This window comes from Erpetoichthys calabaricus, chromosome 2 (assembly GCF_900747795.2).
Source record: "Erpetoichthys calabaricus chromosome 2, fErpCal1.3, whole genome shotgun sequence".
Taxonomy (NCBI): Eukaryota; Metazoa; Chordata; class Cladistia; order Polypteriformes; family Polypteridae; genus Erpetoichthys; species Erpetoichthys calabaricus.
Genome location: NC_041395.2, coordinates 293895844 through 294184201, shown reverse-complemented (window position 1 = coordinate 294184201; position 288358 = coordinate 293895844). Strand labels below are relative to the sequence as shown.

The 288358-nt window shown below is 38.3% G+C and overlaps 2 protein-coding genes across 2 annotated transcripts in view; one reads left to right on the top strand and one right to left on the bottom strand.

The window, feature by feature from the left end:
* The window catches only part of ccdc186 (coiled-coil domain-containing protein 186), a 96266-nt gene extending 14296 nt beyond the window's left edge, over window positions 1-81970 (bottom strand). The window contains exons 1-11 of the mRNA XM_051922449.1: window positions 81770-81970; window positions 52739-53417; window positions 47192-47318; window positions 39723-39851; window positions 36210-36422; window positions 29053-29172; window positions 28094-28198; window positions 12324-12422; window positions 11882-11968; window positions 6969-7111; window positions 4933-5188 (exon numbers count right to left, since the gene is read on the bottom strand). Of these exons, the coding sequence (XP_051778409.1) occupies window positions 4933-5188; window positions 6969-7111; window positions 11882-11968; window positions 12324-12422; window positions 28094-28198; window positions 29053-29172; window positions 36210-36422; window positions 39723-39851; window positions 47192-47318; window positions 52739-53397 (1938 nt within the window). The 5' untranslated portion in view covers window positions 53398-53417; window positions 81770-81970. The remainder of the gene's footprint in view (window positions 1-4932; window positions 5189-6968; window positions 7112-11881; window positions 11969-12323; window positions 12423-28093; window positions 28199-29052; window positions 29173-36209; window positions 36423-39722; window positions 39852-47191; window positions 47319-52738; window positions 53418-81769) is intronic.
* Window positions 81971-104413: 22443 nt separating this feature from the next.
* Window positions 104414-285978, top strand: tdrd1 (tudor domain containing 1). The gene is made up of 25 exons (XM_028795782.2): window positions 104414-104485; window positions 135826-136128; window positions 174293-174348; window positions 179629-179764; window positions 186984-187101; window positions 203538-203598; window positions 214272-214346; window positions 214427-214609; window positions 214904-215047; window positions 221635-221803; window positions 234769-234852; window positions 234955-235125; window positions 244519-244626; window positions 247508-247678; window positions 252259-252507; window positions 256171-256299; window positions 258764-258871; window positions 262618-262788; window positions 262926-263144; window positions 264035-264154; window positions 274992-275108; window positions 278243-278410; window positions 282924-283169; window positions 283841-283893; window positions 285653-285978. Exons 2-25 carry the CDS (start codon window positions 135843-135845, stop codon window positions 285713-285715), a joined length of 3405 nt encoding a protein of 1134 aa, XP_028651615.2. The 5' UTR covers window positions 104414-104485; window positions 135826-135842; the 3' UTR covers window positions 285716-285978.
* The last annotated feature ends 2380 nt before the right edge of the window (window positions 285979-288358 follow it).

The window sequence follows — 288358 nt, the reverse complement described above, 5'->3', positions numbered from 1 at the left end:
GCAAATGATCCAAAGGCATATCCTTAGCGTGTATTCAGATGCGCGCCCCCCCCCCATGTAACCATGCACATGGCCAAAAATAAAGGACAAGTATTGTTTTTACAAAAGTTTTTAACGTAAAAGTGAAAATAATGCATATGTAACAATTCCCAAGAAAATAATCTCTTTAAATTGTAGATTGCCTACCTAAGGTAAAGTCATCCCTGATGACTGGGGACATAGAATGGCAAAATGGGGGAGGCAGCTTGATGAATAAGGTCTCCAGGACTTAAAACAAATCCAAATCATATTATGTGATATCATCTAATGTGAAATTCTACTCCGTACTTCTAATACTGGGGGGCTGTCAAGAGGCAGGGCCTGTTAAAGCCCATTGCGGCACTTCTTGTGTGATTTTAAACTATACAAAAATAAATTGTATTGTATTGTATATCCGGTAAACCGAACACGGGGGTGGGCGAGCGAAGCCCCTTAGTATTTTAAAAAATAACCATTAATTTTGTTCATTCACAACAATTTCTCTGAAGGCATATTTTACTATTTTTTTTGCTTCATTGCCTAAAAGCTAGATTCTTTGCTATACTGACTGCAATTTTCTTATTAACTGATTAAAGGCAATATAGGAAAACATTTTATTGGTAGTTTGCAATGGTGCAGCCTGCAGCAACAAAACTATTAGATAAACAGTCATGGTTTAAATCTAAGAATTCATAAATAATGTCCTATTAGACATTCTAATGGATTTCAAGTCGAATATCAAACAGATTCTAACAGCAAGTCAAGGTTTATAAATCTGAAGAGCCTACAGTAGGCAAGAAAGAATAGGAGTGAAACAAATACTAATTTTAATTTCACCTTGGGAATGACCTACAATTCAGATTTGTCACATTCTTGTTATAGTTTTCAACTTCCAGAAAATACAATTGCTTTCAAACAATACTGACATAAGCAGGCTTCAGAATGTTATGTTAATACAATTCATGACCACAGTGACTCCATACCTATTGTTGGGAAACACAACTACCAATGGTCCACTGGTGAAAGCTCAGTCTAAAAAACATATAAGGCCAGATATGGACTGGAGATATTCAGATACTAAATTAAAGAAATTGGCTTGTAAAAATGTGATTGACACTTTAGAGTAATTTCAGATTGCATAAAGGACTGAACACAAATATGATAGTGGCACAATTCTGGTCTCTTTGTGCACGGTAATCTCAATTTTTGAACCTTGGGGGTTTCTGAAGTTGTCTATTAAGACCTGACCTGAGCAATCATGTAACATTTTGTGTTAAAGAGCTTGAAAAACATGAAGTAAGCAGTTTTTCAATTTATTGTGTTTGATTGGGGAAAAACTTTTATTCCTCAGATATTATGCTTTGAAAGCTTGGCAGATTGAGAATCTTGGTACGATTGTTTAAATAAAAAACTAAGTGTAAAGCTTGAGATTCATATACATCAAAAGTAACTGCATACTAAACAAGGCAAAGACATGAATATTTGATAACTCTAAAAAATAAATTGTTTATGTTATATCATCTGGAAGGGTGGAACAAAAGTGAAGAAACAAAAACGAGAATCCAAACAATTTTGTGCATTTTGTCTTATAAAAAACTGAATCAAATTTGTGTTAAAAAACAAAAAAAAAAAAAAAACACTTTTTACTAAATAACCAAATGCTTTTTAAAATTAGTTTGGTGTAAATTCTTATACCTTTCTGGTCTCATAGTTCAGGTTTAGGGGGTGTTAATGAGGGGATAAGCAGGGTTAAGGATGTCAAATGTAGGTCTGTGAGACAATGGCCTGCAACAGGTAACCAAACTTTTTGAAGTCTCAACACCAGGAGCTAGGACTAGAGATATGTAACTGCAGGGTGACCCTTAAAGAACCTGGAAAACGCTATGAGACACTATGACAGCTTAGACTGATTCAGTGATGTAATAGCACCCTTTCACACCCACATATTTACAGAGACCCAATTTAGATTCACCATCCATCCATCCATCCATCCATTGTCCAACCCGCTGAATCCGAACACAGGGTCACGGGGGTCTGCTGGAGCCATTCCCAGCCAACACAGGGCACAAGGCAGGAACCAATCCTGGGCAGGGTGCCAACCCACTGCAGGACACACACAAACACACCAAGCGCACACTAGGGCCAATTTAGAATCGGCAATCCACCTAACCTGCATGTCTTTGGACTGTGGGAGGAAACCGGAGCGCCCGGAGGAAACCCACGCAGACACGGGGAGAACATGCAAACTCCACGCAGGGAGGATCCGGGAAGCGGGAAGCGCTACCCACTGCGCCACCGTGCCGCCTTAGATTCACCAATAAACCTAAAATGCACATCTTTGTGGAAAGGAAAACTGGAGTACCTAGTGAGTTACAGTTGAAGTGAGATATTTACATACACTTAGGGCGAATTCCTTAAAACTCACTTGAAAAATCCTTTTACTGATTTTTGGCATATTAAGACATTTGCTTTATGCAGGGCAAAAGCATTTTTCCCCAACAATATTTACAGACATATTATTTAACTTTTTATTGACTATATCATAGTTCCAATGGGCCAAAAATTTAGCCTAATTGGAGTCAACATGTAGATGTATGTTTGCTAGATATAATGGGAAAAATCAAAACAAATTAGCCAAAACCTAAGAAAAAAAAATTGTGGACCTCCACAATTCTGGTTCATCCTCAGGAACAATTTCAAAACACCTGAAGGTTCCATGTTCATCTGTATGAACACCATAGGACCAATACAGCTGTCACATAGCTCAGGAAAGAGATTCTGTCTCTTATAGAAGAACATACTTTGGCATGAAAAGTGCAAATTAATCCCAGAACAGCAGCAAAAGACCTTGTGATGATGCTGAAGTATTTATATCCACAGTAAAATGAGTCCTACATATATCAACATAACCTGAAAGGATGCTCAGCAAGGAGGGAACCACTGTTCCAAATTCATCATAAAAAAGCCAGACTGCACTTTGCAGTGGCACATGGGTACTAAGATCTTACCTTCTGGACAAATGTCCTGTGATCTGATAAATCCAAGATTGAACTGTTTGTCCATAATGACCAAATGAAAATTTGTGTGCAGAACTGAAAAAGCGAGTGCGAGCAAGAAGGCCTACAAACCTATCGCAGTTACACCAGTTTTGCCTGGAGGAATGGGCCTTTATTCCAGCAAAGTATTGTAAGAAACTTGTGGAAGTCTACCAAAAATATCTGGCCCAAGTTAAACAATTTAAAGGCAACACTACTAAATATTAACAAAGTGTGTGCAAACTTGTGACCCACTAGAATTGTGATATAGTCACTAAAAAGTGAAATAATCTGTGAACATTGTTAGAAAAAGTTACTTTTGCCCTGCATAAAGTATGTCTTAAACAATATGCTAAAAATGTATAGTTTGTTTAAAATCTGTGGAGAGGTTATGAAGAGAGTTCTAAAGAATTCACAGTAAATGCACATAAACTTCTGACTTCAACTCTAGGAAGAACATACAAACTCCCAGAAAACCACTGTGTCATCCCTCCGACAAATTTTTTTTTTTTTTCACTGAAATAATTCTTTTATGACTGTAACTCAGAAAAAGTTAGGACAGTATGGAAAATAAAAAATAAATCTGCGATTTTAAAATTCACTTTGATGTAATCCATCACTAACAGCATAAAGAGAAGATATTTAACTCTTAATCTGGCCATCCTCATTTTTTGTAAATATACATCCATCTTTGTCATTGAGGGCCTGCAACACATTCCAAAAAAGTTGGGATGGCGTAATTAAGGGCCAATAATGAATCAAAAAAAAAAGAAAATAATGATGTGAGTAGAAACTGATGATGTTCAACATACAACTATACAGTAAACATGTTTTTTTTTTTTTTTTTTTTTTAAATAAAAGATGCATCCAGTCTTTTAAGACCAAAGATGGGCTGAGGATTGCCAATTTTCCAACAAATATGTGAAACAATCATTAAAAAATTTAAAACCGTGTTTTTCAAAGACAGATCAGAAGGTATTTGGGTATTTCACCCCCAAGAGTATATAGTATACAGTAATTAAAAGATTCAAAAGAATCAGAAGAGGTTTCAGTGCATAAAAGGCACGGGCAATGGCATAAACTGAGCGCCTGTAATCTCCACTCCCTCCGATGGCACTGCATCATGAACTATTATTCATCAATAAGTGATATAACCACATGGAGTCAGGAGCACTTTGGCAAACCTTTATCAAGTAACACAATGTGTAGTTACATCAACTACAGAAGGTAAAACAATGCAAAAAAACCAACCACCAACTGCCCAGCCTACAGTACTGACCTGTCCCTGTCTGAGAATGTGTGGCACTTTTGAAATGTAAAATGCAACATCAAAGACCCCACATAGTTGCATACCTTAAGATTTGTTTGCTAGGAGAAAAAGACAAAATTTACTCCTGAAGCTCTCAATAAAGTCGTGTCTTCACTACCTATACACTACCTACCTATAGGTGGCGTAGTGGTAGTGCTGCTGCTTTGCAGTAAAGAGACTGTGGAAGATTGTGGGTTCGCTTCCCGGTTCCTCCCTGTGTGGATAGCGTTTTGAGTACTGAGAAAAGAGCTATATAAATGTAATGAATTATTATTATTATTACATTAATTATGTGTTGTGAGAAGGAAAAGCAACATTACAAAGTGGTTAATTCTTTACTGTCCAAACCTTTTTTGGAATATGTTGAAAGTATCAAAATAAGAGTTTACTTTTGACAAAACAAAGTTAATTAATTGAAAGATCAAATAATGGAGTTTATATTGTTTTCAGGCCACAGATCCTTTAATAATCCCAGCTTTGTTTTTACTTTTATTTTCCATATTGTGCCAACATATACCAAAAGCTACCTTTTTAATTTGACATGAAGCACTTTTACAACTTTGAACTTACTAATTCAGCATTTGTATGACCCATTTGTTCCAAATTATCTTCTAGATCTTTCACTCTGAAGGTTACTTTATCAAGCTGAACCTGTAGGGTGTTGCTTTCTGATTGCAGCTGAGCATTTTTGCTGGTCAGTTTCTCTGTAAAGCTCAGTAGTTCTGATTCTCTCTTTCGACTGCCATCAATATCCTTTTGAAAGTCAGCAACTAGGGCATTAAGATTATTTATCTCCTCTTTCAATAATTCAATTTCCTGTTTGTCCCTATAAAACAAATGCAAAGATTATACATTATATATAATAAAAATTCTAAATAAAACACATTTATACATAAATACAAGCATCTATTTCACAGTATACATATACTGTACATATATTATACATATGTGTATATACATACAATATATGTAAAAATATGCAAATATAAATGTACAGAAAAAGAGGTAAAAAAACATTAATTCCACTAATTATTTAAAAGCAATCAGCAGCGAAAACATATCACCAGATTGCCACCAAAGTCCCAAGTGGTACTGCAAATATTGTTAAAGGGTTAAGTATTTCCAGTAAAGGGTGCTTTTAGAGCCAGTAGACCACATCAGCCATAAATAAAAAAGGGTTAGAAATGGGACAATCACACCTTGTTTGGAGGCCTGGGCCAATGTACAGAACAAAATTTGTGAGTTAGAAAAAAAATGTTCACAATAAAAGGAACGTAATCCTTCTTGAGAACTTGAAATAAAACACAAAGACTTTTGATATATTACAGCAAGTTTTACCAAGCCCTCTATCAACCTTAAGTTCTGGCTGTCAATCTACAGTTCAGTAGTTTTACTTCAAAACGTTTACCTGCTAGCATTTTACACTTAGCAATCACTTTATATAAAACAATATATATGGTGCTGCATGTCACTGCTCCAGGTTTGAAGTAAGAACTCCACTTGCTCCACTCTGTCTTTGCCACATTGTCCTTTGGTGTGGTTTGGTCTCCCACAGCCTGTGGTTAAGTTCTTTGCTATATCCTCCACAAGACTCTTTCTGTTACAAGAGTTTAGGCGTTGACGTTCTGTTATTGTAGTAATGATGCATTATTAGACTAGGGTCAGTCACTGGTACAGAGCCTGGCATGGAAGAGGGGATCGTAGATGAAGCACAGTGGGCTTCTAGCTCTAAATGTCAAAGGTGAGTAGTTTCCAGGTTCAAAGAAAGGTCGTAAGCTTCTTGCTCCCTAGGGAATAGTGGCTTCCTGCTCAAAAGAAGTGTTGGCCAGTTTTCTGTTCCAAACAGAAACGGATGACTGCATCTAGTTTTACAAGAAATAGTCATCTCTTGGATCAAAGTTCCATCCAGTTCATGAGATTTTCATGAGATTTAGCCAGAGTTAAGCTCATGTTTACAGGAGTCTGCAGACATGTCAGCTTTTACACCTTTGCTATCACATAGAAGTACAGAGGTGACCAAGCGTTAGTAGAGAGCTGCAGTTTAGCAGTTAATTTTAGCATTCATACAGGTATGCAACCAAAGTGTCATGTGCCAGAGCAAAGATAAACAGGGCAATGCTACTTCATGTGTCATGTTTTTTTATTTTTTTTGCACAGTACATATTTACTCCACTTCGCATTTGCTTTCTGGATTAAACTGTGAACAGGATTCATTTTTGGATTTGACTAAAAGTAGCGTTAAAATATAAATGGGAAAACTTGGTTTGGTCAGTTCATATTTTCACATGTTTGGCTACAATGAAAACTTACAGTATTTTTAAAGCAAGACTAAAAGAGCATGCAAACTGATCAGTTTAAATCTACAAGTTTGCTACTATGGAGAGCTAACAGTCTTAAGGAAATCTGCATGTGTACACAACAAACTCCTAAAATGACCAACAACAAATCAGGCATATTTATGACCTACAGTTAGTTTAAGTATAAATGTAATTTATGTAAAATACTTGATTAATTACAAGTGAATTTGCTCAAATGTATAAATTCAGAAGAATGAAACAATGCATAAATATATAAATAAAAACCTTGAAAAATATTCACAGAATTACCTGTGTTGCTGGTCTTCTAATTTTTGGACATCTTTTACTCGATCCAACAGATTCTGAATTTCACTTTTTTGTCTATTAATAATCTCTCTGTACTTATTCAGTTCATCTTCTGTTCTTAACCTTTCCTCTTCAAGGCATTTTACCTACATGGAAAACACAATGGCCTTGAAAACAGTAACTGAAAAGACAAAGTAAAGGTGATCAGCACTACAGTGCTGTGAAGCACATTATATAAAAAGCTTCCATTTAACCCTGGACAATATGGCAATGCTATCATTGAAATATTTCTAGCCTTGACCCAGAATATTAATTTGCTTTGAGAAGATGATAGGCTATGCTTACTTGCACACGCTTGAGAAAAAAAAAATCCAGATCAAGGAAATGATTAATGAAGAAGTGCCAAGCTGGTGCATTGTTCAGTTTTGGTGGTCTGTCCTTGACAAGCTTGTGTTAGGATAGAAAGTTAAGATGCTAGGGAACAGACCAGCCATCAGGTGTGTTATAGCTGATGACAGACAGGAACTTGCTCTCACATGGTCGGGTATTAGCATTTGAGTCTGTGAATGGTGCGTTGAAGCCTGTTGAGATGCTGAGAAATGTTTCATCAGAAGAAGACCAACAGTTTCTTTGTTAGTACCTAGTAAACTTGTACTAATAGGCGATGCCAATGGCAATCAATCAATTATTGATTACTGACATCATAGATGGAGTTTCTTTTCCTGAGGATTTGAACCCATTGATTAAGCACATTGTAAATACACCATACACTTATATTCCGATTGCACATGGATAGGCTGTATGCACACTGCATTTATTTACACTAGGAAGTTTAAATGCTTTTTTAGCAGAAATTTACAAATCAGAATATAGTTTCACTCACAAAAAGCAAATTAGTGGTAGACACCCCATTTTGACAGCCTGTGGAAAAAGCCATTTGCAACATACTATTAAGAAGAGACAAGAGAGGCAGAGGATGTTGCAATTGTGACAGCTCTAGCCAAAGCTGCAACTTTGTCACCAGTCTGCATTCATTTCATTCATTCGGACTGACTGTAGCAAACTCTTGCTTGGATCATTCGATGATTGCTGTTGCTACTCCGCAAGCATCTTTTCACATTTTTCAGTATTTGCAAAAGAACATAGCCTATCAGGATGCTGATAAGACATGAAATTTCGAAAATGTATACTCGTAAAAAAGCATGTTGCTCCAGCATCGAGGTACATCACAATAACCACTAGTATTAGGTGTAACACCTTATCCAGTCTTTTGTAACAAGCAAATCATCAGCAACCCAGTCCATTTGGAAAGAGTGTTGTGCCCTCTGATCAGCAATGCAAAGGGTTTCTGACCACAAGGGAAGCAACTCTGGGCATCAGTGGCATCGACTGATCCCAGAGTATGACAACCAAAAGGGATGACGCTGCTTAATTTAACTCCAGGCTAATGTTCTATACAGTTCTGACATTTTGACTATTTAACTTGCCAAGAAAAATACATTTTGTGCAAAGAAAACAATTTATTTACATACAGTAAATAATCTGAAACAGCTATGGTACCACTGTGTTCATTTTACACTGCCCTGCTTGTATTTTGTGCTTTTTATAACTTCAGAATCACTGATAAATAATGGCTGGCAAGATGTGCTACATGCTGTACACACAATTTATGATTTGAGTTTGTCGTGAATCTTTAGCAATAAAAACCTTCCTGCTTACTCAACAAATAACTTAATTTGTTTGACTCACCATGCAGTTTTGCTTTGAGGGCAAAGTGTTGCTAGTTAGGTAAGGCTAATTTCCTCTTAGTCAACTATTTGGTTAGCTGTATTTTTCTATATTAAATAAGGATATTATTGCAAATTGTCATAATGAATGGAAATTAGCAATGCGGGCGCTCAGTGACCAAATTGAAAACTACAGGAACTGCTTTTCCTGTTGAAATGGCAATTCAGTCTCGAACCCCACCTGATAATATTGACTATTGATGATGTTTAAGGGGACGATGATTGACCCAAGAGATTTAAATATTACCCAACCCTACTTCCAGTATAATCTTTTTAATAGATTTAGACAAGTTGAGATGTCCTTATCTGCAGTGGGTCGGCACCCTGCCTGGGATTGGTTCCTGCCTTGTGCCCTGTGTTGGCTGGGATTGGCTCCAGCAGACCCCCATGACCCTGTGTTCGGATTCAGCGGGTTGGAAAATGGATGGATGGATGGAGATGTCCTTATTGTTAGTGTTAAACACATAACAAGAAACCAAAAATATATATATTCTCATACATATAGCTGCATATGAAATAAACATCTAAACCATGATTAACTAAAATGTGCTTGATATGTAGTTATATATTTAAGATAATGTATTTTATATTATGGAAATAAAGTGAATTACAGTGACCCAATACAGTAATCCCTCGCTATATCGCGCTTCGCCTTTCGCGGCTTCACTCCATCGCGGATTTTATGTGTAAGCATATTTAAATATATATCGCGGATTTTTCGCTGCTTCGCGGGTTTCTGCGGACAATGGGTCTTTTAATTTCTGGTACATGCTTCCTCAGTTGGTTTGCCCAGTTGATTTCATACAAGGGACGCTATTGGCAGATGGCTGAGAAGCTACCCAGCTTACTTTTCTCTCTCTCTTGCGCTGAGTTTCTCAGATCCTGACGTAGGGGGATTGAGCAGGGGGGCTGTTCGCACACCTAGACGATACGGACGCTCGTCTAAAAATGCTGAAAGATTATCTTCAGTTGCTATCTTTTGTGCAGCTGCTTCCTGAAACGACATGCTGCACGGTGCTTCGCATACTTAAAAGCTCGAAGGGCACGTATTGATTTTTGACTGAAAAACAAACTCGGTCTCTCTCTCTCTCTCTCTCTCTGTGTGCTCCTGACGGAGGGGGTGTGAGCTGCCGCCTTCAACAGCTTTGTGCCGCGGTGCTTCGCATACTTAAAAGCAGCCCTATTGATTTGTTTGTTTTTCTGTCTCTCTCTCTGACAGCCTGTGCTCCTGACACTCACTCTTTTGAAGAGGAAGATATGTTTGCATTCTTTTAATTGTGAGACTGAACTGTCATCTCTGTCTTGTCATGGAGCAGAGTTTAAACTTTTGAAAAAGAGACAAATGTTTGTTTGCAGTGTTTGAATAACGTTCCTGTCTCTCTACAACCTCCTGTGTTTCTGCGCAAATCTGTGACCCAAGCATGACAATATAAAAATAACCATATAAACATATGGTTTCTACTTCGCGGATTTTCTTATTTCGCGGGTGGCTCTGGAACGCAACCCCCGCGATGGAGGAGGGATTACTGTACATCACAACCTTTTTTCTTACTAAAATTCAATTTTTTGGCAGGTGCACCGGTAGTGCAATTTCAAACAGCAGTGCTACAGGAGTGATCCACCTTGGATATTCTCAACTCTACTATGGTCATACAATTTTTAAGCAATATTGGTTGTTTTAAAATCACCAAAAGACAACTGATTAAGGAGGGGATTTAAATAACAATTACAGACTATCTTTAAAGTAAATCTCTCCAAGTACTCTCTGTGGAAACACTACTGATTTCTCATATTTTTAAAGATTCTTCTGCATACATTTCTTTGTTCCTTATTTATTAGGAGTTGTTCAGTTATTATTTGGAAGGTGCCCTTATCTAATGTGACTTGAAGAAATCCAAAAACAATTTTTGCATTTTTTTGTTTAATTGGAACACAGGGTGATTACATCAATACCTATGATTAATCATTCAGTCAGGGATGAGGAGGAAACCAGCAACCATGTGATTTGAAGACTACCTCCCTTACTTACCTCTCCGACTCCCCCAAGCAAACACAAACAGACCTTTTTGTTTCATTTTTATCCAGAGGAAATCATGAAAAAGAGATATCAACAATAAATCCTTTACATAAAAATGCAGCCCCATTTCCATTTCACTTCTAAAAGCACAGCACTACAGTACATTAATTTAGTGTCCATACCAGGGCAAAACAGAAAATAAGTTATACACAGACTACTTGTTGCCCCATATGACATGCTTCATCATGACACTTAAAGCACACAAACCTCCACTGTTACCCAGCAACATATCCATGGGGAGTGCTATCAAAGTGAATCCTTCCAGGGCATCTGCCTCACTATTTGCTATTTCAGTATCCTTCTAAATGGGCATTAAGCACTGTACCTCAAACAGTATGATATAGTTTATGCATGTTTATGTTTGTGATTTGGTTTTGTGCAGGAAAAGGGGATTTTTTCAAAATATCTTAAGGGAGCAACTTAAAAAGCATATATAACATCTACTATTTATTCTTTCTTTACAAACAACCTAACTAAATATATCCTGCTTGATATTCTAAATTACAGGGCATTTGCCTAACATTCTACAGTTTCCAATAAATTTTGCCATCAAGGACCATTACTTTGGGTAGCAGGGGCAATCCTACAGATTTGCTTGCCTTTCTCATAAGCAGCACTGAATAAGCACGTTCAACAAATTAAAAACTGGATATCCTGCTGCTTTGCAATAAAAATCTTGTGGAATATAAATGTTATCTTAAACCACATCTAACATTGCATATTACAATTACTAAGTAAGTGTGGATATGTGGGATAATAAAAAAAAAACACTTCAGAAACAAAAATAAACTAGCTACACAATAGGAGTGGATCAATACAAATGGAGAAAAAAAACTAAATACACATAACACACCTTTCACATTTATTACTTGAGGCATTTGTCATATCAAACATGAGCATGTTTAATTTGTTTAGTTCAATCATTCAGAAACATGTGTACAGTACATCTAAAGTGTTACTACCACACAGGCCCAGAGTAAGAAGAGAATGCACTGAGACAATTACACACACAATCCTACATTAATACTACTTGTTTATTTTAAAATAGATACCTTTGTACGCAAAGTATGGAGTTCATCCATTCCTTCTTTAAAGGTTCTCTTCAAATCATCAAGCTCCTTGATTTTTGCTTGATGAAGCTGTTGATAAGAAATAGTATTTGTAACTTTTTATTTTACAAAACTACTACTGATCCTGCTTACACTTTTAAACTAACTGATGAAAATAGTCTCCTCTAAAAGAAATAGTACGTTGCTACACTAAACTTTTAATAATTTTGAAAAGTTACAATAAAGGTATTCATCTTTCCATTAATTATTAACATTAGAAAAAGAAATTTATATTCTTGAGTATAATTTAAAAACCACAGTAAACAGCACAAATAGAGGTAAATGTAATATTTTATAACATTGGCAAACTATATTAAAAGCTTATGTTTGTAATAAAAAAAAATTAAAAAACTAGGAAACAGATTAGTGTTTACTTTGCCATTACCTCTAACTGATCTGTCTTTTCTTGTTTTTGTTTTTCTAGTTCTCCTTTCGTCTGTTTAAGCTTTGCATCTAATTCATTAGATTTAATTTCTTCAGATTCCTAAAACACAGAAAAAATGTAATCACTAAAAATAATATAAACTGCTTGTTCAAAAGGACAACTTTTAAATCAACAAAGGGACCATTCACGTACTTTTTCACAAAACACTTGAGCATCTTCTGCATTGTGGACTGTTTACATTTCTTTCATTAAAAACATTTTCATAAAGGAGAAGTGTTGCTTTGTTAATGCTTACTTAGCAGAAATAGAAGTAACAAGTGGTGAGAGCATCTTTTGAAGACTTGATTAAGTAATCCATGAATCAGCAGGCATGTATTTCATTTACAACTCTACTTAAAACACGAGAACATACCAAGGCACTATTAATTAAGTAAAAGTGTCACCTGCCAATGGAATGTTCCTATGCAAAATATGGCTGACCTGGGACCACCTTGCATATATATTTAGATTAATATTTTTGAACATATTATAGGAGATTTCTCTTTGTGTTTCAAAAATATACTTTTTTATTTTCATTTCTTTTTTAATGCAATATTTGAAACTCTAATATAGATTGTTGGGTTCGTAAGTGGCAGTTTGCTTGATAGATAGAACTTCATTTGTCTGCAAGGGGAAATTTGTTGTACAGCATTATTCATAATGGCACTCAGTTTTGTTTTAATCCCCTCCTTTACACAACCTTTGGGGGGGAGGGGGGGGGTCCAGAGTGTGTCCCCTAACTGAGCCTACCCTTTTAAATTAGCTGGGTAATATGATGAGCCAAGCTGAATTGCTTTATTTGTGATTATAGTGTTTCAGACAGCCATCCATACAAGATGCATGAAACCAACTGCTTAAACACATGCAAACATTCATCCACACTCACATTGGGCAAATTTTCAGTGACCAGTTAACATAATATGCACATTTACTAGACTAAGCCACATCAAAGTAACAATATAAAGAGATTAAGGGCTTCATTAATAAAAATTTATATAGAATGGTAACCTAGAATTATTTCAAGTTCCTACCATACAAACTAATTATTAAAGAAATACAGTGCATCCAGAAAGTATTCACAGCGCATCACTTTTTCCACATTTTGTTATGTTACAGCCTTATTCCAAAATGGATTAAATTCATTTTTTATCTCAGAATTCTATACACAACACCCCATAATGACAACGTGAAAAAAGATTACTTGAGATTTTTGCAAATTTATTAAAAATAAAAAAATTGAGAAAGCACATGTACATAAGTATTCACAGTCTTTGCCATGAAGCTCAAAATTGAGCTCAGGTGCATCCTGTTTCCCCTGATCATCCTTGAGATGTTTCTGCAGCTTAATTGGAGTCCACCTGTGGTAAATTCAGTTGACTGGACAGGATTTGGAAAGGCACACACCTGTCTATATAAGGTCCCACAGTTGACAGTTCATGTCAGAGCACAAACCAAGCATGAATTCAAAGGAATTGTCTGTAGACCTCCAAGACAGGATTGTCTCGAGGCACAAATCTGGGGAAGGTTACAGAAAAATTTCTGCTGCTTTAAAAGGTCCCAATGAGCACAGTGGCCTCCATCATCCGTAAGTGGAAGAAGTTCGAAACCACCAGGACTCTTCCTAAAGCTGGCCGGCCATCTAAACTGAGCAATCGGGGGAGAAGGGCCTTAGTCAGGGAGGTGACCAAGAACCCGATGGTCACTCTGTCAGAGCTCCAGAGGTCCTCTGTGGAGAGAGGAGAACCTTCCAGAAGGACAACCATTTCTGCAGCAATCCACCAATCAGGCCTGTATGGTAGAGTGGCCAGACGGAAGCCACTCCTTAGTAAAAGGCACATGGCAGCCCGCCTGGAGTTTGCCAAAAGGCACCTGAAGGACTCTCAGACCATGAGAAAGAAAATTCTCTGGTCTGATGAGACAAAGATTGAACTCTTTGATGTAAATGCCAGGCGTCATGTTTGGAGGAAACCAGGCACCACTCATCACCAGGCCAATACCATCCCTACAGTGAAGCATGGTGGTGGCAGCATCATGCTGTGGGGATGTTTTTCAGCGGCAGGGACTGGAAGACTAGTCAGGATAAAGGATAAGATGACTGCAGCAATGTTCAGAGACATCCTGGATGAAAACCTGCTCCAGAGCGCTCTTGACCTCAGACTGGGGCGACAGTTCATCTTTCGGCAGGACAACAACCCTAAGCACACAGCCAAGATATCAAAGGAGTGGCTTCAGGACAACTCTGTGAATGTCCTTGAGTGGCCCAGCCACAGCCCAGACTTGAATCCGATTGAACATCTCTAGAGAGATCTTAAAATGGCTGTGCACCGACGCTTCCCATCCAACCTGATGGAGCCTGAGAGGTGCTGCAAAGAGGAATGGGCGAAACTGGCCAAGGATAGGTGTGCCAAGCTTGTGGCATTACAGCAATCCCTCCTCCATCGCGGGGGTTGCGTTCCAGAGCCACCCGCGAAATAAGAAAATCCGCAAAGTAGAAACCATATGTTTATATGGTTATTTTTATATTGTCATGCTTGGGTCACAGATTTGCGCAGAAACACAGGAGGTTGTAGAGAGACAGGAACCTTATTCAAACACTGCATACAAACATTTGTCTCTTTTTCAAAAGTTTAAACTGTGCTCCATGACAAGACAGAGATGACAGTTCCGTCTCACAATTAAAATAATGCAAACATATCTTCCTCTTCAAAGGAGTGAAGCAAACAAATCAATAGGGCTGTTTAGCTTGTAAGTATGCGAAGCACCGTGGCACAAAGCTGTTGAAGGCGGCAGCTCACACCCCCTCCGTCAGGAGCAGGGAGAGAGAGAGAGAGAGAGAGACAGAGAAAAATCAATACGTACCCTTTGAGCTTTTAAGTATGCGAAGCACCTTGCAGCATGTCGCTTTATGAAGCAGCTGCACACAGAAGGTAGCAACGTGAAGATAATCTTTCAGCATTTTTAGACGAGCGTCCGTATAGTCTAGGTGTAAGAACAGCCCCCCAGCTCACACCCACTACGTCAGGATCACAGAGAGTCAGCACAAGAGAGAGAGAGAAAGTAAGTTGGGTAGCTTCTCAGCCATCCACCAATAGCGTCCCTTGTATGAAATCAACTGGGCAAACCAACTGAGGAAGCATGTACCAGAAATTAAAAGACCCATTGTCCGCAGAAATCCGTGAACCAGCAAAAAATCCGCGATATATATTTAAATATGCTTACATATAAAATCCGCGATGGAGTGAAGCCGCGAAAGGCGAAGCGCGATATAGCGAGGGATTACTGTATATTCAAAAAGACTTGAGGCTGTAATTGCTGCCAAAGGTGCATCGACAAAGTATTGAGCAAAGGCTGTGAATACTTATATACATGTGATTTCTCAGTTTTTTTTATTTTTAATAAATTTGCAAAAACCTCAAGTAACTTTTTTTCACGTTGCCATTATGGGGTGATGTGTGTAGAATTCTGAGGAAAAAAATGAATTTAATCCATTTTGGAATAAGTCTGTAACATAACAAAATGTGGAAAAAGTGATGCGCTGTGAATACTTTCCGGATGCACTGTATCATCTCTGAAAATGCACTCTATACATATTGCACCATATACTATAGCTATGGTTCCTTACTTTTCAAAAAATTTTGTATTTATGTCATGCATGGGTGTTACCTGCTGATTTTTGTGGTACCACCCCTGGGAAAGAGGGAGCGTTGTTGTTAATTATATCATCTCTTTGCCCTTCCACACCACTGAGCCTCACCCACAACTCTCCAGTATACATACTGTGTGTTTATTATTATTATATATTAATTACTCTCTTTCTCCAATTAGTAATTAATGATGTAAAAAAATGAGACTAACACGAAGTATTTCATTTTAGTCCACAGCAAAATAAACATAACACATTTTAGTATTATGTATGTTTTTTAATGGAATTAAAGTTCTCCTATTGTTCACACTCAATAGTGTTTTTGAACCGCCTTTCCACTTCCTACATGTAAATATGTTAATATCATTCTCAATTAGAATGTTTCCACTTCCTACATGTAAATATGTTAATATCATTCTCAATTAGAATGTTTATTTTTTCTTACGTTTTATGTTCTTAGCTGTTGTTAGCTACTTTGTTTTTTATTGCTTTAGTAACAATATTTTTCAATTAGTTATTTGTATCCTTTAATCTTCCTGCATACTCCATCTTTCTGTTCCAAAATCAGTGTTGGTGTTTGTAATCAAATCTCTCTCTCTCATTTCAATCTGGATTTTTGTCCCATCTTAATGACAGTAAATGGGACAACAATTCAGAATATGCGTGTCAACCAAAATACATTCACAAACTTAATCTCATTTATTGGAAATTCCATAAAATGGACATTGTTCCTGAACCAACCACCCTGGTCTATTCACCAAGTAATTTTGAAATTTTCTTCCCTACAGTTTTGGATCACTTTAATGTCTGGATTCTTGTCTGTAGTCTCTCATTTGATTTTAATTGTGTGCAATACTTTATCCCTAATGTATTTTTTCTTACTGACTTAACTCTCTTTTGCTGTTGCTCTCACTTATTAAAAAGCAGTATTTGATCCAATGATTATTTGAGCTGTAAGACAGAAATTCCATCAAGTAGTAACCAGTTCATCATCAGTGCCCGTCACTCTGTCATGCAATTCATTTTAAATGATCCAGTAGTCTTTGTAACTAACAATACCACTAAAAGTGAGGCTTTACCACCATCTGGTGGTTATTTTTAATATACTGTTTTTCATTTTTAAAATATTAACCTTTGCTACTTCCGCAATTAAAAAGAAAAAAAAAAAAAACAATGAGTATATTGGTATATTTATCTTATCATAGCATGCTAATCTCATCCCCAGAGATGGGTAGTAACAGGTTATATTTACTCCAAAACTAGCTTAAATACATTTGTGGAAAAATTGAACAAAAAGTTATTATCTGTATACTGTACATTTAATTATGATTAGTTAATTTAGTACAGATGTTTAAAATGTAGGCATGCCAGTCAAGCAGAGCTAGTAGCTGGTATTTCTGCCTCATAATTCTTCAGATTTGATTTCTAGCCTGGTCAGAGTCTACATGGAGTTGGGAAGTTTTCTCCATGTGCACATGGACTGTGTTGTGGTTACAAGGAGCAACCCTGGTGGTTGGTGTGCCAGTGCTTTACAGGGCACTTCCACACATACATACCCAAATGCAAGAGACTAAGAAAGAGTGCTCCAGAAAATCCAACGACAAACCTATAAAAGCATCAGTTTAGTTTTAATCCAGTTACTTATTATAGGCTAAATTCTAAAACAGGGTGACCTGGTGACACGGTAGTTAATGTTCATATTCCAATGCTTCAAGGGCTAATTTTAATTACTAGGACTAGGTGTAATTCTTAGCCTAGTAACAGTGAGCATAGGTTTGTTTAGGATGACCGCTACATGTGAATTTGTGCAGTGAAATACAGGGAATCCTTCCAGGTCACATTTCTGCCCTGGGTTACATAATGGGCACATCTCCCAAAGATTTGTGTGGAGACCAGGTTTCATGTTTGCATCCAGTGGCATAACACACACATGAACTTCTGCCCGATGGGAAAACATACAATTTACCACACATGCAGTGGTAAATTATAGGTAATAAAGGGACAGAATGCCATTAAAGTCAATCACATGATAAAGGACACAAATAGGCTTGGGCAGCATGGCAGTGCAGTGGTAGCACTGGTGCCTTGCAGTAAGGAGACCAGGGTTTGCCTCATGGGTCCTTCCTGCATGGAGTTTGCATGTTCTGCCAGCATCTGTGTGGGTTTTCTAAGGGTGTCCCAGTTTCCTCCCACATTCCAAAGACATTCAGGTTAGTTAAATATTTTTTTTTTATTTATTAACATAGTTCAAGTAGTGACTTAAAAAGTATGTGAAAGAAATAAACCAAAATTTAAATTTCTGGGTTGTAGAAAGAAAAATGTCAAGGTTTAAAAATGGGCAAGTAACATTGTCTGTATTAGCATGTAACAAGAATAAATGTAACATACAAGTATACATGGTACAAATGCAATGTATATACATTTAACTATATCATCAGTGTTCAAGTTCAAATTTAATTATCACGTATGAAAACACAGCTACAAGAATAAAAATTACACTAACCAACTGATGATTACAATGTGAGTGGTGGTTGCTGCCTCTCTATTCCAGAATCATGGGTCAGCAAGGACAGAGACAAAATCTTACCTTTAAAAACATTCATAAGCAAACGTATGTCAAATATGCACCTAATATATGGGTTTAAGAGTCCCGAATGGAAAAGTTTAAAAATATTCTTATAAAACACTATGTAGATAGGAAAACACGGAAATGAGTAATGAGAAGCTGAGAAACCAACCACAGAAGCATCACCTAGTTTTTAAGTGCACTGGTAATATATATCTACATGAAAACTGAAAGTCTTCATGACAAAAGATCATCTCACACTTTTACAAAAACAGGAACTGGACAAAGACTGAATATCATTACTGACTTGAACTTATGCATTTCTCAGGCTTATGCCACATTGAATCTAAATGAACAGGCTAAAAATCTATAACATTATGTTATCTGGTTATTGTGTTAGTGCAAAAGAAGGCAGTAATGTATGTACAGTATGTTGGTAAAATCTTTAATGCTAATAATAAGTCTATCATTTCCCATATTATATTTATAAAACACTAGCTAAGAAGACTGGGATTTCTTCATCTCATGTCACAGCATGAATTGCACAGACTACTCATAATGTTGCAAATAGACTGTGGCTGCTAAACAGAGATCAAAAGTGGATGTTACCTGCAGTAGTGTTAAGTACTGAGTAGTTTACTAATCAAAGTTAAATATGAGGCTGTCTTGCCTGCTAACTGATCAAAAATGTTTTAACAGCATTTAATAGTCAGATCGTAAGCAAGATTTCCAAAAGCTTTAATTCTTTGTGTAAGATTTAAAGTAAAACATAACTCAAAACAGTGCTGTCTTAACCAGATAAAGAAAGATATGACTAATCACTCCCTCTCATGGCCCTCTCACAAAAAGCAGATGTTTGTTTCTGCAGACAAGAGTTGAATAATTGTCTCATGTGGAGAGGTTAAAGTACGGCAGAGCTGTGTTCTCAAGTAAAGCTACAGCTGATCAGGATGACTGACCAACAAGTCAACACAATGGAAGCAGTTTTACAGACATCACACCAAACCCACTATGGTTAAGCAAGAGCTAAGTCCTCAGAGAAAGCTTTCAATTTACCAGTCACAAGCTCTGGATCATGACCAAAAAGAATAAAACTACAAGTAAAAGTAATGGAAATAAGGATCCTCTACAAGATTACTGGGGTCAGTCTCTGTGATCAAGTGACAAGAACAGAAATAAACAGACTTCAGAGCAGAAATTCTGTTTCAATTGGCATCTAACGCCGATGAAAAAGCCACAGCTGCGAACTCGGAATGCAAAAAACTTGGAGACAGACTTGCAGCCCTGGAGGATGGGTGCAGAAGAAATAATATAAGAATTGAGGGTATACCTGAGAAACGAGAAGGCTCAAGCCCAGTGAAATTTGCAGTAGAATTACTGTCTAAAATAATTGGAGATGACTTTAAACTCGACATTGAGATAGCCACGGCTTATCACACAAAGATACCAAGCACCTTTAAACCTAGGTCTTTTATTGTCCGCTTCGAGCGACTACGATGTAAGCTTGATGTGATGGCACATCTCAGACGCAAGCAAGAGATTATATTCGAAAATAATCTTATTCGTATTTTTCCCGACTTCTCACCATCAACAGCTGCAAACGCAGATCCTACATCGACATTAAAAAGTTGCTATGGAAAGCCAATATCAAATACAGCCTCTTGTATCCCGCCAAACTTAAAGTGGAAGTTCAAGATCAACATTATATTTTCTTAAGCAAAGAAGAAGCTGAAAAAGAACTAAAGAAGCTGTTTCCGACACTTTTTTTGAAAGTTAATAAGGAGCCGTATTCTATCAAGGCACGGGAAGGACCTATGATCTGCTCTCTGGATCCATGTTTAAAGAGACTGGTATTATAATTATACGTCCCTTTTTTTTTTTTTTTTTTTCTTTCTCTTTCTTTCTTTCTTTCTTTATCTGGACTTTATATGTTTATGTTTTAATCAGAGTTATAGAGTTATAGACGTGAGTGTGAAAATGTGGAAGTAATTAAAGTAGGATTCGTTTTTAGACTGTTTAACTTCATACCCTTGGTTTATTGCTTTTTCTACTATCTATACTATTACCATTATACTATTACAGTAGGAATTACCAGGTTTATCCTAGACTAGTTTTTAAAATCATTCCCAGGGTTGTTTTTTTTTTTTTTTTTTTTAATCTTAATATCTTAACTTAAAAGTGCTGAAGATTATTTCAAGCTTAAATATTGTTAATGAGAACATCTTCGGCAGATAGTATTAAGAATTTAACTGCAAAAGATATCTCTGTTTTAATTCTGTAACGCCGCTGCAGGGTGGGGTTTGTTTTGTTTTGGACGTGCTCTGTCTCTTCGTATGTCAGAGGACTGGAACATCGCGAAGTGGGATCTAGCCTCATGTGGGGAGGCAAAATGGGGGGTGGGGGGATAAAGGGGGGAGAGAAGGAGAGCAGGTTATATCTAATCTATTCTTGTAATTCTTATAATTATAAATATCAATGCAACAATAGGCTAAAATGCAATAACTCATGGGGAATCTTGAAACTAAGATTAAAACTGCCATATTACCAATTAAAACTATAAATGACATTAGAAATTCTGTTTCTACCGAGGGAGATATATGAGCAGGGTTTAGAGTATGAAGTAAGCAAAAGCACTTTTCATGGCACCGCTCACAGGGAGATGGCAGAGGTTGCACACTGAAAACATACTGGAGAATTATAGGTTTAGACTGGCCAGGAAGTGTGTGAGAATTCAACAGGAAAAGAGGGGTTAGGTTACTAGGGATAGTGTGGCTAGGTAAGTTCAATTTAGCATGTTACCACGGAGACCCTCACCAGAAAAAGCAGAACGATGATGATCTTGCTGATGTTCTCAGTACTGTGCAAAAACTGTTTAACACTTGAGGAAATTGTTGTAATGAAGGAATACTTTCAAAAATAATGCCATAATTTGTGTTAATAATCCTACTAGAAAGTGCAGTAAACAGAATAAAACATCAATGAAATTAATGCAAAGGGTGGTCACACCTTGTTTTAACATAGGTTCACTTATAGGCAATTTCTAAAGGACATGAGTAAATTGTTTTATGCCTCTTGAAGAATTTGCCACAGTCCCACTGCAGACTTTGGCCATCTTACTTGCTTCTGGCTCTGCAATTGCATAGTTGCTCAATGATGTTGAGATTATAGTTCTGTGGGGGGCCATACCATTGGTTGCAGGATTCCCTGTTCTTTTCACTGCAGATTTTTTTTTTTTTTTTTTTTAAAGATTTTGGCCATGCATTCGGGGTCACATCATACTGCATAATTAAGCTAGGAGCAATAGGATGCCTCCTGCTGGTATTGCATGGTGGACAAGAATCTGCCTGTACTTCTCAGCAGTGAAGAGGCCATCAATTTTGATCATCACCAACTCAGTTTGTGTAAATTTAGACTCAAACCTGCAGAGAACTACCACTGCACTTCACTGTTGCTGGCAGACATTCATTTATGTACTGTTCAAATTTTGACCCATCGGTTGAGAGTAATTGCTGCCATTTTTTTGCATCTTAGTCTTTGTGCTTTTCTGCTTAGGTGATGTATTTGGCTTTAAATTCCACCTTGGAGGAATAGCTTTTTCTTTACAACTTTTTCATGAAGATCACTTTTGATAAATGCTTTTCTAGCCTGTAGATGGGTATACCAGGGCCCCAGTGGCTTCTGACAGTTCTGCACCAATAACACTGCCAGACATTCTATACTTTCAAAGGGGAGCAAGGTTAACATATTTCTTGTTTGCTGCACTCAGTTTCTGTGGCAGACCTTTGCATTTCAGGTCCTTAAACATTCTGGTTTGTTTACATTTCTTCAGGAATATCTTGGAAAGCATATCTGGAAACACCTGTCTGACACAATATTTCTGCTTGGGAGCGACCTTGATGATGCAGGATGACCACCTTGTATCTTGTTGTTAAGTTCACTTTTGCTATGAAGTTAAACCACCAGATTTACCGCAATATATGAGTAAGGTTGTCCCTTGCCCACTTATTCCTTCTGCACGGATGTTTCTGTTTCATTTAATCACTTTGTCTCAGCCAAGACATGATGTCATTGATCATTGCCACCTGTTTGTTATATACATTTGCTTAATCAAGCACTGGGCTATATGCCCACAAAAAATATAATATTTTTGAACCGGAAAGTGATCCGTTACTGTGTTAGTTTATTTCTTAAGGATGTTTAAGTATCTTATTGCAATGCATTTTACAAAAAGAAATGTTTAGAACTCTAAAATACCCACTTCTATTGACATACTAATCAAGAAGACATTAAATAAGTGAGAACTATCTAACGTGTTTAAGACTTTTGCACAATACAATATATAAGTAAAACTCTAATTATAAATCACATTTATTTTTTTTACCTAAAAACACACACACACACACACACACACACACACACACACGGTGGGGGACTTTGATGTGAAAGACAGGCTCCAGATTTAGCAGCATAATTTAATAAGGATACCAAGCCGTTACAAAGCTGGAATGTTTTAAATAAATAATTATTTCACTACTCATTTCGTCATAACTGTCCATTGATTTTGCAGATCTCGATGCATGCTCAATAATCCAGGTAAGGAAATTCTAGAAAGTTGATTCAGTTCATCTGGACATAGTTATTTTCCAGGGAGATACATTACATCACTCATCCAAGTGACTTGCTCAGTCTCAGTTGACTGCAGTTTCTCCAACCTTATAAACAGTACCTTTGCATAATGACCGAAACTAGCACCCATTGACTAACAATGGGCTGTGTGATCAATGATATACAAATTGTCCATTGATCAATGGCCATGAGTACCATTCACAGTGAGTTGGGGAATGGTTGCAATCAAAGCATTGTAAAATGGTGAAAGATGTACCCTTAGGCCCCCTCCTCAGTTCAGAGATGGTCATTCCTTTTTCACGTAAATGGCATCCTTGACTCCTCGCTCAAATCAGCGTTCCTCCCTGTCCAGGATGTGCACATCTTCATCACTGAAAGAGTGACCACTGTCCTGTAGGTGTAAATAGACTGCGGAGTCCTGGCCTGACGAGGTAGCTCTTCTGTGTTGTGCCATCCACTTCACCAGTGGTTATTTGGTTTCCCCGATGCACAATTCACGGCAATCCTCTTAGCTAAACTATATTGAGCAAACTATATTACTCTGACTGTGTCGGGGCACCCAGTCCTTGGGGTGGACCAATTTTTTTGCTGTAGCATGTTTTGGGGTTTGAAAGCAACCGAGACCTAGGGCCTCATGTATAACGCCGTGCGTAGAACTCACACTATAACATGGCGTAAGCACAAAAGCGTGAATGTGCGTACGCACAGAAAAATCCAGATGCAGGAATCTGTACGTACGCAAACTTTCACGTTCTTCCGCTACATAAATCCCGATCAGCGTGAAAAGTAACGCACGTGCACGCGCCTTCTGTCCCGCCCCAACTCCTCCCAGAATTACGCCTCTTTGAATATGCAAATCAATATATATAGCCCTTAAGCTCAGCCTTCTGTGAAAAGACAATGGGAAAAGAACGGGGGAAAATATAAGAACTTCAGCGAATGCCAAGTGGAGGCAAAGGAAAAACGTACTATTTGTTGGTTTAAACAGTGATATAAACAACAAAAGGAAGTTGATCAAGTGACAGAGTGTCGGAGAAACTCGAAAGCTCAAGTTCACAAAGTCGCACAGTGCCCGAAGTAAAAAAAGAAGTCACATATCAAAGTCGCCGTGAAAAGGCGAGTCGTAGCCCACCGTCCGAGTGTCATATGAAAGTTTATTAGGGTACAGACAAAAAAAAATAGGCACACAGTGGGGAAAAAAGCACGAAATGTCAACTTTAATCTCGAAATTTCCACTTTAATCATGTGGTTTATTTTGCCATTAAAGTAGAACATCGTAAATTTCATCTTAAAATCATTTAATTTACTAGTTTCTCAAGTCGCATCGTAACTAAAGTAGCACGTTAAATGCTTTGTTCTGTATTTGATCTTCTTTGTGCTCTGTGTGTGAATCACTATCTGCTTCTTAAACGGGCTTTCTCTTTCTCCGACAGGACACATAATCCATTGCATTCGTGATATTACAGCTCTCTGAATAATTAAAATACTGAGATGTATACGTGATATCTTTTTCATGATGATAGGAATGAAAGCATGTTATTAAACATGGGAACACGGTGATGCAGTGCTTGTTCATGTCTCACGCAAGAGGCTTGCTGCACAATGCGCGACCTTTGATGAAGTAATTTATTACAGAAGTACTGTCTCTTTCAAACGTAATAACCTCCAATTCCTGTCCTTACTTTTCTTTCTCCAAATACCCAATCGCCACACAATCAGCTCTGTAATAGACGTGAAGCCATCTGTAAGCTTAGAACACCGATTCTTCAAAACTTTTAAAGAACATTGAAATATCTTCGTAGTACTTGTTTAATTATTCTATCCATCTATCCTTCCAGTGTCGCGTCAGCAGCAGCAAGAATACAACGCAATGCGGGAACAATCCATGAACTAGCTAGCGCTGCGGCACCTTGTCCTCACATATTTAATTATTAACAATACAGATTATTTAAATGAAGTTAAAGTTTTATCTGTATAATATATTCAACATATTTTGCAGCATTTCATCTTAAAAATGATATCGTCATCATATGTAAATACATGCTTTATAAAGTGGCTCAGGTTGTGCAATATTATAACTGTAGTGCAAGTTTACAGTGGGGTAATTGTACTTATAAGTACAATTACCCCACTGTAAACTTGCACTACAGTTATAATATTGCACAAACTGCTTTATAAAGTGCGTATTTACATATGATGACCAATATCATTTTTAAGATGAAATGCAGCAAAATAGGTTGATTATATTATACAGATAAAATGTTACGTCATTTAAATAATCTGTATTGTTAATAATTAAACATGTGAGGACACGGTGCCGCAGCGCTAGCTAGTTCACGGATTGTTCCTATCTCATGCTGTATTCTTGCTGGGCTGGCACGACACTGGAAAGATAGATCGACAGAATAATTAAACAAGTACTACGAAGATATTTCAATGTTCCTTAAACGTTTTGAAGAATCGTCATTCTTAGCTTACAGATGGCTTAACGTCTATTACAGAGCTGATTGTGTGGTGATTGGGTATTTGGGGAAATAAAAGTAAGGACAGGAATTGGAGGTTAGTACATTTGAAAGAGACCGTACTGCTGCAATAAATTATTTCATCGAAGGTCGCGCATGGCGCAGCAAGCATCTTGTGTGAGACATGAACAATCACTGCGCCACCGTGTTCCCATGTTTAATAATATGCTTTCATTCCTTTCATCATGAAAAGGATATCACTTATACATCTCAGTATTTTAATTATTCAGAGAGCTGTAATATTACGAATGTAATGGATTCTGTGTCCTGTCGGAGGAAGAGAAAGCCTGGAAGCATGTAGTGATTCACACACATAGGGCACATAGAAGATCAAATACAAAACAAAGCATTTAACGTGCTACTTTAGTTACGATGGGATTTGAGAAACTACTAAATTAAAATGATTTTAAGATGCAGTTTATGATGTTCTACTTTAAATGACAAAATAAACTACATGATTAAAGTGAAAATTCTGATCTTTTTTCCCCCACTGTGTGCCTATTTTTTTTTCTCTGTACCCTAATAAGCTTTCATATGACACTCACCTGCGGTGGGTTGGCACCCTGCCCGGGATTGGTTCCTGCCTTGTGCCCTGTGTTGGCTGGGATTGGCTCCAACAGATTCCCGTGACCCTGTGTTCGGATTCAGCAGGTTGGAAAATGGATGGATGGATGACACTCACGGCGATTTTGATATGTGACAACTTCTTTTTTATTGCGGGCACTGTGCGACTTTGTGAACTTGAGCTTTCGAGTTTCTCCGACACTATATGTTACTCGATCAACTTCCTTTTGTTGTTTATATCACTGTTTAAAACACCAACGAATAGTAAGTTTTTTCCTTGCCTCCACTTGGTATTAACTGAAATTCTTCTATTTTCCCCCGTGCTTTTCCCTTTGTCTTTTCACAGAACGCTGAGCTTAAGGGCTATTTATATTGATTTGCATATTCAAAGAGGCATAATTCTTGGAGGAGTTGGGGTGGGGCAGCAGGCGCGTGCATGTGCATTACTTTTCACGCTGATCGGGATTTATGTAGCGGAAGAACGTGGAAGTTGGCGAGCGCACAGATTTATGCATCTGGATTTTTCTGTGCATACGCACATTCCCCTTTTGTACTTACGCCATGTTATAGTGCGAGTTCTACACACGGCGTTATACATGAGGCCCCAGGTCTCTGTGGCTTTCAAACGCCAAAACACACTATGGCAAAAATTTGTCCACCCCAAGGACCGGGTGCCCCAGCACAGAAAGAGTAATATAGTTTACACAGTTAAGTGCCAAGAAGATTGCCATTAATTAAACATTGGGGGAACCAAACAACCACTGGTGAAGCGGATGGCACAACACAGAAGAGCTACCTCGTCAGGCCAGGACACAGCAGTCTATTTACACCTACAGGACAGTGGTCACTCTTTCAGTGATGAAGATGTGCACATCCTGGACAGGGAGGAACACTGGTTTGAGCGAGGAGTCAAGGAGGCCATTTACTGTACGTGAAAAAGGAACAACCATCTCTGAACCGAGGAGGGGGCCTAAGGGTACATCTTTCACCATTTTACAATGCTGTGATTGCAGCCATTCCCCAAATCTCTGTGAATGGTACTCATGGCCATTGATCAATGGGCAAATTGCATATCATTGATCATACAGCCCATTGTTAGTCAATGGTGCTAGTTTCGGTCATTATGCAAAAGGTATTGTTTATAAGGTTGGAGAAACCTGCAGTCAACGGAGACTGAAGAAGTCACTTGGATGAGTGATGTAATGTATCTCCCTGGAAAATACTGTAACTATCAACTTTCTAGGATTTTGCAGTAGCTTTTGTCACCAGTGTCTGGCTTCAACAGTAGTATTACAAAAAATAAATTATATTGTATTGTATTACATCATTTAATAAAAAAATAAAAATAATAAAAAAAACAACAACCTGAACTTAGGAAAAAAACCCAACCTATTCTTTAAAAGGAGAAAACTTTTTTTTGTAAGTGAGGTTGTTGCAATTAAAGGATGTGCAAGATACATGAAATACTTTTACCAAGTTGCTATACACCTCAAAGGTTGATAACCATAGACTGCAAGGCTTATAATGAGTGCATCAATGTGGTAAAAGGGCACGTAAGCACTGACATATGAATAAAGCATGTCTGAAGTAGGTTGACTTTATGGTGGGCTTATGTGTCAATAAAAACAATATTTTTCATGCTTAAATATCTAATGTATGAAATTACATTTTCTATACATTCTTTTTAAACAAAAGATCTAAAAAAGGTATCAAAACTCTAAATTTGCATTAGTAACACTCTCACAAACATCTGGAAAACAATTTCTGTAATAAAAACAGGAAACTAAAATTACTACTAAAATGAGCTTGCCTGGTAAGTTTTAATCATTTCTTGGCAATTTCTCCTAATCTGTTCAGCTTCTTCCTTAGCTTGGGTAAGCTTGACGGTGATATCTCTTAACCTCTCTTTTGTTTCCTTGGAAAATAAAATACATTATTAATCATGCTGTATATTCATCATTATACAAAATGAACATCACACAAAAGGTATTTGTTAAAATAAGTAACTGCTTAGATTAAATTTAATGTAGCTTTAACATAGATAATGGAACATTCAGTTCAACTCCCTATAAGCTAAGACGTAATAGAGCGTTCTAATGTTTAACTTTGTGTGACAGTAGAATAGCCCTTAGATTGAAGTTAGACTGCTAGAAAGAAACATGAACTGTTAATCAGGTTGACATTAAGAGCAGACAGACATTAAGGGCATTTAGTTTTCTGATCGTTATGTATGTTCTGTACAGTATGGGCTTTGAATGAGATACAAAGAAACCTAAGGAAATGTAACCAAGACACATAAGTCTTAAATGAAACAGCACAGACAAGAAGATTTTCTTTGCATGTATTATAAACTTTTCCCCTAATTTTGTATGAACCATTTACTTTAAATTTCTCTAATATCTTTTAAAAGAAGACACATGGACTGTGGAGTTTTTTTGTACGAGTTGTACTACTATTGGAATGCATTTCTGGTAGCTGCATTTGACCTATTTTAAACTATTTAAAAGCCCTTGACAAATGAAGCTACAGCAACAGTAACAGTATCTGGATAATCTGAAATAAGTACCAAACTGGTGCAGTAGTGTTCCTTGTAATTCATGTTTCTTGTACAAAGACGCCATTAAGAAATCTTCTTTGGGATATCCATAACAGAATAAGGGCAACTGTTATTAGCATTTATACAATAGACAAATGGCAGCTTGTTGTTACAGTGGTGTATGATCACAAAAACTTACCACATAAAGAAGCATATAATATGTAAACACAAACCTTGTGCGCATCTGTTTCAGTTTTCAGTTTGTTTTGAGCCCATTTTACTTTGATGATATGAGAGTTAATTTCTTCTTTAAGCTTTTCAGTCTCTCTAGTTAATCGCACTGCTTCTCCTTCCTTAAAAAAAAAAAAAAGGAAAAAAATTCTTCAAATTGTTTTAAATTTTTGCTTTTTAATTAAAAAAAAAAATTAAATTAGTGCAACTAATAACACTGTCCAAATTCAACAAGAAACTTCAACTGAAAGTCAAATTCAGCTGCAAAGAAAGACAATTATAAGACGCCATCATTCACATTGACTGGAAACTATGAAAGGCAAGATGAGATGGTCATGAAACAGCCTGTTTGCTTGTACATGGGAAATTAGTTTGACTCATATTACTTTACTCTAAGTCTTTAAAATTGCCATGTCTTTAATATATGCAGGAAATCAAATGATTTTATCAATATATTGTCACGGTGAGGGTTTGTGTGATTAAGAATGGAGTAATGTGTCCTGAAAAATGTACCACACAAATTTCCCAGGCCGAAACATAGCTGTAAAACTAACAGGTAAAGTGCCTAAAATGCACACAGAGACAAGACTAAAATCTGCAAAGGGACAATGCCTATGTAACATCTGGGAGGACAAGCTATTATTCTCAGACCACAAAAATTATTAACACATTACTATTAAATAATTCACCACAAGGATAAAGCTAAATGTGTGTTTGTGTGAGTGTATTCTGAATTTTTATAGGGGAACACCATAGGCTTTGTTTCAGTCCAAACTTCAGATGGCAATTTTGGATAATCCTGCTAGTAACTTATAATGGAAACAAGCAATAAGCATTTATAATAGGTTTATAAAACCTAAGGAAAAAAGGAAACTGTATCCAAAATGGTTATCTTTAAATATTTTTATTATATAGTCTTCATGTAGCAAAATCAACAGCAGCAGATGAGCATATTCTGTAGGTCAAATTTACAGAAGTCATTTCCTGACAGATTTGGAAACAGACCAAAGCAAGTTACAGAATGCAAGGGTCATAGCATATAAACCATAAATCAACCCAAACAGCTCAAAATAAATACATATTTTTGTATAATGGACACTGTAATAGGTATATTATGCAGGGCCAGATTAACCCAATCGTGTGCTCTTGAAATATGACATCTCTGTGCTCCCAAACCATGTTCTGAAAAGTGGGGAAAAGTAGTGAGAAATAACATAATGGGATCAAAATAAAAAAATCAAGTGATTAACAATGATCTCACAAACAAAACTGAAATATAGAAACTGCTAAGCCAGCTTCATAGCAAGCTTCATAGTGCCACATTTTTCAGACACTCAAAAGGAGGAAGAACATGACATCTTTCCCCAGAAGACAAAAAATAAATACTATACGACTAATTTTAGGAACTAGTCTAAAATTGGCTAGTTAGACCAGCCAGTCTCAAACTATATGAGTTGATTCATCTAATTGAAGCGCAAAAGGTTTCACTCTGTAAGCCTTGTTCAATCAACTGACCTTTAATGTCTTGTGACAGCACAAAGCTCAGTAAACAGCTTTCACCTTCTGTAAGCAAGAAAATTTACACTGCAGAAAATCAACTTAACATTTGCACTTTTCTTTCTTAAAACTAGGGGGCTCTGGCCCCTGCTCGCTTCGCTCGCCAACCCCTGGTGTTGGGAAATTACAAAGAGCGTGATGTATGAATGAGATATAGCATAGTGTGAAGGTGTAGATGACGCAGATAGGAAGCAAACAATAAAGTGTTTGGCACAGTGTAAAGGTTTATTGGAAAATTTCTTTGTAAACAACATTAGTAGTAAAGATGGTGTCTTGTCCTTGAATGAGTTTTCCTTGGCATGGAGCATTTATGACCTTAACTTTAACGTCAGATGAACGTCGAAGTTGTGAGAAGGCCACATAAAGTTGTCCATGTACAAAAACGGGCTCAGATAGGTAGATGCCAACCTTGTGCATGGTTTGTCCTTGTGATTTGTTGATGGTCATGGCAAAGGCAGGTTTAATCGGGAATTGTTTCCGTTTAAGTGTAAAAGGTAATTCCAGGTCAGAACTTGTAAGGTCAATTCTACGAATTAGAACAGTATTGTTAGCATGTGATCCTGTAAGAACTGTTGCTTGAATAACATTGTGTGTTATGGTGTAGACGACTAAACGTGCACCATTGCATAAACCCTGTTTAGTGTTAAGGTTTCTTAATAACATGAGTATTGTTCCGTTTTTAAGGCTAAGACTATGTTGTGGTAATCCGGCTGGGTTAATAGTGTTCAAATATGCTAAGGGGAAATTAAGATGGTCATTGTCGTCATCAGAGTCAACTTTGTCAGAGTTTAGAAAGAGGTGTGACTCTCCAGGAAGTAATGAAATGACTTGGTTATTAATGTGATCAACAGTAATATTTTTTGGACATAATATACTTTGTTGTGTTAAAAGGGGCATTTGGTCTAATGAGACCGCTGTTCCAAATATCTCCGTAAGAAAGTCGTCGCAGATAAAGGGTTGAGGAATTGTAATAATATCTGGGTGAAGTCCATCTGTATTGGTGAGTGTACAATGTTCTAGTTGTAATAACCAATTGTTATATTCGGGATCTGGAAATCGCATGTTTTGTACCAAGTGTATCTTTAGAAAGCAATGCCAATTGTTCGCGTAACATTTTTTGTTCCGCGGTTTTAGAAGCGCGCCGAGGTGAATTTTTTTTTTGATGCGGGTTCGTGTTTGTGGTCCCGTTACTCGAGCCGTCTAGTTTTGTATCCGTGATCGTGAATTGATGAGTTGTTTGATCTTTATCGTTAGGAATATGGATAAGTAATAAGTAGGATCGAACTCACTGTTAATATGCGGACTGTTCGTTTCTTCGTATTATCACCAATCAGGTCTCGCGCCTGTATATGTATTGTAGTTCGGTCTCGTGTTGTTTATACGACGTCGTCGCGTATTTTAAGGTGGACTGAATAATAGCTGAGCGCATGGCATGTGGAGCAATAGGTAAGCACTGTCTAAAATGTACTCCTAATAAAAGTACCTTTCCTCCAAAGGGAATATTATTATTCATCAACGCAATGCCAATTGTCCACGTATTTTAAGGTGGACTGAACAATAGCTGAGCGCATTGTAAGTGGAGTAATAGTTAAGCACTGTCTAAAATCTCCTCCTAATAAAAGTACCTTTCCCGCAAAGGGAATATTATTATTCATCAACGTTTGTAGAAGTTTATCAATGGTGTTGAGTAAGTGACTGGATGCCATTGTACATTCACCTATAATTAATAGTGTGGCAAGACGGATGTCACGTGCATTGTTACTGTGCATTGTCATAGTGGATACTGATGTTTCTGTGATTGGGACCGGTATTTGGAATAAGGAGTGACATGTGTTTTTGGAGCCGAGACATTTTTTCTTCCGCGGTTTCAGAAGCGCTTTGTAGGTGCCGACGTGATTTGTGCATATTTGCGTTCTTGATTTGTTTCAGGGTGCACTGTTCCAATGCGATGTAATATTTGTCCATATACGCGAAAGCAGTATGGGTCATTGCCTTTTGGTGACCTGATATTTACTCCGTTGATGCAAAATCAAATGAACTATTGTAGGATGTAATGCAGTTCATAAAGTTTTTACTTTCAGGTACTTCGTTAGTTAGAAGCTTCTGTAGATATGCAGGATATGAATGTAAAGGAGGCAGTGTAATTTGACTTTTTTGACAACAACGTGTAAATTCCTTACTTGTATTGCCATTTGTTTCTTCAGGGAAGTTAAGTGAATGACAATGATTGCAAATGACATTCATTAATCCCAATGAATTTTCATGAAAAGTGGACTTATTATTGAATGCGCTGTCAGCTAACTGGCGCGATCGTTAGTGTGGTCGTGGGGCTGAATCGTCCTTTTTGTGTACGTTTCGCGTGCTATGTCCGTAGTCTGTCCCGTTTCGTGTCCAATGGGCTTTGTGTGGCGCTCGCGGCTTGTTTTTTTTTTGTGTGCTGGGGCTTGTTGCCTGAGTTTTTATTTCTGTTAGTGGAGGGGGTGTTTGTGTGTCGTGGGGCTGAATCGTCCTTTTTGTGTGCAAACCGTTTCGTGTGCTATGTATGCCTGCGAGTGACTCCTTTGTTTTTGGTGTCCTAGGGGCGCGTGGCCTCATTTCTCATTTCAGTTACTGGAGGGGGGCTTTGGGTGTCGTGGGTCTCAATCCTCTTCTTTGTGTGTGCCCCGTTTCGTGTGCAATGGCTTCGTGCGTTTACGTTGCATTGCATCCGGCCGGTTTCCGTTGCTTGGGGGGGGGGGGGGGGTTTGTGGGGGCCCTGCGCAGTACGTCTTTTGTGGCCACGGCCCATGGCCGGATGTCCCTGCATCCATCCGGTTTAGCATTCTCAGTTAGTAATATGGATCCTTGCCATTTGCCTTAAGTTATCATCTTCTTGAGCACACAATTCCAATTGATCTGTTACACTGTCACTTAAAGAATACATGTAAACTTTCTATTGATTTGTTTCTTCGTTTGCTTAACATAAATCATTTTTCCATCTTGATTATCAAGTATATATAGAAGGATTGTTGCAAGGATGAGCAAGGGTGCAAATTTGAAGAAACAAATACAGTATGTCTGTGTTAAAAATGTTAAAGCAACAAGGTGCTGCTAAAGCAATGCAAGCTATTACATCCCAGTACTAAATCTGCTTTTACAAGGGGTCAACCTTTTTTATGCACCACCCAATAGAATTTTCCTTGCCCCGTTTTAGAACCACCAAGTTAGACTATGATGTCCAGAAGTTTTTATTGGTTCTTTTAAATTATAGCGCGGTGATTTTTTTTTTTTTTAAATCATGATCGAGTGTTTCCATGTCATAGCTATGTGCCGCCTCCCCACCACTCTGGAATGTGAAATGTAAATGACCAAGCCACAGACAAAATGTCTGTAGCCTATTATAACTGGAATAACAGTACTGCTTGCTCGGCACCTCCACCTCCACCCTATTCTTAATTCACATTACTTTCCATATATAGTACAAAACCCCGGGTCCATATCCTCCTTCTCTCACATCTTTATGCCATTAAATTTCCTGCTAACTGTGATGAGTTCTTTTTCTTCCTTTGGGTGAAGTTTAGTTAATAATAAATTGACATTTCCACCCAAAACAGAAGGAGAATGGCCTTTTAATATTTGAACTTCTACCTTCTGAAAAGATCTCCAGCAAATGATTATGTCCATAAACCTGAGCGTGCATATCCACTAAATATTAGAATGACTAAACCAGTGATTCTTTCCACTGAGTCACATTCTGAGTATATGCCTAATGTTTTACAGGGTTGAGCAACATTGACCTTAGTGCATCTTTTCAATGTGACACGGGAATCTGCACAACCCTGTTACATATAATATCCAGCAATGGAGTTACAGATCAAGCAGCAATAGCTTGGTCAGGATTATTTGCAGAATTCCACTAAAAAAGTGGACAAATAGGAGACTGTATTCAGGCCTATAAGCACTTAACTTAAAGAAAACAATTTTAAAATATATGTATATAGAATCCTCAAATTAAACAGTGGTAGAAATGTTACCCTACTTAAATGTTTATGACACTGCTAATGCTAAGAATAAAGTGATTTCTATGGATTTCATACACTATCACATTTTTTTTTTAATTTCCCTTTGCTTTACATTAGATAAAAAAATCATACTGACAGGTCTAGGCTTGTACCAGACAACACATTATCAGTCAAAATAGATAAAACCATCATCAATGATTATTTTTTACCAACCAACGTTTATGCTCTGTGCAATGGCATCTTGCACATAGCTGCAAATATGGGCATTTGCAATTGTAACTGAGAAACTAGAGTGAGTATATACAGTATATGCAGACAAAAAAGCTTGTTTAGAAAAATATAAAAGTTGTTTATCATATGTATACTAAATCACAGGCCAATCAATAAATTATTAATAAAATCAGTCCCTGTGTGACACAATCCAAAAAACTAAAGTCCAATTATGAACGAATAAAAAGAAGAAAAAAAAAGTCAGATTTTTGCTCCCCTTACCCTCCCCAGAATGGCTCAGAGCAAAAAAACTTTACTGAGCTTTTCAACAGGTTAAAACTAGCTAAAGCCACCAGTTTTCAGACATTGCTTCTATTCTCAGGACATTCGAGGACTTCAATTAGCAGGCACTATCATACCTGTCTGAAGAATATTTAGCAAATCCAATCGATTCTTAATAGCACCTGCAGCATCTGTCCTTCCCTGGTTCTTGCCTCCTCCTCACTACTCAATCACAGGGCTTAACCCCAGAACATTGTGAAGCTTGCAGAAGGCTACTACGCTTCACAGACAAACAACACTACCAGAAGCTGATCCCTTCACTAGCCCACGTATCAATTTAAACATCCTCACGGGATATATGCAGCCAATCCTGCTTAAACAAGTCTCCATTCCCACTCAAAGGTTTGCACATCATCAAGCTTATACCGCTACATTCAACAGAATCAGAAATACCAGGTCCTAATTACAGCTTCTACTTCAAGGGGTATCAAACCTTCCTATGCACAAATGCACTTGCACTGATTAGATCCCTGGTTCAGTCTCCATTTCCCAATGGTGAAAGAGCACAGCCAAGGTTTTGGCACCACCCACAAACACATTTGTAGCTTAACAGGCCTCTCACACTCACACACTGTAGTCCATCCAGTCCTCCCACTGAGCACTCCCATGCAGCTGTACAGCCTTTCATCCTGGCACCTTGCTCTGCACCCAATTGCTATCAAGCAACTTTCACGGACATCCTGTGCTGCACCATACCTATTCCTTTTATTAGGCAAGTACAAAACGTTTTTTTCTGTTTGTCAAAGAAAGGTATGCTTATCAACAATGTTTTACACAAACCCAGGCTCTCAACTAGGCCCATGACTCATCCTTGCCACATAACACAACAATGCAACCAAAATAGTTTTTCAGTTTATATATATATATATTAAAATGTTTTTAGTCAAGTGCATTAATCTTGGCATATATGTAAACTTTAATTCTACAGATGGACTTTTTCTGTTACAGTAAAAATGTACTGTAATATAAAGATAAACATGTGCACTGTGTGGCATGTTAACTTCTGACTTATTTTGTTCTTTTTAGTTTTTTAGAGGAAAAATTGTTACCTTTGTATCATGAAGATGTTGCAAACGGCCCTTCTCTTGAAGCAGCTGTTTTACTTTGTTTAAATGCTTGTCTATTTCTTTATTTGCTTCTCGTAGCTTCCTCTCTAAAACCTCCTTCTCTTTGCGTAGGTCCAGTGCTTCCTTCTCTCCTCGCACATACTTCATCACCATTGCTTCTTTTTCTTGCCGAGCTTCTTCACATCTTTTGTTGGCCTTGATGGAAACACATTAGACCTGGGATAGTTAATTAAATGTATTTAAACTCATTGACACATTTCATTTGATTATTTGGACCCTCACATTCATCCCAATTATATTCATTATGTATCCAACCAAACAAAACAATCTAAGCTATTTATCTATTGTCATATCTTGTAATAATCAAGTACTCCATCTCTTCATCATCACTCCATCTCTTGATCTTATTCCAAGATGGGAGGCCTTGAATGCTAGGAAGACACTAATTATTTATTATTCCTTAGGTCATACTCCTGACAAGGCAACAACAGGCTCCAGGGACATCAGGAAAACCGAGTAGTCACTGTATCATGAACATAACATAGTGTTCAAATCACCAAAAGAATTGCATGTGGCCATAATGCTTTTTGAACGAAAAGTAGATGACTGCCAACCAGTTAAGCATGTATGCATATGCTTGAGTGCGTATGCAATTCAGATGAAGAATGGAGAAGAGTAAAGATTTAAATGTCTTTGAGCCAAGTGGGTCAATGGTAGCCGGACACAATAGCATTAATGCATGAGAAACAGTGACTCTGCCACAGTTTTCATGCATGATGTGTCCACACAGGTATGAATCATGGGCCAACACATATTCAGCAACCCAACAGCAGTATTGTTCTTTGAAACAGAGTGACAAATCTGGCCAATGGAGACTTATGTGACTTCTACAGAGTAACTGAATGTTTAAGTCACTCAGCTAGTTAACTTAATATAGCAACTTATATAGCAGTGTCAATAAAAGGGGATATCATAATGTACAATTGGAGGACTGAGAAAAATACATTTCCTTACTGAAATACAGGTTCTGACCCTTTACTTTAATGGTAGGACTGTGAAATGGTAAAATCCTTCTAAATCTGACATAACAAATGGTATAATTGTGCTGGCGGTTTGTCAATGGTACATATTGAGTTCCTTGAGTGTAACAGGATAGCAGAATAGGTGCATACCTTATTGGCAATAGTATAAGCTATAAATAGGCTTGTTCAACAAGATAAAGACACCTACTTCAGATTAATTCAATACTTTTACAACTCACAGACATAAACCCAGTGAACAATTTCTGTGATGACTAAATATAGTATCTGAAGTAGATATCGACCATCAGCTGATGTGATACAGCGGCACTGATAAAGGCCCAAGATCACTATACTGCCCTTTGGACACTTTGCTGAATCAATGTCTTCATATAATTTAGGCTGTTCTGGAGGAACTTTTCTCCATTAAAAAACATACACCTAACGAAGTTAGCACTCCTTAAAATTATAATCATGACGTTTAACATTTATTTCTAGGAAGAAATTGTGCTATCAAAGCAAATGGGGAAAGGAGAAAACATGTCAACAATGCACAGCGTTGTATTACAATTTTTGAACAATTTAACATGCAGATGAGATGCATAGAATTTAAATTTGTAGTTTGACAACCTAAAAAAAAAACATGACAACAACAATAAAATAGATTCTTCCATTTCTTTTGTTGAAACTGTCTGGAAACCCCATCCTTGGGACGGGTTGGGTATGAGTCAGGCACCCCTAACCCCCGTTAAACACTGCCCATGGCTACTTATGTTTTCCAGTGATCAAAGTGCCACTTTGACATAATACTGTATACAGACAAAGACAACTGTAAAAAAATGTGTTAATTAAAATATCCAAAATGGAAAAAAAAAAATGAATGTGCTTTTTATAATTGCTGTCTTCAGCACCTATATGCCAAGCACCCTTCGCACCTACCTTATTTCAAGCAAATCCAGCAAAGGTCAGAAGGCATGGAAAGTTCTTTGTAATGTTCTTAAAGTAATGCAGGCAAGTACTATGTTACGTTACTTTAAAAAGAGTAAATCGGCCTACATGACGTACAGTACATTACTTTTGACAAGTTAGCCCGAACATTGTTTGTGATTCATTATGAGAGGTCTACGGCTGAATATACTTCCCAGCTCAGGTATGCAAATTCAAGTAATTTTTGAAGATACTGGAAAACTAGAATATCTTTAATATGACCCGCGCTACCCGAAACCAAGGCCAACGACAACCGAGGCCATATACTGTACTAATTAAACATGAGGCAATACACTAAATCCAAATACAGTAAAGTCCTCCAGACATTGGACAATAAATAAATACTGTAATAGAATCAATGACAAAACTATGCAGGTGAGGTCAGTGAAGCAGCTGAGTCAGCAGCGAAGCCACAATGGATGAGTTACATAGAAAGGAACCAGGGCAGAAGCCTAGCAGATTCTCCCCACCACCCTGAAGAGCAGCTACAACAATCATGGAAGACACTGCGCGACTAGAAACTGAAATGCTAGACAGCATGCATCTCCAATGCTCATATAATGGAAGATTCGAGATGGCAAATTATCATCCACATCATATCACAGCAGGGCATACGATAAAACAATTGTTAACAATTTCTGGTGTCACTGTAGCATTCCCTCCTACCATTGGGATGGAGGGATGGATGGATGGATGGATGGATACTTTATTAATCCCAAGGGAAAATTCACAAGAGTCTCAGCGTGTAAAAATCCACACCCACGTTGTAAAAGTAAGTGTGTCCAGGGAACGAATCCACATTAAATAAAATGATAGGAGTGATCAATAAATAGAAATAAAAGTAGAAAAGTACACATACACTATTAACTGGCACCTTTTAGATTCCACAAATTAAATTTTATAAAGTGACATAAGCAGTAAATACAATACCATATTAAAAAAAAAAACAGGTAAATGAATGCCAATGGCAAGTACTGACATATAACTTTGAAATGCAGTTGCACATTTTGATTCTTGGACGCTTGCAATGAGGTGAGGTATTCCAAATTGAATTATGCTAAATTGGAATCTTTTAAAATCCAAATGTTTGTCACGTTTTTTTAAAGATAGTATATAAACAAGGAATTGGATGTGTATGTAATCACTAATGTTTGCATTAGTTTGTGCCGGCCCTGCATCCACCTTTATGTCCAAGTAGAATATAAGATACTAGAGATTGAAATGAAAATGCATTTAACTTTGTCCAACATTATAAATAAAAGGAATGGTATTAATTCAACTCATGATGTAGTTTTGTGCTTTAAAAGACCATCAGAAAAAAAAAAAAAAATCACGTTTTTAAAACAAAAAAGTGACAGTGGCAGAATATAGAATTTGTTAGGATACCCACGATCTACAAAAAAAGTCCAGTTTCCAGAATTAAAATTACATTTACATTTTTCAGTCTTTCCTCAAGACTCTTAAACTGTCTTACCAAACTTGCACTTACTTGGTCAAGTCTAAAGGCCATTTCTCTTTGTAATTGCTGAATTGCATTCTTGGCAGCAGCATCTTGAGAGATCATTTTGTCTTTTGAGGACGCAAGATCTTTTGAAAGTTCTTCTATTCTTTCTTCAAGCTGCAGATGAAAATACACATGTAACAAACCAAACAAGTAGCACATGAGTAAAAACAATAAATATATACAGTAAATCTCAATATTTCTGCCGTGGTAACTAAAGCAACTTTCTAAATGTTAACCTGAGGCACAATTAAATTGCTACCTCCAAATGGCCTAACTTTAAATAAAGGTAGTAACTTATTTTTGAAACCTAAAGCATTAATCCTGAAGTAGGAATTAGATTTATATAAACAGTACAGGAATATAAAACTATACAACTTGTTTTGCTTTACTAATAATTAGTATTCAGTAAATAATCTATATGTTTGCATGTGAATGGATTTTCACTTTTAATTTCATTAAAAAAACAATCACATATGCAATGTTATGAGAACAGGTATGACTTGAATAAGCAGTAATTTTAATGAAAACTAGTGTCACTACAACGTTCATTGTAACTGCGGTTTTCATGAGAAATATTAACATGATTTTATGGGTGCATATTTATATGTGCAAATAAAGAGCAGTTTGCATGCCTATTCAAAAAGCAGATACATGGCAAGATACTTTATTATACATTCATTCTCAAACTAAAATAGCAAGACTTTGCAGAATAGAAGTCTGTTTTTCCTTTATAAAAAACAAGTTTTAGGAACTATAATTTTTTTAAATTAATGCACCTCTACAGTTACACAAATTGTCTGAATTTGTCACACTGAGGCCTCTAGTATAATCAGCTATACCTATCAATAGAAGTTTCTTTTATAACAAAAATTATTTTATTAAGGTTTAAATTCAAGAAAGGGCTGATATACAGTACATATTTTTCGTCATAATTTTATTCAGTGTTCACAGGAAAATACAAAGGAAAAAGTTTCTACAAATCACTATTTTGCATTTGAAAAGTCATGCCGTGGATACACCACCTTTTTTGATATGCTTCTAAATATAGAGATTTGTATAAAGACCACTTTCAATGTTGGCTTTGTGGCAAGTTCACCAATTTTTTTTTTAGTTTATGGTGGTTATTAGGACTGGACTGTGTCAAAGTTGTTGGACTAATGGCCTTCCACTAATTATTCATAGACAGTGTCAGGTGGGGATGAACAATTCGTTGAACATCACTTATCACAAAAATCTAATTTAGAAAAGCAAATTGTATTCTTACTAGGTGCAGAGTCTTCTAAATGAGACCCCGATCATTTAAAATCTACAGTCCTGTAAACTGAAGTACAGTAATCCCTTGCTATATCGCGCTTCGCCTTTCGCGGCTTCACTCCATCGTGGATTTTATATGTAAGCATATTTAAATATATATCGCGGATTTTTTGCTGGTTCGCGTTTTTCTGCGGACAATGGGTCTTTTAATTTCTGGTACATGCTTCCTCAGTTGGTTTGCCCAGTTGATTTCATACAAGGGACGCTATTGGCAGATGGCTGAGAAGCTACCCAGCTTACTTTTCTCTCTCTCTCTCTTGCGCGGACTTTCTCTGATCCTGATCTAGGGGGATTGAGCAGGGGGGCTATTCGCACACCTAGACGATACGGACGCTCGTCTAAAAATGCTGAAAGATTATCTTCACTTTGCTACCTTCTGTGCAGCTGCTTCCTGAAGCGACATGCTGCACGGTGCTTCGCATACTTAAAAGCTCGAAGGGCACGTATTGATTTTTGCTTGTTTGTTTTTCTCTGTCTCTCTCTATATCTCTCTCTCTCTCTCTCTCTCTGCTCCTGGACGGAGGGGGTGTGAGCTGCCGCCTTCAACAGCTTTGTGTCGCGGTGCTTCGCATACTTAAAAGCCAAACAGCCCTATTGATTTGTTTGCTTTTCTCTATCTCTCTGACATGATCTGCTCCTGATGCGCACTCCTTTGAAGAGGAAGATATAGTTTGCATTAATTGTGAGACGGAACTGTCATCTCTGTCTTGTCATGGAACACAGTTTAAACTTTTGAAAAAGAGACAAATGTTTGTTTGCAGTGTTTGAATAACGTTCCTGTCTCTCTACAACCTCCTGTGTTTCTGCGCAAATCAGTGACCCAAGCATGACAATATAAAAATAACCATATAAACATATGGTTTCTACTTCGCGGATTTTCTTATTTCGCGGGTGGCTCTGGAACGCAACCCCCGCGATGGAGGAGGGATTACTGTACATAACTCCCAAGTATTGAAATAAAGTATATTTGCAGTTGTTTTTAAGAAGTTATGTACAAAGTACCAATCTTTTTCTTTGTTATGTTTATGGTTTACGTTTCTGTTTAACATATAATTCCTGACTACATTTTATTCAAGTTATGTGCAACATGTAGCCAAAAAAAAAAAATCCTTATTAGGTTCTTAGCAATAATCAAACATTTCATCTTTATTCCTGCTGCAGGCTTCATGTTACTTTACCTTAGGGTGTGTGTATGGTATCTCCCTTTGTAGGTAGATGCCTCACATATAGATACCTATAATTGATAGTTCATGAAAGGAGCAAAGAGGATCATAAAGACAGAAACAGGATGTATGAAGTTCATGGAAAAGTTCAGTTATAAAAAAGTGGGGAGGTTCAGTTTCATATTATGCACTTGCAGCTCCACCATTCACACTTCTGCTAGCTTATTTTCTAACGAAAGGGGCTGTTCTATATTTTGACTGTAAAACAATACACACAACAGCTAACTGGCTGAAAATCTGTAAGGCATTAAGCACACTGCAATATATGAATAAGATAATGTTAAAGTATATAAACTCTCTTATAGGGAAGAAATACTGTTTACTGCCAAAAGCATTCCATATTTTTTACTTTGATTGGCTCCATATGAAAATAAGGTATATAAATTTTTTTTGGTATTTAGTCATCATATTTATCAAATAAGACCTGATTACTGTCTCTCTATATATAAAAGGAAATCCTGGAATGGAAAGCAAATGCAAGGCTACGATACGTGATAATCTCAAAAGACATTTAAAAGACCCGCGAGACCAAGGAGACTTGCCACGGTGTGTCTCGCAGGGGCCATAAACATGAGACTTGGTGTCAAGAGATTGCCCCAGGGCCATAGCAAAAAGGACAGCGGCTGTACAGGCTTTAAAAAGATCGAAGGGTAGCGCGATGGCAGCTACCCCAAATGAACGCGAGCAGCGTTATACATTCTGCAAGAAAGAATTCAAACACGCCCGGGGCCAGAAATAAAAGACAGGTATTGCTTTTACAAAGTCACGTGAGACCAGGCAGTGAGCCATCATTTAAAACAAGTCAACAGACCTCTAATCTAGCAGTTGTTGGATTGCTTTTGGCAGGCAAGCATCATGTGCTCGGAGCTCTTAAAACAATGACATGTGACAGGCAGAAGAGGCAGCTAACAAGCAGCAAAAAGACAGCAAATGATCCAAAGGCATATCCTTAGCGTACGTTCAGCTGCAACACCCTTCACAACACGAGCAGTATTATACGTCTGGGAAGAAAGATGTAAACACGCGTGGGGCAGGAAATAAAGAAACAAGTATTGTTTTTACAAAAGGTTTTAAAGTAAAAGTGAAAATAATGCATATGTAACAATTCACAAGAAAATAACAATCTCTTTAAATTGTAGATTGTCTGCCTAAGGTAAAGTCATCCCTGATGAATGGGGACGTGGGAATGAGGGGTTCTTTCATCGGATTAGCGCTATTTCAGATGTTGAATGGCAAAATGGGGGAGGCAGCTTGATGAATGAGGTCTCCAGGACTTAAAAAAAAAATCCAAATCATATTATGTGATATCATCTAATGTGAAATTGTACTCCGTACTTCTAGAATTTGTATTTTTATATTGTATTGAGGATTTATTCTGTTCTATGTATTGTATTGTACGGCTCAGAATTAAAAGACAATGAGTAAAATGACAAACTAGAACTTCATAAAGACGTTTACAAACGTTGACGCTAAACACATGCAGAGCAGGTTAGAGACTATGAAACCAGTGAAATTAGAAAGGCTCAAAAAAAACAAAAAAAAAAAAACGGCGCTATACACATGTGGAGAAAGTTAAAGGATATGAAAGTAGGAAAATTAGAAAATATAAAAAAAGAAAGTAAAGATCGCAGTAGCGCAAACAAACAAACTGCCTCATTTAACTATGCACCAGTCTAACTTCGGTTTTGCACAATAATTACTACACTATTGCACCTTAACACTTACTGTAATTCTACGTTATTCACATAATTTTACTTATTTATTATGTTCTACTATACTGTTATCTTTCAATCTATGACTTTTTGTTAATTTAACTGATATTCTTCTAACTTTGCACAGTTTTTGATAAGCAGATCAGGATGCATTTCACTGCGTGTTGTCCTGTATAACTATGCATGTGACAAATAAAGAATCTTGAGAATTTCAAAAACGGAGTTTACCGCACATGCATTTATTGGTTACTTTGTTAGTGTATATATATTTATCTGTCTGCTTATTTAAAAAGCTACATTTACCCCAGGAGTCAAAAACGTTCTGTCTAGCCCTTGTACAAAAACCTACACAAAAGCTGGGGTATCACCTTGGTAACCCCATGTACCTTTGGAACTGTGAGAGGAAAATAGCACGACTTTACAGACAGGAGTCCAATGCAGAACTCTACTTACTTTTTTACTTCGTAAAAAAAATTATTAACTGCTGATGATGTAGATCGTTTTGTCTGTGCTGAAATTCCAAACAGAGAAACCTGTCCTGACCTCATTAAAAAGATTCAGCATATTGGGACTCGCAAGATTACAAATATTGTTTTTACAGAAGTTCTGAAATAAAAGTGAAACTAATGAAATAGCAACAATTCAAAGAAAAAAAAAATCTTAAAAGTGTGTATCCGGAAAACCAAACATGGGGGTTGGCGGGCGAAGTGAGCAGGGGGCGAAGCCCCCTAGTATAACAAATATTTATAATGGTAATGGTTTCCCAACATGCTGATAAAACATTAGTCTGTTCGGTTCATTACAAATAAGAGAGAGTGCTCAAATCAATTGGACTCCTGCTTTGTTAATAAATTGTACACGAGCAAAGCATTTCACCCACCACGTGGCAGCATTGCAGGTGGGCCATGGCCGAGCCCAGATGAAAACCGATCTAATAATATAAACAATGAACAAATATGATGCTTCTTTTCAATGAATACATCCACAATTCAACTATGACAGTGGAATATTTAACTAGTGCAACAGCTGAAATGAATTAAAACTCCAACACATTCTTGTTAACTAAATTTGTAAACAAACAATGAACTTTGATACAAAGATAAAGAATGAGAGTGGAACAAAAAAATGAAGGAAAGAACTGCAACACAGACTGCTGATAACATTATTTTTTCAGTAAATTTCTTTAGTTGATTAAAAACAAAGTCACATTTATGTCAGAGGAGGTGGATTTTCACCAGTGTAACAGGCGGTGGCGGGGGTTTGTACTGTGGGGGGGATTCCTGCATTGAAGACCTTTTATGGCTTACAATTGTGTGGGTATAACCAAAATTTATTTACTGACATTTTCTATTCAGTAAATGAAAAAATAAAAACTTAAAAATCAATAGTAAAAAATTGTACAAAACTGTTTAAAACTGGTTTTGTAACAACACCCTTTTGATCTTAGTTTATCATGACATTTGCTACTTAAAGCTTTCTTTTGACATCAATACATGGAGGAAACATTAGCTGGATAATAACACTGAAGAGTAATATTTAATAGACAAAATGTCACAAACTCTTTACCAAAGCTTGAAATTACTAAATCACTCCTACCTTCTTTAGGACTACCTTTTGTTGCAGACAGCCAGGATTCTTACCCGGCTGGGTTGCCTCCATAACAGAAGGACCAGGAGGAGCTTGCACGGGGAAATACCTCCCCCAGGATGACAGAGGGCAGCCCCCCTGGTGTGCAAAAGTGCCACCACCAGGGAATGCATGGAGAACAGTGGAGTCCTCCTCTGCAGAGCTACCGCCACACTCGGAAGTGCAGCCGGAAGGAGATCATGGAACACCTGGAGCACTTCTGGGTGCTCTATAAAAGGGCCCAGGTGCCACAACTCGAGGAGCCAGAGTCAGAAAGAGGTGGACAAATCCTCCTGGAGGAGGAGTGGAGGCAAAGAGTAAGAAGAAAGGGATAGTATATTGGTACTATTTGGTGCTTGTACTGTGTGTGGAGCAAAAGAAAAGCGTTTCCCACAGCTAAAGAAAGAAAGATAGACAGATAGATAGATAGACAGATAGACAGATACTTTATTAATCCCAAGGGGAAATTCACATACTCCAGCAGCACCTTACTGATACAAAAAAACAATATAAAATTAAAGATTGATAATAATGCAGGTAAAAACAAACAATAACTTTATATAATGTTAACGTTTACCCCCCCGGGTGGAATTGAAGAATTGCATAGTTTGGGGGAGGTACGATTTCCTCAGTCTGTCAGTGGAGCAGGACAGTAACAGCAGTCTGTTATGTTATGTCTGTTAAGGCGTGTTATGTGTAACACTTGGCCTCTGCGTCTGTTGTGTCCGAGGTTTGGGGAGCTATATGCCCCCCTAGTGGTTCACACTTTGTAAAATCAAGGGTATCAATTGAGAATTAATCCAATATTTCAGAATTCCTATAAAAACAGCCTTTGTTTCTCTTGTTTTCATGGCGCTTCACAGAAACAACAACAAAGTCTGGTCATTTATGACCATGACACTGAATTAGGCATTGAATTGGACAGACCGTAACAGTACTTGCAGCTGAAGAATGCATCTTATTCACTGCCATACCATTCAAACGTGTGTATATGTGTCATCACTAAATGTGTGATTTGTACATTAAGTGACAAAATTCGGAAGATTCTTCTATCAAAATCTGTTAGCCATATAAGAAAAAAAATAACTTTTTGAATATGTTCTCAAGTTTTACATGTTACTGTTTTATTTAGGCTTTACATAATATAGACAAATACAAACATTTTTAATTCCTTGGAGATTTATAAAAAAAATAAAAATAAAAACTATGGCACCCCATACCCATTTCCAGAATTAAAGACCAGGAAGTGGGTGGATGACTGGAAGTTTAAATTAAGATTTTAATTTCATTTTAAATGTATCACAAGCATTTTAAGGTACAAATTGTAGTACAGTAAAAGTGTGCACTACCAGGAGTTTCTGGAACTATTAGAAATTGTAAAGTAATAATTAACAATAAGTAAACAATATATATTAGCCAAATAAAATATATTGTGTTAACCAAATAAAGTGTACGTTACAGAAGCTTTTACTTCTAAGCAAACAAATTCCAACACTGCGAAAATATGTACTGTATAACGTATAAAAATCTTGAATTTGGCCAATTGCATTTTTACATAGTTTAAGTAAAAATAAATCACCTTTTTAATGGAAACAATATACTGTTTTTCTGTCTCGGTGTAGCTTTTCAATTTTTCTTTCATGGTGTCCTTCTCAGAACAGATTGCCAAAATAAGCTCTTGATGTTTCTTGTTTTCTTCTATTAACCTGTACCCACATTAGGGGAAAAAGAAAAACATTAAGCTCTAATCATGCGAGTACTGAGTAACAACTTCTTGTGCAAAAAAAAGTAACATGGTCTAATAAAGAGTCTGATTAAAAACAAAAACAAATAGGAGACTAAATGAGGGAGGAAAAGGGCCATTACAAGGCCAACTATTATTTTCAAGTTTAGAAGTAAACAAAGCTGTCCTCAAACTTGCAATCAATGCAGGAAAAAGAAACATTCTGCTACACGTTTGGTAGAACACTTGACATTTATGGAAACATTAAGGTAAATTTAATTATTCTCAGATCACCAATGCTCAACTGTAAAATTTAAGTCAAATGTTACATGTAGTAAAAGTGGATAAACACATAGTGCTAGATGCAAAAAAGCATGCACAGCAGGGTCATATATTATATATTATATATTATATATATATATATATATATATATATTATATATTATATATTATATATATATATATATATATAAATATAAATATCTTTTTTTTTAGCATAATTTCTAAAGTCTTACAATATACAGGGCAGTGGAGTTTGTACCCAAAACCTTTGACACCAACTCTGAATCCTCAATTTATGGTACCACCAACTCCAGATGTGACTCTGACTTCATAAGTTGACTAACTAATCTATTGATTATGTTGATTGAAAGCATACAACATACAAAATAACAAGGTATTTCATCACTGCCAGGAGGAATCATCAGGCTACTTTTTAACTCCCTAACCTGTTAAAGTTTGGGTTTAAATTAAAGGCTGTAGCAATGCAACTGTGGCTTACAAAAACTAAGTAGCATTAAACATAACACTAATGTACAAAATTAAAAAAGAAGGTATATGTTTATCAAACGTCTGTAAGAAAAAAAAAGTTTAATTAAATCAGCAATTCTGAAATTTTAAATTTTAACACATCTTATTACAATTTATATTTAGTCAGAGTTGAAGTCAGCACATTTTTACTGACACTGACTCCAACTCCAACTCCAGTAACCCAATAATGGCTTCAGACCGACTCCACAGCCCTGACAACATACAGTATGGCCAAAACATTCTCCATACTACACACTCTAAGAACAAATACATTAAGAAGTTAATCCATATACAGAATCATTTAAACAGTTAGCTTTTTTCCATGTCCAAATGAACAACAGTTTATGCTGAACAAAATACAAGATAATCTTTTAAACATCTGTTTGAAATAATTCTGTAACTAGAAATGAAACCAGTTTTTAAAAAGCTGTGACAAAATAAGGAACATTAAAAAGCAGATCGATCAACACCATTCAAATACAGTTTGAGGCATTTACTGTGTAAGAGGTTACATACTCAATGTAAAAAGCATGTTAAAGTTAAGGCAAGCGGACACCATGTAACGGTTCAACAACACAGGAATAACCACATTAAATTACCTTCATCTGTTCATTTCATGGCATACATATCCCTATTTGAAATTATTAAAAGAGCAGTTCCCCTCAAATTCAAAAGTTCACAATTATTTTGTAATTCTATAAAACAAATTTTCATTTGACCTATGTTTATTTTTATAGGCCCAATTAATGGCCCATGAACTTCATATTCTCAGAGAACACAGGAGAACTTTTCACAAAACATTTTCAAAGCAATGTGTTTACAGCAGCATGAAGCAATGTAGTTAATTTCTCCATTTCATCACAGACTTTACTAAATCCCCCCACCCCCCCCCCCCCCCCCCCCCCAAAAATATGTTTTCTGGTAACAGTACTTAAACAGTTCTAGAACAACATCTCCAACATGTCAGTATTCATCACTGTGAACATTATCAAAACAAACCATAAAAATAACAACATACGAGTTCTTCATCTAGCTTATATGTGCAACATCACGTTAATGTCTTGCAGATTAGAGCCCAACCTTGTAAGGGGAAAAAACAAGGTTTTTTTGAGTAGGTGCCTCTAACTGCCTCCTTCATGCTATTGTATTCTTGTAAGTTTTTGATGCTGCTATAAGTTAGTCTCAATACATACACTACAGGTCAAAGTTTTAGAATATGTCAGTTTTTCTAGTTTTTCTTCAAATTTAATCAGCTGAAGTGCAGCAAATGAACTAAAATGGTGCAAAGGTAAGCAGTAGACTTTGTCCAGTCTGCAGTAATTCATAGCCAGTATTTCAAGGCCCTATTTTGTCCTTCAAGGAATGGCTTTTTTACTGCCACTCTCCCTGTCAAACCTGTAGCACAAAGTCTCCTCTTCACAGTAGAAACTGAGATGTGCATTTTTCAATCACTGTTAAGCTGTGCTTGAAGCTGTTGTGCTGTGTAGCGCCTATCACGTGAGCTGTGGCACTCAGAAACTTGTCTTCTGATTGGTTTGTGACTTTGGGTCTGCCGGATCTCTTTGTGTCAGAGTCTCTTCCAGTTTCCAATTGCCTTTTGGTTGTGTAGGGCACCATATTCACTGACACTTTAGACTTTTTTTGGCAATTCCTCCAAATGAAAGGCCTACACTTCTAAAGATAATAATGTTCTGTCTCATTTCATTTGTCAATTGCCGTTTTCTTGCCATTATTACTGGAATATTGTCCAAGTAGTACTTCATAAGATGTAGTAACAGTCTACTCCAACTCTGCTTTAAGACAGATGGTTTTTAAGTAATCCACCGATGTTGGGACACCTGTGCAAACGGATTGCTTCACCTTGCAAGCCTTAATTTATTTTAATTGCTGCAGAATATCTGCAGGTTGTAACCTATTAGTTGTTCCTTGAAGAAGGTCCATTTGTAATATTCTGGTATTTCCATTTTTACTCCCCCCACAGTTTTTGCTAACCTAAACTTTACATTTAAACCTCTGGCAGTTTACTGCTTACCTTTTCACCAGTTAGGTCATTCACTGTATTTCAACTAATATATATGAAGAAAAACTGGAAAAACCAAGATGTTCTAAAACTTCTGACCGGCAGTACAAACTAACTCATACTGAGTTATCTAGACCTACCTTAATGTAATTACATACGTGATGTTCAAATATCAATGTAACAATTCAAGTAGACCATTCAGAAAATTCTACTGTAAATCTCTAGTTTGTATACTCGGAGATCCCTATTGTTAGGATTAAAAGTTATTTTTTCACAATCATAGTATATGTTCAGTCGCCATATGAAACCGCATTTTAAAGTAAATTTTTTATCAATTTAAAAAAAAAAAACAAAAAAAAAAAAAAACCCCTTAACTAGCCTGTTCTTGTGTTTCATAATGGAGGTGGGTGGAGAAGGGAGGTGGGGGGGTTACAACTTAATACTTATCAAATAAACCCACTTTGAAAAAGCAAAGGTTTCAGTTTGAGAAAATGTGCCTTCTGCATCTGACATATGCAAAAGTAAATTGGAAAGAAGATATTTTTAATTACAACTCTTTATAGTCCTATGGTCCAGTTTTGTGTTTTTAAATTCATTAATGACTCACAAGCAGGTATGGCAAACCGCCCCATTTTTGAAACAAATGCAACTGATGGAGTGGTCCATTGGTGACACGAGTGCAATTGGGGGGGTGGGGGTTTGGTTGTCCACCTTCATGAAACAAGCTCACTTAAAAACCAGTTAACATATTGCACATGACTGTTGATCGCTTTTGTGGACCACACAAAAACCAATGACAGAAAAACGAGACCAACCCAGTGCTTAATAAACACTCAACTAATGTGACCTGATCAGTACTCTCCAATCTGCAATATTTTCCTTTGGGGGGTACAATAGGCCTGTATGAAAGTTCTGTGCATTGCTGCTACAGCTCTATAATGTCAAGCAGGCCTCGCAAAGCATCTTGGAGCTTAGGGGGAAAAGTTCACCTAAGCCAAGTACAAGGCGAGTTGCCAGGAAAATACTCAGCAAACAATCACCAGCAATGCATTGACAAATTTTGCTGTTCAACACTAGTCACAATGTCAATAATGGTGCTTGGTGAGGACTTTTTGAGATGAACCCTGGCCCAGAAGGGTGCCACTGAGGAAGATGATCTAAGGAAGACAAGTGGCAAAGTGAAGCAAACAGATGGGCTCGTTTTAAAATGGTTGAATCTCACAACATTTTGGTTTTTAGCCTTTCTTAAAACAGCATGAATACACTGTTTTGCAATATGTGCGTAATCTTCATACACGGATCAATACTCAATAACATCTTTGACATTAATAGAAGACAGAGGTCATAGTACTGCCTAAAATTACAAAGACATTCCCGGTTTCCCATTGGTGAGGTTTTGTATGCCCAAAAAAACTTAAATATTATACAGCTTCCACATAAGCATCTCATTAAAAGTATAAAATACTTGCTATCCAAGATTAAGCATCAGGTTAAGTCATAAATATAAAATGAGCTTTTGACATGTGACTGTTATAGGAACATGTAAAATAAAGACTATGCTGGTTTGAGTCCATAAAGGGAGAAGTCATTCAAGTCTTACAAATAAGTTAAAGAGAGTACATCCCTGGCATGAAGACAAATCTGACCCTCATTCTTTAAGAATGCTCCAATTCATACTGCGGATAACTACATCACTATAATTGGTGGGTCTCAATTCCATCTTTGTTTCTTCTTAAGTATTTTACTTTCATGAAGCAGAAAGTCATAATGATTCTTAAGTAGAAATATATGACTACAGAAGTGGCCACTTGACACAATTTAAATGGGAAACCTTGGCAGTGACAGAACATGTATTGGTTTCCTAAAACTGTATATTCATTAGAAAGAAAAACAGAGCTGGAGCCTACCACAGCAATCCTGGCAAAAAACACAAATAAGTTCGGTAGAGAAAACAAGTCCATTATAGAACATGCTTGCACACATCAGTATTTACTAACACGAAACCAGTTTAGGTTGGCCAAATAACTAGACGTATAACTTTGAAACACAAAAAGAAAGAAGAATACCCAGAAACCAACTGGATCAACATACAGTACAAATGAAATAAGAGAATTGGGTAGTAGAAATTGCACCCTTTGACCTCGGAGGTTACAGTACCAATTAGTGTCAAGGAATTCTGACACATACAACTTTACAGAGGAAAGAAAAACAGCCTTTTCCAGAAAATGTGGACTGGCATTTAGGGCGCACATTTCTGCTTGCCATACCTTTAGACAAGGGAACATTGTGCTTACCATGGACAGTAACATGATACATCAACAAATTAACAAATGCAAAAAGAATTCAGCAGATTGTAGCCACAATGGAATTTAAAACATACAAAAAAAGGGCTGAAAAAGAGAGAGACATCTATTCTAATAATAACCTTACCATGTATTCTTTTTCACTATAATAAGATTTGATTCAAACTGTAAATATAAACACTGTGTATATCAAACTATGAAATATTTCCTTGCAGACACTATAATAAAATAAAAAAAAATTCTGCAAAATGGAAATATGGACCAACTTACTTTGCAATTGCTTTTTCTTGCTGCAAACATTTTCTTTGTACACAGTGGTCAAAGATAACTTCACTTTTAATCCCATTTGGAAAACTTCCTTTTGTGATAAAATCACATGAAAGTAATTCAGACTCTATTTCATTCAGCAGTTTCTCTTGCGATAATGTTTGCTGAATATCAGAAATCATAATCTGGGTACTATCAGTGTTATGTAAAATTAAAGGACTCAGTTCATGGCAAGTCTGTGAATCAGAATTTTTGTCTTCTAAAGGTCCTGTTCCCTGTGGGTTCTCACCACTAGATAAAGAAGATCCAGAAGGTGCCTCCTCAAAAGTAATGGGGTCCGCAACCAATGAACTGTTCTCTATTAAAGACACTCCTTTTTCCTTAGTACTTCCAGCATTTTCAAGGGGAATTGTAATGTCCTTTTTCACAACATCCACATTTGAAACAACATAGCACTCGTTTCCAAGAATGTCAGAATCATCTACCAAAAGGTTTTTGGGAGAATCAGAATCTGCATTTTCTGGTTTTGAAGATTCAGTTATATTGTCAACAGAGCTTTCATCAAGAGGTAGATCACTGGCAATTGTGAGCATGTTTTTATTTTGCAATTCTGGCAACTCATCTGTGGTAAGTATTTCTGTAACAGGTGCATCTGGCTCCATTCTGTCACTTTGTCTAGGGCCTGAAGGAGGGAAAAAAAAATCTGTCAATAACTGAAACATTATAAAAACATAACCAAAAACTAGCATACACAAGCAAAATTAAAGACATGCATAAAAACTTCAAGTGTAAAATCTTAATTGAGTCCATCACATCGAAGAATACACAAACACAGCATTAAATCCCTGTTATTCTCTAGGTCTGATTACATCTCATAAAAATGGAGTTTCAAAAGAGTAACTAAGCTCCAGTAGTGCAGCAGGAAGAACACACCTCACATTAGATTCTATTAAACATAGAATGATTTTCATGTTCATTGTGCCAGACTACGGTTTCATTTTTCTCCATTTTATATGCCGATTCTAAGAATCCCTAACAAAATGACCTTGACAGCAGGTCTAGTGCATGAGGACATTCTGAAAGGAAGCACCAAAAGCCCAGACACATTAATACTCCCATTACCACACATACACTTTCACGCATTCCTCATATCAGCGGGTAGAACTCACAAAATAAACTATACATAAAGGCCAGGTACAGTAAGAGTTTCCATTTACTCCGTACTACAGTATTATAATAAAGCATTGCTTATGTATTCTTTGTGCTATTTAAGCTGTGAACTGAGCTATTTTTAGTCACTTCATAGTAACTGTATGTTATGCCAAGTCCTGTAAAATTTCTTCTGTGTGACCTTGGACTCCAGTACTCATTTTGTAATGGGTTAAAAAAAATAATAATAATAATAAAAAACTGGGGCAGTATTAGGCAGATAACAAGTAACAAAGAGTAATATCAGTGCATCCCTCGCTTTTATGCTCCAATATTAGAAGCAACAGAATTATGCCACCACCACGCTTTTTCATTACAAGCAAAAATGCTGAAAGAAACACCAGTAAAACATAGGCAATAGATACTCATATAAATTATTCATATTTTAAGTAACACATTAGCTTACAAGCCATCATACGTATATAAAGTCTATTTCCATCATTATGTCTATATACTTAATACTTGGAGAACAGCATTATACAACACTATCATTAGTACAAACTTTAGGCCACTCTCCTCCTATTTTAAGCCTCAATTCCACCATCCCCACCCATATCTATTTGTAATTTTTTTTTGACAAAAAATGTTTTGCATGTATCCACTGATGTTACTTAAAGAATTAAATAAATTCTTGCATTTGTTTGAGGTGCAGCTAGGAACATGTCTTTATAATAATGCAACAACAATGATTTAAGTTCTTGACATCAACCTAAAAACTGGGAATATAGTCCTAGCCACCATGCACTCTTGGACAATGTTAAAAAAAAAAAAAACTAGCTTTTACAAATCTGGAGGGGGTGGGGGGAGGGCAGATGGAACACTGTTAGCTAAACATATGTAGCAATAGTAAAACACAGGCAAAATATTCCATCTGCTATATACAACACTGATGTACTGTACTGCACTACACTTGAGGAGAAGGCAGGCATCAAAACCTATTCACAATTTAACAGACCATTTACCCCTAGAGAGGGCTTAGACAAAACCCACTTAACGAAAGCGGTGTATGGTTTATACTTGAGCACGTAAATTATGTAAATCTGGAAGATACCTCCAGATGGCAGAGCGAGATATCATCACAGTGAGAAAACAACATCCGGCTTTGCTGTGTTGTGAATTGCCTGAAACATCAAGTAAATTTCAGAGACACCTTGCCACAATATCCATTCCAGTTAGCCTCAGGTGTGAGGCAGAAACAATCCCTGGATGGGATATCAGCTCATCGAAAGGTGAATAAAAGCACACAAATACACTAGCGTCATTTTAGCATCAACAGATCCCCAAACCTGCATGTCCTTGGAAGAAAACTGGAGCACAATGTGGAAACCCACCAGGAAAACATGCAAACTCCAGGCAGGGAACACCAGGAACGTGACTCCCCATTGTAAGGCAGCATTGCTGCCACTCCGCAACCGTGCCTTCCCCACATGTGTAATTATTAACAGTATTAATTATTTAAATGAAGTTAACAATTTATCTGTAAAATTTAACATACATGGTTTAACACATATCATGAAAGTGATATCAAGTATGAATCAAAAGTCTAAATGTGCAGAGAGCTGTAATATCGTAAATTTAATGTGTTCAGCAGCGGCACTCAGTGATTGCTACACAGAAAGAGCGGGAGGAAGCCCCAGAAGCACATAGCAATTAACAACTGGGTCAGTTTTAAGATGACATATACGATGTTCTACTTTAATGACAAAATAAATTATGACATTAAAGTTGAAATTTCCACTTTAATCATGAAACAGACCTTTATTTTTTCTCCACTGTGGCTCAGCATTCTGATGCGGTTGCAAACGTGCAAAAAACACGTGAGACCTTTAAAATGTATTGCATCATTACGATGGGGAATATGCGATGCTTGTATTGACTATGTGAGAAACGGATGAAGAAAAGCACCATGAATACATTTGTATGTCAGTATTTAAGCTGATGATTTGCTTCACTGCCTCTAACCATTAATCAAACATCGAAACATGCACACTGATCCTGTAGGATGTGAAAAGCGGCTTGCTGTCACATGTTGATAGTAAACGAAGACTCTGACATCACATTACAACTTGAATACACTGCCGCCCCCACCCCCCCAATTTTTTGCTGGTAATGCAACTTGCACAAGCATCGTTTTAATTTCTGAGGATGTGTTCAAAGGACATGTCAAATGATGCTTGCACATACAATTTCTGAGAGTGCGAAGAATAAACCAGCCGTTACATTCACTCCAGTATACCTATAAGTAAAAAAGAAAAGGCAGTTTGTCCACAGTATAGACATACACATGTCAAACATATAAAAATATTTACATCTATATAAAATGCAATAGATAAACAATATATCTGCAATCTCAAGGCATGGGTGAATCAACAAGAATATATTCCTCCTCAAAGTGGTCCCAATTAGAAAGTTTAAAGTTTTTTTTGTTTTTTTTAAAATACTTCTTCCTTAAAGTGAATTCATACATTAACAATGACAGAACAAATACAGACATAACTACTTGCGGTCCTAAAAATTTAGATAAAATCTCAGGATGAACTCTTCATTGTATTCAAACTAGGAACATTGGAAATCGGATTCCAAATCTCTTATAAAGCATTTGCACAAAGCCTGTATATCTTATGTTTTGCATGACCCATACAGATGAAAACAAAAACAATTTAAGATAAAAAAAAATAAAAGTTGCTTCATTCTGGTTATGTAATTATTTATTAGAATGAACTTTAATTCAAAAAATAATGTTCCTTTCATGCACATGGAGGGATAAAAGTATGTTTTGTAGATATTAAGTCTGTCTTGGTAGCGCAGTGACGCATCATTTATTCATTTACTTTTTGGAAACAGCAAAATTTTGAACAATAAATCTGAGCACCATTCACTGCAAAAATGAAATCACATAGTAATAGATAAAATGTTAATTTCAGTATAAAGAATAAAAGCACACTTTCACTAAACAACCAACAGGTATCACTGATGCTATAGTATCTGATTGGACTGAAGTTCAGAAAATTTATTCTACTGCATAATGTTCTTCCAAAGGAGTGACTGGACTATGTATGAATAATAAAATGGAGTGACAGTACAGATGAATGTCACTTCAAAGCCAGATGTAACCTCTGCTGTTTGGACTCATTTCGGTATCAAACAATAAATAAAGGAGAGACTGAAAACTTAACTGATGATTTTTGCTGGCAATGTTTCAAAAAGGCAGTTGTTAAATTCTCAGATACAAGCAATTTGTGGACATGAAACACAATCAAGCCAAAGCTTTTTCTCAGATGATGCCCTCCACATGCCTGTTTCCACTGGATTGTTTGATTAAATAGACTAAATAGATTTATTAAAGTCTGCAAATGAATGGATTTAAAAATAGAATTCCTGAAGCCTACAAAAAAAAAAAAAATACATCGATCAGCACAAGCAGCCTACTGTCCTATCCCCCGCCTTAACTGAGCTCAGCTCAGGCAAAAAGCTCCCCCAGTTCAAGGCTCCTTAGCTGTATGTGAGGTGCCTGTGGTTGTATAGAGTAAATAATACAGTATATCGTTATTTGGAATACATGCAATTCATGTGTGTTCCGAGTCTACAAAGATCAGGGTAAGTGTAGGATGAAAGGAAATGCAAGAAATGCTGAACACGTACCTAAAGCAGAAATTTTTTCCATGTATTATTCCATGTATTCCTACATCGATGGATTAAAGACCAGAAGTCCACGTGACCGTCGTCATCAAGTCCTTCCATGAGAACCCTGAATACAATGAGGACTGATTGAGGTCATTTATGTTAGGCAGAATGCCTAGAGGGGGCTGGGCGGTCTCATGGCATGGAACCCCTGCAGATTTTATTTTTTCTCCAGCCGTCATGAGTTTTTTTGTTTTTTTTCTGTCCTCCCTGGCCATCGGACCTTACTTTTATTCTATGTTAACTAGTGTTCTCTTATTTTAATTCTTATTTTTGTCTTTTTTTCCTCTTCACCATGTAAAAAACTGAGCTACATTATTTGTATGAAAATGTGCTAAATAAATAAATGTTGTTATTATTAATAATGACATGAAATGTATCATTAATCCAAATATCAAATAAACACGTGAACAAAGGCAGCATCGTAATAACAGACAGCTTCTTCACAGCACTTTCGCTGGCTAATAGACTGCTGCACCGTGACACAACTCTGCTTGATACCGTAAGTAAAATGGGACATCCACCTGCACTTCAGTACGCGAGCAATTCGCCAATCTAATAGCGGTCACGGGACATCGTATCTTTGATTGCCGGCACAAGAAATAGTTCTGAGCAGGCATCAGCCACATCACTGCTCTTGTGAAAAGAAGGCAGATTAATGCCATCATCTCAGAGAAAGAAAGGCAAGGTCGTTGTACCACGTGAATGTCAGAGAGAGAATAGAGCTTGAAAAAAAACAACAAAAAAAAAAAAAAAACACAGGCACTAACTTTAACTAGTAGCTAAAATTTACACCTGGGGCCTCATGTATAACACCGTGCGTAGAACTCACACTATAACATGGCGTAAGCACAAAAGCGGGAATGTGCGTACGCACAGAAAAATCCAGATGCAGGAATCTGTACATACGCAAACTTTCACGTTCTTCCACTACATAAATCCCGATCAGCGTGAAAAGTAACGTACGTGCACGCGCCTTCTGTCCCACCCCAACTCCTCCCAGAATTACGCCTCTTTGAATATGCAAATCAATATAAATAGCCTTCTGTGAAAAGACAATGGGAAAAGCACGGGGGGAAATATACGAATATCCGAGTGGTGCAGTGAGAGTAATATGTAAAAAGATGATCTGCTGTGGCAACCCTTAACGGGAGCAGCTGAAAGAAGAAGATGCAGTGAGAGTTACAACGCTAAAGCAGTTATGGTATTTGGAATACAGTACTATGGCTATTCCCTGGACCATTATATTGCTGCAGGTTAATTACAATCAGATGCATTACACTAATAAACAATATGGAGTTAGTTTCAGTGTATTTATAAAGCCGCGTCAGGAATGTGGAGCTAAGAAAGAAAGGGTGACTACACAGGAACAGTAGCACTGCTTTGACACTGGGTGCCACCAGTCTGCAAAACCGAGCGGAGAAATTGCGTACACCAAGGTATGAGTTACCGTGGAAATGTGCGTGGCTTTACGCCAAGTTTAGGTTTTATACATCGCGATTTGAGCGTGGAAACGTTCGTACGCAACATTTCTGTGCGTACGCACCGTTTATACATGAGGCCCCTGGTGTTACAGACTCAAATCAAATGTATGTTTCTATTATATTGTAGAAACAATGCTAATAATAATAGCAGCTCACTACTCAGAGCTACGCAGAGTGCCCGGTCTTGAACCAGGGACCTCCGGGTTATAAGGCAGCAGTTCTTTCCTCTTCACCATTCAAGAATACGTGTAAACTCCCTGTCAATTGACATCTGAGTTTTTAACTCATTGGCAGCCACATGTAAATCTAATGCTTTTTTTCCTTTGGTTATATTCTTGAATAAAAGTGCACATGTATATTTGATATTTGGACTAAAGTCTTCACACATTATACACTTCACGTCATTAGTTTAACATGGGAAAAGTTTCTGTTTTAGGTTTGTGTTCAGCAATTCTTGCATTTCCTTTCATCCTACATGTACCCAGATCTTTGTAGACTCGGAACACACATGAAATGCATGTAATCCAAATAATGATATACTACATTATTTACCCTATACAACCCCAGGCACCTCACATGCAGCCAAGGAGCCTTGAGCTGGGGGAGCTTTTCAATTGAGCTGAGCTCCATCAAGGCGGGGGATGGGACAGTAGGCTGCTTGTGGTGATTTGCGCATTTATGATACAAAAGACGCTGATGGAGAGGTGTGAAGGGATTTAGGGTGGGCCGGGATTACGAGTTTTTTTCCATAGGCTTCAGGAATTCTAGTGTTAATCTGCTTGTTGTCAAGAGAAATCAACAAAACTACCACCAACCATTAAGATTTTGTTTGGTTAGTGATTCAAAAAAGGAAAAACAGCCTACCAGCGGACTTCTATTACTATACTAGCTGATTACCCAGTGGCTTCGCTCACTGAGTGCAAGGGAAATAAATAAAATGTAGTCTATAAGTTATTAAACAGTAACACATTAACATTTTAAGAAGTAAAGATACATTGAGCACTATTGGAGTGGTTTTGGGAAAACTACATTTTAAAGGCAGTATAACACAACAAGTAAGTAGTACTAACAGCAGCTAAAATGCATTTGGATCATCTCTCGGTAGTAGATCCCTTTTGAAAGGCGCTACACCACGGCTGTGGTATAGAAATTACATTTTCTATGTGAACGTCCAAATTTCTGCCTGTGGTAATGTGCCTTACTGGCATTACCAGCAATTAAAGAAAATTAGTTTTGTGTCCTCTGCAGTGTTAAGAGAGAAAGGCTTTGGTTTGGGATAAAAGGAAAAAAGGTATAAAGAAAGGAAATTTGCCTTTTTCTTTTATATAGTGTAGAGAGACGTTTTCGCTGACGATATGAGCGCCTTTTGGGGAGCGTTGCGGCGGGTCTCGTGTAGACTGAAGAGACGGCCCTGCCGTAAACCGGCCGGGATGGCACTGTCGGTCCTGTGCGTGCCTCCCGCAACCTCATAACCCTATACGTGCAAAAGAAAGTGCGAAGCGCCTTAATATTAGTTTGCCGTGGTCAAAAAAGGGATCCCGTGTTTGCAGTTGTCTGGGCTGTAGCTCAGGGGAAGGAGGAAAAAAATTAAAAGTGCTTACTTTCACTTAAGGCAGAAGCGCAGTCACCGTCTCAAAGGCCAGCACAGCTACAAGCGAGTGCCGGCTGATTGACTTTTATAGTATTTTTGCAGGGCAGGAGATGCCACTTTTTGCAGACACGTTCACGTCATCGCGTGCCTACGGAGGGATGACGTGGAACAGGTTAATTGTCGGCGTGAGGGTGCCGAATACAAAAATGAATTACAGCGCCTAACAACCTTGCACTATGTGAAGTGATTCAAGAGAAAAATAATTCTGATAAATGTGGACGCTGCACTTCCATGCTTAATGGGCAGAAGGTCCAAACAATTCCCAAGTCCAACACTTTACATGAAGAAGTCTGTACATCTTCTTAGATGTAAACTCTCCATCTTCTTAAAATAATTGATTACAAAAGCAGCCTTGAATGTTGCGGGGTTTTAGTGACCCGAACTCACCTTAAGGGACAGTAAGTAGTCGTGCAGGGCAATTTACAAACAGAGTCCTGCTTCGATGGCGGCGATTACACTCATTTGCAAAGATTTCCACTCTCCCAGGAGCCGACGGGCACTTGAAGTGTCACAAACAGTGCGAGAAGACAGGACGCTGCCCGAAACTGTGAAGCTCTAGACCCGTCAGAGCAGCCCGACATTCCGTGCCTCCCAGCGTCCACTTTGTTCTCAACGTAATTTCCATATCGCGTGGTCATACGTAATTTCCGTTTCATACGCAATTTCCATATCGCGTGGTCATACATCATTTCCGTTTCAAACACAAAAAGAATTTTATATATACAGATTAAAGTTTATTTACTGTATTGACCCCAACCCATTTTTGTAAAAATACCAAAAAAAAAGTTTACACTACTACGCCTTCATTTTCCACTATGTTATAAACATATTATGCTTTTAAAGCATATTTTCATAGATATCTGCCATTTTGGGCAGCACTGTGGAGTTGGCATGTTCTCCCAGTGTGTGCATGAATTTTTTTCTACACTTACTCCTATTACATCACTAAATCTTGAATGTTCTGTTAATTAGAAATTCTAAATTGACAAAGTTACCATGAGCATATGCCGCAGTGGTCACTGAGATGGACAGACACCTCATTAGGGTTGGAAATAATGTTTGAAAATGAATGACTGAATGAAGAAATGGTTATATGTTTCTACAGATATTTTAACTTTTGTAGTTGTAGTACAGTAACCTTTACATCTACACTTTCACTGTATAGTTGTACTGTATAATAAATTTTAAAACGCTATTACATCAATCTGAAATATGATAAAATATTGTTTTTATTTGCATGGAAATACATCAATAGCTATAATTACATCACTGCCTTTAAGTTTTCATATTTATAAAACGGTTATTTTTATAATCCTATATTACAGAATACAACATTCTTAAACTTTCATAACTAAATTTACTTTTCACAGAAGGGTCAGCTTATCCCAGCAGCAATTATTAAATGTCTGCACAAATTTATCATTTTTCCAAGAATTTTTTATTTTTCTTTTAAATTAGGCACAGTTATACAATGATTTTAGTAATTGTGGTACTTAAAAAGGATCAGAGGGTGACGTCAACCTTTACAAAAAATGTTGCCTTTTCAGAGTCCTTAATCATGGAACTACCTTTAAAATCAGAACAATGTAAACAGATATGAATATGAACAAATTCACTTGAGAAGGATACCTTTAACTTACTATGGAAAAAAAAAAGTTTTCTTACATTTTCTGCATGCCCTGGAATAACCCTCACAGAGCACGAAGTGGACTCGCTGAACATAATGAAACTGTCAGCAACCAGCTGATAAGCTGCATTTCTTTTTTAAAACTAAGAGGCTAAAAAAATGAAAACAGCATAAATTGGATAAAATATTTTGACTTGTTTTTCTTCTGCACAAATAAACGTACTCTTTATCTTCATCGCCTTCAAGTTTCATTAGCAGAAGTTGAACATTTATTAAGTGGACTTGCCAAAACATGTTAGGAACATGCATAGTAAATATTTCCCAAAAATGATACAGTTCCTAGATCAGAAGACTTTCCTTGAGCATCACAACTTAGCAACTTTTCATTCACATCATTAAATATACAGTATCGACCCAAATTTAACGTGGCTCCCAATTTTTTCATGAAGATTTTAGAAAAAAAAAATCCGAATTTAACGCAATCCATTCATTTTTCATAAAAGAAAATAAAATTCAATCAGATAATCATTTATTTAATAGGTAATATGACAAGTTACATTCATGTCAATAAAATTAAGTAGTAATGTAGAACAAAATTAATAGTATTACGGTAGGTAAGTTACAAGATACCTACCTTAAGTGAAAGAACAATGAAAAAGGAAATATTTATTCAGAATCAGAACTGTTTTCAGAATCAGAACTCTTTGTTGTCGCATCATTATCGTCAGTATGCTCGTTCACGCTTTCAGTCTCCAACAAAATGTCATCTTCAGTCCCATTTAAATTATTGGAAATGCAGCATTTCTTGAAACCTTTAACTATCGATTCAGGTTCGATCTTCTGCCAGACGGTCGCAACCCATTTTCCTAAAAGTGAGACTGAGGGTTTTTTATTTTTTCTGTAGGTGTTAATGGGTGATTGCCTGCTAATAACCAATTGTTGTATTCTTTTCTTAAGTTATCTTTAAACAGTTTATTAACCACCACATCCAAGACTTGCAGCTGGGATGTCATACCACACGATATTATTACAAGATCGGAATTCAATGTTTCAATGTTTTCCTTAACACCTGACGTGAGGTGGCCTCGAAATGCATCAAGGACTAGCATGGAGCGAGTGTTTCTCAGAGAACCTGGCCGTTTTCCCCATATCACATTCAACCAGTCTAATACCAATTCCTCTGTCATCCAACCTTTATCTTGGACCCGAAAAATGATTCCTGGATGCAGCTTTTCTTTGGGCATTGTTTTACGTTTCAATATAACGTAAGGTCGAAGTTTTTGTCCATCAGCAGTAACAGCAAGCATAACAGTAATTCTGGACTTTTTGTAACCAGTTGACTTCAATAAGACCGATTTTTCACCTTTCTTATTTACCGTAATGATGGAAGGCATGTCAAAATAGACAGGTGTTTGGTCTGCATTTCCGATATTTCCAAGATTGTAGTTGTGCTTTTTGCGTAATGTTATAATATGCCGCTGAAAATTCAACAATTTTTCACTAAAGTCACCAGGAAGTTTTTGCGTGAGAGTTGTCCGCCGTCGTAGTGATAAACTGTTCCGTTTCATCATTCTTTTACACCAACCCATACTTGCTTTAAAGTCCGTTTTAGGGATGTTTTAATTAGCAGCCTCTTCTAACGCTTTAAATTTTATAGCTTCACAGGATATTGGGAATCCTTCATTTCACTTTTCTATTACGAATTTTACCATTCGCTGCTCAACTTCTTTAAACCTTCCTAGTTTGGGTCCACTAAAAGATTTTCTTGAGGAATTTGCATTCATATATTTCGTTAAATCTTTTCTCTGACTCGTTTGCAACCATAATCTTAAAATTCATATCATTGGTTCTCCTGGTACCTTTATTTATTTGTCTCTTTGATGAGCCTTTTTTCTCAACACTATTATTATAACTCGCGCTCATTTTTTATGGGCAGTAAAGAACCCGCCGCTAGAGCAAACATGTAAATTACTACTATAACAGTTGCGAGAGACGTGGACTACACTTACCTGTGAATCATAGACACAATAGCCACTTGCTGGCGTACGCTGGACGCACGCCAGAATCGAAATGCTCGAAACCAGCGATTCCACCAGAGCTAGAAACTCTTGTGCAGTCTCGTGTACTCAAACCGATCCGAACTATACCGAACGTGACTCGTGCGACCAACACGCAGGTCGGTCGGAGGCATAGGCGTACTAATAAGAAGAGTTGTTACATTGAATTGCCTAGTCCTCGAATTTAACGCGAGTCCACTTTTGAACGTGAAATATTTAGTCAAAAAAGGTTGCGTTTGTATTCGGGCAAATACGGTACTTAAAATGTCACTTCAAAAATCCTGCAAAGACAGCAGTTTTTAAACTTTTTTTTTTTCTTTCACATGTGCCAAAGGCTTTCATTACACAATGTCAATTTTTAATTTCTATTTTTTCAAACTGCATCTTCAGCAGGTCACTACATTTCTGACAAGATTTAACATTTTTTTATTCTCAGGATCCACCAATGATAATAATAAATTCCAGCAGCTCACTGAACTAGTAAAGAAACATGCATAAATAAACATGCCTCTTGATTGTTCACTTTTGAATATGCAGCATATAATAAACTTTCATATTTTTTCTTTGATACAGTACTTTTGTCACATGTACAGAGTACACATATTATTGTAAATTATATATTTCCTTCCCTTTCTTTTCTTTTGTATTCCCCCCCAAAAAAAGTTGCCACCTTCAAAGTAGTGCCCCAGGCATGTTCATAATTTGAGATCTGCCATTAAGTAGGACAACAATCTTAAATCATACAAGCAAGTGTACAAGAGAAAGGTTAAAGAAATTCAGTGTCCAAGGGACTGAGGTTTGAGATGAATTGGCACCCTGTATCTAGTTGGTTTCTGCCTTAGTTCAAAAAATAGAAGTTGGTGGTCTCGTCCATTTATAGGAGATGGACGTCTGAAGCAGAGCTCCACTAGCAGCGGCTTTATTTTCCCACATATTTCATATTATTTAGAGGTATCCTGTATTTAACCCGACCAAAGAACTTCCACTACAATATACAAGCACGAGTAACAAGAAGAAAAGTCAGAAAGAACCAGAAAAGAAACTTAAAGCCGCTTCAAAGTCTGGACAGACATCCGGCCCAAGTGCAAGGTATGGCCTCTCGGAGACTGACCTGGAACAGGCAGACGAATGCGCAGATCTCCTGGGACCCCACTCCATTGTATCGTCTCCAGCCGAGAGTGAAAATGGGAGCGAAGGTGCTAGTGATATAGGTCACGCTGGATTGCCGATTTCTGAGGAATATTCGAGACTAGAAAAATGCCCTGCAGGATGTGCTCTCATCTACTCATCGCGAGCCTGCAGCACCTGCTGTAACAGGAGCTGTATTTCCACTCGCGGAGCACGAAATCCGAAGCGAACTGTCTGAACTGAAAGAGATGATTGCTATACTGGCTGCCGCCATGGCTACGGCCATAAATGAGCTTAAGAATCTATTTAAACGTTTTGACGTGAACTTTAAAGGCATGTTGGAGAAATTAGAGGAACACATCGAAGAAAATAGATCCAAACTGAAAACGCTTACCGACCAGATTAATGACGTTTCAGATCAGCTGGATGACGTTAAGCAGGCATTCACGGCTCGAGTTAAAACAGCGGAACAATTGGCGTCTAACGCCAATGAAAAAGCCACAGCTGCGAATTCCGAATGCAAAAAACTTGGAGACAGACTTGCAGCCCTGAAAGATGGGTACAGAAGAAATAATATAAGAATTGAGGGTATACCTGAGAAACGAGAAAGCTCAAGCCCAGTGAAATTTGCAGTAGAATTACTGTCTAAAATAATTGGAGATGATTTTAAACTCGACATTGAGATAGCAGCTGCTTATCACACATTCAGGCCAAGTACCTTTAAACCTAGGTCTTTTATTGTCCGCTTCGAGCGACTACAATGTAAGCTTGATGTGATGGCACTTCTCAGACACAAGCAAGACATTATATTTGAAAATAATGTTATTCGTATTTTCCCCGACTTCTCACCATTAATAGCTGTAAAACGTGCAGCCTACTTTGACATTAAAAAGTTGCTACGGAAAGCCAATATCAAATACAGCCTCTTGTATCCCGCCAAACTGAAAGTGGAAGTTCATGATCAATATTATATTTTTTCAAGCAAGGAAGAAGCCAAAAAGGAATTAAAGAAGCTGTTTCCGACACTCTTTTGAAAGTTAATAAGGAGCCGAATTCTATCAAGGTATGGGAAGGACCTATCATCTGCTCTCGGATCCACTCTTAAAGAGACTGGTATTATAATTATACATCCTTTTCTTTATCTGGACATTATATGTTTATGTCTTAATTAGAGTTATAGACGTGAGTGTGGATGTGTGGAAGTAATTAAAGTAGGATTTTTTTTTTTTTTTTTTTTTTTTTTTTTAACATCATACTCTGGGTTTATTGCTTTTTCTAGTATTACATTACTATTACTTTGTAATGTTACTTTGAACTGCCTTTCCAAAGGTTTCTTCCATTTTTCCCTACTAGGTTTTTTTGGGAGTTTTTCCTTGTCTTCTTAGAGAGTCAAGGCTGGGGGGCTGTCAAGAGGCAGGGCTTGTTAAAGCCCATTGCGGCACTTCCTGTGTGATTTTGGGCTATACAAAAATAAACTGTATTGTATTGTTTTGTATTACATTTGTACTATTACATTATGCTATTACACTAGGAATTACCATGTCTATCCTAGACTACTTTTTAAAATGATTCACAGGGTTCATTCTTTTTTTTATCTTAATATCTTAAAATTGCTGAAGATTATTTTAAGCTTAAAGACTGTTAATGATTATATTTTCGGCAGATAGTATTTAGAATTCAGCTGCAATAGATATCTCTTTGCTTTAATTCTCTAACGCCGCTGCGGGGTGGGGTTTGTTTTGAACGTGCTCTGTCTATGTCAGAGGACCAGGACATCATGAAGTGGGATCAAGCCTCATGTGGAGAGGCAAAATGGGGGGTGAGGGGACAAAGGGGGGAGAGAAGGAGAGCAGGCTATATCTAATCTATTCTTCTAATCCCTATAACTATAAGTATCAATGCAATAATAGGCTAAAATGCAATAACTCATGGGGAATCTTGAAACTAAGATTAAAACTGCCTCATTACCAGTTAAGACTATAAAATGACATTAAAAACTCAGAATCAAGGTCTCCATGATGGGACAGTTAACTTTGTGAGCTGGAATGTTAAAGGCCTGAATCACGAATTAAAGAGAAAGAAAGTATGCTCTCACCTAACAGGCTTAAACGCTAAAATAGTATTTTTACAGGAGACCCACTTACTAAGCAAGGATCAGTTCAGACTACATTGGCCAAATGTTCCATTCTAGCTTTATAAAGAAAACTAGAGGGGTGGGAATTCTCATACACAGAACAGTTCCATTTGTAGCATCATATGTAGTATTGGACCTTGAAGGGAGATATGTGATGGTCATGGGCAACTTATATAACAGTAAAATGATTTTGATAAATGTTTATGCACCCAATGTCGATGATAAGGAATTCATGCAAAATCTATTTGCATCCATTCCCAATGTGAACGCTCATAAAATTATAATGGCTGGGGACTTTAATTGTGTTTTAAATCCAATTTTAGATAGGACTCCTGTGACAGGGGGGATGACATCTAATACTGCAAAGACAATTGCACAGTTTTTAACTGATCACAACTTATCAGACCCCTGGAGGTTTCTTAACCCAAACTCAAGAACATATTCGTTCTACTCACCAGTGCATTATAGCTACTCTAGAATTGATTTTTTTATAGATAATTTCCTGCCTACAATTAAATCATGCAAATACAACAATTGTTATCTCCGGCCATGCCCCTCTAGTCTTGGAGCTAAAATCATTAAGCCCCTCACACTCACCTCGCAGATGGTGCCTTAACCCTTTTCTATTGGCAGACGAGAACTGCACAGAATTTATATCCAAACAAATCAGCTTCATCCTAGAGACAAACACGCCCACAGAGGTTTCTGCAGGAACACTCTGGGAAACTCTAAAGGCCTTCTTAAGGGGACAGATTATTTCATTTCTTTCCCACAGAAACAAATTAGAAACCAAGAAAGTGTCAGAGCTAAGAAGCGAAATTACTAGAATAGATGAAGAACAAGCCAAGCGTCCAAGTGAAGCTCTCCACAGGTAAAGGCAGGCCCTGCATACTGAACTTAACATCTTAACAACTAAAGAAACTGAACAACTTATTTATAAGTCTAGACATCATTACTATGAACACGGAGAAAAAGCTAATAAGCTTTTAGCTCAACAAATTCACAAACAAGAAGTTCGCAATGCAATACCAGTAAATCACCAACACGAATGGAGAAGAAATTATTGACCATAAAAATATAATGCACATATTTAGAGATTATTATAAATCCTTATATTCTACTGAGCTCAAAGAAGACAACACACAATCTAATGCATTTCTGGATATATTACAGACACCACAAATAGATGCTTTAAGTGCTGAGGAACTGGATAAACCTCTAACACTAACAGAATTACTAGATGCTATAAAGTCACTTCAAAGCGGGAAATCAGCAGGCCCTGATGGTTACCCCATAGAATTTTATAAGAAATTCTCGACTCAGCTAGCTCCCCTCTTATTGGCAACATTTACAGAAGCTAGAGACAACCAAATACTACCTCAAACATTTCGTCAAGCATTAATCACCGTCTTTCCTTAACAAAATAAGGACTTGTTACAATGTGCATCATACAGACCAATTTCACTCCTGAATAATGATGTTAAGATACTCTCAAAAATTCTAGCTAGAAGGATGGAGAAAGTGCTGCCCTCTGTAATATCACAGGATCAAACTGGATTTATTAAAGGCCGACATTCAACTTCCAATTTCCGACGCTTGTTTAATGTTATATATTCACCAGCAAAATCAAACACCCCAGAAATATTACTATCATTAGACGCAGAAAAAGCATTTGATATGATTGAATGGAACTACCTTTTCACTGTATTGGAGAAATTTGGGTTTGGCCCGAATATTTGTGCATGGCTCAAACTACTGTATACCAATCCAGAAGCCTCAGTTTGTATTAATAACATTTGCTCAGACTACGGTGTTCTTCCAGACGGACTTGAAGTGGAGAAGGACAAGCAAACGGTGATTGCATTCACTACATTTTTGGTACGCAGACTTATTCTGTTAAATTGGAAGAATCCTAACTCTCCTCTGATAAGTCAGTGGGAAACCGATGTTTTATATTATTTGAAATTGGAAAAAATCAAAAATTCTCAGTTAGAGGATCTGTACAAAATTTTTTCAAAACCTGGCAGGATCTAATCAATATTATTTTAGAATAAGAGAAATAACTATTACCGCATTTAATTCCCTTCTCCATCTCTTATTTACATATATATTTATTTCTCCCTCTCTTTTATTTATTGTTGCCTTATTAAAAAGCCCTAAGCAATTCTCCTTTGGCTTAGCTCTCCTTCTCAGGGGTGGGGTTTGATTTGTCTTCAATTTTGTTTGGTTATAAATTGATCTATTTGTATGGAATGATTACAATAAAAATTTTAAAAAAATAGTTTTTTTTTTAATATATATATATATATATATATATATATATATATATATATATATATATATATATAAAGATGACTAGTACTACTTCAAATTAGTATAAACAAACTTTTCTAGCATATGCTTTAATGATTTGCAGGAAAAAAAACACAAATTATTTGCCTTCTTTGATCAAATGTTGAAAACAAAAGATATCAAATTATACCATGTCAAGGAAAACTTAACCCGTTTCTAAATGACTCACAAAGTACATATATATTTTACTTATACATTATTTATCACAGTGATGATTATGAAGAAAAAAAAAAGATTATAAAGAAAAAAAGAGGAAGGAAGGTGGTATCACAAGAACTCTAACTTTCAGGTAGCTGATTTCCTAAAATGGAATAATGATGTGTCTTGATGTGGAATAATGATGTGTCTTGTTTTTAAAGTACTATCAAAAAGTATACAGCTGAAATAGATAGATAGATACTTTATTAATCCCAATTAATTTATTCACAATTTCAAAATAAAAATTTCAAAAAAATTCTTCAAAATAGATGAAGACAGTAGTAGCAATTGAGTACACAAGTTACAAAGATTACCTACTGTGTACAGGTGTATATAAAACACTTTTAAAAAATGTACTAAGGTTCATTTGTATACATTATGACTGAATGCTTGCAATAACAAACAGGTGATTTGTCTAACATGCAAATAAAATTCCACCCTTCATTTGCAAACCTGATTATCCAGTTATAACTGAAGGAAAAAATAAACATTACTTCAATTTAAGCATTTAATAAGAGACTTAAAATAATTTCAAAGGAATAATTAATAATTAGAGTATTACTTTAGAACAATTATGACATGAATAACCCATTCATCCCAACAAGCTTGCCAATCCTATTCACCTAATAATCTTATGAATTCACTTCTTGAAATCCACCACAGCTACAAGAGCCACTACTAACAATGACTCATCTTCTGTGTTTACACAAGCTGGCCAGTTGTCCCGCATATGCCCTAGCAACCACTTCCATGGACATTAATTGCATTGCTTGCACAACAATTCTTTCATCTCTACTACAGTCTTTAATTGCCATAGTGCATCTTCTGATATATATCTGATTATGTTTCGCCTAAGACAGCATTCTATTTCAACCCAATACATGCTATAGCAGTGGTACTCAACAGGCAGACTACACTGTAGATCTACAGCTAAACACAACTCAATCCAGGCTGATTAGGAGCAGACGCTGAGAGTGCATTGCCACACCCGTCATATGATGAACCTCCTCAGGATCCAAATTAGGACCCGAGCTCAGCAGTGCAATGGGAGACACCTCAGCACCTCACTAGTTTAAATGGAATGGAAAAGTGTGTGCCAATCTTGCTATCAACCCCCAAATTTTCCCTGCATGTTGGAGGACCTGCTTCCAGACAGGGAACAAAACAAAAATTTAGTTAAATCAGTGGATAGAGAAAAATTCTACTTGTACGTAAGCTAGCTAGCAATGAGAATACTCATTACTGGGTGGTTTTGTATCTAGTGCATTCACAGAATCTGCAATATTCAAACAATAAACTCAATCACTGCTGCTTGGGTCCTCAATCTGCCACTTTAGACACAGTCAAGGAACTAATCAGCAGCTCCCTAAATATCCAGTTCTGCTCTGTTCTACAGGCTGCAGAAAGGAAAATATCAGGGAATTAGCAATTGCTAAACCTCACAGAAAAAGTATGCTCAAAAATGGTCAGTACGAAGAAATAGTACAAATCATGCATTTAAGTTTTATTTTACTGAAATTATGTCTTTCTTCTTCCAGAGAGGAAAAAAAGAGTAAAATCAATGTGCCTAATTTGTCATGAAACAGTTGCTACTATGACACCAAACAAACAAATTTTGAGAACTGTCTCAAGGACACTGCGATAACAGCCACAAAATTAAACTAGATGCAGGCACCATATCAAGCTTCAAGCAGGATAACAATGCTGCAACAAGGGCATCATTTGAAGGCCTCACTAAGACTACCCTTAGTGATGAAATCTTTGAAACACCTTGGAGCCTGGATTTTAAGTTAGCTTAGCTTAATTAAATTTTGCATGTATAATAAAGATCACGTAATGCACAGTTTTGGGGTCACCTTCCACTACAATCCCACTCTCCTCAATGAAACTTTAAAAATATCATTCGGCCTATATTTTATGTTGGATTAGCAAAAAAGTCTATATGCAAAATTTGTTGAAAATTGGTTTAACCACTTTTGCATGATTAGCCAACAAACAGGCAAGATGCGATCCAAGGGTTGAAATGAGATCTTTAGTGTGTAAAACAGGTAAATAACATCAAATTAAGGCAAAAAAATTAAAGACTGACAAAGGGTATTTTGATTGTATTTGTACAGATAAGGCTGATGCAAAGCGAGAGACCTGAAACATATGGTGTCCACCGCTAGAGACGGAGCATCACCCATTACAAGTAAACCTAAGGGACTGGTGAAATGTTAAAGATCTTTCAAACAAGACAAGATGACATATTACTCTTACTCCACCAGACAGTTTTGTGTGAAAGTCTAGATGAAACGTACTCATAATTCATGGCAAGAATGACAATTGTTAATTACTTAAAAGCATCTCCAACACTACAGCATCATTTGATGTGAACAATACTGACATAGGATAGTGCAAAATTGATAATTTATTCCTCCATAATAATGTTTGGTGGCTCAGCAGATGCAGCATACTGAAATGTTGATGGTGCATTAGTTCCGGCGCCGCCGAGAGTGGCAGCCTTTTCAGCAGCTCCGTGTATGACTGTATGTGTATGTGTATTTTTCTAATTTTATTTTTCTCTTTTTTATTGATCACTCCTATCACTTTATTTTATGTGGATTCGTTCCCTGGACACACTTACTTTTACAACGTGGGCATGGATTTTTACACGCAGAGACTCGTCTATTCAAGTTCTCAACTTCGAGCGCTGAGAACAAATGCCAGTGCCGGTGTGGTTTCCTATTTACTTGACGAGGTAAGAAGGCAGTATCGTGGCAGCAGAGCTGGCACTAAGCTAAAAATGAAGCGGCTTGCAAGAAAGTGGCGTTTAAGCCTTCGGTGCCTTCTGTGATTCTGGGGAATGTGAACTCAATCTCAAATAAGATCGACGAACTGGCTGCGCTGGTGAAAAATGTCAGAACCTACAGAGAATGCAGTTTGTTGTGCTTTTGCGAAACGTGGCTAAATAACACCATCCCAGATGCTAACGTGGAGCTACCCGGGTTTAGCACAGTTAGAGCGGACAGAGATGCAAGTACCTGCGGGAAGCACAAAGGAGGAGGACTCACTCTCTATGTTAATGCACGGTGGTGTAACTCTGGACATGTTAACGTCAAAATCTCCACTTGCTGCAGGGACATCGAACTGTTGGCCGTAAGTTTGCGTCCCTATTACTTGCCCAGGGAGTTTGGACACGTCATTGTTGTCATCGTGTACATCCCTCCTCGGGCGGACGTGGAGACAGTGAGTGACATCATCCATTCTGCTGTTGCTAAGTTACAAACGCAGCACCCTGAGGCGCTTGTGCTAATCGCTGGAGACTTTAACCATGTGACGCTGGACAAAACATTACCTGCCTTCTCCCAGTATGTGGACTGTAACACCCGGGGAAATAAGACTATTGATTTACTGTATGCAAACGTTAAAGACGCATACAGCGCCACCCCGCTGCCTGTGCTTGGGAAAGCAGATCATAACCTGGTTCTACTTCAGCCTCACTACAAACCAAAAGTGAGGGTCCTACCTGCAACCACACAATCATTCAGGAAGTGGACCCCGGAGGCTGAGAATTCTCCGAGAGAATGTTTTGGAACTACAGACTGGGATATCCTGCAGGGATCACATAGTGAGAACATTGAGGAAGTTGTTGACTGAACTACTGACTACATCAACTTCTGTATGGACATTGTAGTTCCAGTAAGAACTGTATGCCGCTATGCTAACAACAAGCCATGGATTACAAGTGACATAAAGGGCCTTTTGAACCAGAAGAAAAGGGCTTTTAAAGGCGGTGATCAGCATGAGCTCAAGCGCGTGCAGAAGGAACTCCGAGTCCAGCTCAGGGAGGCGAAGGAGCAGTACAGGAGAAAGCTGGAGCAGAAGTTGCAGAATAACAGCATGAAGGAAGTGTGGGATGGGATGAAGATCATCACTGGCTGCAGCTCGAAGCGGGGTACCACCATCGAGAGAGACATGAAGAGAGCAAACCAAATGAACAACTTCTTTAATAGGTTTAACCACCCTAACCCACTCTCACTCTCACCTCGGAGTACTGCACCCTACACACATCCTTCTGCTGATACCAGCATAGGAGAGACATCCCCACCTATAATTACAACAGCGCAAGTGAGCAGAGAGCTGAGGAGACTTCGTGCCAGCAAAGCAGCGGGTCCAGATGGAGTATCACCACGACTGCTGAAGGTCTGTGCATCGGAGCTGGGGGGTCCTCTACAGCGCATCTTCAACCTGAGCCTGGAATAGGGGAGAGTCCCGAGGCTTTGGAAAACATCTTGCATCACCCCAGTGCCAAAGGTATCACATCCTAGTGAGCTGAATGACTTCCAGCCTGTTGCTCTGACATCACATGTGATGAAGACCATGGAGAGGCTGCTGCTTCACCACCTGAGGCCACAGGTTCAACACGCCCTCGACCCTCTGCAGTTTGCATATCAGGAGAAGGTGGGAGCAGAGGATGCCATCATCTATATGCTACATCGATCCCTCTCTCACTTGGACAGAGACAGTGGTGCTGTAAGAATTATGTTTCTAGACTTCTCTAGCGCCTTCAACACAATCCAACCTCTGCTCCTTAGGGACAAGCTGACAGAGATGGGAGTAGATTCATACCTGGTGGCATGGATCGTGGACTATCTTAAAGACAGACCTCAGTATGTGTGTCTTGGGAACTGCACGACTGACATTGTGGTCAGCAACACAGGAGCGCCACAAGGGACTGTACTTTCTCCGATCCTCTTCAGCCTATATACATCGGACTTCCAACACAACTCGGAGTCGTGCCACATGCAAAAGTTCGCTGATGACACTGCTATCGTGGGCTGCATCAGGAGTGGGCAGGAAAAGGAGTATAGGGACATAATCAATGACTTTGTTAAATGGTGTGACTCAAACCACCTACACCTGAACACCAGCAAAACCAAGGAGCTGGTGGTGGATTTTAGGAGGCCCAGACCCCTCATGGAACCCGTGATCATCAAAGGTGACTGCGTGCAGATGGTGCAGACCTATAAATACCTGGGAGTGCAGCTAGATGATAAATTAGACTGGACTGCCAATACTGATGCTCTGTGTAAGAAAGGACAGAGCCGGTTATACTTCCTTAGAAGGCTGGCGTCCTTCAACATCTGCAATACGATGCTGCAGATGTTCTGTCAGACGGTTGTGGCGAGTGCCCTCTTCTACGCGGTGGTGTGCTGGTGAGGCATCATTAAGAAGAAAGACGCCTCATGCCTGGACAAACTGGTGAGGAAGGCAGGCTCTATTGTTGGCATGCAGCTAGACAGTTTGACATCTGTGGCAGAGCGACGGGCGCTCAGCAGGCTCCTATCAATTATGGAAAATCCACTGCATCCACTAAACAGTGTCATCTCCAGACAGAAGAGCAGCTTCAGCGACAGACTGCTGTCACTGTCCTGCTCCACTGACAGACTGAGGAGATCGTTCCTCCCCCAAACTATGTGACTCTTCAATTCCACCCGGGGGGGGGGGTAAACGTTAACATTATATAAAGTTATTGTCTGTTTTTACCTGCATTATTATCAATTTTTAATTTAATATTTTTTTTGTATCAGTAAGGTGCTGCTGGAGTATGTGAATTTCCCCTTGGGATTAATAAAGTATCTGTCTATCTATCTTATTCAGAAAGAACAGCTTTTTTTCTGTTTAAACGAGTGCAAAAGCTAAAACATTGGTAGGGTTCATGCAAAAATAAAAGAAAAATTGGAGGTTGTTTTTTTGTCTGATAGAACATCCCACCTCAGTGATTAAAAAGTCTAGATCCAGGGCAGAAACAATGCAAATTGTGACATCATGTCAGCTGTATTTTCTTTCCAGAGAAAACTAGAGGCATTTCATTGTGACATAAAGGAGGCCCTGCTTGACTTCCCAAAATGTTTTGCACAAACAAAAAGAAAATATCACAATCCGAATTAGGTTGAGTTTCTGGAGAAATTAACTGAAAAATCCATCTGCAGTTAAAAAAATGTTGCCAAAGTAATTTATTTCAAATAAAGTCCAGAGTTCAATTCAAAGTGCAGTCTTAAAAAAAAAAATCAAAAATCCATAATAAAGACCAGGTGTTCTTCAGAAAAGAAGAAAACAGCAATAATTTTTAAAAAATCCAGGCACTGAGTTCTTATCTGCTCTGCCCAGCACACTTTTCTCTCCCAGTCTCCCCAGCTCACCCAATGAGAGATAGATATTTATTAATCCCCAAGGGGAAATTCACATACTCCAGCAGCAGCATACTGATAAAAACAACATTAAAGAGTGATAAAAACACAGTGCAAATTAAAAAGTGCAAGGTGGAGAGTGCAAGGCAGGTATAACAGTTAATAACATTGTATAATGTTACCGTTTACCCCCCCTTGAAGAGTCGCATAGTGTGGGGGAGGAACGATCTCCTCAGTCTGTCAGTGGAGCAGGACAGTGACAGCAGTCTGTCGCTGAAGCTGCTCTTCTGTCTGGAGATGATACTGTTCAGTGGATGCAGTGGATTCTCCATGATTGACAGGAGCCTGCTCAGCGCCCGTCGCTCTGCCATGGATGTCAAACTGTCCAGCTCCATGCCTACAATAGAGCCTGCCTTCCTCACCAGTTTGTGCAGGCGAGAGGTGCCCATATTCTTTATGCTGCCTCCCCAGCACACCACCGCGTAGAAGAGGGCGCTCGCTGCAACCGTTTGATAGAACACCTGCAGCATCTTATTGCAGATGTTGAAAGACACCAGCCTTCTAAGGAAGTATAGTCTACTCTGTCCTCTCTTGTACAAGGCATTAGTATTGGCAATCCAGTCCAGTTTATCATCTAGCTGCACTCCCAGGTATTTATAGGTCTGTACCCTCTGCACATTGTCACCTAAAATCCTAAAATCCACCACCAGCTCTTTGGTTTTGCTTGTGATCAGTTGTAGGTGGTTTGAGTCGCACCATTTAACAAAGTCCTTTACTAGGTTCCTATACTCCTCCTCCTGCCCACTCTTGATGTAGCCCACGATAGCAGTGTCGTCAGCGAACTTTTGCACGTGGAAGGACTCCGAGTTGTATTGGAAGTCCGATGTATATAGGCTGAACAGGACCGGAGAAAGTACAGTCCCCTGCGGCGCTCCTGTGCTGCTGACCACAATGTCAGACCTGCAGTTCCCGAGACGCACATACTGAGGTCTGTCTGTAAGATAGTTCACGATCCATGCCACCAGGTATGAATCTACTCTCATCTCTGTCAGCTTGTCCCTAAGAAGCAGAGGTTGGATGGTGTTGAAGGTGCTAGAGAAGTCCAGAAACATAATTCTTACTGCACCACTGCCTCTGTCCAAGTGGGAGAGGGATTGGTGTAGCATATAGATGATGGCATCCTCCGTTCCCACCTTCTCCTGGTATGTGAACTGCAGAGGATCGAGGGCGTGGTGGACCTGTGGCCTCAGGTGGTGAAGCAGCAGCCGCTCCATGGTCTTCATCACATATGACGTCAGGGCGACAGGCCTGAAGTCATTCAGCTCACTAGGATGTGGTACCTTTGGGACTGGGGTAATGCAAGAGGTTTTCAAAAGCCTCAGGACTCTCCCCTGTTCAAGGCTCAGGTTGATGATGCCCTGTAGAGGACTACCCAGCTCTAATGCACAGGCCTTCAACAGTCGTGGCGATACTCCATCTGGACCCACTGCTTTGCTGGCACGAAGTCTCCTCAGCTCTCTGCTTACCTGGGCTGCTGTAATTGTAGTTGGTGGGAAAACTCTCTCCTATGCTGGTATCAGCAGAAGGATGGGTGGAGGATGCAATACTCTGAGGTGAGAGTGAGAGTGGGTTAGGGAGGTCAAACCTGCTAAAAAAAGTTGTTCATCAGGTTTGCTTTCTCTCCATCTCTCTCGATGGAGACACCCCACTTCGAGCTACAGCCAGTGATGATCTTCATCCCATCTCACACTTCCTTCATGCTGTTATTCTGCAACTTTTGCTCCAGTTTTCTCCTGTACTGCTCCTTCGCTGCCCTGAGCTGGACTCGGAGTTCCATCTGCACGCGCTTGAGCTCATGCCGATCACCACCTTTAAAAGCCCTTTTCTTCTGGTTCAAAAGGCCATTGATGTCACTTGTAATCCATGGCTTGTTGTTAGCATAGCAGCGTACTGTTCTTACTGGAACTACAATGTCCATACAGAAGTTGATGTAGTCAGTAGTGCAGTCAACAACCTCCTCAGTGTTCTCACTATGTGACCCCTGCAGGATATCCCAGTCCGTAGTTCCAAAGCAGTCTCTCAGAGCCTTCTCTGCCTCCGGGGACCACTTCCTGGTTTGTAGTGAGGCTGAAGTAGAACCAGGTTATGATCTGCTTTCCCAAGCACAGGCAGTAGGGTGGGGCTGCATGTATCCTTAACGTTTGTATACAGTAGGTCAATAATCCTATCGTTTGTATACAGTAGGTCAATAATCCTATTTCCCCGGGTGTTACAATCCACATATTGGGAGAAGGCAGATAATGTTTTGTCCAGCGTCACATGGTTAAAATCTCCAGAGATTAGCACAAGCGCCTCAGGGTCCTGTGTTTGTAGTTTAGCAACAGCAGAGTGGATGATGTCACCCACTATCTCCACGTCCGCGCAAGGAGGGATGTAAATAATAACAATAATGACGTGCCCAAACTCTCTGGGCAAGTAATAGGGACGCAGACTTTCGGCCAACAGTTCGATGTCCCTGCAGCAAGTGGAGATTTTGACGTTTACATGTCCAGGGTTGCACCACCTTGTGTTCACATAGAGAGCGAGTCCTCCTCCTTTCTGCTTCCCGCAGGTATTTGCATCTTTGTCTGCTCTAACTGTGCTAAACCCGGGTAGCTCCATGTTAGCATCTGGGATGCTAGTTGTTAGCCATGTTTCACAAAAACACAACAAACTGCATTCTCTGTAGTTCCTGACATTTTTCACCAGCACAGCCAGTTCATCAATCTTATTTGGTAGTGAGTTCACATTTCCCAGGATTACAGAAGACACCGAAGGCTTGTATCCCCACTTCCTCGCTAGCCGCCTAGCCTTTAGCTTAGCGCAGGCTCTGCTGCCACGATACGGCCTTCTTACCTCATCAGGTAAACAGGGAACCACAATGGCACGGGCCTTTGTTCTCAGCGCTAAAAGTTGACTACCTGAATAGACGAGTCTCGGTGTATAAAAATCCATGTCCAAGTAGTAAAAAGTGTCCAGGAAACGGGTTCACATAGCAGGAAGTGGTAGGAGTGATCAGAGAGATAGAGAAAAAGGTAGAAAGGTAAAGTCCTACATGGAGCTGCTGGAAAGGCTGCCACTCACGGCGGCGCCTAACTGATCAATTGGCCCTGGAGCTGGACTAGACACCAGCAGTTACAGTCCCTCTCCCCAGTTTTCATAATGACTGCTTCCATCTGGGTCTGCAATGATGCTTGGAGGGAGACCTCTGTCTTCCTCTAAGCAGCCTTGGCATCTAACAGATCTCCATCAACCCAGATCCGTCACTCTTTGCTCTCTTACAGGACTTTTCTCCACTGTGCTGGATCTCATTTCCAATTCTGCAGTTCCTTTGCTTTCATTTTCAATCTGCTCTCTTCTTGTTTTTTCGTCTCTCAGGTTCAGGCTCTCCTTTATACCTCCACTGAGGTGATGTGCTAAAGGAAAGTGGACACAACTATGCTCGCATATGTAAGTGCGAACAGCCCCAAATTCCTCACTAAACATCCCAGGGTCGCGCAAACACACACATGGACTCTGAGCCATACCACTTTTATTATATTTATTAAAAAAAAAAAAAAAAAACACACACAACAACAACAACGCATCACAACAGACCTTAATGTGCATCACCACAATGGATCAGTACTGCAACCCTATTACTTTCTGGACAAAGATGGTTACTGCAGCAAATGTTCCACTCCTGAAAAAGCTGGCCCTTCTAATTCTCACCTTTTTGCCTCAACATACTGCTATGAAACACATGTCTAATGGCAAAATACAACACATCACAGCATTCCACAACTTTTAATAAAATAAAGAAGTAAAGGTAATCATTTTGCTCACTTCCCCTAGGAATCATTCTATACACACTGTACTCTTCTTTTCATCCACTACACAAAAATCTTTTTAAGATAGCTAGATCATTATGCTACAGCTCACTGGCTATAATCACCATATCCTAATCCACAAGTGATACCATGACTGCCTGTTTTCTGAAAGAATGGCCTCCCGTGTACCAGGCCATAGCTCTCTCTTCACTGTGCAAGTTCCTCTGCCTATTGCCCTTCCAAGGCAACTGACACATACAATGAGCTCCTGATAGTGTACATCCTTCAACAATGGCTGGACAATGAGCATCATCACCATCAACACCTGCTTTCTTTGCCTTTGTATGATTTTCTGGACCCTCTAACTTTAAAATGTAATGCATTTTAAAAGGTTATTTCCATTGGTTATGCAACACACAATTATTTCATAGTCAGAGGGGGCCAGCCTGGCAGGCTTAGGTGCAAGGTCAGAACATTTGATAGAATGCCAGTCCAATACATGGAACATTCACTTATTAACAGAGTCACATAAACCTTTATGATCTATAAGAAAAAATGAAGTACCTGTAGAAAAACACAGATAGGCACTGATAACACGTGCAAACTTCATTAAGTTTATATGCAGGATTTGTCCCAAGGGCTCTGGATCTGTGAGGAGGCAGAGCTCTGTTCCTGGACCACAGAAAAACAATCCAATTCTTCTGACATAATACAGTATCTTATCATAAAAACCAAGGATTAAAATGTAAAGTGGCCATCATCATTTCAAAAGCTGCGGCATTTCGGACGTTCAACAGGGAGTTCAGCATAACCGTACCATTACAGAATTTTGTACTCCCATGTATCACATAAAACAGGTGTTCTCATTGCCAGATACCGGCTGCCCAAAAAGGTACCTCTCTAAATGTAAAGCGTGGATTGCATTTCGGTTTTATTTTTAATTCCATTACGTATAAATGATATTCCTTTTTTTTTATATTTAACCAGGCAACCACTACCAAGCACAGAGTTCACCGTGTCTTTGACATTTCAAATTTCAAATAATGCAAAAAAAAAAAAAACACACACACGTACATCCAGCTGTATAACTATTAAAAGCATACCGATTAAAAAAAACAAAATTGATAATTACATAATACATACACAATCGCAAGTGAAACAAAAGGCACCTGAGCTTGCTACAGGAAGCTGAAATCTTGACAACAAAGGTCACCCAATTCCTTTAGTGATACGCAGGACAGTACAATATAAAAATGAAAACTGCCCTTTTGCGAAAGAGAAAAAATATCACCAGCGCACATTACAAAGCAGAAACAAATTGAACTGGCTTCAAATTCATCTCGCACTACATTCCAGCATTACCAAAGCGCAACTCCCACTTTCTGTCAGATTAGTACCCAGATGTACCAGCCGCGAACTACTCCACGATTTACTTAGGAGCCCTGCTTTCAAAAGCACTTGCGTCACCGCAACCTCATTCGATGTCACCTACCTTATTTATGGAAATGTCACCTTCATTCTGCTAATAAGTATAATCAGCAGTCCTGAGTAAAACCTAACACTGCATAAATGAAGGACCGATTTGTTTCGTCACCAAGGCTTTCCGAGGTGACACATCAACAAAGATGGCTACGGCAGCACAAGAAAATGCTGCCATTCAGGCCTATAAGATCGCTGGCCGCGAGAGCGCATGCGTTCAGGAAGACGGTTTCACGTTTAAAGGGCGCTCCTGCCCAAGGGGCGGGGTCCCTCCGTTTCATTCTTGACAATTGATTATCATTTCACCAGGATAAGCCGCTTCGCTTAGGTGTGTACTACAACATTCTGTGCAGGGAATGAATGACCTTTTTAAGAATGTATGATATTATATTACGAAATATGGGTGGATGCAAACGTTTTCAAAAATTCCACACAGTTTGCAAATTACAAAGAGCACCAGTCAGAAAAAAGCAAGTCGTTCCACTTAACCAGGAACAGTATGGTGCCATTTTTTTAATAAAAAGCTTACAGACCAATATAGAGAATAATTTAAACTAAAACTTTTTTATAAACATAAATCTTACTTGTATGCATCTTACATTAAAAAAAACTTGCTGTTGCCACCAATGTTGCTTTTGTTTACTTACTCCAAAACATATGAAGCAATAGGAATACTAATTGGAGCTTTCAGAACAATTCACATATGTTAAACGATAATGCGGACAAACATAGTGGTGCAATCATTGTGTGTGTGTGTGTGTGTGTGTGTGTGTGTGAGAGAGAGAGAGAGAGAGAGAGAGAGAGAGAGAGAGAGAGAGAGAGAGAGAGAGGAACTTTGTCCGAGGCTGGTTCCTGAGATAAATAAGTGCTGGAGGCCATGAGCATTGGGCGTTTAAATTTTGAGAATAGGTTTGAAAATATTATATTAAGTTAGGACAGTTGTGAAATACACAAATTACTAAGCAATAGATAAAATGGTCATTCAAAGACATGCATATTACTTAAAAGTAGCACAATAGAACAGTGAAGAGGAAGCTGATGTCTTCACAGAACTTGATCTGAGCTTGGACACAGAGCTTGCCCTCTGTATGGAGTAGGCATGTTCTAATGGAAGTTTTCCTCCAGGGAAGCAAACGTCCTCCTATGGTAAAAGACATGCATTTAAATTGATTGTTCGCACTGAACACTGTCCACTGGCAGATGACCAAAAATTTCACTTATAAACTATTAAAAATGCAGTTTAATTTCAGGCTTTGACATGGAAGTGAAAACACAATTCAATATGTGAATGTGAAGGATAGACAATTAAGATCTTTAGAATTTATAAATTCATAAACTGATAGACATGATGATAGATTATTTTTCAACAAACAACCCAAACACGCTTGCTACAATAAACCAAATAATACAATTTATTCATAATATAAGGGTAATAAAAGATGCCAGAAGGAGTTGCATTGTGTCTTTTTGGACCTGGAGAAAGCATATGACAGGGTGCCTCGAGAGTAGCTGTGTTATTGTATGAGGAAGTCAGGAGTGGCAGAGAAGTATGTAAGAGTTGTACAGGATATGTACGAGGGAAGTGTGACAGTGATGAGGTCTGCGGTAGGAGAGACGGATGCATTCAAGTCAAAGGTGGGATTACATCAGGGATCGGCTCTGAGCCCTTTCCTATTTGCAATGGTGATGGACAGGTTGACAGACGAGATTAGACAGGAGTCCCCGTGGACTATGATGTTTGCTGATGACATTGTGATCTGTAGCGATAGTAGGGAGCAGGTTGAGGAGACCCTGGAGAGATGGAGATATGCTCTAGAGAGGAGAGGAATGAAGGTCAATAGGAACAAGACAGAATACGTGTGTAAATGAGAGGGAGGTCAGTGGAATGGTGAGGATGCAGGGAGTTGGCGAAGGTGGATGAGTTTAAATACTTGGGATCAACAGTACAGAGTAATGGGGATTGTGGAAGAGAGGTGAAAAAGACAGTGCAGGCAGGGTGGAATGGGTGGAGAACAGTGTCAGGAGTAATTTGTGACAGACGGGTATCAGCAAGAGTGAAAGGGAAGGTCTACAGGATGGTAGTGAGACCAGCTATGTTATATGGGTTGGAGACGATGGCACTGACCAGAAAGCAGGAGACAGAGCTGGAAGTGGCAGAGTTAAAGATGATAAGATTTGCATTGGGCGTGACGAGGATGGACAGGATTAGAAATGAGGACATTAGAGGACGTCAAGTTGGATGGTTGGGAGACAAAGCCAGAGAGGCGAGATTATGTTGGTCTGGACATGTGTAGAGAGATGCTGGGTATATTGGGAGAAGGATGCTAAGGAAGATGCTGCCAGGGAAGAGGAAAAGAGGAAGGCCTAAGCAAAGGTTTATTGATGTGGTGAGAGAGGACATGCAGGTGATGGGTGTAACAGAAAAAGATGCAGAGGACAAAAACATATGGAAGAAGGTGATCCGCTGTGGCAACCCCTAACGGGAGCAGCCGAAAGAAGAAGAAGAAGAAGAAGATACAGGCAGAGGACAATAACAACACAAAACATAAAGCTGCCCTAGGTTAGTTTGATCCTTTTTCTCTCCAATAGAAAAAGGCACATAACTTATTAATTCTATTTTTTTATTTTTATATAAAGAATTATTCAGCAAACATTGTTTGTTCCAGATCAGCTTTAATATGCTCTCTAGGAATGCTGATCTTTCAATTGGATTTGCTCACAGCTAGTGTACACTAGTTTACCACCAATAGGGTTACCAGACATCTAGCAAAATTTTCAGCATTGTGTTCTCCATCTGACAGGCATTGCCTAAAAAGGTGAAAATGTCCGACTTTCATCAATCACTGACTTGACCGTGTTATTGGCTAGAATCGCACGCTATCATCTCTATGTTATACATAAATCATCTATGTTTTATCGAAAACAAAACACGGCTACACACCTATGCCCACTTTGCCATTATGTGTTGTCTGTACTTATTATACAAATATGCAGTAGTCTTTTATCTAAAAATGTCATCCAGCAGTAACACTAAAAAGAGGTCCTCACACTGTTACGAATGTAGTAATATCATTAAATGGCATTAACTGCTTTGGAATTGCAACTGATGCCAGTAACCATATTGTAGAGAAATGAGTCCCAATAATCTTTTCAGTATTTTAATTGGAAAACTGGTGGAACTCAGACTAGATTACTTGCACTGGACAGAATGCTAAATGAAATGTCTGAAACGGTATCTAATTATCTGCTGGAAACCCTTGAGAAATACAGTCTGTCGTCAAAATGCATTGCATTTGCAGGAGACAATGCAAACATGAATTTTGGGGGCATCAACAGGAAAGAAAGCAATAATGTTTTTTTACAGCTGAAAATGAGCCTGATGAAGCCATTGGTGGGCCTTGGTGGTCCAGCCCATGTTCTTCATAACTATATTAGACACGGTGCAGATTTAATGGCAGTTGATTTTGAAACAATTGTGCTGAAGTTGTTCAACTATTTTTCTTTGTATACTATTCACATGGAGGCTCTAAAAAATTTCTGTGAATTTGTTGATGTTAACTATCAGCAGTTGCTGTACCACATCATAACTAGATGACTCAGCCTATTTCCAGTAATTGAGAGGCTATTTTGCAGTTATTCCCTGCACTGAAAGCATACTTTCAGAGCATAAATCAGCCACTGGTGCTAATAAAGAATTTTTTCGAGAACAGTTTTTCAGGTGTATATTTGTGGTTTTTGCATTCTCTGTATTTCAGATGAAAATTGCAACTACTGAAAGGGAAGAAACTTCGGCATTGAAGGTTTGTAGCATCCTACAGTTGACAAAGCAAGCTCTGCTTAGCAGACAGAGCGAAACTTTCATTTCCCTGAAAGTGAGAGAACTTCTGAAAAAACTGTGTGAAGACAGCCGAGATGAGGAATGCAAGACATCCATGACAGAGATTCAGTCTTTGTACAAAGGGTGCATTGATTATTTGGAAAAGTGGATGACACCCTTTGATGAATTTCCGTGCTTTCGTTGGATGTTTTTAAATCATTCGCAAGACAGAAAGATGACAAGTTTTTTGACCATCTCCTTCATGAACAGTGGTGTTCATATGTTCTTTTGTATTCCTGTGCACAATGGCAATGTTGAAAGAGCATCTTCCTTAATCAACGCACAGTGGACAAAAGAAAGAAATAGACTATGTTGCCAGGAATGATGAACTACTGCGAAAAGTCGCCTTGTATGAAAAATATGAAACTGCTAATTATAACTTTTAATTTTGATGACTCATTTTGTGACCTGTCAAATTGGTTGTTTATAAAGTTTTCATTGTAACACACAGTTCAAACAGTGTTTCATGAATAGAACAGGACACTTTCTCATTTGTTCTCCTTTATCATGGCTTTGTCCTCCTTTATGACCTTCGGTATCTGTTAACCCCACCTTCCCTCCACCCACAGCTACTCTGGGTGCATGTGTGCGAGATGCTGCTCTGAGCTTTCCTACTGAATTTAAGAAAAGAAACTTATAACAGCTAAAAAAAAACTTATCTTTCACAATGCTTACTCCTGCTCTGTCAATAATCAAGATACATTAGCTGGCTTTATCCTAACTACAAGTTACAAGTAATAGTTCTTAGAATCAATGCAGGTGTATTTGTGATTTAATGTAGGTGTATTTATGATTCCTGTTAACTCTGGGTGTAGGCGATGCTTTGTCCAAATCCTTCTGGGTCAGCTTTCTTCAGCACACACAGAAGGATGTTCAGTGCATTTTTTCTGTCTTTGTTCAGGAGCTCTCATTCTTCATGTTGGTTGTGCCTTTTGGTTGTGGGCAGTACTGCAGTTTTCACCAAGGTTTCATACTCAGTGGTCCTCCTCTCTTTAGCAAAAATAAAGTCTGGCTGTATGTAGGTCTTTCTTGGTCATGTACCTTGCTTTACTTTAGCAAGGTTTGGACTCATGGCATTCTTGTTCTTGCAATGGCACACATTTAAGATCAGACTGAGAGCATGGAGATCATAAAGAGAGCACACAACTAGTGTTTCAATGGTTTATAAAGCAAGAAGTAAACTTTTGCCATTACTTTCTTGCTTGCACCTAAGCACAATCTTTTGGTTTATACAAAGTTTTGTCCTTCAAGGTGACCAATCATTGAGTAATGGTTCTTTTCATCACTAACCAAGTGTTTAAATGGTACATTATGCAGATGTCTTTGGATGTAATTTTGCCTGTTATTGATTAGTGTTATCAGATGAGACGCGGAAACTGCACTGCAAAGAGGCTCTGAGGGTGGAGAACTGACACTTGAGCTGAAGTTAAATGTCAATGAAAAAGGTTATGGCAGCTGCTTCTTAAGCAAAGGAATTGAGTGACAAAGCAAAGCAAAGCAAAATGGATGATACCATTCTGTCATACAGTGGGATACTTTTGTAATTTGATCCCAAATCAGAGCCTGGTAAGTAGAGAAGCAAATATATTGTTTAGTGTAATGAGCAATGAAAAGTGGAATTGAAAATGTAAGCACAAAGTTCAAAAGCAAAAAAATATTAAAGAACATAAAAACATACAGTGCATCCGGAAAGTATTGACAGCGCATCACTTTTTCCACATTTTGTTATGTTACAGCCTTATTCCAAAATGGATTAAATTCATTTTTTTCCTCAGAATTCTACACACAACACCCCATAATGACAACGTGAAAAAAGTTTGAGGTTTTTGCAAATTTATTAAAAATAAAAAAACTGAGAAAGCACATGTACATAAGTATTCACAGCCTTTGCCATGAAACTCAAAATTGAGCTCAGGTGCATCCTGTTTCCCCTGATCATCCTTGAGATGTTTCTGCAGCTTCATTGGAGTCCACCTGTGGTAAATTCAGTTGATTGGACATGATTTGGAAAGGCACACACCTGACTATAGAAGGTCCCACAGTTGACAGTTCATGTCAGAGCACAAACCAAGCATGAAGTCAAAGGAATTGTCTGTAGACCTCTGAGACAGGATTGTCTCGAGGCACAAATCTGGGGAAGGTTACAGAAAAATTTCTGCTGCTTTAAAAGGTCCCAATGAGCACAGTGGCCTCCATCATCCGTAAGTGGAAGAAGTTCGAAACCACCAGGACTCTTCCTAAAGCTGGCCGGCCATCTAAACTGAGCAATCGGGGGAGAAGGGCCTTAGTCAGGGAGGTGACCAAGAACCCGATGGTCACTCTGTCAGAGCTCCAGAGGTCCTCTGTGGAGAGAGGAGAACCTTCCAGAAGGACAACCATTTCTGCAGCAATCCACCAATCAGGCCTGTATGGTAGAGTGGCCAGACGGAAGTCACTCCTTAGTAAAAGGCACATGGCAGCCCGCCTGGAGTTTGCCAAAAGGCACCTGAAGGACTCTCAGACCATGAGAAAGAAATTCTCTGGTCTGATGAGACAAAGATTGAACTCTTTGGTGTGAATGCCAGGCGTCACGTTTGGAGGAAACCAGGCACTGCTCATCACCAGGCCAATACCATCCCTACAGTGAAGCATGGTGGTGGCAGCATCATGCTGTGGGGATGTTTTTCAACGGCAGGGACTGGGAGACTATTCAGGATAAAGGGAAAGATGACTGCAGCAAAGTACAGAGACATCCTGGATGAAAACCTGCTCCAGAGCGCTCTTGACCTCAGACTGAGGCGACGGTTCATTTTTCAGCAGGACAACGACCCTAAGCACACAGCCAAGATATCAAAGGAGTGGCTTCAGGACAACTCTGTGAATGTCCTTGAGTGGCCCAGCCAGAGCCCAGACTTGAATCCGATTGAACATCTCTGGAGAGATCTTAAAATGGCTGTGTACCGACGCTTCCCATCCAACCTGATGGAGCTTGAGAGGTGCTGCAAAGAGGAATGGGCGAAACTGGCCAAGGATAGGTGTGCCAAGTTTGTGGCATCATATTCAAAAAGACTTGAGGCTGTAATTGCTGCCAAAGGTGCATCGACAAAGTATTGAGTAAAGGCTGTGAATACTTATGTACATGGGATTTCTCAGTTTTTTTATTTTTAATAAATCTGCAAAAACCTCAAGTAAACATTTTTCACATTGTCATTATGGGGTGTTGTGTGTAGAATTCTGAGGGAAAAAATGAATTTAATCCATTTTGGAATAAGGCTGTAACATAACAAAATGTGGAAAAAGTGATGCGCTGTGAATACTTTCTGAATGCACTGTAAGTAATGTTAAAGTGAAACAGGGCATTCAATCTAGTGTTGAGGTAATGAAATCATCGTCAGTTTAACAAAGCACATTCACATATTTCTCAAATTTCATGTAGAAAACTCTTAACATCAAGGTGTTAAATTCACACATTTCACTTTCAATCACAGTAAGGATCACATATCAAATTACTGAACAAATCTGTTAGCTCAGTATGTTACATACAATGGCTTAAAGAATAAACCTGAGTTACTTTCAGAGAGGGCTTATTGTTGGAACAAAGACTGACAAACCCTAGAATGATGGATACAGCAATATTGCCATGAAAGTTAGAAGAAAACAATTATCGTCTAGAGTCTTTAACAACATAATACTACAGTAAGAGCCAAGGAGGATGGGCTAGCTTCCTGACTGGAATGGATGGCAATATCATCCGGCTGGGATGTTATAATGGAAGGATGGCAACAGTGAAGACACAACTCAGCTGAGCAATCTTAGTTCTGGTTGGAAACAAAGAATATTGGAAAGACTTGGGGAAGGTAGCTGTCAGGAACAGTTCATTCCCCCACATAGCAGGTGGCAGTGTTCCTCTGGGCTGAAGCCAGTCTGGCACACCATAGGGTGGCATGGGAAGCAGTCCTGGTGTTGGTTTAAACGAAGCCCGCAGCCTCAGCTCAGAGAGTCAAAGTCAAGAGGCAGTGGGCAGCACTCACTAGGAGGGCGGAAGGAGTAGAAGAGCTCTGTGATTTTGTATTTAATGGCCTTGTTTACTTGGGGATGTTGGTGACATATAAAAATCCTTTATTTGAACCAGGAACTGTGCTAGATGACATTGTGTCTGTGGCTTGGGGCTTAGTTGTGCTGCCTTGTGGTTAAAGTACACATTCAGGATTTTGGCTGCTTACTGAAACAGTAAAAACAACAATATTCCTTTAGCTGTGGTTGCAAGGGATATTTTTTAATGTCTTTCATAAACCAAAAAATATTGGTTGAGAATGTGGCCTTAAATATTATTGTATGTGATATAAACTGCATATTGCTTAGAAATTTAGATAATATCACTTCATCTGAGGTGCTCAATTAGATACTACAACAGAGTCCGATACAATTTATTATCAATTTAAAGACCTGTCATATTCAATATTCATTCATTCAATGACTTGACGTCACTAAAAATTCTGATCCTGTAGTGTTTATATTTTATTTTTTTAAGAACAGATTGAGAGAGGAGTTTTTAACCAGATTGTTTAATGCAATCTTGGAAAGTGAGAGGCCTGCGGTGGGTTGGCACTCTGCCCGGGATTGGTTCCTGCCTTGTGCCCTGTGTTGGCTGGGATTGGCTCCAGCAGACCCCCGTGACCCTGTGTTCGGATTCAGCGGGTTGGAAAATGGATGGATGGATGGAAAGTGAGAGGATGCCTGAGGTGTGGATAAGAAGTGCATTGGTACCGATTTTTAAGAATAAGGGGGATGTGCAGAACTGTAGTAACTACAGGGAGATAAAATAAAAAAGAGTAGTGAAAGCTAGGATAAGAAGGTAGGTGATGATCAGTGAGCAGCAGTATGGTTTCACACCAGGAAAGAGCACCACACCTGCGATGTTTACTCTGAAGATGTTGATGGAGAAGTATAGAGAACACCAGAAGGAATTGCATTTTGTCTTTGTGGGCCTGGAGAAAGCATATGACAGAGTGCTTGAAGAAAAAAATGAGTTGAAATCAAAAGAATGACCATTTAGCATTGATTAATTCTGTTTTTCCTTTGTATTCAGTTTCTAATCTTAATTTTACCCAGAATAAACTTAATCTCTTCATTAACTGTTTTTTTAAACGTGACATAGAAATTTCATATTTCATTAGAAATATTTTTCCTTCACTGCCTTTCTTAATTACTGTACAATATACCAAGTTACCATTGAACCATCTTGAAGAAAAACAGTGCAGCCTGATACCAATCCAACATCTAACTGTATAGTCTTACATGACACTAGAGGAGCTATGCTTAGAACAGTTCAAACACGAACCCAACCTTCATTAGAAAGTAACTTCCTTTAAAATAACCAATATTTGTTTAAATTAAATAGTGTGAATTAGAGAGTACATTCTTCAATCATTTCATCCATCCATCCATTATCCAACCCGCTATAAAATAACTACAGGGTCACGGGGGTCTGCTGCAGCCAATCCCAGGGCACAAGGCAGGAAACAAACCCTGGGCAGGGCGCCAGCCCACCACAGGACACACACACACACACCAAGCACACACTAGGGACAATTTAGGATCGCCAGTCCACCTAACCTGCATGTCTTTGGACTGTGGGAGGAAACTGGAGTACCCGGAGGAAACCCACACAGACACGGAGAGAACATGCAAACTCCACGCAGGGAGAACCCGGGAAGCGAACCCAGGTCACCTTACTGCGAGGCAGCAGCGCTACCACTGTGCCACCATGCCGCCCCTCTTCAATCATTTCTCAACACAGATATAAGCATGCCCAATTTGCTTAATTCATCAGTGTTTGAGTACATTAAAAAATTGTCTTAAATAGATTTTATATTAGTAATTAACAATGAGGATGATGTTATATTCTAGTCAAGGCTTTGCCTTTGTTTAAGTACTATTACATTTTTCATTTATTTTGTTAATGACCACTAATTTTAGATATGAGGAAGCCAGTGAATCCAGTTTGGCTTATCTTATTTAAAACCTGTAAGGATTAGGGCCTTTTATGGTGGAGGTCCCTACTCTTGATCTACCTACATTTACTTGGTCCAGGTCAAATGTGGGTATGTTTAGCAAAACTAATTTTTAAATTAGTGTTTATGGCTATAGCTTTAGTTTTATTTTGTATTCCCTTATTGGTTTAAACCAGGGGTTCCCAAACTTTTGGACGTCAAGTACCACCTGAGGTTAAGTGAGTTGCGTTGCATACCACCCGAATTTTTAGCAAAAAAATTAAAAAGCAAGTACTGCAATGAATGATTAATTCTTAATTAGGTAATATACAGCAAATTCACGACACTGACTACAACCGCCCCGAAATCTGAATAAAAGTTAAAGAATTGGAAGAAATGATGCATAAAATTAATGAACAAATTTGTGCGTGTACATAAATTGATAAATTCCGCCCCGAAACTAAATCCTGCCTTCGGCCGGTATGTGACGCAGTTACCGAAGATGAAATGGTATCGGCTTTGTGCTTAGATCTAGTGACTACGATGCGATACAGCGGCAGTGCACGTATAACAACAAACGCGAGCGGTTTCTGTGAGGCAGTTACCGAAGACTAAATAGTGTCGGCATTGTGCTTTCATCTAGTGACCAAAAGCTTAAAAGAGTGAAGAAGTAGAAGTTGACTTCCGCGAAACGGAATTATGGTAGCGTTAAATGAATCAAATACTGATTCAAATAATAGGTTTTATTTATTTAGATGACGATATTTCACACCACACTAAATTTGGGAATCCATGTATTATTGTATTTAAACAGTTTCATTGGTTTTTGCTCACAACAGGCTTGTCATAAAGGGTTTTGCACAGATAAATTAAATTTCAGGGACCGCGATGCATACCACCTGAAAAGGCTCCGCGTACCACCAGTGGTACGCGTACCACAGTTTGGGAACCGCTGGAACAATTGCATTTAGTTATTTGTTCTCTTTAGGGGTTTCTTAATTTTAAATTTAGGGTATGATACCTGTAGTACTAGGGTGTTGTGCCGTGTTAGCCATTATGAATGTAGAGAAAAGCCAAGCAAAATGACACCTTTTATTGGCTAACTAAAAAGATTACAATATGCAAGCTTTTGAGGCAACTCAGGCCCCTTCTTCAGGCAAGATGTAATGCCAAATTTTTTGTTTTGTTTTCATACATATACATTGTGATCACAAGGTGGCCCTACAGTTTAAGGGATAAATAAAAGTTTTTTTATTACCTGAGACACAGCTTTCTTTAACAGTCCAACACAGTATTTGTCATTAATAAAGCACCCTTATCCTCAAAATAGAAATGTCCATTCTTCATAGCATAAACCTGCGGTGCCCAAGGACCCCAACAGGATCACCAATCTGGACTAAAATATCTAGACAACACTGCTGGTGTCTATACTGTGTTTCGGCCAGGGGAGCACTGCCACCTTTCAAGCTGGGAGACAAAAGGTCCACTTATCCCTCATCCATCCATTATGTAATCAACCTGATAGGGACCAATTGAGAAATTGAGGACCATCCTGGCCAGGTTGTTCATCCAATCGAGTACTTACAATGCATATATTGTTTATAATTTATTTCAGCTTTCTTTTTGAAATACTATTTTGATTTAGTTTATGGAGTTTCTTTTCTAATCAGATTTGTTAATCGGCAATTACTATCCATGTGCCTTCAGGACAATCAGTTCCTTTGTTGTTTTTTTGTCTCTTTGGGAGACTGATAATAACAGATACATGAACCTCACATTTCTTCAACTTAGCATGAAGAATATTTGCTCACTGAGTAAGTTATTAGGAACACTTGTACACCTTCTGTACTTAACAATGCAGTTATCTAATCAGCCAATCGTGTGGCAGTAGACCAATGCATAAAATTACACAGATACAGGCCAGGAGCTTCAGATAATATTCATATTAAACACCAGAAAGGAGAAATAATGTTGTGCAGTGATTTCAACCAAGGCATGACTCTTGGTGCCAGCCAGGCTGGTTTCAGTATAATTGTAACTGGTAATCTTCTGGAATTTTCTACTACAAAATCTCTAGAGTTAACTCAAAATGTTGTGAGAAACAAAAAACATCCAAGGGGTGGCAGTTATGTGAACAGAAGCACCTTGTTGCACCTAGGGTCAAGTGACAATAATAGAATAAACTCTCAGTGTTTTGGAAGAGCAAGGATGCAGAAACCAAAATTGTTAAGTCAAACCTTGGTAGAGCAGATGCGGCAAAGTATAAGGTAAATGGGCTGGCATAAGCCATTGCAGTAAGTGTGCAGACAGTCGAGAAGCAGTTAATCAGGTTTAAAACACTTTACATATTATGCAGGACATGTATATACCAAAAATTGGAATTAGTAAGAAAATAAAAAAAACTGCAGTGGGTTATTAATGATGCTCAGTTCTCACTACAAAAGATGTGTGTGTGTGTGTGTGTGTGTGTGTGTGTGCGTGTGTGTGTGTGTGTGTGTGTGCGCGTGTGTGTGTGTGCGTGTACTGAGCAATCCACTCTGCTCACGGTCAGCTACAGCAATGGGAGTTACTGTGAATTATACAGGACATGTAGAAGCCTATACAAGTGTGACTTGCACTTGCTGAGATGGCGCATGCATACACTTTTAAATTTATTTGCCGTTTGCATGCACCTCACTTCTCATTCAACCCAAGATGATAAACTCAGCTTTGTTGTACATACACATTGTATGTTCACACAATGAGCTACCATACGTTTACCTGAGAGAGGTTCCAGCCTGTCCCACTCAATTTGTGCTACAGCTGCACTGGACCACACGTCTGTCTCAGACAAGATACGACCTGACCCAGCTCACTTAGCTTAATTTAATGAAAAACTGATAGGGAGTCTTCAGGTTGTTTTTTGTTCTGAACACCACATGCAGCTAGTATATTATAAACAGCTAGTAGCAGAGACTAGGAAAATTGTTAAATTAGCAAAAAAAAAATATTGGAGGAAGTACTGTTCATCACTAAATAAAAGCATTCCAATTAAAGAAGAATGGGACAAAATTAAAAAATGAATGGTACATTACTGGAACATGACATAAAGAAGGCTTTAAATAATAAGATGATAGTTGTTGCAGTTGTTTTAGTATTTTTAGATTTAAAAAAGACATATTACATGTTATGGAAGCATGGATTATTAATTAAAATATACAAATTATGGTTTGGTGAAAAGTTTGGAAATTTTGGTGGATTTATTTCTCGCAACCATATAACAAAACAGGTAGCACCAAGATTCTAAAGACTTGAAACTCTGGCTTTTTGCAAAGATATCGGGAGCGCCACACAACCCTTTCCAGTGACCTTATGAACCCCCCCCAGTGCTCTCCCAATCCATCTAACTTAATGGGAAGATCCATCAAAGACATGAATGTCGCTGTCAAGGTAAGTATACTTCTCGATATGGCGACTTTTTCTCCGTAGACAGACACACTGCCGATGGATGTGCCTATGAGGTCATTAAAGGCCTATATCTTGGTTTTTATCCAGGACACTTGCAATCCCATACACTCAGCCTCCTCACTCAGTCACTTGAGAGCCCCGATTAGAGCCTCCATTGACTCCGCAAAAATCACAGCATTGTTGGCAAAGACATGATCAGTGAATCTTTCATCACCCGTGAATGCCCTACAGCTGCTTGACCAGCACCCAATCTATGAAAGCAAGGTAGGAGGAAGAACACACCCCTGACAAACCCCAGAATCAACTGGGAAAAACACAGAGGTTGTACCTTCTATCTGCACACCACTCACAGTACAGTACCAGTGTACAGGCCAGCAATGACATGCAGCTACTTTGGGGGCATCCCTTGAAGTTTCAGGATATCTCACATGGCAGTTCAATCAACTGCATCAAACGCTTTATGAAAATCAACAAAGGCTGCAAAGAAACTTTGCTGATATTCACATTTACGCTTAAAAAGAACACTCAGTGCCAGGATGCGGTCGATGGTAGACTTCGAAGGTGTAAAACCAGACTGCTCCAGTTGCTGGTAGGTGAGCAAGTGATCACGGATCCTATTGAAAATGATCCTAGCAAGGACCTTTCCCAGCACCGAGAGCAGCATTATCTCCCTGTAGTTGCCGCAATCCAGGTGATCACCCTTCCCTTTCCATACAGAGACAATAAGTCTTGTTTTCCAGTCAGTTGGGATTACACCCTTTTCCCAAATGGAAGAAAAGATTGCTTGCAATTCCAGGTGGACAGCCTTACCACCAGCCTGGAGAGGTTCACTCTGGATACCACAAATCCCTGCAACAATCCCTGCCCTCAGCTAGGTCATCACCTGTGCAATCTTAGTGAGACTGCATGGTTCAAGAACCATGTACCCAGAGATGTCCAATGTCCTAGCCAGAGGATCAGCCTCTGGGCTGCTCAAAGTACCCAGCCCAGTGGGTCACAACTGCAGCATCATCCATAAGAACTGTTCCATCACCCGTCCTGACTGTGACTCTCTGCAGAACAGATTTGGATGTGCATAATGCTTCAATTCCTCTGTAAGCAGGATGTGGGTTGCTTGACCATAGATGGTGTGTCACTTGCTTGCAGATTCCTGTAACAGGTGTCTGGTCACACTTACAGGTAATCTAACTTAGACACCATTAAAATATCCGACTACGCCACCCAGTTTTATTAAGAGACTGGGAACCAGCCAAAGTGACTCCTTTGCAATACGGCAAATACCTACATCCCCATTAGTAGCTAATGGGACTTGGTCACCATATAATCCATCTAGAAAAAGAAAAATCTTTGTAACCCTATCTCTTTCTTCCACACTCAACACACTGACTTCCCGTTTGGCATCCCCAGTCAATGCTCCCATCACAATACTGACTTTTTGAGATTCCCCATATTCAGCTGCTTCTAATAACCCCTGCATCTGTTCTTTACACTCAGCATATTTCAAATCACCTTTTTCCCCACTAAACTTGGCAATCCAAGGTGCACCGGCAAAAATAGGCATCATCATGATGATAATAAAAACACAGTAAAACTACCTCACAAAATCAATAACTAAATAAAAATGATTTAAAAAAAATGCCTAGTACTTCCAAGTGTGTTACTCACATGCCCAATCCTGCCGACTACGCCAAAATTATGTAACAGGTGTCTGGTCACACTTATAGGTAATCTAACTTAGACACCATTAAAATATCTGAATATGCCACCCAGTTTTATTAAGAGACTGGGAACTCTTGAAATTTACTGATAATAGCACACAGGTTTCTTTAAACTGGGTGATGAGTAAACACACAATGAAAGACACAACAGTAATTTCAGAAAAAAGCAACAGTAAGTTCTATTACACAAGACAATATAAAGTACATTAAAAAGATAAACGAACATAACAAAATCTAAACATATCAGGAACGAATTTCCTTTTTTTAAAAGGAAAACACACAGTCCACACTCTAAAAGTCCATTAAAAACAAGAATCGGAGGATACAACCTTAAGTGGTGCAGAGTCCAGTTGCGCACTGTGTTACACCAACACTTAATTGTTCAACTGTCCACGGATGCACTGTGTTCACCGGACACTCGTTTCCCAAAAGAAATTGTGTCAAATTATTGAATCCCTGTCAGCATCTCTTCGTCATTCCTTTTTTTTCCACTCTGGGCTCCTTGTGTTGCTGTGATCTAGGCACGCTTCATTTCTCGTCTGCCAGCTTTGCTTGGTCCTTTCATGCGGCTTCCCTCTCTCGCTGGACCCACAACTGGTGACTCCTTGTGGAGCTGTCTCTTCCTCCCTGGAAGTAAGTGTTGCCGTCCTTGTGCCTCACGTCGTGCCAGCCAGGTACCCTCGTCTGTCTACGAGCCCCTGTGCTCTGTCAGAGTGTCTTGGCAGCGTTCTCAGTGGACCGTCCCTTCTGCCTTCTCCTGCCCAGGAGTTTAAATCTCCTTTAGTCCCTGCCATTGTCAGTCCTGGACAATCAGTTTAATCAATGGCACATTTAAATTTCCTGGGTTTAACAATTAATGAAAACACAAGTTAACAAAATGTATTGTTACCAACCATTAATGAGTACAGATCTGCTGATTAGAAACCAATATTGTCAAACATGTTAATTTCAGGTAAATACAGACATCCTCCAAGGAAGGAGCAGTTCTGTTATCACAACTTGGTATTGTTTGTAATCTCAACCAGCCAAAGTGACTCCTTTGCAATACGGCAAATACCTACATCCTGCAGACAGCCTTTTAACTTCTCACCCCCCAGTCCCAACAATGGGTGCCTAATGGAACCACCCAGTGCACAAAAAAAATGCCCCCCTCTGACATTCCTCTAATAAACCTATCTGCCCTCAGAGCCCTAGCAACTGTCCTTCTCAGTTCCTGGTACAACCAGAGTTCTCACACAAACTGCATGCAAACTCACTAGAAAAAGCCTGATCTTGGAGTCTGGATAAGTCCAGCCTCATTTTCCTAGTAGGTGGTAACCTACTGGGCCTCAGCCGGATCTTCAGAGTAGCAGCAACAAGTTTGTGGTCAGAATTCACAAACTGGGCACTTTTGTAGACCCTGCAGTTGTGTAGGAGCCTCCAGAGTCTGCTGCCAGTATTTATATTGGTATTTATATTATAGTATTTATAATACCAGAGTTTATAATGTGTTTTTAAAACATTTGAGTAAAAAGTCTTTAGAAGTTTTACCTTATTTATTTAATAAAGTATGGGGATTTGGTAAATTATGAAAATTAATGGAAACATGCAATCATAATTCCACTGAAAAGCCTGGGAGGGATTTATATAAATGTGTTTCCTTCAAGTCAATTACTCTAACATCAAATATATGTAAGTCAAAGGAAAGAATGGTTGTGTACAGATTACAATATTTAGCAGAAAATAATTAGTTGGCATATACACTTCACTGTGAAGGTCCACATTAGATCATATTCTTAAATTAGGGGATGCTGTAAGAAAAGTTTTTTACAATAAGGAAGTATTGATTGCAGTGTTTATGGATATAGACAAGCCATATGATATGGTATGGAAAGAAGATTTGTTAATCAAGCTTAGGAAACTGCATAAATGGATAGCAGATTTTTTACTTGACTAAATGATTGAAGTAAAGGTCAGAGGAGGCAATGGCACTCCACAAGAAAATTTGACAAGCCCAATCTTATTTAATATAATGATAACTTATATATTTCAAGCAGTTCCAGATAATATAGGGAAGTCATTATATGCAGATGATGTGTTAATAAAATGACCTTGCGATATGTATTAATAATATCACTACAGAAAGAGTTTAGAACGATTAAATTTTAGTTGTATGGTCTGATAATTATTATGAAATGCTGACATAACTAGGTTATTAATAAAAGTAAAAAGATTTCATATTAATGAGAGGAATATCTAGTCAAGACTGGGGGCAAATGAAGAAATTTTTTACAGATATATACAGTAGATACATGATAAAATCATTTATAGATTAAGGTTGTCAAGCATTTGGATCAGCATCTTAAGTGGCTAAAGAAGTTAGAGGTGATACAATCATCAGGCTTGAGAAAATGCCTAGAAGCTTTTACTACATCACCTATTTCAGCACTGCAGATGGAAACTGAAGAAATTCCATTAGACTTAAGATGACTCTCTCTGGATATTTCATACTGGGTAAGGTTGGCAGGATGTACATAAGAGCACTTGACAAAAAAGTATAGGAAGAAGGATGGGAGAATCAATATATTACTAAATTTGTAGGGTTTGGAGGTAGTCTTGGAAAAGTTGTTGGAAAATTAAAGATAAGATGGGAAGTATGGAGTAGAATTTATTGGTCCAAAGTTACACCCTGTTTTTTTTCTAATCCTATAGTTGATCTCTCCATAGAAGGAATAAGGGAGCTGGATAATAAGGGTAAATGTTGAAGAATAAATTTTGAAAAACAAAGTGGTAATCTGTTCAGATTCAATGGCTGCTTTATTATCAATCCAAAATAAGGAAAGTAATTCAAGACCTGATATGAATATGGAAATCCTGCATATGTTATGGGTTCTATACAACCAGAGTATTAAAGTAGGGCTTTTTGTGGGTTCTAGCACATGTAGGTATATTGGGAAATAAAGTGGTTGATAGACTGTCTAGGAAAGCTTCAAGTACAACAGATATAAATATCACTGTGTCACTAAGTGTAGCTGAAATTAAAAGAATCTGTAAAAAGGAAATTATGAAACTATATCAAGAAAAGTGGAAATTGGGAAATATAGCGAGGGATCTATTACAGATTCAGAATTCAGTTTATGGGAAGACTCCCTAGGAAAGCTTCAAGTACAACAGATACAAATATCACTGTGTCACTAAGTGTAGCTGAAATGAAAAGAATCTGTAAAAAGGAAATTATGAAACTATATCAAGAAAGGTGGAAATTGGGAAATATAGCAAGGGATCTATTCCAGATTCAGAATTCAGTTTATAGGAATACCTTTACAAAGAAGTGCAGAAGGAATTATATTACTATAAAAAGACAACAAATAGGTCACTGTAAGTTAAATGGCAATCTAAAATTAATTGGGAATATATCCAGATGGGAGCTGTAAGGAACGTTTAACAACAGAATCTGTCACATGTTTTATTATAGTGGAAAAATATGAACTAGAGAGAGCCTGGCTGAAAAGGCAGTTGATGTATTTAGGTGTCCAAGACCTAAGTTTAAAAATTAAATTAGAAAGGTCTAATAAAAGAGGAGAGATATAAAATAGTATTAATTTCTTTTAAACAGTCAGGATTATATAAACATAAATAAGGAATATTAACTCTGCCAGTACAGAAGATAGCAGTAATGCACCACAGAGTGTAAGGAAGAAGGAGAAAAAGAGATTGTGAGAAGAAAAGAAGATAACAGATATAGAAAGAAATCTAGGAAAAGAATAACATCATTTGTTCAGCAGATGGCAGCAACACATCAAAGGAAATGAATTTCAACCTACCATAAAACTGGAAAAACAAAAAGAGCTCAAACATGGCATGTTGAAGTCTTCTGGAGTTATAGTGAGTACTGTACTGTATTTCTTTTTTTGAATTTCTGTTTTTTTTTCCTTTTTGTTTAGTTTTCTCTGTTTATTCAATCATATCACCGGATTTGCTATTGGGACTTGTTTGTCTTTCAAGTGTCTCTTGGCAACTCCTGTGTGCCTCTTTTCTGCTCTTGTGAGTTTTTATTTGTTTTTGTTTTTTTAATTTTTTTTAAAATAAGCCCTTTCATTTCTAAAGATAATGCTTTGTTCTGCACAGCTTGATAGAACCGTAAGTCTGTTCAAGAAAGACAAATAGGAAGCAGAATTAGAAATGTTAGCAAACATAACAATTTTTATTTTCCTAGAATAGATACTTTTACATTTGGATGGATGGATAGGTGGGTGGATGGGTGGATAAAATATAAAATAATTTTATATTTTTTGGAAATAAAACAGAGCTTAGTCTAATTCTCACTGAAAACTACAATACAATACACTTAATAAAGAATATTTTAAGGCATAGTAGTATAGTAGTATATTAGTGTTCTAATATTAGTGATCAAATTTAAATGAATAATTTATATATATTGAAATCTTGCTGTTAAGATCCACAGCCTTGAATTTGAAGATTTTTACGTCTTGATAGATTTTCTTTGGATAGTCCAGCAGACTGCTACTTTGAAATTCATGCATATTAGGTTAATTAATCTCTTCATATTGACCCGGTGTGAATGAGTGTGCTCCATAAAGGACTGACTTGCTATTTAGGGTTCATCCCTGCCTTGCATTTGATTCCTGAATAGATTTCACTGTAACAAAACAATGATTTTTGAAAAATCAATATATGATATTATTCTTTTTGGTTTTACTACAATATTTTAAGGGGAAATGAAGTGGTAAGCACAATTGTCTTAAAGGATATGCAGTATTTTATATTTTTCAAATAGAAGTTATTTTTGATATACATGGTATATATGCATTTGTCATGCAAAATTGTATTCTAAAGTTAAGAGTTTTCTGTAAAATTAAAACTTACATAGCATGTCCTGTTACTGTTTAATGGGAAAGCTTATAGTTGTCATTTTCAAACAAAAAAAAACACAAATGCAGTATTATGAGACTCGGCCATTTAAAAAAACTGGCTATGTGCTCTACCTCAGTGCTTGTCTTCCTCCACAAGAACTTTCCATACTCTCTTGTTGTCATAAACATGACTAAGAAGTACAGAAAACATGTTGTCTTATATAAAAAGTTTTGCCACAAAGTGGACATATTCCGTAAGTTTTTGGGCTTTTATGCCCCATGACTTTATGAAACACCAGGATAGGCTATGTATTTTTTAAAATTTATAGAAAACTTTAGAATACAGTTTCTCCTGGGAAATGCATATATACCATGTTTGTGAAAAAAACACCAAATTTATTCTTTAAGGAGAATGGTTGTTATTTCTGAGCTGTTTACTGTCTTCACACTTTCCCCCTGCATCTGCATGACAATTTATTACCAGTCTGTTTTTATTTAGATAAATCAAATACATTGCATATTAAGATGTTTAACAGAGCATAACATTTCAAACCTCCTTAATTCAATACAGGGTTGCAGGAACTGGTGTTTGTTATGGCAGCACCATGTGGAAGGCGGAAAACTGTCTGGTTACATGACCTGGAAATACTGTAACATAGACAGCTCTATATATAAAAGACTTGAAATACATAACAATAACAATATTCAGTCAATAAATGGCATACTTTTTATGCTGATTTCAACTATTTAAAGAGATTGATATTTCCTTACAACATTTGATTGGCACCTTAAAATTGACCCTTTAGGTGTGTGAGTTTGGCCAATAAATGTGGTCCTTATTCTCATTAAAAACATCAGTTGTGTCTTTTTAAATTAATTTACATGTACTTCTTTTTAAATATTTAGGAGCACCCTCTTCTGAACCCTTCTTTCTGTGATAAAAATTGAGGCCTAATCTTTGGCAGAGCAGGCAGTATCATACAGCTTTTCGATTTGCACAGTGGTATGGTATGATATCCTGAACCACATCCTACAAGTCACCAAGGTCATTCAGTCTCTAGCAATGCAGGTGGATGTTGCAGTCAGTCTACACAGAAGGGATGAAATAGGTCTGAGCAAGTACAGTACATCAGGCTTCAGACCTGCCCAAACCTCTGCAAAGGACATGTTTGAAGATGTGAATGTGGAGACAGTACTGAAGAAAAAAAAGCTGAGGTCCACAAAGCAGCGTTTCTCATGACTTTTATCATTTACAGACTAGTCTTTTCTCATATGTATGATGGCTTTAAAAAGTTGGAGGTAACTTTTTCAGTGTAGTTGTGGATGTTGCGGTCTCTGCACTAAAGGAAAGATTCCTGACCTTATTAAATTTGAGAGAAACGTTTGGACTTTCAAAATCAGTCGGCTGAGGAACTGACGAAACAATCAGAAGCCCTTGGGAACACATTAAGCCAAGAAGCAGACTCTGACTTAGATGGAAGACAACTTGCACAGGAATTGAAGAAACTGCCTGACTTGCCATCAAAGAACATGGCACTCCTTGAGCTGCTCATATTCATTCATGAAAAGCAGCTCACAAAGATCTATCCAAATCTATGGAACACTCTCAGGATTTCAGCCAATCTTCTGGTGACAGTAGCTGGTGCAAAGAGGATCTTTTCTAAACTTTAGCTCATTAAGACTTACCTGAGGTCCACCATGACACTGGATTGCCTTAGTGGTCTTGCAGTCACTAGCTTCAACCATGAGGTTGCTGGACAGATCTCATAAATGACATTATTGATGACTTTGCAACATCCATCCATCCATCCATTTTCCAACCCGCTGAATCCGAACACAGGGTCACGGGGGTCTGCTGGAGCCAATCCCAGCCAACACAGGGCAGGGAACAATCCTGGGCAGGGTGCCAACCCACCGCAGGACACACACAAACACACCCACACACCAAGCACACACTTGCAACAAAGACGACTAAGTTGCAGACTTGATGTGTTGTGCAATAACATATTTAATTTTGGATTTAAATGGTGAAAGTCCAGTGTGTATAATATAAACTTTAACTTACCTTTTTAAATATTTGTGTACAATGTAAAAACTGGTAAAATATGTTTTACTTTAATATCACTTTACATTATTTATTATAATTACAATTGTAGAATCATTTATTATTATAATTGATATATATAAGCCATTAAGTTTTTGTTTCCACTTTTATTAATTTGAGTTGTGTATTTTTTGAAGTATTTTAATAAATGTGTTGCATATCTTGCTTAGTGCACCAAATATGCCACATGGGCACTGCTTGTGATGAAAAGCATTATTACTGATTATGTTTTTGTTCTGTTTTCTTTGTTGCTATCTGATGTTTAATGTTTGACATTAAGTTGTAGCCAGTGTTATTTCTGTTGTACCTTTTTGAATATTTGAAAATTTGTGAAGATGCTTTGAACATGGTTAAGGTGCTATATAAATAAAGGTATTATAATAATAATTAACAAATGCCAAATTATAAATGAATTGTAAACAGTAAACAAAATAATCATAACAGTAATACTTAAAAAGAATATTATTAATAATTATTACAATCTATAATATTATTATAAAATATGATTATAACCTATAATATTATTTTAAAATATATTAGCATATATTATTATAATCTATAATACAGTATAATTCTAAAATATACATTAGTGGGTCTTAAATTTGTGTGCATATTTATTAGTTTTTTGCAATAGACATAGGCTAACAATCTACTTTAAGGTCATCGTCATAGTAATTTCACTAATTTGTGCGCATGCGCGACACGAAGAGGGCGCCACTCAGGAAGACTGCAAGACACTAAGAAGTTGAGAAGGCCGGGTACGCTTGTATTACTTGTTTATTATTTTAAAGAAAGCTTAAAAATTAATACATCCGTTATAACTTGTGACAGAATATTTAATCATAGTGCTTTCCCTGATTAAATTCTTACTGTACATTAGTATATTTCTAGGTGGTAGTACCCTTCTTTTCTAAAATACGTATTTTTTTTAGGCGTGACAAGTGTAGAAAAGTACAGAATTTTTTATTCGTGAAAGATGCTTTTTCGTGAGTGTCCTAATATTTCGAAATAAAAGTTTAATACGATTGATGGTGGCAACGCCCATGGCAGCATTACGCTCCTCGTCGGAAAACACGTGCACGTGGAATAGTTGCAGCTGATCGTGGACAAATGTAATCGTTCAGTTAGACTTACCAGTACATAGTTACATTTTTAAAAATGCAACGTAAGTTTCGACCATCGGATTATTTTTTTCCTCGACCACTGTTAAAGAGCAGTTAAGCAAATACACGAGTGTGCTATGCGGCGTCCACTTCATTCAGCGATATTCGTCATGCACGGCCATTTTTCTTAGACAACATTCCAAGAATGAATATTGTCCTTGTTGATTTAGATGAATGGTAACTTCCACAGACTTAACACTGATTCTTTATTTCAGAGGGTGTAATGTTCAGCAATTCAATACCTTCCTTAATGTATTTTGCTTCTCCGTGATTCTTGAAAATAAAGTGTTTAAAACAACGGATTGAGAGAAAGCACCGCACGCAACAGGGAAGGGGGGTGTAGTGTTTTTTCTGGCTCTAGTAATTTGCCAAACATTTTCAGTCCACCCATCTCCTAATATGCTGATCCAGGGCATGGTCGCGGCAAGGTGCAAGGCAGGAACAGTGCTTGGACAAGGGCCCCTGCTAGTGCATGGCTTTATTAAGCTCATGTCTTGGGGGCCGGAGCCTAACCCGACTGTTGCGATCTGTAGGGCCATTTGCACAGTAACCACCCACGCGTACTTGTCGTGTGTAACAACCCATACAAATGGGAAGAAAGCACAAATCGTTTGAGGCCGCAAGATTGGATCCTTGAGTCAGTAGAGCAAACTATTGTGAAGCCTCCGTTAATATTTACAGTATAATGCCTTTCACTTTGTGATTGAAGAAGGGGAAGTGATTAATACAGAAGCCATTTCAGTTATCTCTTTTCAACATGACTTAATATTTTTCCAACCATTGGATGAAGAACACATAGAGAGGCAAATAACAAAGAATGTGCATGTCTTTTGAAGAACCTTTTCAGAGTAGAAGTTTTAATGAGGAACTCGAAGTAACAACCAAGAAGCTAGTCTTTTCAAAATTAATAAAATGTAAAAGAATTAATGGCAATAGAATTTTTTATTAGCAAAGGAATTTGTTCAAGTACGTATTTATAAATTGACAGCATAAACTTAGAAAAAGTTTAAAGATTTTTTTTTATTGAAAACAAGAAGTAACACCTCTCCTTGGAAAGTATTGGGATTCAAAATAAGAAGCTAAAATTTCCAAAGGATTTGTAAAACTTAATTTGTGATTGTGTTGTGTCAGGAAATCATGCTTATTATTTTTTTTCCTGAAGGGCAACCCACTCCAGTTTTAACAAGAATAGATACAAATGTTTGCTCATCACCCTGGCACCATTGTTATGCTTTAATTTATGTTTGGTTGTCAGAAGCCATAGACAACTAGTTACTCCTTCATGAAATAACAAATACATTCTTTGTTTTCTCATACATGGCATGGCTTTACTTAAAATTGAATTTTGATTTCCATGCAAGTGAATTCTTTAGTTTTGTTTAGTTCTTTTTCGTGTAACTTTTTAATTTCTTTAGTATCATGTGCAGATTGAAAAAAATATTTGTGTAATTCTCAAACCTTCTTAATTCAATTTAGTAACATACAAAATAGAATAAATATCTGGAAGTTTTAAATTGCACTAAACATTCAGTTTACATAGTTTATTATGAATAGTAACATTTCTGAAAATGTTTTCTGTTCAGTTTATTTTTGTAGAGCATGTCAGTGAATGCACACTGTAACAAATTCACAGGACAAAATACAATTGCACACTTTCTCAAAAAATAATTAAATTATGCACACACATTGCAGATCATTTAAAACACACACTGAAACAAAAAGTTTTCAAATTGAGTAATGTGAGAGGATTCTTGAAATACATGTCCTTTTAATATGATCCTTGTGGATAGTTGAGAGGAGAACAAAAGCTCCAGTTGGCAGCATTCCTGGAGAAAATAAACACCTGTTTGAGGGGCTGCCCATGGTTTATTATCACTCCTAGTTTAAAGACAGAGTCAGTCACAATTCTAGAGACCTAGGCTCAGACCTTCCTGGGCATTTAGTAGTACTAGGGGGCTCTGCCCCCTGCTCGCTTTGCTCACCAACCCCTGGGCAGGTGCTACGCGCTAGCCACTTTGCGGCTCTGCCGCTCTCATATGGGGATGCAGATGTACAATTTAAACCGATTATTTTCATGGGAATTGTTACATATGCATAATAGACCTAACTATTTTACATTACAGCAAGTATTTAACCATAGTAAAAAAAAAAAAAAAAAATACTAAAATGTAATAAATTGAAAGAAATTGTTTCATGTTGCGTTAGGGGTATTCGTTGTGTTATACGTTTTCATTCTGTTTGGCTTTGAAATTAACATGCAAATACTTTTTAAACTTACACTTTTACTGTAAAACGTCAGTAAAAATATTTGGAATTCACTTTTCATCAATATCGCATTGAATTTTGATTCCGTGTTTTGGAGTTACATTGTGACAACGAAATATATAACTGCCCTTGAGTGAATATCATTTCTTTCTCTCTAATAAATTGATTGATTTTTTAGAGATCTAATTGATTGATTTTTTCGAATCTTTGTCCCTGTGATTTGTTAATTGTCATATCAAAAGCTATTCTAACGGGAAACTATAAAAGTTTTAATACGAATGGCATATCAAGATCTCCTTTGATGTCTAATGTTATCCGTGGAAGATTTACTACATTACCTTTCTTGTCATCTGTTAAAATTTTACATGTCAGAATTGTTCCTTGTTATCTATCTGTTCGACCAATTTTGAATACATCTAATCTTGTCCAATTGCATAACCCATCACTCCTACCTAAATTACGCAATAGCATTACGGTACATCCTTCTTTCAACAGTAATTTGGCTGGTGGAAGACTGGATGGTGTTAACGTTTATAGATATTCTGCGGGATATTTTAAGTTAATATTTTCATCTTTCGCACCATCACCACCAACTGTTTCAGCATAGTCTTGATACGCATTTAACCAATTTGCGGTGTAACTGATCGACAATTTTCGTGTTAATTCGTTTGACTTCATTTCTCGGTACTAGGATTGCCCATGTACTCATTTCTATAACCCTTCAGGATGAAAGTCTTCAATAAGATTTGAACATAATAAGTCTTCTTTTATTGGGAAGTTAAAGTGAGGAAAACGTAAAAATTCGTTAAGAGCTGAGTGTGCAGGAACTATGTCTGCGTTCACATGACTGAGAAGTGAGAGGACCATGGGTGTGGGCCGTTAACCTGAAATGGTTGAGAGGAGGGCGGGACTTGAAAAAATCACTTGGCAATAGTCTCGTCTCGCAGGGCTTGAAAAAATCTCTTTGCAATAGTCTCGTCTTGTCTCAAGATTTTCTTCTATAATAGAGGGATATGTCCATGTTGGACAGTATATTAAGACAACAGAATACTTTCATCCTTGGATTCCAAGGCTCCCAGTATGGCCTGCGTCTTTCTCATGGGCAGGAAAACCTCTCAAAGGTAGAGCACTGGCACAATAGTAGGATGCAGAGAAGAGATATAGAATAGAGGTGGGTCAGTAATAGTTTAATTATTGTAATACTCATATTATTTTTGTAAACATGGCTAACAAAAAGAAAAGCAATATGGAAAACTAATCTCTCGGCTCTAATCAGGGTATGCTAAAGTAAAATATTGGTTACCTGTACCTAAAAACTGAACCTCATACTTCTGTGTTGTTAATTCTTTTATTTTTCTAGTAGACCGGGATTTTAATTTGCTAGTAGGTTGTACAGTAATCCCTCGCTACTTCGCGGTTCACTTTTCGCGGATTCACGACTTTGCGGATTTTATATGTAAGCATATCTAAATATATAACACGGATTTTTCGCTGCTTCGCGGGTTTCTGCGGACAATGGGTCTTTTTACTTCTGGTACTTGCTTCCTCAGTTGGTTTGCCCAATTGATTTCATACAAGAGATGCTATTGGCGGATAGCTGAGAAGCTACCCAATCAGAGCACGCAGTTAAGTTCCTGTGTGCTGCTGATTGGCTCAGCGACGGAGTGTTGCATTAACCAGGAAGTCTCATCTCACTCATTCATTATTAACATGCTGCTGCTTCAGGGGCACTGCAGCAGAAGATGCAAATGATTGCAGAAAAGGTAAAAGTTTTGGATATGTTGAAGGAAAGGAACAGCTACACCGCTGCAGACACCATTACAGCATCAATGAGTCCATGATTCTTTTTATTTAAAAAGGAGGAAAAGCATATAAGATCTACGGCCGCAGTGTCCTTTAACCAGGGCGCAAAACGAGTTGCAAGTGGACGTGATAAGGCAGTAGTCTGGATGGAATCTGCTTTAGGAATCTTTGCAACAAGTTTGATGATGTCATGACCACCTACAAGCTGCTACGTGTACTTCGCTATACAGTAAGTGTAAACTTATCTACCGATTTCATATTGCTTAGCAGTTGTCCCTGTTATTAACTCTTTTAGGGCTAATTTTTTTTTTGTTTCTTTTCTCCCAGGGCTGAATATTTTTCCAAAAACTAACATTTTTTAAAAAGAACACAAAGCAATTGTTTAACATATCAAATCAACAAAAAATATTTACTTTTGACAAATGTTACTGTCTTGCATGTTGTATGAGCCTGAATTCTCTGTGATTTCACATACATATCACATACATTTTACACAGCAAAGTCTGATCTCGCTCAAGCAGCCAATTTCAGTCATTGCCACATTGCACTCCTTACAATATGTGTTGTTTTGATGCCTATTTTTTCAATTGTCTGTTGCTGCATTTTCTAACATATATTGTTAGTATGTACTGTAGAGAGACAAGTCACCCATTTGCCATCGTGCCATGCCACTGCCACCAAGTTTTCTGCCTGCATGAAAACCGTATTGTCACCTCTTTTCATCTTCTGAAACTTTATGAACTTTATGTATGGCATTATAGCCTGGCTCACCCCATGGGATTTGCTTCTATTTATTACAGAAGTGAATAAAACTTTGCAGCAGCACGTACCTAAGCCACCAGGGGACAAAACACGTTTGGACCAATGCTCCCTGAAGTTATATCACCAGTTCTGTCCCATCTCTATTTGTAATGCCACAGCGCGCTTCATCTCGTCTTTCGTTGTGGGTTTCCACTTTGAAAAACGAGAATGCGATGCAAACACAGCCCGCGTTCAAAAAAAAATCTCTGCCTACCTGTTTGTCTCGTCTGACAGTAGCTGAAAAGCAGCATCAGGAGAGAGCAGCCTGAAGTACAGCAGCTGGTGATCTGTCATGTCCAAAAGCAAGCCATGCCGTCTTGTAAACTCCGGTAGCCAGATCGGCTGTCAACGGATAAATGTATGTGTATTTATCCCATGCGAACCTTGCCGTAGATGCATCGGCTGCGCGAAGGCACTCAACTGGCAGCAGATCCGCTCGCGCGGCATCGGCTGGTGTCTGATCAGCTGATGCCTGCTTCTAACTCTCTTGCTCGATCTCCTGATCACTGCCAATAAGTCCGATTCTGAAAAATCAAGAGTCCGACTCCGCGGTAATGCGCAAAACAACGTCTGCCAAGTGTTTTCTTTTCTGCACTTGCTTCGCTGCCTTTTCACATGTCGGTGCATCTTGCCTTTGTTTACATTTCGCAACTCACGCACACGCAATGTTTATTTGCCGAGTCAACGAGTCTAGCATTCCTCCAAGCACAGAGGGAATGCCTGTGACGTGACAGTGAGATTTGTCGCCATTAACAGCTGATTGTCGCCCTTTATCCCTGGATGTCGACTTTGTCGACATTCGCCTTCAACCCCTCCTGTCGACAAAAGTCGACATCCACCCTAAAAGAGTTAATAGAGTAAAGGGTGGGTTGTAAACAATACAGGGAGGGTTTAAAAACGTCCAAATACACGTTAAATAATTAAATAAATATGGTGTCCCTACTTCGCGGAAATTCAGTTATCGCGGTCGGCCTTGGAACCTATCTCCCGCGATAAGTGAGGGATTACTGTGTAAACAAAGTTCTGTTAGGTAAGTAAGGCCTAGGCTGTTAAAAGTTTAGTACATAAGAAGGAAGAATTCAAAAATCAGCCTTAAGTTTAATTGGACGCAAATGTAAAGGCTTATGAACTTAAGTTATAATGTCTTTTTTTTAGTTATAGGTAATGATTCTTTCAGTAGCGTTTTGGATTAACAGAAATCTCCACAAAGTATGGTTTAAAGAGCCTGTCTTTTTCAGTAGTCAGTTTATCTTGAAATACAGTAAATTAAAATGAATTTTTTGATATCCTTAATTAGAAACTGTCTTAAAGAATACATTGGTATTTTTCCAGTCAAATCTAAGTACTATGGTGTTGTACCGTGTTAGCCATTATGAATGTAGAGAAAAGCCAAGCAAAATGACACCTTTTATTGGCTAACTAAAAAGATTACAACATCTTGCCTGAAGAAGGGGGCCTGAGTTGCCTCGAAAGCTTGCATATTGTAATCTTTTTAGTTAGCCAATAAAAGGTGTCATTTTGCTTGGCTTTTCTCTACAGTCAAATCTAATGAATTCTTTACAATCAGGGTATTTATTACCCCATGAAATTGCATTTTAAAGAAGTAAAGCATATTTTATAAATTTAAAAAAATAACTGGCCCTCTTCTTGCATTTTATAGTGGAGCTTACGGGTACCGGAGTCCCACTGCAAGGGAATAAAAGAACTGACTTTAGATTTTTCCAACCATTAGATGAAGAACACATAGAGAGGCAAATAACAAAGAATGTGCATGTCTTTTGAAGAACTGATTATGAACTTTACACTTTTCAGAGTAGAAATTTTAGTTTGGAACTAGAAGCAACAACCCATAATCTAGTCTTTTAAGAATTAATAAAATGTAAAAGCATTAATAACAATAGAAAATAATATATTTTTTTGTGGTGAGAGTGAATATTGAGCATGTGTATAGCTTGCAATTACGTGACAAGAACTGAACAGATGTTATGAAGATGGTTGCCTATAACCTGCTTATCCGGGGCAGGGTTGTGGAGCAGCAGGACACTGCCCCAGCAAGCATTGCTCACAAGACAGGATCAAGCCCTGGCCATGGTGGCGATTTATCACAGGGAAAACCCAACAGACACACAATAGGAACAATTTAGCCTTGCTAGTTCAATTACCTTTTATCAGTTTGAGGTTTAATAACTTTATTGCATATGTATGGTAGGGCTGCAACGATTAGTTGATGTAATTGACGACGTCGACTACAAAAAATCGTTGATGCATCATAAACAAAACCTTCAATGGAGGCTCCAGTCACAAAGAACCACATTGGTTTTTGTAACTGCAATGGACTACATGAACATCTGGGGGCAATATCGTTTGTTATTGTTTGTGAAGACTGCACACAGTCCTACCAACGAAGAAGAATGTAGAGGAAAATAAACGTGGTTGCAATGGCGAGACGCATAGAGGAGGGGGAAGGAGATGGAAAAAAATTGAGATGAACTTTCTAAAGTGTGGGAGAACTTCACTGAAAAAGAAAAAAAAAGTTGAATGCAGATTATGCAAAGCAGAGCTTTCTTTTCACGGCAGCACCACCGCGATGCATGAGCATCTGAAACGCAAGCATCCTGGAGCTGTCTCTTGAGAGGTAAGTTTTAGCGAGTTGATGTTTGTACTATAATGTGCATATCAAGGTTTCGACAATGATAGTTAACCCTTAAACTGACACATACTTGGGCGTTAATGCACCCCTGGACGCCAAATATGTCTTAGCTGCACTTTTTAAGTAAATGTCACAATTCACAAAGAAAATGTGAAATTTTAATGGAACGCATATTTTTTTCATTCAAAGAGCATCACAATGAGTGCAACATTGATCATTTTACACACTGCAAATGAACTGTAAACACTATAAAAAAAAAAAAACTACTGCAACAATCTATTATTATATGTTCAAGGTGCAACTGAAGTCATTGATGAAATTCAGTAAATCACCGAGCCAGCTGTGCTTGAACTGGCTGTACGCAAACACACAGAGTTAAACGCTGATGATTGCAGGCTTGTCTAGTTAAGCGGCTGACCGTGGTGCTGCAGTTCTGCTGGGGCCGGCAGTGGTTGTGAGCTGGCTGCTCAACGAATATACGGCTTGGACTGATCAGCTCTGGGGTGCTGGCAAATTGGTCTGTGAAGCAAATATAGCCCCTTCCGGCGGTGTAAGGGTTAAGTGAATATAATTTCAGTTATGTTTGCTAACATGTTTGGAGCTATAGTAAACAAGTGAATAGGAGTAGCTGAGCCGTCCTATGTTTTTTTTCCTTCTTTTTTCATATATTTGAGTTCATATGAATAGTAAACCATCTCTAACTAATGTTGGGTAACTTATGTTTTGGTGTATATCAGTAATTAACTTGTTACATATTTTAGTCAGTTATTTTTTTTATTTTGGCATAATAAATACATGATGTGATAAACTACAACACTTTTCCTTCAGAGTGTGATGATTAAAACATCTTTCTCTGTCTGCAAAATCATTCTTGTGTATCCCTGCTACCTCTACTCCCTCTGAGCATCTCTTCTCAGCAGCTGGGAACATTGTCTCAAAGAAGAGAGCCAGCCTCAGACCAGAGCATGTCGAAATGCTCACGTTCCTGCACTGCAACCAGGAATATATGAACTGAATCTTTTATAAACTGTACATTATTGTTTTATTTTATGTGAATTGAAGCTTTATTTAAACTTTTGGACTTTTAAGACACACCAGTGGCCATTTGTGGTTAAGTTAAATGGACTTTTTTTGTTTAAAGAGTGCACTTTTGTTTGTATTGTTTAATGTATTTCTTTTTTTATTGTGATGGTCACACTTATATTAAACATCTGATTATTTTCAAATTCATATGTTTCTCTGGTTATTTTAATTTGATTATTAACTTTAATTGTGTTAATGCAGACACATCAGGGTGACATTCACAGGTGGACAGATGTGAGCAGATGAGGTAAGACATGCACTGGAGCCCAGAACAGGATGTGCAACCACAGGCCGCAGACATCAAAATAGTCAGGCATGAAATAATCGTGACTAATTGAAAAAAAAATTGGAACGATTAGTCGACTACCAAGATAATCATTAGTTGCAGCCCAAATGTATGGATGTATAGGCAGAATGGTAGTGCAGAGCTGTCATTCCTGCTTTACAGCACTAGTATCTGCATGTAATTTGCTTGTTCTCACCTTGCATTTATGGTTTGATTGGCATCAATGAGTTTATTCACTCAAAGTTATCCTCAGTTCTTTTATTGTCATATATTCTGCAAGAGCGACCATGAATTAAAAAAATTTGATAATGGTTTGTGGTGCTTCAGTCTGCTGTATTGTACACTCTGCCTTTTCATTTTTATGAGTATTTGTTATTTATTTACTTTTATCTTTTTTTTATCTACTATTGACACTCTGTCTTGGAAATAGAGACATGCAGGTGGCTTCCTGGCTCTTTCAATAATGTAAAGCTTTTACCAAAAATGCAATGGAATATAATAAGTTCAGTTCAGAAGTAATGTTATTTATATAAAGTACAGTGAAAATACGTATGCTGTTCTCACTACACAGCCAGTTGGTGTGAATCTCACTCTGTAGGCTATTTAAAATAACATATGGATTACGTGAAAAAAAGTAGGTGCGGTTTGGGAAGAAATAATCATATGATTTTAGTGCACATCTGTCTGTTATTGAAGTCATGGCAGAATATTACCATGAGGAAACAGAATTGCAGAAAATAAAGTAGGATAATAAGAAGAATATAGCTTGGTAAAGGGAAAAATAAGAAAATATTTCTAATAATATGTGATTAACAAAAATAAACTCAATTTATTACATGAATGTCTCAACAAGGTTAAATTTTTTTTTTTTTTTTTTTTTGCTACTTCAAAGTGGATGTCTTTGGTATGTTTTACAGCTCCTCCCAAGAAAGTGTGCGACCCCCGTACCTATTCGCTCCATTGCAAAATATAAGGGCAGGCTAGTTATTTTTTTAAAGTTTATTATGCGCTTCAGTTTAGAATGCAATTTCATGTAGCAAATCAATATACCGTGATTGTGAAGAAGTAACTTTGAATTAAAATAACTTTAATTTTCCGATGTTTATAAAGTGAAAGAATGGGTTTAGATATTGTTATAGTGTGTGTGTAAGAGCCATTTTCCTAGTTATATAACATTAATAAATATCTTACTAGATGACAATGCATAAACTATGGGAGGTTCCTATGGCCCCCCCATGGGTACAATTGTATTGGTATATTCTTGCCATTTCTAACAGCTTTAAGTAAACATTATTCTTCAGTTAGTTAGTGACAGCCTTGCCATGTGTAAGGTGTAGAGGAATACGTTTTTTAACTGTGATCGTGCACGTGACCATGCTTGATGGCCTACGGGCTCTTTGTATGTGTGAAATAACACGTAAAGAAAACTTGTTTGTTTAAGTGATGTACCGTACGCTTAAGGTGCATAGAAGAAGAAATTAAGAACTTTTAAGTATAGAAATAGCTAAAGTAAAATAGCTAAAGTTTCTCAAGAAAAGCTAAGTTTATAGAAGATATATTTTTCCTTTTTTTTTGCCTTTTATTCTACATGTGTAACTATTTTTTCTTTATTCTTGTGTGGATTATTTGCTTTTTAACTTTCACTAAATATTTTAAAACAAACTTTTGGACTGTGAGATTTCTTTCGACACACATTTTACCCGTGCTTGACAACGCCTTACGCCTCGGAGGCTACAGTGTGTTTTAAAATACTGGAGTCAAAGATAATTTATTAATTATAACACGTCATTAAATAGAACATGTCATTGTTGTTATTGTTTACATCCCTCCACGTGCGGACGTGGAGATAGCGGGTGACATCATCCATTCCGCTGTTGCTAAACTGCAAACACAGCACCCTGAGGTGCTTGTGCTAATCGCTGGAGAGATGCTAGACAAAACATTGCCTGCCTTCTCCCAGTATGTTGATTGTAACGCCCAGGGAAATAGGACTATTGACCTACTGTATGCAAAAGTTAAAGACGCATACTGCACCACCCCACTGCCTGTCTTGGGAAAGCAGATCATAACCTGATTCTGCTTAAGCCTCACTACAAACAAGAATGAGTGAGCTACCTACAACCACACGCTCATTCAGGAAGTGGTCCCCTGAGGCAGAGCAGGCTCTGAGAGACTGCTTTGGAACTACGGACTGGGATAGCCTGAAGGGGTCACATAGTGAGAACATTGAGGAGGTTGTTGACTGCACTACTGACTACATCAACTTCTGTATGGACATTGTAGTTCAAGTAAGAACAGTGCAGTGCTATGCTAACAACAAGCCATGGATTACAAATGACATCAAGGGCCTTTTGAACCCGAAGAAAAGAGCTTTAAAGGCGGTGATCAGCATAAGTTCAAGCGCGTGCAGATGAAACTCCGAGTCCAGCTCAGGGCAGCGAAAGAGCAGTACAGGAGAAAGCTGTAGCAGAAGTTACAGAATAACCGCGTGAAGGAAGTGTGGGATGGGATGAAGATCATCACTGGCTGCAGCTCGAAGCAGGGTGCCACCATTGAAAGAGACGTGGAGAGAGCAAACCTGATGAACAACTTCTTTAACAGATTTGACCACCCTAACCCACTCTCACCTCGGAGTACTGCACCCTCCACCCATCCTTCTGCTGATACCAGCATAGGAGAGAATTTCCCCCCCACCCACAGTTACAGCAGCCCAGGTAAGCAGAGAGCTGAGGAGACTTTGTGCCAGCAAAGCAGTGGGTCCAGATGGAGTATCGCCACGACTGGTGAAGGCCTGCGTGTTGGAGCTGGGGAGTCCTCTACAGCGCATCTTCAACCTGAGCCTGGAACAGGGGAGAGTCCTGAGGCTTTGGAAAACATCTTGCATCACCCCAGTCCCAAAGGTATCACGTCCTAGTGAGCTGAATGACTTCCGACCTTTCGCTCTGATGTCACATGTGATGAAGACCATGGAGTGGCTGCTGCTTCACCACCTGAGGCCACAGGTCCACCACGCCCTCGACCCTCTGCAGTTCGCATACCAGGAGAAGGTGGGAGTGGAGGATGCCATCATGTATATGCTACACCGATCCCTCTCCCACTTGGACAGAGGCGCAGTGGTGCTGTAAGAATTATGTTTCTGGACTTCTCTAGCACCTTCAACACCATCCAACCTCTGCTCCTTAGGGACAAGCCGACAGAGCTGGGAGTCCTGCCATGTGCAAAAGTTTGCTGACGACACTGCTATCGTGGGCTGCATCAGGAGTGGGCAGGAGGAGGAGTATAGGAACCTAATCAAGGACTTTGTTAAATGGTGCGACTCAAACCACCTAGAACTGAACACCAGCAAAACCAAGGAGCTGGTGGTGGATTTTAGGAGGACCAGGCCCCTCATGGACCCCGTGATCATCAGAGGTGACTGTGTGCAGAGGGTACAGACCTATAAATACCTGGGAGTGCATTTGGATGATAAATTGGACTGAACTGCCAATACTGATGCTCTGTGCAAGAGAGGACAGAGCCAACTATACTTCCTTAGAAGACTGGCATCCTTCAACATCTGCAATAAGATGCTGCAGATGTTATATCAAACGGTTGTGGCAAGCGCCCTCTTCTACGCGGTGGTGTGCTGGGGAGGCAGCATAAAGAAGAGGGCTGCCTCACGCCTGGACAAACTGGTGAGGAAGGCAGGCTCTATTGTAGGCACGGAGCTGGACAGTTTGACATCTGTGGCGGAGCGACTGGCGCTGAGCAGGCTCTTGTCAATCATGGAGAATCCACTGCATCCATTGAACAGTGTCATCTCCAGACAGTGGAGCAGCTTCATCGACAGACTGCTGTCACCTGCTCCACTGACAGACTGAGGAGATCGTTCCCCCAGGGTGGAATTGAAGAGTCACATAGTGTGGGGGAGGAAGTTGGGGCTGGGTAAACGTTAACATTATACAAAGTTACTGTCCATTATACCTGCATTTTTATCACTCTTTAATATTGTTTTTTTATCAGTATGCTGCTGCTGGAGTATGTGAAATTTGCGTGCTGAATCCGGATTCATTAAAACTTAACTCTTAGATCTAAACCTTATGTTCTACAGCATATTAAAGTGTTATCTTTGGTATTTTTATAATTAAACTGTAGACCACAGGTGTTAAATGTTTATTTTTTTAACTAATTGAAACTCTGTAGTCTTATTGTTCAGTGACAATTAAATGCTAAAATAAATAAAATTCATTTTAAAAAATACCTTTTTAACTGATAAAAATATGTAGAGAATGATTTTCCATAATACAAATGGCATTAAAAAATAAAATGCTTATCATAATTACAGGCTGTGATATTGTTTGATTTCTTCTGTAATGTAATTAAGTGAACCAAAGCTGAATTTAAAAAAAGTAATTTTCACTATTTGTGTAACAAAAATCTGTATATATTCTCAAACATTAAATCAATTAATTGACATTAACAATTAAATGCTACTTAAGTGTAAATATGCATGCACTTAGAGGTTTTAATAATTTTTAGTCATTAGATGTACTGCAGCTATATTGCTGCTAAAATATACATTTCCTATATTTATACATTTTTTCCTCCCAGAGTACCAGCTACATATTGCTAATTTTTGAGGTGTGCAGTACTTGTTTCTTACCAAAGTTTATACAGTACGTACGTTTATATAAAAAAAAAAAAAAAAAAAACCCTCCAAACATGAGGTGTTTATCAAGATGATAAAAAAGGCTAACGTGCTGTCCCTCCCTTTCAAAGATCCAAGAGTACAGTGGGAAAAGGATCTCTCATTCAACATCTCAGAAAAGGAGTGGAAAGTAGCAATGCACAGAATTCACTCGAGCTCCATCTGCGCAAAGCATAGAATTATTCAACTCAAATTTATATATTGAGCCCATCTCCCTCGTTTAAAATTGTCCAAAATGTTTCCAGGGCAAGATCCAACCTGCAAACGCTGCAATCAAGTTCCGGCCTCACTGCGCCACATGTTTTGGGCCTGCACCAAATTAACAGCATTTTGCACCAAAATCTTTAAATGCATTTCAGACAGCCTTGGTGTCACAATCCCTCCTAATCCACTAACTATTCTAAGTCAATGGGTGACTGACGTTGTATACTATCTGAAACTGGAAAAAATCTAATTCACTCTTAGAGGATCAGTACAAAACTTTTTCAAAACCTGGCCGGATCTAATCAATAATATTTTAGAATGAGCATTTAAATTGAGAAAGCAGGTTCTTTGCCCTCTTTTACTCCATTTATCTATTTACTTATTTTTACTAGCTTAAAGTTTTACTCTGCTGGCCTAGCTCTCTTTTTTAGAGGTGGGGGTTGATTTGTTTCAAACCTTTTTTTTTTTTTTTTTTTTGGAAAACTTAATATATCTGTATGGAATGTTATTTGGATCGAATGGGGGACTCTTGATTATAAGTCAGCAATTTTTACCACTGCACCATAGAAGCTGTTGCATCATCCTTGAACCTTCTGTGAAAGTGTTTATTTGATCTTTGCACTTCAGACTTTACACATTATGTCAATGTCAATTTATTTATATAGCACATTTAAAACAACATAGAAATGCTGTGGCCAAAGTGCTTTACAATAAAAGAAGAAAAAAAACATAGAAATAAAGTAAGTTAACATAAATAAATAATAAAAAGAAGTAAGATTACATAATCACAATAAAGAAATCATCAGTATTACTGAAGGTCACGGAAAGCAAGTGAATAGAAAATGAGTCTTTCATCTTGTTTTGAACAGTTCAATTGTAGACTACTCCTTTATGTAAAGAGGTAAAGAGTTCTACAGGCGAGGAGTAGCAGCTGCAAAAGCCCTGTCCCCCTTAGTTTTACACTTGGTACAAGGGACAACAAGAGACAACTGACCAGAAGATCTAAGCACTCTAGATGGCTGGTGTAAAGCACACAATTCAGATAAATAGGCAGGAGCAAGCCCGTGTAAAGATTTAAAAACTAGCAACAAGATTTTAAAATCAATTCGAAAACTGACAGGCAGCCAGTGTAAAGAAACTAATATTGGAGAATATTAGGGTTATATTGCCTTAACTAAACATTATATAGTTTTTTCTACAATTTGTCATTTATTATTAAAATATGAAAATCGTTTCTGTTTTAACAATGTGTTTACACAGATTATTGTAGAAAAGGAACACACATGAAATGCAAGTGTTCTAAATAACGATCTATTATTTCCACTCAAACTCCAGCACTTCACTCCCCGATAATGAAGGCATGAGCTGGGAGAACTTTGTTGCCGTTCTACGGTGGTGGGGGGATGGAATAGTAGGTTGCTTGTCTTGATTGACACATTTACAAGACAAAAGACACTTACTGAGAAGTGCGAAAGGATTTAAGGCGAGCCGGATTTACGAGTTTTTTCGTAGGCTTTGGTGATTCTAGGCCAGGTTTATGCTTCACGCGACGCATGCTCCAGCTATACAAGCATTTTACTATGTATACTTGCACGCGTACTTTACGAAAATCTGGTAGAATCCACCAGGTGGCAGTACGAGATATTATCACTGTGAGAACAGGTTCGGCTTCACTGTGTTGTGAATTGCTTGGAACACCCTTTAAATTCTGATGACACCTTACCACAATATCTCTGAAAAGGATGTTTAATGATTAAATCCATCAATCCAGGGATGTGTCCATTCCAGCAAGCATTGGGCACAAGGCAGAAACAATCCCTAGATGGGGCATCAGCTCATTGCAAGGTGAATACAAACACACACACTAGCGTCATTTTAGTGTTACCAAATCTGCATGACTTTGGAAGGAAAGTGGAGTAGACCAAGGAAACCCAGCAGGAAAACATGTAAACTCCAGGCAGGGAATACCAGCGACTCGACTCCCTGCGAGACAGCAGTGCTACTGTTAGTTGTGTAGCGGGTCCACAGCTCAAGTCAACAGGGCCACTTTTTAAATAAATAATTGACGTACTCGCGGCTTAGAGAGGGGGCGTGGTAGTGTGGCAGATCAGTTCCCGGATGAATTCATGATGTGGGCGGTCCTTGCTTAAGTGCACAGGTGAGGAGTTGTCTGCGTCCGTAATTGATGCCGGGAGCTTCTAATTGCCACACCTGATCCACGTCCCTGTGATAAATAGAAGTGCAAGGTGGCTAGGAGGGGAGAAAAAAGAAAAGGAAAAGACGAACGTAGGCTGCAGGAGAAGAAGGCAGGAATCAGGGAGAGGAAAGCCGGTGCAAGAGATCAAGAACGAGCGAGTGTGGGCTCGCAGGCAGCTGAACAGTGAGCCTGGGTGTTTGGCTGGCACACCGGGAGCAGTCAATTGTGGTTGCTCCCGCTGAGCATTTAGTGAGAAGCGGGAGTGACTGGAAGACGGATGGCTCACCGCATAAGGCCAAGAGGGCAGCGGGAGTCGGGACTTGGGACGTGAAAGCCTCAGCGTGAGAGCCCTGGTCACTGGGGAGCCTAAGACACAGTCTGGTTAAGCCTACTGGAGCCAGGGATCGGCGAGGCGAACAGACCAGCAGGAGAAGCCAGAATGAAGGTCAGCTGCAGGTAGGGTGGCTCCCCTGGTGCATAGCCTAGACGGGAGAAGCAGGGGAGTCACCAGTAGAATGGCACTGGGCAGATTTTAAAAAGACTGCTTCTAGCCATTGTTTTAACGTTTTTTTTTTTTGTTTTTTTTATATAAAGAATTTTTTTCTATTGGATTTTAACCTCCACTCTTTCACTTGTTTTTATGGATTATTTATTTGAAGATATTTAAAGCACTACACTATTTATTTGATCACTGTTTTGTTTGTTCATTTTAAAAAAAAAAACACTATTTGCATCATCCCCTTGCTTTGTTGTGCTTCACTGCCTAGCTCATCTGTGACATTACTGATGGTGTTGGGTTCAAGGGCTCCCAGAAGCAAAATGGGAGCATGAAGCGGAACCCGCATTGTCACACCGTTCCGCCATTGTGTCATTGTGAACAGTATTCATTATTTAAACGAAATTAATGATTTATCTGTAAAATGTAACATACATACTTTAATGCATTTAATCATGAAAGTGATATCAAGTATAAATCTAAGGAATCTAAATGTGCAGAGAGTTGGAATATCATTCATTTAATGTGTTCTGTGTGGTGATCTATTGCTGTTTGCTGCTGCTGTCAGGTCAGGAGGAAGCCCCAGAAATAAAAGACGGCACAAAGGATGGTACATGAGAATTTTAAAATGTATATGAATATGCAACACTTGAATGAATATAAAAGCACCACTTTTTTTTATTTGAATGTTGGCATTTTGCTTCACCACATCGAACCATTCATCAAACGTCGAAGCGCGCACATTAATCCTGTAGGATCCTCAAAGCAGCTTTCCGTCACATGTAGATAGTAAACAGAGAGTCTGCGTCACATTACAACTTTTATGACACTGTGCCCCCCGGCATTTTGCTGGTACTGCAACTCGCCCACGCGTTGCATTAATTTCTGAGGACCTGCTCAGAAAACGCGTCATATGAATGCTGGGAACGCGTGGCAGCCCTGATGCATGCATGTACGAGTTCTGAGCGTGAAGTATAAATGAGCCCTAAGATGTTAAAGAGTAAAATAGACCATTTGTTTCTGTTAAACTGACAAACCTATTGATTACTAAACAATTTAAAATTCTTCTTTATCTGTTCACTTTGGAATTGAAAATGTAAGCTACTGTACACAAGTTTGCTCACATTCAAAACTCGGACAAACTGTTTTACTCAAAAGTCAAAAAAGGTTGAATTCATTAAAGTGTTTTTTTTGCTGTTTTACTTAATTCAACAGAACAACTCTGATTTATTTTTCTCAGTTTATTACTGGACTTTTTTAATGTAATGACTAATACTCAGAGCTTCTCTCTCTGGTAAAGTCTGTTTTACTGCTTTCTGTTTACAGGAAGTTCACAGCAAAAGTTCCCTATCCCAACTACTGTAATACCTCATAAAAAGAACACTACAACTAAATTACCATAACCTTAGAAAAGCAGAAGATGAAAATAATGTTTTTTTTGTGATTGGCTTCTTCTTCTTTCGGCTGCTCCCGTTAGGGGTTGCCACCTCAGATCATCTTCTTCCATATCTTTCTGTCTTCTGCATCTTGTTCTGTTACACCCATCACCTGCATGTCCTCTCTCACCACATCCATAAACCTTCGCTTAGGCCTTCCTCTTTTCCTCTTCCCGGGCAGCTCTATCCTTAGCATCCTTCTCCCAATATACCCAGCATCTCTCCTCTGCACATGTCCAAACCAACGCAATCTTGCCACTCTGACTTTGTCTCCCAACCGTCCAACTTGAGCTGACCCTCTAATGTACTCATTTCTAATCCTATCCATCCTCGTCACACCCAGTGCAAATCTTAGCATCTTTAACTCTGCTACCTCCAGCTCCATCTCTTGCTTTCTGGTCAGTGCCACTGTCTCCAACCCATATAACATAGATGGTCTCAGTACTGTCCTGTAGACCTTCCCTTTCACTCTTGCTGCCACAAATTACTCCTGACACTCTTCACCCATTCCACCCTGCCTGCACTCTTTTTCACCTCTCTTCTGCAATCCCCATTACATTGTTGATCCCAAGTATTTAAACTCATCCACTTTCGCCAACTCTACTCCCTGCATCCTCACCATTCCACTGACCTCCCTCTCATTTACACACATGTATTCTGTCTTGTTCCTACTGACCTTTATTCCTCTCCAGAGCATATCTCCACCTGTCCAGGGTCTCCTCAACCTGCTTCCTACTATCCATATTACTAAACGAGAATGGTAAACCGGATATGGACGCAGGGACATGGGCCGTGGACGCAAAAGAAGTAGTGCGCAGGCGCCACACAAAGCCCCCCTCCAAGCAACGGAAAATAAGAAATGATGCGCCGGGCCCATAGCACACAAAAAAAAGGAGTCAGACGCAGGTGCCACACGAAGCCCATAGCACACGAAACGGAACGCACACAAAAAAGAGGCTTCAGACCCACGACACACAAAGCCCCCCCTCCACTAACAGAAATAAGAAATGAGGCAACGCGCCCCTAGCGCACCAAAAACAAAGGAGTCAGACGCAAGCGACAACACAGCGCCACACGAACCCCATAGCACACGAAACGGGACGCACACAAAAAAGAGGCTTCAGACCCACGACACACAAAGCCCCCCTCCACTAACAGAAATAAGAAATGAGGCAACGCGCCCCTAGCACACCAAAAACAAAGGAGTGAGACGCAAGCGCCACATAGCACACGAAACGGTACGCACACAAAAAAGAGGATTCAGACCCACGACACACAATGCCCCCCTCCACTAACACAAATAAAAAATGAGGCAATGCGCCCCTAGCACACAAAAAAAAAAGGAGTCGGACGCGAGCGCCACACAAAGCCCATTGCACACGAAACGGGACAGACTACGTACATAGCACACGAAACGGGACATACACAAAAAGGAGAATTCAGACCCACGACACACAAAGCCCCCCTCCACTAACAGAAATAAAAAATGAGGCAACGTGCCCCTAGCCCCCCTGCCCAGAGTAAAACGAGAAAGACTACGAACCGTCTGACATTCCGCAAGCAGGATAAAGTGAGGTCAGAAGGAAATTCACATTCTCCAGCAGCATCATACTGATACAATAAATAATATTAACTCTTTATGGGCTAATTATTTTTTTTTTTTCTTATCTCCCAGGGCTGAATATTTTTCCAAAAACTTAACATTTTTTAAAAAAGAACACAAAGAAATTGTTTAACATATCAAATCAACAAAAAATATTTACTTTTGACAAATGTTACTGTCTTGCATGTTGTATGAGCCTGCATACTCTATGATTTCACATACATATCACATACATTTTACACAGCAAAGTCTGATCTCGCTCAAAGCAGCCAATTTTAGTCATTGCCACATTGCACTCCTTACAATATGTGTTGTTTTGATGCCTATTTTTCAATTGTCTGTTGCTGCATTTTCTAACATATATTGTTAGTGTGTACTGTAGAGAGACAAGTCACCCATTTGCCATCGTGCCATGCCACTGCCACCAAGTTTTCTGCCTGCATGAAAACCGTATTGTCACCTCTTTTCATCTTCTGAAACTTTATGAACTTTATGTATGGTATTATAGCCTGGCTCACCCCATGGGATTTGCTTCTGTTTATTACAGAAGTGAATAAAACTTTGCAGCAGCACGTACCTAAGCCACCAGGGGACAAAACACGTTTGGACCAATGCTCCCTGAAGTTATATCACCAGTTCTGTCCCATCTCTATTTGTAATGCCACAGCGCGCTTCATCTCGTCTTTCGTTGTGGGTTTCCACTTTGAAAAACGAGAATGCGATGCAAACGCAGCCCGCGATTCAAAAAAAATCTCTGCCTACCTGTTTGTCTCGTCTGACAGTAGCTGAAAAGCAGCATCAGGAGAGAGCAGCCTGAAGTACAGCAGCTGGTGATCTGTCGTGTCCAAAAGCAAGCCATGCCGTCTTCTAAACTCCGGTAGCCAGATCGGCTCTCAACGGATAAATGTATGTGTATTTATCCCATGTGAACCTTGCCGTAGATGCAACGGCTGCGCGAAGGCACTCAACTGGCAGCAGATCCGCTGGCGCGGCATCGGCTGGTGTCTGATCAGCTGATGCCTGCTTCTAACTCTCTTGCTCGATCTCCTGATCACTGCCAATAAAGTCCGATTCTGAAAAATCAAGAGTCCGACTACGCGATAATGCGCAAAACAACGTCTGCCAAGTGTTTTCTTTTCTGCACTTGCTTCGCTGCCTTTTCACATGTCGGTGCCATCTTGCCTTTGTTTACATTCGCAACTCACGCACACGCAATGTTTATTTGCCGAGTCAACGAGTCTAGCATTCCTCCAAGCACAGAGGGGAATGCCTGTGACGTGACAGTGAGATTTGTCGCCATTAACAGCTGATTGTCGCCCTTTATCCCTGGATGTCGACTTTTGTCGACATTCGCCTTCAACCCCTCCTGTCGACAAAAGTCGACATCCGCCCTAAAAGTGTTAAATTAAAGAAAGATAATAATGCAGGTGAAAAACAGACAGTAACTTTGTATAATAATGTTAAATGTTAACGTTTACACCCCCGCGTGGAATTGAAGAGTCGCATAGTTTGGGGGAGGAACGATCTCCTCAATCTGTCTGTGGAGCAGGACAGTGACAGCAGTCTATCGCTGAAGCTGCTTTTCTGTCTGGAAAGTGATCAATAAATAAAAATAGAAAAATTAAAGTAAAAAAGCACACATACGCCACACAAAGCCAGCCCCCCCCCCCCCCCCCCCCCGCCCCGCACCAGAGCAAAACGGAAGAGACTACGAAACCTTCAGAGTAAGAAACAAAGTAAAATGTCATAAAGATGTTAAAGAACAGGGACAAACACATAGAGAGCAGGTTACAGAACAAAGCCACCCTGCCCAGAGTAAAACGAGAAAGACTACGAACCGTCTGACATGCCGCAAGCAGGATAAAGCGAGGTCAGAAATAAAACACAGAGTAGATAGATAGATAGATACTTTATTAATCCCAATGGGAAATTCACATTCTCCAGCAGCAGCATACTGATACAATAAATAATATTAAATTAAAGAAAGATAATAATGCAGGTGAAAAACAGACAATAACTTTGTATAATAATGTTAAATGTTAACGTTTACCCCCCTGCGTGGAATTGAAGAGTCGCATAGTTTGGGGGAGGAACGATCTCCTCAATCTGTCTGTGGAGCAGGACAGTGACAGCAGTCTGTCGCTGAAGCTGCACTTCTGCCTGGAAAGTGATCAATAAATAAAAATAGAAAAATAAAAGTAGAAGAACACACATTCACATACAGTCATACACGGAGCTGCTGGAAAAGAAGTAAAATTTTATAAAGGGATTAAAGAACGGGGACAAACACATGGAGAGCGAGTTACAGATGATGAAAACTGAAATGCAACAGCTTCAAAAAAACCTAGGCACGAAACACATCCACACCGAGATACAGAATATAAAGGCAGAAACAACAACAGTTAAACGTCCACACCACACAGTGCAGGCAGTACGGACGGAGCTCCATTTTAACAGTGGGGGGCCCCAGAGAGACACGGGCGAACGCTCTGTATTAAACGTGCGTCATCCTCACACGTGGCTGCCCAGCGGGCACGGGTTCAAAACGCCGGGGGTAGGCGAGCGAAGCGATCAGGGGGCGGAGCCCCCTTGTCGCCACATATCACAATGTCATCAGCAAACATCATAGTCCATGGGGACTCCTGTCTAATCTCGTCTGTCAACCTGTCCATCACCATTGCAAATAAGAAAGGGCTCAGAGCCGATCCCTGATGTAATCCCACCTCCAACTTGAATGCATCTGTCACTCCTACCGCAGACCGCACCACTGTCACACTTCCCTCGTACATATCCTGTACAACTCTTATGTACTTCTCTGCCACTCCCGACTTCCTCATACAATAACACAGCTCCTCTCGAGGCACCCTGTCATATGCTTTCTCCAAGTCCACAAAGACGCAATGCAACTCCTTCTGGCCTTCTCTAAACTTCTCCATCAGCATCCTCAGAGCAAATATTGCATCTGTGATGCTCTTTCTTGGTATGAAACCATATTGCTGCTCACTAATCATCACCTCACTTCTTAACCTAGCTTCCACTACTCTTTCCCGTAACTTCATGCTGTGGCTCATCAATTTTTTCCCCTGTAGTTACTGCAGTCCTGTACATCCCCCTTGTTCTTAAATATCGGCACCAGTACACTTCTTCTCCACTCCTCAGGCATCCTCTCACTTTCCAAGATTCCATTAAACAATCTGGTTAAAAACTCCTCTGCCATCTCTCCTAAACACCTCCATGTTTCCATAGGTATGTCATCTGGACCAACAGCCTTTACATTTTTCATCCTCTTCATAGCTGTCCATACTTTCTCCTTGCTAATCTGCTGCACTTCCTGATTCACTATCTCCACATCATCCAACCTCTTCTCTCTCTCGTTCTCTTTATTCATCAGCCTCTTAAAGTACTCTTTCCATCTGCTCAACACAGTCTCCTCGCTTGTGAGTACGTTTCCATCTTTATCCTTTATGACCCTAACCTGCTGATGATCCTCTTCCTCTGTATACTCTCCTGTATTTCCTCATTCCACCACCAGGTTTCCTTTTCCTCCTTCCTCTTTCCAGATGTCATGCCAAGCACCCTTCTTGCTGTCACCCTTACTACATCTGCTGTAGTTTCCCAGCTGTCTGGTAATTCTTCACTGCCACCCAGTGCCCGTCTCACCTCCTCCCTAAACTCAATCTTGCAGTTTTCCTTTTTCAACTTTCACCATTTGATCCTTGGCTCTGCCCTCGCTCTCTTCCTCTTCTTGATCTCCAACGTCATCCTACAGACCACCATCCTATGCTGCTTAACTACACTTCCCCTGCCACCACTTTGCAGTCTTAAATCTCTTTCAGATCAACTCTTCTTTATAGGATGTACAGTGGACCCACGCAAAGTCGCTTTTCAGGGTTCGCGGCCTCAGTCGTTAGTGGATTTTTCCTTAGAACCTAACTATTAATTGTTAGCGGAAAGCACAAATATCCTCCACAAATGTCTTTTTTGATGGCAATACTATGCTGTAGAGAGCACAGGAAGCAACCGCTGAGGGACACGCGGTTTGGAATGGTGAAAGTAGCCAATCCGAGAGCGTTATTCATTTCGCCTTGCTGCTGATTGATTGCTGCCCTGTGATGCGTCTCCAGGTGAGTGGGTTTACCACCGCTGAGGGAAACGAGGTTTGAGATGGTGAAAGTAGCCAATCCGAGAGCATTATTCATTTCTCCTTGCTGCTGATTGATTGCTGCCCTGTGACGTTATTCAGGCTAAGTGTCCTCGTGTTTTCCATTTTGTTATTGTATTCATTTTGTTATTCTTAAACACAAATTCTAGCACCGCGGGAGACATAGCAGTACAGTACTGTACAGTATATGGGTTTACCTTTATATTGTTTTTAGGTAATGTATTAAGGTATTTTTTTTAGGTAATAATGTATTAAGCTGTGTTTGCAACGAAATTAAAGTGCTTTGGGGGCATATTGTATTTAGGGTTTAAACTATAAAAATAGGCATTTAAAAGGCATTTTTTAACCACATCCAAAAGTTGCGGTTTTTCACAATTCGCGGGTGCTTTAGGAACGTAACCCCCACGGATTTTGGGGGTGTACTGTAATCTACCTGTGTGCATCTTCCTCCACTCTTGTACGTAACCTATGTTCCTCTCTCTTCTTAAAATATGTGTTCACCACAGCCATTTCCATCCTTTTGGCAAAATCCACTATCTTCTTCATTCCTCTCCTTGACACCATACCTACGCATCACCTCCTCGTCTCCACTGTTCCCTTCACCAACATGTCCATTGAAATCCGCTCCATTCACCACTTTCTGTCCCTTGGGTACACTGTTCATCACTTCATCCCACTCACTCCAAAAATCTTTCTCACCCATTGCACACCCAACTTGCGGGGCATATACACTAACAATATTCCTCATCACACCTCCAATTTCCAGCTTCATAATCATTACTCTGCCTGGCACTCTTTTCACCTCCAAAACACTCTTGACATACTGTTCTTTCAGAATAACTCCTACCCCATTTCTCCTCCCATCCACACCATGATAGAACAATTTGAATCCACCTGGCCTTACTCCCCTTCCATTTAGTCTCTTGCACGCACAATATATCAACCTTCCTTCTCTCCATCATATCTGCTAACTCTCTCCCCTTACCAGTCATACTGCCAACATTCAAAGTTCCTACCCTCAGTTCCACTCTTTACTTTCCTCCTCTCCTCCTGCCTCCGGACACTTCTCCCCCCCCTCTTCTCCTTCTTCTTCAGCCAGCAGTAGCCCAATTTCCGCCAGCACCCTGTTGGCTAACAGTACTGGTGGCGGTCATTGTTAATCCGGGGCACGACTGATCCGGTATGGAAATTTGTATATTCCGCATATTGATTTGGCAAAATTTTACACCGGATGCCCTTCCTGACATAATCCTCCCCATTTATCCGGGCTTGGGACTGGTACGAAGAAACGCACTGGTTTGTGCACCCCCTGTGGCTGGGTTGTTTTTTTGTGATTGGCTAATTTACTTTTACTAATTGAAGTTTTTTGTAGTGAAAATCTTCCAACTTAGATCGGTGGCTGATCAGTGGGAGCATTATTATTAAAAACTGACAGAATATTGTTGCTGCTTGCATCATTACACTAATTTCCGTTTTTGTGTTTTCAAATATAAGTAATTATCTATTTTAATTAAATAACACAATTAAGGAAACTACAGGAGAAACATTGTTTAGTCTAAAAGAAAGGTACAGTGGAACCTCTGGTCACGACCGTAATTTGTTCCAAAACTGTGGTCGCAATCCGATTTGGTTGTGACCCAAAGTAATTTACCCCATAGGATTGTATGTAAATACAATTAATCCGTTTCGGACCGTACGAGCTGTATGTAAATATATATACGCTCTCTCTCTCTCACTCGCTGCACAGGGAGAGACTAAACACGTGCAGAAATCATCAGGGCGTATGAACCGGAAGGGAAACTGGCTTGTTCGTCACCCAAGTGTGTGGTCGTGAACAGATGCAAAAGTTTGGCAAACTTTTTGGTCGTAACCAAATTTGTGCATGGTCCGAGACGTTTGTGACCCGAGGTTCCGCTTTATAGGTTAATATCATCTATCCAAGTGAAAATAAAGTTACGTTTTAAATTTAACATATCTTCAAATTAACAGGACATAAAACAATGTCTAATTTTTGTGCTGCTACGCATATACAGTAAATATAAAATTATTTTATATTTATTGGGTGCACTGTTTCTTGTTTATCACTTGGGGGTGTGTGTGTGTGTGTCCCATAAGGTTAAATGAGAGGCACTGAAGCCTATAAGGTTGTAAATTAGTTTATTGTGAAATTTTGACAATAAGGATGGCTAGTTAACACTTTAAAGTGTTTAGAATGTCAGTGTTGGAACTGTACAAGTAATTTGCCTCATTTCGTGGTGTATCCTTTTTAAGTTTACACAAGAAATTAGAGGCAGTGCAACAGTTCAGCACTGATATTTTACCTCATCTGATGATCCATATTACTAACCGAGAATGCTAAACCGGATGGACGCAGGGACATCCGGCCATGGGCCGTAGCCGCAAAAAGACGTACTGCGCAGGCGCCCCAAGAAATGAGGCTCCACGAGAGGCAGCCGCGACCACAGAAAAAAGGAGTGAGCACAGAAAAAAGGAGTCAAAGAAATGAGGCCCCGCGACCACAGAAAAAAGGAGTCAGCACAGAAAAAAGGAGTCAAACGCAGGCGACGCACAGCGCAGCACGAAACCCATTGCACATGAAACTAGCACACAAAAAAAAAAGAAGCCCCCCCCCCACAGGCAACGGACGGGACACACACAAAGAGGAGGATTCAACAAGCCCCTGGCACACAAAAAGAAAGAAGACGCTCGCGCCCCACCAATCCACCCCCCCCCCCCCCCCCGCTCAGACGCCGAAAAAGCACACAGCGCTGCACGAATCCCATTGCACACGAAACGGGACCCACACAAACAGGAGGATTTAACAAGCTCCTAACGCACCAAAAAAAAGAAGCCGTGACCGCCACGCCAGGCCCATTAGAGACGAGACATGGCACACGAAACGTTCACAACAACGACGAATCAGACCCACAAACACACTAACATCAATAAGAAGTGACACCCAAAGCCCCATTTCTAAAGGAACCGTCCATATTAAACATACGTCATCTCAACACCTTCACACTAGGCAGCATAGGTGGATCTCCTTACAATAAAGCACTATTAACCGTTCAACTGCAGAAAAGGCTCCATATTAACAGTGAGTGCGATCCTCCTTATTACTTATCCATATTTCGCATGCTGAGGAACAAACAAGTCATGAATACACGCTCACGGGTACAAAACGATTCGGCTCGGATAACGGGACCAAACACACGAACCCGCATGAAACAACAAAATACACGGCGCCGCATCTGCATTACATCCTACAATAGTTCATTTGATTTTGCATCTACCGGAGTAAATATCAGGTCACCAAAAGGCAATGACCCATACTGCTTTTGCGTATGTGGACAAATATTACATCGCATTAAGAACGGTGCACCCTGAAACAAATCAAGAACACAAATATGCACAAATCACGTCGGCACCTACAAAGCGCTTCTGAAACCGCTGAAGAAAAAATGTTTACCGGTCCCAATCACAGAAACATCGGTATCCACTATGACAATGCACAGTAACAATGCACGTGACATCCGTTTTGCCACACTATTAATTATAGATGAATGTACAATGGCATCCAGTCACTTACTCAACACCATTGATAAACTTCTACTAACATTGATGAATAATAATATTCCCTTTGCGGGAAAGGTACTTTTATTAGGAGGAGATTTTAGACAGTGCTTAACTATTACTCCACTTACAATGCGCTCAGCTATTGTTCAGTCCACCTTAAAATACGCGGACAATTGGCATTGCGTTGATGAATAATAATATTCCCTTTGGATTAAAAGGTACTTTTATTAGGAGTAGATTTTAGACAGTGCTTACCTATTGCTCCACATGGCATGCGCTCAGCTATTATTCAGTCCACCTTAAAATACGCGACGTCGTCATATAAACAACACGAGACCGAACTACAATACATATACAGGCACGAGACCTGATTGGTGATAATACGAAGAAATGAACAGTCCGCATATTAACAGTGAGTTCGATCCTACTTATTACTTATCCATATTCCTAACGATAAAGATCAAACAAGTCATCAATTCACGATCACGAATACATAACTAGACGGCTCGAGTAACGGGACCACAAACACGAACCCGCATCAAACAAAAAAATTCACCTCGGCGCGCTTCTAAAACCGCAGAACAAAAAATGTTACGCGAACAATTGGCTTTGCTTTCTAAAGATACACTTGGTACAAAACATGCGATTTCCAGATCCCGAATATAACAATTGGTTATTACAACTAGAACATTGTACACTCACCAATACAGATGGACTTCACCCAGATATTATTACAATTCCTCAAACCTTCATCTGCGACAACTTACTTACGATATTTGGAACAGCGGTCTCATTAGACCAAATGCCCCTTTTAACACAACGCACTATATTATGTCCAAAAAATTTTAATGTTGATCACATTAATAACCAGGTCATTTCATTACTTCCTGGAGAGGCACGGCTCTTTCTAAGCTCTGACAAAGTTGACTCTGATGACGACAATGAACATCTGAATCTCCCCTTAGAATATTTGAACACTATTAACCCAGCCAGATTACCACAACACAATCTTAGCCTTAAAAACGGAACAATAATCATGCTATTAAGAAACCTTAACACTAAACAGGGTTTATGCAATGGCACACGTTTAGTCGTCAACACCATGACACACAATGTTATTCAAGCAACAGTTCTTACAGGATCACATGCTAACAATACTGTTCTAATTCCTAGAATTGACCTTACGAGTTCTGACCTAGAATTACCTTTTACATTGAAACGCCGACAGTTCCCCATTAAACCTGCATTTACCATAACCATCAACAAATCACAAGGACAAACCATGGACAAGGTTGGCATCTACCTCTCTGAGCCCGTTTTTGGGCATGGACAACTTTATGTTGCCTTCTCACGTGTTCGACGTTCATCTGATGTTAAAGTTATAAATGCTCCATGCCAAGGAAGACTCATTCAAGGACAGGACACCATCTTTACTACTAATGTTGTGTACAAAGAAATATTCCAATAAACCATTACTCTGTGACAAACACTGTATTTTTTGCTTTCTATATGCATCATCCACACCTGCACACTATTCTATATCTAATTCATATATCTCACTCTTTGTCATGCCCCAACGCCAGGGGTTGGCGGGCGAAGCGAGCAGGGGGCGGAGCCCCCTAGTAATCCAGAAAAGGCAACTGCTTTTTAAGTTTTGACAGCATTTTTATTATATTGTTATAAGCAGTGAGTGTTTAGATTTTGACTGAAGGTTTGTTTGGACTGCTGCTGTTTGTTTACATGTGCTCTTAAAATTTGAGGTCAGTTTTATTAGGTGACAATATTGTGCAGGCTCCTGGAGAGTTATAAGGTTAAGTTACTTTAGTTATTATAATTGTTAATCTATAAAGTGTTAAGCAGTTATGTTATACTTACAATTTCCAGGGAAAACTCTATCAGGGCTACTTTTGTGGTTACATTTGATATGTGCTGTGTAACTACTATTGCACTACAGTGATCCCCCGCCTGTCGCTAAAGTTACATTCCAGACCCATCAGTGATAGATGAAAATCTGCGAAATAGAAAGACCACATAAATAAACATAGTTTATGCCTTAAAATACCCCTCCCACACGCTTTAAACACATGTAAACTTATTATAACACACTTTGTTAACACATATGATATGTGGATGTCGAGCTAAGGATATGAGTAACAATAATAATAATGTAGCGTTCCGCAAGCCGTAATGGTGAGTTACGTCTGTGTAACGCTTTCCTTCCCTTATTAGAAGATGTAGGACGCTTGGGAGCCATCTTAGGGCTTAAAACAAAACAAAAAGTTTGCTCACAACAGTCGGACCACAAGCAAGGTACGCAATATGCAGAGAACTGAGATGCGTCGGGGACCCACGCTCGCTGTTCTTGTGAGATTACACCTCGTTAGCAGCAGCCAATCGGTGCTCAAGAGAAAATTCAGCTCTGATTGGTTGAATCTCCTCTTTCAGCCGATAATGGGCCTTGTAAGAAATCATCTGGATACTGTAACGCGAAACTCTTTGTCTACCATAGTGACTGCTGAAAACCGTATGCTTTGTTATGAATTAGCCGCAAAGTACACTACAGGTAGGATATACTTATTGAATTTTTCCTTAATATAGTGGGGGGCATTATAGCTGAACCACGATACAGCGGGTGATTACTGTATAATGCTGTGGATGCTGGCACCTTGTGGCATTAGATTCACACTTTGAATTAGGTAGTCAGTCATCAATGACGTCACACAGAAGCAATGAAAAATGCTTTTAATTTTGTTTGCACTAATAAATACTGCTGCCTATAAACTGAAATTGCCAATAATTCTTTGTTCAGAATTTTTTTTTCTATAATGTCATCAATATAATTATCACTAATTTCTTTGAAATATCATGATATAAGGTTGAGGCTATATTGCCCACCCCTTCTGCGTGGCAATATACGTGTACAAAAAGTAGCAATTCTGAAGCTGAGCACTTTGGATTGCCATTTTTGATTTTAAGTTTTTTAAGCCACAGACCAAGATGGGATTTGCCAGAGGTTTAGGGACAAATGTGAGGATGGACTAGGTCAAAGCCTCAGTCCACTGTTGATATGCAGTGACATTTCTTAGCCATGTTAATCTATATTAGGTCAATAAATGAAAATATCATGTTAGCCTTAATGATTGATCCATCCTCTCTCTCTCTCTGTCTGAAAATATGGACAAACTGCAGTATAACCGATTTTGAAAAGGAAATCACGTGTTTGGTAGTGTTTTATTTTACTTAGACAGGCTATGTTGTAATAAGATGTTACACACAAGTGTAAATTGTGAGCCGTCTTTGAAAGAAGTGAGACATGAAAAAGATGTCTTTTTTTCAGTCATAGTTAAAGATGTATTTTTGAGACTATTTTTATAATACCTATTCTTTCCTGTCTCTTTAGGCAGCCAATGCTGCTGTGGTTTTTCAGCTTTACTGTTTGTTCTACTTACTGGCTTTATTTGATGTTGAGACTTATTTGGGAATGTGGCAAATTCAGTTTATTTACAATGAATATTGTCTCAAGTCAAATAAAAAAAGATGTTATTTTTTCTTAGTGTATGGTTTAGCTCTGTTTATTATTACCTGGTAAAAGTCATGTGTGTGTAGAATGTTAATGCAAGTTATTTTTGAAATCGAGTGCATCAAAATAAGTTATTTCATATAAAAGATAAACTTCTCCCCTTCAGGTTGGCTTGTTAAAGAGATGGAAGATAAAATTAGAAGTTTTCGGACCAACCCGTCAACACCACGTATCTTGATGCCACTAAGGAAACCAACATCATTACCAAATTTAAAACCAAGAAGGTCTAAGGAGGAATGTAAAAATAATCCATTTGAAAATATGAACTTCAGTTTTTGTTTGGCAGCAGAAGAATATTTGGCACATGCTCGCTTATCATCTGGAGGAGCTGTGAACTCTACAAATACCTGTTGCCTTAACAAAAATGAAAAGGCAGTAGAAGCTGAATTAAAGAGGGAGGATTGCTCTGGTAAAGTAGTTGATCAGACTTTTTCACCTAATGTATAGTGAAATGCATGTTTCATTCTTTCAAGGTCAGTTGGTTTTCACTGACTAAAAGCATTTTGGTTCATGCAGTGTGTTTATCTGGAATTAATATTTTATCTTTTTACACATATTTGGATTTTAAACGTTTGCAGTTTAAAACAAAAATTTTATGCAAGTTTAATTACTTGCATTTTGGAGATGGTGCCCCCCATCTCTTACATATGATTCTAGTCTCAAATGAGAAATATGAAAATAAGTGAACTGTATATAGTAACGGGCCATACAACTAATGAGTGAAATTGATGTTATGACTAGGGTTGTCTAAGTTATTGAAATATTGAGAAATATCGATTTTAGCATTTTAGAATTACAGTACTTCAGTATTCCTTTTTCATGGCATTGATTATGGGTGGACAGTACATCAGCTTAACACTAGAATTACCAAAGCCTATGAAAATTTTGATTACAAGTCAGCAGTTCTTACCGCTGCACCACGAAAACTGGCGTATTATGCACCTTTTGTGAAAGTGTTTGATATTTGGACTTTAGGCTTCACACATTATACAGTTCATGTCTACATTTTGTCATTTATTACCAGAACATGAAAAATTTCTGTTTTAACAATGTGTTTACATAGATTGTTGTAGACACGGAACACACATGGAATGCATGTGTTCCAAATAATGATATATTATTTACCCTCTGAAACTCCAGCACTTAAAGCCTTGATTATCTTGGAGTGAACTGGGAAAACGTTTTGCCCTTTCTGTGGCGGGGGGGAGGGGGGGTGGTGGTGATGATATAGCAGGCTGCTTATGTTGATCGACACATTTACAAGACAAAAGATGCTGACGGAGAGGTGCGAAGGAATTTAAGGTGGGCTGGAATTATGAGTTTTTTCGTAGGCTTTGGTAATTCTAGTGTTAACCGAGACTGGTTGAAATTTTTGCACATCATTTCTATTGTGGTTGAGCACATCAAGATATGCCTTTGTTGTTCTTGTTCTGTGGAGATGAAAGTACCCTCAGCCATAAACTTGGTATAGCTAAATTTGATGGTGTGTTTGTTTTATCGATTAAATTTGTATAAAGACTAGTGTATTGTAGAATTGGATGGCATTAGATGTCCAGCTGCTTTTGTTAAAATGTATACTTTGCAATGTTATTGTAGTGACTTGACCTGTGAGAGTAGGGGCAGGTGAGTGTCTGTGCTCAGAGGCTTGCATGCTGAAGGAGCTTAAAAGAGGTGCAAAGAATAGTGCATCAGGTTGGACTGTCTGACTCAGACTTGGCAAAAGAAAGAAGGTGTTTGGTGTGGCAAGAAGGCTTGTGATGACTGTGATCCCCCTTGAAGAGGAGGAATGGTGTCTCCTGAGCTTAACAGCAGAGTTGATCAGGGTTCTTTTGTAAATGGACAATAAATGACCATTAAACAGCTGATTGTGTTCTTTGTGTCAGTCCTCCTTCCGTTGTACCTCATTATGTTAATTATATTTTGTGTGCTGTATGACGTGATGAAAGCATCACTTTTTTTCTTGTCAACTTTGAACTGATCCCTTCAAAAATTGATAGTGCAATGACCACACAAGTTAAAACTATCAATACATTTTTTGTAGATTGCTCACATAATGATGATAATAATAGGTTTAGGTTTATTTGTCATATATAGGTTAACACAGGGTCAACATACAATGAAATGTGTATGACGAGAAAACAAGTCACTCAGCCTAGATCCAGTAAAGCTAAAAAATAATTAAAAAACAAAAATAAAAAAATTACAAGTTAAAAATAGACTAGCCATATAAAATGTGTATGTTTTAAAAGAAGTTATAGAGCAATATGAGTTGAATGAGCAGCAAGTACAAATGACAGTTATTGCACAGATAATGTTTTATAAGTACAGATGCATATTCCATAAAGTGCAGATGCATGTTCCAGTCAGTATTCAGAGTGTGTGCAGGCACAGTTTGTGTGTGAGTAGTGCAATGTAGGTGTAATGTAAGTGTATGTAAGTGTTCAGGTGTTGCTGTTGAGGAGTCGAATGGCCTGGTGGTAAAAACTGTTTTTAAGTCTTGTAGTCCGAGCAGCCAGACTTCTGTATCGTCTGCCCAACGGTAACAAGGAGAACAGCTGATGTGATGGATGGCTGTGATCCTTTATGATGCTGCATATCTTACACAAGCACCAATGGAGGTAAATGTCTTCAATGGCAGGGATACTTTTGCCCGTGATGTGCTCTGCTGCCTTCACCACTCTCTGTAGTGATTTCCGGGTGCTGGCAGAGCAGCTCCCATACCAGATGGTAATGCAGCCCGTCAGCGGACTCTCTGCCACACTCCTGTAAAAGTTTGAGGTGTTGTTGGCATTCATGCCAAACTTCCTCAGCCTCCTCAGGAAGTAGAGCCGCTGGTGAGCTTTCTTGACCACAGTGTCTGTGAAGGGTCCACAAGAGATCCTCGGTGATGTTTACTCCGAGGAACTTGAAGCTGTTAACCCTTTCAACTTCTACGCCACTGATGTAGATGGCTTGGTGTTCTCCGCCTTGCTGTTTCCGATAGTCCACAATCATCTCCTTGGTTTTGCTGACATTAAGAGACAAGTTGTTATCCAGGCTCCAATTACTCAGTGCCAGCACCTCCTCTCTGTAGGCTGCCTCATCATTGTCAGTGATAAGGCCTATGATGGTTGTGTCGTCTGCAAACTTGATGATGGTGTTTGTGCCGTGTTTTGCAACACAGTCATGGGTGAACAAGGAATACAAGAGGGGGCTAAGCACACAGCCCTGTGGCGCTCCTGTGTTTAAAATGAGTGATGAGGACGTGTGTTTGCTGACTCTCACCACCTGGGGCCTGTTTGTGAGAAAAGAGAAAATCCATCTGCAGATGGTCGTCCCCAACCCAAGGTCGTCAAGCTTCAAGACGAGTTTTGAGGGGATGATGGTGTTGAATGCCGAGCTGTAATCTATGAACAGCATTCTTACATACGTATTTCCTCTTTCCAGGTGGGTGAGGGCAGTGTTTATTGTTACCGCAGTGGCATCCTCTGTAGATCTGTTTGCTCTGTAAGCAAATTGGAGAGGATCTAGCGTGTTGGGGAGGGAGGAGCAGATGTAACCTTTGACCAGTTGCTCGAAGCACTTCATAATGACCGATGTCAGTGCAACCGGGTGATAGTCATTCAGACAGGAGACCACCGGTTTCTTTGGGACAGGAATGATGGTGGATGCCTTGAAGGAAGTGGGGACCACCGACTGCCTCAGGGAGAGATTGAAGATGTTGGTGAACACACCTGCTAGCTGGTCAACACACGCCCTGAGGGCACGGCCTGGGATGCCATCTGGTCCTGAAGCTTTGCGAGGATTGACCTTTTTGAAGGACCTTCTCACGTCAGACGTTTCAAGGATCGGAGTGACAGACTCACTGCCCCCTTGAGGATATAGCACCTGTTCTTTGTTGGCTACATCAAAACGAGCATAGAAAGTGTTGAGCTTGTCTGCAAGCGTTGCAGTGGGCTGAACACTGACTGTGTTTTTCTTTTTATAGTCCGTGATGCAGCACAGTCCATTCCACAGGCGCTTGGTCTCAGAGCTGTGGTAGCTTGACTCCACTTTGTCCCTGTAGTCCCGTTTGGCTTTCTTGATGGACCTCCGGAGGTCGTATCTGGCTGCTTTGTATGCATCAGAGTCCCCTGAGCCAAAGGCAGAGGTCCGCACCTTGAGCTTAGCCCGAATCTCCCCATTTACTCAGGGTTTCTGGTTAGGATATATGCAAATGAGGTTTTAGTAACAACATCGTCAGTGCACTTGCTGATGTATCCTGTGACAGAGTCTGTGAATTCATTGATGTTGCCATCAGCTGCATCCTCAAACATCTGCCAATCAGTTGTTTCAAAGCAGTCCTGTAAGACCCCCTCAGCTTCACTGTCCCATTTGTAGATGTCCCTGTTTATTTAGCACTTTATCATACATTTATGTGAAACTCGAGGTGCTTTCCACAGGTTAATCAACAAAAACGACGGTATACCGTATTTACTTTAATATCATTAATTAATACTATTATAATTTGTAATTATTTTAAGTATACTAAATACAAAATAAATCCAGTATTGTTAAGCAAAATTTAACTACTGAAGTACAAAGCAAACCTTCACTCTTACTTTCTCTTTTCTATTTAAAACACTGTTTTAGTTTGGGAAAATGGTTCCAAGGTTTTAAGAGAAAATAAGCAGGCAGGAATCAGAGAGGAAAGGTCCAATACTTCAATTGTGTTTACTTGTTCAAATATAATATCAGTTACATACAATATAATAGCAATATACATGCAGATATAGGAATTGTACTATTGACTCACAGTAATATATATATATATGAATTATACTATTGACTTACAGTAATATCAATATATGAATTATACTATTGACTTACAGTAATATCAAAAGACCCAGAGCCATCATCCTAGACCAGTAGACTGAGGGAGCCCGCATGTCAGTCTCGTCAGAGGATCAACTCGTGAGCCTGGTCCAATACCGGGCGGTGTGCACGTTCCCCACGGTTGAGCTTCCAAAGAAACTGAGGGCGGAACCTTCCCTTATATACTAATTGAGTGTCCTTGCCCAAAATGGCTTACGTGTAAGCAGTGTATACAGAAGTGATCAGTTTCTGCACACATCTTCCCACGGGACAACTTATTTGTTATCTCTACTAAGCCTAAAACAACCCTTCTTAGAGACATCAAAACAACTTACAGAAAAACATCTTGCATTAATTTACCTTTCCCTAAAACATTCTGAAACCCTTTATGAGAAACAAGTTTTTGCACATTCTTTCGCTATCATCCCAAACATTCCAATCTTTGTAGCTGGTTTTGCACTGAAGCGACCAACCCCCTCTTACTCCTTTATTTTATCCCCTCTCCTGTTACAGAGAAAACCTTTTTATTACAAACACTTATACATTAAGGTTGGCAATAGAACAACCAGATCTATATGCAACATACTTTGCATATATACATACTTAAATGATAGAGCAGCTGTAAGTAATGTAGAGATGTAAAAAATTAAGTACTACGAAACCAATGACGATATTATTCTGTGTTGCTAAAAGAAGATAAATTTGTCATTTAATGTTTGCATGCAGATACTTTCCATAATTTATAATGATAATAAAGTTGCCCTGTATTAATCATTAAGCAAAATAAAGACATGGTTATGACCCTAAGGGAAAGTGGGTACCATACAAGTAGGAAAAAAACGTGTAAGTATAAAGTTGTAAGTAGGCAACAAAAGCATTATTTTTGCATCTTTTGTTCCATGTATATTGAAATGCCATATATATTCAATGTTAGAAAGCAATGAATTGAAAAATGTGTTCTTTGGTACATATAAGGATATTCTTTAGAATTATATTTATAAATTGTCCACCAGCATCAATTTCAGTTGAAAGACGAATTTGAAAATTGACAAGTATGCTTTTGAGATCACTTATTTTCAGTACAGTAGTGTGACAAGTTTGAATTCTTTTTTAGTAGCCTGTACTGTAGTGTTTATTCTGATAACCTCTGCTAAGGCAGTATTGTATTCAGTGAATAGAGATGTAAATTTTCTTTGGTTTCTCTTTATTTAATTTTTCTTCATGTTCCCAAAGATATTTTGAAAGGCAATGTTAGTCTAGTTGGGCTTTCTTGTTATTAATAGCTCAATGGGAAAACAGAGGAATTGGGAAGAATACATCTTAAAATATTTAATTTTCCTCTATCTTGTTTAATTTCTTACTGCATTCTCTATACCAGGGGTCTCCCAACCTTTTTTCCCTTGAGAGCTACTGTTACAAAATGAAAATGGCTGAAAGCTACTCATGTTTTCTAACATTTATTCTCATAGCTGTTTTCAACCCAAACAAACTGAATAAGCTTGTTTTGCCTGAACATTTACAAAATTTTGGTGTCCACAACTCAAATTTTGCATTAAAATATCACAGAAATATTTAATTCATCTGAAAGTGCATTTTGTGCGTCTATGCATTTTCTAGTGTATCTCACACTATTGAATTAAAACATGAATGCTGTCAAAACAAAACAAATGCAATTCCAAATACACAGATATTACTTATTTATTTGTCATTTTGTTGCATGTCACTGTTTCACTTCACAAGAGTATTCACATGTCCAGTTGCATGTGTGATGCATTTTTTAGTTATTGAGATGACTGGCACTCAATGGAGTCAATAACAGAGGTGTATGGTGGAGTGTAGCCACTTAGGTTCACTCTTATGGAGTCATTTAAATGTTCATCTGTTAGTCTTGTTCTGTACTTTGATTTCATGACATTCATGTTAGAAAAGGCAGACTCGCAGAGGTATGGAGACCCAAACAAAGCAGAGATTTTCAGAGCTGCTTGGTGAAGATTCTTATAGTTATCTGGCTCTACTAAGCTCCAGAAATGCTGAGAATGCTGTTGAGACTTTAACTGCACATTATTTTGAAGGTTTAGCAATATATAATATATAAAATCCAATGTCTTTCTGTCTGTATGTCTGTCCGCTTTTCACAAGAGAAATGCTTAATGGATTTAGATCAGGATTTTTTGTATAATTTGCTTGAACATTCTGGTTGATTTTGGGCCAACAGGATCACCAAAACTGGATTCACATGTAATATAAGCACATAGATTATACTGTGTTATATATACACACATATACAGTGGTGTGAAAAACTATTTGCCCCCTTCCTGATTTCTTATTCTTTTGCATGTTTGTCACACAAAATGTTTCTGATCATCAAACACATTTAACCATTAGTCATATATAACACAAGTAAACACAAAATGCAGTTTGTAAATGGTGGTTTTTATTATTTAGGGAGAAAAAAAAAATCCAAACCTACATGGCCCTGTGTGAAAAAGTAATTGCCCCCTGAACCTAATAACTGGTTGGGCCACCCTTAGCAGCAATAACTGCAATCAAGCGTTTGCGATAACTTGCAATGAGTCTTTTACAGCGCTCTGGAGGAATTTTGGCCCACTCATCTTTGCAAAATTGTTGTAATTTAGCTTTATTTGAGGGTTTTTTAGCATGAACCGCCTTTTTAAGGTCATGCCATAGCATCTCAATTGGATTCAGGTCAGGACTTTGACTAGGCCACTCCAAAGTCTTCATTTTGTTTTTCTTCAGCCATTCAGAGGTGGATTTGCTGGTGTGTTTTGGGTCATTGTCCTGTTGCAGCACCCAAGATCGCTTCAGCTTGAGTTGACGAACAGATGGCCGGACATTCTCCTTCAGGATTTTTTGGTAGACAGTAGAATTCATGGTTCCATCTATCACAGCAAGCCTTCCAGGTCCTGAAGCAGCAAAACAACCCCAGACCATCACACTACCACCACCATATTTTACTGTTGGTGTGATGTTCTTTTTCTGAAATGCTGTGTTCCTTTTACGCCAGAACTTCCAAAAAGTTCAACTTTTGACTCATCAGTCCACAAGGTATTTTCCCAAAAGTCTTGGCAATCATTGAGATGTTTCTTAGCAAAATTGAGACGAGCCCTAATGTTCTTTTTGCTTAACAGTGGTTTGCGTCTTGGAAATCTGCCATGCAGGCCGTTTTTGCCCAGTCTCTTTCTTATGGTGGAGTCGTGAACACTGACCTTAATTGAGGCAAGTGAGGCCTGCAGTTCTTTAGACGTTGTCCTGGGGTCTTTTGTGACCTCTCGGATGAGTCGTCTCTGCGCTCTTGGGGTAATTTTGGTCGGCCGGCCACTCCTGGGAAGGTTCACCACTGTTCCATGTTTTTGCCATTTGTGGATAATGGCTCTCACTGTGGTTCGCTGGAGTCCCAAAGCTTTAGAAATGGCTTTATAACCTTTACCAGACTGATAGATCTCAATTACTTCTGTTCTCATTTGTTCCTGAATTTCTTTGGATCTTGGCATGATGTCTAGCTTTTGAGGTGCTTTTGGTCTACTTCTCTGTGTCAGGCAGCTCCTATTTAAGTGATTTCTTGATTGAAACAGGTGTGGCAGTAATCAGGCCTGGGGGTGGCTACGGAAATTGAACTCAGGTGTGATACACCACAGTTAGGTTATTTTTTAACAAGGGGGCAATTACTTTTTCACACAGGGCCATGTAGGTTTGGATTTTTTTTCTCCCTAAATAATAAAAACCATCATTTAAAAACTGCATTTTGTGTTTACTTGTGTTATATTTGACTAATGGTTAAATGTGTTTGATGATCAGAAACATTTTGTGTGACAAACATGCAAAAGAATAAGAAATCAGGAAGGGGGCAAATAGTTTTTCACACCACTGTATACTGTAGCCATGATCATTTTTAATTATATTGTGATATACATTTCTGGCAATACCCTGATATCAATTCTCCAGTCTGAATTACTACTGCACTTCCAGTTCACACTGGCTCAAATTGCACCAGAGTTTCCATCCACTCACAGGTATTAATAAGACAAACACTTCAGCAGTGTTGGAGCTTTCATCAATATGCTTAACTGACAAAGAGGGCAGCCAGAGTGGTCCCTGGAAATATTTTCTTTTAATGAAAATGGAAAACCTCAAAATACACGCAAGCCTGTATGCAAGGTTTGTGATTCAACACAAAAGATTTCAAAATACTTATTTCTAAATTATGGAAACATCAGTAAGTATAAACCTACAAACTGTTTGAAGTAGAAATATGATGTATATTATTTTCTAAAGGTAAAACTTTTTTTTTTTTTTTAACAAATCAAGATGGGTATACAGTTATTCTGTTTTATTCTGTGCTGTTCATTTAGGGGCTCTGTCGTTCCCTCTGTTTTTAAACCCTTGCCACAATGTACTGTTTTAGCATGTTAATTTCTTTCATTTCATTATGCACTTTTTTAAAATATTTCTTCACATTTACTATGTGTACACGACACATGTTTCGCCCTAATTCTGGGCTCATCAGGCGTACACACTCACTTTTACTCTTTGCATTATTTGACAGTAAACTATTTCAACCATTCTGTGATCTGCTTCTCACAACTGAGGGCACCGTGACGGATGTTAGCTGACTTGCTGGCCAACCACAAGTGTTACCTGGTAGGTAACCACCCATACAATCAGATTGTGATTCAGACTACGAATGCCGTGAATGTAATTACCCCGATCTACATGCTGTCAAATAAACGAACCACACGCAATGTTAGGGGCTTCGCCTCTAGCGCTGACGTCAGAGGTTCAATTCCTGTAAGGGAGTGCAGTGAGTGTGTACACCTGATGAGCCCAGAATTAGGGCGAAACACGTGTCACGTACTCTGCATTATTTGACAGTAACCTATTTCAACCATTCTATGATCTGCTTCTCACAACTGAGGGCACCGTGGCGGATGTTAGCTGACTTGCTGGCCAACCACAAGCGTTACCTGGTAGGTAAGCACCCATACAATCGGATTGTGATTCAGACTACGAATGGCGTGAAAAAAAAAAAAAAATATATATATATATATATATATATATATAATATGCAAAGCCTTTAAATGTGTTAGTAGTCTGTGAGTGCATTACTTTTCTGGACAACTGTTTACAAAAGACCACAATATTTTTATGTACACTGTTTATGAAAGATTACAATACTTAATTCAATTAACATTTAATGACATCTAACATTTCATTGTACTACATCAGTAATAGTATTTGTTTTTCATTAATGTAAAAAAAAAACCCAACTTTTTACCAGATTTAAGCTTTTTTACTTTTTGTTTACAGACCTCTTACCCTTTACAAAAGACAGTTTTATGTTTCCATAAATGTTAAGATTTTTATGCATACAGAATTTCAGTTTATTTAAATGTATATTTTTGAGTTACATTATATACACTGTATTGGGTATAGAAAATGGTGATGAATTTCAGTGCTTTTTTTTTAGTATTTGTATCAAAAGTTCAAAATTTTGGTATCATGAAAACTGTAATTATTACCGGTAGTTTTGCTTCCAGGAATAATAAGCATTTCTATATATAATGTTTGCATAAGAAAAAAATGTTTTTATGTTGGTAAGGACTACAGTGCACTCCATATGTTTAAGTACATTGAATTGAAAAATGTTTTTAGATTTGTGAGAAAAAGATGTGGCACAAGTGTAGAATGTTACTTTTAATTTCTACTATCATTTCTAGGTGTTCCTGTATGTACAGGTATATTAAGAGCAATACTAGTTTCTATATTCCATCCCCCATTTTAGGTGAATAGGTGTTTAATGTGAAATTGCTTCTGTCCCTATGATACTCAACACTATAGATCTTTTATCCTGTACTTTTCACTTTCTGCCTTTGAAGTTATGCTCAGAAAAATTGAAAACTAAAGAACAGTCCATGAAAGAAAACTAAGAAATTTGAAAACTGTCAAAAAGGAAGAACTTGATTATAACTGTAGCACAGAAACTTTGAATAGCAAAATTAACAATTTGAAAAATAAAAAGCTCTGTAGTGCTTTAGTCTTCCAAGGTTCTGTCAGCTGAGCAAGGCAATAGCATTTGCAAACAGAAAGATTATGAATACTTGTTGCATAAAATTCTAAAATGCTTACTTGTTGCAATCTCTAACCATCTTCGGAAATAGGGTTGAATCTGTCACAGTCTACAAGGTCACATTGCAAGATTAAATTCCTTTATTAGTAAAATAAATGGAATGGTAAGGTTAAATTTTATAAAATATAAATAGATATGTCATTGGAGTTTGGGGAACCAAATACATTGAACTAGCCAACCCACGGCGTACCATACGCCGCATAATCAGGCCGCTTTTTTAATGATTTTTAAGCACAGGGAAAAAATTAACATTTGAAAAATCCGGAGGAGAGGGAAAGGACGCCCATTACGCCCCATCCGTCATGCTAGTCTGCTGATTTCTCATTCAGTAACCTGTGAGTAGTGATGGGCGGTGTGAAGCCTCGCGAAGCATCAACATGTTTGAAGCAATTGTGTCGGAAATCGTATCGAAGCTTCGAAGCATTTGACACTCACCTCTCTCGTGACACCTCCTGGCCATTTTCATTAACGTTACAGAAACTTCTGATACACTTCAATGACGTCTGTTAAAAGTCGTATTGCTTTTATTTTTTCGTAGTTACAGACTGAAAACGAAGAGAAGGGTTCGTCAGCAGCTTGTAGTGTGTGATGTCTAAAAAATATAAATATAACTAACGCCGACAGGCAGAATGCACTATACGATAGCAAGAGTTAACACTAGAATTACCAGAGCCTACGAAAAAACTTGTATATCCGGCCCACCTTAAATCGCTTCTTAAATCCGTTCACACCTCTCCGCCAGCATCCTTTGTCCTCTAAATGTGCTGATAAAAGACAAGCTGCCAGCAGCCGGCTATTCCATCCCCCCACCGACTTAGAACGTGAGCGAAGTTTTCCCAGCTCACGCCTTGATTGATTATGTGGGAGTGAAGTGGAGTTTTACAGTGGAAATAAGAGATCATTATTCTAAAGTAATCTGTGTAAACACATTGTTAAAACAGAAACTTTGTCATATTTTAGTAATAAATGTTACAAAATGTAGTAGGCACAAACTATAGAATATATAAAGCCCGAGTTCCAAAGATCAAATAAACACCTTCACAAAAGCTTCAAGAATGATTCAACAGCTTCTGTGGCGTAGCGCACTAAGATTTGCCTCTTAGCGCAGAGCAGCTTTTCCTTGCCTCACAGACCTGAGTTCGATTCCCCGCTGGGGATGAAGTGTTGCTTTTTTTTTTCTTTTCTTTTAAACCTCAAACGGACATAAAATTTATACATTGGTATGCACTGTCAGTTACTGAGATCGTTATATTTTCATGTGGGATGCTCCTTTTCAAATATTTTTTTAACAATTGAGACTGCAATTAACAGGAACAACTGTCCTTATAACTTATTTTTAAGATCCATAACACACAGACAGACAGAGCACTGCGTAATTTAGAGACAGACAGGCAGAGAAGTCACTAGATATATAAATAAACAGGGAAGCCACGTGTACTGAAAGAAAAAAAGAACAACATGTGTGTTGTCCCGGCTGCACTGAATAAGCGCAGGTGCTCTAACATCACTTCATCCCCAGCGAGGAATCGAACTCAGGTCTGTGAGGGAAGGAAAAGCTGCTCTGCGCTAAGAGGCAAATCTTAGCGCGCTACGCCACAGAAGCTGTTGAATCATTCTTGAAGCTTTTGTGAAAGTGTTTATTTGATCTTTGGAACTCGGGCTTTATATATTCTATAGTTTGTGCCTACTACATTTTGTAACATTTATTACTAAAATATGACAAAGTTTCTGTTTTAACAATGTGTTTACACAGATTACTTTAGAATAATGATCTCTTATTTCCACTGTAAAACTCCACTTCACTCCCACATAATCAATCAAGGCGTGAGCTGGGAAAACTTCACTCACGTTCTAAGTTGGTGGGGGGATGGAATAGCCGGCTGCTGGCAGCTTGTCTTTTATCAGCACATTTAGAGGACAAAGGATGCTGGCGGAGAGGTGTGAACGGATTTAAGAAGCGATTTAAGGTGGGCCGGATATACGAGTTTTTTCGTAGGCTCTGGTAATTCTAGTGTTAAACAAAATAAGACGCCTCACCTCATGCATTCCCGGCTCTTTCAATTAGTATTTACTTTTGCACTGTATCATTATAATCGCTCCTGTTATTAGTATTATAATTAACCCTGATCTTTTCTTGAGATCACATTTAATAGCCTTAAATGTTTTCTTTGGTCTGTCTTAATTAAAACGGAGTAGACAGAAAATAAAGGTTTATCCCTGTACTTTGCCTTGATATAGGTAAGCACATTTGAGAAAGAAAATGTGAAATCCTTAAATCACAGATGTCATTATTCGATCAAGTATTAAAATCTGCAGTGCTTCGAGAGCTCGACACAGTGTCGAAACCTGAGTATCAAGCGGCCCATCACTACCTGTGAGTCACGTAGAGTTTTCATTGTTGTTTGCGGTTCTGGCCGCTTTTTGCGTACTGAGTTGTTCCGGAGTCACAGTTGAGAAACAGTTTTTTAATGTCTTTTAAGCACAGGGGAAAAAATGAACATGTGGCCCGGTGCATTCTTTAACTGCCTTGTGGCACTGTAGTAGTACGGCTGCTTTGCAGTAAGGAGACAGTGGAAGATTGTGGGTTCGCTTCCCGGTTCCTCCCTGTGTGGATAGCAAATTATCCGCGACAAACAAACTGTTTTACACGCTGCAAACCAATCCGCGCCACTTTTTCAATGTTTTTTAAGCAGAGGGAAAAAAATGAACATTTGCAAAATCCGTAACGCTGCTTTCAGTAAGTACAATGCACACTCGTTTAATTTGCCAGCCATCTTTTCTGGTTTGGGCCGCTTTTGCAGTGTTACCTCTTGTGTATATTATATCTTGAAATCCTTCGAGTTGCTAATTAACTAACTAAAACCCACCCACTCAGCTTGTGTGAAAAAAATGCGCCCGTTCTTTCATCATTTTGTTGCAGCAATATACATTGTGTTTCCACTCAGCGCGGAGGCGCGCATTCATCTCGGATTATTACATCCTGCTAGACTAATCTGCTACACGGCTGCGTTTGAAAAATCAATTTATCCCGGATGAGTTTCACCGGCATTAATGATTAGGAATCTGGTTGGAACAAAACCCTGCATCCACAGGGGTTCACCAGGACCGAGTTTGGGAAACACTGCTGAACACAGACGAAACCGACTCAGGTGAGGAGTTGGGGCGGGCAAAGTGGTTGCAGCTATTGATTATTCAGTGTTGTTTGCCTGGGTGTCTGATCTGCTCAACAGGATCATAAATAAAAGGAAAACAATGTGAAGGCAATGTCACAGATGATCCTGTGATATAGTGGGTCCACAGCTCCCCTTCAAAAGCCCATTTTTAAATAAATTATCATCGCACTCACAGTGTAGCGAGGGGCGTGGAAGTGTGGCTGAAACAGTTTCTGGGTAGACTCGTGCTTCGGGCATTTCTCCCCTGTGCAGTGTGTGAGCGAGTGAGGAGAGAGAGAGAAAGCCGGTACGTTAGAGTGAGCGAGAGCAGGCTCGAAGGCAATTGTGTTCCTGTGGTATAGCGGGTCCATAGCTCCCCTTCAGAAGGCCATTTTTAATCAGGCGACTGACAGTAGTGGAGTCAGGCACAGAGAAGGTCAGCTGCAGAGAGAGTGTCTCGACTGTTGCAGGGCCTGAAGCAGCTGAGACGCTAATGAAAAAGAGGCACAGGGCTTATTGGTTTTTAAAGACTGCTTCCTTCATTGTGTTTTAACTTCAGTTTTAAAGGATTGCGCGGCTCTCTCTTGTGCTGCCTGTGTGTGCCTCTGTCTCTCTGTGGCGTTGCCTCTGTGAGTGTGCACGGCTGTCTCTCTCGCGCTGCCTGTGTGTTCGCCTCTGTCTCTCTCTGGCTATGCCTCTGTGTGTGTGCGGGGCGCTCTCTCTCACGCTGCCTGTGTGTGCCTCTGTCTCTCTCTGGCGTTGCCTCTGTGTGTGTGTGTGTGTGTGCGCCTCTGTCTCTCTGGCGCTGCCTCTGTGTGTGCCTCTGTCTCTTTGGCGCTGCCTGTGTGTGCGTGGCTCTCTCTCGCGCTGCCTGTGTGTGCCTCTGTGTGAACCAAGGTTCCACTGAGGTTGACTAATGAAAAGTCAACGTGGCTCAGAGCTGCAAGTGGACTGTGGCACAGACAAACAGAAATGACGGCATGTTTTCCGAGGCGTTGCGTCCGAGTTGGTGGGCGTGGCTCTGTGATTTTTTTCGTCGTATCCAATGGTCTGAGTTGGTGGGCGTAGCTCCTTCCTGCGTGCGCCATTGGCGTCTTACTTGTCTGCGGTTTAGTGAATCCACGCCCCTTCCGGCGTGCTTTCCATGGGTGGCTACTTGTCTCCCGGCTTAATGAATTATATATATAGATGGTTTTGGCAAAGACAAACTGATCATGATGAAAGCATCAAGAGATGAATGAACTGTACAAAGTCCAAAGTACAACAGTTCATCTGTTGTGGGAAGAATAAATTGAAGTTGGTGTTGCACTTGCATGTTCACTTGTGAAAGTGCCACACTGCTTTTAGTTGAAGTAAATAACGATGGTATGGATGAGAAGTCCTTTAAATATGTCATAAAGGTATCAAAATGAACTTCAGTGTACATAAGTAAAGATGGGCTAAATATTTACCCTTTAAATTCAACTTCATTTTTGTTAGTTTTCTTTTGTTTCCATTTTTTGAATTTATTAAAGGCAAGTAACATTCCATACAGGCAAGTCAAACTTGGGAAAACTAAAATTCAGTTAAACCCCCACCCATGAGAAAGAGAGGAAGGCCAACAACCAGAGTAAAATTTTAAAAGTAGAAAAATAGGGGAGAGAATCCTTTTCCCCAATATAAATGCTTATTCGAAAATGTTATTGATTAGATCCTTCCAGGTTTTAAAAATGTTTTGAACAGATCCTCTAACTGACATATTTGATATTTTTCAATTTCATATAGTATATAACATCAGTTACCCACTGACTTAAAAGTGGTGGGCTAGGATTCTTCCAGATAAATAAGATAAGCCTACGTGCTAATAGTGAAGTAAAGGCAATTACATTTTGTTTGTCCTTCTCCACCTTATGCCCATCTGGAAGAACACCAAACACAGCTGTTAATGGATTAGGAGAGATTGTGACTCCAAGGCTGTCTGAAAGGCATTTAAAGATTTTTAGTCCAGAATGATGTTAATTTGGTGCACGCTCAAAGCATATAGCCCAATGAGGCTGGAGCTTGATTGCATTGTTCACAGGTTGGCACTTGCCCTGGAAACATTTTGGACAATTTTAAACGAGACAGATGTGCTCGATAAAAGATTTTAAGTTGAATAATTGTATGTTTTGTGCATATGCAGCTAGAGTGAATTCTGCGCATGGCTGTCTTCCACTCCTTTTCTGAAATGTTGAGTGAGATATCCTTTTCCCCACTTACTCTGGGATCTTTGAAAGGAAGGGAATTAAAAATGTTTATATATATTATAGAAATGCTGTCTGAAACCTCAAGACTGATCAATATTTCTTCTGGAATAGAAGTAGGTGGAAGGTGAGGAAAATTAGGCAGATTTTGTTTAGCAAAGTTTATAATTTGGAAATAGTGGAAAATTGTGTTGATGGGAAGTTAAATTTGGAGTGTAGTTATTTGTATGATTCAAAGACGTTATCTATATGTGATTTAAACCCTTATGTTTTCCAAAAATTAAAAACTGCGTATGTTTCAGAGGGTGGAAAAAAGTGGTTATAGTGCAGAGGTGCCACAGATAAAAGTTTCTCTATCTTGAAGTACTTCCTACATTGGTTCTATATTCTGAGTGAATGAATGAATTAAGAAGAGGCAATAATATTAAAGAATAAATAGCAACAAAACATGGTATGGTCAAATGGTCTGGAGGACATAAAAAACAAAAAAAACTCCAGTTAGGCTGGAGAAAATACAAAATCTTCAGGGGTTCCTAGTCCAAAAGATCACATAGCCCACACTGGGCATTCTACCTAACATAAATGTTCCTTCCTAAATCTGTCCTCTTTGTTTTCATGTTTCACGTGATAGGATTCTAAATAAGTGGTCTTGTTGAAAAATGAGAACCCAGCCTTCATTCTATCATCTCGGGCAACTGCCTGGTGACTTGATCAGGTAGTGGTGGTGGTGCACATCACCACCACAGAAGAACCAGAAAAGACAGCAGAGATTAGTGGGGAAAAGTACAGATTGAGGATCCCTGACGAATATAATTCTGTACACATATACAGGCAGTCCCCGGGTTACGTACGAGATACGGACTGTAGGTTTGTACTTAAGCTGAATTTGTATGTACAGTGCATCCGGAAAGTATTCACAACGCATCACATTTTCCACATTTTGTTATGTTACAGCCTTATTCCAAAATGGATTAAATTCATTTTTTTCCTCAGAATCTACAAACAACACCCCATAATGACAACGTGAAAAAAGTTTACTTGAGATTTTTGCAAATTTATTAAAAATAAAAAAAATTGAGAAAGCACATGTACATAAGTATTCACAGCCTTTGCCATGAAGCTCAAAATTGAGCTCAGGTGCATCCTGTTTCCCCTAATCATCCTTGAGATGTTTCTGCAGCTTAATTGGAGTCCACCTGTGGTAAATTCAGTTGATTGGACATGATTTGGAAAGGCACACACCTGTCTATATAAGGTCCCAGAGTTGACAGTTCATGTCAAAGCACAAACCAAGCATGAAGTCAAAGGAATTGTCTGTAGACCTCTGAGACAGGATTGTCTCAAGGCACAAATCCTGGGAAGGTTACAGAAAAATTTCTGCTGCTTTGAAGGTCCCAATTAGCACAGTGGCCTCCATCGTCTGTAAGTGGAAGAAGTTCGAAACCACCAGGACTCTTCCTAGAGCTGGCCGGCCATCTAAACTGAGCGATCGGGGGAGAAGGGCCTTACTCAGGGAGGTGACCAAGAACCCGATGGTCACTCTGTCAGAGCTCCAGAGGTCCTCTGTGGAGAGAGGAGAACCTTCCAGAAGGACAACCATTTCTGCAGCAATCCACCAATCAGGCCTGTATGGTATAGTGGCCAGACGGAAGCCACTCCTTAGTAAAAGGCACATGGCAGCCCGCCTGGAGTTTGCCAAAAGGCACCTGAAGGACTTTAAGACCATGAGAAAGAAAATTCTCTGGTCTGATGAGTCAAAGATTGAACTCTTTGGTGTGAACGCCAGGCGTCACGTTTGGAGGAAACCAGGCACCGCTCATCACCAGGCCAATACCATCCCTACAGTGAAGCATGGTGGTGGCAGCATCATGCTGTGGGGATGTTTTTCAGCGGCAGGGACTGGGAGACTAGTCAGGATAAAGGGAAAGATGACTGCAGCAATGTACAGAGACTTCCTGGATGAAAACCTGCTCTAGAGTGCTCTTGACCTCAGACTGGGGCAACGGTTCATCTTTCAGCAGGACAACGACCCTAAGCACACAGCCAAGATATCAAAGGAGTGGCTTTAGGACAACTCTGTGAACGTCCTTGAGTGGCCCAGCCAGAGCCCAGACTTGAATCCGATTGAACATCTCTGGAGAGATCTTAAAATGGCTGTGCACTGACGCTTCCCATCCAACCTGATGGAGCTTGAGAGGTGCTGCAAAGAGGAATGGCCGAAACTGGCAAAGGATAGGTGTGCCAAGCTTGTGGCATCATATTCAAAAAGACTTGAGGCTGTAATTGCTGCCAAAGGTGCATTGAGAAAGTATTGAGCAAAGGCTGTGAATACTTATGTACGTGTGATTTCTCAGTTTTTAAATTTTTAATAAATTTGCAAAAATCTCAAACTTTTTTCATGTTGTCATTATGGGGTGTTGTGTGTAGAATTCTGAGGAAAAAATTGAATTTAATCCATTTTGGAATAAGGCTGTAACATAACAAAATGTGGAAAAAGTGATGTGCTGTGAATACTTTCCGGATGCACTGTATATGTGTGTGTCACACATATATATCAATTGTGGTATGAGCAGTGTTCGATAAAAGTAAAATAGTAAAAGTGTCTGCAGTACTCTAATAATGAAAATATTTTCACAATGACTAAGGAAAGTTAATAAAAAGGTTGTAAAAATAACAAAATGCTTGAATAATAATAATTCTTCACATTTATATGGTGCTTTGCAGACTCATTACATGGAGGACATGGCACCCGAACCTGTTATCTCCTGACATCAGGGCAGCTAGAACTGACGACCTTTTGAATAGGAGTCAGCAGTTCTTACCGTTGTACTACGAAAGAAGTCACGATATCAAGCCACACTAATCCAATTTGTTTTTCTTTGGTTATAGTCTTGAATAAAAGCACACTTGTTCTCTTCTATTTTTACTTTTTCTTAAAGTGCTTATTTAATATTTGGACTTCAGTCTTCACACAATATACACTTCATGTTTTTCAGTTTTTTTCTTAACAAAAAGGTGCATTTTTTTGATGATTGGTACTTGATCACTGCCTTGGCCAAGGTTGGAAAATGGCCTGCATTGCTTTTCCAATACTGGAGGGCTCAGTTATTTCTGGGGATAGTGGCTTTCTGAGATAGTTAGTTATTCAGCTGAAAAAGAAAAAAACAAAAAAGTTTACAAACGTATATTATAATTAAAAAAATATATGTATAATATTAGGTTGACCAGGTTTGTGGTAAAGAAAAACAAGACAACCCCCTGTACCAACCACCGCCATTAATAAAAACTTGTGATGTTGAAAGCTTGACATATAATGATTTGGGTCATATAAAGGGCATTCTGTATAAAGTGTGATGCGGGTACACTTTTAAGAGATGTAGCACAAGCTGTACCAAAATGAAACACTTTGTAATGCAGGTGTGCCTTGAAATATTGAGAGACTGCTGTATATTTTAGGGTGATTTTGTTTTAAAGTAATGCTTACATTAAAACTGGAATATATCTTGTCTTAAAATCTATTACAGTTTAGACAAAGGAGACACATCTTTCACAATGTACAAACTTGAAGCTGCATTCTAGCATGCAGGCGAACCCGTTGCTCCGTTTTAAGTACCCACTAAATTAAATTCCTCCACTATTTTTCCACAGGTACTTGACTGACTACAATGGAAAAATAACAGTTTAGTTGTAAAAACCTGATGAAAACGGCAGGTTGGTGCTTTTAATGTGTTCCTTTTCTTCCCAGCTAATGTTTGGGGAGCAGTTTGCCCTGCACACTGAAGTTATGCGTGGTCCCAGCAAGCCGCCTCACAGTGCTGACTGTGAGTTTCAGGCAAATGCACAATGATACTGATTGGATATTTGGAAGCTGCAGTGTATGGTTTGTGTTTAACAAAAAAAAAAAAAGCTGCAGTGTATGGTTTGTGTTTAAAAACAAAAAAAAAATGTGTAACAAAGTGTTTTTTTCCTCATTTGGAACATCTGGTCAACCTACAGTAATTAGTAGGAGTATGATTATTGTTAATAATTTTATGATTGTTATTTTACCTCAGTGGCAGTTGTATGAAGAAATTCTTCAAGAAAATTCGTACGTGGCTGCAAAACCACATTCATCTCCAGCAATGTAGCAGCAACATCTCTCCGATTGCAAATCTTTCTCTTGTGGTTCGCTGTTACTTTCTGCCTCTCCTTCACCAGCAGACATCTCAACCAGTTGTTTCTGAAGTGCTTCTTGTGCATGCTTTTTGGTATCTTGTTCAAAAAATCGATTTTTATACCGTGGATCAAGGACAGTAGATATAGTATAGTGGCTCGGAGAATGCGCCACTGAAGCATTTTGTGACAGCTTCCAGAAGTGTGGTTTTTCTGAACTCTGAAATCTGTCTTGCCACACATACTAAGCAGACGTTTAACTGCTTCAGCAGACAGAATCACATCCACAATTACAGATGAATGCACACGTATGTCTTTAGTAAGTTGCTCGAATGGTTTGAGTAGAGTAATCATGTTTTCCACAAGTCCCCACTGATGCATCATGAGAGAGGCAGGAAGCTCATACTCTGCACCATACGCAGCAAGAGTGTGCTTCTGATCAACCAGACTTTTCAGCATATAATGCATGCTGTTTCAACGGGGAGGGATGTCCTGCTGAAGCATTCTTGTTGGGGTTCCAGGGTCTGTTTGTATTTCTGTCAGCCACGAAATAGCGAGCTGTAAGTGCTTAAAATGAGTAACTGTTCACCTCCCAAAGGCAACACAGTACGAGATGCTTCTCTGGCTCAAAAAGCCTTCATTTACAGCAAGCTGCAAAGTGTGAGCCATGCAGCTTAAACTTTTAATGCCACTTTCTTCCATAGCTTTTGCCATATTTTTAGTGTTGTCACGAAGCACAACATGCACATTACTTTTTGAAGTAGTAACTTCGCTAACATGGAATCGAAAGCTTGTGCAATGAAATGAAAGCTTGCAGAATGAGAACTGGAGAACTCATTAGCATGCAACACAACTCTTTTTGACTCAACATTTTTGTCAATCCCAGTGTGCCGTTAAACTCAACATGCTCATGGGGCTGACCTCTGAACTCCACATATCTGCAGTGAAGCTAATGCTGGTGACATTGTTTCTTAAAAGCTCATGCATATGTGTAGCAATCACATCATATAGTGCAGGCAGTGAGACATCTGCAAAGTATTCCCGGCTTGGAAGAATGTACTGAGATTCTCAATGATGTAGTAGCCGACAAAATCCTTTGTCCTCAACTAGGGAAAAGGTTGGTCATCGAGTGCGATCATTTCCATTATTTTAGTAGTTATGCCTTTAGCTCTGGTGCTGTCTTGAGGAAATGTCTTTGTTTTGAAGGGTTTGTTGTATTAGGCTACTGCTAGTGAGCCTGGCAGCATCTGATTTAAGTTTCATTTTAGTAGCATTAGCTGCTAGAAATTCAGTGCATAATTCATTATGGTAGTTCTACAAATGGGTAATTTTAAATTTGTGGTATTGAAAGATTTAATTCTGCAGCCTCCTTGCATTATCTCATTTTTGCAGATAGCAACTCTGTTGTCTTCCTTTTTCATTGAAAAATATGACCACACGGCTGACATGCTGCCTTACTTATGACATCTGCCCAATAAATAAACAATGCGTGAAGTGCTCCTGTCAGCAAAACTAGGAAACTCCATGGAATTGCTTTTTTTTTTTTTGTGAGCGCAAGGAGCTTTGCTTACGTGCATGTTTTTCTGCAGCTTAACAATAGAATTACCAAGGCCTACGAAAAAACTCGTAAATCCGACCCACCTTAAATTCCTTCGCACCTCTCCGTCATCGTCTTTTGTCTTGTAAACAGATGACGCTGCTAGTTATCAGATCAGGAGGGGAGGAGGAACAGCGTGAACATGACAGAGAGAATAAAACTGAAAAAAAGCTAACTTTTACAAGTACCATAAATTTACACCCGATCTGATGCTGTTAATTTTCAAATAATATTGCATTAGTGCGATGATGTTTTCTGATCGGACTATTCAGGTCATAAAATGATTTCTTCAAAATGTCACATATATTTGTCTCTTTCTTCTTTGCCCGGTGCTGCGTTGACATCAAAGACCCGAAGGCGTGAGCTTATTCAGTGCGAGCAGGAGCACGCAGGTGACCGGTTGCTGTGTGCTGCTACATGCTTGATGTGGCGGCAATGAACACACATGTACTGTACAAGGCATGCACAGGAGCCACTGAGAAAAGAAGAGTGTTCTTTGCTCACCTTGCAGAGGAGCTTCGTCGTCGCTTCTTACAAGAAAAGGCGATGGAAAAAAAAAAGATGCAACATCGACAAGCTTCTGTTCCAAGACCACTACTTCCCCCAGGAAAGCAAACCCAGTCAGTGTCAGGTGCCCCTTCAATGTAATAGGAACCACAGCATAGAGAGATGTGTGTACATTGCAACAGGTACGCGGAACTGACCTCTCTGTACTATTCTTTCCTCTGCATGTCCTGGAGTATAAAAGAAACACCACCATGGACCAAAATGTGGAGATTGGGCAAGATCAGAAAAAAAAAAGCAGTCACTGATTACAACCGCAAGAAGGCATGCAAATGAGACACTGATGCAACATTATTCATATTCAGTGTTTTCTGAAATGTACTATACGTTCATAAAATGAATTATTCCAAATATCATATATACCTATGTCTCTGTTTTTTGTCAGTGCGGCTTTGACATCATGGACCATAAGGTGCATACTAATTCAGCGTAAGCAGGAACACTCAATAAAACTGAATAAATAAAATCAAGTGACAACGAGATACGAAGAAGGCATGAATACACCAGCGTTTGTGTGTCAGCTTTTATCCCTCCAGATCAGAGAATTTTTAGTTCCATTGTCTCAAAACACCACTCACATCTATAGTTATTCCCAGTTTCAAATAAAAACTAACAGCGTCAAATCTGGGTGAGAGGGGTTGTATTGTAATTGTGACTGAGAGAATTAAAGTGAAAAACACTTTATATTTAAAAGTACTATAAATTTACACCGGCTGTTACAGACGCAGATCAAATGTATGTTTTTATTGTATAATATTAACAATAAATCCAGCTCACTACGCAAAACTGTAAATTTGCGAGATACCCAGGATCGAACCCGTAGCCCATGAAAGCTGTTGTATTGTGAAAGTGTTTATTTGATATTTGGACTTCAGCCTTCACACATTATACAGTTTGTCTACATTTTGTCATTAATTACTAAAACATGAAAAGCGTTTGTTTTAACGATGTTTTTACATGGATTGTTGTAGACTGGGAACACACATGAAATGCATGTGTTCCAAATAACAATCTATTATTTCCCCTCTAAGGCCGGATTTATACTTCACGCGATGCATGCTGCAGCGGATGCTCCTGCTACACAAGCGTTTTACTGTTTATACTTATGAGCGTACTTTACGTAAATCTGGAGTAATCCAGCAGGTGGCAGTGCGAGATATTATCACGGTGAGAACATGTTCGGCTTCTCTGTGTTATGAATTGCCTGGAACAATGATTAAATTCCGATGACACCTTACCACAGTATCTCTGAAAAGGACGTTTAATGATTAAATCCATCAATCCAGGGATGTGTCCATTCCAGCAAGCATTGGGCATGAGACAAAAACAATCCCTGGACAGGTCTTCAGCTCATTGCAAGGTGAATGCAAGCACACACATACACTGGAGTCATTTTAGTGGCACCAAATCCCCAAATCTGCATATCTTTGGAAGGAAACCGGAGCACAGTGTGGAACCCAATCAGGTAATACTAGCGACGTGACTCCCTGCGAGACAGCAGTGCTACAGCTCCGCCACCGTGTCACCCCCATGTGTGTAATTATTAACAGTATTCATTATTTAAATGAAATTAACGATTTATCTGTAAAATGTAACACACACTTTAATGCATTTCATCATGAAAGTGGTAGCAAGTATAAATCTAAAAGATTCTAAATTTGCAGAGAGTTGGAATATCATACATTTAATGTGTTCTGTGTAGTGATCTATTGCTGCTTGCCATAGCGATTAAAAACTGGGATGACGTTTACAACGGTCTGCTTTAATAATAAACTACGAGGTTAAAGTGGATTAAGGTTAAACATTTTGAGATTAAAGCCGAAATTTCCACTTTAATCAGAAAATGCATGTTTTCACCATGTCCTTCATTTTTTTTCTCAGTGGCTCAAATACAGTGTTGTACATTATGTTACTGTTGTGAAGCTGCAAAAAAAAAAGACGGCACAAAAGATGGTACATGAGACTTTTAATATGTATTGTGTCATTACAATCGGGAATATGCGATGCTTGAATATAAAAGCACCACGAATGCATTTGTATGTCTGCCATTTGCTTCACTATATCAAACCATTCATCAAACATCGAAGCGCACACATCGATCCTGTAGGATCTGCATAGAGGCTTTCTGTCACATGTAGATAGTAAACAGAGACTCTGACGTCACATTCCGACTTTTAGCACACTGCGCCCCACCCGACTTTTTGCTGGTACTGCAACTTGCGCACACATCGTGTTAATTTCTGAGGACCTGCTCAGGGGACGCATCAAATGAACGCTGGAAAAGCATGGCAGCCATGATGCGGGCGTGTACACGTTCTGAGTGTGAAGTATAAATGAGCCCTAAAACTCCAGCACTTCACTCCAAGATAATCAAGGCTAGAGCTGGGAGAACTTCTTGGTCTTTCTGCGGCGGTGGGGGGATGGTATAGCAGGCTGCTTGTCTTGATCGACACATTTACAAGACAAAAGTCACTAACAGAGAGGTGCGAAGAGATTTAAGGTGGGCTAGATTTACGAGTTTTTTCGTAGGCATTGGTAATTCTAGTGTTAATGTAGTGCCTCACCGAACAATGTTGACAAGCCCAAATTATATCGGTCAGCTGTATTGGTTAAAATGTACACATCTGACCGATTTCAGTGTCGTCATTTTTAATGAACATCGGCCGATAACAATATAGTTCCTGGTATATTGTGCATCTCTTACCAGAACATCACCTGGTGGTGGTTTAGCATTGAACAGGGATGTCTCCCTGACACCTCTTGCAGCTACCTTTATCACTAGGCTTGTTTGCCCCTCAAGTTGTGTACCACCTTTTCTGTATCTTGGGATACCTCCTTCATTGCTTTACATTGGTTACACCCCTGTAACCCATAGTCTGTAAGTAGTCGCTTTGTAGACTCGCTAATGAATTCTCTGGCTCCCACCTCCACAGGATGAAACCCTTCTCTCTTTGGCTGTTTCTATTTGTGCCTTCCATGGCAACTATAAGTTTGACCAGCAATATCTGGCTGCAATGTTGTGCTACAAATGTCTGCCTAGAAATGGAGCTGCTTGCCCACGTCCACCTCTATTTTCCATTCCTTGTGTCAGGTGCTTTGGTGCTGGACTCTTGTTGGTGGTGTCTGCAGGCTCCCCTGCTTCAGGAATAGCATTTTTTGGCAGTTCCCTACAGGGGTCTTGCGTCTTTCCTCTTTCCTTTTGCTTCTCCACCACCCCTGCCAGCTCATGTTACTTTGTCAGTGTGGTCTTCAACCTAGCAGAGTGTGCCGGAGAGAACTGTTGGTAGTCCTACAGGGTAGAGATCTGTATACCTGTGGAAATGCCTGTGGGATCCGACTCTTGATTTTGCAGTGCAGAACTAAATTTAACAGTATGTCAGCAGACGTGGTGAGTATGCTGTATTCATGGAGTCACAAGCAGGCAGTCTGAATGCAGATGAACCTTTGCAAAAATTGACATGGCAGCCAATATAGGAAAGTTAAATGTCAGTGATATATTAATACACTCAATGACAAAATCAAGGCAGGTAGAAAAGAGGACAGAGGAGCTACAGCTTAAGGTTGTTTATACAACCATTTCAAAGTATAACTGTGCTATTACTATGGACTTCTGGACAGACAGAAAATTATTGCAAAACCTCCTTCCTCTCTGCAACTATCACTACATTAATGACCAGTTTTAGCTGCAGTCAAGGGAGCTTTTTACAGCACCATTTGTTGTGGGCAGCACCTCAAAAACTGGTAACAACAATTGCAGTCACCTGCTGCAAAACCTCATAGTGTTTGGTATTAATGCACTGTCAATGGCTATGAAGATGGTTATTGTCACAGTTGTGGAGCTAATGTTGTTTTTGGATTTGTAAGGCTGAACTGTGATGCACACATGCTAAATTTGATTGTGTCAAGTGTGTTTACCACTGACCTGATGAAAGAGTCACTGAAAGTAGCTCAGATCCTAGCTGATGTAAGGTAACCCATCACATATTTCAAACATTCAGAGCATCCATGGCAAATTAAAACAGCCACTCAAGCAATCTGATGAGCACAGATAGATCTCAAATTATTAGATGATGAATTTGATTTTGGAGTAGCATTTCGACATTGCATATGTTTTGTCTGTCACTAACCAAAATGAGGTTTTTGCACACTTGGATCCCTCCTGTCATTCCTTAAACCAGTGATTCCCAACCAATGTGCCGCGAGAGATCATCAGGTGTACCGTGGAAAATTACCCAGTTTCACGTAATTGGTCTGAAAATTATTATTGATTTGCAGCAAATAATTTGCCTTCGTCTATGCGACGGTGACAGGCAGAACAATTAAATATTCTTCCACTACCTGTTGCCATTTAAACAGTAGAATTAGTTATGTTCAGCAGTGACAGCAGTGATAACGATGGATAAATATCTGAAAAGAAAAAGTACACAATCCAAACTGGGTCCTGGAGAAAGTTGTGACCCAGATGAAGGCCCTAGTATGAGTAGTGGTCAGAAGAAAGCAAAAAAGGTGAGCACAAGACAATACAATGAAAGTTATCTTTCCTTTGGATTTACAGTACTGTGCAAAAGTTTTAGGCAGGTGTGAAAAAATGCTGTAAACAATGAATGCTTTCAAAAATGGAAGTGTTAATCATTTATTTTCATCAATCAGCAAAATGCAGTGAATGAACAAAAGAGAAATCTAAATCAAATCAATATTTGGTGTGACCACCCTTTGCCTTCAAAACAGCATCAATTCTTCTAGGTACACTTGCACACAGTTTTTGAAGGAACTCGGCTGGTGGTGTTCCAAACATCTTGGAGAACTAACCACAGATCTTCTGTGGATGTAGGCTTCCTCACATCCTTCTTTCTCTTCATGTAATCCCAGACACACTCGATGATGTTGAGATCAGGGCTCTGTGGGGGCCACACCATCACTTCCAGGACTTCTTGTTCTTCTTTACGCTGAAGATAGTTCTTAATGACTTTGGCTGTATGTTTGGGGTCGTTGTCCTGCTGCAGAATAAATTTGGGGTCAATCATACACCTCCCTGATGGTATTGCATGATGGGTAAGTATCTGCCTGTATTTCTCAGCATTAAGAACACCATGAATCCTGACCAAATCTCCAACTCCATTTGCAGAAATGCAGCCCCAAACGTTCAAGGAACCTCCACCATGCTTCACTGTTGCCTGTAGACACTCATTATTGTACCACTCTCCAGCCCTTCGACGAACAAACTGCCTTCTGCTACAGCCAAATATTTCAAATTTTGACTCATCAATCCAGAGCACCTGCTGCCATTTTTCTGCACCCCAGTTCCTATGTTTTCGTGCATACTTGAGTCGCTTGGTCTTGTTTCCACGTTGGAGGCATGGCTTTTTGGCTGCAACTCTTCAATGAAGACCACTTCTGGCCAGACTTCTCCGGATAGTAGATGGGTGTACCTGGGTCCCACTTGTTTCTGCCGTATCTGAGCTGATGGCACTGCTGGACATCTTCCGATTTCGAAGGGTAATAAGCTTGATGTGTCTTTCATCTGCTGCACTAAGTTTCCTTGGCCGACCACTGCGTCTATGATCCTGAACATTGCCCGTTTTTTTGTTGTTTCTTCAAAAGAGCTTGAACAGCATCATGTTGAAACCCCAGTCTGCTTTGAAATCTTTGTCTGGGAGAGACCTTGCTGATGCAGTATAACTTCTTGTGTTTTGTTGCTGTGCTCAATCTTGCCATGACATGAAACTGTCTTCCACAACCTCACCTTGGTAGCAGAGTTTGGCTGTTCCTCACCCAGTTTTAAGCCTCCTACACAGCTGTTTCTGTTTCAGTTAATGACTGTGTTTCAACCTACGTGTGACATTGATGATCATTAGCACCTGTTTGGTATAATTGGTTGATCATACACCTGACTATAATCCTACAAAATCCCTGACTTTGTGCAAGTGTACCTATAAGAATTGATGCTGGTTTGAAGGCAAAAGGTAGTAACACCAAATATTGATTTGATTTAGATTTTTCTTTTGTTCGCTCCCTTTACATTTTGTAAATTGATAACAATAAACAATCATTATTTATATTTCTGAAAGCATTCTTTGTTTACAGCATTTTTTCACACCTGCCTAAAACTTTTGCACAGTACTGTACTTTTACCGGGGAACCAACCGAGCCGATTCCGTTATGCTTGGTATGTGGGGAAAAGCTGTCCAACAGTGCCATGGTTCCTAGCAAACTGAAACGCCATCTCCAAACAAAACACTGTCACTTCAAAACAAGAACACTATTTTATTCAACTTCGTGAACAGACTAAGAAACAGGCAGCTTTAGTGAGGAAAACCACAAAGACGCATGAGAGAGCTCTCAAAGCAAGCTACCAAGTTGCTGAACTCATCGCCAAATCAAAACAACCACACACGGTGACAGACACATTAATACTACCTGCCTGCAAAATCATTGTAAATGAGATGCTCGGCCCTGGCGCTCTTAAGGAAATTGCCCAAGTCCCTCTCCCAAATAATACAATCGCCAGACGTATTGATGACATGTCTGCAGACATTGAAAGGATCATTTTGGAAAAGTTGCATGCCAGTAGAAAACTTGCATTGCAACTCGATGAATCTACTGATATCAGTGGATATGCACAACTTTTGACAAATGTGCGCTTTGTAGACAGAGACACCATCAGAGAAAATTTCTTGTTTGCAAGGAATTGCCAGAAAGAACAACAGGAGAGGAAATTTTTCGAGTTGTATCAAAGTACCTTGAACAAGGAGGACTTAAGTGGGAAAACTGCATAAGTGTTTGCACTGATGGAGCAGCCACCATGTTCGGGCTCACCAAAGGATTTGTAAGCAGAGTGAAAGAGCAACATCCAGATGTTATTGCGACGCATTGTTTTCTGCACCGTGAGGCACTTGTTACCAAGACATTACCAGCAGACATAGCTCCTGTATTGGACGATGTTGTGCACATTATAAACTTTGTGAAGACAAGACCCGTAAAAAGTCACATGTTTGCATCATTGTGTGAGGAAATGGAAGCAGAGCATAAAGTGCTATTGCTGCATATGGAGGTCCGGTGGTTGTCCCATGGCAAAGTTTTAGCCCGTGTGTATGAACTGCGGGAGGAACTAAGTGTTTTTGACAAATGAGCGGTGTGGTGACGCTAAGTTGCTTTCAAGTGATGAGTGGTGTGCAAGACTGGCATATATGGCAGATATATTTCAACATTTCAATGACCTGAACACACAGATGCAAGGCCGAAAATGAAAACCTGCTCACAAGAGCAGATAAAATAAATGGATTTCCTTCAAAGGTGCAGCTCTGGTGACAACATGTGGAAAGTACCAACCTTGACATGTTCCCACACACCCAGAAATGGCAAGGTATCAATATTGCTGCACTCTGTGAGACAATAGGCAAGCATTTGAAAACTCTTGAACAGAAGTTGTCATTTTATTTCCCTTCAGTTTCCACTGATTGCCTTGACTGGGTTAGGAACCCATATAGCTGAATCATAGTTGGAAAGGACATGACTTTGCAGGAGTAGAGGAAATAACTGTACTGAGAGATAATCGTGGTTTAAAGCTGAGCTTTGCTGATCTACCTTTGGACAGTTTTTGGCTGACTGCTGCCAAGGAGTTCCCCATTCTGGCAAGCAGAGCTATTTCAGCCCTGCTCCCATTTTCCACAACCTACAGTACCTATGCGAGGTGGGCTTTTCAGTCATGACTGCTATAAAAACTAATAAAAGAGAGAGACTCCGAGCTGTTGAAGAAGATCTTCGTGTGTGTCTTTCTTCAATTCCTGTGTGTATATCAGCGTCGTGTTCAACTAAACAGGCCCAGGTTTAACACTTGAGTAAGTAAATTGAAACTGAATCATTATATTCCATTACATATACTTTTTGTGACATTTTTGTTTGGTGGTACTCCATGGGATTTTTCTAATGTAAAATATGTGCCGTGGCTCAAAAAAGGTTGGGAAACACTGCCTTAAACCATTCCATGAGGCTTTATAAAGCTACAGCACTTCTCTCGGTACACAACATTAGTGCTGCCTTGGTCTGTGAGGTTGATGGAGCACTGTGCATCTGCTGCACAAGGCACTTTAATCTCTGATTTTGCATCTTTGTCCTTGTCACAACTGAAGGAATTAATATTTGTTAACAACACTTTGCCACACCCAGTTCACATGCTTTACAGAGTGGCAACCAAAACTGTTCTGTAATGGCGGGACTCATGTAGGTCTGAGTTCCTGCACTCAGCAGTTTTGCGCAACATGTGTTGGGCAAACCAACTTCAAGTGCTCAGTCTGAAAGAGAGGTGGATGGATTTTGAAAGAAATGCAATTTGTGCTGAAGTCAAAATCCGTGAACAACACACTATTCGTCCATAGGCATTTCAAGTAGCTTTTTTGAAGACAGTTCCATTTAATTGTTATAACTTGCAGTTCAGGTGTCATTATTTGGTGTGTATTTACAAGCCTTTGATAGTGTTAATCAGTATTGTTATTAACAGTAGTTGTAGCTTGGTCCACTGTAATTCCATGCAAACTGCACTTTATTCTGTTTTTTAATGTTTTTCTAAAATGTGCAGATTATATATTCTGATTTGTATTATGAAAAAAGGAGTAGTCACAAACAAATTTACTCACACTTTTTGATTTTAACCCTTTGTAGATTCTGCTATTTTAAGAATCCACTTGTGCCGTACATGCCAAATTCATGTACCTTTTTAGACATGAGTGGAATTTGACATTTAGGTGTCAGGCCATGGGGCAGATGGGCCATAATAAAATAGCATTTTTATGGGTCACAACCATACTTCTCCATATATTTTGTCTATTGATTGTAATTGTGGCAAAGCAAGCACTTTATTTTTTTAATACTTAATGCGCTGTGTAACAGTCGATGTGTTTGAGATAGAGTTAGCTGTTTTGAAAGTTGGAGCATTTTTAATATTTAAAGACATCACATTTTGTTATTAAATATTTTCTAGCAGAGTTGTATGAGATAATTGATGAAGATATGCTCAGACCGCGGCGCCACTGTTGAGATGGAACATGCACACACAGCAACACTCCCCAACTTTTTTTTTTTTATTTTTTTTTTTTTTATTTTTTTTTTTTTTATATTTTTATTTTATTAATTTTCATTGTAATCATTCCATACAAACAGATCAATTTATAACCCAACAAATTTGAAAACAAATCAAACCCCACCCCTGAGAAGGAGAGCTTAGCTAAAGGAAAATTTCTTTAAGCTTTTTAATAAGGCAACATTAGACAAAAGAAGGGGAGAAGTAAATATCTATATAAATAAGAGATGGAGAAGGGAGTTAAATGCAATAATAGTTAATTCTCTTATTCTAAAATAATATTGATTAAATCCTGCCAAGTTTTGAAAAAATTTTGTACAGATCCTCTAACTGAAAATTTGATTTTTTCCAATTTCAAATAATATAAAACATCAGTTTCCCACTGACTTATAAGAGGAGAATTAGGATTCTTCCAATTTAACAAAATAAGTCTGCGTGCCAAGAGTGTAGTGAATGCAATCACCGTTTGTTTGTCCTTCTCCAATTCCAGTCCATCTGGAAGGACACCAAACACAGCTGTTAGTGGGTTAGGAGGGATTGTGATACTAAGGCTGTCTGCGAGGCACTTAAAAATTTTTGTCCAAAATGATGTTAGTTTGGTGCAGGCCCAGAACATGTGACCCAGTGAGGCAGGAGCTTGGTTGCAGCGCTTGCAGGTTGGATCCTGGCCTGGAAACATTTTGGACAGTTTTAAGCGAGACAGATGAGCTCGATATATAATTTTTAGTTGAATAATTCTATGCTTTGCGCATATAGAACTCGAGTGAATTCTCTGCTTTGCTACCTTCCACTCCTTTTCTGATATATTGATTAAGAGATCTTCTTCCCAATGTCCTCTTGGATCTTTGAAAGGTAGGGACTCTAATAAGATTTTATATATTGCGGAAATAGTGTTTGTTTCCTCGGAATTGAGCAGTATTTTTTCCAGCATTGTGGAGGGTGCAAGGTGGGGGAAATCGGGCAATTTCTGTTTAACAAAATTTCTAATTTGAAGATAGTAAAAGAAATGTGTAGCTGGGAGGTTAAATTTTGAACGTAATTGTTCAAAAGATGTAAATATGTTGTCTATATAAAGATCTCTGAGCATTTTAATCCCAAAACTTTTCCAGGTATTAAAAACTGGATATACTTGCGAAGGTTGAAAGAGGTGGTTCCCTTGCAGAGGTGCCACTGATAAAAGATTTTCCATCTTAAAATGCTTCCTAATTTGGTTCCATATTCTGAGTGAGTAAAGCACAATTGGGTTATTAGTATATTTGCGATAACTTTCATTTATTGGAGAGCAGAGCAGGGAATATAAAGAAGTACTACAGGATTTTACTTCTATTGCAGACCAAGCCTGTGTATGTGCATTTATTTGTGTCCAGGTTTTTATGGCTTGTATGTTTGCTGCCCAGTAATAAAACTGAAAATTAGGTAAAGCCATGCCACCTTCTGCCTGAGGTCTTTGTAGGGTCGCTCTTCGGATACGTGGGTATTTTGAGTTCCAAATGAATGAGGTTATTATTGAATCTAACTGTTTAAAAAACGATTTATTGATATATATTGAAATGTTTTGAAATAAAAAGAGAAGTTTAGGAAGGATATTCATCTTAACAATGTTAATTCTTCCGGCTAGAGTGAGATGAAGGGTTGACCATCTATGCAAGTCTTGCTTAATTTTTTCCATACAGACGCCAAAATTTTGTTGATAAAGAGCTTTATGTTTACTTGTGATATTTACCCCTAGGTATTTAAACTGATCTGCTATGGTAAAAGGTAGGGTGTCTAATTTAATATTATATGCTTGTGAGTTCACTGGAAAGAGTATACTTTTATTCAGATTAATTCTAAGACCAGATATCTTTTGAAATTCTGTTAGTGCTGTTAAAACAGCAGGGACAGTGTTTTCTGGGTCCGATATATATAAGACCATATCATCTGCATATAGAGAAATTTTCTGTTCCAGTCCTTCTCTGACAATCCCCTTTATCTGATGAGAATTTCGGCAGTGAACCGCCAGTGGTTCAATAGCGATTGCAAACAACAGTGGCGACAAGGGACATCCTTGTCTGGTACCACGTTCTAGTTTAAAGTAGTCTGAGCAAATTTTATTAATACAAACTGAAGCTTCTGGACTGGTATACAGTAGTTTAATCCAAGCACAAATATTCGGGCCAAACCCAAATTTCTCCAATGCAGTGAAAAGGTAATTCCATTCGATCATGTCAAATGCCTTTTCTGCGTCTAATGATAGTAATATCTCTGGGGTGTTTGATTTTGCTGGTGAATATATAACATTAAACAAGCGTCGGAGATTTGAAGATAGATGTCGGCCTTTAATAAATCCAGTTTGATCTTGTGATATTACCGAGGGCAGCACTTTCTCCATCCTTCTAGCTAGGATTTTTGAGAGTATCTTAACATCATTATTCAGAAGTGAAATTGGTCTATATGATGCACATTGTAACAAGTCCTTATTTTGTTTAGGAAAGACGGTGATTAATGCTTGTCGAAATGTTTGAGGTAGTATTTGGTGGTCTTTAGCTTCTGTAAATGTTACCAATAAGAGTGGAGCTAGCTGAGTGGAGAATTTCTTATAAAACTCTACGGGGTAACCATCAGGGCCTGATGATTTCCCGCTTTGTAGTGACTTTATAGCGTCTAGTAATTCTGTTAGCGTTAGAGGTTTATCTAGTTGCTCAGCACTTAAAGCATCTATTTGTGGTATTTGTGAATTATCCAGAAATGCATTAGATTGCGTGTTGTCTTCTTTGGGCTCAGTGGAATATAAAGACTTATAGCAATCTCTAAATGTGTGCATTATTTTATTATGGTCGATGATTTCTTCTCCATTCTTGTTGGTGATTACTGGTATTGCATTGTGAACTTCTTGTTTATGAATTTGTTGAGCTAAAAGCTTATTAGCTTTTTCTCCGTGTTCATAGTAATGCTGTCTAGACTTATAAATAAGTTGTTCAGTTTCTTTAGTTGTTAAGATGTTAAGTTCTGTATGCAGGGCCTGCCTTTTCCTGTGAAGAGCTTCACTTGGACGCCTGGCTTGTTCTTCATCTATTCTAGTAATTTCATTTCTTAGCTCTGACACTTTCTTGGTTTCTAATTTATTTCTATGGGAAAGATATGAAATAATCTGGCCTCTTAAGAAGGCCTTTAGAGTTTCCCAGAGTGTTCCTGCAGAAACCTCTGTAGACGTGTTTGTCTCTAGGAAGAAGCTGATTTGTTTGGATATAAATTCTGTGCAGTTCTCGTCTGCCAATAAAAAGAGGGTTAAGACGCCATCTGCGAGGTGAGTACGAGGGGCTTATTGATTTTAGCTCCAAGACTAGAGGGGCATGGTCAGAGATAAACACTCCCCAACATTTTTAATCGTTTGGACTGAGTTCCCAACAGGAGTGTCTGCATGACGTGTAAAAGCAGAAAATACTGAAGACAAGATATACAAGATTAAATGTCCACTCTCAAGTTAAACATGTAATAGTAAATGAATCTGTAATTGAGTCAGTACAGATTGATTTTTTTGTTCTGTTTAAAGTATGGATGATGTGCAAGACAGAGTTACCAGGAACCCTGGTCACCCCACCTATGTTTTCTTAGGGCAAAGTGGGATTGTGGGAGTGGAATGATGCGGGCAGAAACAGCAAGGATCACCTTCCAGAGCGAACAGAAAAATTTGGTACTATGCTGACCTCTACCGTAGAGGTCACAGGCCTGTTCTGTGCTGAAACACTGATGGAGGTATAATGTCGGGGTACAGTGTCATATGTTGCCCTGAACATAAAACTGAGCCGGGCCTGTGGCAGCTTCCAAACATCTGCCAAAGTGATTGGATGGCGTGCAGCTCCCTCCCACTTTGTCTAGCACCACCCTTATCCTGCTGTTTCCTAGCAGTCACAGTGATGATCAATCCTTTCTCTTCTCTCAGCTGGCTCAGGACCATAAGCATGGTGGACAACATCAACTGTTCTGACTGTTATTGACCCTGCCCACTACTTTCAGGTTTTGAAGCCTGTTTACTGTCTTTTGCACTTTCTCCTTGGCTTTCGACTTTCTCTCTGTCGCCTCCCAGACACCCATTTCCCTCATTGCCGTGTCTGTGTAATTAAACAGTTCCATTACCAACCATACCTTCTATTGCCTGAAGCTGAGGGAGCTGGACTTTATGGGTAGTTGGAAAGCATTCCATACAAACGCCTAATGCACAGAAGCACATTGTCAGCCCTAGCCATTTGTGACTGAATGAATTAGCTTTGTTATCCATTCTACTCATGGCTGTAAAGTGATTTCACACAATTTCAGTGGCCACATCGTTCTTGGGTAGAAGGTGAAGTTAAAGCCACCACACTTTTAACTTTCTGGGCAGGTAGTTTGAGTCAGTTCTTAGCAGGCTCTCTGAAAGCTGCTGGAGGATGATCTTCCCCATCTCCTTGTTTGAGGGACTTGCTGTATATAACCTTTCCATTCTTTGGATGGGCTGATCTGCAATCTGGGTGATGCCCAGAGAAATACTCCTGAACTTGTTCGACTTGCCCAGGTGTTTATCCATGCCCAGGTGATCCATTTATCCAGCCATTTCAGAATGCATACATGGTACCATTTGCAGTACAAATTTGATGTCATCTATAGAGCTCCTTTTGAGGGTAACTGTACTCCACCCTCCGTCTGCCTCACTCCAAACAGGTTTGTAGTCAGTTTTGTTTAGGTAGATGTGAACATGCCGTATGTTTATGTTTGCACCAGAATGCAACTGGATCAAGACCCATTAGAAACTGTGTTCTTTGCACAGTGCCATTTAAACCCTGGAGCGGGTTGCATGAAGTATGAGTGTAATAATTTGACATGAGCCCCATCTAACCTCAGGAAATACTGTACATTATGGGTAAAGTGCACACAGGTTGTGGTAGACATGCTGTGCTATTATTGACAGAAGTTCGGCAGTCTTGGCATAAAAATAAATACAATCATGTACAAATGTGATCTTCATAAAACAGTTTGCACAAGTTTCAGATATTCAGAGTGATATGTCCTTTCCTTCTCTAACTTACTGTACTTATCCCGGAGTATGATTTCTGATTTGTGGAGTGTTTTGTCAAAATCCATCTAAGGTTACCTGAAAGAAATTTTTCCATGGTTTATCCAAACTTCTGCCACTAACGTCATACAGTATTTTTGAAAAAATTTATGGATTATAGATATGCAGTTCTGTGTTAATGATGTTTTTACATTTTTGGTAACGTACCTGCTTCCTACCATTATAATAAATGAATCATGTATGCTATCACATAAACTGTTGGTACATGCATGATGTGCTGTTATTTTTTTGGTAGCTCAGCAGTTTTCTTGCTGGAAACATAAAATTGTTTACCCTAACCAAGTATTTATTTTAGCAGTAACGTCAAGGAGAAAAATAGCATTTTTAAATTTGTATTTATAAATTAATGATGGTTAATTTTGAACTGCTTAAGTAGGTTATTTTTAATTAATGCTCAGTTAATTAGGGGGGGTAATGGATATGACGATTGTAGAATTAATTTTAAAAATTACTAAACAGGTCCTAAACAATAATTGATGTTTGGGTACAGTAATTCCTCGCTATATCGCGCTTCGCCTTTCGTGGCTTCACTCCATCGCGGATTTTATATGTAAGCATATTTAAATATATATCGCGGATGGATTTCTGCGGACAATGGGTCTTTTAATTTCTGGTACATGCTTCCTCAGTTGGTTTGCCCAGTTGATTTCATACAAGGGACGCTATTGGCAGATGGCTGAGAAGCTACCCAGCTTACTTTTCTCTCTCTCTTGCGCTGACTTTCTCTGATCCTGACGTAGGGGGATTGAGCAGGGTGGCTGTTCGCACACATAGACGATACGGATGCTCGTCTAAAAATGCTGAAAGGTTATCTTCACGTTGCTATCTTTTGTGCAGCTGCTTCCTGAAACGACATGCTGCACGGTGCTTCGCATACTTAAAAGCTCGAAGGGCACGTATTGATTTTTGATTCAAAAACAAACTCTGTCACTCTCTATCTCTCTCTCTATCTCTCTCTTTCTCTGCTCCTGACGGAGGGGGTGTGAGCTGCCGCCTTCAACAGCTTTGTGCCGTGGTGCTTCGCATACTTAATAGCCAAACAGCCCTATTGATTTGTTTGCTTTTCTCTATCTCTGTGACATGCTCTGCTCCTGACGCACACTCCTTTGAAGAGGAAGATATGTTTGCATTCTTTTAATTGTGAGACGGAACTGTCATCTCTGTCTTGTCATGGAGCACAGTTTAAACTTTTGAAAAAGAGACAAATGTTTGTTTGCAGTGTTTGAATAACATTCCTGTCTCTCTACAACCTCCTGTGTTTCTGCGCAAATCTGTGACCCAAGCATGACAATATAAAAATAACCATATAAACATATGGTTTCTACTTCGCGGATTTTCTTATTTCACGGGTGGCTCTGGAACGCAACCCCTGCGATGGAGGAGGGATTACTGTATTTGAATGTCATTCAGCAGGGTTATGTGTTTTAATGAAACATTATTTGTAATCTATCAGTGACCAGAAGGGAGCAGTAATAGATATTCATTCTCATATTTCATTTTTTATAGCTTAAAGGTGTAATTAAAGTTTCAATAAACAAGGATAATATATGCAGGTTTAATAAGATTAATTTTATACTAATGTTCACAGTTCAACACACAAATATGATATTGCTGCTTTTACTGAATAGTGTCTTTAAGTGTTAAAGTCTTTCCTTCCTTATATGAATTAAATTATGTACTGTTGTAATGCATTTAAAATTGTATTTGACTCTGGTTTATTTTGACTTTTTTTGTATTTTTAAGACTTTAGAACTGGCAACTGTACACAGAGCTCATCATTCACTGAAAATATTTCTCTTGTAAGTAAATGAATACATTTTATTACAGTTATCTTAATATAAATTAATAACTGCTTTCTGTAGTGACGTGTAATTTTTTGAAAATGTTTAAATCAAGTTATTTAAGTATTAATAGTATGTTATATAAATACTGTGATCAGTCTTTTTTGTACTGTATAGTAGTGTAAGAATTGTATACTACATTTTTTTTTTTTATTTTGTGATGAATTACTTTAGTAAATATATGAAGTAACGCACCAAATTGAATAACATCTTGAAAAAGTGATTACGACTGCAACACATCAATTTCATTTTTTTATTCATCCATTAAATTTAACAGAAGAAGAAATGAAAATGTGTTGGGGGGGGGGGGGGGGTTCAAAACCTCACAGTTTTAAAAGCACTTTGCTATTAATATTTCAGGCATTGTTCTTAAATGTCACAAGTTATTCTTTCTGATGTTTACAGAAGTTTATAAAATTTTGTAAAGTTATCAACCAGTGTTTCAGTTTATTTCTACTATTTTAGCTTAAAATAAATAATTTAATTTTACATGTACTATAGAGATTTCCATTCGTATTTAGCCAAAAATCCAGAGGTGCAAAACCAGTCTAAAGAATGTAAAATAAAATAAGAGTATTTTTTGTTTTTTTCCCATCCATACCATACTGTTATTCCTGTCAGAGTATAATTTTCTGCAGAATTAAGGCAATGTAGCCATTAACATAAGGCTATAATTATACATATGAGTGCTGTTAATTAAGAAATCTAAGATATTTAGTTAAAGTATAGTTAATGCATCCTTAGCTTAGGTGGCACAGTAGTTCGGACTTATTATTACTGCCACTTTACAGATCGAGTGTAGTCAAACCAAATCCAGCACCTGATTGTCTCCCTGTGTTTTGTGTCCCCATCACCCTAGGTACTCTAGTTTCCCTCACATTCTCAAATCTGTTAAGGTTTGGCTAAATAGTCCCAGTATAAGCAAGGGTGTATGCATGAGTGGTCCCTGTGATGGACTGGTATCCTGTCATGGCCCTTTTTCAGCATTGTGCTCAGTACTGCCAGGATAGGCTCTCTGCTCCTTTGCATTGGAGTAATGACAAACTTTATTAATTTTGACAAACTTTATTAATTTTCCAGTGAACATATTTCCTCTGAGTTTACCCTGAACTATTGCCAAAACTAAATGACATTTCCAAAAGCCCAAAATAGGATGAATTGTGATATCATAGGCAAAGGTCTCCTAGAAACGCCTAATTTTTATTCTCAAATATCTTTTTCGGAGTTTAGGAGATGGCAGCCTGAGCTGCATTTTTTTTAGCTATCAGTTTAAGAAAGTTTACTGAAGTTTTTTCTATAGCCTTGTTTGTGCAAAAGTGTCCTTCCTTGACTCTCGCTCTGCACTTGCTCAGCTCCACTAAACAATCTCCAAACTCTACACCTCCATGCCGCGATAAAGAGTAACTATAATATGTGATAAGTGACATCCGGTGCAAGCAAGCTTACCAAAACGTAGGCAATGAAAAGACAAAGTAATTCATAGTAACAAAACATGCACAATTATAAAATAGTGATTTAATAAAAAGCTATTGAATATTTTTGCAACAAGATAGATTGATTACATAATAAATATGTGCATGAAATTAGCGCAATAAAAATCAGAGTTTGTGGGAATTACTATGTTTCTGTGGTGTACCTGCAATCTTGTGGCAAATTTTAATCCTTGAATTCTAATGTCATTTAAAATGTACATCACCTTGTCCCATGAGATCCCCTTATTCCAATGTATGTGTTTAAGTGAATGTTTTTAGTTGAAGTTTAACTCTTAGGTGATTCGTAAGGCTGTACTTAAACATGGCTTGTTTTAAGAGTTTTACTGGCGATTTGAATGAAAATATACTGGAGGGATCACCCTCTGTAATAAACAATGCAGAGACCTGGGTAACACATACAGGACAATGCATATACACAGTCAAATACTTACAGTGGTGTGAAAAACTATTTGCCCCCTTCCTGATTTCTTATTCTTTTGCATGTTTGCAACACAAAATGTTTCTGATCATCAAACACATTTAACCATTAGTCAAATATAACACAAGTAAACACAAAATGCACTTTTTAAATGATGGTTTTTATTATTTAGGGAGAAAAAAAATCCAAACCTACATGGCCCTGTGTGAAAAAGTAATTACCCCCTTGTTAAAAAATAACCTAACTGTGGTGTATCACACCTGAGTTCAATTTCCGTAGCCACCCCCAGGCCTGATTACTGCCACACCTGTTTCAATCAAGAAATCACTTAAATAGGAGCTGCCTGACACAGAGAAGTAGACCAAAAGCACCTCAAAAGCTAGACATCATGCCAAGATCCAAAGAAATTCAGGAACAAATGAGAACAGAAGTAATTGAGATCTATCAGTCTGGTAAAGGTTATAAAGCCATTTCTAAAGCTTTGGGACTCCAGCGAACCACAGTGAGAGCCATTATCCACAAATGGCAAAAACATGGAACAGTGGTGAACCTTCCCAGGAGTGGCCGGCCGACCAAAATTACCCCAAGAGCGCAGAGACGACTCATCCGAGAGGTCACAAAAGACCCCAGGACAACGTCTAAAGAACTGCAGGCCTCACTTGCCTCAATTAAGGTCAGTGTTCACGACTCCACCATAAGAAAGAGACTGGGCAAAAACGGCCTGCATGGCAGATTTCCAAGACGCAAACCACTGTTAAGCAAAAAGAACATTAGGGCTCGTCTCAATTTTGCTAAGAAACATCTCAATGATTGCCAAGACTTTTGGGAAAATACCTTGTGGACTGATGAGTCAAAAGTTGAACTTTTTGGAAGTTCTGGCGTAAAAGGAACACAGCATTTCAGAAAAAGAACATCACACCAACAGTAAAATATGGTGGTGGTAGTGTGATGGTCTGGGGTTGTTTTGCTGCTTCAGGACCTGGAAGGCTTGCTGTGATAGATGGAACCATGAATTCTACTGTCTACCAAAAAATCCTGAAGGAGAATGTCCGGCCATCTGTTCGTCAACTCAAGCTGAAGCGATCTTGGGTGCTGCAACAGGACAATGACCCAAAACACACCAGCAAATCCACCTCTGAATGGCTGAAGAAAAACAAAATGAAGACTTTGGAGTGGCCTAGTCAAAGTCCTGACCTGAATCCAATTGAGATGCTATGGCATGACCTTAAAAAGGCGGTTCATGCTAAAAAACCCTCAAATAAAGCTAAATTACAACAATTTTGCAAAGATGAGTGGGCCAAAATTCCTCCAGAGCGCTGTAAAAGACTCATTGCAAGTTATCGCAAACGCTTGATTGCAGTTATTGCTGCTAAGGGTGGCCCAACCAGTTATTAGGTTCAGGGGGCAATTACTTTTTCACACAGGGCCATGTAGGTTTGGATTTTTTTTTCTCCCTAAATAATAAAAACCACCATTTACAAACTGCATTTTGTGTTTACTTGTGTTATATATGACTAATGGTTAAATGTGTTTGATGATCAGAAACATTTTGTGTGACAAACATGCAAAAGAATAAGAAATCAGGAAGGGGGCAAATAGTTTTTCACACCACTGTATTAGTGCATGTAGCACTAAGGCTTCATACCTGTAAGCAATTGGGAAGATAAACAGCAATGAACTAAAAATGACCTTCCCTTTAATTTGCTGTATGGCAGTGGGTGGTGGTCTTGATGGTGACTTTTCAAATTAGATCTACAACTTTCTTTTTTTGTGTTATGTAGCTGTAAGTTTAGTTCCATCCGAATTGCTCAAATGACAGAATTTTACTGACATTTTTTACTAATCAGGGTTTATTTTTTCATGGAGGGTAAAAGGCTCTGTAATCTTTACTGAGACACGAATGCGTGGTCCATAAGTTACCGGCATGAGCAATTTGGATGTGACTAAAATTGCAGAGGTCCTCCAGTAATTTTTACTTTACCCCACCTCATGGTGTAAAATTAATCTCGTCCGAGTAGAGCTATGGTTATATTAAAGTGCTTGATGCCCAGTTTTCATGCATTGCATACATTGATTACATACTTTTTAGCAAACACTTAGCCGTGGTTTTAACATAAAACCTTGTTTTATAAAAACATGGTCATCATCAGCATTTACAGTGTAATTAAACATAAAGTTGTGTAATAACCATCTGGAATTTCAACAAAGATAGTTATGAAAACCTTTAACCAGCCTATCCCTATATGGCAGGAGGCATCATTGTTTTGATGTCACCTTGGCTTGACTTTTTATAATGAATAGGAGGTTCGAACACAGTTGTATTTTGACACGTGTAGCATTAGATGAGGGTCAGCTTTGTCGACAGTCAACATGAAGAACACCTGAATAAGATCAGGACCTTTTGTATAAAAGTAAACAAATACCATAAACAACTTGGTTGCATTGTACCCTTCTTGAAAATTCATAGTGATTTTGTTAATTGATTGTCACCTCAAGACTGAATGGCACAGTGTCTGTACCTATGGATTACTAGATGAATGATAGAGATTACATCTCACCTACTGATTTCAGTGGTAGGTGAAATCCTGCTAATATGAGGTGTTTGCCCTAGAAAGCATTCAATCCACTTGGGGAAATGGAATACAAGTGCGTATGTTACAAAAATTATTTTTTATGCAAGAGAAATAAATTTTCAAATTATTCTGTCACAATATATGTCTATATAATGAATAATCTAAAATTAAACAGGTAGGTAGAACCCTAGACAGGTGGGCATGTTTCTTGATGTGTGACTCTGAGGAAGAGACCTAATTTGCTGTTGCTTAAATTGTAGGATCGAATATGTAAACAATTGTACTTGCCTACATTTTGTAATCTGCTTATCCAATTCAGGTTTATAGGGGACAAGCAGCTTTGGGAACAAGGTGGGAAGCAAGTCTGGTTTGAATACTAGTCAATCTCTGGTCACAGTCATACTTCCAGTCATTTTGGACTATTTCATCAGTTTAATAACCGCCACTCAAATTTATTTTGTTGTCCAGCAGAATATCTCAGTTACAGATGTTACTAATTTAATAAAAGCTCTAAACCTAACAAATGTACACCTGATTTGTTGACTTTCGCTTTGAAATTTCTGGAAGACTTTACAAGAATCCTTCTTTCTTTACTGGTAAAACAGGATTGTTACCTGCTAACTAAATTGTATTATTCATTAAGAACTGACCAAATTAGATATCCAAATAGGAATTCTTGTTTTTAACTTAACCTGTTTTTATTTTTAGACTTTTTTCAGACTTAAATGCAAATTTTTTTTTATTACCTATTTAGGAATCAAATTTTGAATTTGATAATAAAGAAAACCATAAGAATTCTTCAGAAGATTTATCCTTATTTAACCATATGATGCAGCTTAATGGTAGCCCTTCTCCAGCAGTAAGCATTTGCAGTAACTGTGGGCTTACAGGTAAGATATCTCATTTTTAAAAAATGTAAAAATTTCTTGCTCACTCTTGTTGTTTACAGTAATGTTCAACAGTTTCCAGAATTGTAGTTTTTGGGCGGAGTATTTCTTATAAAACCATGGTTTAAACTGTAAAAATAGGCATTTAAAAGGCATTTTTTAACCACATCCAAAAGTTGCGGTTTTGAACAATTCGCGGGTGCTCTAGGAACATAACCTCGATGAATTTTGGGTGTGTACTGTATATATTATTACCGTTAACTTGACAAATTGTGATGTATGGGTAAGTAGTAGTACAGTTTTTGCACAGCTGTGGGTTCTCTTCTTTTGCGCGTCAATTTTTTATGGAGGAATCTGTCAAAAAATACTGTGTATTTGGTGCCTTTATGTTGCATTTTCCACATCAAACTTGATTTTTGGAGGCACAAATTCAAACCTGCTTCTTCCTCTCTACCAAAAAGCCTACATCACTTGGAGTGAACATATAAACATCTACAATAGGAAAACTACTGAGCAAACAAAAAATGCAGACATGTAGTTGATGCTAAGAATGCTAGGAAAGAAAGTGAATTTCGTAAGCCATTAATCATGTCAAGCATCAGACTTTGCAAAAGTTACAACATATCCCTTAATTGTCACTCCTGCTTTCTTTTGGGAAACGTTCATATCTGTACAAATGCTCATTGTTGTTACACGCCCGGTATGTCAAAAGATGTACAGGAGAGGTTAATTGGTGATTCAGAATTGTTTGAATGTGGATGTTTACATGAATGTACCTTTTCAGTGGACCTCAGGCCATGTGGTAACATCCCGGTCATAGTGGGAGCTTGTTTCCTGAGAGGGGTATATGCAGGGATCAGAACCAGGAACATGTGATCAGACAGGCCAAGGTGTGCAGTGTTTTTACTCCCCTGGTTGCACATTTTATGTGTTGATGGAATTTGGGGGAGAACTGCTTTCAGATCTGCATGATTAAAGTCACCAGAAATGATGTGAACAGCCTGAGGATACTTGCTCTATTTGCTGCTGATGGTGTCATGCAAAAGCCCCAGAGCCGAGCTAGTATTAGCATCTGGTGCTATGTACACAGCAGTTAGCAGTATGGCATTGAATTCACAGGGGAGGTATATGGGTCTGCATTTAATTGTAATAAACCCCACGTCTGGAGAGCAGTGTCTGGTGGAATTCGTGCACCAGCTATTGTTTACATAAATGCACAGCCCCCCTCCTCTTCTTACCGGAGCTCTCTGTCCTGTCTTGCCGATGTGCTGTGTAGCCTGCTATCTTGATAGCTGTGTCCGGTATGAGTGGATTCAGCCACGTCTCCGTGATCAGCAGGATGCAGCAGTCCCTGATGATCTTTTCCGTTGCAATCCGCAGCTTCCACTCGTCCAGTTTGTTCGGCAGAGACCTCACATTTGAGGAGAAAATGCTTGGAAGCGGTGGTTTGTGTGGCTGCTTCCTTAGCCTCACTAGCATGCTGCCTCGGCACCCCCTCTTTTGTTTACGTTCTTTGTGCCACCACTGGCTCCTTGAAGCTGGGATTGTAATCCACAGAGAGCCCAGTGTCCGTGCGATGTCGTCCGGAATGTTGTGGACGCGGAGAAACTCGGATGTTGAGCGATTCTTGCTCCATAAGCCGAAAGATTAAAATATCCTGCCGGCTATACGTGTATTTATCCAGGCAAGGTGGAAAAACCAAACTCTGAGTCGGTGAGCAGTTGAGCACACACCACAGCGTCTAAGCACACTGCAATTGTTAGCTGGGGCTCAAGAAATGTTTATGATTGTGATATTATACAGCAAGAAAGTACTACTGAATTAGGTTACAATACTGACAATTTAAGGTCAGTAAAAGCAGCTACTCTTTTACACTCTGTGAGCTGCCTAAAAATTGTCATTGCCTTAAGTTATTTTGTACCATGTTCAGTATTATCGGTGCTGTGGAACCTGGCCCGGGCACAGGCAGACGGACATCGTTTTTAAAGTCACCACACACGTTTATTTATAAATCTATTTACAGTTCAAGTGAAGCACAACCCAGTGCCGCAGCACCATTCACCCCAGTCCAGGCCCTCAATAAAATGCCTTCTCTCTCACTTCACGCCGCTTCCTTGCCTCCTCCAGAGACCTCGTCCTCTTCCACCTGACTCTAGCCACAATATGAAGGGAGTCGGCCCCTTTTATATTCTCCCGGATGTGCTCCAGGTGTGTTCTGGCAATCTTCCACCGACACGCCCCAGTGTGGCGGAAGTGCCGGCTGCATCCCAGGAAGCATTCTGGGTGTCCCTGCTCCTCTTCCCCACAGCACTTCCGGGTGTGGCAGAAGTGCTGAGGTCCAGGGCTCCCAACGCATCCGGGTGCCCCCTTGCAGTGACCACGGACCCCTACAGGGTTGAGCTTCACAGCTCTGTACCTATGGCCCCCAAAGGAACCCGAGTGGTTGCCCCCATTTGGTCTGAGGATGGCATAAACCCTCTTCTGGTCCTCCAGGGCGTCCCGGCCGAGTCGCCCCCAGCCACCTGCAACAGTGCATACAGAACCTATAATGCTTTTACCCACTTGAAAGGTATAATAATAAAAGATTAAACAACATTGAATCATATGCTTTTTGACAGGTATCAACAAGTACTTTTTAATGTTAAAGTGACAAGCTATCTGTGCAAAGTAGTGTAATAATTACAAATACACTGCACCAAATAATTGATTGCATAAATGTTCAATAGTTATACATAAGAGCATGGGAGCAGACCATTCAGTCCATCAAGCTTTTTTGTTTAGCTGATAACTAAGCTGTGATTAATGAGACATTTACAGTACCCAGCCATATAAAAGGTAATTTTCCCAAATTAGGCACACTCACTTATACTAATCAATTTGTGAACTACTGGGGAGAACATACATATACAACTTGCAGACCCTGATCAGGCTAGTGATCAAACTTGTGCTCCATGAGCTGTGAGGAAAGAATGGTAGCTCTGTACCACTGCTAAAATATCATGTCTTATATAACCTGATTAAAACTAAATATATTCCTGTAAAATTGATTTAATTGTTGTCACTTGAATACCCTGTACACATGTGCTAAATTGATCTCATTAGTAAAGGTAAAAATGCAAAGTGGTTCTTTTAGAGTTTGAGTGTGTATGTGCTCATGAACAGTCCCTAAAATGGACAGGTATGCTATCCAGAATTATTTTCTACTCTGCACCTAGCAGTGCCTGGACAGGAGTTGACCACCCATATATTGGAATAAATAGGGGAAGAATTTTAAATTATGTTTGTTATGTTACTTTTAATTATGTTCAGCAAACCATTTTGAAGTACCACAAGTAGTACTAGGGTGTTACTAATACTAAGTAGTACTAGTACTAAGTACCATAAGCTAATTTATAATTGTAATTCTATCTAAACCAGTAATGGAGCACTGCACGATAACGTGCAGTGAATACACTTGACTTGAACATTCATAGTTTTCGTAACTTTCTCTGTACTTTTAGCGTTCGTTTGCTCAGAGGTTGATGCGCTTGCTGCTTCCTGAGCAGCTCTTCTTTTCATTACCCTAGAGACCCGCTTCTTCTCTTCTTTCGTCGGCATCTTTTTGCGTTAAATCTGAATAAGTCAGTATTTGTGTTGCAATTACTTAGTAAGTCTTCAATCTGCCTCAAGAATGATTTAAGATATGAAGAGGTAGGGGAAGTGACGGCCAAGGTGGTAGGGATGAGAACAGCGCCCGTATGCATGCGCCACACAGCCGCCCTGTTGGCCAACGCCGAGAGTTGATTCTACAATAAAATAAAAAGAGGAATAATCTAGGAGGTCCACCATCGCCCCAAAAGCGCATAGTAGACGCCATGTAGTATATGTGTACCAAATTTCAGGTCAGTAGTTCGAACAATTTGCGAGCTACAGGTGATTTATAATCCTGGACTGACAAACGAACAGCCACCGTGGTGTATTATATTTATAAGTTACACTTTTCTAAATATTTCTTATCCTACTCTTACTTTTATAATGTGATATATGAAAATATCACCATATGAATAAGAAAAGTGTACACCAAACTCACTTTAGTTGAAATCAAAATGAACTAGGCTCCTTTCCAATAGAAATGTTGCAAAACACAAATGAACAGATTTGCTAAGAATATGGCTCTGTTGTTATTCTGATGTCTTTTTATAAAATGGTACAGTACTTTTAGCAGTCCAGCTGTAATAAATTTTTAATGTGATTAAAAGCAATTCAATTATACTAAGTGACTGTAATGTGTTCCTTACATTGTATAAGTATTTTGAGGATGACGTAAAAAAAATATGGGAATATTCAGTGGTGATAGACTAGTTTAGGACTCATCTAGCCATATTAAAATAATGGCAGTATTAGGTAAGAAATATAACACTTTACACATGCAGGTAAAATTACGTTACACCGAACTGCCAGGGACCTAAAAATATTTTGTTGTAATGAAAATTTCGTATTAATAAGATTCTGTATTTGTCGCTGTAGTGCTTTCTTTAACTTGCGTCCAGGTGTATGGAATCATTTCAATAGCTTCCTTCGTGTTAATTTTAATTTCCTCCTGTCTACAAGTTATGCTGACAAAAATTTTTCTCAGCATTTCCTTGCGATAATACACTTTCAGGGTGCAAATGATGCCCAGATCCAATGGCTGATGCACTGCTGTGCAATTGGGTTGGAGGAATTCAACGCGAACATTATCTAAATGTGGAAGCAGGTTGTGGGCAGTACAGTTATCAATCAGAAGATGAATCATCCTTTTCTTCTTCATATTGTGAGGTTTTTTGAACTATTTTGGGATCCTCCCCACAACCAACGGGAACGACGCACTGAAGTGCGTCTTGAAGCGTGATTTTCGCGTCTGTAGAAGATTGTTTGTCCGTTGCCGGGGCAGGGCAACAGCAGGCTCACAGTGCTGCAGTGAAGCGCCACAAAAGCAAATCCTAAAAGATCGTGGTCGTGCTATAAGTCCCTGTCTTACACCCCAAAACACAAGGCTGAGTCTCAGTACTTTAGCAGAACCAGCTTTATTCAGTTTGAAACAGTTTAGGACTAGCAGGGTTATTTATGATAGCGTGATCTGCCAACAACAACATTTATTTATATAGCACATTTTCATACAAAAAGTAGCTCAAAGTGCTTTACATAATGAAGAAAAGAAAAATAAAAGACAAAATAAGAAAGTAAAATAAGACAACATTAGTTAACATAGAAAAGGAGTAAGGTCCGATGGCCAGGGTGGACAGAAAAAAACAAAAAAAAATTCCAGAAAGCTGGAGAAAAAAATAAAATCTGTAGGGGTTCCAGGCCACGCGACCGCCCAGTTCCCCTCTGGGCATTCTACCTAACATAAATGAAATAGTCCTCTTTGTAGTTAGGGTTCTCACGGAGTCACTTGATGCTGATGGTCATACAGACTTCTGGCTTTTAATCCATCCATCATTGTTGGAACATCATGGTGCTTTGGGTAGATGAGGACACCGGAAAAGGAAACAGAAGAGAGAGTAGGGGTTAGTACAGATTTTAGAGCCACCATGAATAGTTATTATAATGAAATTGGATATACAGAGTATCAGGATTTAAATTACAGTCAAGTTATGAGAAGGCCATGTTAAAGTAATGTGTTTTCAGTAGTTTTTTTAAAGTGCTCCACTGTATTAGCCTGGCGAATTCCTATTGGCAGGCTATTCCAGATTTTAGGTGTATAACAGCAGAAGGCCGCCTCACCACTTCTTTTAAGTTTTGCTCTTGGAATTCTAAGGAGACACTCATTTGAGGATCTGAGGTTGCGATTTGGAATATAAGGTGTCAGACATTCCGATATATAAGATGGGGCGAGACTATTTAAGGCTTTATAAACCATAAGCAGAATTTTAAAGTCAATCCTGAATGACACCGGTAACTAGTGTAGTGACATCAAAACTGGAGAGATGTGCTCGGATTTTCTTTTCCTGGTAAGGATTCTAGCAGCTGCATTCTGCACTAGTTGCAAATGATTTGTGTCTTTTTTGGGTAGTCCTGAGAGGAGTGCGTTACAGTAATCTAGTCAACTGGAAACAAACGCGTGAACTAATTTCTCCGCATCTTTCAATGATATAAGAGGTCTAACGTCTAACTTTTGCTATGTTTCTTGCCACTCTCCTATACACTAACACAGCAGTCAGGCAGGGTTGTGGCAAGGTTAGTGGCCAAGAAATACTGTTCCCTGCATTTACAATGTTCCTTGCATCACCCATCGATCTTTTCTGTTTTTTTCGGTGGCGAGCCGCAGCAGAGCTGTGAGCCTGCTGTTGCCCCTGCAATGGTTAAACAGTCTTCCACAGACGCAGTGATCACACTTCGGGACACTCTTCAGCATCTTGTCCCGTTGGGGGAGGTCCCAAGAGCATTTAGAAACCTCATATTTTCTTGAATGAGTGCCGCTTTAATAGGAATGTTTCTTGAGCGAGCATCACTGAACCACATAAAAACTGCATTTTCGACGTCTTCAAATGCAGCAGTTCACATACGTTTGTAACCCGAGATTTTTTTTTCTTTTTTTGCTCTGTCTTTCAAGAAAGCTGACAGTGTTGATGGTGAAATTCTGAATTCACTGGCAACGTCTTTTTTTTTTTTTTTTTTGCCAGAATCGAGAGCTAGAAAAATTTAAGTTTTTTTATTTTTTATTTTTTATTTTTTTTTAAATATGAACTGTTATTGTTTTTTCGTGTCTGCCATTTCTATAGGAGGGTGACAATGAATTAAATTCCATTGGATGTTTTTCAAATGTTTACGAGCAACAAGCAAAAGGTATCACTGAAAACCACTGAAAACAAACACAGCAAAAAAACTACGAGGAAAGTTCGAAGAAAGAAAACAAATTTACAATGTTTCTGTTTGGGGTTCATTGTACACAACTGAGCTGCGACCACAGAACTATCTGCTCTGTGGATGATTCATTCAGGCATTTCAAGGTCTTTTGGGCACTTCATTGTAATGAAAGTATCTGCTGAATGTATTTCGTTGTAACAGGATTTCTATAGACTGGGGAAACTGTCTGGACCATAAAAATTCTTCGTTGTAATGAAAATTGCTTTGTAAAAATATTCGGTGTAATGGAATTTTACCTTTATTTTAAATAGCACTATGCCCTTTTTGTTAAGAGCAGTAACATCATAAGCTTTGTAAGTTTTTTTTTTTTTTTTTTTTTTCTTCCACGTTTTAGGAATGTTGAGGTGTTCTGGATGCAAACAGGTGAATTATTGTTCTGTGAGTTGCCAGAGAAAAGATTGGGGAATCCATAAACTTGTATGTAAGGAGAATTCCCAGAAACAGATGCACAGGTAGGTGCAGTTCAGCTGTTTTTGATTCATTTTGCATTAAATGTCCCATTAAAGTAACCCATTTTAATTGTTTTGTATATACTAATTTGTCAGTATGCTTGGCATGGTAGTATTTTTATTTTAAGACATGAATACTGTTGGATTTTCTTTAAAAGAATTCTAGGGCAAAATCTTTCATTACAACTTTTTCTGTTGACCCTTTTTCATAGATTATCTCAGACTGCTTGATCTAAGAAACAAACACACAATGTTTTAATATGTAACTCAAGGGTTATCAAGGATATATACTGTGTATGCACAATTATGTTAACAAGGAAGGCCGTTTAGAGAGTAATACAAAACAGAACTGGGCTGATAGCTTTTCTTTCTGTCTTAAATTGAGAACAGTCAAAATCAATTCACCGTTTTAGTTCTTGCTTAGAGAATTAAACATTGAATTTCTTTTCCATCACTCTACTTTTGAGTGTTAGGCCGGATTTATACTTCACGCGACGCATGCTGCAACGGACACTCCTGCTACGCAAGCGTTGTAGTGTTTATACAGTAATCCCTCCTCCATTGCGGGGGTTGCGTTCCAGAGCCACCCGCAAAATAAGAAAATCCGCGAAGTAGAAACCATATGTTTATATGGTTATTTTTATATTGTCATGCTTGGGTCACAGATTTGCGCAGAAACACAGGAGGTTGTAGAGAGACAGGAACGTTATTCAAACACTGCAAACAAACATTTGTCTCTTTTTCAAAAGTTTAAACTGTGCTCCATGACAAGACAGAGATGACAGTTCCGTCCCACAATTAAAAGAATGCAAACATATCTTCCTCTTCAAAGGATACAGAGAGGAAAGCAAACAAATAGGGCTGTTTGGCTTTTAAGTATGCGGAAGCAGCGCCGTTACAAAGCTGTTGAAGGCGGCAGCTCACACCCCCTCTGTCAGGAGCAGGGAAAGAGAGAGACAGAGAAAAACAAAGTCAAAAATCAATACGTGCCCTTCGAGCTTTTAAGTATGCGAAGCACCTTGCAGCATGTCGCTTCACTAAGCAGCTGCACACAGAAGGTAGCAACGTGAAGATAATCTTTCAGCATTTTTAGACGAGCGTCCGTATCGTCTAGGTGTGCGAACAGCCCCCCTGCTCACACCCCCTACGTCAGGATCACAGAAAGTCAGCGCAAGAGAGTGAGAGAGAAAGTAAGTTGGGTAGCTTCTCAGCCATCTGCCAATAGCGTCCCTTGTATGAAATCAACTGGGCAAACCAACTGAGGAAGCATGTACCAGAAATTAAAAGACCCATTGTCCTCAGAAATCCGCGAACCAGCAAAAAATCCGCGATATTTATTTAAATATGCTTACATATAAAATCCGCGATAGAGTGAAGCCGCGAAAGGCGAAGCGTGATATAGCGAGGGATCACTGTACTTGAGCGCGTACTTTGCATAAATCTGGAGGAATCCACCAGGTGGCAGTGCGAGATATTATCATAGTGAGAACAGGTTCGGCTTCGCTGTGTTGTGAATTGCCTGGAACACCGATTAAATTCCGATGACACCATACCGCAGTATCTCTGAAAAGGATGTTTAATGATTACAGTAAATCCATCAGTCCAGGGATTTGTCCATTTCAGCTAGCATTGGGCACGAGGCAGAAACAATCCCTGGACAAGGCATCAGCTCATCGCAAGGTGAATACAAGCACTCACATACACTAGCGTAATTTTATTGTAACCAAATCTGCATATCTTTGGAAGGAAACTGGAGCACACTGAGGAAACCCAGCAGGAAAACTTGTAAACTCCAGGCAGGGAATATCAGCAACGTGACTCCCTGTAAGACAGCAGCGCTAACGCTCTGCCACCGTGTAACCCCCATGTGTGTAATTATTAACAGTATTCATTATTTAAACAAAATTACCAATTTGTCTGTAACATGTAACATACATACTTTAATGCATTTCATCATGAAAGTGATATCAAGTATAAATCTAAGGATTCTAAATGTGCAGAGAGTTGGAATATCATACATTTAATGTGCTCAATGTGGCGATCTATACCTGGCGATCTGCTGCTGTCAGGACCGGATGGAAGCCCTAGAAAAAAAGATGGCACAGAAGACGGTATGTGAGACTTTTAAAATGTATCGTGTCATTACGATCGGGAATATGTGATGCTTGAATATAAAAGCACCACGAATACATCTGTATGTCGGCATTTTGATTCACCACTTCGAACCATTCATCAAACATTGAAGCGTGCACACCGATCTTGTAGCATCTGCAAAGCTTTCTGTCACATGTAGATAGTAAACAGAGACTCTGATGTCACATTCCAACATTTAGCACACTGCGCCCCCCGACTTTTTGCTGGTACTGCAACTCACACATGCGTCGCGTTAATTTCTGAGGACCTGCTCAGATGACGCATCAAATGAACACTGAGAACATGTGGCAGCCATGATGCGGGCGCGTACGTGTTCTGAGCGTGAAGTATAAAGGAGCCATTAGAGGATTTTAGGTCTGGTACCTGGTAACAAAGGTGAACCTTTTGTCAGTTTTTCTTCAGTGTCTGCAGTTAAGTGTAATGAATATGTTTATTTTGTAGCCTTTTTGTGTTTTGGGACACTACACAACCATTAAGACAGAAACTGCTATAAAAGTGATACTATAGAATTTTTATTTAATATACTGTGTAATAGTCTTTGAAGACAATCTTGTATGAAGCAATATCAGAATGAATGATTAAACACAAGGACAAGTATTTAATGTAACTCAAGTGTTAACTAAATGCAACTTAAAACTGAAAGCGCAAGAGGTCTCTGCAAGGTCTTAAAGAAGATATAAGCATATTTATACAAAGTTAGAATGAGGTCAGTGATTAACAACCCAACCAGAAAGAAAGTGACGATAAACTGATGGGAAATCCCAAACACCCCTCCTCTATAGTGATGCTAAGATCAATAGGGCAATCTGCAAATCACCCCTTGCAATGAAGCGGTGTTCAGGAAAAAAGGAAGAGTCAAAAATTACTGGAGGCATTAGTTGATTGAAGAAGTTTTGCATATTAAGAGTCGCATGACTTGATGTGTTACATAAGGTGATGTAATTAGAAAAAATGAATAAAAGCAGATGAATTGTTTAATTGATTGCTCACTTCATGGACTAAGGCGTCTGTGCATAACTCTGTGCTCAACTGGGTTCCTTGACTGCCTTCTTTTGAAGATGGAGGCAAGTTTTTTTTCCATGACAATGGAAGGATGGTTTTCTAGTTAGCAAATGAAGAGTTTATGAAGACTACAGTGTTACCTCACAAATATGCTACTTTTTGCCTATAGTAACACATTTAACTGGGAAAAAAAAGTGCTGTTATATTTGCTACCATTTTATCTCAAGTATGAAGTTACATGCGTTATTAACCTCAAAACCATAGATCAGTGGTGGGCAACTTTTTTTCGCACTAAGGCCACTGACGAGTGCTTTAACTCGAACAAGGCCGCACCATTATGAAGTCATTAACAACATATATAGGCATGCTTTTATTAATTATTTATTATTAAACTTTATACTGACCCCAAAGTGTGTAAAAGTGTAAGAATAATCCATAACACGAATTAATTCTGTAATTTTCAGTGACTTTTTTGAGTCTGTTTGTTTGTTGGTTGACAATTCATTAAAACTTGGCTCAAACGATGTTGTTCTTAAACGTAGCTGGCCTTCCAAATGGTCATCTGTCAGGACTGTGCGGTATCGATTTTTAGTGAACTTCATATGAGAGAATGTACATTCACAAATGTATATGCTACCAAAGCATGTTAACACCCGTCGAGCGTGTTCGCGCAGAATGAGGTAGATGTGAGCATCACGCCAAAATGAAATCAAATCCATGGAACTTTGGGATAGCTTGTGTTGAGCATTTGGACCATTTGGAACTTCTCTGGCACATTGGTAGGTTCCATCAAGTGTGGCTCTGAAACCAGCCGTAAATCATTGTCATTGACGCGGATATCGGAGAATCAAGCCTCAAGTTCAGCAACTAGTGAACCGAGCACTTCACAGAACTCATCAAAATGTATTTTTACAGATGGGTTGTTACTGGCAAAATTACTCAGACACAGAAAGAATTCGGAGAGCTGCTGCTTTTGAAACTTGCTGTGAAACAATTTCAACTTGTGCTGAAAAATTTTTATACTCCGCCAGAGGTCACAGATACTTTGATTTCTGCCTTGGAGTTGCTTATTCAGAGTGTTGAGTTCACTCAAAAGATCACTGAGAAAAGCCAGGTTCATGCAAAAGTTGATGTCATCGAGTTTACAAACCACTCCTTTGGATGCATAGAACTCTTTGATAGTGCTTTGCAATTCATAAATTCTATTTATAACAGATCCTCTTGACAACCAATGAGCGTTTGAGTAATATAAAATGCCCTGTTTCTCAGTTGAATCATCATTTTGGAGGAGTTCTCTAAACTGGCGATGATTAAGGGCTTGATCTTGAATGAAATTCACAATACCAACGGCATCTTCCAATGTGTTGTTCAAGGTTGCAGACTTGGCACATAGATCTTGTTGGTGTATAATACAATGCAGTGACAATAATGTGGGAGATTCCGGATATTGAGAGTGAATTTGTTGTTTAAGTAGAGTCACAAAACCGCCCATTGTTCCTACCATTGCAGGAGCTCCATGTGTACACACAGCAACAAGTCTCTTACAATAACTTTGTATAATGTTAACGTTTACCCCCCCGGGTGGAATTAAAGAGTCGCATAGTTTGGGGGAGGAACAATCTCCTCAATCTGTCAGTGGAGCAGGACAGTGACAGCAGTCTGTCGCTGAAGCTGCTCTTCTGTCTGGAGATGATACTATTAAGTGGATGCAGTGGATTCTCCATAATTGATAGGAGCCTGCTGAGCGCCCTTCGCTCTGCCACAGATGTTAAACTGTCTAGCTCCATGCCAACAATAGAGCTTGCCTTCCTCACCAGTTTGTCCAGGCGTGAGGCGTCTTTCCTCTTAATGCTGCCTCCCCAGCACACCACTGCGTAGAAGAGGGCGCTTGCCACAACTGTCTGATAGAACATCTGCAGCATCTTATTGCAGATGTTGAAGGACGCCAGCCTTCTAAGGTAGTATAACCGGCTCTGTCCTTTCTTGCACAGCGCATCAGTATTGGCAGTCCAGTCCAATTTATCATCCAGCTGCACTCCCAGATATTTATAGGTCTGCATGTTCCTTGTATCACCCATCGACGGCAGGCGCTTATAGCATGTCCGCGATCTTTTCGGATTTGCTTTTACGGCGAACTGCTACAGTGCTGGGAGACTGCGATTGCTTTGAGACACTCTTCCGTGTGTCGTCCTGTTGGGTGCAATCCCACAAGAGTTTAGAAACTCACTCACACCAGCCATGATTCTTTTCAAAGTTAAAATGCAGGTTAATTTGTTTTATGTATTTTTACTTTATATTTTGTATTAATCATTTTTATATGAATAGTTTTGGATTGTGGAACAAATCATCTGAGTTTCCATTATTTCTTATGGGGAAATTCACTTTGATATACGAGTGCTTTGGACTACGAGCACGTTTCCGGAACGACTTATGCTCGCAAGCCAAGGTTCCACTGTATATGGTTTTCCAGCGGCCACCCAATTTGAAGGCGACTCGAAACGTTGCCTCAACTTCCGGATTGTGAGAGGATGATTTGAATTTGGTGAACATGGATGTTTCTTTTGTATAGCTCTTGTTCAAAGGAATCATACGCTTGCTTTCTGGCCTCATCTTTTAAATTGATGTTCTTCATGTGTGACTTACAACTCTCATAGTGCTGTTTTTGCATTTGATCTCTTTAATGTTCTTATTTGCGTCTTGCATCTTAGGCACATCATGGAGTTTCCTTGGTTTGACATGAAGAAATCCAAATACAGTAATCCCTCCTCCATCGCGGGGGTTGCGTTCCAGAGCCACCCGCGAAATAAGAAAATCCGCAAAGTAGAAACCATATGTTTATATGGTTATTTTTATATTGTCATGCTTGGGTCACAGATTTGCGCAGAAACACAGGAGGTTGTAGAGAGACAGGAACGTTATTCAAACACTGCAAACAAACATTTGTCTCTTTTTCAAAAGTTTAAACTGTGCTCCATGACAAGACAGAGATGACAGTTCTGTCTCACAATTAAAAGAATGCAAACATATCTTCCTCTTCAAAGGAGTGCCCGTCGGGAGCAGAGACTGTCATAAAGACAGAGGAGAGCAAACAAATCAATAGGGTTGTTTGGCTTTTAAGTATGCGAAGCACCGCGGCACAAAGCTGTTGAAGGCGGCAGCTCACACCCCCTCCGTCAGGAGCAGGGAGAGAGAGAGACAGAGAAAAACAAACATGCAAAAATCAATACGTGCCCTTCGAGCTTTTAAGTATGCGAAGCACCGTGCAGCATGTCGCTTCACTAAGCAGCTGCACAGAAGGTAGCAACGTGAAGATAATCTTTCAGCATTTTTAGACGAGCGTCCGTAACGTCTAGGTGTGCGAACAGCCCCCCTGCTCACACCCCCTACGTCAGGATCAGAGAAAGCGCAAGAGAGAAAGAGAAAAGTAAGTTGGGTAGCTTCTCAGCCATCTCCCAATAGCGTCCCTTGTATGAAATCAACTGGGCAAACCAACTGAGGAAGCATGTACCAGAAATTAAAAGACCCATTGTCCTCAGAAATCCACGAACCAGCAAAAAATCCGCGATATATATTTAAATATGCTTACATATAAAATCCGCGATAGAGTGAAGCCGCGAAAGGCGAAGCGCGATATAGCGAGGGATCACTGTACCATTCACTGTTGAACTGTCAATTTTCATCGTCTACATGTCTGGATTTCTTTGACGGCGGTAATTGCATTATATGGCCAGTAAAACACAACGATAATTATCAGATGAGGAAATAATGGATCTGACTACTTTCGTTGAAATTTAAGCATGCTGAACTTTAACCCTTTTCGGTGCCATTTGATTGGCCACTTTAGTTACTGCGGGAAATAATAACAGCGGTACTCGCGAAAATCTACAGTGCGCTGCACTCTATCCGCAGTAAATATCTAGCTTGACTGCTATTGGCGTAACTTGCATTCAGTTTTGCTGTATTTCGTTAGCTCTCATTGACCATTCCGTCAGGTATGAACGCGGAGACCAAACGAATCTTCGTTTACATTGTTTTGTTGAACATTTTCCGCTAGTGTGAACAAGCCAAAAGGCCGCAGTCACTTGTTTCACTGATACCTTCATGACGGCGACATAAAAAAAGACCTCGAAGGTCGCACTTGCCCACCTCTGCCATAAATGAACAATGATAAACTTGTCTGTGCAGATCTTGGTAAAGGGCTGGAAGCAATGCTTTGTCTAGAATTTAAGGTCCTGTGGTGAACTTCACTGATCAAGATGGCGCCGACTGTTGAGGCACGCCGTCAGCCGCTCTGGCTTTTGTGTTTCTCGTTACTGCTGCTTTTTTCTCGGCTTACTTACTCCTGTGATGCTCTTCCTGACTCGATCATTCGTTATGATCGCTTCACCCTTCTGGCTCTTAGAACGAGTGCGGGGGTTTCTCGACATTTGACTCCGGAGTTCAGTCAAACCTTTGGCCGACTGTTTGAGGAAGTCCCGGCCTTCCTCATCACTGTCCACGGCTTGGCCGGTCGCCGATGGAAACGCCGCCGCCGTGGGAAGCGTGGAGGCACCAGGGCTCGGCTCCGAGCCTCCCGGATCCTCTCTAGGAACAACTCTCCTGGCTCCCAACATGAGTCAATGCTCCCGGAATGCCTCTTGCCCTCGGATGCTCCGGTACACTTCCCTGCCTCGCTCCGTCACCGCCGCCGGGGAGTGAACTTTAACAACCTACGCCGCATCACGACAATGTCAGCCACCACGCCTGGTGCGTCTTTGTTAACGTCGTCCCAGCCGGTTCGTTTTGCGCTGATAAATGCCAGATCGGTCGTGAACAAAACTTTCATCCTGAAAGACTTTTTTCTTTCCAATGGCCTGGATTTTTTATGTACTGCTGAAACCTGTACTTTACCGGGCGAGACGCTCTCACTCACTGAAGTTTTGCCCCCGGGATGTTCCTTTATCAACACGCCGAGAGCGCAGCGCCGCAGTGGGGGCTTATTGACCTTATTTAAATCTGATTTTATCTGCAAACGCCCTTCCCTTCCGCTTTCATTTTCCCCTTTAACTTTTGAGCTCAGTATGTTTGAACTTGTCTGTTCTCCACCGCTGCTGTGCACACTCATCTATCGCCCCCCAAAATATAATAAGGACTTTTTAGATGAATTTGCAGCTTTTTTGGCTGATATTACCTGCAGATATGATCGCTTCCTTTGTTTGGGTGATTTTAATATCCATGTTTGCTGTCCTGTTAAACCTCTAGCAAAAGACTTTCTGGACATTATTGACTCCTTTGGACTTTCTCAACTAGTGAATGGACCAACACATGGACAGGCTCACACACTGGACCTGGTTCTTTCTCGTGGTCTCAGAATCAGTGACTTGGACATTCTGCCTCCCAGTTTTTCTGATCACTCGCCTGTTCTGTTTAATTTGGATTTGGTCTCTGCTGAGCATGGTAAATCCACCACTACCCGTCCCTTCCGTGTCATTTCCCCTTCTGCTGCTGAAGATTTTGCAGCTGCTTTTTCATCAATCTCCACATCATGTGAATCCACGGATGCTGATGTTTTATTGCAAACCTTCTATACTTCCTGCTGTTCTGTGATGGATGTTGTAGCCCCACTCAAACAGAGACAATCCAAAGTCAAGCATGACCCATGGCTAAATGAACAAACTCGCTCCATCAGGCAAAACTGTAGGCGGCTAGAACGTAAATGGAGGAAAGATGGTCTCACTGTTACCTTTGACTGCATGAGAGACATGTGGTCTCAATACCAGAGAGCAGTCAGAGGTGCAAGGAACCGTTTTTTTACTGACATCATCTCAAAACATTCTGGCAATCAACGTGTCTTATACAAAACACTGAATGCTGTCCTCTCTCCAGCTGCAACTGTTTTCTCTTCTCCCTCCAATGCTCTTTGTAATCAGATCCTTACGTTTTTTCTGGATAAGGTCACGAACATTAGATCCCAGATCTCCATTTCTTCTTCTGGCTCTGTTGATTTAGCCGTTCCTGTACACGGCTCCCTCACCAGCTTTGAACCCATTTCGCTCCCCCATCTGGAAAAAATCGTCGCCTCAATGAAGCCTTCGGGCTCTCCGGACGATGTGGTGCCGTCCAGACTGCTGAAAGATGTCTTTCCTGTGATTCGATATGATGTCTTAAAGATCATAACTAGTAGTCTATCTTCGGCTACAGTTCCTTGTGCTTTCAAACATGCAGTTGTACATCCAATCGTGAAAAAACCTGATCTTGACCCTGCCGTCTTCTCCAATCTTCGTCCAATTTCCAAACTACCTTTCCTGTCAAAATTACTCGAAAAAGTAGTTTATGAGCAATTAATTCACCACCTACAGGACCATCAGGTAATGGACCTTTTTCAGTCAGGCTTTAGGCCCCAACACAGCACAGAAACCGCGCATTTACGTGTCCTAAATGATGTCCTTTTGGCATTGGACTCAGGACTCTACGTGATTATGGTTCTTCTAGATTTATCTGCTGCCTTCGACACAATCGACCACGACATCATGATCTCCCGACTCGAATCCTGGGCTGGTGTATCTGGCTTAGCCCTCGACTGGTTCAGGTCATATTTCTGCAACAGGACTCTTAGAGTCATGCTAGACGATTTTTCATCTGAATCAGTCCCACTCCCATGTGGTGTCCCCCAGGGTTCCATTTTGGGGCCACTACTTTTTTCAATTTACATCCTGCCTTTAGGTGCAATTTTTAGAAAACATGCAATCTCGTATCACCTGTATGCTGATGACTGCCAAATTTATTTCTCCCTCAAGTCAACTGACTCCACTAAACCTCTTCTCAACTGCTTATCTGACATTAAGGACTGGCTGGCTGTAAACTTCCTTCACCTGAACGATTCAAAAACCGAGGTCATTGTTTTTAGTCCCGACCGCAAACAGACCCTACCCCTTGGCCTCGACTTTCTTCCCATTCCAGTAACTTCGTCTGTTTCCAATCTTGGAATCAAAATGGATATGGTCCTGAAAATGGATGCTCAAGTCAACAGCACAGTAAAATCCTGCTTTTTCCATCTCAGGCGAATTGCCAAACTCAAACCAATTCTGCCTTACCACCTCCTGGAATCAGTAATCCATGCATTCATTACGTCCCGGCTCGACTATTCTAATTCCTGCCTATATGGTATTAGTAAAGCCACTCTTTCTAGACTCCAATTGGTTCAAAATGCGGCTGCAAGGGTTTTAACTGGAAGCAGCAGAAGCCAACACATTACACCGATTTTAAAAACCCTACACTGGCTGCCGGTTAGCTTCAGAATTGATTTTAAGATACTCCTCTTAACCTATAAGGCACTAAATGGTCTAGCCCCTGCCTACTTGAGTGTCTTGCTCCATCGTCACAATCCCCCTCGTGTTCTTAGATCCGCAGATCAGCTGCTCCTAACCGTTCCCAAGGCACATTTTAAAGCTTGTGGTGAAAGGGCTTTTTCTGTCTGTGCACCTAGGCTCTGGAACTCCTTACCTTTAGTGGTTAGGCAAGCCGCTTCAGTCGCCACATTCAAATCAAACCTAAAAACTCACTTCTTCACATTGGCTTTTAATTCTTAACCTGTCTTATTTCCACTTGCTTTTTGCTATTTCTCTGTTTTATTGGGTCCCCTGACCTGTTTTTTAGTGTCTCTGTTTTAATTCTCTCTTAATGTTTGTTTTTAATATTTTGCTTTTAGTCTTGCTTGTTTTAACTGTACAGCGCTTCGGTCAGTTGTAATGCTGTGTTTTTAAGCGCTTAACAAATAAAAATGGTATGGTATGGTATGGTATGGTAAACTCAGCTTTGACATACTCAATAATAACAGCTAGGAGTGGGTGATAAACCAATTGATTTGATATACCAGGTAAAATTCTTCTTGTGGTATAAATTAACTTTTTTCTCTGTGCAAAGTTAGATTAAACACATGTAAATCTAAAATATGTTTTATGATAACACCTGAAAACCTAAAGGAAACGGGGAAAAATAATTTTGTGTTGATGTTTTATATATTTAAGAAGATGGCCGATAGTAGTGTGTTCATTTTTCATTGAATTAACAGAGTTTGACCATATCTATAATAATAAAAGGCAAAGCCCTCACTGACTGACTCACTCACTGACTGACTGACTCATCACTAATTCTCCAACTTCCCGTGTAGGTGGAAGGCTGAAATTTGGCACGCTCATTCCTTACAGCTTACTTACAAAAGTTAGGCAGGTTTCATTTCGAAATTCAAAGCGTAATGGTCATAACTGGAACATATTTTTTGTCCATACACTGTAATGGAGGAGGCGGAGTCACGTATCGCGTCATCACGCCTCCTACGTAATCACGTGAACTAAAAACAAGGAAGAGATTTACAGCACGAGTCACACGCGGGAACGAAGGTAAATGACGTTAATTTTTGACTGTCTTTTAATACTGTGTAAGCATACATATTAACACATGTGCAATTAAACGTGTGCATTTACGGGGTGATTTCTCAGGCTTAAAAGCTCACCTTTTATCAAACGCGGGAACAAAGGTAACTGACGTTGTTCACTGTCTTTTAATACTGTGCGAGTCACACGCGGGAACGAAGGTAAATGACGTTAATTTTTGACTGTCTTAATACTGTGTAAGCATACATATTAACACATGTGCAATTAAACATGTGCATTTACGGGGTGATTTCTCAGGCTTAAAAGCTCACCTTTTATCAAACGCGGGAACAAAGGTAACTGACGTTGTTCACTGTCTTTTAATACTGTGTAACCATACATATTAACACATGTGCAATTAAACGTGTGCTTTTACTAAAAAGGTAAATGCAAAACTATTTTCAATCAGTTTATTGAAACGCTCCCGTTAAGGATTGCAATAACATATTCGCGAGATAAAAGAACGAAGTAGGGGGAAATAGAGGAACAGCCGGAAACAGCGAAGAGCAAAAAATTAATTAAACAATTGAGAACGGAGCGAGTGAAGCATACAAGCATGTTCATAAGGGAAACAAAGCACGGTGTAAAACGTAAGTTTAAATTAAGTTTATAGAAACGCTCCCGCTGCGGATTGCAATAACATATTCGCGAGATAAAAGTTTAATGAGAAGACACGAGGTATAAACGAACCACACGCCGTGGCGCAACGTTAAGGGCAACAGTTTCAACCATTCTATGATCTGCTTCTCGCAACTGAAAGACGGCACATGGCGGATGTTAGCCGACTTGCTGACCGCAACGTTAGGGGCTTCAACTATGGCGCTGACGCCACATCTCAGTGCCAACACTTTGCAGACTCTACTTAAAAGACACGCCCTCCTCACTGGACAGTTAAAAAGACCAATCAAACTAACGATGACATCAAGTATTATCCAATCAAAAGTAGGAAAGGAGGCATCTTCATAAAATGCGTGTGGGATGATTTGCATGACACGCTGCTTTAAAAAAAAAATGATAAAAAAAATACGGGATAAATCCCGTCCAGTATTGATTCAAAACGGGACGCGCAATTTCATTCTCAAACGCGGCACGATTCCGTATTTGAAAGGACGGGTGGCAACCCTACAGTGCCAGGTAACCACCCATACAATCAGATTGTGATTCAGACTAGGAATGCAATGAATGTAATTACCCCGATCTACATACAAGGCGAAAGTCTTGCAACATTCAAAGATGATGGTTTGGGATAATTAGTACTTATTAAGTACACCATGGCACATAAAAGAGCTTATGAAGCCTTGAACCGAAAAAAGCAAGATCTCAGAGATCGTAAAAAAAAAAAAGGAGGTAATGTCGTTTTACTCGCTGTACATTTTAGTCAAACATTACCAGTTATTCCACGAGGGAGACCAGCAGATGAACTCAACGCGTGTTTAAAATCCATGCTTCTCCCACGCTCGGTTATATGTCGCGTGTTCTCGGGTAGGTACACCAAAAAATGTATACATTTAAGCATGTAATGGGCAAACAAAAAATGAGGTATACCCGAAGGCACTGCAGTAGTACTCAATGTAACTTTACTTCTTAAATGTTAATGTTTTACTGTTTAATAATTTATACGCTTCTTATATATTGTTCAAATTCTTTTATCAAAATACCAGTGACAGCGCAATGCACGATAACATGGACTGAATACACCATATGCATCTGCCCACGGCCGCCCTGGTGTGCGCAGATAGGAGTTGATTCTAAAATAAAATAAACATAAAAAGAGTAATACAATCATCACCCATAAAGCGGATAGCAGACGTGTGATGTATTATATGTGTACCAGATTTCAAGTCAATAGGTGAAACGGTTTGCAAGCTACAGGTGATTTAAAATCCTGGACAGACCAACGAAAAGCCACGGTAGGAAATTATACAAGAAGATTTTACTGTTTAATAATTTATATTTATATGAAATGTGCTTCTTATATATTACTTCATATTCTCATATGATAATGATGTTAATGTTGTTTATATTGATTTCTATGTTATTGTAAGTGCATCTATGTGTGTATATGTATGTATGTATGTATGTATGTGTATATATATATATATATATATATATATATATATATATAAAAAATATATATATAAAAAATATATGTGTATATGTATATATAATATATCTGTATATGTGTGTATATGTGTGTGTATATGTGTATATGTATATATATATATGACAGCAACACTCATAACAATGACAACACAATTACATTGACAATCATGTTACGTTATTTTTAAAATGTTTCCTTTACTTTTTCATAACCTCTTTAACACACTACTTCTCCGCTGCGAAGCGCGGGTATTTTGCTAGTCTATATATATAATTCACTAAGGCAGCCGACCATGGCAGGCAAGACGCAAAACAGAGCCACGCCCGCCAATTCACAGAGCCTCACCCACCAACAATTCACTAAGCAGCCGACCATGGCACGCAAGAAAGAGACCATGGGATACGCACGACAGAGCCCCTCCCGCCAACTCTAACCCTCCTTCCGCGTCCACCCTCGCTCTCGAGGCATGCACACTGCCTGCTCATGTGCCAGCACGCAAGACCTCACCAAACACGCCTCACTCGCTTTCGTCTCTGCTACAGTCCACATGCACCTCTGAGCCATGTTGACTTTTCATTGTTCTTTTCGGTTCCGGCTGCTTTTCTATATATAATCCACCAAGTCGCCCGACCATGGGATACGCACGCAAGACAGAGCCCTGCCCGCCAACTCTAAACCTCCTCCTGCGTCATGGGATATGCACGACAGAGCCCCACCCGCCAACTCTAACCCTCATCCTGCGTCCACGCACGCAAGACAGAGCCCCGCCCGCCCATTACCTTCACATTGTTTTCCTTTTATTTCTGATCCCGTTCAACAACTATATGGCGACATCAACTTCTCAACTGTAACTCTGGGACAACTCAGTATGCAAGCTATATTAAGCGTTACCAATGAAGACTCGCTACACCTTAATGAACAAGTACTGAAACTTCTCCCTACCGAAGAAGTAACTTTCACCAGCGTTGACTCCACCGTCACAGACGATCCCGCAGATCAAGTTTCATTCTCCGAAGAATTTCTTAACAGTCTTACTCCCACTGGCATGCCTCCGCATAAACTCAAAATTAAAATAGGTTCAGTCGTCATACTTCTCAGAAACCTCATGCCAGCAAGAAGTCTCTGTGATGGCACTAGACTGACTGTTACCAACATTTACTGCAATGTACGGGAGTGTAAAACTATCGCAGCTCCTACCTCACAAACTGTCCTTATTCCCTGGATATCCCTGACCCTATCAGATTCAAATTTGCCTTTTACTTTTACACGCAGACAATTTCCTGTTAGATTGGCCTTTGCAATGACAATTAATAAGGCACAGGGCCAAACTTTCAAAAAGATATGCCTGTATCTGCCAAAACCAGTTTTCTGTCACGGACAATTGTATGTTGCTCTCTCCAGAGTTCCATCTTTTCATTCACTCACAGTCGTATCCTCAAACCCACCCCATTTGGACAACTGTGTCTTTCAGGAAGTGTTCACCCATCAATAAATAATTATGTGACGTACGCTACGCCGCGGGTTGGCTAATAAAGTATATATGTTTAAAGCTGGTAATTTGAAACAAGGTAGTAGTACAGGAAAAAGCTGTGTCTTGTCATTTGTTTGATGGTGACATGAATGAGAAAGAAGCTGCACTTTTCTAGGTTAAAGCCAGAGAACTGAATACCTGCCATCAATTTGATCTGAGTAACAGTGTGTTAACAGGTGTTTGTGGGTAAGAGGCAAGCCGGTGTGCACAAATAAACATAAGTACTTCTGTTACATTATAATCTGAAAAGTAAATACAATAAGTCATATCTCTAACTGCTGAAACTGTCAGAATTTTAAATTATGCCATGATATAGATTTTTGGCTATACCAGCCACTACTACAGACAACATCATCCGTATATACTGCACTTTTGAGGTTTCACACAGTGATCCCCAGTATCATAAAATATGTCTGTTCAGGGTTACTGATTGATTTCCCTTTTTGTTTCAGTAAAGGAATAGTTTAAGTTTATTCTATTTCAAAGTGAATATTCTATTCAGTGTCTTTATGGTTTTATTAACATGTACTGACAGTGAATGTGTAAGTAAATATAAAAAAAAACAAAAAACTCTTCATCCATGTTCTATTTGAAGAATTCATTTTAAAATAACAGCATCCACCATACTAAATCCATTCAGAATTTTCACATTTTCTGTCATTTAAGATCTTTATTTTTGACTAAATTGTAAAGATTTCTTTAACATCCTATTACTCTTCATAATAATTGTCATTAAATCAATACATTATCGTTATCTTTATTTTGTCAACAATAAGTTCTCTGTAACTAAGTTCTAACTAGGTGTACATAACTTGAGTATATCTTCTTGTTTAAGAATTACTAATCACACTGATGTATCATATCTGTCCTCCTGAAAACTTGATTAAGCAAGCCTGAAAACTGATGAGTATTTCATTTAATAAACACATGTAATGTTTTACATGAGATACCTATAGTTCTGGAAGGAAGATCTAAATTGAAAAACACATTTTAAGATTTTAATTCTCTTCTCTAATATTCAAGAATTTTTGTTCAAGTAATTTTTGTACATTCATTTTTTCTTTTTCCTTGAATAAAATGCATGCTTCTTCCTTTGAAAAATTCAACAGCATGTTTTTCATGTTGAATGAAATGTTTTTGTATGTACTATATGAAATGTATTTGAGATTTGTTTTGAATTTCCAAACAGGTAATTTGACTCCTGTTACAGTTTCTTCAAATATTTATATTTTATTTAAAGTGAGAAAATGCAAGATACACTGAGAAGGTCTGAAGAAAACATAAAGGCACCCGAACCTAAGGTATAGATGTGGCTTTTGACTTTCAAAAGGATCTAAATCTACTATTGGAAACGTATAATAAATGATATTTTTCTGTGCAAAATAATTAATTAGATGGGCATCTCAATCTGCCCATTATGGAGTTAATTGCCACTGGTAGAGCACTGTTTTCCAAGAGGCCGGTTTATTTATTAAAAAAAAAACAAAAAAAAAATCAATTTTCCTTCTGAACATGCTGACAACATTACATACTACTGGGTTATTTTGCCTTTCCTAACTACAAATATGAACATTCCACATTCATGACGGTCATCAATGATATTAACTTCACAGTCATATCATTCAGAACCCGCTCCGAAGTACGTTATGTTACATATCTCTTGTTGAGCACTGTCCTACTGTAAAATTCACTGAAGAAACTGGCTTTCCAGACATCTTAAGTTTTCAAACTTCACATGTTTAAAGAAAAAAAAAAAACAAACAACCCCAGCATATTACCTATACAGAGAATGGAAATGCTCTTAAAGTGTGCTTAAAGATGCCTCTGTTTAATTTCAAAGGACTAGCAGTCCAGTACAGGAATTTGCTGTCGTCTCAGATATTTTTTTCTTTGTAGGAAATAATGAAATTTGCAATGTACTTTTGTGCATTTACACCCTCCTCTCCAACAAGTTAATCTTCAGTTGAAGGTAAAACAGTATTTAAACACCAGCCCCCCAATCTTCAGTTGAAGGTAAAACAGTATTTAAACACCAGCCCCCCATTCCCCCAAAACTGCAAGCAGGTGTCAGTTGTCATCTTTTAATTGTGGAATGGATTGAGATTTTAGTTTGGTCCATTAGCCTACTTCACTTCTTTCTCTACTGATTAAGGGGGAATCAGGGTGCCATACTTTTCTGTTACATATTAACCCAAACACAATGTTACAAATACAGTAATGCAGTTTATTAATGGTCCTTCATACATATATATAAGTGCTGGGCGTTATGACCAAAATGTATGAATGGGTGTCGCACAGGTTTAACTTAAATATTGTGTAAATATTGGGTTCATGATCTGGCGGTCGAAGACACGAACAGAGAATTCAATGGATGTTCTTCTGGGTGGGCTTTCTTTATTGCATGCGTGCTGTCTCTTTCTGTCATACCAAACCCCCAGTTCCTAACCTTCCTTCTTCTTTCTCCGCATAATCAATCGCCACATGATAAACGTCCTTGTGAAAGTAAAACTAGTTATAAACTTAGACCACGGAGTGTTCAGAACTTTAAAAAAAAAAAAAAAATCTTCATTATACATGTTTAATTATGCCGTCCATTCAGGGGTTGTGCCCATTCCAGCAAGCATTGTGTGCAAGGCAGGAAGAAATTCTGAATGTGGCACCAGCACATCGCAGGGTAAATACGAGCAATACAAACACTAGCAGGGTTAATATAGCATAACAAATCCCGCCATCCTACATGATTTTTGAATGGAAACTGAAGCACGCCAAGTAAACCCACCAGAAAAACATGCAAATTCAAAGCAGGGAACACTCGGGACCCCATTGCTGCAAGGCAGCAGTGCAACCTCCACGACACTGTGCCCCCACATGATTAATGCATGCTTTAATGGATTTCATTATGAAAATGATTATATCAAGTACAGTAATCCCTCCTCCATCGCGGGGGTTGCGTTCCAGAGCCACCCGCGAAATAAGAAAATCCGCGAAGTAGAAACCATATGTTTATATGGCTATTTTTATATTGTCATGCTTGGGTCACAGATTTGCGCAGAAACACAGGAGGTTGTAGAGAGACAGGAACGTTATTCAAACACTGCAAACAAACATTTGTCTCTTTTTCAAAAGTTTAAACTGTGCTCCACGACAAGACAGAGATGACAGTTCCGTCTCACAATTAAAAGAATGCAAACATATCTTCCTCTTCAAAGGAGTGTGTGTCAGGAGCAGATCATGTCACAGAGATAGAGAAAAGCAAACAAATCAATAGGGCTGTTTGTCTTTTAAGTATGCGAAGCACCGCGGCACAAAGCTGTTGAAGGCGGCAGCTCACACCCCCTCCGTCAGGAGCAGAGAGAGAGAGAGATAGAGAGAGACAGAGTTTGTTTTTCAATCAAAAATCAATACGTGCCCTTCGAGCTTTTAATTATGCGAAGCACCGTGCAGCATGTTGTTTCAGGAAGCAGCTGCACAAAAGATAGCAACGTGAAGATAATTTTTCAGCATTTAGAGACGAGCGTCCGTATTGTCTAGGTGTGCGAACAGCACCCCTGCTCAATCCCCCTACGTCAGGATCAGAGAAAGTCAGCGCAAGAGAGAGAGAGAGAGAGAAGTAAGCTGGGTAGCTTCTCAGCCATCTGCCAATAGCGTCCCTTGTATGAAATCAACTGGGCAAACCAACTGAGGAAGCATGTACCAGAAATTAAAAGACCCATTGTCCGCAGAAATCCGCGAACCAGCAAAAAATCCGCGATATATATTTAAATATGCTTACATATAAAATCCGCGATGGAGTGAAGCCGCGAAAGGCGAAGCGCGATATAGCGAGGGATCACTGTATTTATCTTAGCATTCTAAATGTTCAGGAAGCAGGAATATCATGAAGTTAATGTATTCTGTGTGCTGCCAGCGCCTCCTCTTAGTGCAAGAGGAAGTCAGTTTAAGAAGCAGTAGCGATTAACATGGCTCTGGAAACACTTAACAAAAAAGCATTTAATGTGCTACATAACTTATGATGGGGTTTAAGAAAATCTAGTAAATGAAATATTCATTTTTAGATGAAGCTTAGTTTACAATGTTCTACTTTAATAACAAATTACGAGAATTAAGTCAACATGTCGACTTTAATCTCGACAAACGGCGAGAATAAAGTAGAGATGTCGACTTTATTCTCATCATAAGCGTCGAGATTAAAGTGGAAATGTCGAGAATAAAGTCAACATGTCGTCACACTATTACATAGTACCCAGGTACATTATACAGTATTGAAAAAAATACAACTTGGCTTGCAGTATTATCCAGTAGTATAGAAACAGTATATATAGTATAGAAACCGCATTCACGCATTTGAACATAATGGTCCACATCCGACCTTTTAAATCCAAAGTATCTCCAGACAACAGATGTGACTCCTTTTTCCAGCAAAAGTTCTTCTGTGTCATCATGTTCAACTTTATCGTCTGCTACAGCTTCAGTTGCGGAATGTTCTCTGTCCATTTTCACCGCGCAATACCTCCACTAATGCATGTACTCCATTGTATGCTTGTTTAGCGGTGCAGCAGTGAAAAAGGTCCCCCTTAAACAGTTTCCCGCTGCGCCACGTTCCGAACGTTGTTGAGGCAATTTAAACCGGTGTTGCAGTGTTGTGATGTGAGATTTTACATATAACTTGACGAATAATTTTGTATGCCTTTATTTGATTTTTAGGCAAAGCAATGTAATTTAGTGTTACTTTGGTGAGAGGCATTCTTGTTTGCCCCCCCCCCCCTTTTACGACTGAGCCTCTTTGAATTTTACAACAGGATTTGGGGGAAGATGTGCCTTAAACCGGTTTGGTTAGTGTTTCTTTGCTTAATTCATTTCTACCCCCGCAAGAAAGACTTAAAGACATATGATCTTGGGGGTGGCAGGTATTAAGATGTTCTATTCCCCCATTGGTCTGAGGTATGGCTGTTTGGAATTGGCTTGTCACAGAGGCCTTTAAGTACCATGATGTCCTATTGGCTCTTGGGGTTGGACAGAGCATGTATAAATGTATGTGTTTAACCTCACAATCTCTCTTGCTAACCTGTGATGATGCAGAAGTATCTCTCTCTTACTAACCAACATCTGAAAGAAGCATCTCTCTTGCTAACCTGTGATGAAGACAACACAATGAAGAGCACAGCTCGGCAGCCATTTTGAACAGACATGTGGCTGAAAGCTGAGCACCAATGATGCCTTAACTAGAGACATATAAGTAACTAGAAGTCTGTGTGCCGCCTGAACTACATATCACCATTTAATCAGGTTGTATGGTTGCCAATATTCAAATATACTTTGCATTTTGTTATTTATGAATATTATCAATAATACATTGTTTAAACTGTAACTTCTGCTTGTCTTTTTATTACATCTAATTGCCTGAGGTTATAGATATAGAAGGGAAGGTGGGGATAAGTTATATACAATAATACCTTATAAACAGTGGTAAGTCTGTGAGATTAGGCATTCTAAGGCTACATATTAATAATACAATAGGGGAAAGTAGAGCAATATGTATTACTCTACCAAGACAAAACATGCGGTATAAGAAAAATCCATATCATAACAAAGATAAAAAGCAGTTTTTGGTATGAACCAGTATACCGCCCAGCACTAATATATATATACAGTATATGTATATATATATATATATATATATATATATATATATATATATATATATATATATATATATAAAAATATATACAGGTACTCGTCGACTTACGACCGCGATTGGTTCCGACTGACTGGTCGTAAGTTGATCTGGACGTAAGTTGGCCTATGTTAAATTAAGGTAAGAATATTACACTGGGTAATGATATTGTAATCGTCTTAAAGTAATATTTTATGAACATTTTCTTACTTTCTAAGTCAAACACAGCATACTACAGTACAGTTGGTTTAATATGTGGAAAAACGTACAAAAATAAATATATTTAATTCCTGGCACCACTGGTGCTTGGCTGCGGGTTGTCAATATCACCTTCATCAGGCAAGGCTGCGGACGGGGTGATGGGAGGAGTTGCTCTTTTCATAAACATAGTGAGCTTCGTCTGAATTGTTTGTTTTTTTTTCTCTTCGTAAATTTCACAATAAGGATGAAATGTGTTGCGTGCCATCCTTTCAATCCTCGCAAATCGATCAGTGTTTGGATCCATTTTTTCAAAATGGGCAAGGAGTTTATTCAGTAGAGATAAACCTTCTTGACAATCCCTTTGTGGTGAACATTCGTTGTGGCGCCTCCTCCTCTTCGTCTTTCTCCAATTCTCTTTTTTCTTCTTCCGCCACTCTTTCTTCTTCCAATTCTATCAGCACTTCATTCGTAAGTTCACCTGAATCCCGGTCTAGCAACTCCTCGACATCTTCCATTTCACATTCCAATGAAAGGTCTTTTGACAGTTTCACCATTTCTTCACGAATCTCAAGTTCTTGTTCACTGTTAAATCCAGCAAATGCAATCACATTCACTTTCTTTCCTCCTTCATACTGTTTTATTATCATCATTTTGGTGTCTAGATCAATGGCCTGTCTTTCCTTTTTGGCAGGCTGATGAGTGGACAGACACAATTTCCTCTTGGTAGACGTTAGGGGTATATTATTATCGAAAATTGCCAAAACAACAAGACACAAACACACGTGGGGCAACACTGCTGCGTATATTATTACTGCTGCGTAGCGAGACTTGGGAGTGCGGGAGACTGGCGCTGCCAACAGATGGCGGGGGAAACTTGAACGTGTCGTAAAGTCGAACAGTCGTAACTTGCATGGGTCGTAAGTCGACAAGTACCTGTATATAAATATATAATATATATGTATGTGTATATATATGTATATGTATGTGTATATATATGTATATGTATGTGTATATATATGTATATATATGTATGTATGTATGTGTATGTATGTATATATATGTATATGTGTATATGTATATGTGTAAATGTATACAGTAATCCCTCCTCGATCGCGGGGTTTGCGTTCCAGAACCCCCCGCGAAAGGTGAAAATCCGCGAAGTAGAAACCAAATGTTTATGTGGTTATTTTTATATTGTCATGCTTGGGTCACAGATTTGCACAGAAACACAGGAGGTTGTAGAGAGACAGGAACTTTATTCAAACACTGCAAACAAACATTTGTCTCTTTTTCAAAAGTTTAAATGTGCTCCGTGACAAGACAGAGATGACAGTTCCGTCTCACAATTAAAAGAATGCAAACATATCTTCCTCTTCAAATGAGTGCGCGTCAGGAGCAGAGAATGTCAGAGAGAGAGAGAAAAAAGCAAACAAAAATCAATAGGTCTGTTTGGCTTTTAAGTATGCGAAGCACCGCCGGACAAAGCTGCTGATAGGAAGGGAGCAATTGTGAAGGTAGTCTTTCAGCATTTTTTAGAGGAACGTCCGTATCCTCTAGGCCAGTGTGCGAACAACCCCTCTGCTCACACCCCCTCCGTCAGGAGCAGAGAATGTCAGAGAGAGAGAGAGAGACAGAGAAAAACAAACAATCAAAAATCAATACGTGCCCTTTGAGCTTTTAAGTATGCGAAGCACCGTGCTGGAAGCATGTCGCTTGACAAAGCAGCTGCACAGAAGGGAGCAACGTGAAGGCAATCTTTCAGCATTTTTAGACGAGCGTCTGTATCGTCTAGGGGTGCGAACAGCCCCCCTGCTCACACCCCCTCCGTCAGGAGCAGAGAATGTCAGAGCGAGAGAGAGAGAGAAGCAAATAATCAAAAATCAATACATGCTGTTTGATCTTTTAAGTATGCGAAGCACAGTGCGGGAAGCATATTGCTTGACAAAGCAGCTATATGTAAGCCCAGCAAGGAAGAGAGCAATGTGAAGGTAATCTTTCAGCATTTTTTGAGGAGCAGCCGTATCCTCTAGGGGTGCGAACAGCCCCCGTGCTCACAATATATTTGAGGAGTTTTATTTAATACGTAATACGCGCTCTGGTTGGGTAGCTTCTCAGCCATCTGCCAATAGCGTCCCTTGTATGAAATCAACTGGGCAAACCAACTGAGGAAGCATGTACCAGAAATTAAAAGACCCATTGTCCGCAGAAATCCGCGAACCAGCAAAAAATCCGCGATATATATTTAAATATGCTTACATATAAAATCCGCAATAGAGTGAAGCCGCGAAAGTCGAATCGCGATATAGCGAGGGATTACTGTATGTATATGTATATATGTATATGTACTGTGTATATATATATATATATATATATATATATATATATATATATATATATGTATATGTATATATATATATATATATATATGTGTGTGTGTGTGTATGTGTATATATATATATATATATATATATATATATATATATATATATATATATATATATATATATAATGTATATGTGTGTATACTCTTTTAAAGCTAATAAAGTTTTTGAGTTGGTGATTCTCTTTTAAATTTGATATTAAAGAAAAGTTCTTGTTTATGAAAAGTTCTGTTTAGATAGATAGATAGATATTTTATTAATCCCAGGGGGAAATTCACATACTCCAGCAGCAGCATATTGATACAAAAAACAATATTAAATTAAAGATTGATAACAATGCAGGAAAAAACAGACAATAACTTTGTATAATGTTAATGTTTACACCCCCCCCCCCCCCCCCCCCCCCCCCGGGTGGAATTGAAGAGTCGCATAGATTGGGGGAAGAACGATCTTCTCAGTCTGTCAGTGGAGCAGGACAGTGACAGCAGTCTGTCGCTGAAGCTGCTCTTCTGTCTGGAGATGACACTGTTTAGTGGATGCAGTGGATTCTCCATAATTGATAGGAGCCTGCTGAGCGCCCGTCACTCTGCCACAGATGTCAAGCTGTCCAGCTCCATGCCAACAATAGAGCCTGCCTTCCTCACCAGTTTGTCCAGGCGTGAGGTGTCCTTCTTCTTAATGCTGCCTCCCCAGCACACCACGTCGTAGAAGAGGGCGCTTGCCACAACCATCTGATAGAACATCTGCAGCATCTTATTGCAGATGTTGAAGGACGCCAGCCTTCTAAGGAAGTATAACCGGTTCTGTCCTTTTTTACACAAAGCATCAGTATTGGCAGTCCAGTCTTAATTTATCATCCAGCTGCACTCCCAGGTATTTATAGGTCTGCACCATCTGCACACAGTCACCTCTGATGATCACGGGGTCCATGAGGGGTCTGGGCCTCCTAAAATCCTTAACAAACACACTATTCTACAGAAATAGCTAAGAAAGTTCTATCTAATGTTAACTTAGGGGGTTAAAAGGCTATACCATATTCTAGGTAGCTATAAGAAACTGATATTCTATAGAAATTAAGCAAATATATGAATTTAACATCAAACATTAACTTTCTAAAGTTGGCTGTTAACACTTCTGACCCCTAATTGTTTATGCAGGAGCAGAGAATATTGCTATATTTTACTTTTGATTTTATTTCTTTCTTCATCATGGCATTGCAAATTTTTTTTTGGTCAAGATTTTTAATTGCTTCACGTAGCTCTTTCTTTTCCAATAAAATTTGTTCCATTACCTGTGTGTCTTATTTTAACTTGTCCTCTTCTGCAAATGAATAGACGTATGTCATTGATACAAGAGTCAGTGTCCAAGTTGTGTGCAATCTTTGTGTATGGCTCTAATTTAGATAAGTAAAAATTACTCTATACGTCTTGATCAGACTTCATCCTCTTTTAATTTGAAAAGGACCAAAATAGTCAACTCCAACATTGGAGAAAGGTGGTTGGTCTGGTAACAAGCGATTTTCTATCAAATCTGCCATTTTTTGCTCACCTGCCTTAGCATTATATTTTCTCCATGTCTATCATAGTCTCTTAAATCCTCTTAAATTTAGGTATGGCGACTTTGCTTTCAGTTCCAGTCATGCATAAATAGAAGAGAAGAGCACACTACCTCGCAGCAGCTCAGTTCTTTCTCCTTTTGTTACACTATTACACTTAGTAAAGCTAAGTTGAGTAGTAAGCTACAAACAGTTAATTTCTTTATAATCCTGTTTCTTTTTCCTTAAGGTGAAGATTGCACATTTGTGCCAGTCTTGAAGTTAATAAATGACGACTCAAATAAAATAATGGAAGTGTGATGGACTGGTGCTCTGTCTAGCAATGGATATCTATACAGAGTTCACACCTGTGTGTCATTGTGTTTATTTATTTATTTTTTTCCAAATGACTGTTGCCTAAGACTGTCACATCTGGCCTGTTATGTGGGTTGTCCTTCAATGCTGGGAAAATAATTTAACTAAAGTCATGGTCTCCCTGAAATATAAAAGGTGTCTCCTGCCAGGAATGCTAGATATTCAGTGTCTAAAATAGTACTTGGAGGAAAAATTAGTTTGAATTTAAGCACAGATTAACAAATTGGAAGGCTGTTTGTCAAGACAGAATAACATTATATCTTAACAGTATTTATTTGGTAAAACTGTTAGGAATTGAAGTCTGTTGAATGACTACAACTTTTCTTGATCTATGTGTGTAGTTCATAGGATTGTCTGCCCATGAATAACACATGTAGCTTTGGAAATTTTCTTATTGCTACAGTAAGTATATGTAAATGATTATTGGTATGAAATGGCTGGGTGAAGCATTAAAGCAAAATTACATAGAAGGCGCAAAAATATTTACACCTTAAGACAGGGTTTAATTGAACATTCTTGACCACACAAATTAAAACCAAGGAAAAAAGCATCGGTAGAAGAATAGCAACATTAAAACAGTGGGGTGAAAAAAACAAACGTTGGGAAAGCCAACACAATTAGAATTACTTTCCTTTGTGAGAATGTACATCAAACAGGTTGAATCGGTACATTTTTTGTGTTTGTGTGTACTCTTCCTTTTCAGGTATTCCTCCATGGTAATGATTTGGTTGAAGCTTGTATATTACCATGTAGCATCAAGCAATTCAAATAGAACAGAGGATTTGGCATTTTTCCCTTTTCTTTCAAGTGTTTCCTTAGCTATCCATCCCTTATTTTCTGTTTATCAGCATAGGGTCTCTTTAACTTTGTGGAACTTTAATAAATAATAATAATTCATTATATTTATATAGCACTTTTCTAGAGGTAATGAATACTGTTGTGGCGCACCCTGTTCAAAATCCAAATAGCACTTGTTGTCTTAAGGTTACAATAGTGCTGCTAATGGCACTCAGTATTCCAGTAGCAACTCTGTTAACTTAAACACTATGGCACCAACCCCCAACCAAATGCAACCATTACAATAATATAAGGACTAAAGAATTCTTTTTTGTTGTGTCACAAGCAGTTCAATTCAGTGTCCTCTTGTGACATACAATTATACACATAGGGTAGTTTGTAGTGAAACTGATCCTTTACACTGTGATATCTGTCAAGCTTGGAGCTTGTCAGAAAGGTATTTGAGATAAGCCATCACTTAGTTCTGAGATATCCTAATTTAAAAATCCACCCAAGCATGCATATTAACAAACCAGAGGTCAAAACCTAACATTAAAAATTAATAGCATTACTAATATTTGTAAAAATAATATGGAGAAGGGAGAGAGAGCTTCTGTAATGGTGTTTGCTGTGTTGCACAGAAACAAGTAATAAGTACAGTATACTTTAGTTTTTCTCATATGACATACAAACTGAAAGCAAAACATAATTGAAACATTAACATAAAAAGTGCAAATGAATACATTATTATATTTTCTTCATATTCTAATAAGAATAAAGGTGTTTTATTTTTTGGACCCAGATTCAGTTGACTTGACCTGATACTGTTCAGTGGATCAGAGCATAGGAGAAGTAATGATTTAATTTTATTAATATTTATTTTGTATAATGTATAGTTTTGATTAATCTTTAGTTTGAAACCAGTCAAAAACGCCAATAACATATACACTTTTCATTTCTTTTTTAATTATTCTCATTTTGTACTTTTAAAATGTATGCATCATTTAATGGTAGGTTTGTTTAATCAAACAGGAGAATGTACAGTCAAAGAGAACAGCAGTTGAAGATCTCCCAAAAATGGAAATAATTGAAGGAGTGCAGTTAAAGGTAAAGCTTTAGTCTATGCACATTTCTTGCCAAATCACATTATATCTACTTTAGTTTGATTTCTCTTTTTTTCCCTTTAGGCTTTGGTAATTGAATTTGTGACTCCAGACAAGTTTTTTGTGCATATTGAATCTTCACAAACTAAGCAGAATTTGAACAAAATTTCTTTGACTCTTCAAAACACATGCTTAAATATAGAGAGCAATGGTGATTATGTACCTAAAAAGGGGGAGGTGTGTGCTGCCATATATTCACACGATAAGGTATGAAATAATTTAATTGAGGACATTTTATTTTAACATGTGCAGAAGACTAGCTTCTGTTGAAACAAAAAAATAACATGCTACATGAAGATACCAGTATCAAGAGGAGATTATTCTGTTTTAAATAAGTGTTCATTGTATTGATTTCTTTTTGTTAATATTTAAACATGCTGCATTGTTGTATTCATGCATTGTATACAGTAAGCATTAAATTAGGGTTAGACAAGTTTTAAGTGTGGCTTTTTTTTTTTTTTGTTCAGATTATCTTTGCTGTTTTGTTTTTTTTCTTCACAGAATTGGTATAGGGGCCTGGTGCAGTCCATTGATTTGAATTTGAGTAGTGCGAACATTTTTTATATTGACTTTGGGAATGAAGAAGAAGTAACCTTGGGTGAAATTAAAGCCTTGCCTATTGAACTTGCAACTGTTCCACCTTGTGTAAGTTTTGTTAATCTTTATAAAGCTCAATGTTAGTCAAGTAGTGAAGTCAAGTCAAGTAGAGCTTTATTGTCATCCTAACAATATACTTACAGTACACAGTGGGACGAAATATTGTCCTCCAGAGTCAAAAGGTGCAATACACAAGATATATATATATATATATATATATATATAAAAAACTAAAAAACATATACAGTATGTATGTAATCCAGAGAGTGTGTGGAGTAAAGAGTCCAGTGTGGAGGAGGGCAGCATGGTGTTCAGGAGCTGGACTGCTTGGGAAAAGAAACTATTGCACAATCTCGCATGGTGTTCAGGAGCTGGACTGCTTGGGAAAAGAAACTATTGCACAATCTCGCAGACCTGCTCCTGATGCTGCAGAGTCATCTTCCAGATGGAAGAGGAGTAAACAATTGGTGGGATAGGTGGTAGGGGTCAGCCATGATGCTAGTGGTTTTATGAAGGCAGCGTGAGGTGTAGATCTCCTGCAGACTGGGTAGAGAGCTGCCAATGATGCACTCAGCAGTCCGCACAATCCTCTGAAGGGCTTTGCGGTCGGAGGCATGGCAGTTTCCATACCAGACTGTAATACAGCTGGTCAGGACGCGCTCTATGGTGCCTCTGTAGAAGGTGGTAAGTATGGGTTTAGGGAGGTGCACCTTCTTCAGTCGTCGCAGGAAGTAAAGACGCTGCTGGGCTGTTTTTGTAAGATAGTTGGTGTTTTTGGTCCAGGACAGGACCTCTGTGATATGAACACCGAGGAACCTGGTGCTCTTCACACTCTGTACTGTGACGCCATCAATGTTGAGTGGAAGATGGACAGCCTTTGTCTTCCTGAAGTCAACAATCAACTCCTTTGTCTTTTCAACATTAAGAGACAGATTATTGTCTTTACACCAAAGTGCCAACTGTTCCACCTCTTCTCTGTACGCCGCATCATCGTCGTTCTCAATGAGTCCCACTACTGTAGTGTCATCGGCGAACTTGATAGTGTGGTTTGTGTCAGAGTTGGAGGTGCAATCATGGGTCAACAGCGTGAAGAGTAGTGAGCTCAGCACACAACCCTGGGGGGCACCTGTGCTCAGTGTGAAGGTGTTAGATCTTATATTCCCAATCTGTACTGTTTGAGGTCTTTCAGTGAGAAAGTCCAGAATCCAGTTGCAGGTGGAGGTGTTGAGTCCGAGCAGATCCAGCTTACTGATCAACTGCCTGGGAATGATCGTATTGAATGCTGAGCTGAAATCAATGAACGGCATTCTTACATGTGCATTGCGGTGATCCAGATGTGACAGGATCAGGTGGAATACCATTGAAATTGCATCGTCAGTTGATCAATTTGATTGATATGCAAACTGTAGAGGGTCCAGTTTGGGGGGCAGCTGATTCTTTATGTGACTCAAAACTAACCGCTCAAAGCACTTCATAATGATTGGAGTGAGTGCCACTGGGCGGTAGTCATTGAGTTCCGAGGCTGTAGCTGTCTTTGGGACAGGTCTGATGGTGGTGTTTTTAAAACATTTTGGCACAACAGCTTGGCTCAGGGAGATGTTGAAGATGTCCACTAGGACATCAGTCAGCTGGTCAGCACAAGCTCTGAGCACACGTCCAGGTATGTTATCTGGTCCAGCAGCTTTGTGTGGGTTGACCCTGATGAGAGTCCTTCTCACACTAGCTGCAGACAGGGACAGAACTTGATTGTCTGACGAGGGGATGGTCTTCCATGCTGGTTTATTGTTCTGTGTCTCAAACCTGGCATAGAAGGTGTTAAGAGCGTCTGGAAGAGAGGTGTCATTAACACACATATGCGGTGGGGCCTTATAATCCGTGATGGTTTGGATGCCCTGCCACATTCAACGAGAATCTCTTGAGCAGGCGAAGTGATCACTAATTTTCTTTGAGTACTCCCGCTTTGCTAACTTAATGCCTCGGGACAGGTTGGTTCTAGCTGCTCTGAGTGCCACTTCGTCGTTGGCTTTGTAGGCAGCATCCCTTGTTTTCAGCAGCTCGTGAACTTCTGTGTGAACCATGGCTTCTGGTTCTTTATGTAGTTCCACACCTTTATCCCAGTCGCAACAAAATTTTTCACATATATCACACTTTGTTAGGAAGAGACGCTAGATGACTATTAAACCCAAAATTTTGACACTGGGTGTATAGTTTTTTTTTTATTCCTTTTAAATTCACTGAGTTCTATGGACGACATCACCTGATGGCTCACTTTTGTCACTGAGGTCCAGAGCACCAGAACAGACTAAAACCAGACTAGTAGGCAAAAGGACCAGAGCTTAACATTACTTACCCAAACAATGCGGGTGATACTGCTATACCATATTAAATGAAACGAGTACATTTATATTGTGTGTTCATTAATTTGTAACACTATGTAAAAAAAATGTATGTACAACTCCATTACATGATGCATACTTTTAATTAAAAACAAGGTGCCGACGCAAGTGTTAGCCTAACCAGTAGCTATGTCTGCATTACGCGTTTTTCTTTCTTTTCTTTACTTATAGTGTAGATCTCCTTCTGTACCGTTTGTCTACTATGTGTGCAGTGATTTTGTTAAAGCATACTATGGATATGAATATTTTTACAACACAAGTGAGTGGCAGTAAATTTCTTTACACAAAGGAAGAGCTACTTGCACTCTGAAGAGACGTCCTGGTAGAGCAATGATCATTCTGGAGGAACTGAGATGCAGGTATCGGGGATGCAGGGCTGGTGCTAAGGTAAAGGCGAAGCTTGTGAACAAATGAAGGAAATGTGAACCATCTATTCCATCGGATGTAATGGGGAATGTAAACTCGCTGGTCAATAAGATGGATGAGCTAGTACCACTAATTAAAAACCATCAGGTGAATCTGGAGTGCATTTTATTGTGTCTGATGGATACATGCCTAACCGACAGCATTCCCTATGCAAGCATGGACATTCTGAGGTTCACAACCATAAGAGCCAACAGGAACGCTAAACATTGTGACAAAAGCAAAGGTGGGGGACTTGCACTGCTTATTAACATCTGATGGTGTAACCCTGGGCATGTAACAGGTAAGGAAACAATCTGATGTCGGGACATTGAATTGTTAGTGGTGGGTGTACATCCATACTCTATGCCCAGGGAGTTATCTCATGGCATCGTTGTTGTTAAGTTCCTCCATGGGTTGGACACAGGGAAGGCATGTGATGTCATTCTCGCTAATATTGCAAGACTTCAGATACAACACACAGAATTTTTAATTGCAATCTCTGGCGATTTCAATCACAGTACAGTGGACTTGACTCTGACTTCCTTCTTTCAGTATGATGATTGTCCCACCAAAAAGAACAGGACAATTGACCTTCTGTATGCAAATGTAAGTGATGTTTACCAAGCCACTCCCCTCCACCCACTGGGTAAATCTGATCATAATCTTATTTACCTACATCCTCAATACAAGCTTCTAGTTCAAAGACAACCCACAACTACACGCTTTTTCAGGAAATGGCCTACTGAAGCTGAAAATGCTCCTAGAGACCACTTTGATTCTACTGACTGGAGTGTTCTGCAGGAACCACATGGAGAGGATATTGAGGGATTGCAAACTATGTGACAGAATATCTGAACTTCTGTGCGGATGCTGCTGTCCCTGTTAAAACTGTATGCTGCTTTGTTAATAAGCAGCCCTGGATTACCAGTGATGTTAAGGACCTTCTTAACAAGAAAAAGAGTGTACATAGAGATCTTAAGGCTAGACTAAGAGAGGCTAAGGGGTCCTACAGGAAGAAGGTAGAATTCAAGTTGCAGGAAAGTAACAGGGAGGTATGGGATGATATGAAGCACAATCACAGGCAATAAACAAAGGAACACCTGTACAGCAGATGACCATGTGGATAGAGCGAATGAGTTCAATCTCTTCTACAACTGGTGTGACTGCCATGCTTCTGCTTTACCTATCACAAACTCGCCGGCCACTACCCCCTCGCTCACAGGTGCTCACCCACCCCCCCCCTCTAAGCTGCCAGCTTAGATCATGCAGCCCTCTTCCCCCACCAGCATAGCTGCACATCAGAAGGTGCTAACAGCCCCCTTGCTTCGCTGCCCCAATTTTCTCACACCATCTCTGCCGACCAGGTTAGAGGAGAACTGAGGAGACTGCACCATAGTAAGGCAGCTGGTCCAGATAAGGTGCGTCCAAGACTTCTAAGGGCCTGTGCTGTTGAGCTGGCAGTACCCCTTCAGCACATTTTCAACCTGAGCCTACGCCTGGGAAGAGTCCCCACACTGTGGAAGTCCTCATGTCTCATGCTGGTTCCCAAGAAAGCGAGATCCAGTGAATTCAACTTGTGGCCTTAACATCCCATATCATGTAGCGACCCTGGAGCTAATTCTTCTTCATCTTCTCAGACCACAGGCGAATCATGCACTAGACCCCCAGCAGTTTGCCCTTCGAGAGAAGGTGGGTGTGGATGATGCCATTCTCTGCCTTCCCCACTGGACCCACTTGCATCTGGAAAAAAGTGTATTGCTGTGAGGATCATGCTCTTAGACTTTTCCAGAGCCTTCAACACCATCCAGCCCCTTCTACTGAGGGATAAGCAGTCCAGGATAGGATTGGACTTGCACCCGCTGAAATGGAGTACAGATTACCTCACTGATAGACCTCAGTTTGTCAGACTGGGGAACTGCGCATCACAGACTGTAATCAGTAGCACAGGAGCTCCACAGGGGACTGTTCTTCCCCCTTTTCTCTTCACTCTGTGCACATCGGGCTTTATCTACAACTCATTCACATGCAGAAGTTCTGATGACACTGCTATTGTGGGGTGTGTCGGGGGTGGACTGGAGGTGGAGGAGGTGTACAGGGGTCTGGTGAATGTCTTTGTGGGATGGTGTCGGTCAAACTAACTGCTGTTGAACATTTTCAAAATCAAGGAGTTGTCATGGACTTCCTTAGGTCTAGACCTCCACTGGGACCTGTCTGCACTGAAGGAGATAATGTAGAGTGGTTCAAGACCTATAAATACCTTGGAGTGCAGTTGGATGACAGGCTGGACTGGTCAGAGAACACAAGGGCTCTGTTCAGGAAAGGGCAAAGCCGGCTCTATTTTCTGAGGAGGCTGGGCTCCTTTAACATATGCAAGAAACACCTGCAGATGTTCTATCAGTCTATGGTTGCCAGTACTCTGTTCTATGCTGTTGTGTGCTGGGGGGAAGCTTGAAGAGAAGGGATAGTGATTGTATTGACATGCTGATCAAGCGAGCAAGATCTGTGCTTGGAATGGAAATGGACTTTCTGGTGACAGTGGCATAGCAGAAATGACAATATGCGAGCTGCTGTCTGTTACAGACCACGAACACCACCCAGTTTAAGCTGCCGTAGTTAAGCAGAGGAATTTGTTTAGTTGTAGGCTGATATCACAAAACTGAACTTGAATTGTACTTGAATTTCCCTCTGGATCAGTAATTTATCTATCTGTCTGTAGGCTGTGGTATGGTCTGATTTTGGCATCTAAAATTTCATTTTATATTAATCAGCAATTCAATAGATGTATGAACTTTTGGAACAATCGAGTCAATTTATGGTTAGTAACATCTCTTTTAGAATTGTCTTTTTATAGAAATCCATTTTTTATTCTAATTGTTTTTATGAATAGTTGTTGAAAACTTGTTTGCTGCTCAACATTCTCTTGATTAAAAGGAAATGTTAACTTCTTTTTGGATATTCAATTTACAAAAGAATGTGAATAGGTCTGGCAGGTAGACTGTCTACAAATCATGCCTCCTTTGCCCATCTCGACTTGGGATATTATAAAATTCTAATTATTGTAGGCTTATTGTAGACATGCGGAGATACAAACAATTAAAATCAGGTACTGTTTCAGGAGTCCTTATTGTTGTGCACCAGCATTGATGGAAATGTCCAGTTACATTAAGTGAGGTTATTTCTGATCACTAAAAATATTACTCGGGGTATTGCATGTGCTGCTGCAAGATGAGTTACTGTGTTTGAAAGATTGATTGGGTATATTACACTGACTCTGAATGTGCACACTTTTCTTCTACATGATACCATCTGTCTTGTTTTCTTCGTTCCTGCTGGAGAGTTGGAGTTGGATTTTGTTGCACTGTGTTTCAGGCTGGCTTTCAAACGGGATGTCTTTCCTTCTGTCACATCTCCTCTTGTTGCATTTGTAGATATATCTGGTTGGGTTTTTTGTTTAAACAATCCCTTATGTTGTGAATTTAAAAAACCTCCTTCCTCTGCTTAATAACAATATTCAAGACCATGCTAAATATCATCTGAATAATGTAAATTTTATCCACTGTATGCTTTGGAGTTTTAAAATCGGGTTCAAGTATTTGAAGCTCCTAAATAACATAAGCTTTAATTTTCTATTAATACTTTCTGTATTATCCCGTTATTTGTGAGTTTGCCTTATCATGGGGTTGGTGGCCCCATCCAGGCTAGGTTTCTGCCTTATATTAATGAGATGATTGGAATAAATGTGTTCAGTGTATACTCTTTAGACTTTTTAGACCATAAATCAATAAGTTAATTCACAAAGCATATTTATGTTTTCCTTTTTTTATATTGCTCTAGGCAATGCAGTGTAGACTTGCAAATGTAGCAGCAGTAGGTGGAACCTGGAGTGAAGAATGCTGTATCTCAATGAAAAAACTTCTTTTGGGAAACTCCTGCCACATGACTGTCACAGCACTTTTACATGGAGGCACCATTCTTTTGGTAGATATCATACCCCCAAACTCTGGTAATTGTCACCATTTGGTTTTGTTTTTTGTAGTTCTCAGTTTTTCATCAGTGTGATTGTTTGCATCTTCAATAGTTCAGATAATTATAATTCTATAATTTCCTTCTCCCATAATTTACTGAAATTAGAAATTTACTGAACTTTTTAAGCTATCCAAGGGTTTAAAAGTTCATGTAAATAATTTTGTTTTAGATAATTGAAGACAAACATGTGCACTTTGTCCTTACTGTTTCCTTCAAGTACAACATTTTTGTTAAGTATGGCAAATATCTGGAAGATCGTGATGAAACCAATTTTCATAAGCTTTCTATCTGAATTAGTTTCATTTATAAATATCAGCATTCCTTGCATGTTTATACCAACTTTATAACTTCATAATTATATGTGCTTCAATCATTTTCTTATGCTTGTTTCACTTGTCACTCAATGGTAAACTTTAAAATTAAAATTTGCCATTTTATTTACCATTTATTAGCCAACATCAGATGCATGTGAATTAAAAAAAACTTTAATATTTTGCTTATAACAAATATGTGCTTGTCTTTTTAGGGTATGTCTACAGAAATACCTAGGTAGTGCTTGAATACATGAGAAGATGTGATGTTTCAATGAGCTATAGGGAAAATTACAGTACAACCAAAAAAGATGCTTCTAAATTGTAATAAAGAATGTTTATTAAGTTTAACAGTAAATTTTATTCTAAATTGTTTACTTGTGACACAAGAAATTGTTTCTGTTTTTACTACTGGAGTAAACCACTTATATTGTCCATGTGGATAAAATGTTTTCCTCGTGTCTTACTAATCCTTATTACAGAATAATTAGGGATTTAAATTTTGGAGACATGCAGTAATAGTTGCTATAGTGTATTTTTTTTGTTGTTGTTAAAAAGAACAAGATTTTTTCTTTACTTCCATTAGATTTCCATTATATGTGAGGTAAATAGTGAAGATTTGAGGGCTATGACGGCAACAAGACCCGGGGTAGGGGAAAGGTTTAGGCAGGCCTCTTATCATATACTATAAATGTGCCATAGCTGGGTTAAAATAATGTGTTTAAAATAAATAAACTGGTACTGTATAGACCAGTGTTTCCCAAACTCGGTCCTGGGGAACCCCTGTGGCTGCAGGTTTTTGTTCCAACCAGCTTCTGTTTTTAATTGAACTCCAGGGCTAATTATGTGAACTGATATTTCCCAAGTTCTGTGTTTAGGGAACAATATAGAAATTAGAAAACTAAGTTTGCTAAAAAAAAAAAATATTAAAATGTACCAAGCAGTTATATAGTGGCTAACTACCACCATCCCAGATGCTAACGTGGAGCTACCCGGGTTTAGCACAGTTAGAGCGGACAGAGACGCAAATACCTGCGGGAAGCACAAAGGTGGTGGACTCACTCTCTATGTCAATACAAGGTGGTGTAACTCTGGACATGTAAACGTTAAAATCTCTACTTGCTGCAGGGACATCGAACTGTTGGCCGTAAGTCTGCGTCCCTATTACTTACCCAGAGAGTTTGAACACGTCATTGTTTTTATTGTATACATCCCTCCTCGGGAGGACGTGGAAATAGCTGGTGACATCATCCATTCCACTGTTGCTAAGTTACAAACTCAGCACACTGAGGCGCTTGTGCTAATCGCTGGAGACTTTAACCATGTGACGCTGGACAAAACATTACCTGCCTTCTCCCAGTATGTGGATTGTAACACCTAGGGAAATAAGTCTATTGTCTTACTGTATGCAAATGTTGAAGACGCATACAGCGCCACCCCGCTGCCTGCGCTTGGGAAAGCAGATCATAACCTGGTTCTCCTTCAGCCTCACTACAAACCAAGTATGAGGGAGCTACCTACAACCGCATGCTCATTCAGGAAGTGGTCCCCTGAGGCAGAGCAGGCTCTGAGAGACTGCTTTGGAACTACGGACTGGGATATCCTGCAGGGATCACATAGTGAGAACATTGAGGAGGTTGTTGACTGCACTACTGACCACATCAACTTCTGTATGGACATTGTAGTTCCAGTAAGAACAGTACGCTGCTATGCTAACAACAAGCCATGGATTGATTACAAGTGACATCAAGGGCCTTTTGAACCAGAAGAAAAGGGTCTTTTAAAGGCGGTGATCAGCATGAGCTCAAGCGCGTGCAGAAGGAACTCCGAGTCCAGCTCAGGGCGGCGAAAGAGCAGTACAGGAGAAAGCTGTAGCAGAAGTTGCAAAATAACAGCATGAAGGAAGTGTGGGATGGGATGAAAATCATCACTGGCTGCAGCTCGAAGCAGGGTGCCACCATCGAGAGAGACGTGAAGAGAGCAAACCAAATGAACAACTTCTTTAATAGGTTTGACCACCCTAACCCACTCTCACCTCGGAGTACTGCACCCTCCACCCATCCTTCTGTTGATACCAGCATAGGAGAGACATCCCCACCCACAATTACAGCAGCGCAGGTGAGCAGAGAGCTGAGGGAACTTCGTGCTAGCAAAGCAGCGGGTCCAGATGGAGTATCACCACGACTGCTGAAGGCCTGTGCGCTGGAGCTGGGGAGTCCTTTGCAGCGCATCTTCAACCTGAGCCTGGAACAGGGAAGAGTCCATAGGCTTTGGAAAACATCTTGTATCACCCCTGTCCCAAAGGTATCACATCCTAGTGAGCTGAATGACTTCCGGCCTGTCGCTCTGACGTCACATGTGATGAAGACCATGGAGCAGCTGCTGCTTCACCACCTGAGGCCACAGGTATGCCACGCCCTCGACCCTCTGCAGTTCGCATACCAGGAGAAGGTGGGAGCGGATCCCTCTCCCACTTAAACAGAGGCAGTGGTGCTGTAAGAATTAAGTGTCTAGACTTCTCTAGCACCTTCAACACCATCCAACCTCTGCTCCTTAGGGACAAGCTGACAGAGATGGGAGTAGATTCATACCTGGTGGCATGGATCGTGGACTATCTTACAGACAGACCTCAGTATGTGCGTCTCGGGAACTGCAGGTCTGACATCGTGGTCAGCAACACAGGAGCGCCGCAGGGGACTGTACTTTCTCCGGTCCTGTTCAGCCTATATACATTGGACTTCCAATACAACTCGGAGTCCTGCCACGTGCAAAAGTTCGCTGACGACACTGCTATCGTGGGCTGCATCAGGAGTGGGTAGGAGGAGGAGTATAGGAACCTCATAAAGGACTTTTGTTAAATGGTGCGATTCAAACCACTTACACCTGAACACCAGCAAAACCAAGGAACTGGTGGTGGATTGTAGGAGACCCAGGCCCCTCCTGGACTCCGTAATTATCAGAGGAGACTGTGTGCAGAGGGTGCAGACCTATAAATACCTGGGAGTGCAGCTGGATGATAAATTGGACTGGACTGACAATACTGATTCTCTGTGCAAGAGAGGACAGAGCCGGTTATACTTCCTTAGAAGACTGGCGTCCTTCAACATCTGCAATAAGATGCTGCAGATGTTCTATCAGATGGTTGTGGCAAGTGCCCTCTTCTACGCGGTGGTGTGCTGGGGAGGCAGCATTAAGAAGAATTACGCCTCACGCCTGGACAAACTGGTGAGGAAGGCAGGCTCTATTGTAGGCATGGAGCTGGACAGTTTGACATCCATGGCAGAGCGACGGGTGCTCAGCAGGCTCCTATCAATTATGGAGAATCACTGCATCCACTAAACAGTGTCCCTCTCCAGACAGAGGAGCAGCTTCAGCGACAGACTGCTGTCACTGTCCTGCTTCACTGACAGACTGAGGAGATCGTTCCTCCCCCAAACTATGCGACTCCTCAGTTCCACCCTTTTAACGTTAACATTATTCCAAGTTATTGTCTGTTTTTACCTGCATTTTTATTACTCTTTAATATTGTTTTTTTGTATCAGTATGGTGCTGCTGGATATGTGAATTTCCCCTTGGGAATAATAAAGTATCTATCTCTCTATCTATAGGTATGATTTATTTTTTTTCTTTTTAACAGTATTTTCATCTTGATTTTCATTCTACTTTTCTAGGTCTTCTAATTGTTTAAGTAATCCATTATTTACTAATTAGTGGGTCTGACTTTAAAGTAGTTGCAGCCTTTGATTATTCAGTGTTGTTTGCCTGGGTGTCTGATCTGCTCGCTTTAAATTGTCATTATTAAGATACAACGAAGGGGGAAAAACTGCACAGAGAAAGGGGAAAGTATAATGAAATCAACAAAATAGAGTTAAGCATTTAAATATGTAGCAAAAGCAGAAATATTTCTAAATGTCTTATAAATGTAAAAATCATGCTGCTATGCTTTTCTGAATGTCGAATAAAAGAGAAAAAAAATACCAGCTAATTAAATGAGATCAGTGCTATCAGGTGTTGTCACTGATTAGGAATCCAGTTGGAACAAAAACCTGCAGCCACAGGGGTTCCCCAGGGCCGAGTTTGGGAAACATTGGATAGACCAGTGGTCGGCAAACTCATTAGTCAAAAGAGCCAAAGATCACATGTACAACGATTAAGATTTCTTTTGAGAGCCAATTTCTTTTCAAGAACCATGTTTTTTAGGAGTCAGTTTAAACTAGCTACTAACATTAAATAAAACCAGATATCATAATAATAATAATAATCTTATTTATTGACAAAAAATATTTTTTACTTTAAAATAAAAATATGACAAAACACGCATTTAATGTGAACAATGAACTTGCATTTCCTTGGAAAGTTTGGATAAGTCAGGTTTGTATGTTGTTGTTTTTAATTTCAAGCAGGATTCCAGGTTCTCATCAATAAGACGATTTCTCAATCGATTTCTCAATGTACTTTTGATAAGGTTCATGCTTGAAAAAGATTGTTTGCATGAATATGTAGAGCCAAAGAGTGAAAGAACAGCAAATGCTAGTTTTTTTAACTGATCATATGAGTCAGGAATACTATTCCAGGTGTTGAAAATTATCATGTCTTCCTTCTCCAGGTCTTTCAAAGCAGACCACTTGTGCTGTGAACTAAAATCACATTTTCTCCAATTTTTCCAGATCAGCATTAAGCCGTTCAAATTTCGAGCTCCATAATTCTTTGTTTTTTAACTCCAGTAATTGCATTTCAAAAGCGCCAATGTCAATATTAAAAAGAGAAAAAATTCAATTCTGTTACATCAGCACTGAGAGGTTTTTTAAGAAAGGCTAACGTAGCCATGCTATTTCTGAATTCCTGAAACATCCATAGAAAAGCTTCCCTCATATTTAAAATTGCTGTTTTGGAATAGTAAATGACAATTACCGAGTTATTTTCTTGACAATGTTTCATCAGGCTTGGAAAATTAATTAATGTTTCTCTTTCAAAATCTTGAGCAAAAAGGGATAATTTGTTTTCGAATGAAATGACTTCTTCCAACATCGAAAAAATTATGTTTCCTTTCTTCTGTAGTTTGCGATTAAGATTATTTAGATGAGACGTAACGTCTACCATGAAATAAAATTTTTGGATCCATTGATCGTCTATTAGTTCAGGCTAGTCAACACCCTTCTCAAGGAGAAATGCTTTAATTTCTAATAATTAGGATGCAAAACATTTTAAAACGTTTCCTCTTGAAAGCCAACGTACCTTATTATGCAGCAGAAGATCTGCGTATTCACTCTCCATTTCAACTAAAAATTCTTTAAATTGGCGATGATAAAGAGCTTTAGCTACAATTGTATTGACAATCTTGATCACTATTTCCATAACATTGTAAATTTCTTCTGGAAATGTCTGCGCACAAAGTGCTTCTTGATGAATGATGCAATGGTAAACAAGTATCTCGTGATTAATTTTTTCCTTCAAAATAGAAACAAAACCTTTTCTTCACTCCGGTCGTACTTTGAAATTGAAACAATTTTATCGAGTGGAATATGATGATTCTCCATGCATTCAATGACAGCATTTGCAATATCCTCGCCACGTGTTTGACCTTCCAGTGGCAATAATCCTAAAAGTTCTTCTTTAGGACCTGTAGACGAAATAAATTGAACAAAAAGTGAAACTTGCGCTGTGTCATTTATGTCACAAGACTTGTCAACAGCTATTGATAAAGCAGAAACCAATTTAAGATCCTCGATTTGCTGATTGGTTATATTCAAAGAAATTTTGACTGTCCTATCTTTTACTGTTTTAGCAGACTGGTAAACTCTTTAATTTTTTTTAATAATTTCTGCCTTGTTCTTAAAATCCCGGAATAGCTCTTCGGATGCATTTATAAAACAACTTTTAATGTACTCACTGTCTGTGTATGGTTTGCCTCTCTTAGCAATCTCTTGACTAACAATAAAACTTGCAATATTAACGTTGTAAGATTGCACCCAATAATTAAATACAGAACTTGATTTTTCTTGACTCTTCTGAAGTTTCTCAACTGCTTTCTTCCTCGCATCACCGGCGGGATATTTAATGCCAAATGACGCGTGTTGAGTTGTAAAGTGTCTCTCCAAATTTAATTTCTTGTTATGCGCCAATTTTTCTTGACAAATAAGACAGGTCAGAAGGCCATTTGAGTTTTGTATAAACGCGAACGATTCGGTCCATTCAACTTTAAATTCACGGTTTTCGTCTTCTGTTTTTCTTTGCTTCTTCTTTGTAGCCATGTCAAACAGGTGGCACCTAAAAATATGTTTCGTTTTATAACAATAAAAGCAGCAACACAAAGTTAGAACAACTTATTAAATTGATGCCAAAAATACCTGTGAGATCTGCAGCTGGTTGAAAGATACAAGTAGCTTAAGGTGCTCTCGTCGCTCGCGTGAGACTTTTCGGCACGCCAGGCACTGACCACTGTACACACTGATGGACAAGCTGTGACTGGCTCGCTCTCGCTCAACTTGTGCGTTAGTCGCCTGTGCCTCCTCCACGCCGCATACCCCGCGCCCGCTTGCGCTATGTCAACCCGACTGACACCCCGCTCACTCGCACGTAGTCGAAATTGATTCGTGGCAGAGCCGCATGTGGCTCGCGAGCCGTGGTTTGCCGACCCCTGGAATAGACCATCAAATCTCAAACCTAAAATTATTAAACTATTAAATACTATTAATTATAACTATTAACTATTAAAATAATTTACAAATTTTAGGTTTAATAAATATTTTCTGTTAAGGTTTTTGTCTTGGCAAAACAGAATTGTAGAAATATTTTGTATAGAATGCTTGCTCTGGTAAAGCTGAAAATTATTTCATGTGATTGATTAAATTCTTTTTAAAATACAACTAAATGCACTGCACACTACCTGCTAGATCCAATGCAATTAAAGTACAATCTGCTGAAAGCAGTGCTCATTCAGAGATTATCTGCAAGTAAGTGTATGATTTGTATAGACGAGTCAATTAAATTTGGAAAGCACTACTATTCTGCATTGAGATATTTCATCCTACTTGACCAACTTTATAAGCATCCTGGTGCTCCACCTGATGTTAAATAGAGTTTCAAGAAAAAGTTTGTGAACCCTTTGAATTGCATGGATTTCAGCATTCATTATTCGTAACATTGTAGTATCTCTTCCAAATCTTTAACACTAGAATCCCTGAAGCCTACGAAAAAAGTTGTAATGCCGGGCCACCTTAAATTCCTTTGCATCTCCTCAGCAGCTCTTTGTTTTGTAAATATGTCAGTCAGCGTAAACAGAAAGCAGCCTGTTATCCTATCCCCCACCAACTCAGCTGAAGTCAGTCACAAAGTTCTCCCAGCTCAAGTCAGTTTATCTGGATGTGAGATGCCTAGAATTGTATAGGATAAATAATATATTGTGTTATGGAATACATATATTTCATGTGTGTTCCGTGTCTACAACGATCTGGGTAAATATAGGATGATGGGAAATGCGAGGCAAAAAACAAATGTTTTTCATGTTCTAATAATTGGCAAAATGCTGATATGAAGTGTATAATGTGTGAAGACTGAAGTCCAAATATCAAACAAACACTTTTAAAAACGGTAAAACAGGCGTGCTGTTATTCAAGAATATAACCAGCAGATATAGGGCAGATCCAAACTTAGTAAAAAAAAAATAAGTATTTCTTGATAAATAAAATGCTGACAATTTTTATAAGTGCCTTAATAATCTTAGCATGTCATTTATATAGCCATCATTAAGCATTTGTACAGGAGATGGCTCAAATTTAAGTAAAATAGGACATATGAGGAGTTATATTATTGTTAACTATATCAACCAGGTTATTAGCTATATTGATAAAATCTAGAGTTTAAAAAAAAAAATCAATATTTATACTTGGAAAAAGAAGCTATTCAAGAGTGTTCATAAGGAAAAAGAAGCTATTCAAGAGTGTTCATAATTCGAGTGATAAAAAATATTAATACCAGGCAGAATCGATATTAATGGCTAGTAGAAAATAGCAGTAAAGTTACTGGTGAATAGGTTATTTATTATTGCAGTATTATTTGTACTAGAAAGCTCTTTGTGATAAATTTTATGTAGACTAAATTAATGTTTTTCTTTTGCTAACCATGCATAGTCTTTGGACTCAGAATGTTGGAAAGGGTTCAGTTTTGGATGTGCCTTTGCCTGAGCATATTTTCGCATATTAGAAAAATTATTCCTCCTGCTGATTAATATGCACACGGAAGCCAACTATTCTGGTTATCTAAACTCTAGAATTAAGAAAGTGGTTATTTCTGTTCTTCTAATTAAGGTAAGGCTCCTATACTACACCAGGCCCCCCTCTCTTGTTAATTCAGACACAAAACTATTTGCTAAGGTATTGGCTTACAGTAAAAGTCTGCACTAAATCCATCCGTCCAGATCAGTCCTGCTTCATATACTCATGGTTAGCTCCTGATAACGTGCATAAATTTTATAGGATCTACAGTATATAATTGACTCAATTCCTTCCCTTTTCAAGCCCTGTGCTGTTCTTTTACTTGATTCAAGGAAGGATTTCCACTGCATTAATTGGAATTTCTTAATGTATAGACAGAATAGGCTTTGGTGTGGGGTTCGTAAAGACTCTACTTTTCCACCTCCTCCTCCTCCTGTCTAATTCAGATATTTTGTGTCATTTTTCAGCAGAAGAACCAGTAGGAATGACCTCTGTCTGCCATACCCCAGTTTTATTTCCTTAACTTTTGCAGTCATCTGTAACCCGCAGCTTATAACCTTCTGTTACAATTTTAAATTCCTTACTTAGGTTATCTCCTTTCAGTATACTCTGCATGATAGTACAACTGTCATTATCTAACAACTTTTCAAACATGTTCTTTCTTTTCAGTCTTGTCCTGCCATTATCAAAAAGAATATTGTAATTAGGGCTGAGTGATATGTACTTCAATTGATATTGCAATTATTTTGACCCAAAATGCAGAATTCAGTAATTCTTCATATGTTCTCAAAGTACCTTAGAGCTTAGAGATTGGCACTGTACCCATACATATATAAAGTTGAAAACCTGGTATAGATAGATAGAACTTTATTTGTCCCTAGGGAAAGTTTTAAACTCCATGTTATTGTAACAATTTTCTACTACCTTAAGGAAGTGCATTGTGCGTCTCATATCTGAGTTGTACAGTTCTAAACCTGTCCTGTCATAAACTCCCTGACCTCACCTCTCCTTCCCTAGTTTAACACTAGAATTACCAGAGCCTACGAAAAAAACTGGTAGATCTGGCCCACCTTAAATCGCTTCTTAAAACCGTTCTCACCTCTCCGCCAGCGTCTTTTGTCATCTAAATGTACTGATAAAGACAAGCTGCCAGCAGCCGGCTATTCCATCCCCCCAACGACTTAGAACGTAAACGAGCTTTTCCCAGCTCATGCCTTGATTGATTATCTGGGAGTGAAGTGGAGTTTTAGAGTAGAAATAATAGATTGTATTTGAAACACACGCATTTCATATGTGTTGCATTTCTACAGTAATCTGTGTAAACACATTGTCAAAACAGAAACGCTTTACAATATTCTAGTAGCAAATGACAAAATGTAGGCATAACCTATATAATGTATGAAGCCTGAAGTCCAAATATCAAAGAAACACTTTCACAAAAGGTACAAAAAAAAGCCACCGCCAAAAAAAGCCGCCTTAGTGTGCGACATTGACATGCATTAGCTATCACTGCTTCCGTGGCGCAACAGTATCAGTCGCTGGCTGGGAGTCTGAAGGTCATGAGTTCGATCCTGCACAACTCCATTTTGAGAAGTGTTCTTATTTTCACTATTTTAGAATAAAAAGATACATTTGATTTCAGTCTGTAACAGCCAGTGTAATTTATGATATTTGTAAAGGTTAGCTTTATTTTTTTTTTAAATTCACTTTTCATTGTCTCAGTCGCGTTCAAGATCCTTTCCTACCGCCCCCCACCTGACACTGCTGTTTTCACATAAAGATGCGCTATAGTTCTGCAGTGTATCACGATACATATGACCGCGTGTTTTTTCCCCCCAATATTGCCAGTCCCCACGTGTTGCTGTATGCTGTTTCTTTTGTACTCCAGGACATGCAGAGGAAAGCATAGTAAAGAGCAGTAACTTCAGCGCTATATGCAATCATCAGACACTCCCCATCTGATGCTGTTTTCACATAAAAACGCGCTAAAGCTCTGCAGTGTACTTGTGACTGCATTGTCATACCAATGCTTGCGAACTGAAGTGTCTGCATGCACTTTTCGTGGCATTATACGTGTATTTTTTGAGCATGCCCATGTAGCTCAAACACAGGAACATATGTTGATGTAAAAGTATAACAAAACAAGTGCACTTTTATTCAAGACTATAACCGAAGAAAAAAGAAAGCAAGTTACAGTAGGCGGTTGATATGACAGCTTGCGTGGTGCAATGCTAAGAACTGCTGATTTCCATTCTGTGCTATATAACTGCTAACATTTGAATCTGATGATTGCATATAGCGCTGTCTTATTCAGTGTGCGCAAGAACATGCAGGTGGCCAGTTGCTGAGTGCTACAACACACATTTTAAAAAAAGAAAGAGACAAATATATGTGACGTTTTGAAGAAATCATTTTATGACGCGAATAGTACCAATCAGAAAACATCGTCGAAGTAATGCAATATTATTTGAAAACGAACAGCGTCAGATCGGGTGTGAAGTTATACTGGCGCTGTTTGAGTCAGATCAGAAGCTGAAAAAGCTCCAGTTCTGTCTCTAAGTAAAAAAGCTTGAATTAATCAACAGAAATAACCGCAATTGACATTTTAAAGTTAACGATTTACAGTGCATACCAATTTATAAATTCAATGTCCGTTTGAGGAAAAAAAAAACACTTTCTTCAAAGCTGGGAATCGAACTCACGTCTCTGTAGCACGGTAGGGTGGCTGTGCTCCAAGTCTGCAAACAGTAGCGTTAAGCCACGGAAGCTGTTGTATCATCCTTGAACCTTTTGTGAAAGTGTTTATTTGATGTTTGGACTTCAGGTTTCACAGATTCTATAGTTTATGCCTACATTTTGTAACATTTATTACTAAAATATGAAAAAGTTTCTGTTTTAGCAATGTGTTTACACAGATTACTGTAGAAACGGAACACGCATGAAATGCATGTATTCCAAATAACGATCTATTATTTCCATTCTAAAACTCCAGCAGTTCAGTCACTCCCAGATAATCAAACAAGGCATGAGCTGGGAAAACTTAGTGAACGTTCTGCGACGGTGGGGGATGGAATAGCCGGCTGCTCACTGCTCCTCTTAATCGGCACATTTAGAAGACAAAAGAGAGGTGAGAACAGTTTTAAGGTGGGCCGGATCTACGAGTTTTTTCGTAGACTCTGGTAATTCTAGTGTTAAGCAATCCTGAACTAACCTACTCATATACCTCCTCAACACATATGTGTCTCTCTGGTTCAAATGCCACCCGTTCTAAAAGGACAATGTCCCATAAATTTATACCTTTCTACCCTACACCAAGATTTGAGCCACACGTATATCTCCTTAATCTTACCTGGAGTGGCACATGGCACGTGCAAAACTTCTGAGACTACCTTGTAGGTTCCGCTCCTCAGCCTGGTACCTGAGTCCCCCACTATCATAACCTCTCTTCTTTCTGGGTACTGGTTTTGAAGTAGCCCTTTGGAGCCACTCATGTCTGCCTACTACCTCAGTATGTGTGGCACTTCCAATTCTGAGGTTGAACCTGGACAGTCTGCACAGTTTGCCTTGTGAGTGTGACCCACCTATCTCTACCTTTCTGGTGTGGAGTCTCCTCCTGTGTCAACTGAAGTGTGCACAGTGTCTCTTTAATGGACACCTGGGCTTGGTCTATCAATTCTATACTGCAACGCAGGCCAGCTAACTCCTTTTCCAGTTTAGTGACCCTGAGGTTGAGGTGCTGGATAAGCTGGCATCTGATCATTATTTACATCATGGTTTGCTGCATTAACTGATGATCTGTTTCATTTTACTAGTGCAGTCATATTATAATCCTGTTAGGTGCTTCTTTTTTGACAATAAGAATATCCCTTGGATAAGGCAGAGATAGGATAAATTGGGTTGAGGTGTTTGACTCTTCTGGTGGTTTATTCTTATCTCCTGTTGTTTTATTTTTTATATAACAAAATAATTGATCACAAAAAAAGATTTATCAGATTATCAGTTTATCTTGAAATGATAAGTAGCACTCAATTTTAATTTTGTTTTTATCAGAGTTCCTATGTGCACCCTAGCCAATTAAGAGTTTCTCTTTGTCAACATGTACTTGCCATTATTTGGATGGCTTCATGTTGCTTCCAAGTATCAAAGTTTAGCAATGCTTTTGCAAGTATGACAGGTTAAAATGAAAAGTAACTGCAATGATATGTTTGCAGAACAATAATATTTATTCATAAATTTAAACATTTTTGTATGGAATTTAGTTGCATTGATATGCAGCCTGAGAATAGTATGCTTTGTTAAATTCTCGTTAGCTTTTCAGTATATAATGTCATCTGAATTCTTGACTTCTATATAGTACTGCTGTTCATATAGAATGAGCTGTTTTATCAAAAACTAAAACTATTTTATGCTTATTACAGAAAAACCTTTAGAAAAGATTCTTCTTGAGCAATCTTATGCAGTCACTGAAAAGAAGAGAAATAGGCTTGATGTGCAAGACATAAGTAAGACTTTTTTTTTTTTTTTTGTAGCTACCAAAGGTCATTATGGTACTTAATAGTTTAATATAATGACATAGGGTGAAACTTAATTCTGTTTTCTTTTAGATACTTTATTGAATATGGCTTTGGAGAAGTTCAAAACTGATGAAAAACACAAGGAAAGCAATCACACTTGTCCTGGTATTATTGAAGTTTCGGTTGGTGAATCTTTTCTTGCAGTGATTACTCACGTGAAGTCTCCAGATGATTTTGTTTTACAAAAGCTTAATAATACTCGTAAGTATCATGTCGTTAACCATAAAAACTAAAAGATACACAAGGCCTTTACTGGTTATGACATGCTTTAAGTTCATTTAGAGTAAATGCAGTCACCATATAATTTTATAATTATACAAAGTAATCTCTAAATGGTAGACATTGAACTTGAACAGATTAGAGAGAAAAATTATACAACAGCAGTATATTGAGAAGTAAAACATAATGTGTCTAATTGGGCATAGTCAGAAATGTATTAAAATGTCATATCAAAAGACTTGAACAAGGGCCGGTTTAGACAAATGATAGAAACTTGACACTACAAGCAGTCAACTGGTGGAGATAAACTTATGGGATAGAGAATTGAGGTCTCGAAAAGAAAATGAATTACATTATTGTGAAGTTAGTGTAATTTGAAATTCACATTATTTTCATGTTGAGTTTCTTTGCCAGCCACTTTCTTGAGAATGCTGTGAACGAAGTCGGAAAAATTTAAAAGCGCACATCACTCCTTGGCAAATTAACTTTTCTGTATGTGAAACTGAACCAGAGTTTTCATTATGATTTTTTTAACTTTTCAAAACATAGAAAATGTGCTATACTGCTCTAAAAGGAAAAGCAGACACCTAAATGGGATGGACATTTTTCTTGATTATATCCGTGAACCTGTAAAACAAAGAACTCCCTGTAATGATGTTAAGTAGGTAATTTGAAAGTATGAAATTCTTTGTAAATTCCCTGTCCACCCACCTTTTTTAATTCTAATTTTTAATTTTTTAATTCTAGTTTATTTTATTTGAAGAAAAGAACATTGCATACAATCAGGTCAAACTTATACAACAAATGACTTCATAGTCAAACTAGAAAAGAAAAAGAAAAAAAAAATAAATCAGAAATCTAAAAAAGAGAGCAGGAATAAAAAGAGACAAAACATAATTAGAGGAGAGCTAAGAGCATGGTGTCACACACGCGTGTTTAGGGGACAACCAAAGGGTCTGAATAAATGCAGTTCCACGCCGGACCAGGGGGTGGCGAAGTGTGCTAATTCTCTCCCTTAATTCCTTGTAGACCATTCTTAGGAAATCCCACCGTTTGGGGTAGCCAATGATGTCACATCTGTTCCAGTCCTGATGACATCATTCACCCCCAACCCCGGTGAGGGTTTAAAAGCCGCCATCTTAACACTAGAATTACCAGAGCCTACGAAAAAACTTGTAGATCCGGCCCACCTTAAATCCCATCGCACTACTCCGTCAGCGTCTTTGTCCTGTAAATGTGCCAATAAAGACAAGCAGCAAGCAGCCTGCTATTCCATCCCCCCACCTCCGCAGACTGTTTTCACAAAAAGTGAAAAAAAAGGTAACTTTTACAAGTACTATAAATGTACACCGTCTGTTACAGTCGCAAACCAAATATATGTGTGTACTGTATAATATTAACAATAAGAACAGCTCACTACTGAAAACGGCAAATACAGGAGTCAGTTGGGATCGAACCGGGAATTCTAGATTACAATTTAGCAGATATTACCGCTACGCCACGAAAGCTGTTGTATTGTCCTTGAATCTTTTGTGAAAGTGTTTATTTGGTCTTTGGACTTCAGGCTTCACACATTATATACTGTAGTTTATGCCAACATTTTGTCATTTGCTACTAAAATATGAAAAACGTTTCTGTTTTAACAATGTGTTTACACAGATTATTGTAGAAACGAAACACACATGAAATGCATTTGTTCCAAATAACCTATTATTTCCATTCTAAAACTCCAGCCCTTCACTCCCAGATAATCAAGGCATGAGCTGGGAGAAAATTTTGTGCACGGTCTGCAGCGGTGGGGGGATGAAATAGGCTGCTTGCTGCTTGTCTTTATCGGCACATTTACAGGACAAAAGATGCTGACGGAGAGGTGCAATGGGATTTAAGGTGGGCCGGATCTACAAGTTTTTCCGTAGGCTCTGGTAATTCTAGTGTTAAAGAAGATAGTCAGTTCTGTTTTGGACTCCGTTTTGTGAACATAGCTGTTCGTAATAAGCGTTTTTGCAGCCAGGAAATATTATACGGGAGGCTGCCCCAAACCTTCGCAATGTCTTTGTGTCATTCTTGTGACAATGTCCAAAAATAGGAAAAAAATCAAATAGAAAGAGAGGAGGAGAAATTAGAAGCATGTGCTGATACAACGTGTTGCCACACCTCATGTCCTTTTCCGCTGATATAAATGCTTATTCTAAAATTTTATTTATTATATCTTGCCATATTTTAAAAAAGTTTTGAATATATCCGCTAAGTGAGAATTTTATTTTTTCCAGTTTCAAATAGTATAGAACATCAGTTACCAACTGACTTATAAAAGGTGCGTTGGGATCCATCCATTTTAACAAGATGAATCTATGTACTAGTATAGTAAAGTGGTCCTTCTACACTTTAAGCTTATCTGGGAGTACACCAAACATAGCTATTAATGGGTTGCAAGTGATTGTGACCCAAAGTCTGTCTGTTAAGCATTCAAAGATTTTTGCCCAAAATTGTTAATTTGGTGCACTCCCTAAACCTTTGTCTAAGTGAGGCTGGAAGTAGATTGCAACACTTGCTGGTTGTATCTTGCTCTTTATACATTTTGGATAATTTTAGGTAAATGTGATTGATTGAAAGATTTTAAATTGAATTATTGAATGCTTGAAACATGTAGAGCTAGAGTGTATTCAGTCCATGGGTGCTGAAGAACAAGCTGGCATTATTCATTTTACCAGGCTGGAACCCAAGTCCTGGCTTAGAAAACTTGCGAAATACTCTTATCAACAGCTAAAGGTCTTCAGTTTCCCTGACAGGGCCTCCATTTGGAATGCAGCATCAGTAGCCTTATCTGATCAGATGATCGATTCCAGACCATGTAACAGCCAGGGACATCTCTCTCTAAGGCAAGAAATGGACTCAAGTTCTGAACAAACAACAACAAACAAAGACAAGTTCTGAACAAACTGTAAATCCAGGATGGGTAACATTAACAGATAGAACTTTACATGAGTGGTCAACCAAAAGGATGTGTTTATGTGAACCCAAGAAGTCAAGCACACAACCTCTATTCCTCCCTTTAAAAAACTTTAATGCCCTAAACTAATTGCTCTTCTCTCACTACACTACATCTTGTTCTGGCCATAATTTGGCTACCCATCACCAGAACATATTGCTGATAGAGTGTGGCCATAACACAGGTTGAAGTAATCCTTTTACTCAAGAGGGCAACCGTGCTGGACTGAAAAGGTAGAATACTCGTCTGTGGCCATTAGTCTAACCTTGCTGAGAGGCAGCAAGGACAGGAGCAAGAGAGGGATCGTATGTAAACCACACGTTCACCTTGTAAACAACGGTCACTGACTAATCACCAGTTGACTTAGCAGGCATATATTTGCTACCATCCGAGGACACTTTGTGTAAAACCCTCAAAGAGATTACTGCAGTACTGCCCTCAACCACAAAGTGTGACAAAGGTGAAGTAAGAGACATCCTGAACAAGGGACAGTGAGTGCACTGAAAAATCATTCTACATGTCTGGAGAAAGTCGACCAGGAAAGGAACCAAACATCACTCACTTCAACAATAAGTAAATTTTGATTAGGGTTAGGGTTAGTTTCAATTTAATAGATAGGACAAAGCCAGCTAATTTACTTTAGTATTTGTGATAGCTGAAATTAAAGATAGTAATTCTGTGAAGGAAAAGTTCTGGCTAGTATAATTTTCTCACCCTAAGTTAAAAAGGAAAGGGCAGAGCAGCAGGAATTTTGATTTATTAATATTTAATAAGATGACCACAGATAAATAGTTTTACAATAACAAGTCTTTATGGATACTGTGATGTTGTGTGCAGTTGTTGCTTTGTTGTTGATTTGGGTTCACGTGGAGAATTCTTAATATGTTGGAGCGCATTCTTTTACTTTGCTGCATCATGTATTCTGTAATATCTACTGTAGGATTCTTGAAATATTTCTATTGCATTATTTAATTGCAAATTAAATTGAGGATTACTTGTGTTCTGTTCTGTGTATTGTATTGTATTTACCACCTTTATTTGACACCCACACCCAACCTACCAGGAAAGAGGTCTCTCTTTGAACTGCCTTTCCCATGGTTCCTTCCATTTTCTTTTTCCCTGTAAGTTTTTTTTTTGTTTGTTTTTTCTTGTCTTCTTACAGTTAGAGAGTCAAGGCCAGGGGACTTTCAAAAGGTGAGGACAGTTAAAAGTCCATTGCGGCACTTCTTGTGTGATTTTGGGCTATACAAAAATAAATTGTATTGTATCATCCTTGTCAGACTGGTGCTGCTGCATCTTCAGCTGCGTTCTACTGACTTTTGCCATTCAGAGTCCCTTTCTTAAAGTCATAGCTTCTCAGCCTCATCAGACTACTGGCACACAGCTTTGGCTTGACAAATTTGGGTCTCTGCTTCTGGTCCACAATGTATTTCACCTTTCCGGCTCCTCATGGAGAGGGCAGCGCATAACTTATTACGTTTCTAAGTTTCTTAGAAGACCAAGTTTCAGAAAGTAATTTTGGAGAGTTACCCTCCCTGAGAGATAACCCTTGAACTTCTCTCTTTTCTTCTTCCCACTACGTTTCACTTTGAGAAGATGGGGTGCATGTGGTTTTAAAGGAAGGTGAAACCATCTCCTCATTGGATTAAAGTCACTTCCAGTTATAAAATCAGTGTTTTCTAATAGGTGGGTCCTTCTTTCCATCCTAGTTGTCATGCCTTGAATTATAGGTCTTTGTTCTTGCTCTAGTCCATTTTGCACCTTCTAAGAGGTCTACAGCTGGAAGCCTGTATCCCTCTTAAATTTGCTTTCTTTGCTTAGGCCTGGTGTGCCACTAAATCTTAGCAATTTGGCCAATGTACACTTTGTCCTGCACTATTTATATATATATATATATATATATATATATATATATATATATATATATATAGACTGTGTATATACACACATATATATATATTTGCATATATCCATCTTCTATTATCCTTATGTTAAAAATATATTGTATTATTTTGCTTATTTCAACAAGTGTTTCTGGGTTATTTGTGAAAGCAAGACTTCAGCCACGTTTCAAATCACAAAAGAGAAAATAAATAAATTTATCATATAGCTATCCTGCCTTGTGCCCTGTGTTGGCTGGGATTGGCTCCAGCAGACCCCCGTAACCCTGTGTTTGGATTCAGCGGGTTGGAAAATGGATGGATGGATCATATAGCTACTTACTATAAAATGTAATTCGTAAACGGTGTTGTTACTTATTCTTCTTTTGTATGAAAAAGTGTGCATTTGACTGGCCAACATTTATTACTAAATCCTAATCCCATATATGAACCTTCATGTAACTGAAGAGATACACAGCTAAATGTGACAATGTTCCCGTGTTTTATAAATACATTTAGCCCTTCATGTGCTGTGGAGTAAATCATGTTCATCCCCTTTTTACAACCCTGACCTGAGCAATGAATAATTTGTGGTATAAACACTAGCCACTGTATCACCCGATCACATTGTTTCTACATATCTATAACATATAGCTGAATTATAACTTAAGTGACACTTAATAATAGCTTTCTGTTACTAGATAGCACAAAGCACTCTCTTTCCTGTTTGCCTGTGCGATTTAGCCTGCAAAGAAATGGCATTCCATGTATGCATGGTTCTTGCTTCACACCCAGTACTACTTGAGAAAATAAAAAAGCAGGTACTTTTACTTCAAGAAAAAAAGATATTGCCTTAGGTGACTTGTTACTTTTAAAACGTAGTCAGACTATATTTAACTCAAGGTACTTTTAAAATGCTATCCTAACACTGTTCCGGCTCCAAAACTGTTGATTGTACTGCAGAGCTTAACAATGTATATTCAACATAAATTTAGAAATTTCTGAAATATCAAGATTATTTCAACTAGGAGAAAGAATACTATGACTACCTGAGCATTTGCCACAGGACAATTATCATTTGGGCACTTCTACCTGTTAAAAGTATGTACAAATCTAAGCAGGTGAACAGAGTTCAGTGAAGTTTCACAGTCTACAAAGTCCTTAACTCTAACCTGTTTGAGTTTATATGGCCAATACTTGCTAAGAAATCTAGGTGTGTTAACAAGGTTTCTCAGAGACCAATAGCCTTGTTTCTCTTACCAGAAAAAGGGTTTACATGGCATTTTAGAAACCAGGTTTCTCTTACTACTCGACTTATTAAAACACATGTAAATGCACTGACGGACAGAGAGTGGGTATTACAAGTGTTTTGTTTTAGGATGGGCTTGGGCTACTCTCTTTTTTCCATAGTATTGGGCTGCTACAACTGTAAGAAGTTAGGCTTTTATAACCTGATGATTTAAATAGCCAAAGAATTAGTATTTGCAAACTAACACTGATTAATGTTTCCTTTCAGCAAATTTCTAAAATGACCGACTCAGCATTGAAAGTTGTAGAAGATTATGCTTTCTAGAGTTTGTCCTTTATTATGAAGACTTCATGTTTGTATTGGTACATTTGGCTGCAGCACTTCCTTACGCATTTACCTGTTTACAATATTTTAGATTCTGTATGTTATTATTGGTAATTTTGTAATGGAGAAATTGGGTTCTTTATACCTAAATGCTAATCTTCTTATTAAAATAATATAATTTTGTATACAATGTATATTATATCTACTTACTATTTTATATTGCTTGTTTTCCTCCTTTATTCTACATTTGTTTTTTGTTTTCATTATTATTTTGTATCAGCCTGTGAGAAAGTATGTCTTAAGGTCTTCCAGGAAAAGTTTAAAAAAAAAAAAAGTTCTTTTGTTTTTAGAGGATTTGAATATTGGCCCATTCAATATTCAAATGCTCCTTACTCTGCTCAAGGGAGAGTATACCACTTTATGGCTGCGTTCTCTTCTTGTCAGGCCTATGTTTATAGGGTTTGTTGCAACCTTTTACTTAATTCTTACAGTTTACTGTTTGCATAGTTTAGTGATAACTTTTTAGTCTTGATGGGATAAGGGAATTAAATGGTAAGATGATGCCTAAAGACTTTTTATGTACTTGAGCTGTAACAGTTAGGGTTATTACTTGTAATGGTGTATGTTTTGTTATTTTGTTGGAGTGTTGCCTGTTATGGAGCGCTATCATCAAGTGTCATTATTTTATTTAGATTTTGCTGAGCAGAGTTAGAAATATTTTACATTTCTGTATTTTTCCCTATTGGGTATGAATGAGGTAATGGTTGCTTTTTGGATTGTCTGGGACTTGATGCCACTTCATAGGTTAGTTTGTTTAGATTTTGTTTATTATACAAAGAAGAAGTTATGCTTATTTGTAAATCTCATTTGAGGACAATGGGTATAGAAAGATGTAATACAAGTACCTCAGTTGTTGTTGCTAGAAGATTATTGAACTCCTCTGCCAGAGAAAAAACTTCTTATCCCACAAAACACAGTCACAGGTAGGTCTTGTTTTCACTCCTAATGTTATAGGACCATTTATTATGGATACTAGTCTGTTAGCATCACCTCTGTCTGACCAGAAGTGTTTTTTTTTTTGTTAAAGCTGACTATCCTGGGTAACTGGAATTGTGCTGCTAGATCACATATATTTGTTCAATATTAAATAATAAGCTGTAGTATGAGCAGCTCTCATTAAAGTTCATAGAATTTCACTGGGCATTTGGATTGACCCCCCTGCCTGTTGTTTTCTTGCAATTAGTGATTTCATCAGGGACAATGGTGTCATACTGGTTTTTTACCCTCCTCGTTCAAGGCTGAAAGAAATTCTTTAGCTGAGATTGAATGATGGATGATGGATGGATGGATTAAAAGCAGAAGTCTGTATGACCATCAGCATCAAGTGACTCCGTGCAAAACCCGAACTACAAAGAGGACTATTTCATTTATGTTAGGTAGAATGCCCAAAGGGGACTGGGCGGTCTCGTGGCCTGGACCCCTACAGATTTTATTTTTTTCTCCAGCCTTCTGAGTTTTTTTTTGTTTTTTCTGTCCACCCTGGCCATCGGACCTTACTCCTTTCTATGTTAACTAATGTTGTCTTATTTTAATTTCTTATTTTGTCTTTTATTTTTCTTCTCTTCATTATGTAAAGCACTTTGAGCTACTTTTTGTATGAAAATGTGCTATATAAATAAATGTTGTTGTTGTTGTTGTTGAAGTTACACAATGTAGAAAAAATCATCCCTCATTACTGATAAAGGCTGTGAAGCACAAATTTCAACAGTAAGTGTGGAGTGCAGTGTTCTTTTACAGTGATACGCAGAGTCCAGTTCACATATGTACATAGCTCAGATTAGACTTGTAGGGTTTTAACTTCTTCGAAATGACGAGAATATCCTATCCCTTTAACTCCTTCACTTGATCCCATATTTTGGGTTGTCTTGGCCTGGTGAAGGATTGAGGATTTAAAAGTTAGAATAGTTTTGATGAGAGAAGGCTGTTCAGCCCAACAAAACGTATCAGTCCGATTTATCTAAGTCCAGAATAACATCAAGAGGAGTATTGAAGGTGAAGGTGGAGAGATTTTATTTCTCGACTTGTCTGGAAACACTGAGGAATTGTTGAGGATTGAAAGGCTTGCTATGTATAGTTTGACATATTGCCTTTGTGATCTTCAACACTAAAAGCAGGTAAAAGCTGTCATGATGTCTTATGATTCAGAACTAATTTAAAATACTGGACTTTGTAGAAAAATAAAAGTTGTATGCCTAATAAAAGAATTTAACTTGGAACAAATATATTAATAATTTAAACTTACAAACTACTGTGTTAAATTTGTTTTTGTGAGGAGTTTTAATTAATAGTCCCTTTCTCAGCTTGCTTGAACAACAGATGTTTCATCATAATGTGGTTTACTACACTTTAAATAGATATAAAAACTGCCTTGACCCCCTTCACCTTCTACTTTTAAAGGAATTTTTATTTAGCTGATTAGAGGCTTTTTAGTGGCTGGGACAGTCATGCTGAAGAGCATGTAAACTAGGAGGGGTTTAAAATAAGGCGTCTATCAGCCAAGTAGTTCACACAATAAAGTCTAAAAGAAAAAGAAGCAATGCAGTTTTATTGCCAGTTTTACCCATTCAGTAAGTTGGCAGTTTTGTCTAAAGTGTTTTCTTTAAAGAAGTAATTCCTGAGGTGCCTTACCTCCACTCTCCCTTTTTAGTAGATTAAATTAAGAATATTGCTTTATTTAAATGTACCTGTTGCTTAGAATCATAAACCGTGACCTTAGTATTACTGTTGGTGCACATTTGGAACTTAAAACTTTGCAAATGCATTCATAATACAAATAGCAAAATTTGGTAGTATGATTAAGTAATTGGTTTTTGTTATGTGTAAGTACATGGATCAAAAGGAGTAAAATTAAGTTTAACCTACTGTTTTACTAGAATTAATTGAGGAACTGCACACACGTCTAAGGGAGTACTGCATGCAGAGTCCAGCTTCGAAAGTTTTCCACCCAAGTCCTAGTTCATTCTGCTGTTCACGGTTCACAGGTAGGATTTTGACCTATAAAGGAGATATTTAACTTTGTTTTGCTGCACTGTTTTCTACAAATTGGGTGGCCTTGGAAAATATAACATATGATGTACTGTATTTTACGATGTCAGTTATCTAGCAAATGTTTGTACAGTAATATTACATTTAGATCATATTTGAATAAAAAGTGAAGAGGTTGGTTTGGTTTAAACATATTTTTTTGGTTGGTCAAAACAAGCTATACTCTGCCCGATTTGCATCATTTGTTAAATAATACTGTTACTACCTTAACCTGACACCCCTATTTTGAGAAAACTATTCACTTATTATTCAGCAGTTAAGAGCAGAACTTTCCAAGTTATCGACTATACAAACAGGTGACTTGGAGAATTGCCATTTCTTGTATGAGATTTGTGTTCCTTAATAGTTGAATGATCTTTAAAGAATTTATTAAGTAAAACATAGAGTTGAGAAAGTTGGTTTCATTTAGTAATAAAAATTAACTGGATTAGCTAATTAACTGAACAGTCTACTAATTTATACCATATGATTTTAGCTGTTTTTTCCATACAACTGTTTTAGCTCTAGAAACTTTTTGTTTTGTCCTCTAGAAACTGTGACACATATCTATCATCGAGATATCAATGTTTTTGGTATTGGGGGGCTCATAAATGTCGAGATCTGTCGAAATTTATTATTCAATTTACATGATTATGTAACTTAACTAAATTGTAAAATACCTATCAAGTTTTATTATAGTTAACGAAAGCTGTAGATAATACAACTAAAAAAGCATTATTAATAGAAATAATAATGTAACTAAAAGCAGAGTGAATCATAAAAAATGAACACTGCACAAACTGAAATAAAATTTAAAAAGGTGAAAATAAATATCTGTTGTTTCTATTTTTTAAAGAAAACTGATTGCCCGTAACCTACTGTTAAACAGTGTTTCATCTGAATATGTTATCCTCCATAACTAAGTTTGAGCACACAGAGAAGCAGGCCAGGAGCTCCCATCACTAAAAGTTTACAAATGATGCACAACTCTGTGGCCCCCCTCCTACTAATCAGTTAGTTAAACCTGCCATGGAAAGCCTATAGGCAAATCATATGACATTTGGACTTTAGCTGACACAGTTAGTTTGTTTTATGCCCACCCTATGTGAATATTTTTTGTGTACGGTTTGGTGGTAATTTGGTTTAAAGTAACTTTGGATTATGAAATACAGCAACACATAGGTTGATGACCAAATATTTTAACAAATAACTCTGATATGAAGATGAAAGCATTAACTGTCTGATTTAAGTTCAAGACATTTAAAAAAGAAAAGCCCCAGAGGTAGCAATACAAAGTGTGTTAAATATTGTAAACTGTGGAGCTCACTGGTTAATTATGTGGTGATCAGCTAAGTATTGGGGGTGGAGTTGGCTTTTTAGGCACTGTTTACAAAATACAGTATATTAGACTTTTATCAGTTGATTAATTGCATGGATGTTTTAGCACGGGACACAGTAATCTCACAGACTTCTGCAACTTACCACATGTAGTGGTATTCCGTAATGTTATTGCGATTATTTAAAGGTGATTTGTTCCAGGTTCATTTAAAATTGCTACAGATCATGGTACTGTATTGGGATCTGCTGCATCATTAAATGATTTTATATAAAAGGCCACTGGAAGCTAGTAGTTTTTTTTGGGAAACTAGAAGTTTCTAGTTAGTTTTACTCACTCAAACACAATATCCTCAGTTGTTCTCTTTCTGCCATCTTCTGAATAACAAAATGTGATTAGGCTTGAACTATAGAAAATTGCATGTCATTGTGTTTGATTGTTGCTTGTTTATTGAGCATCTTTTGCCTTTTCTTATCATGCATACAAAACAAGCTGAGTGTATTATGAGCTTGCAACGTACGGTGTGCAAGCTGGAGGATAATAGCACTGGCTTTTTAAGAAAATGTAAAGCACTGTTTTGATGTATAATGTATATAAGAGGTAGTTAGGTAATGTTATAATGTTTGCCCATATGAATATTCTAATTATTTCTTGCCATTCTGACTACAGACTAGTTCAGTTTACGATCTGCCTTGCAGTTTGTAAAACATGGAGAGCAAACAGTTTCAAACTGTACATACAGAATGCACTAAGTGAAGCCTAGGTAAGATTGCCATTGAGAAGTAACACAACCTTTAAGTAAAGAAAGTAACTGACAACATTACAAAGCTAAAATTTTAAGGAAATGGGGAATAAACCCTTTTTTCCTTTGTTTGCTTGTTATTCTGTGTGTGTAATAACTTTTTCTGAATTTTTGTGATTGTTGGACAGAGAAATTTCTTTTGTTATACATTTGTCTCAAAAATTAATTGGCACATCATCATCTCATAACAGGCTTAAGTTTTGACTCTGGTGTTTTTCCATACAACTGTTGTAGCTCTAGAAACTTTTTGTTTTGTCCTCTAGAAACTGTGACACAGAGACACACACATCTATCATCGAGATATCATTTGGTATCGGGGGCTCATAAATGTCGAGATCTGTTGAAAATCAGATGTAAATTTTTGACGAATCTAAAGCTTTTTCTCCTCCCCCATAGACGATAGGTTATGGTGGGGGAGGGTGTAAAGCAAAATGACTCTTTCTGTATTTCAGATATAGTAAGCGAAGTTAAGAATTGCCCGTCAAGGAACTGACAGTTGATTTAGCATTGATACCTGCTATAATATCCATATTTGAATAGCAAACAGCAAAAAACAAATTAATGGATTTGGTGGTGTTTATTTATTTTATATTCTTGTTTGTTTTAGGTTTACAACATAATTTATCAATATTTTCTATAATCACATGCAACAGAAAAGTAATGTTAACTTATAGAATTTTACATCATCCTTTTTTTCTAGAGGACAATCTGTGGTACAGAGCAGCTGTTCTAGGATACACAACAGATGGGAAGATACATGTTGGATATGTTGATTTTGGAAATTCTGAAGAGGTATCTATAGACCGTCTTTGTCCAATTGATTCAAAGTTTTTGGAACTACCTTTCCAGGCAATCTCTTGTGCTTTAGCAGGTATGTTAAATATATTTTGACTCAATGCCATACTTTCATTTAGTGCAAAGTTGAAAGTTATTTTATGTGTGATATTTTTTAATGACATTATTTTTTGCTATATATTCATGATGTCATTCACCCCATGTGTTTTTTTCAGAGATTGAAGATGACTGAAGCTGCATTTAGTAATTTTACTTGGCCCAAATTGTCTTCAGAGGCTTATAATAGAACCTTCAAGGATACCAGTGTGCACATGAAAGAGTAGCTTTATAAATTATGAACTTGGATTCAGTACACAATATTGTGGGTACAATAAGTAAAGTGTATTTTGTACTTGCCATATTGTGTCCTGAATCTGTAGAAAATCTGACACTTACTGCTACACATTTCCAAATATACTAAAGCACCGCTTTCTGTCTACTTTGTTTGCTTGCTGCTTGCCTGTATCACCATTGTTTCCATATATTTGCAACTCACTATTTTAAGCTTTCTAATTAAATACTGCTACATGTTAATATAATAATAAAAAACAGTATTGCTTTAATGAGTGGTATCTCCCACTGGGGTAACATACAGTATTAAAAAGGAAGTAGCATTGGTCATAGCACTTAAATCTTAAGGATAACAAAATAGTAGTGGGACTGATTGGCGGAAATGTTAATATGTCCTACAGGGAGGAGTGTTAAACTTCTTACTAAATGACAGCCTTCCTATTAGTGTTGACAAAACAAAGGAATTAATTATTGATTTCAGGGGTCTTGGATGGGGGCAATGCTCCTTTTGACATTAACAAGACTGCACTGGAAAGTTTAAGTAGCTCAAAGTCCTTAATTGTCCACCTTTCTATTATGATCTCCTAGTATTTGTAATTAAATTAAATAACTACCTTTATATAGCAATTTTCTAGCTACTCAGAGTGCTTTACTTAGATGTTGGGGAATCACTTCAACCAGCACCAATGAGCAGCATCCACCTGGATGATGCAATGCACAAGAATGCTCACCACGCATTAGCTATCAGGTGGTGAAGGAGTGAGAGAGAGAGAGGATGATTAAGGATCACAGTACACAAGGTTGTTACGGTAATTTAGTCAGGACAACAAGGTACACCTTGCTTTTTCAAAAGACTCCCAAGGATTTGTTATGAGCACAGAGAGTCGGGACCTCAGTTTTATGTCTCCTAAGGATGTCAGACTGCAGGGTAGTGCCCCTTGCTGGCCTCACCAACACCACTTCCAGCAGCAACCCATTTTCCTGGTTTGTCATCCATCTCAGTATTGACCACACCCAAACATGCTTATCTTCAGGTGGATTAACTATGCTGAAGTGCAGATGGTATGGCTGGTGATGTCATGGTCCCTCAGAACCACCTATCATTTTAAAGTGCGTTGCCTTTACTGAGGAGAATGAGGAAAGTCGGCAAAAAGCATAATGACTAGCTGAATCATGGTCTGCTGTGGCAATTTTGTGTGTAGTTCAAATAATTAGTTTATCATCAGGACCATGGTATTATCTATGCAAAATAAGGATGTTGGATGGAAGCACTCTTTGTTATCTTAGATCCCACACATTCCGGCTCCCCCACTATTCACGAGACTTTCAAAGAAATATTGGCCTTTCATGTGCTTACTCACACATATCTGCCTGATCTGAACTTTGACTAAGACTATGTTTTGGAAAATTCCTGCACTAATAGTCTGTTTGCATCCTTTTGAAACTTTATTACAGAGCTTCATTTTAGTTTTTACCCTCTACTTTTTGCTGTTACTGCATATACTATGCCAGTAACAAATTATTTTCATAATGCTGTAAAGTATAATATTGAATTGAGTGAAGGGATTTTTCCTAAAGACTTGTGAGTGTGAGTTTCCATCCCGTCCTTCAGGTACGCTGGAGCGTAACCAAAAACTTTTATCAGTATGAGTGAATACAAGTGTCTGTGACTATACTCTGCCATGGACTGGCAACCAGTGCTGCCAACATAGCCACAGGCTCCCTGCAACCTTTACTTCACTTGAAGTGAGTGTGCCCATTCATAGATTTCTCAGTGTCCAGGGATTGTGCCTAGAGGCTGGCATGATAAGCTTATGGCACTGCATGTGCAACCCTAAACCACAAACACGTTAAGTAACTTACTAAGATTGCATAATGAAACGGAAGTGGGAATGGAACCGACAACTTCGTGATTTAAAGTCTCATGCCTTACCCAGCACCCTGTAGAAAGAAAAATCTTTATTTGAATTTCTCTGTCCATCCATCAGTCCACTTTTAAATCCACTTATCCAGTTCAAGTTTGACGGGAGCCCATAGCTACTGTATGTCGGCAGCACTGGTCGCCAGTCCATTGCATAATACAATCTTAGACACCCACTATCACTCATACTCAGCTAATTTATGGCAACAACACACACTCTGGTGTACCTGGAGGAAGGGATAGAAACTTGAACATTGCCCACCACACCAGTCCTCAACCCAGATTCAAAGGCACCTGCACTTTATATCGTGTCACTGCATTTTTAATTTCTATTGCATGCATTTCATTAGCGTGACTATTTAATTTTGGTGAAAAATCAAATCAGATGAAAGACTGAATATAAACAGTAAAAGCTGTACATTAGGTAAATGTAGTCCAATACCTTGCTATCTATGCACTGAAGTTGTCCGTCTGGAGCAATCACCCGGTTCTAAAAACAGCGGTTTGGTTATTGGACACTGCTTTTTTTTTTTTTTTTTTTTTTTTGTTACTGTTATAAAAAGGACACATATAGATAATTCCTATAGATACTTGAATCTTTCAAAATGTCTGTTTCCCTTTCACCGCAGATATTCTCGTAAGCCTGGGTACAGCACATCTGCTATGAGGGGCACCTGAGACGGGCACGACTGGAATAAGCAGCACCAGCAATGCCCCCAGACTTAAATCAATGTCTGCCTCTGAACAAGGAGAGCGCTGCTGCTTTAAGTTTACACTACTGAATTGATTAGTGGGGAAATATGTTTTTAGAGGACCACTCAAGTTCAGTGAAATGCCTTCCTGGAATGTTTCTGTTTGCTAATCCATCAAAGTTCCTTGTTCTCTAGTGATGTCATTTCTGTTTTGATTTTTGCCATTTTCATGATAATTTTTAGTTTGTTTCTCATGTTAAATTTTAGTTTGTGTTTTTAGTTTTCTTTTTTTTTCCTTTTTGTTTGCACTTTGCCCGTCTCTACTATATAATAAAACTTGTAAGATCTATGTGTGTGTTTGGTCCCTCAGAGCAGTCTGATTAGTCAGTTTGGCTTTGTTGAAGCAATCAAATGAGGAAGGAGTAGGAGTAAAGGCATAGGAGGCACGCTGAGAGTTGCTTTCAAAAACAGGAAGTATAAAAGTGGACAGGGGCCAAGCAAGGTGCCTCCAAATGAGGAGTCTGAGGAGGCGGCTTTACAGAAATGTGCCTTAGAAGGAAGTACTAGTAAAGAGAGGTTCAGGCACACAAGGGCAACAGGTTTAAAATATTTTTAAATGTATTGCCTGACTTTGACAGATAACATGGTTATAAAGATTCTAAAGACAAATGTGCTAAATTATCACATGTTGATGCTGTTAATTTGTGAAATGTTATTTTTTTTTATTCATTAGCTTGAGCTAATGAATGTGCCAAACCTGGGATTAGCACATTTTTTAATAAAATTAATTTGCAAGCAGCCTTATATAATAAATTATATGTTTATATTTGGAAATTGCATTGAAATCAAATATGTAGTATATAAAAAGTTAAAACCTAAACCTTGACATGATTAATATTCATAGTTAGGCTGGCATCACACTATATGACTTTTTCATGATTTTCAGCCATAATCTTAATTTACATACTCAGGATAATTATTGTGAGTAGCAGGACATGTCTTCTACCACCAGTTTTGTAGTGTAACACCTACAGTATAGTAATTCAGTTGTAGCACTCTTAATAGCCAACTTTCAATGACTCTGTACCATAAAATGAAATTGATTTGACTGTCTTGTGTTTCACAAGTTTGTAGAGCTGGACTGTTTTTTTGCAAGAGTTAATAACCAATAAACATGTGGCCATAATTACAATGGCCAAAATAATGGCTGCTGCAAAGAATGAAGTTATTTGTTTACTTTTGTATTCTTTTGGCTGATTGACTGTCAAAATGAGGTCATTTTATGCTGTGTGAGAGGTGTTGTTTGAGATTTGGAACCATGATTTTTAAGTTGAGAGAAACATGTAATCAGCAACCTTCTGAGATTCTTGGTTGTATAATTTATTATCCTCAAGTGTCAGCCAGATTTATTAACTTTAGTTGTTTAATGTCATATGAACTGTGACTGGAAGTCATGTTGAGGTCTGTCGTGTGATGCTGGCTTTAAAGAGAGTCTTTTTTTGTCTGTGCCATTAAATACACTTAGATTTCCTGGAGATTTTCCTTTTTGTGTTGCAAGGTAGGCATGCTGCTGTATCTTGGTTAGGCTTTAAAGAAAGTTGTAACATTAGAACAATGTCATTGTTAACTAGTCATTGTTTAAAATTTATTTTATTAATTTATATAATATTAAGTATTACTTAGATAATGATTTCTGCTTTAAAACAACTGTAGGTATAAAGCCACTTTCAGATGCCTGGATACCAGCTGCAAATCAGCTAGTAAAAAATATTGTGGGTAATAAGTTTCTTAATGTGACTGTCATTGGTCGCAAAGGACGAAAAGCATTAGTTGAACTGATGGATGAATACAGTGATCCACAAATAAATATTGCAGAACAACTTATATTAGTTGGTTATGGTGTTGCTGATAACATGGATACATTTCAAACTCCTTTTCAAGAGGATTCTAAAGAGCGAAATGGTGAGTAAAATAAATGGTCACTGTTGAAAAATCACAAATTATTTTAAGAGTTTGTTTTTTATAAACTATCATAGACCTTTATTAAACAATATATTTTTTGTTAAACTGATGCTGTAGTAGCAGTGGTAAAGGATAAGTTCAGAATTTTTTTCAAGCAGAAGTTATTTCTTCAAAATCGTGGCATATATTAATTTCCCACATGAAAATGCATTCTAAAGTGAGGCATATTTAATAATTTAATTTTACAAATATCTAGCTTTCCCTTATGTTTGATAATAGAGTTAATGAGAATGTTCAATTTTGAGAGAAAAAAAAAAAAACATTAAAATTTACATTCACTTTAAAGTACCAAAGGTTTCCATTTAAGAAAATGTGTCTTTTAGTTTCTGAGGTGCGCTTCTGACAACAAAAGTGAACCCTTCACCAAACTATTTCCTTTATATTATCCTACTTTTGCTTTTGCGATTCTGTTTCTTCAGTGGTCTGTTCTGCCATGGCTTATAATAAGACAGATGCACGTTCAAATCATAACATCTTTTCGTAAACCGTGCCTCTTACATTATGTGCTATTTTACATAGCCTTCAGAGTGAGAATCATACTGACTTGCAGTGTTGTTAGAAAGAGCATATAATAAGTTTCATTGTACTTTGTACAAATAATCTATCCGAACTGAACTGATTACACTCCATTGTATTTGTTAATAATAGCCTTAGATTTTAGAAGAGCTAAGTCACCTGCATGTCATACTGTGTATGGTGTGTTGTACAGACACACACTTAATAAAACATTTGTCTGAAAATGAAAAATGCAGAGTGCATGAAAAGGAAAATTGAAACTCTACAAACCAATTATCACATTTTTAATGCATGATGTCTTGCTCTTGCTGAGGATATGGTAATAAAAGAATTGAGGACAACATTTTTTAGTGAGTTAACTCATTGGCTTCACTAATACCAATAAACCTATAAATACATGGGAAGAACCTGCTGAAACCGTGTGCCATGAGGTAGGAATGACATCTCTGAGCTATCACTCTATCTATGCTAAAACATCTGTACTAGTCTTATTCAGTTTTAGTTTTGATTAAACCTAGGTTAATTGGTGTTGCTAATTTGGCCCGTGTGTGGACTGGTGTCCTCTCTAGAGATTGTTCCCCTTGCCCCCAGTGCTTGCTGGTATAGACTTCAGCATCCCTGCCACCTTACTCTGAATAAATGGGTTAGGAAGATGATTGCATGCTACATGTGTGCTCAGTATTCTCTCTGACTGAGTATACACCTGCATTCAATCCAATGGCAGTGGCAATATGTTTGCAAAATAACAAAATAAGGTTCCATAAAGTGAAAAGATGTGAGCGCTTGTAAGTGTGACTTTTTTCACTTGTTATTGTCTAGTTGTCTACAGAGCAGAGTCAACAATTCACATCTGGGCACGAACATTTTAATGTCTACTTGGCAGTGACTTAACTGAGGTGAATCGAAAATTATCTGCAATGTTACGTGCATAGCAGGTCTCATTTTAAAATGACTGAACCACACAACAATGGTTTGCTTTTTTTTCATAAAAAAACATGTAAGTGCTGTTTTGCAATAAGTATGTAATTTGAAGATGTGGTTAACTTTAAGTCAGTAAGACTTTTTCTCCCCCCTCCCCCCCCCCCCCCCCCCCCCCCAACAATGGGACCACTGTACCCATAAGCTCTTTTTTAAATGCAAGAGCAAGCTAGTTTTTTTTCTTTAATAATAATAATAATGCATTTTATTTATATAGCGCCTTTCCCATGCTCAAGGCACTTACAGAACATTTCCTTTTTATAAAATATTCTTCACTTTGAAATGTAGTTTCATGTGGCAAGTAAACACTGTATGTACCATGATTGTGAAGAAATAACTGACTTTAAAAATGCCAAACATATCCTTTAAAATGTCTTTTTAAAACTTAGTGGTGGAACAATGGAAAAAAATTTTTTTGGTAAAAATATCAGGAAGACTAACACGTAAATTATATTAAAACTTGAAAAATACAATACTAAAAAATTAAGTCACATTTTATTGTCTGTTTATTTACCTATATTTACAACTATGTATTGCCAGTATCTTGACGTTCATTAGTACTAGATACTTTAGTATTTTTACTTAAAGTTTAATTTTATCTGTTGCCAAATTTCCCCCGGGGACAAATAAAGTTCATATATATATATGTGTGTGTGTGTGTTTATATATATATATATATATATATATATATATATATATATATATATATATATATATATATATATAATGTCTGTCTGTCTGTTGGAGTCCTATTCTTTATTCAGTACGTTTTTGGTTTTTTTTTTAAACATAGATGCGAACTTGCTTGATGGTAGGCTATCTTATCATCACCTTAGATTCAGATTAGGGAAGCAATTCTTACCAGTCATGTCTTCATAGGTGTCTTAGTCACTCTGCAGTTGAACATCAGATTCACTCAGGAGTTTTACTAAGTCAGTTTCTTAAATCTTTTAAAACAAATGCCTTCTCTGAAAACTGCAAGGGAATTCTGAGTAGTTGTTATGGATATAATAAAGAGTGAGTCGAGCTGTTTGGGTCCAATTTAATTTTTTTTATGAAGGCACAGAACTTTTTGTTCATGAGCTCTATTTATTAGAATGTCATGGGTCATTTGACTGATGGTTGGAAATTACAGTTCCAAAAATTAACTGCTCATTGACTGGTAGTTTGAGTAGTTCTTGCAGATGGGTAAATTATTTTGGACCAAAAATGGAAAAACAATACAGATACGGACAGAAAGTACCTGGACTGCACATTATCATTTTAAGACACTGCAGTCTGGCAGGTGGGTCTGAAGGCATTGCATGTAATTTGGCCCGTGTGTGCTAGGCTATGTTGATGGTTTTGACCAGAGGTGGTGACTGCCCACTATTTAGGTTGACAATTCCACATTTTCCTAAATTTTTCTGCAAACTTATAAAAGCATCTGTAACATCATCATATTAATGTGTTAATTCTCCCTGGGCAATCACAAAATGGTGCCATGATATTTATTTACATTTATCTCCATGTAAACCCACAAAGGTACAGATGTTGCACAGGTACATTTTCAGCCTTGCTTGTTTGTTTATATTAAAAAAAAAATAATAAAAAGCAAGAAATGGCAATTAACCATGTGATTTCTGTTATGTTCTAGCATCATCATTAAGATCATAAAATTTTATATTGAGCCCAGTATAGTATTTTACCAGTAGCAGATGTGTGAATCATACACATGAGGGTGCATACATGATGATGATGACGACAAAGTGTTTTTACATTAAAAAGTGTTGCCAAAACTGGCATGTTTCAATAGTTTTAAATGGCTTCTGATTTAGAAATGTGGATTGCTGCATTTCATACTTCTACAGTTAGGGAACTGGCAATTTAAGTGTCTTGCTTGTATTTACATTTTAGATCAGTAATGTTGATGAGTACACTTCTAGATCTTGTGATAACAGCTTAGCTGCAGTGGTTTAACAGAGCAAGACATTGTCACAGCTTAAATTATTAGCTTTGTTTATAACTGTACTGTATTTTTATTCAATTTCACTTATTAACAGTGAAACATTCTATATTATTTTCTGTTTTTAGGTATTAATAACTATTTTCTGTCCTATTCCCTTCTAGGTAAGGTTTCTTTAATTGGGAAGACAGAGTGGTCAACTTCTGCTTTACCTCAGAACCAAGCAGTTGATGTGATTCTGAGCGTTGTAAACAGTCCTGGAGATTTTTATTGTCAGTATATTAATGTTGAAGGTAAAGCATTTAGCCCTGATATCTTTGGTTTTCTTTTTAGTTTTGTTAAATTTAAGTATTGCTTCACATTCAATCCTATACATCTATCAACATCCAATTAGGGTTCTATTACATTGTTGCCTATTTTGAATGTAATACTTGTTCATGCCAAAATGCAGTTAATTGAGTAATTGTTCACTTTCATTAAGTCTCGCTTAATATAGTTTAAATTATATTTGAATATAGGTTCCAGTGCAACATTGGACAACATTGTTCCTGTTACATAGCACCATACATTTTCTGTATTATTGTTAATGTTATATATTAGTATCATTATTTAGTGTCTCTTCCTCAGAAACATTTACATCTTTACTCTCAATAAAAAGTGCATCTTAATTGTAATTAACTGTTTTATCAATTTATCACATTGTGTTCTTACAAAACAAGAAAAAAAGGGTATTAAAATATAAACTAAATGACAGACTTCAAACTATATACACAATATATCCAGGTCTGTACAACTTCCACATCACAATGCCCCTTATGCTGACCTTAAGGATTCATGGGCATATTAGAAATCCATTCTGAAGTCCTTATATAGGTAATGTACTAAGTGAGTTGTTTTTTCCGTATATTAAATAACAAAGTCTCTCTATCACCTTCGTATACTGCTCATCTGCATTTTCAGTGCACCATACAGTATATTATCTGAAAACCTCTGTAGATAACAAATTTTAGCTGTACTTTAAATTCATTGTGTGGAGGGTTGGAATGGGACTGTTTCCAGTGGTGCTCCTGTATTCCTAACCACCAACTCCTGTACACAATAAACTATAGTGGCATGTCAACCTGTAATAACTCTTAAACATTTAGGTGAAATGCCTATGCTGGTGTGAGTATGTGTTTAACTTTTAAATAATGTTCACTTAACATGACAAATTTCCTGGTCAAATTAATATTTGCCATGGATGTTATCAAATAACTTCAACTTCAAGAATAACAAAGTTATTCTTTAAAATTTGCCATCACTCCTGATACTTTTTTTCCCCCTCAAAATCATGCAGTGATCAGTATTTCTGTATTATAGCAGTGCAGATTTGTGTTATTCAGCATTGCTGAAAGATGCTTTATTTTTCATTTCTCATTTGATTTTTAAAAATATGTTCAAGAAGCATGGTAATTTCCTGCCAAGGCAATCACTGCATCACAAAAAGTAATGCAACAAGAAGCAATCTTTGAATATAGGTATTACAGGAAATTGTATTACATGAATTTGCATAATGTTTAAAATTTAAATAATTTTCATCTTCTCCTAGAACATCATAATATTTAAAATAAGTTCCTAACCATCTACCATATTGTGATGGATCAATATCGGGGTCTAAAATTTAAATTTTATTATGTATGGGCCCTAAGCTGAAAGAGATCCGTTTTTTTTCAGTTTCCCTTTTATGTGTAATTTTATCATTTCATAACTTACTAAGATTTTCAAGTAAATGTATTAAAACCTTGTCCGCCATTATCTGGGGTTGTTTGCTTTTAACTCATTTTAACTACAATATTTGAGACTCTGGGTTTTAAAGAGTTGAAATTATGTGGACTTGCTTACTTGGTTATTAATTTCTTCATTCAGAGGATTTTAAATGTACATGTAAAATAACCCCCTGTTTATTACTTTTTAAGAAATACTCCTATTTAAAGAGTGTTCATTGGTCAGTAAATGAACACCAAATTGATTGAATTTCTTTTCTTTAGCAATCTTTTTCCTAAATTATACAGTAAGCAATCTTGCAAACAAAATCATTCTGATTCTATGCATGGATGTGTAGTTCTGTAGAAATATTTATATAAAAAAAATGTTCAGACTTTTGATTACAAAAAATCTTTTTTTAAAACAAAAACATTATAAACATAGTAAAACAAATCAAGTGAACTAGTGCGATGAAATTACAAAGTGTTAAATATGCCGGGTAATGAAAAGTTACTTCCAAGTTTTTTGTTTCAGCATTTAACAGCTCTGTAAATGCAGTGTTTATATTAAAAGCAAAAAAGCTTTACCAAATTTGTGCCTTCACCATTTCAAAGAAAGACTAGTGTTGTAGTTATTTTTGGTCAGCAAATACAATTCCTGAAATGCTCCCCACCCACCTCTCTCTCTCTCTCTCTCAGTGCAGTTAAGCATAAGAAATCAATCTACAGTGAAAATTATAGTTGCTGTTTTACCTACAGGAATTTAAAGGAGGTAGCAACACTGCACCTTTTTTATGACTCCTCCCAAAACCAACCATTATCTCAGTGATTTTCTTTGTATATCTTACTAATTTTAACTGTCTTTTGAATGGCTTGAAGTGTTGTTAGTGATCCTGTACAGTTTACTTGATTACCCAGTTCACTGCCATTTTTGTAAATAAGTGATAACATCATTTTAATTTTTTTTTTTTTTGCTTTCCCTGCCTGATTAAAATTTCTTTTGTGCTATTTTCAGATTTGTGCGCCCTGAGTAAATTGTGTTCAGAGTTGCAAAGAAATTCCAAGTCTCAGGGAAATGCATTCACACCTGCCATTGGTGACCCTTGCTGTGCTATATTTCCTGGTATGGGTTTGCTTCTGTTACAGTATACTGTTTGTTTTATTAGTGTATAAGGCTCAAACTAACATTTTGAATAATAATTATGAATAAACATATTTTTGCTCTTTGCACTTCTGTCTTGGTGTAGGAAAATCCTTCTTGAAGAGAGGCTCTCTAGGATGTTTTAATATATAGTAGATTACTTTAATATTTTATAGCCTGAATTATCATGCATTCATTAAGGAAATGTAATTTTTAATAGGTGCAAAAATCTCCACACAACTATACCACACACCAACCTATTTCTTGCCATTGTATTTGTACACCAGTCATTTCCACCAGTTAGAGTGGAGGAACTCTGCCACTTATCTTTCCCTGTGTCTGCAGGACTCCTCAAAAGTTCCGGATGGTTGTCATCTAAGGAGTCTTAAGATTTGATTCATGTTTAATCTCCAGTAGCCACATCTTGTTTTCATACACATTTCTTTTCAATTTTAGAGATTCATTTATATGCCAAAACTGCATTTAATTTCTCTAATTACTCTTTTGCTTTTAGAGCACGTATATCAACAATCAAGCAGTCAATGTAGAACCATTCATACACTAGACAATTACATAGTGCTTTATTTATAGAAGAAAATGCATACAGTGGTGTGAAAAACTATTTGCCCCCTTCCTGATTTCTTATTCTTTTGCATGTTTGTCACACAAAATGTTTCTGATCATCAAAACATTTAACCATTAGTCAAATATAACACAAGTAAACACAAAATGCAGTTTTTAAATGATGGTGTTTATTATTTAGGGAGAAAAAAAATCCAAACCTACATGGCCCTGTGTGAAAAAGTAATTGCCCCCTCGTTAAAAAATAACCTAACTGTGGTGTATCACACCTGAGTTCAATTTCCGTAGCCACCCCCAGGCCTGATTACTGCCACACCTGTTTCAATCAAGAAATCACTTAAATAGGAGCTGCCTGACACAGAGAAGTAGACCAAAAGCACCTCAAAAGCTAGACATCATGCCAAGATCCAAAGAAATTCAGGAACAAATGAGAACAGAAGTAATTGAGATCTATCAGTCTGGTAAAGGTTATAAAGCCATTTCTAAAGCTTTGGGACTCCAGCGAACCACAGTGAGAGCCATTATCCACAAATGGCAAAAACATGGAACAGTGGTGAACCTTCCCAGGAGTGGCCGGCCGACCAAAATTACCCCAAGAGCGCAGAGACGACTCATCCGAGAGGTCACAAAAGACCCCAGGACAACGTCTAAAGAACTGCAGGCCTCACTTGCCTCAATTAAGGTCAGTGTTCACGACTCCACCATAAGAAAGAGACTGGGCAAAAACGGCCTGCATGGCAGATGTCCAAGACGCAAACCACTGTTAAGCAAAAAGAACATTAGGGCTCGTCTCAATTTTGCTAAGAAACATCTCAATGATTGCCAAGACTTTTGGGAAAATACCTTGTGGACTGATGAGACAAAAGTTGAACTTTTTGGAAGACAAATGTCCCGTTACATCTGGCGTAAAAGGAACACAGCATTTCAGAAAAAGAACATCATACCAACAGTAAAATATGGTGGTGGTAGTGTGATGGTCTGGGGTTGTTTTGCTGCTTCAGGACCTGGAAGGCTTGCTGTGATAGATGGAACCATGAATTCTACTGTCTACCAAAAAATCCTGAAGGAGAATGTCCGGCCATCTGTTCGTCAACTCAAGCTGAAGCGATCTTGGGTGCTGCAACAGGACAATGACCCAAAACACACCAGCAAATCCACCTCTGAATGGCTGAAGAAAAACAAAATGAAGACTTTGGAGTGGCCTAGTCAAAGTCCTGACCTGAATCCAATTGAGATGCTATGGCATGACCTTAAAAAGGCGGTTCATGCTAGAAAACCCTCAAATAAAGCTGAATTACAACAATTTTGCAAAGATGAGTGGGCCAAAATTCCTCCAGAGCGCTGTAATAGACTCATTGCAAGTTATCGCAAACGCTTGATTGCAGTTATTGCTGCTAAGGGTGGCCCAACCAGTTATTAGGTTCAGGGGGCAATTACTTTTTCACACAGGGCCATGTAGGTTTGGATTTTTTTTTCTCCCTAAATAATAAAAACCACCATTTACAAACTGCATTTTGTGTTTTCTTGTGTTATATTTGACTAATGGTTAAATGTGTTTGATGATCAGAAACATTTTGTGTGACAAACATGCAAAAGAATAAGAAATCAGGAAGGGGGCAAATAGTTTTTCACACCACTGTAAATGATTAATGGACCTGCTTTCGATCACATTTTAAAGTTAACATTTATATACTGTAAGTAAGGCTCAACTGAACATCATAGCAGAGTGAATTAGATGAACTGTGTGACAGAAAGTGTTATAGGTTTATAGGATTATAGAATCATGATTAATACAGTTGCCCTGAAAAGACAATAATAATGCAATTATGGCCCAGTTGGTTAAAATAAGAGAGAGAAGTATTTAAACAAGTTTTGAACATGTCATTGGAAAAAGTATATGACGGTGTCATTCAGAATGCTGCATGTTGTGGGAAGTGCTGCCAGAAAACTGGGAACCCAGAACATTTTAATGCTATTCATTCCCTGTATGAATGCAGTGAGAGCTGTGTCCAAATACTTTCTATTCCGTTTAACTTGTTTGTGTCATATTCTGTGAAGGCTGTGTTTTTCTCACCGTTCCAGTTTGTGGTTTTCATGGACAGGATATCAAGGCACAATGAATGATGTGAAAAGTCCAGTTGGGAAGGCGAGGGATTGCATTGTTAACAGTGCTGATAAGTTGCATCAGCCTGGGATGACTTCATCACTGAGTCAGCAGCAGTATGAGCTTGCATTCTGTCACTCAAATGAGTAGCTTCAGTTCTACCTGTAGCAGAGCCTACAAAAAGGACAGCAAGCTACCTTAAAAAAGAAATGAAAAGAGTAGGAATCCATTGAACTGACACTGGCAATGCTATATTAGAATAAGTTCATTTCCAGGCAAATGCAACCTATCTGTTCTGCTACACTATTATTTAGTGAAACACTATAACCACCAAAGGATTGTATTAAAATATATTTCAACATACATTACATTAAATATTCAGTACTATATACAGAAAAACAAATGAATATTCATTCAGTAAGTGGTGCACTGCACAACTGTTACTGATCAGCCAACATTGTACACATTCATGGTTTCAATCCAAGAAGTAGAATATAATTCTTTTGGCAAATGTAGTCCTGAATGTTTTTTCCAGTCCTTGTTCTTTGCACAAAGTGCTAAATCATATTGTACTATATTAATCAATGTGATTCACAATGATGTTGGTAATGACTGTTCCAATACAGCACAAGTCCACTCAGCTTTTAAATCGCATCATGGAAAATTTTCACTTTGGTCCCTTAAAAAGGCTCTATCCTTCAGCATCAAGGGTGGAACTAAAAAGTCCTGTCTGCACATACGTGTGTGTGCAAATGTATGGCTAGAACACTGTGGGGTCAAAGTGCCTGTCTGAGCAAACAGAAACAGGCTAATGGTGCCAGGCACTTAGAACTCCAAAAAGAGTTTTTTCTAGAAAAGAAATTGCATTCAGCATATGATTAAAACTGGGGTGGGGGGCATTTTGATTTCCATGTTGAATTGTAAATATCTGCATATCTAAACATTTGTACAAACAGAAACAAGCTGAGTAACATTATAGAACATAACATATTGCAATAAAATGTGTGTTTGAAAGAATTTTTTCTCTTTTGATTTATTACAGGGGATAACAATATATATCGTGCATTGGTAAAGGATGTGACTATGAATGGAAAAGTAAAGATATATTTCGTAGATTATGGAAACATAAGTGAAGTGGCAATTGGTGATGTTTTCCCAATATTGTCCAAACATTTGAAACTTCCATTTCAAGCAATTAAATGCTGGCTGTCAGGTACACTAGTCCTTTATTTAAATAATGTTTTGCATGTAATTATTCAGAAAAAAACTGCCTTAACAGTATATCTATGACTAAGTACTCTATATGATAATACCATGTTTTCTTTTTATGTAAACATTTTTGTCACCTAGGAATTAAACCATTGCATGTGGATTGGACAAATGAAGCCATTGACAGGTTTAAGACCCTTACAATTGGAATAAAACCTCAAGTAACAGTTGTATCTGTAAATGAACATGGCTTTGGAGTTGAGATGAAGTGGAAAGATAAGAGTATTGCTGACATTCTGGTGATGGAAAATCTAGCAGCACTAGAGAATACACAGGAGGCGGTACAATTTAGGGACACAGGTATATCAGTTCCTTTACATGAAGGTATACAATGTGTGTTGCACTTCTATTTTTAGATTTCAAAAGGCTAAAACCTCCTAGTGTTTGTAGCTGTAATTGCCTGCATGAATTTTAATCTGACTTTGTTCGGATTTATGGCCGTTTATTTGTTTTGACAGGTAGGCTGTTCAGACCATTCTTAATAGGATGACTATGTTCCAGTGGTATAAATTTAATTATTTTTAAAATAAAATTTCCCTTTTATACACTCGTTGCTCATTAATAAATAAAATTTGATCAGCTCATCCTTGATTGTTGTTGTCTTTGGTCCAGGCTATAACAGTAGTACCGTTTTTACTTGTGTACCACACACCCTCGTATAAGACGCGCACCCTAATTTTTACAAAGAAAATCGTGAAAACTGTTTTGCCCCGTGTACAACGTGCGTTGTGATTGTATAGGAAGCGTTTAGGGCACGTTTTCCACGAAATGCCCTTCTGTTTTTGTTGCATGACGAAAGTTTTTCTTTCTCACTGTACTTGCGACCAGCTGCCCGATTTCCTATCTTCTATGCTTCCAAAATCACTTTTAGTTTCTCTGCCGCCGTGAAGGAGCGTAAGTGCTTGCTACTATCCATGCTGAATGACATCGCCAAACTGATTCCAAAACAAGAGAGAGAGAGCGCGAGCGAGTTGAGAGAACCCAAGCAGAAGAAGTAAACATTACAGAAAAAAAATTCCTCGTGTATGACGCGCTCCTGATTTTCTAATGCTAATTATCGGGGGAAAAATGTGTGTGTGGTACACGCGTAAATACGGTAATTTATTACTACAGTGTTCATTGTTATTTTGTTCAAGCTTTATAAGAAATGTCTAATATTTCTGCTTTCTCGAAATATTACTTCTACATAGGTTGTTCATTCTGGGACCATTGGAAGACAATAGGACTACCTGTTAATGAGACTTCACAGCTCTTTGTTGTAGAAGTAATTAACCCCAGTTTGTTTTATGCACAAAAGGATAGTGAGAAAGGTGAGCGAAGCTTAAAGGCATAACCAGCTTTACAATTTAATGAATGATTTTACCTTTAAATACCCAAAAATCAATTTTAAGTAGTCATTTCTCTACCTTTTTGATGTTGTGCCCCACTTTTTCCCCGTGTTGGCGTTTTCAGGCCCACTTGTTGATTCAGGTGCTCGTCTGAGATGGGGTGGGGGTAGGATGGAGGAATTGAGTGCAATTCTCGAAGTGGTGACCCATTTGCAACCCACTACAGTTAGCAACAATATAAACTTGCTGCAGCCTGCGACCCAGTGGTTGAGATATATTGATTTAAAGGATTCATATGTACAGTTTGTTTTGGTATATTAATCCTTCATTGTTTATGAACAGGGAATTATCACATAATTAACTAGTTTTCGTGCATTAATTCTTAGAATACAGTAATCCCTCGCTATATCGCGCTTCGCCTTTCGCGGCTTCACTCTATCGCGGATTTTATATGTAAGCATATTTAAGTATATATCGCAGATTTTTTGCTGGTTCGCGGATTTCTGTGGACAGTGGGTCTTTTAATTTCTGGTACATGCTTCCTCAGTTGGTTTGCCCAGTTGATTTCATACAAGGGACGCTATTGGCAGATGGCTGAGAAGCTACCCAACTTACTTTTCTCTCTCTCTCTTGCGCTGACAAGGGGGAATGAGCAGGGGGGCTGTTCGCATACCTAGACGATACGGACGCTCGTCTAAAAATGCTGAAAGATTATCTTCATGTTGCTCCGTTCTGTGCAGCTGCTTCGTGAAGTGACATGCTGCACAGTGCTTCGCATACTTAAAAGCACGAAGGGCACGTATTGATTTTTGATTGTTTGTTTTTCTCTGTCTCTCTCTCTTTCTCTGCTCCTGACGGAGGGGGTGTGAGCTGCCGCCATCAACAGCTTTGTGCCGCGGTGCTTCGCATACTTAAAAGCCAAACAGCCCTATTGATTTGTTTGCTTTTCTCTCTCTTTCTGACATTCTGTGCTCCTGACGCGCACTCCTTTGAAGAGGAAGATATGTTTGCATTCTTTTAATTGTGAGACGGAACTGTCATCTCTGTCTTGTCACGGAGCACAGTTTAAACTTTTGAAAAAGAGACAAATGTTTGTTTGCAGTGTTTGAATAAAGTTCCTGTCTCTCTACAACCTCCTGTGTTTCTGTGCAAATCTGTGACCCAAGCATGACAATATAAAAATAACCATATAAACATATGGTTTCTACTTTGCAGATTTTCACCTTTCGTGGGGGGTTCTGGAACGCAACCCCCGCAATGGAGGAGGGATTACTGTACTTTCTTTAAATCACACATACATCTTATAGCAATGGTTTTGCTTATAAGTGTGTGAATCTGTACGTTGTTTTGTGATGAGCAAAGAAAGTGATTTTTTAAGTCTGCTGCTTGCTGCTTTCTAAAAGACTTTGTTCCATGCTTTCCTGATTTTACGTAGAACCAACATTAATTCTGCCTACACCCATCCATCGTGTAACAGGTGTTATCGGTATCTACCGGCACAGTAAAGTTATTGTTTCACTTGATTGTGGTTGATATTCTTTGTCTTGCTCCTCATTTAACATTGTCTAACCTGCTTTATCCAGGCTGCAAGGCTGGAACCAAGACACACACTCGATTAAGGCCAATTTGGGATTGCCAGTTAAGCAAGTCACCACATTGTTTGGGAATAAGCGGAAATAATGGACTCCCCAGAATAAAACGCATGCAGATGCAGGGTGAATATAAAAATTCCATCCAGGAACCTGATATGAGATTAGAATCCAGTCTGTACCCATAGATCGGGTGTTGGCAAACTATGATCCATGTGCCTTATCCAGTTTGTCACACAGGCACAATCGGCCAACTGTTTTCTTGTAGAAGTAGGTAGTATTCTGGCCCTCATGAGTTCTTAACAAGGTAATGCCACAATTTGCTAGTAAAAGCATTGTTAAGTTGCCATGTGGTGCAATGCAAAAGTAATTAAATAAACCAGACTTTTACTATGGGTTAACATGCTTGCCTGCATTGATCTTGCATGTGTGTTTTTTTTTTTAAACATGAATTTGCATATGTTTAATTTTATCAGCAAGTGATCTTCTTAGCAGTGGCATCCTTGAATGAGAAGCTTCGAGGCCACCTCCAGGTCTTTGCACAAATCAGAAACAGCACCACTTACTAATGTGAAAAAATTAGGTTAGGCGGAGAGCAGTTTTTGGTAGCAGATTGACCAATATTCCTGTGCTTCAATCCATGTGTTTGGTAAGACAAGGAATAAAATGCACTTACTGGCAGCAACATTCTGATCATGCCATCAGTAAATTTGTGTATTTTTCATCATCAAGTCAGAAGAGGAAAATAGTTAATGGCTTTCCATGTAGACTCATTTCAGTTTTGGTACTGTGTTGTTAATTTATCTGTTTCTCTATACCTCAAACTTTACAATAATTGGAGTCAACTGCAAGAAGCAAAACGTTAATTTTCCTAATTTTGATAATCGGGGTTAAGATGGAAGTAAAGATTTAATGCAGCTCAGGTTACCATTCTTTGTTAATATAAATCTTGATTTTAAGGACTTTGGACTGCAAACAGATTTTTGAAATCTTTTCATCTCATTTAGCTGTTAATGTGGACAATGTTTCAGAAGTCTTACAGCTGCAAGTAACTGAAGTCTAGTACAGTAGTGAACTTTAAAATAAGGTCTCAATAGTTTTTTGCTTGATTTCTACAAACTGGCAGGTCTTTTCAAAAATGAAAATTACTAAAAGCAAGTATAGAAGTGAACTAACAGATACAAATCTTTGAAATGAATGAATTGCTGTGAAGACCAGGTTCTTTTCCCTTCATTTTAGTGGACTTGTTTTTAAGTATTCAGTCCTCTGAATTTATTATTTTCTTCATTAAATGACAGCCAAACAGAAATAAGATGTGAAACGAGCCAACGGATGACCAGTTAAACTGGGATTTCATACTCCAACCAATCTCTTAATGAGAAGCTGATTTCTTGCTGTTATTTAATTCCGTGGCTTGTTGCTGCTCTCATTCTGCCACAGTAGACATTTCCAAAACTGTTGATTTTTCTTTGTTTTATAAGAACACCATCAAGATGTTTTGGTGTCCTGAGAGATCAACCTTACCAAGACCATTACCTTTCTTTATTGTCAGATATTGTGTGATGGGCAAAGGTGAGCTGGTCATGTGGCTTGTTTTGTGTCTCATTATTGTTTGGCTGCTATTTAAGGAAGAAAGAGACAACTAAGGGGCCTGAGTCAAGTTAATTAAAACTAAGGTAAAAGAAGTTAATTAGCAGCAAAAACTGGTCACTAATGAAGAAGATGGTTAAAATAAAAACCTGCAGCCACTATGGCCCTCCAGGACTGGAGTTCGACACCTGTGGTTTAAAGGATTTTTTTCTGCTTGCTATGTTTTTTGTTTAAAATAAGGAAGCATTTTTTTCATGTTGATAAATAAATGTGCTTCAGTGTATCATGTTCAATATATTGGCAATGCAGCTAAATGTAGTGAGCCTCAGCACAGTGACAATGTTTGCTGCATGTTTGGTTGTAAAAAAAAATATTTTGTTGCCTTAGAGTAGTGCATTATTTCCAAAAACGCTGATTTTTCTAAAGCAGTAAATATTGAATGTTGTAATTCATGTTCAAGGTGTTGGGCTCAAATGATTTTGTAAAATGTACTCTAGATACAAGGTCATATTTATTTCTGGTGTTGTGGTAATAAGGACGTTTTGTGTAATTTGAATGGAAACAATCTGTCATAGCACATCCATGTTCCTCTAAAATAGATAGGTCATCCACAATTTTTTAGATTGTTTTGTGCCATCTTATTCAAATGCCATGATATTAAAGTAGAATTTTCTTTTTCTGATTACTTTTTAGATAAATGTAACTTAAACTCCATAAAACCTTTGCCAATCACCATGCTTTATGGCAAATATCTTGATAGAATCCACACATTTTTTTTTGATTATCATTTTTAAGTAATTTGCTCTTTCTGTGTTTATATATGTCAGGTTAGTTTGTACTGTCACAAGTATTTAAAAGTGATTTGCAGAAAGCAAATCGTAACCCTCAGGAATGTTCATCAGTGAGCACCTGGTGGCCCGGGCCCTCCTTAATAGAACTTTGCATTGACTTGAGTGAAAATATGTGCAATAAAAAAGCAGGAAAATGTGTATGCAAAAATAAAAAATCAGGTTTATAAAACTTGTTGTATGCACATTTGTAAACAATTTATCCTTTATAAATCACAGCCACCTTGTAAATATTTATGAACACACCTTAATGTCAGTTAACCTCCTATATATCCTATATATGCAATCATAATGCTGCCAATGCTCATTGGCTTGTAGAGATGCCTTCGTCCTCAAGCATGAAGACTCTGACACCTGCATTCAAGAGCATCTAGCTGTGCTCCAATAATATTTATTTATATAGCACGTTTTCATACAAATGATGTAGCTCAAAGTGCTTTGCCTAATCTTATTTTAATATTTTTCTAAGTAACAAAGTATAATGTAAGGTCTGATGGCCAGGAGGACAGAAAAAAAAAAAAAAAACTCCAGAGGGTTGGAGAAAAAAAAAACAAAGTCTGTAGGGGTTCAGAGGCCACGAGACTGCCCAGCCCCTACTGGACACTACAACTGAGTATATAAGATCATGCATGGCATGATTCCTCTGTGTTCTTGGGGACTGGATAAGACATGAGGTGCCAACGTCTGATTCAGTGAATAGTACAGAACATATTAAAAACCAAGGGTTCAGCCAATTACTTTAACAAGCCAGCCACCACACATATTACCGTTGCATCTGTCAAGTTACTTTGTGTTAAAATAAATGAATAACTGGTTGACCTAGGCCACAGAGACATGATGTTTGCCAGTTTCATTACGGCATCAAATATGACTTAGATAGATAAATACTTTATTAATCCCAAGGGGAAATTCACATACTCCAGCAGCAGCATACTGATAAAGACAATATTAAATTAAAGCGTGATAACAATGCAGGTATACAGACAGACAATATCTTTGTATAATGTTAACGTTTACCCCCCCCTCCCCGGATGGAATTGAAGAGTCGCATAGTGTGGGGGAGGAACGATCTCCTCAGTCTGTCAGTGGAGCAGGACAGTGACAGCAGTCTGTCACTGAAGCTGCTCCTCTGTCTGGAGATGATACTGTTTAGTGGATGCAGTGGATTCTCCATGATTGACAGGAGCCTGCTCAGTGCCCGTCGCTCTGCCACAGATGTCAAACTGTCCAGCTCCATGCTTACAATAGAGCCTGCCTTCCTCACCAGTTTGTCCAGGCGTGAGGCGTCCTTCTTCTTAATGCTGCCTCCCCAGCACACCACCGCGTAGAAGAGGGTGCTCGCCACAGCCATCTGGTATAACATCTGCAGCATCTTATTGCAGATGTTGAAGGACTCCAGCCTTCTAAGGAAGTATAGTCAGTCACATAGACTTGTGCGTTAATGAGCTGTAACAGCTTACAGTTAACAAATGCAGCTTAATTTTTGATAGATGTCCTTATTTCAGTATGAGTGCAGTAAAGTGCTCCAATTGCATTAGGAGAATCAGAAATTACTGCTAATTGCCTTTTTACAGTGTGTTAGCAAAATATGCTTTGTTTGTACACCAACACCATATGAAAACTAGATGTAGTGCTGCCTCAGTCCGCTAATGGCTTTCAGCACAGTGGGCATGATGAAGTGAAGCTTGGATGGGATATCCAGACCTGTCTGCCAGTTCCCTGAGAAGTGTTAACAGGTGAGCTGTATAAACTCATGAAAAACCAAAAAAGTTCTTCAGTACAAATGAGTAGAATTGGCCATCTTAAAAAGAAACTGAAATGTAGGCTGTAAATCACATTAACTTTTGAGGCTTAATATGTTTGTGACATTAACACACACATGATTATATGATGATTATATAATTACTAACATCCCTGAGCCATTATTATAATATAGTAATGCATAGGTGCAAAAGTTCACTGATGACACTGCTATCGTGGGCTGCATCAGGAGTGGGCAGGAGGAGGAGGAGTATAGGAACCTAATCAAGGACTTTGTTAAATGGTGCGACTCAAACCACCTATACCTGGACACCAGCAAAACCAAGGAGCTGGTGGTGGATTTTAGGAGGCCCAGGCCCCTTCCGGACCCTGTGATTATCAGAGGTGACTGTGTGCAGAGGATACAGACCTATAAATACTTGGGAGTGCATCTGGATGATAAATTGGACTGGACTGCCAATACTGATGCTCTGTGCAAGAAAGAGGAGAGAGCCGACTATACTTCCAGCAGCCATTTTATCAGCACTATCTGCTTCTCCATGCCTAAATACACTATGAATTTCATTTCTGTTCTTAAATCTATCAAACCACCCCCTACTAGACCTATATTCTCTATCAGCACTCCCTGAAGGATAATGATTCACAATATCAGCATGTATTGCCCTAGCCTTTTCACAAATAATAGCCTCCGATAGGCTATCACCAGCACAGTCTTTCAGTTATCCAAAGTAACAGTAATCTTTAAACTTTATCAATTGCTCTTGGTCTATTTTTTAGAGAGTACACGTGTCACACCCTTAGAAACTTCAGATTTTTTAATTTCCTCTTTGTTTTTCAAAATCGTAGATATATTAGATTTACTCATGCCATACAAAGCTGCAAGATCATCACCAATATACCTCTCTCGTATTCTTCGATTATTTATTTCTTCATTTCTATTGTTATTGATCGTTGTACCTTCTTTGGTTTTGTGCTTACCTCTTTAGCTTTCTTTGGACCCATTATTATTTAGTAAAAAGCACAAAATAATCACTAAATGACAGTAATATCATGGTCACAGTAAGGAACTTTGTTTACAAAGCACTGGTTAATGGCACACTTAACATTTTAGGGCTTTGTTTACGTCACGGAAGGCGCCCATGTGATCGGAACGTGTTTACTTCTTTGGTCATGCTTCGGGATTTTGGTTGTATTCTGATGCATTTTTTGGGCATAAAAAAAAAAAAACAGTCGTGCTGTGGGTTGTACCTGCATAGGTACGTTCGTGCGGTGGGATTTTACTATATATATATATATGTGTGTGTGTGTATATATATAAAAATATATGGACGCAAAGGTCTGTGATACGGTTTGCATATTAGCAGCTGGAGATCCACAAAGGGATAAAAATGAATCACGTATCAAAGTAGTTTTTATTCTTCAGCTTTCAGCCCCTACCAAGAGCCTTCACAAGTGGGATACTAAACTTAAGTAGAACATGTTCATAAATACGTTACGACCTGTACCCCAATTCCCCCCCCAAACAATATTTGTAAACTCAATCAGGTGTAAGTATCCGTCATTTCCATTGCAGACCATGGTTACTGGCTTCCACCTGTGATCAATTATAATCAATGTGATGAGTGAAGCATAAAAACAGCTGTTCCTGGAGCATCCCCTTGCTTAGTAGTGCAATTGACTTTGGGTGGCAAGCCACTTTCAAAAGATCTCGGGGATAGAGACATAAGGCAGGAGATGGATACAAAAAAATCTCAAAGGCTTTATCAGTCCCAAGAAGCACAGTAAAGTCCATAATAATGAAGTGGCAGGTGTTTGGTACTACTAGGACCCTCCCTGGATTAGGCCGTCCCTCCAAACTGGATGGATGAGCAAGGAGGAAACTGGTAAGAGAGGCTACCAAGAGGTCAATGGCCACCTTGAAGGAATTACAGGATTTTGTGGCAGAGTGTGGTCATTGTGTGCATGTGACAACAATTTCACAAGTGCTCCACAATTGTGATTTGTTCGGGAGGGTTGCCAGGAAATAGCCACTTCTCAAGAAATGCCACATTAAGGCTCATTTGAGCTTTGCCAGAATGCACCTAAAGATTCTGATGCCAAGTTTAAAAAGGCCTTGTGGTCAGATTACACCAAAATCAAACTATTGGGCCTCAATACCAAACGGTACATCTGGCAGAAATCCAATGCAGCTCACCATCCACAACACACCATACCTACAGTAAAGCATGGTGGGTGTTTCTCTGCCGCAGGGCCTGGGGCTCTCGTTAGGGTAGAAGGAAAAAATGGATGGGGCAAAATACCGGCAAATTCTTGAGGAAAACCTGCTACCTTCTACCAGAAAGTTGAAGATGGGCAAAATGTTCACCTTTCAACATGACAACAACTTGAAGCACACAGCAAAATTGACCACACAGTGGCTGAAGGAGAAAAAAGTGAATACCCCTGTGTGGCCCAGTCAGAGCCCAGACCTAAATCCCATTGAAAATCTGTGGAAATATTTGAAGATAGCAGTCCTCCAACACTCACCAATTTGACCAAACTTGAACAGTTCTGTAACGAAGAATAGGAAAATATTGCTCAGTCTAGATGTGCAAAGCTGATAGAGAATTATCCCAACAGACTCAAGGCTGTCATTAAAGCAAAAGGTGGTTCAACAAAATATTGACATTGGGGGGTGATCCTTTTTAATCTCAGTATGTCTTGTTTTTGATTATTTATCATTTTTCTGAGCTGTAGTTTTGATATCTTTCACTTGGATGTTATAGGTTGCCTTGAGTAAGTAAAGCTGGGAAGAAAAAATTTTTTTGTGTGTTTTCATTTAAGGCTGTAAAGCAAAAAAAATATATTTCAAAGGGGGTGATTCTTCCATACCCACTATGTATGTATGTATGTATATGTGTGTGTGTGTGTGTGTTCAAAAATTTGCATACTATTAGTTTGTGATACTGTGTATTGTCCCCTTTAGCGTCAATGATGGCATGCAGTCTTTTGTGATAGTTGTGGATGAGGCCCTTGATTTTCTCAGGTGGTAAAGCTGCCCATTCTTCTTAGTAAAGGTTCCGTAAATTCTTGGCTTATCTTGCATGAACTGCACATTTGAGGTTTCCCCAAAGTGGCTGAGTGATATTGAGGTCAGGAGACACCTTCACTTTTTTTCTGCTGTAGCTACTGAAGGGTTTACTTAGGCTTGTGTTTTGGATCATTGTCTTTTTGAATGATCCAAGTACAGCCAATGTGCAGGTTCTAGACTGATGAATGTTGTCCTCCAATAAATTCTGGTAACATGCTGCATTCATCTTGCCATCAATTTTCACTAAGTTATTGTGCTGTTATAACCGCACACATACCCAGAACATTAGAGATCACCTTCCATGCTTAACAGTTGGGATGGTGTAATTTTCATCATTGTCCTCTCCTAACATACTGTTTTTTTTTGTGACCATAAAGATAATTTTGGTCTCATCATTCCAACGGACTTTGTTCTAGAAGTTTTTGAGGGTTCTGTAGATGCTGTTTGGCATGTTGTAATTGGACTGTTTTGTGGCTTTGGCACAGTAAATGCTTTTTTTCTTACAACTCGACTGTGCTGCCCATTTTTGTTCAAGTACCTCCTTACAGTGAAACTTGAAACTGCAACACCACTTGTTTGCAGAGAAGCCTATATTTCAGGTGAAGTGGCTTGTAGGTTTTTCTTGGGTTCTCGACAATTGATCCTGGCAGTTGTGGCTGAAATCTTGTTTGGTCTACTTGACTGTGGCTTGCATAATACTTCTGATACAGTGCTGTAAGTTAACTGAATGTGTTTGAGGCCCATAATGTTAGTAAATTTCTTGGGACAAAACCGGTAACACAGCTAATACTAAAACAAAATCTTAATGTCATCGGGTCACCACATCCAGTTGTCCTGCATATCAACATGGCTAAAAAACATAACTATGCCCAAAATGGTCTCTTATTTATTTTATCAAAAAATGTTTACCATGCTAAGAATCGGCAACCTTCAAATTTTTAAGTGACCCACATCTTCCAAAATAATGGGGAAAAAAGCTGTTTAAGATGTAGCGTTTAAAAAAAAAAAAAAATATGTCCTGAGAAAGACTGCTTATTCAATCAATATATTTTTTGGTTCTGGATCATCAGCACCATAACTTGATAAAGTTTGTGTTTAAATGCTGTAACAATGCTGTTGTGGATTTTTTATATTGAAGTTTTGAACATTGAGTAATATTTAACAAAACATAAAACTTATAAAATTAAAAAGGTTACATTTTTATCAAAAGACTGAGAAGAAAAAGTAGTTAGAATCGGTATATGTGAAATTGGAAATTTTAACACATTATATAAACAATTTACATTTTTACCGACTCTTACTCCAGTAATCCAATAATTGCTTCTCATTCCACAACACTGCAAATAGGTTGTTTTACAAGAGTTCTCAAATAATGAATTAATGTAAAACTGACAAGATGGATTTCACACAGGAAGGCTTAAGGTTTGGACAAATGTTAAACAAAAAAAAATTAGAACATCTTGTTTTTGATCAATCTAGGAATTGATCTAGACTAGAGAAGGCCCTTTTTTTTTTTAACAACAAGGAGACTGGGGTTTGTGTCCTCTTTGCTTCCTTTAAGAACTTTGCATTTTGTTCCTCTGTCTGAGTGGGTTTTCTATGGGTGCTCCAGTTTCCTCCCACAGTCATGCAGGATTTGTGAACTGGCATTGCTAAATTGACCCCAGCATATGTGTTCACCCTGTGGTGGATTTTTGCTCTGTCCAAGTGTCGTTCCTGCCTTATGTCCAATGATTCCTTAGTTAGGTTCCTGTCCTCCTATGATACTTCCTCCGATAAGAAGCTGGTTAATAAAATGGAAGGATGTATTATCAGCAGTTTATGTATCAATATGTTAGCCATAGACCAACATTCTATAGTTATGGGCCTTTGAAATAAAGCACAGTTTTTAAAATTCATATAATTTGCATTTTGTTCATGTGATTTTGCAGTTATTCTGATCTATTTTAATACTTCAACAGTTGATGAGCAGAAACTGCAGGTGTTATTGGCTGAATTGGAAGAATACTGTTGCACTCAGAGCCCAAAGGCTGAATTTAACCCAAAGATTGAAACTGCTTGCTGTGCAAGGTTATCTGGTAAGAACATTAACTTACAAAAACTTGTATAATTCAGCTCTTTAAGACTTCAGAAAATATTTAAAAGTTAGTGCTGAAAAAGTGTCATTTTCTTCTCTACCTTGGAACTACAAAAAAAAAAATTCTGTGTAAGTTAGCCACTTACAACTCCTATATAGTAAGGCTTATTATAAATTATATTTCTTGAGGGGGTTTGGGGAGTTGGAAGGAAACTGTATAAGTAGTACGCATCATAATGACCTACTAACAATATATTGGCCAACAGGGGGCAGAAAACATTTAATTGTTCATATTATCTTGACGGTTCATACAATTCTCAAAGTGTTGTTTAATAACTGTTTTGAAATTCATCTTTTATACATTTCTTTAGTTAATGAAAGCAGGAAGATGTCAAGTGTCTTAAACTAAAAAATTATAGCACACAACTGTTTTATAGAATGTTAATTACCATGTTTTTTTAAGCTTTCTTTAAATTGTATTATCTATATTTGTTTCTAAATAATTTAACCAAATTCTCTGTACACCTTTATTTTATTGAAACATTCTTTGTTTATCTGTCTATAAAATTCCACACCCAGACTTTTTTTTTTTTTCCTTTCATTCCAGGAAATGTAACAAAACATGACATGCAGCATTCTGAAGATAAATTGCTTTAAATTTGTTAGTGGTTAAAGTCCTTTACATTTTGAAAATAATCTCTTGATTTCAGCCATTGCTTTATTATGTCATGGCATACTTAAGTTGGAGTAGCATATTCATAAAATTTTAAATGATTTTTCAGTTTTGCAACTTAAGATAGCATATGTATGAAGAACACTTTTTAGGATGCATGGATTTTAATGAATTTTACTTGACAGGTTTTTCTCTGATCTAATCCTTTTTTCCTGTTACTTGCTGGTGGTTTATTGAGCAGAACTGCGTATTTTTCTTTAATAGCAGGACTTTGCAAAAGAAAAGCATATTCTAACCCTGTATTTACTGAAAGTATTTTGTATTGTGTTTAACCATGGTAATTATTTAAGTACACCTGTTTCTTTTATTTAAACTGAATTCTTGCAGAATTTGACTTAAAGAGGCTATAATTATCAAAGTATTTCTTTAAAACAATCATTAGCTGTCAGAATTCTGTGGGAAATATCAATAAACAGTGAAGTATGAGCACTAGACCATAAATCAGTGCTTTATGAAGATATGTATGCAGTATTTGTTTTACTTGAAGTATCTTCTCTTTCTGAACATTTATCTACCATAATTCCTTGCCTGCTTATGAGTTTGCATACTTGATTTCATCCAAGGTATTTGTAATCATAGGGAATGTGAACATATTATATTAGGTGTACATGAATAGATACCATTTATTAAAAAGGCACTCTTTTTTTTAAGATTAAAACTCATATGTTACAGACCTTCTACTGTATTGATTTTGGTCTGAAACTACTTTTTTCTTTTACAGATTTAATTGTTTTAAAATTAAATATATATTAAGCATCTTTTATAACAAATAACTGCTTTCATTTTTCTGCCATTTTAAGTGTATCTCAAATTAGACTGCATTCTTTTAAATTCAAAGTATAAGCAAGACAACTATTTTCTTCATTTCTAGAGAGAGATTGTTATTTGTGATATAAGTTGTTTCTAATTGATTGTCTTTAAAGGCAGAGTTGCTTGCACTTATTTTGAAGAGTGCTGTTAGATGTATACAAGACCTGAATGTATGGGAGGAAAGTGGCAAAAAATGGATAATGCATCATTAAGGTGTACTGCAATATTATGGTCTAGTTTTTTGAGTCTAAACTTGTCAAAATGAAGGAGAGTGGGTGATCAGTGAAAACAGTTGTATTCAAGCCACTTTTATTATTTTTTAATGTTAGTTACTGTATGTATGTTAAGACAACATGTTGATGGTTATTCAGTAGTAGAATAATAATTTAAAATAAGCACTGGATCTACTGTATGTTTTACAATGTGTAAATTTGATTTAATATACTTTTTTCATAAGTAATACTCAGTGAGTATTAACATAAAATCATTTTAAAGGTAATGAAGTATTATGCAGGAGAAATGTTTGCGTATTCTATATAGAAGACCAATGTAACTGATCCTTATACTATCCATCCATCCATCCATTTTCCAATCCGCTGAATCTGAACACAGGGTCACGGGGGTCTGCTGGAGCCAATCCCAGCCAACACAGGGCACAAGGCAGGAACCAATCCCAGGCAGGGTGCCAACCCACCGCAGGACACACACAAACACACCCACACACCAAGCATACACTAGGGCCAATTTAGAATTGCCAATCCACCTAACCAGCATGTCTTTGGACTGTGGGAGGAAACTGGAGCGCCCGGAGGAAACCCACGCAGACACGGGGAGAACATGCAAACTCCACACAGGGAGGGCCCGGGAAGCGAACCCGGGTCCCCAGGTCTCCCAACTGCGAGGCAGCAGTGCTACCCACTGCGCCACCATGCCGCCCAACCTTATACTACTGATACATTATTTTAAGCTTAAGTTTAAGTGGTAAAATTAAATTTGTTTAATATTTTTCTATGAAGTCAAGCTTCTAAAATATATTCATACATACTATTGTTACCCCAATTTTATACATGGTTATGGAATTTTTGAAAATCTGTTAATTATATTTGCTTGCCTTCTTCTCTGTAATTATACATTTGGCAAGGTAGCATTTTCAGAAATGTAACCATAGCATTTGACTACTTTACAGGTTGCCTATTTACATTCTTTCATTCATGTTTCAGCATGCATTCACTAACTCCAGTGTAGTTTATGTTTTCTCCTTTACAAAACATATAATAAAATTGTATGATCATGTTTTGTATACTGTGTTGACTTGATTTTGCATTGATAAAAGAATAAAGTATATTGTATTTAAGCTTGAGTGATTTTTATTTGAAGAAAATTATTTCTCTGGAATGCTGCTTTTGAATTTACTTCTTATTATGAAAATGATTAGATTAAGGAGATTATTTTGTAATCCTGATATTTTCTGTTCTCGTATAAAATGAGTTGAGATATTTTCATCCATAGCTTAGGGATACCTTGTTAGGTAAATAGTTGTGTTTTAATGGAAATTGAGAGAACTTAATGTTTGTATTTTTGTTCAATCCCAGATGATGGCAAATGGTATAGAGCTATTGTCCTAGATACAAATGAAAATGAAGCAAAAGTAGTTTATGCAGATTTTGGAATTATAAAAAATGTGCCGTTTTCTTGGATTTTGCCCATCAAGGAAAAACACTTGGAACTTCCTTTTCAGTGTTTGAGATGTACTCTTGCAGGTAGGAATGTCTGTTTTTTGATTTTTGAAATGTTGTATATAATTTCCTTAAAAATGGTTAATTATATATTGTGTTCCTGGCAAATAAATAATTTCATCCAACAAACCATCTGCTCAAACATTTTCCAGTACATTTTCATATAAACATTATTTAGAACAGGGCACTAGCCCTCTTTGACGCTGTACAATGAGAGGTCATGTTGCTTCATTAATCTCACAATAGACCTGGAAAAATAGATAGGAATATATGTGTCAACTTTCCTAAACCGTTGATTGTTTGTCCACCTGGACCCACTTGTGCATCATTGCTTTCCATCAGGACTATCAAAATGTGGCCACTTGATTACTTTGGTCTTTGTGAAAATTATTTTGATTCAGAAGTGAATGAAACATTCGTATTAAGTGAATCTTTACATGTCTGCAGCATTTTTATATGCCAGTCTCTTCAGAAATAAATAAAAATGACACTAAACTGAATAGAATGTATTTTTTTTTATAAAAACAGCAAATGCTCACCTGATTGCTGTTATTTAATGTCATTAAACATTTAATTTCATTAAACAGGTTCTTAATTGTAGTTGGTTTCGATATTGGTATTTTTCATCAGATTTTTTTTTTTGGTAATCACATTTCTTTTGAATTCTGTGAATGCAAAATGTGAAACAATTACAGCTGACCTAAAGGAAATAAATGAAGAGGAGAGGTGTACAAAAAGAAAAATAATTGGGATTCCAGTATAACATTGGAAGACTGCGGCAGATGGATAATATACAAGCCAGGATCCATAAATTTCCAGAATCATTCGGTTATACAGGAGTAGGGTGTAGCTTTTGAATATGCTGCTAGTTATCGTATATGTATGATTTTATTAAACAGTCTACCAGTGGCATTATTCTAAGTTGATTGATTGTGTATTTGTAATATTTATTCTACAATTGCACTGATGATTTATGGTGTTATTTTCTTCAAAGTAGGGATTGTCCGATCTGATTTTTTTAAGGCTGATACTTATCACCGATTTCATGTTACTTCAGAATACTGATTCATCTCCACGCCATACCCTGTAAAAAAAATTTTACTCTAAAATGCAGCATAACCATATGCATAAAAGCCTCATGTCCTATATTGAAGTGTATGTTTATAATTAAACTATAAACCACAGGTGTTACCTGTTCATTTTTTATTAACAAAATGAAATTCTTTAGGATTATTCTTCAGTGGCCATAAAAATTCTATAATAAATAAAATTTCCTTAAATTGCATACTTCAACTAATATGAAATATGTATCCATAATACATACAGCTTAAAAGAAAATAAAATGCTTCTCATAATAGCAGTCTGTCATATTGTTTAATTTTTTTCTGTAATGTACCTATCTGAAGCAAAGCTAAATTAAAAAAAAAATCTAGTTTTCACCATTTCCATACACTAGTTTTTACCATATATACACACATACGTAAACACAATCAATTAATTGATATTGGCAGTTTAACACAGCTTAAATGTAAATATACATGCATTAGTTTCTTTGCTGTTAAAATATGCATTTACTATATTCATCTGTTTTTTTTTTTTTCAGCTAGACATTCATAATTCTAGAGATGTAATTATAAATATGGATTACCATTTTAATTATGTATTACTTGTTTCTTAACAAAACATATGCTGTATAACACACAGCAAAAAATAATAAACACTAATAAACTTTTTAAGAAACCGCAAGTACATGAAATGTTCATAAGTTGTTTATTAAGAAGACACAAGACTAACGTGCTTATAAGTAAAGATACATTTTGCTGTTAGGCTAACATTTTTCTTTTTCCAATGTGAAATGTAAGCTGCTGCAATTTAAACAAGTTCACTGTCCAAACTAAAACTGTCCATTTTAATTTAAGGACAAAATAACTAAAGATCTATATCTATCTATAATACGGTCTAAATTTGCTTAAGTAGCTTTTCTTGACATTTAATTGTCTAATTGCACAAGTCAACTCCTCTAATTTCTTTTTCTCAGTTTATTACTCCTCTTTCTTTAACATAAAGGCTAATAATAATTTGGTCGTCTCTCGCAGGACAAGCTTCAACTTCCTGCTCTTTGTGTACCTACATATGCAGAAAAGTACCCAGGAGCATTTGAAGAACGGAAGTGAAAGTACAGGATCAGTGGCTAGATTGATAGTATAACATTTTTGAGATATACCATACAGATAATACAGAAGTTAATTCTGATAAGAATTTTTGGAGTATGGTGAGATTTTTTTTTTTTTTTTATATATATATATATAAAGTATTTTAGAGTAAAAGTAGAGTCTATAGGAAGTCCTGCTTCCAGGCTGAGTTTAATGGTAATGGCCTGTAGGCAGCATTGCACAAAGCAGCTTAATAGAGCAGAGACAGGCTTTGAATGAGGAGATGGGGAACAAGAGAAATATTAAAAAGATAGTGGGAAAGAATCTGAGAAGATAGTGTACCTCCACATGATTTAAGGTCAGATCTTAATAAGAGAGAGAGAGAAAAATGAAATGGGGAGTGGAATAGAGAACATTGACCACAGCGATACATCTATTAGCCAGGGACAGAAAGGAAATGGTGCATCAACAGATTTAAAAGTGTCATTCTAAAATGTTGGAGATCAGGAGGGCCAACACATGTCAGGTGCCATAATCTGACAGTGTTACCTGAGGATATAAGAAGTAAGTACATCGAAGATAGGGAAGAGTGAGTTCAATTTTAGGGATGTGGAGAAAGAACAGGGAAGACCAAATTGCAATAGAATGTCAGGATGGGTGATTAGTGGTAAGTTCAGTCCAATTTCAAATTGGATGAAAAGTATTCCCAATGATGCTGTTTTAAATCTAGTAATGGCACACTTCCTTTTAAACTATTAGATAAATTTAGATTGTTTAATGGATGATGAAATGAATATGGCAAAGAATCAGTCAGACCTCGGAGTGCTGTTTGATAGATTACAGGGGAAACATGATAATAGACCAAATTAAAATGAGCAGTATTTATTTTAATAATGGTCAATTGGGAATTGATAGACTAGGTAAGACAACAAATGTAGGGTTCCTTAATACCTTTAAGGATGTGGTGGTAGTGAGGAACTACAAAGTGCTATATTAATGTTAACATTAATGTCAGGGTATTTGAATGAGCTGGTCATGGTGTTGACAAAGGCAGTTTAAGGGGAGAAGAGAGAGTGGAATTTCAGTTTGAGTGTTCTTTAATTTATACCATGTGTTACTTCTATATTCTTGTGTTTTTAAACCCAGCCAATAAGAGGGTACGCTTTTTAAGTTTTATTGGTGGAGTTTTTATTATATTGATTTATCAGCACTAGGTAATTTATTCCTGAATAACATCAACAGCCTCAAGTATTGATTGAGTAGGGCATAATACCTAATAAATTGGTCATAGCAATTATATGCTGCACAGTTCTTTTCCTCCAAAATTATAGTCCAGACTAGTATTCCAGTACATCCTAGATCAACATTGTCTAGAGATAGTAATTAATTTGTATTTAGGAAAGCCTGCTTTTCTATAAGGGCATTCCAGGTACTGTTGTTCTCCTTATAAAGTCCACTTTAATGATAGGAGCACATCTAAAACTAGGCATTTTAAAATGTTTCTATTTTTTAATTGTCAAATACTGTATGTCTCTTGGCTTATTTCTTTGCCTGATGTTTCACTTTTTATGTTCTGAAATATGTTTTATGTTTATGTTGCACTTTTTTTTCCCATATTCATAATCATGGCACTGAACACTGGGCTTCTAAAACTGGTGTCACATGACAAGTCGTTTCCAACATTTTAAATTGTATTCTTAATTTGCATAATCATAAGAAACTCATAGCAAATTGTGAATTGTAGCACATGCCTGTTACTATCAACTGTATAGAGTTGCACCAAGTCAGTCATAGTGTTTTGAGCCCAGCACAGTTGTCTGTTTGCTGTTCTATGTATGTTATTCCATGGTAGTATGTAAAAAAGAACAAGGATGGGCCAATACTACTGTGTGCTTAGCATTGAATGGCTTATAAAATGAGGCAACATTATGGTACTTTTAGGCACATCACCAAATTTGTAACTGTGATGAAAATTTGGAAGTAATTATAAGCAGTCAAATAAACCTCAATAAACCTAACAAAACCAAACCCAATCCAATATTTTTAGTTTTACAAATTTCATCCTTAGGGACAACATGATTCAGCATCTTCAGTTGTTAAAAAGTTTGATGTACTCTTCAACTAGATCTCAAGCTGGGTCCTGTTATTAGATGCCGGCCTAAGAGGAGGTAATAATGAATTGAAAAGAATTGAAATTGCATATAATGTAAAATGTTGATTAATTCAATATGATTATGGCCCATTTCTTTGAAAATTACCCTTTTTTTTCCATGTATTTGATTAAAATGTCATTTGTGTCTTAGCTGTTTACCTGTACATCATTTGCAGATGTGCTAAGATTTTTTGCATAATATTGTATATCAAAACCTTTTTTTTTTCTTCAGACATTGAGGAGTGTCCCACTTCAGTACTGGAGAAATTTTATGAATTGGTTTATAAGAAAAACATCACGGCAACAGTACTATCATTTGATGGAAAAACCCACACTCTCAGTATGTCCGTGCCTACTGATCATGGACCTGTTGATGTAATTAAGATGTTGATGAATGGTTTAGTTGAATGTAAAAATGAAACAATTTCTCCAGTCAACAGCTTTACAAAGGAAAGAGACACAAGCTGCAGCACATCAGGTATTTTTTATAATTGTATATTTGATACCCTTTTTCTTTTTACAAAACACAATGAATCTGAATTTTTACAGTTATGAAAAATGAGCCTGGTGTGATTTCAGATGTGCTCACCCCATCATCTCTGGAGTCATTTCAAAAGCACTTTGCTAAAGCCTGCAGAGCGGGTTGGGACTGGATTTTGGCGACACCCGGTCACAGTTTCAGTCATTCTTACAGCTGATGTTCAAGTGAATTTTTGTGTTGTCTCCAAAAAAGCTTGTGAATGAAATGAAAAAGTCCATTCATTTATTAATGAAGGGAATGTTACTTGTTAATAATAATTCTTTACATTTATATAGGATTTTTATCTGTTATTTAAGCAAAAATGGATATAATTGTTCAGTGCCTGAGTTTTCATGAATGGATTGTGTGTTCAAAGTGGGGAAACATGCATGATTAGTTATAATTGTTTTTTAAAATATAAAAGTCAATATTTATTTTAATTATTTGCTCAGCATCGTTTTGTCCAGGGTTGATTCCTGCCTTGTGCTTATTTCTACTAGAATTGGGCTTCCCCATTCTGGCTGGTAGCAAAGTGAAATAAGTATGTTCTGAATATAGTTGGATAAATAGTTTGTTTTTTTTTGTTGAATGTTGTGTAGTAAACATTTTTCCCGATTCCTCATTTCTAGGGACACCTCCAAACTGTCAGATAAAGTGTTGTTGTGATAAACTAATGGAAAAGGTAAATATATGTAGATAATAGTATTTTTCTGTGTCAGGCTTGTTAACATGCTAACAGAAAATTCACTTGACAACTACTAGAATGTTTTCTTGTATCTTTTATTTAATGTTGTAAAATTGACAATACTATATTATGAAGTATATTATGATGTACTTTAGATCTGGTAATTGATTTAATAGGTGGTTTGGTAAAACTAGAATGCAAGCTTACCATAAACATATACCTGTACATTACTGACTGACTCAAGGTAAAATGAAGCTTTCATTGTGGAAATATATATTTTTTACTGAAATGCACTTTTTTATTAACAATAAAGCAAACCTTTTTGCAAATTTATCTTATGAAACTGTTTACTTTCTATTGCAATGGAAGAAAATATTTATAATTGTGTGCATTTTACTTTTTATGTAGTGTACATTGTTGCAACCAAGCACAGCAATGCCAAAACACAAAAGGGGGCAGTTTTATACACAATTTACATAACATTTCTATTATTATTAAAGTTATTAAGCAGTTCGCATACATTTGCAATCTGAGATTTTTTCTTCTTTTTTTGCATATAACAAAGACATATGCTTTACATTTGCCAATCCAACAGATTGCACATCACAAACATTAACACTGCAATCTTTTTTTCGTGTCTGCCGTTTCTATAGGAGGGTGACAATGAGTTAAATTCCAATGGATGTTTTTCAAATGTTGACAAGCAATAAGCAAAAGGAATCAATGAAAACCACAGACAACAAAAACAGCAAAAAAAAAAAAAAAAACAGTACGAGGAAAGTTCGAAGAAAGAGATTTTTTTACAATGTTTCTGTTTGGGGATCGTTGTGCAAACGTGCACAACTGAGCTGCGACCACAGATCTAATTGCTCTGTGGATGATTCGTTCAAGCATTTCAAGGTCACTTCGTTGTAATGAAAGCATCTGTTGAATGTACTTCGTAGTAACGTGATTTCTATAGACTCATGTCATATGGGGAAACTGTCGGGACCATAAAAATACTTTGTTGTAATAGTCTCTCACCTCGGTCTCTCTCCTCTCTCTGCACCGCTGCAAAGCCCCGCCCGCCAAGCGTTCTGAAAAGTCTGAGTGAGTCGCCGTTGCCGGCAGTTCTCTCGCGGCCCGGCTGTCAGACGGCTGCGGACCGGTAGTGGGCCGCGGACCGGGGGTTGGGGACCCCTGATCTAAGTGACCAATATGGGGTTGTACCAAACTATAGTGTCTCTAAGATAGAGAGACAAAGGCCATGTAGCCATTTAAAAAGCAACAAGAGAATTTTTAAATCAATTCTGGAAGTGATAGGTAACCAGTGAAGGGACGTAAGAGCAGGAAAAACATGGTCCCAATTCTAGTGCAAGTCGGACTCTGGCAGTTGGATTCTGGAACCTCTATTAATAATGTGGTTGCATACTAACGAAAACCTTCCCAGAGGGTTTTACAGTCGTCAAGTCTACTAAAGGCAAAAGCATGAAAATGTTTTTCACTATCATATTTTGTCCAGTTTGCAGTCATGGGCACCTTTTGGCCACCAGCGTTACTCATGAAGAATCGTACGTTGCAGTGCAGAGCATTTTTTTTGTTTTTAGTTTGTTTCAAAAATACCCTGATATGAGTTTGTTAGTTTATGTGAGAGGAATATGTTTGTGCATATATCCTATATCTATGTTTATGTTGATGGTCTATTGTTTTTATTATTCCAATTTGAATGACAATACAGCATGCTTAAAAAAATTATTTTCCCCTTTTTTTCCCACAGATTAACAGAGTTGAAGTCTGTCTTCATTTGATCCTGGAAAAATTGGAAAACCTCAAGGACTGATTATTTAAAGCACAATGCTGACTGCGTTTAAAAATAGGACGACAAGAAAAGTGTCTTGCTATTTGTTGTCTTTTGCTACAAAAGTTGTTTTAGTATTTCATAATTTGATTTAAAACCAATTTTGAAAATATGGAAGTTTAATATAAGTGTTAGTCCTGTTCTGACAAATCGTTCATTAGGAATTTATCATTCATTTTTCATTTTTCTGTACTATTGGTTTGAACTTTGAGGAGATTTCAGCAATAAACAAACATACATTTCAAGTTTGTTAGCTTCTTTTATGTGATGCATTTGCAACAGGTAAGCAGCATATATGTCATATTTTCATATCAGATACTTAAAACTAATGACAGATTGTACATTTAGGAATCCAAATGGCTACACACAGTTCTATTTAAACATTAATAGGTAAGATGGCAATTAGTTTGTTTTTAATGTATTTTTTTCTGTTTATTCTGTACACTTTTATGAAGAATCAAAGGCTTTTTATATATGTTTGAAAATGCAAGATACGGCCAATTTGTAGTTAAACATTTATATAGAAATCATAAATTAGATTTTTGAAACTTCAAAGTGTTATCCTGTTAAGTGTTTTTGAAAGACTGCAGCTTTCTGACATGTACTTAAATTTTTCATTTAAGGAATTTTTCATGTGCAATATTAGGGGTATTTTGTGTCATGAAATTATGCGAAGAACTTACATTCTAAAAGCAGAATTAGACTTAGTGCATAATATTAAAAATCAAGTTATTATATTTTGTTTTAGTTGAAACAAAATAGTACAAGTAGTAACATTTATGCTGACAGTTAAACAGTATGTGTTCAGAATCAACACGAGTTGTTAGCACGGTTATTAGTGCTGTCATGTGCTGACTTTCGGCTCCATCTGGTATTGACCATTTGGTTGTAGGTGTTATTGGCCTTATGTTGGTTGCAAAGTGTGCAGGTCATAGCAATTGAAGCTCTGTGGGTTTGGTGTGGGTCACCAGTACTCATAATTTAATTGCTGGTTTAGAGTAGCACAAACTGATCTCTGAGTCTTGGCAGTCCCACGCAGGGAAGAAATTAGCCACATGGAGAAGCACCGATCAAAACAAACCTTAAAGAGCCTTTCAAGAGTCAGAAAACATATCAGACCCTATGAAATAATTATTTAAGATACAATGCATCCGGAAAGTATTCACAGCACATCACTTTTTCCACATTTTGTTATGTTACAGCCTTATTCCAAAATGGATTAAATTCATTTTTTTCCTCAGAATTCTACACACAACAACCCATAATGACAACGTGAAAAAAGTTTACTTGAGGTTTTTGCAAATTTATTAAAAATAAAAAACACTGAGAATTCACATGTACATTAATATTTACAGCCTTTACTCAATACTTTGTCGATTCACCTTTGGCAGCAATTCCAGTCTCAAATCTTTTTGAATATGATGCCACAAGCTTGGCACACCTATCCTTGGCCAGTTTCGCCCATTCCTCTTTGCAGCACCTCTCAAGCTCCATCAGGTTGGATGGGAAGCATCGGTGCACAGCCATTTTAAGATCGCTCCAGAGATGTTCAATCGGATTCAAGTCTGGGCTCTGACTGGGCCACTCATGGACATTCACAGAGTTTTCCTGAAGCCACTCCTTTAATAATAATAATAATAAATTTTATTTATGTTGCGTTTTATATTTAACAATCTCAAAGTGCTACAAAATAAGAATAAATTAACAAACAAGATAATCTATAAAAATAATTTAACAATGTCTTTCTAAAAAGATACGTTTTTAGGTTTCGTTTAAAAGCATTAGTCGACTGTGGGGCTCACAGGTAATCAGAGAGAGAATTCCACAGCCTCAGTGCCGCCGAAGAAAAGGTCCTATCACCCATACTGCTAAGTTTAGTTCTGGGAACTTGAAGAGTGTTAACATGCACAGAACGGAGGGTGCGTGAGGAAATATGAGGGATAAGGAGTTCCTGTAAATACATGGGAGCAGATCCATAGATGCACTGATGGGAAAGGAAGGGAAACCTTGTACTCTATTCTAAGTGGTACAGGGAGCCAGTGAAGGGTTTTCAAGATAGGAGTGATGTGGCTGTGCTTTCGCACCCTCATCAGGATCCTGGCAGCACTGTTCTGAATGTACTGGAGTCTCTGGATACTCTTGCCAGGAATCCCAATGAGGAGCGCATTACAGTAATCCAGCCTGGACAAGACAAAGGCATGGACAAGCCTCTCTGCATCTGCCAGGGTAAGTGTTGGACGAAGTTTAGCAATGTTCGTGAGATGGTAAAAAGATAACTTACAGAGATGTTTAATGTGGGTGTCAAAAGTGAGTTGAGAGTCCATTTTAACACCCAAATTGGTAACAAATGTAGAAAGAGGAATGTTTTGACCAGAGAAAGTGATACTGGTGATGGTAGAAGAACGAAGATTGTGTGGTGTGCCAACTAAAATGGCTTCTGTTTTAGATCTGTTCAGCTGAAGGAAATTGAGCATCATCCTTTGATATCTTGGCTGTGTGCTTAGGGTCGTTGTCCTGCTGAAAGATGAACCATTGCCCCAGTCTGAGGTCAAGAGCGCTCTGGAGCAGGTTTTCATTCAGGATGTCTCTGTACATTGCTGCAGTCATCTTTCCCTTTATCCTGAC

What these genes read in the sequence shown, in the direction of transcription:
- tdrd1 (XM_028795782.2), top strand. Translation starts at nt 135,843, where the DNA reads ATGGAAGATAAAATTAGAAGTTTTCGGACCAACCCGTCAACACCACGT. An exon ending in CCATATATTCACACGATAAG is followed by an intron (nt 214,610 to 214,903) that starts GTATGAAATAAT and finishes TTTTCTTCACAG; the next exon opens with AATTGGTATAGGGGCCTGGT. An exon ending in TTGCAACTGTTCCACCTTGT is followed by an intron (nt 215,048 to 221,634) that starts GTAAGTTTTGTT and finishes ATATTGCTCTAG; the next exon opens with GCAATGCAGTGTAGACTTGC.